General features: G+C 43.6%; 2 protein-coding genes, 3 long non-coding RNA genes and 2 pseudogenes across 7 annotated transcripts; 2 read left to right on the forward strand and 5 right to left on the reverse strand.

The window, feature by feature from the left end:
- Window positions 1-16,230: 16,230 nt before the first annotated feature.
- On the reverse strand, window positions 16,231-23,070 carry LOC122937835 (gastrula zinc finger protein XlCGF26.1-like). Its single transcript, XM_044292935.1, has 2 exons — window positions 23,009-23,070; window positions 16,231-18,483 (listed from the first exon to the last, which is right to left on the reverse strand). The coding sequence occupies exons 1-2, from the start codon at window positions 23,040-23,042 to the stop codon at window positions 16,505-16,507; spliced, it is 2,013 nt and encodes a 670-aa protein (XP_044148870.1). The 5' UTR covers window positions 23,043-23,070; the 3' UTR covers window positions 16,231-16,504.
- A 4,715-nt stretch (window positions 23,071-27,785) lies between these two features.
- Window positions 27,786-58,701, reverse strand: LOC122937841. The gene is made up of 3 exons (XR_006389931.1): window positions 58,643-58,701; window positions 28,151-28,274; window positions 27,786-27,835 (listed from the first exon to the last, which is right to left on the reverse strand). It is a non-coding gene; the product is annotated as an uncharacterized LOC122937841 (long non-coding RNA).
- Window positions 58,702-69,616: 10,915 nt separating this feature from the next.
- Window positions 69,617-193,829, reverse strand: LOC122924933 (annotated as a pseudogene).
- A 278-nt stretch (window positions 193,830-194,107) lies between these two features.
- Window positions 194,108-216,383, reverse strand: LOC122924935. Of its 3 annotated transcripts, none has more exons than XR_006387460.1 (3): window positions 216,330-216,383; window positions 198,078-198,202; window positions 194,108-194,159 (listed from the first exon to the last, which is right to left on the reverse strand). It is a non-coding gene; the product is annotated as an uncharacterized LOC122924935 (long non-coding RNA). The 3 variants fall into 3 exon arrangements; XR_006387458.1 differs by lacking the exon at window positions 216,330-216,383 and adding an exon at window positions 205,279-205,336; XR_006387459.1 differs by lacking the exon at window positions 216,330-216,383 and adding an exon at window positions 205,200-205,229.
- Window positions 216,384-216,728: 345 nt separating this feature from the next.
- LOC122924936 lies at window positions 216,729-219,099 on the forward strand. The gene is made up of 3 exons (XR_006387461.1): window positions 216,729-216,789; window positions 218,625-218,763; window positions 219,071-219,099. It is a non-coding gene; the product is annotated as an uncharacterized LOC122924936 (long non-coding RNA).
- Window positions 219,100-221,170: 2,071 nt separating this feature from the next.
- LOC122924931 lies at window positions 221,171-227,090 on the forward strand (annotated as a pseudogene).
- A 47,222-nt stretch (window positions 227,091-274,312) lies between these two features.
- On the reverse strand, window positions 274,313-284,234 carry LOC122930393 (gastrula zinc finger protein XlCGF17.1-like). Its single transcript, XM_044283759.1, has 3 exons — window positions 284,179-284,234; window positions 281,503-282,480; window positions 274,313-274,377 (listed from the first exon to the last, which is right to left on the reverse strand). Exons 1-3 carry the CDS (start codon window positions 284,210-284,212, stop codon window positions 274,313-274,315), a joined length of 1,077 nt encoding a protein of 358 aa, XP_044139694.1. The 5' UTR covers window positions 284,213-284,234.
- Between the last annotated feature and the right edge of the window lie 4,124 nt (window positions 284,235-288,358).

The following is a 288,358-nucleotide window of genomic DNA, read 5'->3' on the forward strand; positions in this document are numbered from 1 at the left end:
GGCTACTGTAGGAAATTCTGGATCAATCCACCCTGTTTTAACCACACTTACCATGGCACCTTTTGATAGGCGAGTGGGCCTGTGGGCCTCCTGAGCCATAGCTAGGTATAGAGGGCGCGGTAGACAAATTTTGTCATTATTGCTCCAAATTCCATGTTCATTAGGTTTGGCCCCTTGTTTTGCCCAAAGTTATTTTTCCTCAGGAGGAGCTTGTTCGAGCATTCTTTGAAATGTACTCACAGAAATGTCCTCAGGTCTCAAGGCTCTCACCGGGATGGCTTCAGCATTTAGTGGCTGAAGTGTGGCTTGTTTGGCTGCCTTGTCTGCTCGATCATTACCTTTTGCTTCCACCATGGTACATCTTGTATAAGCCTTTACCTTTATAACAGCAACCTCCTCTGGTAATAACAGAGAGTTTATAAGTTCAAGTACAGAGTCTTTATTTTTAATTGGCTGGTTTTCTTAGAAAGTCTCTAGCCAGCCATATTGGTCCATAGTCTATGGTCCATAGTCAAAAGCACACCTTGAGTCCGTGTAGATGTTCACCTTCTTCCCCTTGGCCAATTTACATGCCTCAGTGAGTGCCTTCAGCTGCGCCTCTTGCGCTGACATGTGAGATGGCAGTGGTTAAGCTATCCCTACCTCATGCTGTGTGACCACTGCATATCCAGTGTGGAACCGGGCGTCCTCTCCCATCAACCTGCTTCCGTCTAAAAAATACTCAAAATCCAGGGTTATCAAGGGGGTTTTAATGTACATGATTAAATCCTTACGTTTCTTGTTGCATTAATTGTACACAGTCATGGGGGGTCATATTCCATCATGTCATTTAGGAGGCTGCCTGTACCTTCTATGCCCCTTCCCCATTTCCGAATGTGATTGGTAGCAAAGTAGCAGGATTCAGAGTAGTACACCTTTTGAAAAAAATGTTAGCCGGCATGAGGAGTGCACACAGGAGTCTGAGTTGCCTGGCCATAGAAATATGCTGAGGTTGAACCTGTGTTAATATGCCATGTAGGTCATGGGGTGTTTGTACAGTCACCGGGTAGTCTAACCCAATTTCAGAGGCTTTTTCTGTCATTGCCTGCACTGCCGCTACCGCCCTGGCAACAGGGTCTAATCTGGCTGAAAAGTACGCCGCTGGTGGTCACCATGTTTCTGAGTCAGTACAGCCGTGCTGTGACCCTGTGTTTCTTAGCAGAACAACTGGAATTCCTCATCATATTTTCGAATACCCAGGGCTGGGGCGGAGGTTATTCACAGCCTCATTGTATGGAAATTATTCACTGCCTCTTCTGTCAGGTGAAATGGGTCAGATGAGGCATGTCTAATCCAGGGGCGACAGTATGACACCAGCCCCAAAAACACCCTTAGGCTTTGTGCTCTTTTGGCCACTTGTATCCTTTCAACAGCCTCCTTTCTTTCTGGGGTAAGATGGCAAACTCCATGGGAGAGACAGTGTCCTTGTTTTTACAAAACTGAAGCTTCTGTTTTTGAAGCTTTACACCCGTTCTAATGCAGGAAAATTAAGAGATATACAGTAGTTGCCTCACAGCAAGTCTCATTGTCTTCAGCACACAGTAGCAAATCATCCACGTATTGTAACAGGACTACGGAGCCGGGTGGTGCCCAGTCTGTAAGGACAGATTGCAGAGCCTGTGTATACATGGTCAGGGAGTTCTGAGCTCCCTGAGGCAGTACGGTCCAAGTATACTGGTTACCCTTAAACATAAAGGCAAATGGATACTGACAGTCTTGGTGCAGCGGGACACAAAATAAAGCATTTGCCAGGTCAATCACTGTGAAACACGTAGCAGTTTATGGAACTTGTGACAGTAAGGTATGTGGGTTTGGCACTATTGGAGGTTGTAAAACTGTCACCTTGTTAACTTCTCTAAGATCATGAACCATCCTGTAACTGACAGGCTGTCCCTTAACTGGTTTCTTCTTTATTGGGAACAGCGGGGTATTTGCAGGAGATACTGTTTTTATCAATACAACAGCCTGGAGAAAAGCATCAATTCGACTGGCCACTGCTATCTCTTGTGCATGACTGAGGGGGTACTACTTCACTTGAGGGGGCTGACATCCTGGCTTAAGATGTACTGATGACTGGAGACATGGTGAGTTTCCCTATGTCTGTTTTTGATGTTGCCCATAAATCCTTTGGTACCACCTCAAGAACAGCCTGGTCTACAAGGGTTAATTCTGATGGTTCAGTCTCAGGCACGGCCAGTGTCGCTATTAAAGGACATAATACTTCCTCTGGGGCCCCAAAATCTACACATGTAGTGCCGTCGAGGTAAAAATGTATTTGGGCTCCCAGTGCTTGCAAAACATCAGTCCCTAAAAGAGGTTCTGGCAGGTTTTCTTTAACTAACAATTGGGTAACAACTGTACTATCTTTTATCTTTTAGTTTAACTGGCTCAGATTCACGGACAAAAACAGTTTTTCCTGTAAATCCCACAGCCGGTACATAACAAGGGGTTAACTGATGTGGCCGCAAGAAACTCTAGTCTATTACTGTTTTGGCTGCCCCCATGTCAACTAGGAATGGTACTGCCTTTCTGTTTCTGAGTAAACAACAATCTACCTCGTACAACTTCTCCTCTCCATCCCTCAGCTTCAACCTCACAAGCTACTTTTATCCATATATCAACCACTTCTTCACATCCACGATCCTTTATCCAACCACAATGTGTCCTACTGAATCTTTCCCAGACTTCTAGGTTAAGATTTCCATACTTCATCCCTGCCTTCTCTAACACTCTGTCCACATTATTCAGACCCTCTTTACCTAATTTTTCCTTCACCAATGTTTTGACTGTCTTATAACTTTTGGGTATACTAAAATTATACCCCATTGCTCTTCAACTGTACCAGAACAACTATAGAAAGTAACAAAATTCAGACGTCTGTTTCCCCTCAGTTTCCCCAGAGATTCCTCACAATATCATCTAGTGTACTCTGTTACTGAGCCTCAGTTTCTTCAGAGCTTCCTCACTATATCACCTAGTGTACTCTGTTACTGAGATTGCCCTTTCTATAATGTTCAGCAATTTTCCAAACACAGTAAAGAACAAACAAAACGTATACCATGAGTCCTAAATCCAGACCAAAAACATCCCAATCAAAGTTACTCATAATCAGAAACTAAACCCAACAATCATAGGTATTTTCAACTTTCAAGGTTCTTTATCAATATGGACTCAACTGTGAAAGGACTTTATACGTACGTTCCTTCAACAATCCCTCGAACCAGACAACTGGTCAGAGAGGCACAGATACAATGTAATATAAAGTCTCTTATCTTGCAGTGCTGTCTTTTATATCTGTCCATCCCGGTCCAGACTATCCAAGTTGTCGGGAGATCAATGAAGTGTCCTTTAGTCGAGCCCCACGTTGGGTGCCAAGTTTTGTCGGGGCAAAACCCTTACCTCTATGATTTTCGGGCTCCGAATTTAATTGTCCTTATGAGCGCTCAGAGAGCTGAAACAGACATATTGCTGAATCAGATCCACTCTCCTTTATTTCCACACCCGTATATATCTTTGCAACACTTCAGATAATCATAGACAAATCTGGCACCCCGCCAAGGGGGTGGAAATCGAAACTAGTGATTTGATTTGTTATTCATAAAAGGCAATACTACCGCACCATACTAAGCCTACATACACACGAACATAGTTTAGTTCCGCATCCGAGCAGCATTGTTTTTTGCGGCTCGGGTGCTAACCCATTAACTTTAACGGAGCTGCAAAAGATGCGGACAGCACACCGTGTGCTGACCGCATCCGTTGCTCCATTCCATAGCCCTGCAAAAAAAATAGAACATGCCCTATTCTTGTCCGTTTTGCGGACAAGAATAGGCATTGTTACAATGGATCCACAAAAAAAACAATGGCATACAGATGTCATCTGTTTTTTTGGGGACCACAAAACACATACGGTCGTGTGCATAAAGCCTGACAGAATTCTAATAATTAAAATGTTTCTGCAACATCTTATCTCAAAGTTAACATTTCTCAGCAATGCATCCCGAAACTCAGAAGGAACATAACTCTCTCTTATATGACAAACTCTGATAAGGGAGCAATGAAGCTGTTATCTTGACCTTGTAGCTAGGAACTTTTGACTTATATACACAGAAACTCCCTACATCCTTCCAGCTGGCTCATTAAAGGGGGTCTGCAGTTTTTTTAAACTGATGATTTATCCTCTGGTTAGATCATCGTCATCTGATCGGCGGGGGTCCGACCCCCGGGACCCCTGCCGATCAGCTCTTTGAGAAGGCAGTGGCACTGGCAGTAGTACCGCAGCCTTCCCACTGTTTACCGCAGGCTCGGTGACGTCACGAATAGTATCAGTGGCCTGGGCAGGGCTAAGCTCTGTTCACTCGAATGGAGCTTAGCCCCGTCCAGGCCATTGATACTATTCGTGGGCCTGTGGTAAACAACGGGAAGGCCACGGCGCTATTGCCAGTGCCGCTGCCCTCTTAAACAGCTGATCAGCATGGGTCCTGGGTGTCGAATGCCCGCCGATCAGATGCTGATGATCTACCCAGAGGATAGATCATCAGTTCAAAAAAACTGCAGAACCCCTTTAATTTTTCACATATACACTATGGATTCTCATCGCTCACAAAAGCCCAGGAAATGCTGAGTGTTGTTGTTCTATCTTCACTCTCTCTCCGTATAATGTCCAGTGATATCCTATAATAACAGCCTGGACATGCTGGGAGTTGTAATTCTCTTATAACAGCCTGAATGTGCTGGGTGTTGTAGTTCTCTGATATAATTATGCCTTGGACACTGGGAGTAATCTCCTCTGATATAATAGCAGCCTGGACATGATGAGAGGTGTAGTTCTTTCCTCTGATATTCTATAACTGTGATGGCGAACCTTCGGCTTTGGTAAAATTACAACTCCTAAGATGTACACTTGCTTGGCTGTTCTCAGAATTCCATAGAAATGAATGGAGTATGCTGGGAATCATAGTTTCACCACAGCTGGAGTGCCAGAGGTTAGCCATCACTGGCCTATAATAAGGGCTGTTTCACACGAGCGGATGCTGTGCGTGACATCCGCTCCGTGAAAGAGTGCCAAGACCCGATGCAGACTGCAGAGGCACGGAGCAGTAACATGACTGATAATGCTCTGTGCCTCTCTGTGACCTCTTTACTACGAAATCACAGTGACAACAGAGAGGCACGGAGCATTATCAGTCATGTTAATGCTCCGTGCCTCTGCAGTCTGCATCGGGTCTTGGCACTCTTTCACGGAGCGGATGTCACGCATGGCATCCGCTCGTGTGAAACAGCCCTAAGAGTGTGGAGATGCTGGGAGTTGTGGTTCTCACCCTGATAACTGGACACAAGTAGAGAAGGCTCCTCTGTTATCAGCAGAAGAACCTGAAAAACTTAATGTGACTGAGAAAGTATAGCCTGCTGGTGGAGCACTGCCACTGATCACACCGGGTGCAGCCCCCTGTATTTTAGGTTCCTACCCTCCCTGGAAACCGACACACACAGCCGCCTCCGTTCCCACCCTCCCTGGATGCCGCCCAAACAGCCTCCTCCATTCCGGCCCTCCCTGGACACCGCCACACACAGCCGCCTCCGTTACTGCCCTCCCTGGATGCTAAGCAATGTGGCTAATACTGTGTATGTATATACAATATATCCAGATTCCACCAATATACTTTCTACTGGATCTTCACTTGTAACCAACTCATATCCAGCACCTGACCATTAGTACATGTACATAGAGACTCCTGCATAAACAGCAGATATAATCTACACGTCTGTAAACAGCTGCCGGCCACAGTCTCACATGGAATACAGTTATCTATATTAGTGTTGAGCGCGAATATTCAAATTGCAAATTTTTTTCTTGAATATCGCGATTTCGAGATTTCGCGAATATTTAGTATATAGTGCTATATATTCGCGAAATCGAATATTCATTTTTTTAATTTTTTTTATGCTCCAGTCAGTGTCCGTTGCCGCTTCTGCTGACTTCCGTGCTCATGGAGCGTCTCCATCACCATGGGAACGTCTCCATATACTAGAATGTACTGTCGGATTTGAGAATTATGTTGAAATCGCAATTCGATTATTTCAAGTTATAATAATCGAATTGCGATTTCAACTTAACACTGCTATATTCCATATTCGTTAATTCTAGCCTAATAGGAATATAGCAGTGCTAAGCTGAAATCGCCATGCGATTACTTTGAGTTATATTAATCGCATTGCGATTTCAACTTGGACCTGGTTTACTATGGTTGGCTTTAATGGCTTGGTAGAATTAGCGAATATGACGAATGTATTCATCATATTCCACAAAACGAAGATATTCTCCATCTTCGTTTTAGCTACCTATTCATCAACTTCGCGAATTCTAGCAATCATATAGGAATGTTTACTATAGAGACAGCTAAGTTTAATTCGCTATGCGATTATATTACTTTGCTTTTTTTTAAATAAATAGAATAATTATAATACCTGATAGCTTTTTTTTTTATAAATAGAATAATTATAATTATCAGGTATTATAATTATTCTATTTATTTAAAAAAAAAGCAAAGTAATATAATCGCATAGCGAATTAAACTTATCTGTCTCTATAGTTAACTTTCCTATATGATTGCTAGAATTCGCGAAGTTGATGAATAGGTAGCTAAAACGAAGATGGAGAATATCTTCGTTTTGTGGAATAGACGAATACATTCGTCATATTCGCTAATTTTACCAAGACATTGAAGCCAACCATAGTAAACCAGGTCCAAGTTGAAATCGCAATTCGATTATTAGAACTTGAATTAATCGAATTGCGATTTCAACTTGGACCTGGTTTAGTTGAGACCCAGCAGCAGCATCAAGTTGAAATCGCAATGCGATTAATATAACTCGAAGTAATCACATGGCGATTTCAACTTAGCACTGCTATATTCCATATTAGGCTAGAATTAACGAATATGGAATATAGCAGCAACCATAGTAAACCAGGTCCAAGTTGAAATCGCAATTCGATTAATTCAAGTTATAATAATCGAATTGCGATTTAAACTTTTTACGTATATTCTTAATATTGCTCTAACTTCGTCTTTTAGAATATTCGTAATATTCTAAAAGACGAAGTTATAGCAATATAACGAATATTCTAAAAGACAAAGTTAGAGCAATATAACGAATATTCTAAAAGACGAAGTTAGAGCAATATTACGAAATTTTGTAAAATACACATAGACTGCAATTTAGCTAATATAGTGCTATAGTAATTATTTTAATAGTGTACATATTTAACCAAACTTAAGTTCAGAAGAGGCAAAAAAAAATTGAGAAAAAAAAAATTTATATGTGTATTTTACGAAATTTCATAATATTGCTCTGACTTCGTCTTTTAGAATATTCGTAATATTCTAAAAGACGAAGTTAGAGTAATATAACGAAATTTCATAAAATACACATATTAGCCTAGCCATAGTCAATTAGCATAGGAACGCTGCCTTATACTATTAAAAGAAAAATCGCAATACGCGATTAATTAAATCGCATATTATTCGCGATAATTGGAAATAATTACGAATATGACTCCACCTGCGACTCTGGTACACACCTAGACAGATTGTAGGTCCAGAAAATGTGGCACAATGTGTCATCCAACCTGAAAGATCTCAAACTGGTGAGGCTGGACTTAGCTCACTTCCAACCTTACCGATGGAACCATCAAATACTTTTTCAGTCAAGCTAAATTAGCAGTTTATATTAACAGGCTGAAAGGAGCTTTATACTAAGGAGTGGAGCCTCAACTCCACAATCTTCTCTTGAATAGTGAAGAAGTGGGAAAACAAACTGGATTTTATAGTGACAGAGAGGAAAAACTAAGATCTCTAACTTTGCTCTCTGTATTGCGTTCACTATGCTCTAGTGTTAGATTAGCTGGAAGGAGAAGCTCATGTATATTCCCATAACTCCTATTATTGCTGAGAGTGCTCAGGAAGAGTCTGGAGAAGCAGACAGAAGTCATAGCCTTTGTTCTGCCCAGCAGGGTTAGAAAATCATTATAGATCGCATCTGCCTCAGTCTTGCTATTTCTGAATTGTTTAGCGTGGTTATAGCACCATCTAGCGGTGTTAAGTTGCATTACACTTTGTTTTTCCTGTTACAAAGACTACTGCATTGTGGGTGGTGCATTGCATTGTGGGAATGCAAAGCAATCTGGGAAAGAGAAGTCTTCAGTCTCCAGTACACAGTTCAGAGCTGTGCTTTTGCATATATCTTTCTCAAACTCCACCATCCTTGTAAAATCTTATCTGGTAAGAGATCTACCTTTGTTTCAGGGACACTATGTTATGCAGAACTGTTCAGCTAGTTGTAATTGTTACTCACGGAGTTGTTATTACTGTAACTAGCCATGCAATCTTATGTACAGGCAGTCATTTTATCATGTTCCTTCACTGATGACCGTTAATGTTATAGTACATGCTATCCATGCTTAACCCTTTCAAGACCGGAGGTTTTTTTTGCGTTTTTTTTTTGTGCTTCCTGCTATCCCAGAGCCATAACTCTTTTATTTGTCTGTTTTCATAGCCATATGAGGGCTTGTTTTTTGCGAGACAAGTTGTACTTTTTAACGCCTCCATTTAATATTGCATATGATGTAGTGGGAAGTGGTAAAAAAATTCCAAATGGGGTGAAATTGCAAAAAAAAAACCAATTCCACCACAGTTTTACGTTTTTTTTATTTACAACGTTCGATGTACGATAAAACTGACTGGTTACTTTTATTCTACATGTCAGTACAAATACAGCGATACCTTATATGTATAGTTTTGCTTGCATTTTGATAGGGTTAAAAAATGTGGGAAAAAAATCTGTTTTCTTTTTTTGTCGCCATATTGTGACCCCTATAACTTATTTGTGTACGGAGCCGTATGGGGGCTCATTTTTTGCAGGGTGATCTGAACTTTTCAGTGAAACCATTCTGGGGTGTGTATGACTTTTTTTTACACTTTTTATTAAATTTTATGTTTCTTTTTTTTTACACTTTTTTTTTATAGTTCCTATAGGGAACTATAACAATCAATTATTATAGACGCCAATGCACTTGCATTGGAATCTATTATGATTTTACTACTTTCCTATAGATCCCTATTACAGGCAAGGGTTCCATAGGAAATACTATGCTGCAGCCTCCTGTCATTCATAAAGACAGGGGCTGCTGCATACACGCTCCGGCTCCTCCGCTCGCCACATGGGGAACCGGAGCACAACCGAAAGCGAAAGAATTGACCGAGGCATCTGAAAGGTTAAATGTCTGCAATCGGCATTACTGCTGGTTGCAGACATTAGCCGCGGGTGTCTGCTAAAAGACGCAGGAGCGGGTGTCTGCTAAAAGGGCAGGAGCGGGCACCATCTTTAAGCACACGCCCTATTACGTACATGTACATCATCGGGCGTTAATGGGTTAATACTTAAACATTTTATTTGTATTCTTGTAGTTTTACCAAACAATCCTGTTTTACCAATCAATCAAGCAATCATATATAATCAATCTATCACATATGTACGACCTGTTGACCAATAAACAAGTTAGACTACAAGGAACAGTCCTCTTATTTGGAAGACAGGAACGGTTTATGCTGAATGTCAGACGTGTAAGAAGACAGAACAGCCGTTCCCCTAAGATGTGGTCTTGCATCGCCTGGTTCCCATTTCTGTGATTACTCTCAAAAGAGAGTTACTGGATTCTGCCAGACATTCCAGACCTTCTTTTCCAGAATTTGTGTCTTCTTCTTTATCCATATAGGATGCATCTCATGCTGTGAAAACTGGCAAAGACAACCTAATATACCTAGAATTTTCAGACATTGTTAACACTATGTTAGCTACTAGGGATGAGCGAACACCTGGAAGTTTGGGTTCGCCGGGTTTGGCCAAACTTCGGCTCAAAGTTCGGGTTCGGGACTCGAACTTGACCCCCAACCCAAACCCCTTTGAAGTATGTGAACCCTTTGGAATGATATGGATTTCTGCACAAATTGGTCATAAAATGTGATCTGATCTTCATCTAAGTCACAACAATAGACAATCACAGTCTGCTTAAAGGGGTTGTCCGGGTTCAGAGCTGAACCCAGACTTACCCTTATTTTCACCCCGGCAGCCCCCCTGAGCCTAGCATCGGAGCATCTCATGCTCCGATGCGCTCCCGTGCCCTGCGCTAGATCGCACAGGGCACCGGCTCTTTTGTTTTCAATAACACACTGCCGGGCGGTAACTTCCGCCCGGCAGTGTGTTCGGTGACGTCACCGGCTCTGAGGGGCGGGCTTTAGCTCTGCCCTAGCCGTTTTACTGGCTAGGGCAGAGCCAAATCCCGCCCATCAGTGCCGGTGACGTCACCGGGGTTCCTGTCAGCCCCATAGAGAGCCCCGGTACGTCACCGGAACTCAGAAAAATGCCTTTGCCCTGTGCAATTTAGCGCAGGGCAAAGGAGAGCATCGGAGCATGAACTGCTCCGATGCTCATGTCAGGGGGGCTGCCGGGGTGAAAATGGAGGTATGTCCAGGTTCAGCTCTGAACCTGGACAACCCCTTTAACTAATAACACACAGAGAATTAAATGTTACCATGTTTTTATTGCACACACCATGTAAACATTCACAGTGCAGGTGGAAAAAGTATGTGAACCCCTAGACCAGGGATCAGCAACCTCCGGCACTCCAGCTGTTGTGAAACTACAATTCCCAGCATGCTCCATTCATTTTGATGAGAGTTCTTAGAAGAGCAGAGCAAGTATGCATGATGGGAGTTGTAGATTCCCAACAGCTGGAGTGCCAGAGGTTGCCTACCCCTGCCCTAGACTAATGACATCTCCAACAGCTAATTGGAGTTAGGTGTCAGCCAACTGGAGTCCAATCAATGTGAATGATGCCTCGCACAAAAGAGCTCTCAGAAACATAGAAACATAGAATGTGTCGGCAGATAAGAACCATTTGGCCCACCTAGTCTGCCCAATATACTGAATACTATGGATAGCCCCTGGCCCTATCTTATATGAAGGATAGCCTTATGCCTATCCCATGCATGCTTAAACTCCTCCACTGTATTTGCAGATACCACTTCTGCAGGAAGGCTATTCCATGCATCCACTACTCTCTCAGTAAAGTAATACTTCCCGATATTACTTTTAATCCTTTGCCCCTCTAATTTAAAACGATGTCCTCTTGTAGCAGTTTTTCTTCTTTTAAATATTCTCTCCTCTTTTACGTGATTGTTGGCGACGTTCGATCCCTTGAACAATTTACACTATACCTCAATTCCGTCTGGCCTGAATTAAAGTTCACTCTGCATTTTGACACACGTAGAATTTCATTCCTGGACACGTGGGTAATCAAGGATGACATGGGTGGGATATACATGGATCTATTTACTAAAAGCACCGACAGGAACAGTTTGCTTACTTATACCAGTAGTTACAAAAATATCTCTCCCCTATTCCCAGTTCCAAAGGGTTAAACGTATAGTGGGCACCACAAAGTTATGCAAGGTCAGACTAGATGAGATGACTCAGAAATTTAGGGAGAGAGGTTATCCTGACCATTTATTACAGGAACAGAGTTCAGGAAACACAGCAAGATAAACCCCTGAAACAATCACGGATTCCACTTGTAGTTAAGCATGTGGTATCAAAATCTTACCCTCATGTGGTAGAATTTAGACAACCACCCATGATATGTTTTAAAAGAGCTAGCAACATATGTGATGGGATTGTGCAGGCAGATATTGGCAGCAATAGAACTGGACCTATACAGAGAGTATTGGCTACCCCCAAAATGGGAACTTTTCCCTGTTTAAATTGTGTACATTGTTCCAGTGTAATTAAGGGTGCACATTTCACCCACCCACAATCGGGTGAACGTATACCTATCAAAGGCTTTTTTACATGCGATAGCCGCTTTGTAGTGTACATTTTGAAGTGCCCTTGTGGTCTATTGTACGTGGGGGAAACTTCCACAAGGATGAAAGATAGACTAAGCAATCACAAATCTACAATTAGAAAGCAAAATGTATTATTTCCTGTACCATACCACTTCCACGAACATAGACATACAGTGGCACAGTTACGTTATCAGATTATTGAAAGTGTACCCCTCCCACGGCGAGGTGGAGATAGAAATAAATTACTGCTTAAAAGGGAGGCTTACTGGATACATAGATTACAAACGATTAAGCCCCACGGACTCAATCGTGAATACAACGTACAAAGCTTCCTTTGATAGATAACCTTACAAAAAAATATTAAAAAACATAATTTTCCTCTTTTTTTGATAAAAATATCAAAAGTTTTTTTTTAAATAACGAATTTTTTTGAAAATAAAAAATTATTTTTCTTATTTTTTTATAGCGGACCTAAGGAAAAGGAGAACACAATAAGTAAGGAAATACTAATATAGTTTGACACATTGAATCCAAAGAAATGCTACTACAAAGCTTGTCTTCATTTTTGTTCATATGTTTCGATTCAACACTGATTGGTGGGAGTGGTCTTCTGTGTGATGTCATTTCCATGTGTTTTGGCGGTCTATTTAAACATGAAAATGTTCTTGTATGATGATAAGTCTGATGAAGGTGCGGTAGCTTCACTTATCTCTGTATATGTGACTGACTAATAAATACAAGATTGATCTACAGCGAGTGCCAGTCTTCTCTGCAATATTTCATTAGGGACGCCATCCCACGGACATGTGCACCGCGACTTCAAACATGCAGTGCCGACCTGCGATTATAAGTGTTAAGGAAGTGGTGCATGAAAGAAAATCTCCTCACCTAGCACCGACCGCCCAGAGACTTCTGTCTCCTTTGCCTTCAACTCCTGAACTATTCAGAAAAGCCATTGGAACCTAGGAATTTCTGGATCTTAAGGGAAGCAATTGCCACTTCCACCGCTATTGGAGTGATTTCGGAAAGTAATATTTACACTAGAGAATCTGGAATGGGAGGTATGCTGGTCGTCTGTAAATAGGTAGAGATCTGACGTTATTTTTTGTGGATTAGCGGTTATTGTGCCTTGATTAGTGCAGAGTTTATAAAAGGGCCCAAAAGATGGGGTTCATTGAAGTTTCTTAGCTAATGGGGCGAATGACTTATTGTTCAGAGTATAATACTTCTGGCGGGACCTTCAAAGTTTTCATTCAACAGTACAAGTAGAGCTCTGTCCGTGTGTGAGAGAGGGTTTGGTGGGCGTTTAGTGTGTTTCGTCTTTGTCAGCGTTTTTAATTGGGAGACATTGTTTAAATTACTGAATTTTTGTTCAAGTATCCATTTGTGCCTACGATGAGCTGCCATCTGTATTATTAGTCCTCTAAGTAGTCCACCTTGTGTCTCTTCCCACTGGATTCTTCAGCAGTTTAACCCCTTCTACCATCAGCAGCACATAGGGTTGGATAGTTTGCTAAGCAGCTGCAGTGCTCCCTCTTCTCCAGACAGTGAAGAGACAAATCCTGGGAAAAGGAACTTCCCTACTCACCCTGCAGACACAGAGCTGGAGGAGTTCTGAGGAGCATTCCACAAGAACATGTAGGGGGAAGACCCTGTGTGTATCAGCAGTGTCGTTATACAGATGGGACTTGTAGTCCTACACATACTACATGCTGCTGAGTATCCCAGCAGTCAGACATTTCACTCAGGGCAGCACTGTTACTCAATCCCTTTGCAGAAACTGGGGAGGGGGCAGCCTTTGTTGATGCCCACAAATATTCATAAGTAAAAACCTCAGAGGTTGTTACTGCAGGTAAACAGAGGTCAGAAGGGAACTAGGGAAATTAGGAAATATATACAGTACAGACCAAAAGTTTGGACACACCTTCTCATTTAAAGAGTTTTCTTTATTTCCATGACTATGAAAATTGTAGAATCACACTGAAGGCATCAAAACGATGAATTAACACATGTGGAATTATATACATAACAAAAAAGTGTGAAACAACTGAAAATATGTCATATTCTAGGTTCTTCAAAGTAGCCACCTTTTGCTTTGATTACTGCTTTGCACACTCTTGATGAGCTTCAAGAGGTAGTCACCTGAAATGGTTTTCACTTCACAGGTGTGCCCTGTCAGGTTTAATAAGTGGGATTTCTTGCCTTATAAATGGGGTTGGGACCATCAGTTGCGTTGTGGAGAAGTCCGGTGGATACACAGCTGAATAGACTGTTAGAATTTGTATTATGGCAAGAAAAAAGCAGCTAAGTAAAGAAAAACGAGTGGCCATCATTACTTTAAGAAATGAAGGTCAGTCAGTCCGAAAAATTGGGAAAACTTTAGAAGTGTCCCCAAGTGCAGTCACAAAAACCATCAAGCGCTACAAAGAAACTGGCTCACATGCGGACCGCCCCAGGAAAGGAAGACCAAGAGTCACCTCTGCTGTGGAGGATAAGTTCATCCGAGTCACCAGCCTCAGAAATCGCAGGTTAACAGCAGCTCAGATTAGAGACCAGGTCAATGCCACACAGAGTTCTAGCAGCAGACACATCTCTAGAACAACTGTTAAGAGAAGACTGTGTGAATCAGGCCTTCATGGTAGAATATCTGCTAGGAAACCACTGCTAAGGACAGGCAACAAGCAGAAGAGACTTGTTTGGGCTAATAAAAACACAAGGAATGGACATTAGACCAGTGGAAATCTGTGCTTTGGTCTGATGAGTCCAAATTTGAGATCTTTGGTTCCAACCACCGTGTCAGAAAAGGTGAACGGATGGACTCTACATGCCTGGTTCCCACCATGAAGCATGGAGGAGGAGGTGTGATGGTGCTTTGCTGGCAACACTGTTGGGGGATTTATTCAAAATTGAAGGCATACTGAACCAGCATGGCTACCACAGCATCTTGCAGCGGCATGCTATTCCATCCGGTTTGCGTTTAGTTGGACCATCATTTATTTTTCAACAGGACAATGACCCCAAACCCACCTCCAGGCTGTGTAAGGGCTATTTGACCATGAATGAGAGTGATGGGGTGCTGCGCCAGATGACCTGGCCTCCACAGTCACCGGACCTAAACTCAATCGAGATGGTTTGGGGTGAGCTGGACCGCAGAGTGAAGGCAAAAGGGCCAACAAGTGCTAAGCATCTCTGGGAACTCCTTTAAGACTGTTGGAAGACCTGTATATTTTTTTTTACATAATTCAGACAACCCCTTAGAGACCATGAAGGATTTGGGGGTTCAGACAGAAGAGATGAACAGGAAACAAACAGGGTTATAGTCGCACCACGGTGTAGTGTAATCTAAAATCTTTTTTATTAAGCATAAAACACAGACAAGAAGGAAACAAGACAAAATGGTTCCAACACTAAGATTTACTATAGGTCTTTAAAAGATATAATCTTCGTATACAGGATTTGTTATGTGACATCAACTGACCTTTCTAAATCCAAAGATACAAAGTATAAGTATATCTATAGTTTGGCCTTACTGCATATAGCTGCATTATTGTGTTGCTTTTCTGCAATTATATTTTTATATAAAAAATATTTTTGATATTTTATTTTTCTACACACCCAGGTTTGGGGTTATATTGAGAAAATCTAATAAAATATTCCGAATTTTTATTTTGAAAATGCAACCTAAAAATGCATGACGTTTATGCTATCTAACAAACACAGCCCAAATGTGTGGGTGACCTACTGGACAGTGCTCATCTAAGGCTACTTTCACACACAGGGTGCTGCGGTTTTAGTCCGGCCGCCTCGGCATGTTTGCCGTGCTGCGGCTGCATCTGCGATGCGTCCACATTAAAGTGAATGGGGCTGGAGTGGACTTCCGGTGGCACTAATGGGCTAGCGTTAGCACGGATCCGGCAGGCTGTTCCCCTGCTGGAACAGCCTGCCAGGCCCTGCTAACGCTTAGGTAAAAGTAGCCTTAGATATACAAAATACTAATAATTTAATGACATAAATATCCTATCGGCGGGGGTCCGACACCCGCAGCTAACTGATCAGCTGATTCATGGGAAAGTGCGCACAGGGCGCAAGTGCGTCTCCTGTCTCTTTCTGTCCGGTGCTATGTGTATTGTGAGCAGGAAGAGAGACAGGAGAAGCCACTTGCGCACTGTGTGCGCCTTCCCATCATACAGCTGATCGGCGAGCTGCGGGTGTTGGACCTCCGCCGATGGGATATTGATGTCGCTAAATTATTATTTTGTATATTTAAGGCTACTATTAGATTAACGTTTGCAGGGGAACAGCCTGCCAGATCCATGCTAACGCTAGCCCACGAGTGCCACCGGAAGTCCACTCCAGCCCCATTGATGACCTATCCTAAAGTAGCCAGATCTCAGCTCTAAAAGTAGCTAAATGACAGCAAGTTGAGCAACTATTCTAAGACTTGCTGTAGCCAGTTATTTATCAGTCTGTGAATAACTAGGTTAAAATTCATTGTTATTCCAAAACATAATCTAGTTTCTTCTGATCCAATGAGTTTTATCATTTTAATTCCTTACCAAACATCAAAACTGCTTCTCTCCATTGTGACTTGTCTGATGCTTCTTAAGTTTGGCTTTAGTAGTAAAACATTTCTCACATTCTGAACATGGATATGGCTTCTCTCCTGTGTGAATTCTCTCATGTTTAACAAAACCTGATTTATCTGCAAAACATTTCCCACATTCTGAACATGAATACTGCTTCTCTCCTGTGTGAATTCTCTCATGTGTAACTAGATTTGATTTATGTGCAAAACATTTTCCACATTCGGAACATGAATACGGCTTCTCTCCTGTGTGGAATATCTCATGGGAAACAAGTTCTGATTTTTGTTTAAAACATTTCCCACATTCTAAGCATGCATATGGCGTCTCTCCTGTGTGAATTCTCTCATGTTTAACAAGACTTGATTTATCTGTAAAACATTTCTCACATTCTGAACATGAATATGGCTTCTCTCCTGTGTGAATTCTCTCATGTTTAACAAGACTTGATTTATGACCAAAGCATTTCCCACATTCTAAACATGAATATGGTTTCTCCCCTGTGTGAATTCTCTTATGTGAAACAAGATGTGATTTCTCTGCAAAACATTTACCACATTCTGTACATGAATATGGTTTCTCCCCTGTGTGAATTCGCTCATGGGAAACAAGTTCTGATTTTTGTTTAAAACATTTCCCACACTCTGAACATGAGTATGGCTTCTCTCCTGTGTGACTTCTCTCATGTTTAACAAGACTTGATTTATCTGCAAAACATTTCTCACATTCTAAACAGGAATGTAGTTTTTCTCCTATGTGAATTCTCTCATGTGCAACAAGATTTGATTTAGCTGCAAAGTTTTTCCCACATTCTAAGCATGAATATGGCTTCTCTCCTGTGTGAAATCTCTCATGTGTAACAAGATATGATTTATCTACAAAACATTTCCCACATTCTGAACATGAATATGGCTTCTCTCCTGTGTGACGTCTTTTATGGGAAGCAAGGTCTGATTTTTGTGCAAAACATTTTTCACATTCTGAACATGAATATAGCTTTTCTCCTGTGTGAAGCCTCTGATGTAAAACAAGATATGATTTATCTGTAAAACATTTCCCACATTCTAAACATGAATATGGCTTCTCTCCTGTGTGAATTCTCTCATGTCTACCTAGATGTGATTTCTGTAGAAAAGCTTTCCCACATTCTGAACAAGAATATGGCTTCTCTCCTATATGACGTTTTTCATGGTAAACAAGTTGTGATCTTTGTTTAAAACGTTTCCCACATTCTGAACATGAATATGGCTTTTCTCCAGTGTGAATTCTCTTATGTTGAACAAGACGTGATTTATCTATAAAGCATTTTCCACATTCTGAACATGGATATGGTTTCTCTCCTGTGTGACTTCTCTCATGTCTAACAAGATGTGATTTATTTGTAAAACATTTCCCACATTCTGAACATGAATACGGTTTATCTCCTGTGTGAATTTTCTTATGTCTAACAAGACTTGATTCTGCTGTAAAGCATTTCCCACATTCTAAACACAGATATGGTTTCTCTCCTGTGTGACTTCTCTCATGTTTAACAAGATGTTCTTTAACTGTATAACATTTCCCACATTCTGAACATGAATATGGCTTCTCTCCTCTATGACGTCTCTCATGTTTAACAAGACTTGATTTATCCATAAAAAAATTCTTACATTGTGAACATGAATATCGCTTCTCCACTGTGTGAATTCTTCTATGTGTAGAAACACTTGATCTCTGTGTAAACTGTTTACCACACTTAAACGTTTTACCCCCTTTCTGAACTGTACTTCTAGTAACAATCTGTGATTGGTTAAGAGATGGTTCCTCATGATTAGGGGGATTATGTGATAGATCTGTATTAGGAAGTCCTGAATGTACAATAAAGTTGCCTCCTGAAGAGCGCTGCATGATATCTTCACATTCTACTTTATAATTTGGTTGTAACATGAAGTTTCCTTTCAAATGTTTTCTGGAATTTTCTGTGGAGATAAAAATTGGAATTTGTGTTTTTTCTTTTTCTTAAATCATTGAGTAGACAAACATACCATTCCTATTAAGCCGGAATTAGATCCAGCAAAAAATAAGGGAGTCATTTATGAAAGGTAGGCAATCTGCGACTTCTCCTCGATCATACCAGGTCTGAAAAAGTGGGCATGGCGCGAGCAGGGAAGGGCCGGCAGGCCTGTCTCATTTGCTATTTTCTATGCCTTTTTTAGGCATAAAAAATGGTCTAAATGTAAGACAGCTCGGTGAGGATGGTGTGTTCAGGGTGATGTGCACTGTTAGTTTTCCTCCACACATAGGGTTTTGAATTTAGGCCTTTAGAACTTTGTTCTCATCTGACCAGAGCACCTACTCCCACATCTTTGCAGTGTGCCCTACTGTACATGGCTTGTGGCAAACTGCAAATAGGAATTCTAATGGGCTGTGTTTAAAAATGACTTTCTTATTGCCACTTTCCTATAAAAGGTTAGATTTGTGGAGGACATGACTAATCGTTTTCCAGTGTGCGCCCATATTAGATAAAATGCTGCAGAACTGGACAAAAGATATCCCCAACTAAAATGAGGATGATTGTAAAGCTCTTCTGACTATCTTAGGCCCCTATTGATTACTGTTAGGAATAGACTGGTGCATGTTAAGTTCACACATAGGATCTATTATACCCCTCATAGACTCTATATTATGGGTACGTTGCCCTCAGCTGAGTTCCCCAAATGTCTGGCAGAGGGTACGATATTGCACATGTTTTGGGACTTTACAGTGTTGCAGGCGTATTGGAGAGATGTTTTGGAGTTTATGGAGACATCTTTGGATGAGCCAAACATATTACACCCTAAAATTTGCCCCTGTGGATTAGTTGACGATATTCCCCTTACTGTGGCACTATGCACTTTGTTTAAGTTACTACTGGACTATGCTAAGGTTAGTCTGTATAACTGGAAGCATCCAAAGAGACCAGCTAGAAATGCCTGACAGAGAGGTGAATGTGGTGCTCCCACTTTATAAAGTTACCTAATTGTGCAGAGGTTGCCCGGATAAATGTGATAAAGTTTGTGAACCTTGGTTACAGGTCTCCCACTGGCCTGGGACCTGTGACTCCCTGATAAATTCTCTCATAGACTGCACTTCCCTACCCTCCTCCCAATTATTGTTCTATTTATATATCCCGCTGGACTCTGACTCTGACCCACTCTCTCTGACTCTGACTCACTCTCTCTGCTGACTCTGACTCACTCTCTCTCTCTCTATATATATATATATACACACACATATATATATATATATATATATATATATATATACATACATATACATATATATACATATATATATATATATATATATATATACACACACACACATATTGGATATAAAATGTCTACACGCCCAGGTCAGGTTTCTGTGATGTAAAAAAATGAGACAAAGATAAATCATTTCAGAACTTTTTCCACCTTTAATGTGACCTATAAACTGTACTGTGTACTATAAACTCAATTGAAAAAACAAACTGAAATCTATTAAGTAGAGGGAAGAAAAAATATAAAAATAAAATAATATGGTTGCATAAGTGTACACACCCTTAAACTAATACTTTGTTGAAGCACCTTTTGATTTTATTACAGCACTCAGTCTATTTGGGTATGAGTCTATCAGCATGGCACATTTTGACTTGGCAAGATTTGCCCACTCTTCTTTGCAAAAACACTCCAAATCTGTCAGATTGTGAGGGCATCTCCTGGGCACAGCCCTCTTCAGATCACCCCACAGATTTTGAATCGGATTCAGGTCTGGGCTCTGGCTGGGCCATTCCAAAACTATAATCTTCTGGTGAAGCCATTCCTTTGTTGATTTGGATGTATGCTTTGGGTCGTTGTCATGCTGAAAGATGAAGTTCCTCTTCATGTTCAGATTTCTAGCAGAAGCCTGAAGGCTTTGTGCCAATATTGACTGGTAATTGGAACTGTTCATAATTGCCTCTAGCTTAACGAAGGCCCCAGTTCCAACTGAAGAAAAACAGCCCCAAAGCATGATGCTGCCACCACCATGCTTCACTGTGGGGATGGTGTTCTTTTGGTGATGTGCAGTGTTGTTTTTGGCGCCAAACATATCTTTTGGAATTATGGCCAAAAAGTTCAACCTTGCTTTCATCAAACCATAACCCATTTTTCCACATGCTTTTGGGAGACTTCAGATGTGTTTTTGCAAAATGTAGCCTGACATGGATGTTTTTCTTAGTAAGAAAAGGCTTTCGTCTTGCCACTCTACCCCATAGCCCAGACATATGAAGAATACGGGAGATTGTTGTCACATGTACCACACAGCCAGGACTTGCCAGATATTCCTGCAGCTCCTTTAGAGGGACACTGACAGGCCCGATAAACATATTTAGTTATTCCTATGCAGTCATAGGTCTATTAAAGTGTATTCCAATCACATAAGAGTGCCCCCTGTCCGCATTTTAAACCATGTAAAAACAACTTTATAATCATCTGTCAATCATCTTCCTTTATGCCCAAGGGGTGTTTTTTCACATTTCTTTATGCCCAAGGGACGTTTTTACTCCTACTTTTGTGCCTAGCTGTCGCTTCCTAGCTCCGCCCAGCTCATTATTATTCACTGCGCTGGGCGGCTTTTACAGTCCCCGATCCTGCCGAGCCGGTGCAGGCGCAGCAGGAGACGCTGGCATTGAATAAGGGACGCAGGCGCACTGCGAGTGAGGGTGCCGGGCAAGTTATCCGGCGCACGCGCAGAAGGTACAAGTGAGTTCAATGCCAGCGTCTCCTGCTGCGCCTGCGCCGACTCGGCAGGATCGGGGACTGTAAAAGCCGCCCAGCGCAGTGAATAATAATGAGCTGGGCGGAGCTAGGAAGCGACAGTTGGGGCGCGTCTGGGGACAAAGGTAGGAGTAATAACGCCCCTTGGGCATAAAGAACTGTGAAAAAACGCCCCTTGGGCATAAAGGTAGGTGATTGACAGATGATTATAAAGTTGTTTTTACATGGTTTACAATGCGGACAGGGGGCACTCTTATGTGATTGGAATACACTTTAATAGACCTATGACTGCATAGGAATAACTAAATATGTTTATCAGGCCTGTCAGTGTCCCTTTAATGTTGCTGCAGGCCTCTTGGTCGCCTCCCAGGCCAGTTTTCTTCTCGTCTTTTCCTCAATTTTGGAGGGACGTCCAGTTCTTGGTAATGTTGTGCCATATTTTCTCCACTTGATGATGATTGTCTTCACTGTGTTCCATGGTATATCTAATGCCTTGGACATTCTTTTGTACCCTTCTCCTGACTGATATCTTTTAACAATGAGATCCCTCTGATGCTTTGGGAGCTCTCTGTGGACCATGGCTTCTGCTGTGGGAAGCGACTAAGAAAATTTCAGGAAAGACCAACTACAGCAGCTGAACTTTATTTGGGGTTAATCAGAGGCACTTGAAATGATGGCAGGTGTATGCTGACTCCTATTTAACAGGATTCTGAATGTGATTGCTTAATTCTGAACACAGCTACATCCCCAGTTATAAGAGGGTGCGCACACTTAGGCAACCACATTATTTTTATTTTATTTTAGTTTTCTTCCCTATACCTAAAAGATTTCAGTTTGTTTTTCAATTGAGTGGTACAGTTTATAGGTCACATTAAAAGGTGGAAAAAGTTCCGAAATGATTTATCTTTGTCTCATTTTTTTACAGCACAGAAACCTGATATTTTAACAGGGGTGTGTAGACTTTTTATATCCACTGTGTGTATTATTTATATTTTTTTTGTTAGTTTAGGTTTTACTGTTGTATGACTGTGGATAGCGGTCGGGCGGTCTGTTGATGAAGATTATATGTAAGTAACCTTATATATCAGATAGTGTTTGATGCCCGCATACTTATTGTTTGGGCTAGGAAAAAAAGTTGAAGAAACAGTGGTAATGTTTTTTTATAACACAGCTGTTATGCTGTCTGTAACTGTCTAATTGATACTGCATCTTTTGTACTATATGCCTTCCATACTTCTTTGAATAAATGTTCCGGTGGACAGATTCTCCCACTTCTGCTGTGGATGTCTACAGCTCCTAAAGGGTAAACATGGGCCTCGTGGCTGCTTCTCTAATTAGTACAATAGTACTTTGTGTTTCTCTATTACATAAAATCTAAATAAAATATATTAAGTTTGTTGGTGTAACGTTAAAATGTGGAAAAGTTCAGGGGGTATGAATACTTTTTCAAGGCATTGTATATCTCTGACAAATAAACCTGAATAGTCAGAGGTAAATGCAATGGCTGTAAGATCCTGTAAGACTTTTTCTTTGTAGTTTACTATACTAGCCCGACAGATACCAATAGGACACCACTTACCATATGGCAGGAGAAGAGCCTTATCCATATGTCTGACTTATAAGGAAAATAAAGGGCCCTAATGTGATGTTAAAAGAGCCTAACATGTAACTCCTCCATTACATGTCACTGCACACACGTGTATACACTGCACATGACGGCTCTTACCTTGTGATATAAGAGGCTGGTGCTCCTCCATCATGGCCTCCTTGTACAGATCCTTGTGTCCTTCTATATACTCCCACTCCTCCATGGAGAAATAGACAGTGACATCCTGACACCTTATAGGAACCTGACAACACAATGACAGTCATCACCCAGACCCCTCCAGTGCTGTTACTGGAGAATTTCCCAGCATTCCCAGCAGTGTCACCTCTCCAGTCAACAGCTCCATCATCTTGTGGGCGAGTTCTACGATCTTCTGCTCATGTATCCGGGGGTTAGGCACTGTCATGGGGTGAGGGGTCCTGCTCCGCCCTCCTGACTCCTGGAGATGGATGATGGGAGTCACACAGTTCCCCGATGTCTTCTTCACTATTGTGTACTCCTGTGGATCCAGAGAGACACTTAGGGAATAAACCCTTCAGGAGCCATGTGCTCTCATCCAGCCCATTCATCCTGGGTACAACTTGCCTACTTACCTTCTCATGGCTCCTACATGACCATTGGTCACTGGTCACATGATACATTACTCACCATATATGGTGCTGATCTTCAGGTTCTCCATAACTTGGAAGGTCTAGAGGCCGTTCTCCAGGAACCTGGACTCTTCCTATGATGGATTCTCCTTCTCGATGTCTGACCTTTTACAGAATACAATAAAGAGGAGAGAAATCTAGAAAAGTTTACCTCTCCGCTCAGCAGGGAGATGATCTCCAAGGTGAGGTCTAATATTCTTCTGCTGATCTCCTTCCTGTCCGTCCTTGGTGGCTCATTCAGGAGAAGAGTCGTATCGCAGGTTTTCTTCCTCCCCCCTCCAAAAAAAGAAATAAAGGTTAATCAATGAGTCCCATGTCCCCTATAATGAAGCAAAACTCAGACCCTCATAAAGCACTGATGGGAAAAACCCTGAGCTCTGTGTGTATCCAAGCTCCTGGCAGTGCAGTGTGTGGAGGCAGGAGACTATGGTCCCGTCATGTCCTGAGTTTCTCAGTTGGTGACTTGGGCCGGTCGGCGCATAGTCCACTGCACACACAGATCGCACTTGGAGAAGAATACTTGTGTCTGAATCAGGCCTAAGGAAGCCGTAGACCTTCAACAGAGGTGGGATTAACCCTTCTCATCCGAGAAGCTCTTCCTCCAGGACCTCATACAAATACTCCAGTGTCATGTCTTCTGGATCGGGAGAGGGCAGTAAGCTGCTGCCAGGAATGGGCACGCTGAATTTAATATGCCTGATCATTATTTCCCCTCACATTATCTTTTTTGGGTGTCATCAGGAGCCGCCCATACACATCAGTCCTGCCAACATCAGCTGAGGGTAATTTATTGTGAATGGACACTTTTTATTTTATACAATATTGTTTATTGAATCCTATAAAACATCCAGATAAAACTGGTCTCTGGTAAATTCTGCTATTCATTCAAATTAACTTTTACAAAGCTCCCCTCAGTGTGAGCAGAAACAGGAGGTGGCAGTCCGGGGTCACTCCTGCCCAGACCTCTATTAACTCTCTATCTCCTCCCCCCACATCTAGGTAGTCACAGACGTCCCATACATCTGCAGTGGCAGGGTTTATGGTGGCCCCAATGCCACGCTGGGTTCCTCAGCCACTGTCAAGGTGTCACCATGTGTTTCTGCTCTCCAAAAGGGATGGTAAGGTGTGGTGCACCCCAATGGGAAATAAGTCCAGAGAGTCGGGTTCTGCAGTAACCAAGGTATTTGTTTACTGGAGGAATTCAAGTGTAAAACAACACAGGCGAGGCGTAGGGTTGGCTTCTCCAGTCTCCTCCCTGGCAGGAGAAGGGTTTGATGCTGAGGAAAGGCCTGACCTAGCTGTCCCTCTCTCAGAGGGCTGGTACCCTGGCTAAAGGCTGGAGATCCACGGTCTGTAGCTCAGTAGTCCGGGTGTCTCCTTGGTCAAAGGGCTGTTGACACATGATCTGTGGCTCAGCGTCCCCATACCAGCGTCTTCTTCTGGTAACTCAAGGAGACTAGCATGAGTCTCCCCTCCAAGCACTGGTCCCTTACTGCAGCACACTAGTCGCTCTGACTGCTCTCCTTATATACCATTTCTTTCTAAGGGCTCTTTCACACCTGCGTTCTTGTCTTCCGGCATAGAGTTCCGTCGTCGGGGCTCTATGCCGGAAGAATCCTGATCAGGATTATCCTAATGCATTCTGAATGGAGTGAAATCCGTTCAGGATGCATCAGGATGTCTTCAGTTCCGGAACGGAACGTTTTTTGGCCGGAGAAAATACTGCAGCATGCTGCGCTTTTTGCTCCGGCCTAAAATCCTGAAGACTTGCCGCAAGGCCGGATCCGGAATGAATGCCCATTGAAAGGCATTGATCCGGATCCGGCCTTAAGCTAAACGTCGTTTAGGTGCATTGCCGGATCCGACGTTTAGCTTTTTTAGTGTGGTTACCATGGCTGCCGGGACGCTAAAGTCCTGGCAGCCATGGTAAAGTGTAGCGGGGAGCAGCATACTTACCGTCTGTGCGGCTCCCGGGGCGCTCCAGAGTGACGTCAGGGCGCCCCAAGCGCATGGATCACGTGATCGCATGGCACGTCATCAATGCGCATGGGGCGCTCTGACGTAACTCGGGAGCGCCCCGGGAGCCGCGCGGACTGTAAGTATACCGCTCCCCGCTCCTACTATGGCAACCAGGACTTTAATAGCGTCCTGGGTGCCATAGTAACACTGAAAGCATTTTGAAGACGGATCCGTATTCAAATGCTTTCAGTATACTTGTGTTTTTCCGGATCCGGCGTGTAATTCCGGCAAGTGGAGTACACGCCGGATCCGGACAACGCAAGTGTGAAAGAGGCCTAAACGAAACCCTTTTAGTGGGAGGGGTGGAGTGGAGAAACTCAGCACTAACAGATATATTGCTACAACTCCCGTCTGTCATAGACTTCTGTTAGAGCTTCAATGATACCTAATGGGAATGACACAGCAGTTTTTCCAGACAAAAACAAGTCTTCAGACATAACAACAGAGCAAAACCAGAAAGTCACAAGGTCAGGCTGTCTGGATTTGGTGGTAAACAAATCTGGATTTTCCCCTCCAAAACATGGTCTACTTTAAACCTTACGGTAGTTGTGGAGAATTACCAGCTTCTCATTCAAAGTCTGAAAGGTCTCTCAGTGTTCTTTAACCCTTTCCACAGAGCCTTGCAAATACAGTGCAAATGAACAGGATATATATCACAAAATACATATAATAAAATGTAGTTAAACAGTGCAAGCTAACCCTTTCAAGAGAAATAAAGTAGTTGAATATTAAAGTTGATGTCTTTGCGTAGGGGGAACAGGGCAAATGTCCACAAATGTCCAGACTTTAAAGTACCCCTGCTCCAGGGCACTAGACATCTTCCCCCATCCCCCGATCACATCAAACCCATAGAGACGACAATTTAACCCCTTACATGCCTTATGGCCAGACTCTTCACCCAGCACCTGCCATCCTGGGCATTATAGTAACTTTTACAAAGCCTTTCCCTGGTGAATACAACAAACGGGTATTAACCCCTTTATTACTGTACAAGCCCATCAGACGTCAAACGTCATGATAATCTCTATATCTGTGATCGGTCTCCACAATCTGAAGGGAGCACTAGCCACCCCACCTCTTACCTAGAGGGCATTTGGCCACCTGTACATACAGACTTCTGGAAAGTCTGCACAGGACAGAGCACCCCATGTACAGAACTTCTAGACTTGCAGGTGTCTCCCATCAAACCCAAAAAGAAGGGTTCCCCCTTATAAAGAGGGGCAAATACATCGTATATCACTGCACACAAAAAGTCTTACCTTGTGATATAAGAGCCTGGTGCTCCTCCATTACATGTCACTGCACACACGTGTACACACTGCACATGACGGGTCTTACCTTGTGATATAAGAGGCTGGTGCTCCTCCATTACATGTCACTGCACACACGTGTATACACTGCACATGACAGCTCTTACCTTGTGATATAAGAGGCTGGTGCTCCTCCATTACATGTCACTGCACACACGTGTATACACTGCACATGACGGCTCTTACCTTGTGATATAAGAGGCTGGTGCTCCTCCATTACATGTCACTGCACACACGTGTATACACTGCACATGACAGCTCTTACCTTGTGATATAAGAGGCTGGTGCTCCTCCATTACATGTCACTGCACACACGTGTATACACTGCACATGGCGGCTCTTACCTTGTGATATAAGAGGCTGGTGCTCCTCCATTACATGTCACTGCACACACGTGTATACACTGCACATGACGGCTCCTACCCTGTGATATAAGAGGCTGGTGCTCCTCCATTACATGTCACTGCACACACATGTATACACTGCACATGACGGGTCTTACCTTGTGATATAAGAGGCTGGTGCTCCTCCATTACATGTCACTGCACACACGTGTATACACTGCACATGACGGATCTTACCTTGTGATATAAGAGGCTGGTGCTCCTCCATCATGGCCTCCTTGTACAGGTCCTTGTGTCCTTCTATATACTCCCACTCCTCCATGGAGAAATACACAGTGACATCCTGACACCTTATAGGAACCTGACAACACAATGACACCGTCATCACCCAGACCCCTCCAGTGCTGTTACTGGAGAATTTCCCAGCATTCCCAGCAGTGTCACCTCTCCAGTCAGCAGCTCCATCATCTTGTGGGTGAGTTCTAGGATCTTCTGCTCATGTATCAGGGGGTGAGGGTGAGGCTCTGTGATGGGGGGAGGGGCCCTGCTCCTCCCTCCTGACTCCTGGAGATGGATGATGGGAGTCACAAAGTCCCCAGAGATCTTCTTCACTATTGTGTACTCCTGTGGATGGAGAGAGACACTTAGGGAATAAACCCTTCAGGGGCCATGTGCTCTCCTCTGGCGCTTTCCTGCTGAGTACCACGTGCCTACTTACCTTCTCATGGCTCCTACAACATGACCATTGGTCACTGTTCACATGATACATCACTTACCATATTGGGGGCTGATCTTCAGGTTCTTCATCACTTGGAAGGTCTGGAGGCCGTTCTCCAGGACCCTGGACTCTTCCTATCACTTCCTATAATGGATTCTCCTTCCCAATGTCTGACTTGTTACAGAATGCAATAAAGAGGAGGAAAATCTAGAAAAGTTTACCTCTCCGCTCAGCAGGGAGATGATCTCCAAGGTGAGGTCTAATATTCTTCTGCTGATCTCATTCCTGTCCATCCTTGGTGGCTCATTCAGGAGAAGGGTTGTATTGCTGGTTTTCTTCATCCCCCTTCAAAGGAATAAAAGGATAAAAGGTTAAATCAGCAAGTCCAATGTCCTCTATAATGAGGCTGAGAAAAAGTACAACTCCTACCGCAACTCAGACCCTCATAAAGCTGAACTGATGGGAAAAACTCTGAGCTCCATGTGTATCTAAGCTCCTGGTAGTACAGTGTGTTTAAGCTCTGTGAATATGTAAGCTCCTGGCAGCACAGTGAGCATCTAAGCTCCTGGCCGGGCAGTGTGTGGGGGCAGAAAGCTCTGTATGTATCTAAGCTCCTGGCTGCTGGACATGAAGTTGTACAAATATCACTGGTTTCTTTCGCTTGACAGCGAGTTGCTGAACTCCCACATAAGATGGAGATGCACACAGTCTTAGGGCTCATGCACACGACCTTATGCCCTCTGAGACATACGGTCCATGAGCGGGCCATATGTCCTGGAGTGGCATACATCGTGCGCACGGGAGCGCACAGCATCATAGGTTACTTTGATACTGTGCGCATCGGGGCGCCTGTGGGACTACTGTCCTGCACTGATATGATCATATGAGTGCAGGACAATAGTCCTGCGGGCGGCCCGATGTGCACAGTATCATAGTAACTTATGATGCTGTGCGCACGATGTATGCCGCTCTGGGACATATGGTCCGCTCACGGACCGTATGTCTCGGAGGGCATACTGTCGTGTGCATGAGCCCTTACAAGGCATGTTCTGCCAGCAAGGTTTCTCAAATCCCAATGTCCTCTAGATGCAGCAATCTATGTCTCCTGATACAACTCCTCTAAAAGCAATCCCCTGCTATGCAGTTCCCAGCTGAGGGCCCAACAAATATCTCCTATTATCTGCAGTTCTAGCGGTGAGGTGCAGAACTCCAAACCACAGGCAGCAATGCCAGCTGCAGAAGATGCTGAGCCTTAGGCATAATCCATGCTAGGAGGCCATAATCTGGATGTCCTCTCCTTACAGGTCATCTCCACTGCACTCTACTCTCAGCTGAACACACTGGAAGCAATGGCTGGGCTCAGGCTCCATCATCTCCACCTCCATCCAGAAGCAGAGGTTCAATAGAAACCAGCTCCAGCCACAGCCATCCACATCTAGACATGAAGACAATCTCCAGCTTCTTTCAACAAGTAAACTCAGACCATGGAGCAGCAGACTGCTGGGAATGTGGAAAGATGACACATCAACCAGCACAAATCATTAACCCTTTATCCTAGTGGAGACTACAGACGTCCCGTACATCTTCTACCATTCTCCAACCAGATCCAACCCAAAGAGGTGACAATTTAACCCCTTACAAGTTTTATAGCCGGGCTCTACACCCAGCACCTGCCGTGATTCACACGAGGAGCAAAAATCTCAAATAAAGACCCATGTGGTTAAAGAGTGTCAGGCCTCACCCAGTGTTCTACTGTGGAAATAATAATGCGCTGCATGAGGAAACCTGGCCATGTGGGCATGCCCTCAAGTAGCATGTCTCCATTCATTTCAGCTGGGGATGTAATCTGTAAGGAAATCCACAGCAAAAAACACACACCAGTGTATTTTCTGGTGGATTATTCCCTATGCGTGAAGGCGTCCTTACAAAGTCTGTTCCTGGTGCGTACATGAAATTAATATTAACCCCATGTGGTGGATTAGGTGCATTGCAGGCTTCAGACCCCAACTTGAGCCCTCTTCATGCATTCTGCCGCATAGTTATATCTTTGTGCCAAATATTAAATTAAACTTTACCACATACAACTTGAGGACAAAATAACCCCCCCCCCTCCCCGCATGACAAATTCATTGTTTTAAATGTATTTCCCAAGTGCTGTTAAATAGAGCAAAGAACCTTTACCAAACATCCCAGTTTTATTTTGAATAATTACATACTTTGCCCAAAGAAATTAAACTATTTCACAAAAAAACTAAAACTAAGGGCTCATGTGTGTGCCCCGTAACTTGTGGCCCACAATGCATGTATATAGTCCATGTGCACGCCGTTTGCGGATGAGGACCCATTCATACGGTAAATGTGTCCACAATCCGCAAGAGCCCTCAGGCCTAGTCCATGCTAGGAGGCCATAACCTGGATGTCCTCTCCTTACAGGTCATCTCCACTGCACTCTCCTCTCAGCTGAACACACTGGAAGCAATGGCTGAGCTTAGGCTCCTTTATCTCCATATCCATCCAGAAGCCTCTTAGGAGAGGGTCAATAGAAACCATATCCAGCTGGACTGGGAAAAAAAATTAATTTTTTTTCCTGTGCTCAGGCACACATCGAAATCCCACATTAGTGCTTCACAGTGCTTCCGATCTGTGAATCTGTTTCCTCGACGCACCCAATCTTGCAGACTCATTCAAGTCAGTGCACACAGAGGGTGCCCTGCTCCACACCACGGGCACACATGTTCGTGTGCATGAGTCCTTAGCACCGGAGAGGCTAATAATTATGACCGTGGTAGCTTTTCTTTTTTTTTTTATAATTTCATTTCTGTGGGCAAAGTAAACTGATGTTTGCGGGCTGCAGTATGGGCATTGGGGACACACGGTCATGTGCATGAGGCCTAACAGTCGTCAGCCATTCTTCTTTGGAAAATCTCTCAAACTCCTCCAGATTTGATGGCCTTCTGGCATGAACCTTCTTCTTCAGTTCACTCCACAGATTTTCAATAGCATTCAAGTCAGGGCTTTGTGCTGGCTAGTCAACAACGTTCACTTTGGTCTTCTGGAGGAAGTTCTTTACTGGCAACGATGTATGTTTTGGGTCATTGTCATATTGGAATAGAAAGCGATGACCCAGACCAAGTTTTGCTGCTGACTGCTTAAGGTTTTCTTTCAAAATTTTCACAAATCCTTCTTTCTTTACGATTTCTTCCACCTTGACAAAATTCCCATGTCCAGACGCACTAATCCCACCACCACGCTTCACTGTGGAGATGGTGTTCTTTGGGTTATAAGCCTCTCCCTTTTTCCTTCAAACATAAGCAATGTTTTTTTCTGGCCAAAGAGCTGAAGTTGTTTATCATCTGACTAAAGGACATGCTTCCAGTACGCATGATTTTTCTCCAGGTTGTCCTCAACATACTGGAGTCTGGCTTATAGGTGTTGTGATGATGGTGGTGTATTAATATAGTAAACAATAGCACAGCACCATGATGTTTCACACACACACACACACACACACACACACACACAGCCATCTAAATTCAGCTGCATTTCAGGGACAGGGATGTACACTTGCCCCTTGGGAGTTTTAATCTGTTTCTAATCTGCAAATTTTCTGTTAGAAATAACTGAAATGGCACCAGACTGGCAGCCATTTCAGTAAGAGGTTGGTTACCTAGGCAACCTGTCAGAGTCTGTGTGAGTTGGATGCAGGAAGCCATTTTGGTGTTCAGTTGAGAGCAGCAGCAGAGGAGAGAGCTGTGTGGTAACCGCTCTGACAGGACACCAAATGTGTGCAGGACTCTAGACATAACCTAAGGGCCGAGATAATACTCATTTATGAAAGGTATTTTTTCAATGTTAAACCCCTTTTGTTTACATTTCATGCCCTATGTTTTGTCTACCATTTTTTCTGTAAATCTTTGAAAACGCATCTTGTTATGATCGACTTTGTTCCATTAAAAAGAACCATTTCTTTTTAATTGTCTGTTTCCTTTCGCTCTGAAATATTAACACCTTGAGAATCCAACTTCCTTCAGGAGAGAATTGGTTTATTCCAGTGTTATGGTTAAGATTTAATTGTATGACGATTGTAAATGTATGGGGACTGTCCAATCAGATGTGGGTCATCTGAGAGAAGATTATTGTGTCCAGGAAAGTGACAAATAGGCCTTTTGGTATAGCACCCAAGTGGTACAGGGCAATAGGTCATAGGCGATCGATAAGATATCGATCGGCAGGGAGCAAGTTGATGCCTAATTGACGGTAGATTGGCAATTGAAGTATCAAAATCCCTGATCCTCAGGTTTAGTGCGGGTCTCTTTACAAACCTGGTGGCAGCAAATATAGGGTGTGGGGAGTTAATGCTTTGATTGCATGTATTGTCACGGCCGTGTTACATGGACAGGTTCATTCCGACAGGCGCCTGTGTTACCAGTAGGAGGTGGTTGCACCGGGCTTAGCTTGGCTGTGGGCAAGGTTCGTGACAGGTGTCTTTTCTGCAGAAGTGGAGTTTTTCATGGTCTGCAACCACACAATTCATTCCTGTGCAGGGCTCTAGTGATTGTCTATTTTGAGACAATTCCTGACTTGGCCAAGTCCTTCACTAATGTCCTGGCAGTTGTTACAGGTTCTTTACGAGTTGTGCTGCCTGGTTTTAAGATTCGTCACAGGGTCTCAAAACTGCAGCAGAAGGCTTCAGTTTTGTCCCCATTCATTGTCAACGGGGACAAAACTGAACAAACCAGATTGGAGTTCACCAGAATGCATTCCGTTCCGGTTAGTTGCGTTCCCAAGCCGGACACAAAATTGCTGCAAGTAGCATTTTTGTGTCTGGCATGAAAAACTGAACATGATGGATCTGGTACCAAAAACCATGGAAGGCAATGTTTTTTTCATTTTTATTTTTGGACACTGCGCCCATTGACTTACAATGGTTTTAGTGCTTCATTTTTGATAGACTACAACCGGATCTGTTCTGAACGAATGCAGCCGATTATATTATTCGAACTGAAGCGTTTTGCTGTGGTTTTGAGATTCCCTGCCAGATCTTAAAACCGTACAGCAACAACGCTTATGTGAAAACAGCCTAATGTAGCATTAGTAGATTTTCTAGAGCGAGTATGGCACTATTGTATTTACTTTGTTATTTGTGGTGCATTGTGATTGTTTTTGTGCTTTCAGCCATGGCTACGTGCCCCTGCGGACTGGGATGTGCTGTTTTGTTTAATAAGTCAATATGATTTATATGGTCTTATGATCCATATTTGAAGTGGGATCTCGCCCAGATATACAGGAAGTCCTGCAGACTTCAAAACTTATGATTTGGCACCGACTTCTGTATTTGTGGTCTCTTGAATAAAAACGAAGCGGTGTGTAGACACCAACTGTCTCATTAACCAGTTGCGTTTTTTCCTTTTATATATACTTTAGAATAAAGACGAGAGTATGCTTTGAATCTCTGTGTCTCTTTCTAACATATACTTTGAACCGGTTCAGAACCAATTTGGACCAGCAGAACACTGGGATAGGGAGATTTCCCTAACAATAGCCGCTCCAACATACAGTCCCCTGTAAATAACATCACCCCTCCAGTCACCTTCTCCAGCATACAGCCCCATGTAAACAACATTGCTCCCCTTAATAAGCCCCTGGGAAAGTGAACGCATATCAGCCTATTCTAGCCAAGTGATAACGTACAGTCCATTATAGTGGATCTTCCCTGTACTTCACTCCAGACCCCCTCAGGGGCTGAGAAGCTCCAGGCCGCCCCCCGCATTAAAGGGAACCTGTCACGGGGATTTTGTGTATAGAGCTGAGGACATGGGTTGCTAGATGGCCGCTAGCACATCCGCAATACCCAGTCCCCATAGCTCTGTGTGCTTTTATTGTGTAAAAAAAAACGATTTGCTACATATGCAAATTAACCTGAGATGAGTCCTGTCCGTGAGATGAGTCAGGGACAGGACTCATCTCAGGGTAATTTGCATATGTATCAAATCTTTTTTTTGCACAATAAAAGCACACAGAGCTATGAGGACTGGGTATTGCGGATGTGCTAGCGGCCATCCAGCAACCCATGTCCTCAGCTCTATACACAAACTCCCCATGACAGGTTCCCTTTAAAGGGAATGTGTTGTCAGAAAATGACCTGTTTAAACCACTTTTTTTTTTACATATTTTTATATCGTTTTATATCGATTATGTTATTTTTAATTTTCCATGTCACTCGTTATATTTAAACTAAAAATCTACAGTTTTCGCACTGGACACTATGTCTAATAATTGGCGCCACTTCTTGGTTTGTACAGATCACTTTACCTGCCAGTTAAAACCAGATAGCAGCGTATCCCCTTTTTAAAAATCTGTTTTTATTTTCTGATTGTAGATTTTTATTTTATTTTCTGAACATGATTATGGGGGCGGCCATCTTGCCTGAGATGTTCTTAACAGCATTTAAACAAAGTATTTAAAAAAGTTGCTTTACAGCAGCCACATGGTCCGTAGACACATTGGTCAGGAGGGGACCTCAGTGCCTTCTATAGGAGAGTTTTGTAGACACGCCCTGTGCAGAGGTCAGTGTACAAGGAAGGAATAGGTAAGGTCTGACAATCACCCACTGTGAATGGTGGTTCCTGTCTTATCTGCCACTGTAAGCCTGCCAAAAATAATATCACCTGTGTACAGATAAGACAGGATTCACCATTCCCAATAGGCGATTGTCAAAGCTGCACAGGTCACAGAGCCTAGAAAACTCTCCCATAGAAGTCAGTGAGGTCCCCTCCTGATCACGGTGTCTATGGCCCATGGGGCTGCCATAAAGTAATTTTCTTAATGCTTTCTAAATTCTGTTAAGGACAGCTCAGGCAAGATGGCCGCCCCCATAATAAGATTCAGAAAATAGAAAAAAATATATATCTGCAATCAGAAAATAAAAACAGATTAGAAGAAAAGGATATGTGCTGCCATCTGGTTTTACTGGCAGATAAAAGTATTGGTGACACATTTCCTTTAAAAAGAGTGACCACACAGAGAACCAACACTTTTTTTAAAACCTTTGCCATGTCATAGGGACATCAAAAGTGTTGATCGGCGGGGGTCCCAGTGCTGAGCCCCCAATTGATCTCTAGAACAAGAAGTCAGTAGCACTCAGCCATGCACTGCTTCTCCTCACTGCTGAGCGCAATACTGAAGAAGGTCTCAAATTGAAAGTGTATGGAACCACCTTCAGTAACGCGCTCAGCGATGGGACCCTTGATGATCAACACTTTTGATATGTCCCTATGACATAGCAAAAGTTTTAAAAGCTAAAGCCCTCTGCCCACCAGGAGTCCTCTTCCTGAATCTTTTTCAACACCCTGGGTATTAGCGTGAAAGGAGGAAACGCATATGCCACAGGAAAATCCCATTTCTGAGATAGCTCATCCACCCCCACTTTGCCGTTGTTGGGATTTAGGAAAAAGACTCTTGGGAGTTTTGTATTTCTTGCAGAAGCGAGAGATCTATCGGAGGGACACCCCATTTCTATGATACCTGTACAAAAAACAATTCTATTATCCTGACTGTAGTTAAACCCTGCTAAAAAAATCTATTCACATTTAGATGACCCTTCAAATGAATTGCTGAGAGTCCTCAAATGAGCCTCTTCCCAAAAAAGATTTATTCAGCCACTTTGTTTCAAGCTACAATTCTTGGGTCTCCCTACCGGTTAAGGTATGCCACTACAGTCATGTTGTCCGATCTTAACTGGACGTCTTTTCCCTCTATCTGCAGAGACAGCACTTTGAATGCTTCTCAAACTGCCAGAGGTTCTCTCAGGTTTGAGGAGAACATGGCCTCTACTGTTGACCACTGTCTTTGGAAAGAGGGGTCAGCGCAATGCACCCCTCAGCCCCAATGACTGCATCTGCAGTGACTTTTAATTCCTTTAAGCTGCGGGGAAAACCACTTTAAAGGTGATTTGTTTTCTGCCACCATCCTAGGCGCTGATTTACTGTTTGGGTTATGCTGATTTTGTCCTCTACATGTTTTGATCTCTGTTCCAGTTTTCTAGCAATCACTGTTGAGTGACCAAAAATTAAACTGGGCCCACTTGAATGCTGGGACACAAGCCATCACGGTATCAAACAGCTTCTCGGACAGAACAGAAGGGATGGGCAAGAAAATTTTACACTTGGGTCAGCACTTTGGATAACTGTGGATGGATAACTGGCTTAAGTCTTGGATGGATAACTGGCTTAAGTCTTCCCTGTCACATTCGGGATCTTGACATAATGGCCACTTAATATGGTGGATCTGGTGATCTCTAATGGGGACACCCCTTTGCTTGGTTTTTCTTCCTTTGAGGGATATCTGGCTTTCACTGTGTTGAAGACCCATAACTGGGGCTCCACAGTTATTTAGCATATTACTAATTCATGGGAAGGCAAGGGGTTGGATTTCTTCTAGTTTATCATCCACCCTAATAAAGAAAATGGCAAGTTTGAAACATACTGCTCTCCAGGGATGGAGCTGAACCTCCCACTACTAACAGGTCATCTAGGTAAAGGATCACGATTATGTTGCCTTTCTCCTGCCCAAACAACATTCCGCCATGTAAGGGTAGACCACATCATTTCATCTTGGAACCGACATCCCCCGTTCAAGATTTCAACCACAGTGCCCTCCATAAGGGATATTCTCTTCTAAGAGAGGTGGTGGGTGAATTTTATTTAAACTGTGCAGCTGCTGCTTACCAAGATATTTTAAGGCATGTCTCTACCTCTTTGTCCATTTGATCCTTTAGAGAACCCACTTCTTCAAAAGGAATTGCATTGGAGTTTTAAACCAACTTGGCCAAAGAAAAATCTACCTTAGGGCATTCAGTTAACATGACTTATCCTCCTCATTAAAGGGCTTCTGTCACTCCGCTAACAAAATCATATTCTGAGCGGACACCGAACGGACCCCATTATAGTCTATGGGGTCTTTAGGCTCAGTTACGCTCAGTTATCTGCAGAATCCGTCCTTTCCATTCTCCTGCTCCTCAACGGAGCCGGAGAATGGAAAGGAGAAATGGTGATGTGAAAGGAGCATCAACAAATACTAACCTTGAGATAAGATGCTGCAGAAGTTATTTTATTTTAACCATTAAAAACTGTTAGTATAGTGCGGAAGTATTGCCTTATATGAATAGCTAATCAAATCTCTAGTTTCGATTTCCACTACCTTGGTGGTGTGCCAGATTTGTATATGATTCTCTGCAGTGTTATAAAGATGTATATGTGTGTGTAATAAAGGAGAGAGAATATGATTCAGCGCGCCAAATAAGCACCGCCTACACCACGCATCACTTGTGTAGCACCATGCCGGAAGCAGTCCTGCAAGCAATGAATAGCCAGCTACCTGAGGCCCCTTCCAACGTCAGATAGCGGAGGGGGCACACATGACCGGAAGGACCCCTTAAGTGTCCAGTCTCCACATGGATTCCCCAGCTCGGCGCACACAGAGCAGAGAAAAAAAGCAGGCAGTTGTTCAACGCATGAAGCGATGGGTTGCATCTGCTAACCACAGGTACCATACTAGGGGCTGGGCTGCTGCCTGTGTCCTTCATGTGAATTTAGTCATCTACAGTAAAACTATCTCCCCTGCTTGCCTCCACAGGAGCGGCCCCACAACACTACTGTGAGAACGACCTCTCCCCACCTGAAAGGGACAGGAAGACACCGAGGAGGAGGTTCTAATTTATTCTTCCTGTCCTGACCTGGTTGGAGGAGTCATCTCTCATGGTGATGCAGTCGTGGAGGATTCAAGGGAAAATAACCAATAACAAAGCTCTGTACAGCAAGGAGCTTTCTGATTGGTCGGTTAGGACAGGCTGCCAGAACGATATCATGTCCTCCTGGCTGGAGTCTAGCTGGCCAGCTAAGACCTGTCCTAGGTTGCTAATATAGCTTATATGTGTATATAGCCAGACCTGCCAATAACCTAAATACAGTTCCTATGTTTATGTGTTAAAGACAAAAGCAGGAGTTATTTATGACATCATGTTTTGGATGTCATATAACTGTTATATTTTGTGTTCACAGAAGCAGAAAAGATAATATGTATAACTAGGGTAAAGGACGGCTCACCTTCTGGCTCAAGATGGCAAGGTGCACCACACTGATGTCGTACCCTGATCACCAAGAGAAACAATTGTAATGTGGAAAGGGTGGGCACTCTTATAACTGGACCACAAAGTTGGCAAAACGACACTGATTTATTGATGGTGGTATATAAATATAAGTATAAGCAATAGTCACCATATAAATATATAATATATCCTAAACAGATTTTGATCCTAAAATGATATGTTCTATATAAAAATAGAGTGTTAAAACAGTATATACTAGATAATGGCATTCACTGGTCTAACTAGTAAAAGACTGTGGAGGCTAGATAATAGTATCAAAGGCTGCCCAGGTTGCATACAGACTAGCAGACTGGCTGTACTCAGTTACAGCAGTGGCCAGTGCCAAGTAGATCTCCGCAAATAGAGTACAATTGCATAAATAAATACATATAGTGCAACAGTGTATACGTATATGTGACAAGTAATATTAAAACAGTGAACCAATATTCACAATAAATTAATGACAAAAGGTGAAATAGATTAAGTACATATCAAAAATAGCGGTGCTCGAAGCGTGATAGTATTAAGAACCGTGTAAGATCATACGGTGTCTCCGGAGACTTGGCAATGGTAGGGAACAGTCTTTCTCCCTCAATATTCTGCTTCTAGGACTTAGTCTTTCTATAACATTAAAAGAATGACTCCTTGAGATTGCCTTGATATTTCAGTATTAAATCCAGAGAGTAAAAAGTTAAAAGTTACAGTCCAGCAGATATCTGGTTAAGTAAACTTTAAAATTCAGCGGCAGCAGTGCGATAATTATGTAGCGATAGCATACGCATGTAATGATGTTTATAATTACTCACGTAGAGTCCTGTGGTTCATACCGTGGCGACCCACGTGGTGTGAATTCAGGGTAAACTTTATCTTTGGGCAGCAAGTTGAAATGCAAGTCCTGTACAAGTAGGTCTTGTGGTTTTGCAGATCCGGCTTTGAATGAGAGCGCTTAATCCATCGCGCTGCAGGTCTCCATGATTAGGGTGGGTGTTCCGCCTATCTTGTGGAAGAACAAATGATTCGGTCTCACCCGCAGGCGGCTGCTATATCCAAAAGGGGCCGCAATTCGTTATTCTCAGAAAGCGCTTTCTTAGTCCAATATCAATAAAAGTTTAGCCGGTTTTTAGTCAGGTCCAAGTTCCTCTACGCCAGACGCGTTTCGAAGGTTGTCCACCTTCTTCCTCAGTGGCTCAGTTGGATCTGACTAGTTTGTCGGCTATTTATTCATTTTGGCTACTCAGGAGACTCTCTAGTAAACCCGAAATGGATCTAGAAGACCTGGATTTCATAATGTGATTTTCCATATGTTGCAGTATTCTTGCGGTTCATCTGCAGTTATTTTATGCATACATGCGTTTTTTTATAGTATGGAATCTTGAGTTAGCCAGCAACAATAGTCATATCTCATTTTGGAATCAAATGACATAGTGTCTTATTCAAAAGCATATTTCTGTGTTTGTACTAGACTGTATGTATTTTATGGCACTCTATAAAATAGGTTTACTAAAGTCTGAAGCATGAAAAATAGAAGTAAAAATAGAAATAAAGGTAAAAAAGACCCATAGCATCTTTGAACATTCAATATACACTTCAAATGGGTAGTATTGTATATAAAATGTTTACAATATATTTATTGATATATTAAAACAGTAATTTAAATTATATTAAATCTAGAACTGGCATCTGTATTAGGTGTAAAAATATACATATATAAAATATATAAGTAAATGGACATTACAGGGTATATGCCTATATCTGTATATATAGAATAGATTAGAGAATGGCACAGAGACAATTCCGTATAGGATTCAGATACCAATGGGGGTCATCACTTCGGATGGTTCGGGTAGGTGGAAGGTGTGGGTTGATAGATGGAAAAGGGTGGAGACCTGCAGGCCAGGAGGGGTCATAGTGCTGATATCCAGCCCGACTAGTACCCCTCGTGGGCCGAAGGCGTCCAACCCCTTTATAAGAACCCAAATATTTCCAATTCGGCATTTAGCCCTGCTGGAGCCAAACTGCCGAATTCAAAAATCCTCCTAGACTCCCCTCCAATGGCGCTCTATCTGCTCGAATGCCGCAAAGGTTAAAGTCTTCGGATCTTGATTATGTATCAATTTAAAATGCTTGGATAGTACATGTTTTTCGTAGCCTTTTTTGATATTGTTGATATGTTCCGCTATCCTTATTTTTAGAGGTGTTTTGGTCCTGCCAATATACTGTTTCGCACATGAGCATTCAATAATATAAATAACATTTGAGCTATTACATGTCTGGAGATTTTTTTATCTCAACTGAAAAGGTATTTTGTGTTGAGCTTACCCGTGTAGTCTTTTTTGCAAAAGACGTATTCCTACAGTTAATGCAGCACCCACATCTGTAGAACCCACTCCTTTTTAACCATTTATTGATTAACCAGATATCTGCTGGACTGTAACTTAACTTTTTACTCTCTGGATTTAATACTGAAATATCAAGGCAATCTCAAGGAGTCATTCTTTAATGTTATAGAAAGACTAAGTCCTAGAAGCAGAATATTGAGGGAGAAAGACTGTTCCCTACCATTGCCAAGTCTCCGGAGACACCGTATGATCTTACACGGTTCTTAATACTATCACGCTTCGAGCACCGCTATTTTTGATATGTACTTAATCTATTTCACCTTTTGTCATTAATTTATTGTGAATATTGGTTCACTGTTTTAATATTACTTGTCACATATACGTATACACTGTTGCACTATATGTATTTATTTATGCAATTGTACTCTATTTGCGGAGATCTACTTGGCACTGGCTACTGCTGTAACTAATTGAGTACAGCCAGTCTGCTAGTCTGTATGCAACCTGGGCAGCCTTTGATACTATTATCTAGCCTCCACAGTCTTTTACTAGTTAGACCAGTGAATGCCATTATCTAGTATATACTGTTTTAACACTCTATTTTTATATATAACATATAATTTTAGGATCAAAATCTGTTTAGGATATATTATATATTTATATGGTGACTATTGCTTATACTTATATTTATATACCACCATCAATAAATCAGTGTCGTTTTGCCAACTTTGTGGTCCAGTTATAAGAGTGCCCACCCTTTCCACATTAGAAAAGATAATATGCCTTTAAGATTCATTTATAGTGTAACGTAAGCTCAGAGAAACAACAAAGCATAGTGTTAATCTGTTGTTGCTGGGCAGAAGTCTAGACCAAATCACAGCCAGGTCATCACACAGCAAGCGTTTTCACCAATCACAGCCAGCCTCACACACAGTCTGTCTAGGAATGCCCCTAGCAGGAGCTGCTAGAATCATTATTCACCAGAGACAGGATCTGAACAGACATTCACTCCACTGAGAGCTGTGTTTAAAACTGTGTTATATAATGTTCCTGTTGTTAGTATTGTGATTGGAACTGTATATTGAACCAGTTATGTGTGTGTTTACTTACAGTTCCACCAATTGCAAAGTACAAATACAAATTCCAAGCTACAGTTGCAAACTATGAACTACTACAAATATCATACAAACAAATTGCAATCTAAATTGCATACAACCATACCAGATTATACTCAACCAATCTGAAAATAGTTACTGCTAACTGCATACCGCCATTTTGCGATATCTTTTCAACACGTGTTTTGTACATGGACTTTCTACTGCCGAGGCGGCAGTGTTACATATGAAGAAAAGTTGAAGTTAATAAAGAAGTTATTTTCAAGCAATTAATGTGCTCTTTAACTCCTTAAGCACACAGCCATATTTCACCTTAAGGACCAGGTCATTTTTTGAAAATCTAACCAGTGTCACTTTCTGTGGCGATAACGTTAAAACGCTTTGACTTATCCAGGCCATTCTGAGATAGTTTTTTCGTCACATATTGTACTTCATGACACTGGTAAAATGGAGTCAAAACAATTCCTTTTTATTTATAAAAAATACCAAATTTGCCAAAAATTTGGAAAAATCTGCAAATTTCCAAGTTTAAATTTCTCTACTTCTATAACACATAGTAATACCTACAAAAATAGTTATTACCTTACATTCCCCATCTGTCTACTTCATGTTTGGATCATTTGGGAATGACATTTTATTTTTTGGGGATGTTAATAGGCTTAGAAGCAAATCTTGAAATTTTTCAGAAATTTTCAAAAACCCACTTTTCAAGGACCCGTTCAGATTTGAAGTCACTTTGTGAGGCTTACTAGAAACATAATAGATCATAATATATAAGGCATAATAGAAACCACCAAAAAAATTACTCCATTCTAGAAACTACACCCCTCAAGGTATTCAAAACTGATTTTTACAAACTTTGTTTACCATTTAGGTGTTCCACAAGAATTAATGGAAAATAGAGATACAAATTCAACATTTCACTTTTCAATTTTAATAATTTTTTTCCAGTTACATAGCAAGGGTTAACAGCCAAACAAAACTCAATATTTATGGCTCTGGCAGGGCGCAGAAGGAAAGGAATGCCTTACGTTTTTTGGAAGTCAGATTTTGCTGGACTGTTTTTTTGACACCATGACCCATTTGAAGCCCCCCTGATGCACCCCTAGAGTAGAAACTCCAAAAAAGTTACCCCATTTTAGAAACTACAGGATAGGGTGGCAGTTTTGTTGGTACTATTTTAGGGTACATATGATTTTTGGTTGCTCTATATTACACTTTTTGTGAGGCAAGGTAACAAGAAATAGCGGTTTTGGAACAGTTTTTATTTTTTGTTATTTACAACATTCATCTGACAGGTTAGATCATGTGGTATTTTTGTAGACCAGGTTGTCACGGACGCGGCGATACATAAATAAATAAAAAAAAATACATTTTGGGTAAGTTTTACACAATAATATTTTTTAAACAAAAAAATAATAATCATGTTTTAGTGTCTCCATAGTCTGAGAGCCATAGTTTTTTCAGCTTTTGGGCGATTATCTTGGGTAGGGTATGATTTTTGCGGGATGAGATGATGGTTTGATTGACACTATTTTGGGGTGCATGTGACTTTTTGATAGCTTGCTATTACACTTTTGTGATGTAAGGTGACAAAAAATGGCTTTTTTTACACCATTTTTATTTTTATTTTTTTACGGTGTTCACCTGAGGGGCTAGGTCATGTGATATTTGTATAGAGCAGGTTATTACGGACGCGGCAATACCCAATATACCTTTTATTTATTTATTTATGTAAGTTTTGCACAAAAATATTTTTTAAACAAAAAAATTATAATCATGTTTTTGTGTCTCCATATTCTGAGAGCCATAGTTTTTTCAGTTTTTGGGCGATTATCTTAGGTAGGGTCTAATTTTTTGCGGGATGAGAAGACTGTTTGATTGGCACTATTTTGGGGTTCATTTGACTTTTTGATCGCTTGCTATTACACTTTTTGTGATGAAAGGTAACCAAAAAATGATTTAGCACAGTTTTTTTTTTTTTTTTTTTTACAGCGTTCACCTGAGGAGTTAGGTCATGTGATATTTTTATAGAGCCGATCGATACCCAATATGTATACTTTTTTTATTTATGTAAGTTTTACTCAATAACAGCTTTTTTAAAACAAAAAAAATGATGTTTTAGTGTCTCCATATTCTGAGCTATAGTTTTTTTATTTTTTGGGCGATTGTCTCAGGTAGGAGCTCATTTTTTGCGGGATGAGGTGACGGTTATATTCATACTATTTTGGTGGGCATACGCCTTTTTGATCGCTTTTTGTGATGTAAGGTGACAAAAAATTGTTTATTTAGCACAGTTTTTATTTTAAATTTTTTACAGTGTTCATCTGAGGGTTCAGGTCATGTAATATGTTTATAGAGCCGGTCGATACAAACGCGGCGATACCTAATATGTTAATATTTTTTCCCCTATTTTTTACTTTTTTGGGGGAAAATTACGTTTTTGTTTATTTTTACTTGAAACTAAATTTTTTGGGGGGAGGGGGAACTTTATTTTTTCACTTTATTTTTTGTCCCACTTTGGGACGTCAACTTTTGGGGGTCTAATCCTTTACAATGCATTCCAATACTTCTGTATTGGAATGCATTGGCTGTATGAGTAATACAGCGAGTATTACTCATACAGCTTCCGGCCTATGAGATCCAGGGGGCTGGATCTCACAGGCTCATCACAGGAAGGCAGCGCCGGTGCCTCAGGAAGGCATTGCACTGCCTTCCATGCCATCGGGTCCCCCCTACAGCCGCATGGGGACCCGATGGCACTGCCGCACCCGGTAAAAGCCGCAAACCGCAGGTCTGAATTGACCTGCGGTTTGCGGCGATCGCCGACACGGGGGGGGTCACAGGACCCCCCTGCACATTTACCCAAGGTGCCTGCTCCTTAAGTATCGGGACATCAGGGTGTACTGGTACGCCCTGTGTCCGGAAGAGGTTAAACCTACTATTTACATAGAACTGCGCCAGAGTAATAGACAGTCTGGTTAGACTAAAAGTCAGAGATATCAAAATTCTTCTAATGCCACAGGGCAAAAGGCACTTCATAGACATCTCAGCGGAGCTACCATAAAGGCCATAGAACGTGTGCATTATTCAAACCGCAGCCGACTCTTAAAGTGGCAGAACGGCAAAGGCAAGTTAGTCAGAGAAAGAGCGCCAACCCTCCTGCGATCCCTAGAGAGAGAAAGAAACAGGCATGGTGGGAGGCTAAAGACCAGAGCTAGAGTGCCTGCGTCGCTATCCACGGAGAGACCACGTACTGCAGCCAGCTAGTTTCCCACGCCTAGGCCCAAAGCCTGCAGTGTATCCAAGCCAGCGCATTGCAAGTCAGCATAAAGCATCGCAAGTCTGCACAGAGCATAGCGTCATATCAAGAAAAAGACACGTCCCCCTTAAGATTGACATTTGTTCCTGCTCTTCAGAATAAGGTCAGAGCTTTCTTTTTATTATTTATAATTGCATATAGGCTTTGGCATAAAGAGAGATTTTCGTGTTCAGGAATAAAAGACAAAAGGACAGTTTGTAATACACGTACTCTATTGCATTTAAAGTGAAAGTCATTTATTGCCTGCATTTATCGCTGTTACATTAAAGGTGAAAGTCATTTGTTTCTGCATTTGTCAATATTGCATTTAAAGTGAAAGGAATATTACTATGCGTATTGATTGTAATAGCATTAAAAGTAAGATGTCTGAGCCTAGTATTACCATGCCACTGTTAGAGGATACAAAGATAGATAAAGTAGAGGGGGAAGAGCAAGGGAACCTGTCTGAGGTAGAAAAGTCTGATGCAGCATTAGTCTTGCCCTTAAAAAAATATAGCCCAAACAGATGAACTAAGCCAGAAAACCGACCTCAGAGATGCTGGAAAATTTGGAGCAAGAAGCAGCATTAAAGGAGAAAAAGTTTGCCCGGATGTATGATAGGTGGAAATCATACATTAAAGACATTCTTAGAAAGCTAAAGCAAGAAAAGTATAAAAAGGAACTTGAGTGATATGGTAGAGACGGTAGAAGAATCTGAATTGGAGCTTATGGCAGCATATGTCAACCTACGGTCGTTTATGACAACTTCCCAGGGCATTTCAAGGAATATGGACACATGTACTGCGGTCACTAAAGATTTGGTAAAGCTTATGAGAGAACTATCATCTGCGGAAAACTATGATGAAGTTAAAGCAAGAAGAAGTCTGAATGAGCTTTTTATGAGAGACTATGCTAGGTCCTTAGGTGGAACCACAATCTCAAGTGTGACTTCCTTCGCTAGCAGAAGTGCCACCCATATATCAGAATCATCAACTACTTCAGCCAAAAGAAAGTAATTATCTGAACAACTTGCTGTCAAGAGAGCAGAAATTGAGATAGAAGCTGCTATCGAGGCGCAGCGCAAACTGATAGCTGAAAAGGATGCACAACGCTATCAAATGGATGCACAACGCCATCAGATGGAAGCACAGTGCCAACAGATGAAAAGTCTGGAAAAGCATTAAGAATTTAAAATCATAGAAGCCAGACTCAGAGTACACAAGGAGGATATGAGTCAGAGTAGTCATAGGATCAAATCTGTACTAAGTGAAGAAAAAGACTCCTATTTTCCTTTGTCCACTCAAGAGAATGAAAGGAATTCTCCAGCACTTAGTGAAGAAATAAGTTATTATCCTTCCATCCCTGTTCAGAAAAACAATGAGAGGCCTAGTCCAGTTTGTGAATATACCCTCTACCTCTACCAGAAAAAAAAAATGAAGAAAAGGACTCATCTAAATCAGAAGCAAGTGAGAAAATAGAACCGGATAATTATATTCCTAGATGCCACGGCAATGCTCAGGAGAATGTTACAACCATTGTCCCAGCAAGACCACAGAGAACAATCCTAGCTAGACTTCCTGTTCCGGAACCCACTGTATTTTCAGGAGACATACTGAAGTTCATAGAGTGGAAGGCAAGTTTTGAAATGATCATTGAGCATCATTGCTTCAGTCCAGTTGACAAGGTATTCTACCATCAGAGATATGTTGGTGGAGAAGCCAAGGAAGTTCTTGAAGGTAACTTCTATAGAAAAGACGAAGAAGCCTACAAACAAGCTTGGGAAAAATTGAATACAAGATACGGTCATCCTTTCTTAGTACAAAGAGCCTTTAGAGAAAAACTGAATAACTGGCCTAAAATAGGTCCTAAAGAACACTTCAGACTCCAAAAGTATGGTGACTTCCTGCAAGCATGCAGCAATGTCATCCCACATGTTCAAAGACTGGAAGTACTGAACGACTATCTAGAAAACCACAGGATGTTAAGCTACCTAAAGAAGTGGCTTCTAGATGGAATCGCTATGTGACTAAACAGTTAGATCTAGGTAAGAACTTCCCAAGTTTCAAAGAGTTCTCAGAGTTTGTCAATGAGGAAGCACGGATAGCATGTAATCCAGTAACATCATCTTATGTCTTAAAATCCTTAGAAGAAAAGCCTGCAAGAGAGATAAGACGTGCAAGAGCAACTAGATTTGCAACCAACACAGCAGCTAAAGGTCCAGATACCTACGAGAGCAAGTTCAAAGTCACTACTGGGATTAGTAGAGACAAATCTTTAGACTACCTTCAAGTGTATGTTCTGTGGAGAGAACCACTCCATACATAAGTGCCAACAATTGAAGGCGAAGTCCCCAGAAAAAAAAGAAAAAATTTGTGCTGGGTAACCAACTGTGTTTCGGATGCCTAAGAAAAGGTCATGTTACTAAGGAGTGTAAGAAAAAGGCCACATGCAGCGTTTGCAAAGGACGCCATCCTACACCACTACATCAAGAATGTCCAAAAAAAGATAAATCCTCAATACCTAAGGATACTGAGGAAGGAAAGAAAGTATCGGTATTCTCTTGCAGAGTGAGGGAAGGAGAAAGCAATGGCACATCAATGGTTGCACCAGTGTGCATATTAAATCCTAAAAGGAGGAACAAGAAGGTATACGCCTATGCGCTACTGGATGCCCAGAGTGATGTCACCTTCATTGATCAAGAAATCTGCAAGAAATTACAAGTGGCTACAGAACCAGTGATGCTCAAACTCACTACAATGACACATTAGTGAACAGTCAAAGGGTCAAAAGGACTGAGAGTTAGAGGACTTCATTCAAACTGCACATTAGATCTACCTCCAGCTTATACAAAAGACAATATACCTCTAGATCAAGATCCCATACCTACCTGTGAATGCGTTACCCCATTTTATGATGGAGTACTCGCGTTGTTATTACTGCTCCTCTGCTTTCTTTTCACGTAGTTAGATGGCACAGTCCTGGCAGAGTACAGGGATCACCACTGGATGTTCTATCCTGCAAGAGTACGCAGCGTTGGGAGCACCAGCCACTACTGCAGTTTTGGGTCATCGCTGGATGTCCTCCACCATACAGAATCCTTCTGGGTGGTCAATCAAAAGCATCTTCGCTGGACGTCCTCTCAGATATGGCTGTGACAGGACTAGTGAGTGCCACACACCTGCCGGTGGGTGGACTTTTCTGCGGCTTGCTCTGGTAACGGACATGGTCACGTACCTCTTCCATGGTCCGGGTGTTCTTGGTACTCCCTTATGTTTTCTGATTAGTTGTGCTACGTGACAGAAGGGCTGTTCCCTTGGGCCTGGCCATTGTTTGCCCCTCCTTCCCCCTTCCCTGGGGGTTTCATTGTGCTCTGCTGGTAGCTGGATTCTACATGTCAGTGTAGTCTCTCCCGGCTTCCCTTGCTGACTTCTGCATCCTTTCTGACATATGGATGTTTGGTGATTCTTTTACCAAATCCAGGCTGCTGTACTAGCCCCTTCTGGGACACTGTTATACAGTTGGCAGGTCACTACACTTGGGATGGTTGGTCACCCATGGCTGATGTTGTTTCCTTGGTTTTCTGGCTATTGTCCTTAGGTGGTCCGGTTCTTTGGACCCTTCTTGAGCCCCTGTCTGGCTAATCCTGCTTGGAGTCCCTGACCCCAATCTTTCTTAGACCATCTAGCTGGCCGCTCCCTTCTGAGGAAGCTACCCATAGCATTTTGACCGCACAGGCTTTGTATGACAGTTGCTTCTTTGGGCCCGGTTTGGTCCTTTTTCCCTCCTAGGTTGTTGCCTTCTTGAGTTTCTAACCTCTCTTCCCATCCCCCTAGGTCAAGTACCTGGTACCTAGTTGTTTAGTGATATGGTTTGCAGTTTACATCGTATTGGTCACTTTTGGGACGGAGCTTTCCCTCATTTGGAGAACTGTTCCTTCTTAGGCTGTTTTGAGTCCTCTCCTACTCCAATACCTCTCAGACCAGTGGGTCTCTACTTGTATTACCAGGGCCTGCGACTGGTTCCCCGTTTTCCCTGTGACTTTATGTAGCCAGAGATATCTCTGGTCTTACATTTCACAGCGATATTATGTCTTTCAGAGGCTTGTTCCTAAGCCTCCTCTGTATGGTAAGCAGGTCTTTACGTTCCCTTCTCCTGACCATTACCTAAGACCCCCCTCCTCCGGGGGTTGGCTGTTTTTTCTGGCAGGAAGAGGTTTCCACCTTTTGATAGGGTGTTTCTCCTTCCCCCCTTCTTTGCGGTGAAAGGAGGCTCGCTCCCTTCACTTATGAGTCTTTGTTATGATTTCTTTAAGTGTTTAGCCTCCAGTGCTTTTTTGTTTCCTCTCTACCTTGGCCTTTACATGTGGTTGGCCACAGACAGGCCTTGTTTTGGTCTGAGACAACTTTAGGACTGCTTCTGTCCTTTTTCCAGGCATTTTATCTCCTGCCAGGCACCCTCATAGTCTATTTTGTTTTGTTGGGTCTGTCCTCTTGGGGCTTCTACTCCTGGAGTTTCCTTATATATGCAGAGTGCCATGTTGTTACCAACAGACGTTGCTGTGCTACTCTGTTTCCTCAGGGGGAGCCCTGGTTCTTCTAGATCCTTCCTCGGGCTCTAGTGCACTCTTGGCCAACTCTTGATTCTCGTGCAGGACATCTGGTCCTGTCCCTTATCCTCCAGCGCTTTATTTTTTTTCCCCACCTTGGGTGGAGCTGGGTGTTTCCCTTTGTTCCTTCTTGCAGGCCTTGTTTCCCAGGCACCTGACGGACTCCCATTTTTTTCTTTGGAACCATTTCATGCTAGGATCTCTCCTGGCCCTTTTTTTTTGCATGAGATTTCAATCCCACCCTCGAGGACTGCTTTAGGACGCCCCATGGTACTGTGTCCCCCAATGCCATTAACGAGAAAATTGGATTTTTGTACTTACCATAAAATCCATTTCTCGTTCAATGCATTGGGGGACACAGATCCCACCCTCTGTTTTTACTTACTCTCCCTGTCACTGGGCTGCTGTTCTCTTTTTATTTTCCCAGTCCAGGACATGTTGGCTCTTTGCTTTTGTTTCTCTCCCCTACTGCTATTGGTACAAACTGAATAGCCTAGTGCTGTGGAGAGGGTATAGCCCACCTGGGCGGAGGCGGCCTCTTTTTTTATATCTAGTGCCTCCTAGTGGTATCTGGGCATATACCCATGATACTAAGTCCCCAATACATTGAACGAGAAACAGATTTTACGGGTAAGTAAAAAAAATCCAATTATTTTGTGCTCACAGAAGCAGAAAAGATAATATGCATTTAAGATTCATTTATAGTGTAAGGTAAGCTCAGTGGTCTCAGTGGTGGTCTCAGTTTAGGCAAGTCCTACACTAAACCTACCTATGCTGTTATGTATTTATGTTCAGATGCGCAGACCCCGCACATCTAGTGTGTTGCTCCTAGTTACCTCTGTGTGCATCAGCAGCCAATGATTGCATCAGCAACCAATGAGTGCATCAGCAGCCAATGAGAGGAGGAGCACACACCCCTATATGTACCACCTTAATCAAGGTCGCTACTTAGATAGGTGGGGCAAAAGCAGGGCTGTGGAGCCGGTAGATAAATGCTCTGACTCAGACTCTGACTCCTCAGTTTTTGGTACTTCCGACTCCGACTCCTCTGTATTTAATATGCAAATGTATTTTTTACATTCCTTGAAGGAAAGAAAGGCAACATACATGTCATTACCACAGAACTACTGGCTAGGAAGCCGCTGCCTTCTCCTTTGTGCGCTGATCTTCTGCTGAAGATAGGGCAGTGGGAGGATCCAGGAAGGGGCATTTATTGTAAAACATGATTTCCCTAGTAGAATCCCATAGTCATGTTTAAAGTTTAAGCTAACAATCTGAGTTTACAAGTTTTTATAGCCTTAGCTGAATGACAGAAGTTTTTCAAATGGTTTACAGCTTCAGTCTTGAACTATTGACTATCCATTCCCTTCACTTATACAAGTGCCTAGTCCTGCAAAAAACATATTTACTTAATCAGTTATCAATGAGAGGCTAGGTTAACCATGAGCATTGCGTTCCCTGTAACAGCGGAACACAACACAATGGAAAGTATAAGTATTGCCGCTTCCTAACCACTTAAGGACCACAGGTTTATACCCCCCCTAGTGACCAGGCCCTTTTTTACAAATCGGCACTCCACAACTTTAACGGTTTATTGCTCGGTCATGCAACTTACCACCCAAATGAATTTTACCTCCTTTTCTTCTCACTAATAGAGCTTTCATTTGGTGGTATTTCATTGCTGCTGACATTTTTACTTTTTTGTTATTAATCGAAATTTAACAAAATTTTTGCAAAAAAATGACATTTTTCACTTTTTCTCTAAATTTATTGTTCCACATGTCTTTGATAAAAAAAAAATGTTTGGGTAACAAAAATATGGTTTGGGTAAAAGCTATAGCGTTTACAAACTATGGTACAAAAATTAGAATTTCCGCTTTTTGAAGCAGTTCTGACTTTGAGCACCTGTCATGTTTCCTGAGGTTCTACAATGCCCAGACAGTAGAAAAAAAAACACAAATGACCCCATTTCGGAAAGTAGACACCCTAAGGTATTCGCTGATGGGCATAGTGAGTTCATAGAACTTTTTATTTTTTGTCACAAGTTAGCGGAAAATGATGATTATTTTTTTTTCCTTACAAAGTCTCATATTCCACTAACTTGTGACAAAAAATTAAAACTTCTATGAATTCACTATGCCCGTCACGAAATATCTTGGGGTCACTTGTGGGGTAGTTATACTGCCCTGGCAATTTAGGGGCCCTAATGTGTGGGAAGTAGTTTGAAATCAAAATTTGTAAAAAATGACCTGTGAAATCCTAAAGGTGCTCTTTGGAATGTGGGCCCCTTTGCCCACCTAGGCTGCAAAAAAGTGTCACACATCTGGTATCGCCGTACTCAGGAGAAGTTGGGCAATGTGTTTTGGGGTGTCATTTACATATACCCATGCTGGGTGAGATAAATATTTCGGTCAAATGCCAACTTTGTATAAAAAAAAAAATGGGAAAAGTTGTCTTTTGCCGAGATATTTCTCTCACCCAGCATGGGTATATGTAAAATGACACCCCAAAACACATTCCCCAACTTCTCCTGAGTACGGCGATGCCACATGTGTGACACTTTTTTGCAGCCTAGGTGGGCAAATGGGCACACATTCCAAAGAGCACCGTTAGGATTTCACAGGCCATTTTTTACACATTTTGATTTCAAACTACTTCGAACACATTAGGGCCCCTAAATATTTCGTGAGGGGCATGGCGAGTTCATGGAAGTTTTTATTTTTTGTCACAAGTTAGTGGAATATGAGACTGTAAGAAAAAAACAAAAACATAATTTTCCGCTAACTTGTGACAAAAAAAAAAAAAATTCTAGGAACTCGCCATGCCCCTCAGGGAATACCTTGGGGTGTCTTCTTTCCAAAATGGGGTCACTTGTGGCGTAGTTATTCTGCCCTGGCAATTTAGGAGCCCTAATGTGTGAGAAGTAGTTTGAAATCAAAATGTGTAAAAAATGACCTGTGAAATCCTAAAGGTGCTCTTTGGAATGTCTGCCCCTTTGCACACCTTGGCTGCAAAAAAGTGTCACACATCTGGTATCGCCGTACTCAGGAGAAGTTGGGAAATGTGTTTTGGGGTGTCATTTTACATATACCCATGCTGGGTGAGAGAAATATCTTGGTCAAATACCAACTTTGTATAAAAAAATGGGAAAAGTTGTCTTTTGCCAAGATATTTCTCTCACCCAGCATGGGTATATGTAAAATGACACCCCAAAACACATTGCCCAACTTCTCCTGAGTACGGCGATACCACATGTGTGACACTTTTTTGCAGCCTAGATGCGCAAAGGGGCCTAAATTCCTTTTAGGTGGGCATTTTTAGACATTTGGATCCCAGACTTCTTCTCACGCTTTAGGGCCCCTAAAATGCCAGGGCAGTATAAATACCCCACATGTGACCCCATTTTGGAAAGAAGACACCCCAAGATATTCAATGAGGGGCATGGCGAGTTCATAGAATTTTATTTTTTTGGCACAAGTTAGCGGAAATTGATTTTTTTTGTTTTTTCTCACAAAGTCTCCCTTTCTGCTAACTTGGGACAAAAATTTCAATCTTTCATGGACTCAATATGCCCCTCAGCGAATACCTTGGAGTGTCTTCTTTCCGAAATGGGGTCACATGTGGGGTATTTATACTGCCCTGGCATTTTAGGGGCCATAAAGCGTGAGAAGAAGTCTGGAATATAAATGTCTAAAAAATTCTACGCATTTGGATTCCGTGAGGGGTATGGCGGGTTCATGGGAGATTTTATTTTTTGACACAAGTTAGTGGAATATGAGACTTTGTAAGAAAAAAACATTGATCACCCCCCTGAAAGGCTCCATTCAGACGTCCATATGTTTTTTACGGATCCAGGGATACATGGATCGAATCTGCAAAACACATACGGACGTCTGAATGGAGCCTTACAGGGGGGTGATCAATGACAGGGGGGTGATCAGGGAGTCTATATGGGGTCATCAGGGGTTAATAAGGGGTTAATAAGTGACAGGGGGGGTGTAGTGTAGTGTAGTGGTGTTTGGTGCTACTTATTACTGACCTACCTGAGTCCTCTGGTGGTCGATCCAAGCAAAAGGGACCTCCAGAGGACCAGGTAGGAGGTATATCAGACGCTGTTATCAAAACAGCATCTAATATACCTGTTAGGGGTTTAAAATAAATCGCATCTCCAGCCTGCCAGTGAACAATCGCCGCTGGCAGGCTGCAGATCCACTCGCTTGCGCGCGTTCACAGGAAATCTCGGCTCACGCGAGATGACGCCAATCGGCGTTACTGTAGCCTGAAAGCGCCGCAGCAATGACGCCTTTCGGCGTTAGGTGTGCGGCAGGCGGTTAAAGAGGACCTTTCATCTGGCAAAATATTGTGTCATGATCTGTACAGCGGCGCCCAGGGATCTCACTGCACTTACTATTATCCCTGGGCGCCGCTCTGTTCTCCTGCTATGCCCTCCGGTATCTTCGGTCACTTGGTTATAGTAGGAGGAGACTGCCCTTGTTCTCCTGGGCGTCTCCTTCATAAGTTTTTTTCTCCCAGGCTGTGAGCTCTGCGCTGCGATTGGCCAGCGCTACAGTCTGGGAGAAGGAGACGCCCAGGAGAACAAGGGCATAGAACATACCGGAGGGCATAGCAGGAGAACGGAGCGGCGCCCAGGGATAACGGGGCGCCGCTCTACAGATCATGACACTTAGTTCACAATGTTTTGCCAGATGAAAGGTCCTCTTTAACTGTGCGTTGCGTGCCATATAGTGAAGCATATGAAAAGCATGCTTCTTCACGGTCACTTAACGTGTTCGTTTTGCGGTAACGTGACGCACTGCATGCATTGGCCTTTATTCTTACAGTAGAGAAGTAATTAATTATAACTTTTTGTGAATTGGGACATTTAAACTTTCTTTTTGTTTTTTTATTCCAATTTAAATTTAGTAGCAGTCAGTTCATTTTTTGCCGACTCCGACTCCGACTCCAGGTACCCAAAATTGCCTCCGACTCTGACTCCACAGCCCTGGGCAGAAGTGCACATGAATACTACTCCCCGAGTAGGAGCGCATTCACACCTGAAGGTGGCACTCCTTCAGGACAAATTAAACAAATCACACAACTATACAACACACTATATGTGCAGGGTCTGCGCACCTGAACACAAATGCCTAACGGCATAGGTAGGTTTAGCGCAGGACCTGCTTAAACTGAGACCACCTTGGCGCTGGGTAGGTGGGCACAGATGTGTTTTGATCAAAATATATTGGCTAAGAGTCATTGGAGTGAGGGCTTAGTCCATAGGTTATGTTTGCATCTATTACTATAGTGCATTATTTTCTGTGACTTTATAAATGTAGCCATGCACATCCGCATATTTACTATCATATCGTGCAGGATGTTCTGTATCTTTTTTCTGTGATTTGACCAATATATTGTGCTGCTCTGTGGTATATGGTTCTGATGGGACGGTATTTTGCGCTATGGTACTGCTGACCCCACCTATTTGCGTTGCCTCATCTTTTGTCACTTTGGACCCTCCTACAACATGGGGCCACGTTTAGGATTTTTTTTCTAGGGCCACTATAAGCTTCCAGTCCATACCATAGTATATACTACAACACCCCACAGCATGCAGTATATAGTATATAACACCCCACAGTATGCAATATATAACAACACACAGTATGAGGTATTTAGTATATAACACCCCACAGTATAAATACAGTATATGTAACGCCCCAAAGTGGCATTACCACCTTTGCACCCCGCAACTATCTCTAATGGTCCAATATCACGTCATCTTGTGTATTTATTTCAGGTCCAAACACTGTGCATTTCCTATTTTGAAACTGTTTATGTTGACGTGTAATGTACCTGGTTCAACAGTAGGTGGCAGCAAGCATAACAGAGCTACAGTGAAGCCCCATGCACACGGCCGTGTTTCACAGCCTTGTGCGGGCCGTGAAACCGCGGCCTGGATCCCTCCTGAGAGCAGGAGCGCACGGCGTCACTGGTTGCTATGACGCCGTGCGCTCCCTGCTGCCGGCACAGTACAGTAATACACTGGTATAGATCATACCAGTGTATTACTGTATTGCGGCGGCAGCAGGGAGCGCACGGCGTCATAGCAACCAGTGACGCCGTGCGCTCCTGCTCTCAGGAGGGATCCAGGCCGCGGTTCCACGGCCCGCACACGGCTGTGAACAACGGCCGTGTGCATGGGGCCTTAGAGAATGGAACCCTTCTTTTCATTCTAACTCTGCCTCTAAGGAGGGGAGGGGACTAGTTAGTTAGAAGTCAGTCTAGCTTACCCCATGGGCTGGGCATGTCACCGTTGGACACGCTCCAGCTAAGCAAAGCAAGCCAGTTAGAGCACTTTTAGCTCTGCTGGACATGGAGGCCACAGCTTAAAGCCTCAGAAGCCAGGAGATGTTTTTCCTGGACAAATCTAGAGACAGACCAGACTACAAAGTGAAGTACAGCATAAAGAAGAAGCTGTGATCTATAGCCAGCCTGTCAGTACAGCAGAGCCAGAGAGCAACAGATGTAGCAGAGAGTTTGCCTGCCACCGTTGCAATGCTAAAGCCTGCTGGGACCAAGACAAAGTCTGCCAACCGTTTGGAGAAACGTTTATGCAAAGTAAAGCTGTTATTGAACTTCATCACAAGGTCTGGACTCAATTTATTCTTCATCCCCAAGTTAAAGAGGACCTTTCATTGGTCCAAAAATTATAAACTAAATATCAGGATAAGTAGGGGATAGTGCAGGGATCTAACTGAACTTACTATTTTTCCTGGGCGCCGCTCCATTTGCCTGCTGCGACCCCCATTGTATTCGCATACTTTGATTCTCCTTCTTGCTCCCCGATGTCACAAAGCCAGAGCACCGTAATCTTGCGATGCTCGAGCTAGCGCATGCACGGTGTCAGCATAGTGTTCCTTCCCTGTGCTGGCATCAGCCTCAGGGAACGAACTGCGCATGCTCTAGCTCGGAGGATGATGCCGGGCGGTGCTGGGCTCCTTCACAGTGGGTGTGGATGGGCTCAGAGTCAGAGACCGCTTGACTCATCTCTCAAGCATGGAGGAGACCGGACTCATCTAAGGTTAATTTACATATCTATAAAATAGTTTTTTTGACACAATAAAAGCACACAGAGCTATGGGGACCGGGTATTGTGGATGTGCTAGCGGTGATCTAGCAGCCCATGTCCTCAGCTCTATACCCCAAATCCAGGTGACAAGTTCCCTTTAAGTCCTCTCTTCCTTTTGTACTTTGTTTTATTTCCCTTCCCTGCTGGTATCAGTCCTGAGGGGCTCTCCTATTCTTTCACCAGGGAAGGAATAAACCATCCGTGTCCTTTCCCTATCTGCAGGGCCCAGTTAGGGTGAGATTGGGCTTAGGTTCCGGCGTATGAGTATCCCTAATATTGAGGTTCATTCATACTGTTAGCAGTCATTCCCCGTTCTCTAGTTTCCAGGCCTAGTAACTCCCCCCCCCCTTCCTCCTGTGTTCGGTGTGGAGTGTTTTCCGCACACTGCACCGTGACAATGACACCCCGGAGTGTGCCGTATATAGTATATACCACCCCACAGTGTGCCGTATATAGTATATACCACCCCACAGTGTGCCGTATATAGTATATACCACCCCACAGTGTGCCGTATATAGTATATACCACCCCACAGTGTGCCGTATATAGTATATACCACCCCACAGTGTGCCGTATATAGTATATACCACCCCACAGTGTGCCGTATATAGTATATACCACCCCACAGTGTGCCGTATATAGTATATACCACCCCACAGTGTGCCGTATAGTATATACCACCCCACAGTGTGCCGTATATACCACCCCACAGTGTGCCGTATATACCACCCCACAGTGTGCAGTATATACCACCCCACAGTGTGCAGTATATACCACCCCACAGTGTGCAGTATATACCACCCCACAGTGTGCAGTATATACCACCCCACAGTGTGCAGTATATACCACCCCACAGTGTGCAGTATATACCACCCCACAGTGTGCAGTATATACCACCCCACAGTGTGCAGTATATACCACCCCACAGTGTGCAGTATATACCACCCCACAGTGTGCAGTATATACCACCCCACAGTGTGCAGTATATACCACCCCACAGTGTGCAGTATATACCACCCCACAGTGTGCAGTATATACCACCCCACAGTGTGCAGTATATACCACCCCACAGTGTGCAGTATATACCACCCCACAGTGTGCAGTATATACCACCCCACAGTGTGCAGTATATACCACCCCACAGTGTGCAGTATATACCACCCCACAGTGTGCAGTATATACCACCCCACAGTGTGCAGTATATAGTATATACCACCCCACAGTGTGCAGTATATAGTATATACCACCCCACAGTGTGCAGTATATAGTATATACCACCCCACAGTGTGCAGTATATAGTATATACCACCCCACAGTGTGCAGTATATAGTATATAACACCTCACAGTGTGCAGTATATAGTATATAACACCTCGCAGTGTGCAGTATATGGTATATAACACCTCGCAGTGTGCAGTATATGGTATATAACACCCCACAGCGTGCAGTATATGGTATATAACACCCCACAGCGTGCAGTATATAGTATATAACACCCCACAGCGTGCAGTATATAGTATATAACACCCCACAGCGTGCAGTATATAGTATATAACACCCCACAGTGTGCAGTATATAGTATATAACACCCCACAGTGTGCAGTATATAGTATATAACACCTCACAGTGTCCTGCAAAAAAAAACTCAGCCCCACACAGCTTGGTACAGTTATGGAGCTTAGAATACGGAAATCCGGGTTTTTCTTTTCCAAACTTTTTACTTTTGTAATCGTAGTGACCCGGAGAATAAAAATAACAGGTCAGAAAACGCTGTATAAATTATTATTATTTTTTTTAATAAAAAGCTGGTGGAAGGTTCCCACCACATTGTCTGTAACCATAAATGTGGCATCAGAAAGTGCATCTTGTCCTGAAGAAATAAACAGTTATGGCTCTGGGATCATTCACATAAAACAGATTCTCTCATCAGAACGATGACAACCCCCACTATCCCCACTACTCCCCCCCATCATACTAAGCTGAGGAGCGGAGAAGGATTCCTTGTGTGTAATGGAGGAGAATCTCCAGAGGTGACATGTCTGAGCTCTCCACCACACTGTCTCCTCACAGCTCATCTTACCTGCAGGCTGGAGGAATGGCTGATACCAGAGAGAACAAGAGCCCTGACTACCGACCAGGACCTGCCCAGTATCTGCTCCACTGCCAGAGCTGAAGGACCTGCCCAGTATCTGCTGCACTGCCAGAGCTGAAGGACCTGGGTGGCGTCACTGACATGTGATCAGGGCAGGGGGCGGGGCTCAGCAGTGGAGAGGATAAGAGGTTGTGAAGGACCTGGGGTGACGTCACTGTCATGTGATCAGTGCAGGGGGCGGGGTTCAGCAGTGGAGAGGAGAAGAGGAGGGGAAAGACCTGTGATGACATCATCATCATGTGATCTTTGCTAGAGAGGGCGGAGCTGAGCAGTGGCGGGATAAGCCGTGGTGTGAGGGCTGATACTAGTCATGTGACATAAGGGGCGGAGCTGAGTAGTGGCGCGGATAAGCCGTGGTGTGAGGGCTGATACTAGTCATGTGACATAAGGGGCGGAGCTTCATATGGAGCTGACGTGGTGTAGAAGTTCTGCGAGGAGCTTGAGTTGGTTTCTGATTCTTTAGCTTCTTGTCCTTTTCAGTTCCAGTTCGCGTCCTGAAGGGAAATCATTAGAAAGCGGCTAAAATACAAACAACGGGCGTTAAACGGGTAAAAAAAGTGTGATTTGAAGAATTAAATGAATTTGGGCCAATGATCTCGCCCGCTAACATACCCCGCATCAGATACAGCGGAGATCAGCCCGGGCTGGACAGGTGCTGGGCAGCGGCTAACCGGTGTTCGGGCCGGGTCTCCTCAAAATCCATAAAAATAGACAAAAAATACAAATAATGTGAATAAGAAACCAACTTCAGCCTCGTACTGACGAGTTCAGTGTTTTCTCTCCTCTGAAGCCCAGGAAATTCTCCCTATAATAAAAGCCTGGAAATGCTGGGAGTTGTAGTTCTCCTATACACTATAATAACACCAGGAAATGCTTGAAGTTATGGTTCTTTCCACTGATATTCTATAATAACTACAACTCCCAGTGTCCAAGGTGTTATCTCGTGATATAATAACAGCCTGGATACATTGGGAGTGGTCGTTTTCTCATCTGATATCCTATAATAACAATCTGGACATGATGAGAGTTGTCATTTTCTCCCCTCATATCTGGACATGCTGCTGGATTCAGTAGTCCATAGGCCGACATCTTGGAGACTTGTGCCTCTAGTAGAGAAGGCTCCTCTGTTATCAGTGGAAGAACCTGGAAAACTTCATGTGACTGAGAAAGTACAGCCGCTGGTGGAGCTCTGCCACCGATCACACCGGGTGCAGCCCCCTGTATATTAGGTTCTGCAGGAGGAGGTTGAAGGTTCTGCAGGAGGAGGTTGAAGGTTCTGCAGCCCCCACATATTTGGTGCCATACAGACATCCACTCTGGCATGGTGGTGGTCATACAGATGCTGGATATCCTTCTGTGGTGGCAGTCATACAGATGCTGGATATCCTCCTGTGGTGGTGGTCATACAGATGCTGGATATCCTCCTGTAGTCATACAGATGCTGGATATCCTCCTGTGGTGGTGGTTATACAGATGCTGGATATCCTGTGGTGGCAGTCATACAGATGCCGGATATCCTCCTGTGGTAGCAGTCATACAGATGCCGGATATCCTCCTGTGGTAGCGGTCAGTCATACAGATGCCGGATATCCTCCAGTGGTAGAGGAAGGTCATACAGATGCCGGATATCCTCCTGTGGTAGCGGTCGGTCATACAGATGCTGGATATCCTCCAGTGGTGGTGGTTATACAGATGCTGAATATCCTCCTTTAGTTATACAGATGCTGGGTATCCTCCTGTGATGGCAGTCATACAGAGGCTGGGTATCCTCCTGTGGTGGCAGTCATACAGATGCTGGATATCCTCCTGTGGTCATACAGATGCTGGATATCCTCCTGTGGTCATACAGATGCCAGATATCATCCTGTGGTAGCGGTCATACAGATGCTGGATATCCTCCTGTGGTCATACAGATGCTGGATATCATCCTGTGGTGGTGGTTATACAGATGCTGAATATCCTCCTCTAGTTATACAGATGCTGAATATCCTCCTTTAGTTATACAGAGGCTGGGTATCCTCCTGTGGTGGCAGTCATACAGAGGCTGGGTATCCTCCTGTGGTAGCAGTCATACAGATGCTGGGTATCCTCCTGTGGTGGCAGTCATACAGATGCTGGATATCCTCCTGTGGTCATACAGATGCCAGATATCATCCTGTGGTAGCGGTCATACAGATGCTGGATATCCTCCTGTGGTCATACAGATGCTGGATATCATCCTGTGGTGGTGGTTATACAGATGCTGAATATCCTCCTCTAGTTATACAGATGCTGAATATCCTCCTTTAGTTATACAGAGGCTGGGTATCCTCCTGTGGTGGCAGTCATACAGAGGCTGGGTATCCTCCTGTGGTAGCAGTCATACAGATGCTGGGTATCCTCCTGTGGTGGCAGTCATACAGAGGCTGGGTATCCTCCTGTGGTGGCAGTCATACAGAGGCTGGGTATCCTCCTCTGGTCATACATATGCTTAGCTTCTGTGAAATGTTTAGACACTGGTAGATACAATTTCTTCTCCCTAATTGTGTACTACATGGGATGTTAAAACAAGGTTGAATCAGCATAGGTACACAATCAGGAGAATGAGGGCAGCGGAGCGGGGGCACAGCTATAGCGCAGTGTAGCCTGACTTGGTTAATTTGGTCTCTAACTAGCTATGGCTCCTGGGATAAGGGGTGGTGCGTGTGATTCGCAGGTTGTATATAATCTGGGGGAGGGACCTCCCACTAGTGTCCAGTAGTATCTAGCGAAGTTTGTGAGCGGTCAGGTTAGTGTGATTATGGCCTCCTTAGATGAGCTTTTATCGGGTGTAGGGCAGCAGCAGAACAGCATGGTTCTGACTGGCTGCAGAGGAGTTTGCAGGCGGCTTTGGAGGGTCCAGCTGGGCCGCCAGCCACGACTGCAGTGAGAGCCAGGGCGAGGAGATCTTTGCCACCCAAACGGTTGAGTCCGGAGGCGACCCCCCGGGTGCGGCAGCGCTTAAGGCGCCCCAACAGGGACCCTCCGCTGACGTCGGCTGGGGCTGAGTGGGTTACTGCCAGCCAGCGCAGCGGGAGGAATCCTGCACAGCGCCGGGCACCAGAAGGAGAGGGACGGATCAGCTACCATCTTTCGTCTTCAGTGCGGCGAGGGGGGGATTCGATCTGGAGTTGCGTTCCCCCCGCCGGAATCTCTGGGAGAGAGGCGAGCCGGAGGAAGGGCCTTACCTGCGGCGGGCAGCAGTCGAACCGGGAAAGCGGTGGAGCGGACGGCCCCATCGGAGGGCGGAGGTGGCCTTCAAGGGTGCGCAGAAGCAGCATTGCAGCCCGTAACATCATCTGGTCAGCGGCAGGCTTCTTCTGGACGATGTGGGAGTAGACCACGGTGGTGAGGTCCGGTACTGCAGCACAGAGACTCTATGGAGAGTCCGAGTCGCAACCAGGCCAGCTGGACGGCGGGAGGGGTTCCCTGCATTATCAGGCCTTGGAAGAAGGCAAAGTTAGCCAAGAAGAGGAGGCGGACGTCGGGCTTGAAAACACGGCAGGAGCCGGTCCGTCCGCATCTTCAGCGCCGAGCAGATCGATGATGGGAGGAGCTACGGGATGGTCCGCGGCTGCTGGGGGGATACCCCAGGGACAGCCAGGTGAGCGAACTTCGTGTCAGCGGCAATTGTATGGTGGGGCGGGGTGTGACTTGGTGGGTCGTTTGGGGTCTGAAGGGTTAGCCCAGGAGTTTTTGTCACTTTTGTCACAGTTAGGTTCGGGTATGGAGGTGGAGGTGGTCTTAAAGGGTGCGCAGAAGCAGCGGTGGAGCGGGTTGCATTTCGGCTCATATCATCTGGTCGGCGGCAGGTTTCTTCTAGACGACGTGGGAGTAGACCGCCCAGGACAGCGACACCGATGGTGAGGTCCGGTACAGCAGCGCAGAGATCTTCTGATGGTGCGCTGGCTGTGGGAGCAGGCTTGGCTCCGCCCACAGTGCAGCAGGGGGAGGGTGCTACAGTGTCCGGGAGGGATGCGGCTCTCGACTGCCCTGCCGGGAAGCCAGAGGCGGCATGGATTACGGAAGAGTGCAGGGGAGAACGGTACCAGCGCCCACCTTGTGGTGGGCCTAGTTTCTATGGAGAGTCCGAGTCGCAACCAGGCCAGCTGGCCGGGGTTCCCTGCATTACCAGGCCTTTGAAGATGGTGAAGTTAGCCAAGAAGAAGAACAGGCAGACGGGAGGAGCCACGATTGGGGTCGGCGGCTGCTGGGGGGATACCCCAGGGACAGCCAGGTGAGCGAACTTCGTGTCAGCGGCAGTTGTGTGGTGGGGCGGGGTGTGACTTGGTATGTCGTTTGGGGTCTGAAGGCTTAGCCCAGGAGTTGTTGTCAGGTATGTTGTAATTTTTGTCGCACTTAGGTTCCGGTATGGGGGCGTCCCCAGCAGCGGTGTGGGCTTCTGCACCGGGCGTGGGGGACCGGGCTAGGGTGGTCAACGTTAAGAGCACGTCGGCTGCCACATCAGGTGCTTCAGTTGGGGAGACGGCGGTGTGTGGGGGTGCTAAAGGCACGATTGGGGAAGAAGTCAAGCTGGCGGACGCTGCTAAAGGGGAGGTTTATGTCTGCTTTGAGGGGCCTCTGGGGGCGCATTTGAAGCCTAAGGTCAGGGAAAAAATTTGGAGGGACGAGTATGTTGAGACATTCTCGGTGCTCCCGCTAGAGAAGTTCCATCTAGATAAGGGAAAGCCAGACGAGAGCAAGAGGGAGGAGGAGGAGAAGCAACGGTATCTGTTGATTCCTCTGACATTTTTTAACTGGCTTCAGGCATTCGCTATTTTAGCGAGTTTGGTGGGCAAAAAGGTGTCGGAGAATTGCTCTGCTCTGTCTTGCTATATGGATGTGGGGAGGCGTATCAGACATACGGGGGGGTTGCATGGCTCAGGTATGATGAGCAGTTTTGAAAGAAGAAAGCGGTGCGGTCGGGTATTCTGTGGGATCACAAGGATATCTGCCTCTGGATGCCCTTTATCAGCCCTTTCGGGTCGGGGCCGGGGGGTCCTCGGCGCCAGAGTTCAATAGCGGGAATAAAAAGGAACATCATGTGTGACAAGTGACCGTGAACAGTGTCATGGTGACTGCCCTTCTAGACTCTGGCAGTTTGGTCACTTTGATGACGTCCATGGTGCCTCACGTATTAAACCCTGAAAAGCATGTGGGAGTGTTGTGTATCCATGGAGATACCAGGGATTATCCGGTTGCTCAGGTATCCATAAACACTGCGTGTGGTACTATACAGCATGAGGTGGGAGTCGTTAAGGACTTACTGAACCCGATGATACTGGGAAGAGACTTTCCGCTGTTCTGGGACCTTTGGGCTAAAGCTGAGACTGACAAGTACTGAGTGTTCTAGTAGTGATGTGTTGGGAAAGGTAATGGTGGGTCCTGGGGCGATATCGGAGTCTCCGTTAGCTGTGATGTTAGGAGATGAGGACGAGGAATTAACCCCTGCGACCAATGTTCTTGATCTTGAGGTGTCTCAGGATAATTTTGGAGCGGCACAGCTCAGGGATCTTACCTTAAAAGGTGCCTGGGAAAATGTATCAGTACTGAATGGGGTGGCCCAAAGTTCCGGGGCTGATAATCAGTTTCCCCACTTCGCCATAAATAATGATCTGTTATATAAAGTGACCAAAAGTAGGGATTAACTAGTGGAACAACTGCTGGTACCTGGTCCATATTAGTATTAGGTATGGCCCACTCATGTTTTAAGGGGATATTTGGGGGCAAGTAAAACCCAAGAACGCATCATGCAGAGATTCTATTGGCCGGGGTGTTACAAGTAAAAAGTAGACTATTGCCAGTCGTGTCCCACCAGCCAGTTGACAGCCCCACATTTCAAAAGCCCCTTGGTCCCTCTGCCAATCATTGTAGTCCCGTTTGAATGGATTGCAATGGATTTCGTAGGTCCCCTAGTAAAGTCAGCTAGAGGTCAGCAGTATATTCTGGTGGTAAAAGACTATGCCACCAGATACACGGAAGCAGTCCCTTTAAGGAATACCTCGTCGAAAAACATAGTGAGAGAGTTGTTCCAGATGTTTGCCATAACGGGTATACATAAAAAGATATTAACTGATCAGGGAACACCGTTCATCTCTATGGTCATGAAAGAGTTGTGTCGGATGTTGAAAATTAAACAACTGCAACCATCAGTATATAATCCGCAGACAGACGGTCTAGTAGAATGATTCACAATAAAATGCTTAAGAGTATGTTAAAAAAAAGTGGTAGAGAAGAATTGTCGTGATTGGGACTGTCTGCTAACCGTACCTACTTTTTTCTATTAGAGAGGTGTGCTTTGCACACTCTTGGCACTCTCTTGATGAGCTTCAAGAGGTAGTCACCTGAAATGGTTTTCACTTCGCAGGTGTGCCCTGTCAGGTTTAATAAGTGGGATTTCTTGCCTTATAAATGGGGTTGGGACCATCAGTTGCGTTGTGGAGAAGTCAGGTGGATACACAGCTGATAGTCCTACTGAATATAAAGAAGAAGAGACCGGCACTCGCGATGATTATATGATGCTGTGGTTTATTCAGTCACATATTATGGAGCATAGTGACGCGTTTCAGCACAACACGTGCTTTCCTCAGACTATACAATAAACTCCTAACCACATCTCTTTTATACACAGATAAAGGGAGGAGTACAGAAAAAAAGGGGGAAGGGAAATGACATCATATTGTGTAACTCCACCCACTGGAGAGCTGACACAGGTGAGTCAATGAAGGATGCTATACACCATAGACATCAATGTGAAATAATTGGTATAACAAATGAATGAAGAGAATTCAGGAATCAGGTCCGCTGAAAATAAGACATAGGTATATTGTAAATATTATATAATAAAAATTATACAATTCAAAACTATGTGAAACTAGAGATATTATATTCGCGGTTGAGCCCCTTTGGATCCATCGTTTGTAACCGGTGGATCCAATAGGCCTCACGCTTTAAAAGCAAACTATTCCTATCGCCGCCTCTGCAATGATACACTTTCAATAACTTGAAACCGCAACTGCGATATCGCATGTCGTTTCTCATGGAAGTGATGCGGTAGGGGTAACAATAAGTTCTCAGTGCAGATAGTGGACTTATGCTTACTTAATCTATCTTTAATCCGCATTGAGGTTTCCCCTACATAGACTAGCTCTCCAGTGGGTGGAGTTACACAATATGATGTCATTTCCCTTCCCCCTTTTTTTCTGTACTCCTCCCTTTATCTGTGTATATAAGAGATGTGGTTAGGAGTTTATTGTATAGTCTGAGGAAAGCACGTGTTGTGCTGAAACGCGTCACTATGCTCCATAATATGTGACTGAATAAACCACAGCATCATATAATCATCGCGAGTGCCGGTCTCTTCTTCTTTATTGTAAGTTTTGGGACGCCTTCCCATCGACTCGTGCACCGCACATACTCCAGCAGTGCCGACCCTTTTCTGAAAAAAAAAAAGTCCTACTGAATAGACTGTTAGAATTTGTATTATGGCAAGAAAAAAGCAGCTAAGTAAAGAAAAACGAGTGGCCATCATTACTTTAAGAAATGAAGGTCAGTCAGTCCGAAAAATTGGGAAAACTTTGAAAGTGTCCCCAAGTGCAGTCACAAAAACCATCAAGCGCTACAAAGAAACTGGCTCACATGTGGACCGCCCCAGGAAAGGAAGACCAAGAGTCACCTCTGCTGCGGAGGATAAGTTCATCCGAGTCACCAGCCTCAGAAATCGCAGGTTAACAGCAGCTCAGATTAGAGACCAGGTCAATGCCACCCAGAGTTCTAGCAGCAGACACATCTCTAGAACAACTGTTAAGAGGAGACTGTGTGAATCAGGCCTTCATGGTAGAACATCTGCTAGGAAACCACTGCTAAGGACAGGTAACAAGCAGAAGAGACTTGTTTGGGCTAAAGAACACAAGAAATTGACATTAGACCAGTGGAAATCTGTGCTTTGGTCTGATGAGTCCAAATTTGAGATCTTTGGTTCCAACCACCGTGTCTTTGTGCGACGCAGAAAAGGTGAACGGATGGACTCTACATGCCTGGTTCCCACCGTGAAGCATGGAGGAGGAGGTGTGATGGTGTGGGGGTGCTTTGCTGGTGACATTGTTGGGGATTTATTCAAAATTGAAGGCATACTGAACCAGCATGGCTACCACAGCATCTTGCAGCGGCATGCTATTCCATCCGGTTTGCGTTTAGTTGGACCATCATTTATTTTTCAACAGGACAATGACCCCCAAACACACCTCCAGGCTGTGTAAGGGCTATTTGACCATGAAGTAGAGTGATGGGGTGCTGCGCCAGATGACCTGGCCTCGACAGTCACCGGACCTGAACCCAATCAAGATGGTTTGTGGTGAGCTGGACCACAGAGTGAAGGCAAAAGGGCCAACAAGTGCTAAGCATCTCTGGGAACTCCTTCAAGACTGTTGGAAGACCACTTCAGGTGACTACCTCTTGAAGCTCATCAAGAGAATGCCAAGAGTGTGCAAAGCAGTAATCAACACAAAAGGTGGCTACTTTGAAGAACCTAGAATATGACATATTTTCAGTTGTTTCACACCTTTTTGTTATGTATATAATTCCACATGTGTTAATTCATAGTTTTGATGTCTTCAGTGTGAATCTACAATGTTCATAGTCATGAAAATAAAGAAAACTGTTTGAATGAGAAGGTGTGTTCAAACCTTTGGTCTGTACTGTATGCTGCCGTTTTAATTTTCTCACACTATGTCAGGGGTGGCCAACGCTTTGCTTCTTCAAGTACGGCTCTAGCTGTGGAGCCGGGAAGCAGTCAGGCGGCTCACTCTCCTCCCCAGGCTCAGATCTCTTTTCCAGATCAGGCACTGTTGCTACTTTGCAGCTCCAGCTCACTCTCCACTATGTCCTGATGAACACAGTGTGAGAACATAGTACATGGAGACACGCACTATGACCTAACGTTGTGCTCATCAGGTCACAGTGGAGAGCGTGTCAGACCTGCAGAGTAATAAGTGCCCGAGAAGGAGCCTGATCAGGAGAGGAAGGAGATTTTTTAAAATTATAGGACTGAGCATGGGGGTCTGATCTAAGCATGGGAGGTTCTGATCTAAACATGGGGGGGTCAGATCTGAGCATGTGGGAATCAGATTTGAGCATCAGGGGAGATCTGAGCTTGGGGAGATTATCTGAGCATTGGGGGGGAGATCTGAGCACTAAGGGTCTGACACTGGGAGTCTGATTTGTGTTGTCTGATTTGAGCAATGGGGGTCTTATTTTGGGGGTCTGATTTTGACAGGGCCGTAGATATTTTTTTTTCCTGGGGGGGAGGGGGGGGGGGGGGGCTGGTTCAGCTTTCTCAAATTATAAGACTTTATCTAGCAGACACACCAGGGTTTGAAAAAAATATACCAGCCATATCATTCCTAAACCAATCCTTTACCTTGAGCAATACCGATTTAGTTGTTTGACACCATATGGAAAAAAACATGTTTTAAAAAGACTCGTAATTGGTACCTACCTACTCCAGTCTGGAGTGACAGTCTATGGCACGCATGACACATCACATGCTAGCTTACACTTGTAATTTCCATTAGAAATTGGGTTTCTTTATTGTTGAGGGGACTAGAGTGTGAGAGACTAGAAAAAATACATCAAACCATGCAGCCTGCACAATAAGTGATGTGGACCAGCATGGTGGTGGCCAGTTCCCTCAATTCATAAGAGTCTGGGGGCTGGACTAAATATATAAATTGACACTGTCTGTAGCCTGTTGTGGGGGGTGGGGGTGGGTTTAGAATCTTCTTGATTTTCTTTTTTAACTATTTCTTTTACTTACACTAGTGCTCCAGAGTCTCTGTCTGTCTCTCTCTCTCTCTCAAACTACTTATTTTTCTTTCTTTCTTCTCTCTCTCTTCTAATCTTCTGAGCCGTCAGCCACCGCCCAGGAGTAGCAGGCACGTGCAGGCAGGTAGCTGGCCGAGGTCCAGACGTAGGACAGGCGGAGGCGGAGCCTGAATGCAGCGTGCATGCCATGTGATCATCAACGTCATCCCTGCCTGGCTGCCTGTGTGTGTCTGTGAGTTACTTGTGCCGCCGTACTTGCCCCTCTGCGCTGCCTGGCCCCGCCCTGCAGCCTCCATCACCTCTCTGTGTGCCGCACTGCCCGCGCCGCTATTGCAGGCAGCGGCACGCCCGGGCCGTTCTCTGGCAGGTTAGGAGGACAGACACTCTGGGGGGGGTTGAACCCCCTATCCCCCTTATCTACGCCCCTGGATTTGGAGGTCTGATTAGGTTTGGGGATCTTATTTTAGGTCAGATGAGGATTGGGGATCTAATTTAGGAGTCTGATCTGAGGTCTGATGAAAAATATATTTTTTCTTTTTTTCTCTGCTAATGAAAAATAAAATAAAAATATTTTTATCAGACCTCAGATCCGATGAAAAATATATATTTTTCTCTTATTTTTTTGTTAAAATCTAGGTGCATCTTGTAGGGCGGAAAATACAGTGACTCGTGTGTAAATGTATAGCTTGTGGCTCTTGGGAGTCATATGTTTTAGTTTTTTTTTTGGTTCTTTGTGCCTGTACGGTTGGCCACCCCTGCACTAGGTGGTAGGGACCCCATCTTATTTTGCTATGGTGCCTTATAAATTACAGTTATGCCCCTGATTCAGAGATATATTGTAATCATATGGCTTTATAACCAAGTTTCTTTTGTGTAATTGTATATTTTATATCATTTTTGTTAATTATTTGATTCCCCGCGCCCGGGGTTTGGTGTTATATTGAGAAAACCTAATAAAATGTTCAGAAAAAAAAAAATAAAAAAAATAAGGAAAATGCGTGGTTAAAAAAAAAGTATATGAAAAGTATTCTATATTCAAAAAGTACGGCACAAAATCAAGACACACAAAATACTAATAAATCATCATGTCTTGATCTCAATATAAGATATTCTTTTTATATACTGTTCAAATGACAATCAAATATGTCCACATGTTATACAAAATATTACATGGAGAGTCGTTACTTCCGCCCATGTCACTCTAGACTCTCCCGCAGTGTGGGTGGAGGTGTAAATACAGTGATAAGAAGCAAGGTTCACGGGGACAATTTCCCAGTCATAGTTGACCTCAAAGAAATATAATTTTGTTGTCTGGGAGATCCATGACAATCTTACCCCCAAAAATGAATCTTCTTATTGGTTGTTTAAGGTCCATGGATAACCTGATTATATGTTAAAACATGTGAATTGTTTCTCTCTAGCGTGAATTCTCTCAAGTGTAACAAGATTAGATTTATCTGAAAAGCGCTTCCCACAATGTGAACATGAATATGGCTTATCTCCTGTATAAACTCGCTCATGTTTAACAAGACTTGATTTATCTATAAAACATTTCCCACATTCTGGACATAAATATGGTTTCTATCCTGTGTGAGTTCTGTTATGTATAACAAGATGTGATTTATATCTAAAGCACGTCCCACATTTTGAACATGAATATGGCTTTTCCCCTGTGTGTATTCTCTCATGTGTAACAAGAACAGATTTTTTTGTAAAACATTTCCCACATTCTGAACATGAATATGGCCTCTCTCCTGTGTGACTTCTCTCATGTCTAATAAGATCATATTTTTGTTTAAAACATTTCTCACATTCTGAACATGAATATGGCTTCTCTCCTGTGTGACTTCTCTCATGTCTAACAAGAACTGATTTACATTTAAAACACTTCCCACATTCTGAACATGAATATGGCTTCTCTCCTGTATGACATCTCTTATGGTAAACAAGTTGTGATGTTTGTGTAAAACAGTTCCCACATTCTGAACATGAATATGGCTTCTCTCCTGTGTGATTTCTCTCATGTCTAACAAGAACTGATTTACATTTAAAACACTTCCCACATTCTGAACATGAATATGGCTTCTCTCCTGTGTGACTTCTCTCATGTTTAACAAGATCTGATTTATATGTAAAACACTTCCCACATTCTGAACATGAATATGGTTTTTCTCCTGTATGAATTCTCTCATGTTTAACCAGATCTGATTTAGATTTAAAACACTTCCCACATTCTGAACATGAATATGGTTTTTCTCCTGTATGAATTCTCTCATGTATAACAAGATCTGATTTATATGCAAAACACTTCCCACATTCTGAACATGAATATGGTTTTTCTCCTGTATGAATTCTCTCATGTATAACAAAATCTGATTTATATGTAAAACACTTCCCACATTCTGAACATGAATATGGTTTTTCTCTTGTGTGAATTCTCTCATGTATAACAAGAGTTGATTTCTCTGTGAAGCATTTCTCACAGTGTGAACAGGGGTAAGGCTTCTCTCCTGTGTGAATTCTTCTGTGTGTAGAAAGAACTGAGCTTTTTGTGAATTCTTTACCACAATGAAGCCTTTTACCCCCTTTCTGACCTGTATTTGTGGTAACAATCTGTGATTGGTCAGGAGAATATACCTCATCATTAGGCGATTTATATGATCGATTTGTATAATGAAGTCCTGGATGTACATTAGGAGTAATGAAGTTTTCTCCTGAAGAGTGCTGCATGATATCTTCATCTTCTACCTTATATTTTAGTGACAGCATGAAGTTTCCCTTAGAACCGTTACTGGAATTCTCTGTTAAGATAAAAATTTGAATTTTATTTATTAAACCATAAGGTAGACAAACTTATAGCATTATTAGGCTAAGAGTGAATCCAGAAGGAAGGAGTGTTATAATCCATTCATTTTGAATTTATTCCTGGCTTTGGATAGAAAGAACATCACCAAAAACTGCATGTGTAATTACAGCCTTATAAAGCTTTCTATAACACTTTTGACTTCCCAACAAAGTCCAGGATTCTGGTTTACACCCAGTCACAAATATTGCTACATACAGAAAATCATGACTTGATGAAACTAAAAAAAAATTTTTTTAATTGTTCCATACCTGTGGTGACATCTCCTGGAATGACCTCCTCCACCCCACTCTTACACGGGGGATTGCCCATCATCCTCTCTTCTTCATTCTCCACTTTAATATCAGTCAGATCTTCCCCCTGATTTGTCATCTGTAACAATTCAGTAGAATACAGCAGACAGGTGGGAAAAATAACAGATCCACATAAGATACCCCCACATTCTATGACCCCTTCTATGACTGCAGGACCCCCTATATAGATGTGTATAGGGCTCAGCTCCATCTACCTGAGGATTCTCTGGGACCTTCTCCTCTGGACAGTCCTTGGAATACAGAGGACGGGGACATCTCTCTGGTGGATTTCTCCTCCTGGATCCATCTAGACACAAGCACACAGTGACTGAATACATGGCCTCCTGTAGATCTGTCTATAGATCAGACACTTCTCTCAGCTCCTTCACTTCTAGGTTTAGTTATCAGGGGCAAATAATATTCTGCTCCTCACCACATGTGCTGAGGTCCCAGCACCTAGCAGACCACAAGCCCGAAACAGCATCTGACTTATGAGAGCAATTTTGCAGGGAGTGGACTGCACAATATTACTTACTGTAGCCATGTTCGGAGGATACGGTTATAAAGTGTGGGAAGTTCTTTTAAAAGTTTCCTACATCACCCTACTTACCAAAAAGTTGCCAGGCATCGTCCTGCCACAATGACACTTCTGTTTATGAGGTAAATTTCCAGAGAGAGAACCCACAGTGAAGACCTTCATCAGTCAGACAAAGTACATACAGAAAATAACTACAACTACTCCCAGTCTCCTCTCCACCAGGCTCCGAGGTGTTGGAGAAAGCTCTTCATCTATATCCCCCTCCAAGTCTCCTTTCTCCTAAGAAGGTGCTAATTTATTTCAATTTACTTCAATTGAATACCACACACAGGTGAAGTGAATATCAGTGATTGTCTGGTGACAATGGTGTCTGCCTGTGTGTGTGTGTGTGTGTGTGTGTGTGTGTGGGGGGGGGGGGGGGGGGGGGGGGGGGGGGAGATGTTAGCCAGCAAGGAAACAGTCAGATATTGAGGTTGAAGTGATGGGAGCAGGATTATGGATACAAGTAAGGATCTTAGCAACATTAGGACCAATCTGTGATTTGTAGACAACTGGGTCAGAGCATCTCTAGAGCAGCCGATCTAGTGGAGCGTTCCTGTTATGTAGTGGATATAGTAAGAGGGTAGATAGGGTTGTTCAAGCCCTTTATAATTAAAGGTCATAGAAATCAAGGAAGTAGCAGTTGTCAATATGATTTGCAAATTATCAAGCACCTAGCTGAAATCTGTGGCATGGGCATAAAAGCAAGACGGTGTTAGCCCAGCGGTCCGTGCCAGCGCTGCTGCCCTACCCACGGACACGGGTGCTGGGCTCCCTCTTTCCCTCCTGCTGCCATGCGCCGTGCTGACAAGTGTGGGCAGCAGGTAGCCTAACTGTTGCATCTGTGCTCCATGCCAGAGTTTACTTCCTGCTAGAGTGCTGTACTGTTGTTAGGGCTTGCATGGGTGTGTCTCTCCCCACGTGTGAGGCAGCACATACATGCCCTGTGTCTCCCCAGCCTATGGCTGGCTTGCAGGAAGTATTTAAAGGTGCTTCCTGCCCCAGGAAGATGCCTGAGCAACTCATGGTCACTAGCTTGTCTAGTTCCAAGTGAGAAGGTGTTTTTCAAGTTCTGCTTCGCTATGTACCGGACCCTGCTTTTGAAATGATCGGATTTTGCCTGTTTGCCACCTGCCTCTGACTTCACTTACGGACCTTGCTCGATCGTTGCCTACCCTGACCCCAGACTTCCTGAACACGTACTTTCCATCTGTGATTGCACCGGTGTCTCTGACCCCCTGGTCGGCTGCCACTGACTCGAGGACTGCTCTAGAGTGGTGCCTGGCAACTACCCTAATGGCCCAAGCCTATCCTCACCATCAGAAGCTCTAGTGAAGACCATGTAGTTGCTTAGTCACACCACTCCAGAGTATAGCCAGTCAGTGGCGCAGTGGGTCCACACCCACCGCTTGCATAACAGATGGAAAGAAACTACAAAAATGCCAGTTATCGCCACTTGTTGCAGACTGAAAGGGACAGAATCCTTGAGCTGACGGGCCTTGGTTTATCACTCCAGCAGGTCTCTACGCACCTAGGCCAATATGTCAGCTCTGCTCAACGTTGTGTGTCCCGATGGTTGGGAGAACTTCGAACTGGAATGCACGGACGGATCATCTGATTAGGAGAATGGAGCGTAGCGATCCATCCTGTACTGTAAATGAGACTGGAAGTCATATCTGAAGTCTACGTTGGCAAACACTTCCATCAGAAGGCGTCTGTCGTGATCAGTGTGGGAGGGAAACTCCACACTGAACACAGGAGGGAAGGGGAACAATAACTGGGCCTGGAAACTAGGGAAGAAACAGGTCACCACTTAGACAAGCCTAATAGGGGCCCTAACTATCAATATGAATAGACCCTGATGGTAGGAATATTCATATACAGGATATCTAGACCTTTATATCCCTATTATGCCCTGGAAAAGGTAGGGACCAGAGACAACCCATTCCTCCCCAGATGGACGAATGGAAGTCTCTGTCTCAGGCCCAGATACAAGCAACAGGGAATATAACAAAAGCAAACAAACGCGACACTTAACTTCTGTAGAGACGGACGAGCAGGAACACCAGAGAAACTCACACCAGCTCAGCTAAACCCAAATTAAGCTATCTACCGCATAGTCAGAAGGGAGCAACAGCTGAGAAAAGGAAAGTGGTCATTAACCCTATCAACACTGAATCAAGAGAAATCAAGGAGGCCGTTAGATTCTTCCACGCTCAGCCAATCTCCTTGATTTCCTGACATCAGTCACCTGAGGGACCGTGACAGCATCTGCATAAGCCAGACATTCAGCTACAGGTGTTCTATTGAGGTCACATCACAGGTCTCAAAGCCTATCATGGTGCACAGCAATATAACGATGGAGGCTGGAATGGAGGTCTGTCCTCTTCAGCGATGAGTCTGTTCCTCAGACAACCATTAATAACCTCACTGATAGCACGCCAAGGTGTGTAAGTGCACGTAGTTCTGCGTGTGGCGCTCATACTAGACTGAATAAGCTGAGGTGTTTTATCATCTACATATCATTATCATGTCTACCCATCCTCTGATTTCCATAATTCCACGACTTTTCCTTTTTGGAGCTGGAATTTCAATGTTGAGGAGTGGATCTGGTATCACCGCATCCATATCGACCTGCACTCGTTGGAAGTACCCCGTAAAAAAAAAAAAAAAAATGTAAACAATGCCAGTACTGCCAATTTTTGATCAACTCGTCTCGCAAAAAACAAAAAATAAACCAACTAAACTCTTTCGTGACTGAGCAATTTTCCATTCATATTTTACTTCCTGCATTCCCGAAATCATAACTTTGTAATTTTTCTGTCCACAGCCATGAGAAGGCATTTCCCGCATGACTAGTTGCACTTTCTAATGGCGCCATTTAATATTGCGTATAATGTAGTGAGAAGGAATTGGAAAAAAAATGCAATTCTGACACAGTTTTATGGGTTTCGTTTTTATGTCATTTTATTTGTGGTAAAACTGACCTGTTATTTTCATTATTGGTCACTACAATTACAGCAATACCACATGTTTTCAGTTTTTCTTGTGTATTAAGATTTTTTATTTTTTTATTTGCATTCTGACCGCCAAATTTTTTTTTTTATAATTATGTCTACAGAGCTGTGCGAGGGCTCCTTTGTTGTTGGAGGATCTGTAGTTGTTATTAATACTATTCTGAAGCATGTATGACTTTTAGATACGGTAACTTTTTATTCCAATTTTTGTCGGGGGAGGTGAAGCGACAACTTAGTGTGAATCGTCCATTTAGATAGTTTCTTCCTGTTATGGAGTTCCCTCTATGGGATAATTGCAATTTTCCCTTTAATTTTTGTACATTTGAATTTTTAATTTTGTACATTTTATTTTTTATTTCTCCCCTTCCAATAGCCATAAATTTTATTCACCTCACTTTTATTTTTTTCTCTTGAGGAACTGAAGCGACAAGCAGGACTGCACAGAGACATAGGAAGGTTATAGCTCAGCACAAGTGCTTCATTCACAAAAATACATGTAAGTACTTCTCTGTAATGTTCCATTATCCTGGGACTGCGTTCTGCGTGTTTGTGAGGCAGTTAGGGAGGAGATTCTCCTCTACTTTCAGGATGCAGCGATGCTGATAACGGGGGAAGGAAAGTGCTGGCATGAAAAACAGGTATATGGCACAATAATATGCAGTGCTTGGGGTACTATAGACAAAAGAAAATAACTGCATAATTATGTCATTATGAAACAGGAGAAACCCTTTAAGGAGATGAGATTGGATGTGTGAGGCTCACAGGTGCACACAAAGCATAGTTACTGACAGATCTGCTTTTCTCAACAGGACTGATAGGTGGGAACCATGCCTCGCGGCAAAGAACTTTCAGCAGATCTCAGAAGATGTGTTATAATAGACATATGACGATGGAAAAGGATTTAAAGCCATAGATGAACATCAATCTTCAGTTAGACAACTTGCCTACAAACAGGGAACATTCAGGACTGCCGCTGCTGTCCCTAGGAGTGGACATCCTGATAAGATCACTGCACGATAACAACGAAAATCCTAAATAAATAAATAAACCCAAGGGTAATATCAAAAGACCCACAGAAGACTCTACAAACTGTAAAAACCTCTGTCCATTTCTCCACTGTTAGAAAACACTGGACAAGAAAGGTGTCCCAAAATACATTGCAGCCCGTCTCAAGTTTACCTCAGACAATCTGGATGCGAGGCATCATGGTTTGGGCCAAGTGAAGTTGTGCACCACAACCTGGGTCTGGTGGAGTGGGGCACCACGACCTGAGCCTAGTGGAGTGGGACACCCACCGTTTGGGCCTGGTTGTGGGGACACCCACCGTTTGGGCCTGGTGGTGGGGACACCCACCGTTTGGGCCTGGTGGTGGGGACACCCACCGTTGGGCCTGGTGGTGGGGACACCCACCGTTTGGGCCTGGTGGTGGGGACACCCACCGTTTGGGCCTGGTGGTGGGGACACCCACCGTTTGGGCCTGGTGGTGGGGACACCCACCGTTTGGGCCTGGTGGTGGGGACACCCACCGTTTGGGCCTGGTAAAGGAGGTATCACAGTTTGGAGCGGCTTTTCTGCCTCAGGGTTTGGAACCTTGCGATCACCGAGAGAACAACTGGGCAGATTTACTAATCTTGTATGAAATGTAGACAGGCAGTGTAAAGATGCTCCACAATTCTCACAGCGACTCCGGCTTAATGATAGATCTGCTGCACGGCAACACACTTCTGTCCACCTCTATATCAGCTAGGGCTTTTGTGTCTTAAGGCTGAATTTACGTCACATTTTTACCCTATCTTTAGCATGTACATCAGGAAACCTTCAGACACCCACGCTAAATGTGTTTATAGGGCTCCATTATTCAGATGGAGGCCAAAAGAATTTCCATGTGACCTCCTTCTGGATGGTATACATCAGTATACTGCAAAAAACAACGTAGCGTAGAAGACAGCACTAGTCCATACTTCAGTGCGCCGTAAACAAAAGTGATTTTTCTGGTTTTTACATTTTCATTTTTTACTCCCAGCCTTCCTAGATGGAGCCATAGTTTTTTTTAATTTGGCCCCATTTAATATTGTATGCCATATAGTTGGGAGCTGGAAAAAATCCAAATGGAGCGGAACTGGAAATAAAATGCAAAGCTGAAGGTTTTACCATGGCCCTCACAGTCCCCTGATCTGCTGAAGGTTTTACCATGGCCCTCACAGTCCCCTGATCTTCTGAAGGTTTTACCATGGCCCTCACAGTCCCCTGATCTTCTGAAGGTTTTACCATGGCCCTCACAGTCCCCTGATCTGCTGAAGGTTTTACCATGGCCCTCACAGTCCCTTGATTTGCTGAAGGTTTTACCATGGCCCTCACAGTCCCTTGATTTGCTGAAGGTTTTACCATGGCCCTCACAGTCCCTTGATTTGCTGAAGGTTTTAACATGGTCCTCACAGTCCCTTGATCTGATGAAGGTTTTACCATGGTCCTTACAGTCCCTTGATCTGCTAAAGGTTTTACGATGGTTCTCACAATCTCCTGATATGAACATAATTATCTGAACATAAAAATCTGAGGACAGACCTCAAAAGAACAAAGCATGCAAGACAGCCCAGAGATCTCACAGAACTGGAAGACGTCTGCAAGGAAGAATGGATGGAAATCCCTAAACAAGACCTGAAAGACTCTTGGCTTCTACAGAAAGGGTTTACAAGCTGTAATACTTGCCAAGAGGGTGCTACTAGGTAATAACTATGCAGAGTGCCCAAAGTTTTATGTTGGGCCCTTTTTCCTTTTTTATTATAAAAAATTTAAAACATGAAAATAAGAAATTGTTTTTCATAAAAAACAAAAGAAAGGTGTCACCTTTAAGTTTTATGCCGTTTGGAGATCATTTCATCTTCAACTTGCTTAACTGTTCATAGTAACAGGAATTGTGACCAGGGGTGGCCAAACTTTTGCATGCCACTGTAGTTATGTCTAAGGAGCTGTGTGAGAGCTCGTTTTTTGCAGAGTGATCTGTATTTTTTATGCATACCATTTTGGGTTTGTATGATGTTTTTGATCACTTCTTAATAATTTTTTGGGGAGGAGGTGAAGCAATGAAAAAAGGGGAGTCAGCCACGTTGTTGTTTTTTGCATTATGGAGTTCACCATATTGGATGAATATATTTATATTTTATTAGGTCGGGCATTTTAGGATCCGGCGATGCACATGATTTTATTATTATTATTTTTTACATGCTATCATTATATTGCTTTTCCTATAAACCAATGTGATTCAATACATTAGTGTATGGTACATTCAGTAAATCTAATGCAATACCTGAATTGCAATATACCTATGATGGGCCTGGTAGCCTCGTACAGGCACCGGCCTATCAGCACCAAGGAACGCCTCCCCCAATCTGTGTGGGGAAACCGTTTGTGCCCCAGGACTGCAGTTCTCCCAGGAAAGCCACCTAACATGCCGTGATAACAACTGATCACGGCATCTGAGAGGTTAAATGTCAGCGATCAGCATTAATGCCTCTGTATGGCATCCCCGAGTAGCCTCCATTAAACTGATGCCTCAGAGAGCTCCTGTGACAGCTTAAAGGGGTTGTCCAGCCCCTAGTATTAATGATATGTCAACAATATGTGATTGGCAGGGGTCTGACACCCTCACCAATCAGCTGCACTAGGAAGTGCAGTATAATACAGGCTCCATTCCAGTGATTAAAGGGGGTGCCTGCAATTACACTACACCACCGCTCCATTGGCAACGACATGTAGTGTGATGACAAGTAAGCGATGCTCGCATGGAGCGCCGCCTCTACATCTCACAGCTGATCAGCAAGGGTGCCGGGTGTCAGACCCCCGCCAATCAGATATTGATTACCTATACTGAGGACAGGTCATAAATATTATAGGCTGGAAAACCCCTTTAACCCCTTCCATCGTAAGCAGCACAGATGGTGGCTCTGCTGCTTATGGTGGAAGGGGTTAAATTCTGCAAAAGGATTCTGTGGGAGAGGAAAGTAGTGACTGCACTGCAGTACTATGAAGGAGGGCCATGTGGGGGACGTATCCCACTCTGAGCCAACCTTTACAGGTCAACTTAATGTGTCCTTCTCTAAACTTTTGAATACACATGTCCAACTTGCTGTTCTCTAACAAGGAGCTTAACGGCAAAATTCACAAAAGGTGTTTGATCCATGAATCTCCCAATAAATTTCCTGGTTCAATTAGAACTGTTATTTAAGCAGTCCTCCTCATCATGCTGTTCACATTCTGACATCATGAGACCAAGACGACGCCTAACAATTGATCAACAGTACCTTGCCATTGTGAGGCTTCAAGCAGGACACCACTGGTGTTGGCTTTTGTTTTAATTAATTGTTTGAGATGAGGAAATCCCCATCGCTGCTTCTACTTAAATACCCGACTTTCATGATATAATAGTCAATATAAATCACAGCAGAATTCTGTTTCTTTGAGTCTGTCTTATTACTCACTCAATTTGCTCGGTACCAGGGTGGATAAAAAGAAATGATAAAAAAAATTATTATAATAATAAGATTTTTTTTTTATTTAAATCGGATTTTTTTATATATAAAATGCTTTTTGAGGCAAATATATTACCATCCAAAGGTTATTCCATCATGAAATAAAGATTCTGATTCTTTTTTTAATTATGTAGAATAAGAATAGAGTTTTTTGTAAGATTATTGGGCAGTTTCTCTGCCTACAAGATATTATCACAGATGCTTGGTTTACTTTTGCAGTTCTCAAAACAAAATTTGACTCAGCAGAGATCACAGGCCTCTTCTTCACAGCAAAAATGTCATAACATGAACAGAGTTGAGAAAACTACCTGTCCGTACTAATAACATAAATCCTAAACTGGCCTTATTAAACCTGCTTGTCGCTCTATTAGCCCAAAAGCCGGAATTAGACTTACCGGTAATTCAATTTCCACGAGATCACCACGACGGCTACAAGGAGATTGACCCCTGACCTCTGTAGGGGCAGGAACAGAGAGAGGGTTTAAATCCCCCCCTCCCACCACCAGCACCAGTGTGTCCAAAATTACAGAGACAGAAAAAGTGGTGAGAACAAAACATAATAAACCAAGAGGGTATTCCTTCATAACCTCCCAGGTAACGCAAAAGAAGGGTAGGGAATATATGTGCCGTCGTGGTGATCTCGTGGAAATTGAATTACCGGTAAGTCTAATTCCGGCTTTCCACTTCATCACCACGACGGCTACAAGGAGATATAAAAAATTATAGCTTAGGGGGGGACGACCGCCTGAAGGACTTTCCGTCCAAAAGACAAGTCTGAGCTAGATAGGTCTAACCTATAGTGTTTTGTAAAGGTGTGGATGTTAGACCACGTAGCGGCTTTACAAATGTCTTCAAGGGAAGCTCTGGCCCGTTCTGCCTGGGAGGAGGACATGGCCCGTGTAGAGTGAGCTCTTAAATTTGAGGGGCAAGACAGGTCTTGGGACTCGTAAGAAATGGAAATGGAGTCTTTTATCCACCGTGCTAGAGAGGATCTGGAGGCTTTTAGACCCTTATTCTTCCCCGAGAAGAGGACAAACAGGTTATTTGATCTACGGAAACCTTTTGACACTTCAAGATACCGTAAGACAGAGCGTCTTACGTCTAGAGAGTGGAAGTTAGATTCCCTATCGTTAGAGGGATTATTGCAAAAGGAGGGTAAGACTATCTCCTGGTTACGGTGGAAATCCGATACTACCTTAGGCAAGAAACCCGGATCCAATTTAAGAATAATCCTATCATCGGTGATACGGAGATAGGGTTCCTGTATCGATAATGCTTGGATCTCGCCTATCCTTCTTGCGGACGTGATGGCCACCAAGAAAGCAGTTTTAAACGACAGATGTTTGATGGAACAATCAAATAGGGGTTCAAATGGAGCGAGAGTTAAGCCAGTGAGTACCACGTTAAGGTCCCAGCTGGGGATCCTAGATTTTAGAGAGGGGCGTAGACGGGAGGCAGCTTTCATGAATCTCCTGATCCAGTGATGACTGGCTATATCTCGATCAAAGAAGCAGGCTAGTGCCGAGACCTGTACCTTTAGGGTAGAGGGTCTGAGACCTAGTTCAAGTCCCTGCTGGAGGAAGTCCAAGATTTTCAAGAAATTGGGCGGCTCTAAGTTTGGGGCCGGATTCCCCATCCATGTACAGAATCTCTTCCAAATTTTTAGATAAATTGAGAAGGTAACTTTCTTCCTACTCGCTTTAAGGGTAGTTATCACTTGGTCCGAAAGCCCCTGTGACCTCAACTTCTGGACCTCAGGATCCAAGCTGACAACTTGAGGAAGCTTGGGTTTGGGTGTAGTATTGGGCCTTGGTGAAGCAGGTCCCTCCTGGCAGGAAGAGGCCATGGGTCCTCTACTGATAGATTCCTTAGAGCAGGGAACCAGCTCCTCTTCGGCCAATAGGGAGCTATCAGGATTAGTGTCGTATCTTCTAGGTAGAGTTTCTGGATTATCCTGGGAAGTAGAGGCAATGGTGGGAACGCATAACTGAGATCCCAGTCCCAACGAATTGTGAGCGCATCCAACGCCCAGGGATAGTCCCGTGGGTTTAACGAACAGAACGTCGGTACCTTTGCGTTTCTTTTGGATGCGAACAGATCCACCTGTGGAGTGCCCCATCTTTCTGCCAGTAGCTGGAACACTTCTGGATTCAAGGACCATTCTGTCTGGTCTATCGACTGGCGACTGAGATAGTCCGCTTCCACGTTCAGTATCCCTTTTAAGTGGATTGCGGAGATGGAATTCACGTGGGATTCTGCCCAGTTGAAAATCTTCTTTGTGATAGACATCAGTTTCTCCGATCTCGTGCCTCCCTGGTGAGATAGGTACGCCACCGTCGTCGTGTTGTCTGAAAGAATCTTTACGTGTTGACCCCTCAGAAGTATCTCTGCGGTTTTCAGGGCTTTCCAGACTGCTTCTAGTTCCCTGAAATTGGAGGACTGAGAGCGGATAGTTGGGGTCCAGGAACCTTGACACCAACGGTCTCCCACTTTCGCTCCCCATCCTTTCTCGCTTGCGTCTGTAAGCACCTGAATGTAGGGGATTTTCTCCCAAACGACCCCCAAGGACAGATTGCTTGTGTTTTTCCACCAATCTAGGGAGGTTTTTACTGCCAGAGGGATCAGGACCTTCTGATCCAAGGAGGCCTGCTGTCTGTTCCAAGCTCTGAGGATCCACGACTGGAGGGATCTGAAGTGGGACTGGCTCCATGGAACGGACGTGATGCAGGACGAGAGAAGACCTAGGAGGCTCATAGCTTCTCTTATAGGACAGGACCTCCTGTGCTGGAATCGTCGGACCTTTAATTGAAGGTTTCTGACCTTGTCTGGCGGAAGGAAGGTATGTTGTGTTCGGGAATCCAGGATAACACCCAGGAACTGGATAGTGCTGGAGGGCACCAGGTTTGATTTCTTCAAGTTCACCAACCAACCCAGATCCTGAACGAGAGACAGAAAGGTTTGTAGGTCTGTTCTGAGTTCTTTCTCTGAATTGCCAATTAGGAGGAAATCGTCCAGGTACGGTATGATCACCAGTCCTTTGTGTCTCAAGAAGGCCATCATCTCGACTACCAGCTTTGTAAACACTCTGGGTGCAGATGATATCCCAAAGGGAAGGGCCGTAAACTGGTAGTGACGGGTTACCCTCTTGTGGTCCTGGATGGCGAACCTCAAGAACCTTTGTGACTCTGGATGAATTGGGACGTGATAGTATGCGTCCTGAAGGTCTACTGAGCACATCAGGGCATTCCTCTTTATCAACGGAATCAGGGATTTCAGGGATTCCATCCTGAACTTTCGATAGATGACAAATTTGTTCAGGGCTTTCAGATTTATGATTGTACGGAAAGAGCCTTCTTTTTTCTCTACCAAAAACAGGTTTGAATAGAAACCTTGTTTTTGCTGTGTTGGCGGGACTTGTACTATTACGTCCGTTGCCAGAAGGCTTTGAATTCCTTCCAGAATCTTTCCGCGTACTTTGGGGGAATGTGGGTTGGTAACAATGAAGCGGTTTGGGGGAGATGAAGAGAGTTCGATCCGGTACCCGGATCTTATGATGTCCCGGACCCAAGGGTTCGGGGTAATGGACTCCCAAGGAGTCAGAAAATTCTTCAATCTCCCCCCCACTCTGACGTCATTGTTTATCCGAGGGTTTACTCTGGGAGGAGGGGTTATTCCTACCCCTGCCCCCTTTGGGGTAACTCCAGCGTCCTGACTTCCCTTTACCCTTAAAGGGATTGTTCTGGCTAGTGGGGGCCCGAAAGGGATATTTCCTTTTGTAGGGTCTCTCTTCTGGGAATCCCTTTTTCTTGTCAGCCGCTTTTTCCAGGATACGGTCTAGGACAGGGCCAAAGACGTATTCCCCTGAGAACGGGATGGAGCAAAGCTTCATCTTTGATGTGTTGTCGCCCGACCAGCTTTTCATCCTTAGGGCGCGACGGGCCGCATTGGAGAGTCCCGCGTCCTTTGCAGCGAATCTGACCGATTCCGCTGAGGCGTCAGCCATAAATGCTGTGGCGGATTTTAACAGGGGGAGGGATCTCAAGATCTCATCCCTATGAGTATTATCTCTGATACGAGATTCCAGTTCCTCTAGCCACAGTTTCATGGATCTTGCAACTGAGGTAGCTGCGATGTTTGTTTTTAAGATAAGCATCGCTGCTTCCCATGATTTTTTTAAGAGGCTATCTGCCTTCCTGTCCATGGGATCACGCAGTTGAGAGGTGTCTTCAAAGGGCAAGGCAGTCTTTTTATTGACCTTTGCGACCTGAATATCGATTTTCGGTGTTTCACTGAAGATTTTAACTTCGTCCGTGTCAAACAACAGCCGGTTTTTAAAGGACCTGGACACCCCCAACCTCTTTTCTGGGTTGGACCACTCGTCCAGCACCATATCCCGTATGTTCTCATTGATTGGGAACACCCGGGTTTTTTTAACCCTGAGTCTCCCAAACATCTCATCCTGGACTGAGTGTGCTTTAGGGGTTTCTTCGACCCCCATAGTGGCCCGGACTGCCCTTAGCAGGTCTGGCATCTCGTCCAAGGAGAAGCAGAATCTTTGATCTGATTCTGAAGTCTCAAGATCAGAGGAGACCGCCTCGTCCTCCCGTGTTCTGGAGGACGAGGCCTCCTCCTCTATAATCTCTGGATCAGATAGGGAAGGGGAAGGGCCCCTATGTCTTTTTGAAGGGGGTGCATCCCTAGATAGAGGCATCTGGGATAAGGAGGTTTTAACTTCCTCATGGATCATGGACCTTAGATCTTTAAGGAAAGAAGGCTGTTCCTCGGCGATCACATTAGATATGCAGTCCTTACAAAGCTTTTTACGGTAGTCGTCCGGTAGCCGTTTGAGGCAGGACACACATTTGGACTGTTTTTTGATCTTTTTCTGAGCCTCCTTAGTGACCTGGGGAGAACAACCCTTATTAGCTATGGTAAGTACACATGCTAACAGCAGGAGCCCCAAGCCAGAGATGTGGAGGAGGAGGAACAAGCAACCTGGTACAGTGTATAGACAAGTAACAGGGTAAAGGAAGAAGCGCTTCCCCACAGGGGACTTACTACAGGCGGCACAGAAGGGTCTCCAGGGGAGCGGGGTTCAGCCGACATGACTGCACGCTGGCTCCGATGTACGCCGGTACACTGAGACATTCGGCGCTGCTGCGCGCGAAAATTTGACTCGGAGACGCTTCTGAATGACGTCACTTCCCCCGGCACCCGGAAGTGACGACGGCCGTTATCCTGAAGCGCTTAGGCGCGCACCCGGCGATAGCCAAACAGGCCCGGCGGGAGATCGCGACCGGGAGCAGGCTCACATATAATAATGGAGCGAGGCCTCCCTCCTTCGCCCCTGCCCAGCGTTAGTACGAAGACCGCAGGAGGGCAGGGGGAACACCCGGTAGGTGTCAGGAAGTTCCGCTTTCATCTTCATCTCCCCGCAGGGAGACTCTCTCTGCCCCTGTCCTCTGTAGGGACAGGAAACACTGGTGCTGGTGGTGGGAGGGGGGGATTTAAACCCTCTCTCTGTTCCTGCCCCTACAGAGGTCAGGGGTCAATCTCCTTGTAGCCGTCGTGGTGATGAAGTGGAAAAAATTGTTTTTATAACCTGTCAATCGCCTACCTAAGGTGCCCAAGGGGACGTGCGTTAATACAAGGTGTCCGGCCGTCTGGTGCCCAGTGCCTCCTTCCCAGTCTTAATCGCCGCCCTCCCTGTCTACAGTGCCGCCTTCCTCACCTCAGAGCCGCCTCCACCAGATCCGGCGCCTGCGCACTAGGCTCAGCCTGATGCGCCGTGGACTCCTGGCAGCGGCTTCGTTGAGTGAAGTGCGCATGCGCACCAGGCCAGGCGCATGCGCACTTCGCTCAACGAAGCCGCTGCCAGGATCCCGCGGTGCATCAGGCTGAGCATAGTGCGCAGGATCTGGCGGAGGGCCGGCCGGATCTGGCGGAGGCGGCGCTGAGGTGAGGAAGGCGGCACTGTAGACAGGGAGGGCGGCGATTAAGACTGGGAAGGAGGCGCTGGGCACCAGACGGCCGGGCACCCTGTATTAACGGACGTCCCCTTGGGCACCTTAGGTAGGCGATTGACAGGTTTTAAAAACCTGTTTTTTGGGCTAATAGAGCCACAAGCAGGTTTAATAAGGCCAGTTTAGGATTTATGTTATTAGTACGGACATGGCCATAGGTTTAGCTTATAGGGCTGAAATCTCATGACAGAAACCCTTTAATCCTAACATCTACAAATCTATGAATGCAGAATCCACCTAATCAAACTAATATGAAAAGTTGTTATTCTAAAAAAAATTCTCTACTTGCATATTATAAGTTACACCAGTAAGAATTAGTCTTTATGTAGAAAACTATGATTTAATTCAAGCCTTACTGACTCGTGATTTAAATCAAATCCACCCTGGTTACTAAAGTCCATATGTCAGAGGGAGATTGTGGATTGGGTAACATTATACATAACATGAATTAAGATAATATATTATATAAACAGTCTTCATGTTATGTATAATGTTACCCAATCCACAATCTCCCTCTGACATATGGACTTTAGTAACCAGGGTGGATTTGATTTAAATCACGAGTCAGTAAGGCTTGAATTAAATCATAGTTTTCTACATAAAGACTAATTCTTACTGGTGTAACTTATAATATGCAAGTAGATGAAGATTTTTAGAATAACCACTTTTCATATTAGTTTGATTAGGTGGATTCTGCATTCATAGGTTTGTAGAAGTTAGGAGTAAGGTCTTTTTCTCAACTCTGTTCATGTTATAACATTTTTGCTGTGAAGAAGAGGCATGTGATCTCTGCTGAGTCAAATTTAGTTTTGAGAACTGCAAAAGTAAACCGAGCGTCTGTGATAATATCTTGTAGGCTGAGAAACTGCCCAATAATTGTACAAAAACCTCTGGAAGAGCAGGACATGGTGAATGCATTAATGGAATTTATTTACCCAAAAAATTAAACATATACAGCCTTATTCTACATAATTAAAAAACTAATCTTTATTTCATGATGAAATAACCTTTGGATGGTAATATATTTTCCTCAAAAAGCATTTCATATAAAAAAAAATATCAGATTTAAATAAAAAAAAGAAATGTATAAGGCTGGCACTCAACTATATGGAATCAATAGAAAATGGCTATTTATTTAATACAACACAATTCAATAAACAATCAATAAATAAAATGTACAATAAATAGTGCACAATGTAAAATAGGCAATATTAAAAACCGCAGATGATCAATGCACACGCTGTAGGCTATAATCTTGGGGGTATTGTCAAATATTCCCCAAGAGGCTCAAGATGTATCTGAGAGATCAAATAATGTCCTCCTTGAAATGGTCTTCTAATTAAGGTGCAGGCTGGTTCCAGAGACGGCACTATGGCCGAATAACTGACCGCTGTCGGGAAAGATATCCTGAATGGTGTGGATCTACCACGCAGTCTGTATCGGGCTGCAGGTGGGGAGTAGAGCGGGGACCGGTTTCTCTTACCCTGTTAGTCGGGTCCGGTGGCTGGAAAGTCTGTTCCTCCTACCGCTACTCACCACGATGCGCCGGCTTCTGCTCTCGTTGTTCGGCGTCCTCGCTCGAGATTGATGTGTCACGTGGGGATAATCTCGCGGGACTTGCCTGTTTAGTAGTTCGGTTTACTTTTCCCTCCGGCTGGTTTCAAAACGGATTCCTATGGAGCGCTCCAATATCCGAAAGGTTTTAAAAGTTTGCTCAGTAGTTCCGGATCATTCCTTATAGGGGTGAACTCGCCAGACGCGTTTCAGGGACGTCTCTCCCCTTCCTCAGTGGCTCTACCCCCATTGAAATGTAGCTTCCTTTTATGGTCCACTCAGTATCATCAAAAGCCTGGATCTAAAGTCCAGTTCTGTCTGTTTATAGCATTCATGCGGTTTCTATGCGGTATTCGTGCGGTTTATCATTTTTCACTTATAATTTTTCCTACTTATTATAATGGTAATATTTATCTAATAAAGGGAATATTTCCCAACAGTATTGTCCACAAAAAATATTATTGTACAAATAAAAAACATATAAAAAATCAGTAATATAAAATCAATAATATACATATATATAAAATACATATATAGAAAATAAAATAAAACGCCATCTTCTCTTCATAATAAAACATAGTATTACTGCGGTATACATATGTAAATAACAAAATAATATGTTAAAAAATCATTAATAAAAAACATTAGAAAGGGTGATGGAATCAGTCTAATGTGGTATGGAAGGGGGGATATAAACCCTGGACTGGTCAGCAAGAAAGATGTCTAGTATCTTGAACCTTAATAGTAATCTAATAAGGCATCCATCCCTTCATAGTAGTGAGGTAATGGGAATGTGGGCCTGTCTCCAAGGGGAGGCCACAGTGCCACGAAACGGACAAACATGTGACCCTCCCTTGGACGAGAGGCACACAAACCAACGTCTACAAAAAGCCGAAAATTTCGAGTTCCGCATTGAGGCCTGCTGGAATCAGGCTGCCAAAATCATATATATGACGTGATTCTGCCCGGGACATTCGTTCTACGTGTTTACCCCCTCTCCAGTGAATGTTAATTTTTTCAAGGGCCATGAATGTCAAACCCCTAGGGTCCTGATTATGGGCTTCTTTAAAATGCTTTGAAAGTGAGTGTTTCTGGTATCCTTTTTTGATATTCGAGACATGTTCAGAAATCCTCACTTTCAAAGTTCTCTTCGTCCTCCCGATATACTGCCTGGAACAAGGACATTGGATAAGATATATAACACTCATTGTATTACAGGTCAAGTGATCTTTAATTTCCCATGTAAATTGTTCTGTGTTGAGCCAATCTTTTTGATATTTTTTGGGCCTTTGGTTACTTTACAACCGGCACATTGGCCGCATCGGTAAAACCCCTTTAGGCTCATCCAGTTTCCAGTATTTGGGTTTTGTTTCAACTTGTTTTTCACTGACGGGGCTATTTTTATACCTAAATTAGGTGCCCTTGTGAAAGTAATTTGTGGTTGCACTGGAATGAGTGTACCCAAGATTTTGTCTTGCAGTAGGTGGGGCCAATGTTTTCTAATAATTTCTTTAATTTTCTTGTATTGTACAGTATAGGGGAGTATTATACGGAATTGTGATTCCTGTTGGGTTTCTTGAGGGGATTTATTTGTCAAAAGGCTACTTCTCTGTATCTTCCTCACATTGTCCAATGCATCATCTAATATCGTGTTTGGATAATTTTTAGAGACAAATTTCTTCTTCATCTCTGATGCTTCTATTTCAAATTGGGAATTCTCCGTACAATTCCGTTTTAATCGCCGGAACTGTCCGAATGGTACGTTTAATAACCAGTTTGGAAGATGACAGCTCGAATGTAGAATAAAAGCGTTTCTGGCTGAAGGTTTCTGATAGGTTTGACAGATATATTTATTTTCTCTTTTAATAATTAGTAAATCTAAAAATTCTGTCCCCTCCAGTCCAATTTTAGCAGCAAACACCAAATTAAAAACGTTATCGTTCAATGTATCTATAAATGAATGTAGCATTTCCTCACCCCCCTTCCAAATTAAAATCACATCATCTATATAACGCTGCCAGAGCACCAGGTCGCCCCCGCGATATGGATCAATGGCAGCCTGTTCCCATTGAGCTAGGAACAGATTTGCGTAGCTGGGGGCGAACCTGGTGCCCATGGCAGTGCCTCTAATCTGTAAATAAAATTCTTTCTCAAAATAAAAATAATTGTGTTGTAAGATATGCCTGATACCTTCTAATATATATTCAATTTGGGCCAACTTTATTGAACTATTTGTTTGCAATTGTCTACTGATAGCATCGATCCCTTGCTCGTGATTTATGACCGTGTACAATGACTGGATATCGAGTGTGGCCATAATCCAGTCTGGTTCTACATTGAGACCTTCTAAAATGTCAATAATTTGTGTTGTGTCTTTCAAGTAAGATGGTGTTATTTTAACTAGGGGTTGTAGCCAAGTATCGATATATCTTGAAAGATTGGCTGTCAGGGAGCCTATACCAGATACTATGGGGCGACCCGGAGGGCTCTCCATGTCCTTGTGTACCTTGGGAAGGCAATAAAAGACTGGGAGCCGTCCGGGCGTCCCCATAATAAAACTGCTTTCTTGATTGGAAAGGATCCCTATTTGTAACCCCTTTTCACAATATTTGCGTAGATTTTCGCAGAATTTCAAAGTAGGGTCCATTTTCATTTTTTTATATGTTGAAGTATCAGAAAGTTGTCTAAGGCATTCTTCTGTGTATTTTATTGTCTCTAAAATCACGATTGCTCCGCCTTTATCTGCGGGGCGAATCGTTATTTTCTCATTTTTCTGTAATGTTTTCATAGCCATTATCTCTTTATTTGTTAAATTTTTCTTATAGAATGTTTTTTCTTTTATCCTTCTAAGGTCGATTTCAACATTCTTCTGGAAGCTGCTAATTTCTGGACCTATCTCGTTCCGTGGAAATTTTTTGGACTTATTTTTTAACGTAGTATGTTTAAATTTATCCGGTTCTTGGGTGTTCATTGTTATTGGATTTTTAATAAAATATTTTCTAAGACATATATTTTTAATGAATTTTTGAACTCCTATATAAGTGCTAAATTTATCCAAACGTGCACTAGGGGCAAATTTCAAACCTTTGTTAAGTAAAGAAGTTTGGGACGGTGTCAAAATTGTGTTACTCAAATTAATAATGTTGTTTTCGTGGTCAGTGTCTGATGTTATTATCGGTGATGCCTTCTTCTTTCTTCCCCTTCGTGTCTTTTTGCTCCTGTTTGGTAATTGTGATATGTCATATTCTGATTTTCTCTTGTTTTGTGTATTACTGGGGTTGTGGGATAATTCACCTGTCTTGGGGGGCGTGTCCGTGTGGGGGAGTGCTGTTGATGTATCTCTTGGTTGATTTGTAAATTGTTGTGTCTCAAATTGTATGGATGTCGCTGTGGGGTTCGTGCTCTCCTGTTTGGTTTGGGGGACCGTGATTGTCGGTGTTTGGTTCGTGGTGAGTGATGTGGGGGGGTCCTGTCTAAAAAAGGCTGTTGTGCAAGAGTTTCAAATCTGTTTCTGATAGGTATGTTAGATCCCAATATATGGGATCTAACATACCTATCAGAAACAGATTTGAAACTCTTGCACAACAGCCTTTTTTAGACAGGACCCCCCCACATCACTCACCACGAACCAAACACCGACAATCACGGTCCCCCAAACCAAACAGGAGAGCACGAACCCCACAGCGACATCCATACAATTTGAGACACAACAATTTACAAATCAACCAAGAGATACATCAACAGCACTCCCCCACACGGACACGCCCCCCAAGACAGGTGAATTATCCCACAACCCCAGTAATACACAAAACAAGAGAAAATCAGAATATGACATATCACAATTACCAAACAGGAGCAAAAAGACACGAAGGGGAAGAAAGAAGAAGGCATCACCGATAATAACATCAGACACTGACCACGAAAACAACATTATTAATTTGAGTAACACAATTTTGACACCGTCCCAAACTTCTTTACTTAACAAAGGTTTGAAATTTGCCCCTAGTGCACGTTTGGATAAATTTAGCACTTATATAGGAGTTCAAAAATTCATTAAAAATATATGTCTTAGAAAATATTTTATTAAAAATCCAATAACAATGAACACCCAAGAACCGGATAAATTTAAACATACTACGTTAAAAAATAAGTCCAAAAAATTTCCACGGAACGAGATAGGTCCAGAAATTAGCAGCTTCCAGAAGAATGTTGAAATCGACCTTAGAAGGATAAAAGAAAAAACATTCTATAAGAAAAATTTAACAAATAAAGAGATAATGGCTATGAAAACATTACAGAAAAATGAGAAAATAACGATTCGCCCCGCAGATAAAGGCGGAGCAATCGTGATTTTAGAGACAATAAAATACACAGAAGAATGCCTTAGACAACTTTCTGATACTTCAACATATAAAAAAATGAAAATGGACCCTACTTTGAAATTCTGCGAAAATCTACGCAAATATTGTGAAAAGGGGTTACAAATAGGGATCCTTTCCAATCAAGAAAGCAGTTTTATTATGGGGACGCCCGGACGGCTCCCAGTCTTTTATTGCCTTCCCAAGGTACACAAGGACATGGAGAGCCCTCCGGGTCGCCCCATAGTATCTGGTATAGGCTCCCTGACAGCCAATCTTTCAAGATATATCGATACTTGGCTACAACCCCTAGTTAAAATAACACCATCTTACTTGAAAGACACAACACAAATTATTGACATTTTAGAAGGTCTCAATGTAGAACCAGACTGGATTATGGCCACACTCGATATCCAGTCATTGTACACGGTCATAAATCACGAGCAAGGGATCGATGCTATCAGTAGACAATTGCAAACAAATAGTTCAATAAAGTTGGCCCAAATTGAATATATATTAGAAGGTATCAGGCATATCTTACAACACAATTATTTTTATTTTGAGAAAGAATTTTATTTACAGATTAGAGGCACTGCCATGGGCACCAGGTTCGCCCCCAGCTACGCAAATCTGTTCCTAGCTCAATGGGAACAGGCTGCCATTGATCCATATCGCGGGGGCGACCTGGTGCTCTGGCAGCGTTATATAGATGATGTGATTTTAATTTGGAAGGGGGGTGAGGAAATGCTACGTTCATTTATAGATACATTGAACGATAACGTTTTTAATTTGGTGTTTGCTGCTAAAATTGGACTGGAGGGGACAGAATTTTTAGATTTACTAATTATTAAAAGAGAAAATAAATATATCTGTCAAACCTATCAGAAACCTTCAGCCAGAAACGCTTTTATTCTACATTCGAGCTGTCATCTTCCAAACTGGTTATTAAACGTACCATTCGGACAGTTCCGGCGATTAAAACGGAATTGTACGGAGAATTCCCAATTTGAAATAGAAGCATCAGAGATGAAGAAGAAATTTGTCTCTAAAAATTATCCAAACACGATATTAGATGATGCATTGGACAATGTGAGGAAGATACAGAGAAGTAGCCTTTTGACAAATAAATCCCCTCAAGAAACCCAACAGGAATCACAATTCCGTATAATACTCCCCTATACTGTACAATACAAGAAAATTAAAGAAATTATTAGAAAACATTGGCCCCACCTACTGCAAGACAAAATCTTGGGTACACTCATTCCAGTGCAACCACAAATTACTTTCACAAGGGCACCTAATTTAGGTATAAAAATAGCCCCGTCAGTGAAAAACAAGTTGAAACAAAACCCAAATACTGGAAACTGGATGAGCCTAAAGGGGTTTTACCGATGCGGCCAATGTGCCGGTTGTAAAGTAACCAAAGGCCCAAAAAATATCAAAAAGATTGGCTCAACACAGAACAATTTTACATGGGAAATTAAAGATCACTTGACCTGTAATACAATGAGTGTTATATATCTTATCCAATGTCCTTGTTCCAGGCAGTATATCGGGAGGACGAAGAGAACTTTGAAAGTGAGGATTTCTGAACATGTCTCGAATATCAAAAAAGGATACCAGAAACACTCACTTTCAAAGCATTTTAAAGAAGCCCATAATCAGGACCCTAGGGGTTTGACATTCATGGCCCTTGAAAAAATTAACATTCACTGGAGAGGGGGTAAACACGTAGAACGAATGTCCCGGGCAGAATCACGTCATATATATGATTTTGGCAGCCTGATTCCAGCAGGCCTCAATGCGGAACTCGAAATTTTCGGCTTTTTGTAGACGTTGGTTTGTGTGCCTCTCGTCCAAGGGAGGGTCACATGTTTGTCCGTTTCGTGGCACTGTGGCCTCCCCTTGGAGACAGGCCCACATTCCCATTACCTCACTACTATGAAGGGATGGATGCCTTATTAGATTACTATTAAGGTTCAAGATACTAGACATCTTTCTTGCTGACCAGTCCAGGGTTTATATCCCCCCTTCCATACCACATTAGACTGATTCCATCACCCTTTCTAATGTTTTTTATTAATGATTTTTTAACATATTATTTTGTTATTTACATATGTATACCGCAGTAATACTATGTTTTATTATGAAGAGAAGATGGCGTTTTATTTTATTTTCTATATATATGTATTTTATATATATGTATATTATTGATTTTATATTACTGATTTTTTTATATGTTTTTTATTTGTACAATAATATTTTTTGTGGACAATACTGTTGGGAAATATTCCCTTTATTAGATAAATATTACCATTATAATAAGTAGGAAAAATTATAAGTGAAAAATGATAAACCGCACGAATACCGCATAGAAACCGCATGAATGCTATAAACAGACAGAACTGGACTTTAGATCCAGGCTTTTGATGATACTGAGTGGACCATAAAAGGAAGCTACATTTCAATGGGGGTAGAGCCACTGAGGAAGGGGAGAGACGTCCCTGAAACGCGTCTGGCGAGTTCACCCCTATAAGGAATGATCCGGAACTACTGAGCAAACTTTTAAAACCTTTCGGATATTGGAGCGCTCCATAGGAATCCGTTTTGAAACCAGCCGGAGGGAAAAGTAAACCGAACTACTAAACAGGCAAGTCCCGCGAGATTATCCCCACGTGACACATCAATCTCGAGCGAGGACGCCGAACAACGAGAGCAGAAGCCGGCGCATCGTGGTGAGTAGCGGTAGGAGGAACAGACTTTCCAGCCACCGGACCCGACTAACAGGGTAAGAGAAACCGGTCCCTGCTCTACTCCCCACCTGCAGCCCGATACAGACTGCGTGGTAGATCCACACCATTCAGGATATCTTTCCCGACAGCGGTCAGTTATTCGGCCATAGTGCCGTCTCTGGAACCAGCCTGCACCTTAATTAGAAGACCATTTCAAGGAGGACATTATTTGATCTCTCAGATACATCTTGAGCCTCTTGGGGAATATTTGACAATACCCCCAAGATTATAGCCTACAGCGTGTGCATTGATCATCTGCGGTTTTTAATATTGCCTATTTTACATTGTGCACTATTTATTGTACATTTTATTTATTGATTGTTTATTGAATTGTGTTGTATTAAATAAATAGCCATTTTCTATTGATTCCATATAGTTGAGTGCCAGCCTTATACATTTCTTTTTACCATTACCCTTTGACTGCTTGGGTGAGCAGTTTTTTAGGCTAGAGCACCAGGTCCATTGGGAAAAAGTAGTGAGCTATCCACCATTGTCTTACTTAAATAAAAAAAACTTCTTTTTTTTTTTTTAAATCATTGATTTTTATCCACCCTGTTAGTAACAAAATACAGATATGCATCTGACCCCTCCGACACTCTCTAATTCATGACCTATGTCCTCTGTGGGTATATATCACACTATACTACCTATTGTACCATGTAAACTACTATATGTGAACTGTGAGATGAATACACCTCCACCATAGGTTTTGAGGTAATACAGAGGAATTTAGTAAACAATACAACAAGTAAATTCTATATCTGTGGACAACCATAATGTTCTTGTAGGTACATGCCCTAATAAGAGTGTGCAGATCCGTATCCAAGGAGATAGAGTGTTTCCTCTTACCTTGTTATATAGGAGGCTGGTGCTCCTCCATTACATGTCACTGCACACACACGTGTATACACTGCACATGACGGCTCTTACCTTGTGATATAAGAGGCTGGTGCTCCTCCATTACATGTCACTGCACACACGTGTACACACTGCACATGACGGCTCTTACCTTGTGATATAAGAGGCTGGTGCTCCTCCATTACATGTCACTGCACACACGTGTATACACTGCACATGACGGCTCTTACCTTGTGATATAAGAGGCTGGTGCTCCTCCATTACATGTCACTGCACACACGTGTATACACTGCACATGACGGCTCTTACCTTGTGATATAAGAGGCTGGTGCTCCTCCATTACATGTCACTGCACACACGTGTATACACTGCACATGACGGCTCTTACCTTGTGATATAAGAGGCTGGTGCTCCTCCATTACATGTCACTGCACACACGTGTATACACTGCACATGACGGCTCTTACCTTGTGATATAAGAGGCTGGTGCTCCTCCATTACATGTCACTGCACACACATGTATACACTGCACATGACGGCTCTTACCTTGTGATATAAGAGGCTGGTGCTCCTCCATTACATGTCACTGCACACACGTGTATACACTGCACATGACGGCTCTTACCTTGTGATACAAGAGGCTGGTGCTCCTCCATTACATGTCACTGCACACACGTGTATACACTGCACATGACGGCTCTTACCTTGTGATATAAGAGGCTGGTGCTCCTCCATTACATGTCACTGCACACACGTGTATACACTGCACATGACGGCTCTTACCCTGTGATACAAGTAGCTGGTGCTCCTCCATTACATGCCACTGCACACACGTGTATACACTGCACATGACGGCTCTTACCTTGTGATACAAGAGGCTGGTGCTCCTCCATTACATGTCACTGCACATGACGGCTCTTACCCTGTGATACAAGTAGCTGGTGCTCTTCCATTACATGTCACTGCACACACGTGTACACACTGCACATGACGGGTCTCACCCTGTGATACAAGTAGCTGGTGCTCCTCCATTACATGTCACTGCACACACGTGTATACACTGCACATGACGGGTCTTACCTTGTGATACAAGAGGCTGGTGCTCCTCCATTACATGTCACTGCACACACGTGTACACACTGCACATGACGGCTCTTACCTTGTGATATAAGAGGCTGGTGCTCCTCCATTACATGTCACTGCACACAGGTGTATACACTGCACATGACGGGTCTTACCTTGTGATATAAGAGGCTGGTGCTCCTCCATTACATGTCACTGCACACACGTGTATACACTGCACATGACGGCTCTTACCTTGTGATATAAGAGGCTGGTGCTCCTCCATTACATGTCACTGCACACACGTGTATACACTGCACATGACGGATCTTACCTTGTGATATAAGAGGCTGGTGCTCCTCCATCATGGCCTCCTTGTACAGATCCTTGTGTCCTTCTATATACTCCCACTCCTCCATGGAGAAATAGACAGTGACGTCCTGACACCTTATAGGAACCTGACAACACAATGACACCGTCATCACCCAGACCCCTCCAGTGCTGTTACTGGAGAATTTCCCAGCATTCTCAGCAGTGTCACCTCTCCAGTCAGCAGCTCCATCATCTTGTGGGTGAGTTCTAGGATCTTCTGCTCATGTATCAGGGGGGGAGGGGGAGGCTCTGTGATGGGGGGAGGGGTCCTGCTCCGCTCTCCTGACTTCTGGAGATGGATAATGGGAGTCACACAGTCCCCCGATGTCTTCTTCACTATTGTGTACTCCTGTGGATGGAGAGAGACACTTAGGGAATAAACCCTTTAGGGGCCATGTGCTCTCCCCTGGCCCTTTCCTCCTGGGTACAACGTGCCTACTTACCTTCTCATGGTTCCTACATGACTATTGGTCACTGGTCACATGACACATCACTCACCATACTGGGGGCTGATCTTCAGGTTCTCCGTCACTTGGAAGGTCTGGAGGCCGTTCTCCAGGACCCTGGACTCTTCCTATCACTTCCTATGATGGATTCTCTTTCCCGATGTCTGACTTGTTACAGAATACAATAAAGAGGAGAGAAATCTAGAAAAGTTTACCTCTCCGCTCAGCAGGGAGATGATCTCCAAGGTGAGGTCTAATATTCTTCTGCTGATCTCCTTCCTGTCCATCCTTGGTGGTCATTCAGGAGAAGAGGAGAGAACTGGAGGAGCTGGAGGCTTCTAGTACTGCAGGCGCCTTTATGAGGAGAGGAGAGGAAATCATCCAGGGGACAAGACCAGATGTCACCTCCAGAACCGCACTTCCTGAGCCTGGAGGGGCCCCGCTTCTCAGAGCCCCCACCACATGGATTCCAGGGGCCCCAACATGGAGATCTCTGGTGGCTCCACAGGAGATAAATGTCTGATAGATGCAGGTCCCACCTCTGGGCTGTGCTCAGCTGTGTCCACAACTCCTAGAGAAGAGACTGGAGAGAGCTGAGATCAGGCCGGGCCCCGCTGCATTCATTCTCCTCCTGGATGCAGGGGCCCCTCAGCAGGACAGTCAGGGGCCAGCGAATGATGACAACCCCCACTATCACCACTACTCCTCCCCCATCATACTAAGCTGAGGAGCGCAGGATTCCTTGTGTGTAATGGAGGAGAATCTCCAGAGGTGACATGTCTGAGCTCTCCACCACACTGTCTCCTCACAGCTCATCTTACCTGCAGGCTGGAGGAATGGCTGATACCAGAGAGAACAAGAGCCCTGACTACCGACCAGGACCTGCCCAGTATCTGCTGCACTGCCAGAGCTGAAGGACCTGGGGTGACGTCACCGTCATGTAATCAGTGAAGGGGGCGGGGCTCAGTTGTGGAGAGAGGGGGTGGTGAAGGACCTGAGAGGTGATGTCACTGTCATGTGATCAGTGCAGGGGCGGAGATCTTTCTTTACAGCACTGATCACATGATCACAAAGGTCCTTCACCAACTCATAGTCTCTGCAGCTGAGTTGCGTCCCCTCTAGTCACTTGATCACGTGATGTCATCATAGGTCCTTCACCACCTAGTATTCTCCGTGTTGCCCATACATATCAGACTATTGATTACTGAGAAGCCTACAATGTGCCGGTGTTCCGTTAGATTTCCCTACCTCGTGAGATTTCCCTACCTCGTGAGATTTCCCTACCCTCGTCACTTCCGGCTGCACTAGACATCATGTGAGGAGATGTGTCGCGCCGCGCAGGAGCATAACGACGCGGTAGGGAAATTTCACAGCAGAGTTAGCTGGACACCGGTGTTCTGCCAGATTTCTATACCTTGCGAAAACGCTATACCGGAAGTGACGCGGCGGCACAGGAATCAGCTGGAGGAGGGTGTGTGCGGCGCTGCTCAAGCGCACATCCACTGGATTAGCAAAAAATCATTGCAGCGCCGTGGGAGAAGGACTTCATGCGCATGCGCGAAACCGTACACTGCTCGTGCGCACTTAGGGGTAGGTAGATTTTCCAGCGCAAAATGTTCCATCAGATCTCCCTTCCCCTGAGTGAGCACGCACGCAGTTCATCCTTACCGCAGAGCTGAGTGCTGGATATTGGGGTCACCACATAAGCGGTGTCCCCCAATATCCAGCACTCAGCTCTGCTATGTGGAGACCTCGATATTCTGCACTCAGCTCTGCGGTAAGGATGAACTGCGTGCTCACTCAGGGGTAGGGAGATCTGATGAAACATTTTCTCCCGCGGCGCTGCAATGATTGTTTGCTAAACCAGTGGATGTGCGCTTGCGCAGCGCTGCACACACCCTCCTCCAGCTAATTTCTGTGCGGCCGCGTCACTTCTGATATAGCGTTTTCACAAGGTATAGAAATCTGTCAGAACACCGGCCGCCACTGCGCATGCGCCGGGAGCCTCACCAGCGGTTAGGGTAGGGAAAAAATACAGGCCAGTGCGCAGGCGCGATGATCGGATGGATGTTCTCAGCTGGACACCGGCCGACACTGCGCATGCACTGGGAGCCTCACCAGCGGTTAGTGTAGGGAAAAAGCACTGGCCCGTAATTTTTCCCTTCCCTAACCGCTGGTGAGGCTCCCAGTGCATGCGCAGTGTTGGCCGGTGTCCAGCTAACTCTGCTGTGAAATTTGTGGCTGGAGGTAGATTACACAGTCATTAAATATCAATTTTACAGCAGGCCAGCGGACTACAGGCCCCAAAAATTAGGCATTCAACGGACATAAAAGAACAAGTATGTGTCTGGAGGTAGATTATACGGTCATTGGATATCAATTTTACAGCAGGCCAGTGGACTACAGGCCCCAAAAACTATGCATTCAGCGGACAGAAAAGATCAAGTGATTATGTGGCCGGAGGTATATTGCACGGTCAATGGATATCAATTTTACTGCAGGCCAGTACAGATACAGGTCAAATACATATGTTTAAAATAACTAAAAATATAAAATTGGAATAAAAACATGGCTAACGAAATCCTCCCTCTTGAAAAAAAAAAACTAATGATAATAGTTTAAACATGTGGTCGTCACAGGTGTTGAATTCTTCTGAGGCCCAAAACATTAGGCATTCACCAGACAGAAAAGGCCTTTTATGCCGCTGTATTTACCTAAGACAGGGACCATGATTTGTTCTGGGTGGTGGCGGATATTTGTGGGATGTCATAAGGAAATTCAATTAAACCTGGTCGACTCGTCACATGTGTTGAATTCCTCCGAGATCCATGCCTCATTCATTTTTAGAAATGTGCGGTAGTTCACACTGAGCTAGGCGAGTGCGCTTATCGGTCACGATCCTCCCTGCTGCTCTGAACGTCCTTTCGCACAGGACACTGGACGAGGGGCAAGCCAAGAGTTCCATGGCAAATTGTCCCAGCTCTGGCCACAGGTCAAGCCTGCACATCCATTAGTCCAGGGGTTTCTCGCTTCTCAGAGCGTCCACATTAGCCATTAACCTGATGAAGTCGGACACCTGTCGGTCTAGGCGTTCCCTGAGACTGGATCCGGAGTGGCAATGTCTCACCTGGCACGTCGAATAGGTTCTGGGGATCTTGGGGGGTGCAGCGGAAGAGGCGGTAGCAGTGGAAAAGGAGGAGTTAGCCGAGGAGGAGACAGAGGATGGAGTAGGAGGAGAAGAAGAAGAGGCAGGCCGTGGCAGTAACACCAAATCCACACGGGTGCCACGGGTTGCATGCTTGATGGCCATCAGAAGGTTCACCCAGTTAGCAGTAAAAGTTATGTACCTTCCCTGCCTGTGTTTGCTAGACCATGTGTCTGTGGTCAGATGCATCTTGGCACCGACACTGTGTGCCAGAGATACATTCACTTGCCACTGAACGTGGCCATATAGCTCCGGGATGCCCTTCTGGGAGAAATATTTCCTTCCGGGGACCTTCCATTGCGGTGTGCCAATGGCCACTAATTTTCTAAATGCCTCTAAGGCCACCAGTTTATATGGCAGTAGTTGGCGGGCTAGCAGTTCCGACAAGCCAGCGTTCTGCCGTTGGGCAAGAGGGTTATCCGGCGTCATCATTTTTTTTCGCTCAAACATTTGGGCCACGGAAGTCTGCCTTGTGCCAGATGAATGCAACGACAGCACTGTGGAAAGTGGAGTAGAGGATAAATTGGAGGTGAGAGCAGAAGAGGCAGGACGTGGAGCGCTGAGAGTGTGGCTTTGTGGGTTATGACTGTGTTGCTCCCACTGGGCTCGATGATGGGAGGTCAGGTGCCTTCTTAAGGCGGTCATCCCTAGGTGAGTGTTGGGGTTACCGCGACTTTTGCGTTGACAGTACAGGCTGCAGATGGCAACACTTGTCAGCAGCGGACACGTTAAAAAAAAGTCCACACTGCGGAGCCATGTGCCGGCGTCCTGGGAGTGCCAGATGTGGCCGTGCATGGTGGATGGCTCGTTCCAGATACATTTGCAGTCTGCTTTTTGCCTCCTGTGCACTGCGAGTTCTGCCTGCTTCTCCTCCCTATCTGCTGCTCCGTCTCTCCCTCTGAACTCCCCTCCTCTTCTTCTCTTGTGGGCATCCACGTGATGTCCATCGACACGTCATCAACGTCACCTTCACCACCACTGACATTAGGGATCTCTGAGTAGGCAGTAACAGCAGGGACCACTCTCCTTGAGCTGATATGGGTACTGTCGTCAGACTGCTGGGTGGCGACCGTTGATACCTCCTCTTTCTGATCCGATGCCAAGAATAATTCCTCTGACTCGAGCGGAGGGGATATGGTGGTGGTGTCTTTGTGGGTGCACACAGCAGAGAGTGAAGAGGTTGCAGATAGAGAGGATGAGGAGGGTGCAGAAGTGGAAGGCTGAGTGAGCCACTCAACCAAGTCTGGTGCATCCTTTTACGTAATCGCACGCACGTTCTGCAACTTCCCACTTAGGCTCCGGCCTGGTGCACCTGCCCGACCCCTACCACCCCTGCGGAAAGGCCTGCCTCTGCCTGTCATTTTGAAAATTACCCTGTGACAAAAGTCCCTATAGAAGAGCAGTATTTGTGGAAGAAGGTATATAACACCCCTGCCTCAATCACTTTTTTGGGGGGTGACTGGTATATCACACCAGTAGAAATTATTTGTTCCAATAGCGTTTGTCACTCTGTGTAGCTGCGGCAACGCAGCAAAACCACAAACAAATGCTGCACTACCCGAATGCACTATATAGGAAGCATATTATTGGTATATAACACCACTGCCTCAATCAGTTTTTTTGGGGGGTAACTGGTATATCACACCATTATTTGTTCCAATAGCGTTTGTCCCTCTGTATAGCTGCAGTATCGCAGCAGAACCGCACACAACTGCTGCACAATACAAATGCACTATATACTTTCTATGTTAGAAAGTATATTATAAGTATATCACACCCCTCAGTAAGTCACACTTACTAAGCACACCTATACCAGTCCTTAAAAGGACTTTTGTGGCCCTATTAGCTAGCGTTTGGTGTCCCTAACAGTCTGTCCCTGCTCCACACAGCAACCTCTCCCTACACTGGCAAAAGACTGAATGTAAAATGGCGGCGAGATCGGGTTTATTTATAAGGTAGGTGGTATGTCCATGTGCTGAAACGTCTCAATTGGCTGTTCTGTCCCACCTGATGGATGTGTCATGGGTAGAGTTGAGGGGACACCTGGATGTTCGGGTTCGGCAGTTTCGGCCGAACTTGAAAAAAAAGTTCTTGACCAGAACTTGACCCCGAACCCCATTGAAGTCAATGGGGACCCAAACTTTTGGGCACTAAAATGGTTCTAAAATAGTCATGGAAAGGGCTAGAGGGCTGCAAAAGGCATCAAAATGTACTTAAGAGCATGGCAACTGTTCTGCAAACAAATGTGGATAGGGAAATAATCTGGATCTAGGAGTAGGAGGTTGAGAAGGTGGTGGATGGGTGTAAGTGGCGGTGTAGGTTGACGTGGCGGTGTAGGTGGAAGCGGCGGTGAAGGAGGAATAGGTAGCCAACACTGATTTTTGTTATTTTTTTATTTTTAAATTGGGGTATCCCCCAAAATATTGGGACATATAACAAAATAAAACAAAGAATAAGTGCACTTGAGTACAAGAATGGATGGTTGAGGCTGGTATAAATGTCTATTCTGCACAAGGTACGGACAAGTCCTGTGGGATCCATGCCTGGTTCATTTTAATAAACGTAAGCTTGTCCACATTGGCTGCGGCCTGTGATAATGCTCTCTGCCGTGCTAAACACACGTTCACACTATACACTGGCTGCAGGGCAGGTCAGCACCTCCAAGGCTGACAAAGCTTTTCCACATTTGGGCCATGCTAACCCTGCCTTCTCAGGTGCGGGCAGTGCCCCAGCTGCGTTGGCGACCTCTTCCTCCTCCTCTGCCTTCGCCTTGTGCTTCCACTGTGGGAATGCCATCAGCAGCGTGCGCTTGTAGTCGCGCATCTTCCGATCCGAAACAGATGTTTTCACTAAATTTAGTTCCCTGTCAGCAATGCAGAGCAGGGGTTCATTCACGGCAAAAGGGGGTTCATGTCACCCAGTAATAGAACTGAGGATTTTGAGAGATTTAGGCCCCTGTCACCAGGCATAGCAGGGGTTTGTATACGCCAAAAATGGTAAAATGTCACCCGACAATTGAAAATAAGAATTTTTATTAATTTAGGGCACTAAAATTGCCACTTTTTAAAATTAAAATGGCTCTAAAATAGTCCTCGAAAAGGCTAGAGGGATGTAAAAGGCAGTAAAATGTGCTATAGAGCATGGCAACTGCTCTGCAAACAAATGTGGATGGGGAAATAACTTAAAATGAAATAAAATAACAAAAAATTACAAATTATTAACCTGCAACTCAGCGAAGGAGGTGGATATGGAGTCGGAGGTTGAGGAGGCGGTGAATGTGGTGTTGTAGGTGGAGGCAGCAATGGAGGAGGAACAGGCAGCCAACAATGTTTTTATTTTTTATTGGGGTAGGTAGCCCCCAAAATATTGGGACAAATAAAAAAAAGAAAACAAAGAATCATTGCACTTGACTTGAGTACAAGAATGTATGTTTGATGGTGGTATAAATGTCTATTCTGCACAAGGTACAGACAAGTCCTGTGGAATCCAAGCCTGGTTCATTTTAGTGACCGTGAGCTTGTCCACGTTGGCTGTGGACAGACGGCTGCGTCCGGCTGTAATGACGCCTCCTGTCGTGCTAAATACACACTCAGAGAGTACACTGGCTGCAGGGCAGGCCAGCACCTCCAAGGCATACAGGGCAAGCTCTGGCCATGTGGACAATTTGGAGACCCAGAAGTTGAATGGGGCAGAACCATCAGTCAGTACGTGTAGTTGTGTGCACAGGTACTGTTCCACCATGTTGTTCAAATGCTGCCTCCTGCTAACACGCTCCATATCAGCAGTTGGGGCCGGTTGTTGCGGCGAGGTGACAAAGCTTTTCCACATGTCGGCCATGCTAACCCTGCCTTCTGAGGTGCTGGCGCTGACACAGCTGCATTGGCGACCTCTTCCTCCTCCCCCGCCTTTGCTTGTGCTTCCACTTGTCCCCCGGCATCAGTCGGGAATGCTCTCAGGAGCGCGTCTACCAGCGTGCACCTGTAGTCGCGCATCTTCCGATCACGCTCCAGTGAGGGAATTAAGGGCGGCACATTGTCTTTGTAACGGGGATCCAGCAGGGTGGCCACCCAGTAGTCAGCACACGTTAAAATGTGGGCAACTCTGCAGTCGTTGCGCAGGCACTGCAGCATGTAGTCGCTCATGTGTGCCAGGCTGCCCAGAGGTAAGGACAAGCTGTCCTCTGTGGGAGGCGTATCGTCTGCGTCCTCCATATCCCCCCTGTGTTGGATGCCACCCCGCTGTGAACATGCTTCATCCCCATCCTCCTCGTCCTCCAGTAGTGGGCCCTGGCTGGCCAAATTTGTACCTGGCCTCTGCTGTTGCAAAAATCCTCTTTCTGAGCCACTTCTAAAAGACTGGCCTGAAAGTGTTAGAGATGACCCCTCTTCCTCCTCCTCGTCCTAAGTGTTTTCTCAAGGAGACATAGAATTGGTATTGTAACGCTGATAACGGCGTCATCGCCACTGGCCATGTTGGTGGAGTACTCGAAACAGTGCAACAAGGCACACAGGTCTCGCATGGAGGCCCAGTCATTGGTGGTGAAGTGGTGCTGTTCCGCAGAGCGACTGACCCGTGCGTGCTGCAGCTGAAACTCCACTGTCGCCTGCTGCTGCTCGCACAGTCTGTCCAGCATGTGCAAGGTGGAGTTCCACCTGGTGGGCACGTTGCGTATGAGGCGGTGGGCGGGAAGGCTGAAGTTACGCTGTAGCGCAGACAGGCGAGCAGCAACAGGGTGAAAACGCCGAAAGCTCGCAAGGAGGGCCCGCACTTTATGCAGCAGCTCTGACATGTCGGGGTAGTTGTGAATGAACTTCTGCACCACCAAATTCAGCACATGCGCCAGGCAAGGGATGTGCGTCAAACCGGCTAGTCCCAGAGCTGCAACGAGATTTCGCCCATTATCGCACACCACCAGGCTTGAGGCTCACCGGCAGCAACCACTCGTCGGTCTGTTGTTCTATACCCCGCCACAACTCCTGTGCGGTGTGGGGCCTGTCCCCCAAACACATCAGTTTCAGAATGGCCTGCTGACATTTACCCCGGGCTGTGCTGAAGTTGGTGGTGAAGGTGTGTGGCTGACTGGATGAGGAGGTGGTAGAAGAGGAGGAGGAAGCCGAGTAGGAAGAGGAGGCAACAGGAGGCAAAGAATTTACCCAGTGTGCAGTTAGGGAGATATAGCGTCCCTGGCCATGCTTACTGGTCCACGTATCTGTGGTTAGGTGGACCTTGCCACAGATGGCGTTGCGCAGTGCACACTTGATTTTATCGGATACTTGGTTGTGCAGGGAAGGCACGGCTCTCTTGGAGAAGTAGTGGCGGCTGGGAACAACATACTGTGGGACAGCAAGCGACATGAGCTGTTTGAAGCTGTCTGTGTCCACCAGCCTGAATGACAGCATTTCATAGGCTAGTGGTTTAGAAATGCTGGCATTCAGGGCCAGGGATCGCGGGTGGCTAGGTGGGAATTTACGCTTTCTCTCAAAGGTTTGTGAGATGGAAAGCTGAATGCTTCCGTGTTACATGGTGGAGATACTTGGTGACGGAGGTTGTGTTGTTGGTGGCACATCCTCTGTTTGCTGGGCAGCAGGTGCCTACGTTCCTCCAGAGGCGGAGGGAGAGGCCTAAGCAGCAGCAGAAGAGGGAGCAGGAGGGGCCTGAGCCCTTTCTTGGTTTTGAAGGTGCTTTCTCCACTGCAGCCCGTGTCTCGCATGTAGATGCCTGGTCATGCAGGTTGTGCTAAGGTTCAGAACGTTAATGCCTCGCTTCAGGCTCTGATGGCACAGCGTGCAAACCACTCGGGTCTTATCGTCAGCACATTGTGTGAAGAAGTGCCATGCCAGGGAACTCCTTGAAGCTGCCTTTGGTGTGCTCGGTCCCTGGTGACAGTGGCCAGTAGCAGGCGAACTGTTTTGGCGATGGCTGTTCTGCTTTTGCATCCTGCTCCCGCTTTTGCTACGCTGTTGGCTCGGTCTCACCACTGCCCGACCTTCATTCCATGTGCGGTCTAGGACCTCATCGTCCCCTGCATCGTCTTCCACCCAGTCTTGATCCCTGACTTCCTTTTCGGTCTGCACACTGCAGAAAGATGCAGCAGTTGGCACCTGTGTTTCGTCATCATCAGAGACATGCTGAGGTGGTATTCCCATGTCCTTATCAGGAAACATAAGTGGTTGTGCGTCAGTGCATTCTATGTCTTCCACCGCTGGGGAAGGGCTAGGTGGATGCCCTTGGGAAACCCTGCCAGCAGAGTCTTCAAACAGCATAAGAGACTGCTGCATAACTTGAGGCTCAGACAGTTTCCCCCGATATGCACGGGGGTGATGTGACAGACTGATGGAAATGGGTTTCAGGCGCCATCTGTGCACTTTCTGCAGAAGACTGGGTGGGAGATAATGTGAACGTGCTGGATCCACTGTCGGCCACCCAATTGACTAATGCCTGTACCTGCTCAGGCCTTACCATCCTTAGAACGGCATTAGGCCCCACCAAATATCGCTGTAGATTCTGGCGGCTACTGGGACCTGAGGTAGTAGGTTCAGTAGGACGTGTAGCTGTGGCAGAACAGCCACGTCCTCTCCCTGCACCAGAGGCTCCACCAACACCACCACCACGACCATGACCGCGTCCCTTATTAGATGTTTGCCTCATAGTTAGCGTTTACAAAGCAAAGTAAAAAGTGGTTAAGTCTGTTAAAAAAAAATAACCGCCAATAAAAACCCTGATGTAGGGTATTGCACTCAATTATATATTTTTTAACTCTATATGACAGCGGTATTTGTGGCCTAAATGTGACCTATGCACGTGTAATCACAGATGTGCAGTATATCAGAGGGTTTTTTCACCCCAGTAGGAAAAAAAGCTGTATTTCTGGCCTTAATGTGACAATCGCTTATGCATGTCTAATCCCAGATGTGCAGTATATTTAAGGGTTTTTTCACCCTAACCAAAAAGCCGTATTTCTGTCCTAAATGTGACAATCACTTATGCACGTGTAATCACAGATGTGCAGTATATAACAGGCTTTTTTCACCCTAACCAAAAAGCTGTATTTCTATCCTAAGGCTACTTTCACACTTGCGTTTCACGGCATTTGAAAGGCATTTCAAACGGATCCGTCAATAAACTGACTAAACGGAGCCAAACGGAAGCCATTCAGACGGATCCGTTTGAACGGATCCGTCTGTATTACGGATCCGTTTGTCACGTTGGTTTCTGTTTTGTCATCCGTTTTGGAATGAAAAGCATTTCTAGGTTCCATCTTCATGTATTCAGATCCATAGGGTTGTAATGCTCCTATTTTTCTCCAGGGCTATCTTGTTGAAATTTAAAGCTGGTCCGACTTTGATAATGGACCACACCTTTCGGACTCTTGTACATGACTACATGCACTTAAAGATGTATAGTGTTCGTTAGAGGGCCATATGTCCCTGATCGTCATTGATCGTGCATACGGGAGTACAGAGCATCATGATGCTGACCATGTTGTGCCGCACACTGGGCTATTGTCCCGCACTCATATGATCTATTAGTGCAAGACTATATCCCCGCGGGCAGCTCAACTTGCACAAAATCATTGTACACCATGATGCGGTGTACTCTCGTGCGCACGATCAATGCCACTGCGGGACATATGGCCCGCTCACGGACCGTATGTCTCTGGGGGATACAGTCGTGTGCAAGAGGCCTTAAAGGGGTTTTCTCATCTCATACAATGGGGGCATACCACTTTAAGATATGCCTACATTGACTTATAGGTGCGGGTCCCACGGCTGGTACCCTCACATATATTGAGAACGAAGCCAAGAAAGTAGATGAGGTCGCACTGCGCTGCCGCCCTCCATTCATTTCTATGGGAGAGGCGGGGATTAGCGCTTGGTGGTGGACATACCATGGGAAATTTCTTGTCCTCCAGCAACAGTGCTCCCCGCTCCGTTCTCGATATAGGTGCGGGTCCTACCAATGTTTACCCACACCTATTACACAATGGGGGCATATTCAAGTGAAATCCCTCCATTGTTTATGTGAATACCCCTTTAAAAACTGTATGTCCCTTGCGTGTCCCTTGTGGTAATCACACTAGTTATATTAGAGCGTCATCGGGAAATCATTAAACGTTAAAATCACAATTTATTAATGAATTCCTGATGATGCTGATGGACCGTGACCCCCACAAGGGCTCATATGAAAGGGCACAAGATTGAACACTGAACAAGCATTTGCTGTTCATGTGCCAATCATAAGGTCTACGATCAATAAAGAGCCAAAAGATAGCTCATTATTGATGGTCATGTTAATGGATCTTACGACATTGGTACTAATGCTGTTTTGATATAAAAACTACCAAGGGTGTTGTAATAAATGCACAATAGTGAGATTAGGGTAGTTTTAATTTCAACACAGCTAGAGTGCCAATGTTCCCTGTACAGGACAATAAAAACACAGACACAGTGAAGTAAAGTATACATTATTTTTTTTTTAATACATAAAAAATAAAAATAAAATATAAACAATTTTTTTAAAACTGTTTATAACTTTGAGGGGAGGTGGACTGTTGTGGACTCGTTGGTCTGGGGCTGGCAACGGTAGCCCCCCTGTCCTGGCGATCCACTGAGGTGAAACTACGGGCCACAGGAAAGGATGCAGGTCGTAATTGTGGGGTGTGGAGAAAGGAAGGGTCTGAGGAGGAGGGGACCCAAGCATGTGTAGAGGTGGAGGGAGTTTGAAAAGAAGTAGGAGGAAAATACGGGGCAGGAGAAGAAAAAGAAGCAGAAGGAAACATATGCTCGGGGGGGTGGGAAGGGAAAGGTTGGCGGTACTGGCCACTGGTGTGGGATGGGGGATAGGTGTGGGATGGGGTGAGGGGGGGGGTTGGGGGCGGTGCATGTTTTCCCATGACCCGGTCTCTAGCATGATCTTAAACTCATGCAACTGCTCGGGCGTCTTTGAGTCCATCAAACTGATTAGGCTTAGCCCATAATGGTAGTTTGGGCTGCGTTGAAACGCAGACTCTGCCCCCTCCCAGCGGCGAATCAAGTCAGCACCAAACTCCATCTGATGTTGGGCAAAACCTTCTAGAGCGTCGGAAACGACCTCTACAAGGTTCGCATAATCAGCTCGATTTGGCCTACCGGATCTCTGCCCGCTCACCAGGGCTCTCAAATTTTGGCAAAAACCTAAGAGCCTCTATTGAGCGGAGGGACCCGGTAGGGGACCCGGATTATTCTGAGCCGATACATGAGGGACCAGAGGGCTGGAGCTGGCGATCTGTTCTGGTTCCGCCTCAGGAGGTTGGTCAGGCTCCCGAGTGCTGCTGGCACTTCTGTAGGAAAAAAATAAGGAAAGTTAGGAATTGTTCTTTAAATAAAACATCCATGTTCTATGCTATGTCTACCGTATACCATAGGGGGATGGCCAAAACAGGGGAGCCAAACGCTCCGCTGTCTCAGACAGACCCTTACACTCAGACGGACTGTAGGGGGCTGGCCAAAACAGGGGAGTCAAACGCTCCGCTGTCTCAGACAGCCCCTTACACTCAGATGGAGAGAACAGTTGTCCATCTGACTGTAGGGGGATGGCCAAAACAGGGGAGCCAAACGCTACCCTGTCTCAGACAGCCCCTTACACTCAGATGGAGAGAACAGTTGTCCATCTGACTGTAGGGGGCTGGCCAAAACAGCGGAGCCAAACGCTACCCTGTCTCAGACAGCCCCTTACACTCAGACGGAGAGAACAGTTGTCCATCTGACTGTAGGGGGCTGGCCAAAACAGCGGAGCCAAACGCTCCACTGTCTCAGACAGCCCCTTTACAATTTATTTTTTTAACAGTTGTTAAAATATTTACCTTCTTGGTGCCATTGCCTTTCGTAGGAACCCCAGGGCCGCCGTATGGATGTAGGTGGTCCCTGAGGTTCCTCCGGAGCCACTCGGGGCCTGAACCTCCTTGTTATAATCCCTCATGAAGCGGTCCCAGATAGATCGCCAAGTTTGACTATAGAAAAAAAACTATAAAAACTAAAATCAGCATGATGAAAGGAAAATAACAATATTTTAATGTATTAAAATACATATTGTTTTACTTACCATATTTCTCCTGAGCCGCCGCATTTAGATCCCCCCAGGTCTCGAAAATTTCAGCACAGATGTCCCTCCAGAGCCACTGGGTATGACGATGATCAGCGTGGTGGCGGTCAGAGTGGTCCCATAATGCTGGACGCGCCTCCACCAGTTGGATGAGGAGCAGGTTATCGATGGTCGGAACCTCGAACTCCTCATCTTCCCTGGTGGAGCCTACGGAACCCTGAAAAAAAGGAAATACAAAATTTTATGTAAATCCTAATACAAAATGCAAAATAAAACTACTTAATTCAAGACTTACACGTCTACGACCGCCACGCTCATTCCCGCGGACTCTGGAGGCGACTGGGGGATCCTCGCTGGAGGCTCTAGATGCAAAAAAAATTAAATTAAGATATCTATATATATATATATCCATAACAAAAGGTCAGGCAGCACTCCTTAGTATGCAGCTGAAGCTGTAGCGGTGCCCGCAGTGATCCCTCGATCCAGGACCAGCAATATAACACAGAAAAAACTGCGGCACTCCTTAAAGTAGAAAAATGTGCAATTTATTCACACATGTCAGCAGAGACAACGTTTCGGTTCTCTCCCAGAACCTTTTTCAAGTCGAGTGAACATAAAAAGTGCATATGTGCATATATAAATACATCATCACTTGGTGCCTAATTGATTCAACAGCCAATGCAATAGCAGTGCACTCCCCTTGGGGGTAAGCTACAATTCATGTGGTCAATTCCTAAAGTTAACATGGATACCAATCTATCCTAAATACATGTAGGTGAAGTTTAAAAAAATATCTATTTCATTGAAATCCTCATAATTACGTACAAGTGCATATAATAAAGTGAACAGTGCAATTAAAATCATGACTGTAATACCTTCTCAGAGCAAGTTATGGAGAGAAATATCGGGAAAGGCGTCTTCACTTGTATGGAGGCTCGCGCCACTGTTCCGCGTCTGCTACTCCCCACTGCGCATGTGTCGATCCTTCTTCCCTCGTGACGCCGTACATAACCACCCTGCGTCACATCTAGGCGGAGTCCCACATGATGACGCTCGATCGGCCGCCCCAGCACCATCCCCGCACGCGCTGCGTGCGACAATAGGCTGCGTCAGTCGCACCGAGCCACATCACTGGTCTATAACCGCCATCTTAAATCAGGGCATTCATCTGGGCAAAATATTACAACTCTGTTTTCCCATAGTTCTTCTCCAAACTTATAATCCGCTATAGGCAACAGTCAACATAACATTTTAAACAATGCCTACAGACAATTAAGCCACATGCTTAACATAAACATGACCATAGCTTCTATTAATTCACTATATACAGTATGCGATACACATCAAATCACAGGACTATGAACTTGAGATTAACTGACCATTTCTCCCGTTACCCTAAATTCAACGTTTAGCCCTTTTGGTTTCAAGGTATCTAGTCGAAAAATCCACCTGAGCTCAGTTTTCTTTAATATATTTAATCGATCCCCTCCTCTCACCAAAGGTTTAACGTGGTCAATGACCATAAATCTCAAGTCACTTTCCTTGTGGTTTTTTTCTACAAAATGTTTTGATACAGGCAAATCAGTTCTTTTACTCCTGATGGACTGTCTATGGTTATTCAACCTGGTCTTTAAATCACATGTCGTTTCACCGACATATAGCCTTTTGCAAGGACACCACAGTACATATATCACCCATGATGAATCACAGGTGAGATAATGCCTTATGTTAAAGATCTCTCCCGTGTCTGGATGTGTAAACCCTGATCCTTTCACCATCAGTTTGCAGTTCACACATCCAAGACACGGGAAGGAGCCCGTGCGCCTTGTCTTCAGAAACGTCTGTCTTAATTGTCCCTTTTCAGGTACTCTGGAGTGTACAACCTTGTCCCTAATGTTCCCTGCTCTTTTATATGCCATCATAGGCGGATTCTTAAAAACTGCAATATTCGGGTGTCCACTCCTCAGTAGCCCCCAGTGGCGCCTCACTATATTTTCAATATTAGGGCTCAACTCATTATATGATGATATAAACGGCAATCTATCATTCGCCTGTCTTTTTTTGGGGGCCAACAGCTCCTCTCTTGAAGTTTCTCTAGCTCTGTCCGCATGTTTTTTCACTAACCTTCTAGGGTAACCCCTCTCAACAAAGGCTTGTTCCATCTTATTCATTGCCAAATTCATGTTCTCCTCCTTATCAACTATTCTCCGTACCCGGAGTAACTGACTGAACGGTAGAGAGTCCACCATCCTCCGTGGGTGACCACTTGTAAAATGCAATAATGTATTCTTATCCGTGGATTTAATATTCAAATCCATATGCAGCTGATCATCCTCAATATATACCTGTGTATCTAGGTACTGCACCCGGTCAGCCGATGCCGTTAAGGTAAATTGGATCTCCCTGTCTAGAGAGTTCAAAAATACGTGAAAGTCCATCAGCTGATCCATGGTGCCACCCCAAATGAGGAAAATGTCATCTATGTACCTCCACCATGTCAAAACTTGGTTGAAGTGGGGAGATACATAGACGAGACGTTCCTCAAATGACCGCACAAAAATATTTGCATAGGTGGGCGCGGCGTTGGACCCCATCGCCGCGCCCATCGTTTGCAAATAAAACTGTCCCTGGAACTCAAAGTAATTGTTCCTCAAAGACAGCTCCATCAATGTCAATACAAACTGTCGTGCTGGGGCGGAATAATCCGAATGTTGTAACATCTCCGCCACAGCCGACAGTCCCTTTTCATGATTAATAGACGTGTATAATGACACTATGTCAAAAGATGCCAAAATCGCCCCTTTCGGAACCCTCGTTCCTTTAATCTTGGTGATGAAATCTCCGGTGTCCCTAATGTATGATTTAGCACCCATAGCGTACTCCCTAAGTATTTTATCCAAAAAAACATTTATGTTCGACAGAATCGAATTCCTGCCCGAAATTATTGGCCGTCCTGGAGGGTCGACCAACCTTTTATGTATCTTTGGTAATACATACATAGTGGGTGTAACCGGAGATTTCACCACCAAAAACTCTTTAAGTTGTTTATCAATGGTCCCATCCTGTACTGCGGCTGTTAAATGTGCATCAATTTTCCTGGCAATATCGAATCTGGGGTCCCTGACCAATGGTTCATAGACACCAGGTTCACACAATTGCCTGTGTATTTCCTGTATATACCGAGAGGTGTCCATAACCACAATCCCACCACCCTTGTCCGCAGACTTGATGGTGAGATCGGGGTTACTGGACAAACTCTCAAGCGCAGACATTTCCTGTACCGTGATATTTGGTTTAGTGAAAATCTCACCTTGGGTTCTTTTTTTTAATATGGCCATATCTCTTTTGACCGCCTCTATAAAGCACTCTAGGGCATGCGAATTAACAAGAGGAAAAAAATCACTTTTTTTTTTTTTGAACAATAATTTTTATTGAAGTTTTTAACAAAGTAGGTTACAAAATGTTTGAAAACACTCACATGTTCAATTGAACACACAAGTGTAAGGCACATACGAATCTTCAAAGAATAGTAGATATTACACAACAGGTAATAAAGAATAATAAGCCAATAGAAAACTAGCAGGTACATGTATACAAGAGATAAAAGAGATAAAGAGAGACCGGTACTTGTATAAAAAGCATAAACCAGTTGAGATAAGGGCCTATAGCCTGATGGAGGCATCAGGAGGAAGTTTACAACTACTGTGGTTTAACCACACATCCCATCTCCTTAAGAATGTAGACTTTGTGTTCCTAGACGACGCCCACAAACCTTCATATAAGCAGCTGTTATCTAACGTTCTGAAAATTCTGTTAATGTTAGGGAGATTTCCAGATTTCCAACAAGCAGCAATTTTTAGACGAGTTATAAATATTGAGTGGCCAGCTATAGATCTAAAGTGACAAGGAAGATCTACTAAACCAACAGATAAAAGAGCCATCTTAGATGAAGGTCCGATAGGATAACCAGCCAGTGAAGAGATGAAATTGAATATTGAAACCCACAGAGCCTTAACTTTAGGACAATCCCACCACAAATGTAAGAAGGAACCCGGAGCCTGGTCACATCTCCAACATATTGGCGAAATCTCAGGAAAAATTCTATTTAAATATACAGGAGTTCTGTACCATCTATATAATATTTTCCTTGCTCCTTCTAAGTGGTCAGAACATTTTGATAATTTGGATACGGTGGTAAAGGCTTCTATCCATTCTGAGTCAGTGAGAGCAGACCCCAACTCAGAATTCCAAAGGTTCAGAGTATGTTGTAGGGGGTTTATGTTTGTTTCTTTTAATATTTGATAACCCTTAGTAATACCTTTGTCCAAATTGTGGGTCATGTATATCCAATTTAGAAATTCTTGATTATTAGTGTTACAAGTAAAGACAGCTGGTGAATTTAGAAGATGTCTAATCCTCAAATATTTGTAAAAATCTGAGTTGGGAATGTTAAAGTCCTTATGTAATTGGATAAATTCGACAAATATACCATCCTTCCATAATTGGTTGACATTAGTAATGCCTGCTTTTATCCAATTATCAAACCGTAGATCTGGGGTGGCCAATTCACAGGTTTTCAGAGGCATTGAGGACAATGAGGTAGGAATTAGCTTATCAATTCTGGTAACGGAGTGCCAGGATTTAAGTATTGCATTTAAGGTTGCTAAAGGAGGGATATTTTTGAGACCAAAGGCCGCTATAGCGGAAAGACGTAACTTTATGTCATACGAACCTAAAATACTTTTTTCTAGTGAGACCCATTTTTTTGAGGTATCATCTTTGATCAGATATCTCAGTTGGTCCAAGATAGATGCGGTGTGATAATGCTTAATAGAAGGGACATTAAGACCTCCTGTTTTGAGTGGTTTGTTAAGAATAAGAGCTTTCACTCTGGGTTTAAACTTCCCCCATATATGGCGATTGATTAAGGTTTGTAGTTTGGATATATATCCCTTGGGAATGAAAATTGGAATATTGCGGAACATATAAATGATTTTAGGAAGAATGACCATTTTTAAAGCAGCTATTCTACCTAGCCATGAAAGCGAGTCTAACCTTAGGTTACTTAGGGAATCGTTAATTTTATTATATAAAGGCCAGAAATTAACCTTGAATAATTTGTTGGTAGGGTAGGCAAGTTGGATGCCCAAGTATGTCAGGGAATCATCTGCCCAAGGGAATTTGTATGAACTGGAGATAAAGCGTTTGGAAGCTGGGGATAATCCTAAGTCTAGTATTTGTGATTTATTAACGTTTATTTTATAGAAAGATGCTTTACCAAACATGGAAATAATATCATTAATAGCAGTTAATGCAGTGGTTGGATTGGAAGTAATGATCAAGACATCATCTGCAAAGAGACCTATGCGGTGGTCTACATCTCCTACACATATCCCTTTAATCAGCGGGGAAGACCTAATATGTTCAGCAAATGGTTCCATTGCAAGAGCAAAAATCAGGGGAGACATAGGGCAACCTTGTCTGGTTCCATTCCTGATATCGAATGGAGCAGAAAGAAAACTGGATGAATATATAGAGGCACTGGGATTGGAATATAAGGACATAACTGCCGATAAGAAAAATTCACCAAAACCGAACTTTTTTAAAGTTGCATAAATATAATCCCAGTGAATTCTATCGAACGCCTTCTCCGCATCCAAGGAAAGAAGCAGAGAAGGCGTTCGGGTGGTATGTACCACATCTAATAAATCTATAAACCTTCTAGTGCCGTCTGATGATTGCCTATTGGGAACAAATCCAATTTGATCATTGGAAATTAAACAAGGCAAAATGCTAGATAGTCTTTTTGCCAATATTTTTGCAAAAATTTTTATATCGGAGTTTAAAAGTGATATGGGTCTGAAGTTAGCAGGTCTATCTGCCGTTTTACCCGGCTTAGGGAGAGTAATGATTAGTGCATTTAACATGTCTTTTGGAATAGATTTTTGTGTTGCAATTAAGTTAAAGGATCTATTCATGAAGGGGTTTAAAATGTGTGAGAAATTCTTATAATACTCATTTGTTAGACCGTCTGGACCAGGGGATTTGTTATTTTTAAGGGAATAAATTGCCTCAGAAATTTCTGAATGAGTAATATTAGAATTGAGGGATTGATTTTGGCTTGGCGTTAGGGAGGGGAGGGAAATATTACTAAGAAAGTCATTGATATATTCGTTAGTGGGTTGTATAGTGTCAGCTGAGTTTCCTAAATTGTATAGATTTGCATAATAGTTGGCAAATTCTTCTGCTATATGTTTAGGATTAAAAAGTTTTTGGCCTTGAGCATCATATAAAAAGGGGATTCTTGTTTTGACTTCTCTCTTTTTAACTCTATTTGCTAGAATTTTTGAAGCTTTGTTGCCTTGTGAATAATGTTCAGATTTAATTTTACGCAGATGAAACTCATGTTTTTCATGCAGGTGCAGGTAGAGGTGATGTCTGGCCGTTTTTAATTTACTGAAGATTTTTGGGTCTAGAGAAGATTTAGATGATTCCTCCAGGGATTTAATGTCAGCTAATAAGGTATCTAAGGCTTTCCTTCTATTTCTTTTTTGGATGGCCGCATGTTTCAGAAGTACCCCTCTAATAAACGCCTTGTGCGCGCTCCATAATGTGGTGTCTGAGACCAGATTATTATCATTAGACCTAAAATATTCTCTCAGGGAGTTTTCCACATCCAAACGAATAGAAGAGTTTTGGAGCAATGAGTTGTTAAGTCTCCATGGAGAGTATACTCTGTTGTTATACAAATCATCTAGAATGAGAGTTACAAATGCATGATCAGACCATGTGATATTTGAGATGGATACCTCTAATACTTTTTGCAATAACCACTTATCCGAAATAAAGAGATCAATTCTAGAGTATGTACTATGCGGGTGTGAAAAAAAGGTGAAGTCCTTTTCATTTGCGTGATGGACCCTCCAAATATCAAGAAGCCCTTCCTGAAAAAAATAATCTTGAAGATGCGAGTTTTTATGGGAAGGGGGAGGGGCTGGGAGCCTATCCATTGAAGAGTCAGGGCACATGTTAAAATCACCGCAGATTAGTAAGGATCCCTGTTTGGAGTCCTGAGCCAGCTTAACGGTACGCTTAATGAAGTTTATCTGATCAGAGTTGGGAGCATAAATATTCACTAGTGTATATCTAGAATTATTAACGTCACAAATAATGATAATATATCTACCCTCCTCATCGGAAATTATCTTATGGCACTTAAAGGCTATAGTGTTTTTAAAACCTATAATCACGCCCCTCTTTTTTTTATTAGCTGGAGAGTAAAAAATGTGCGGGAAGGAGGGGTGACAAAATCTGCGGGAATCTTCCTCATTAAGATGAGACTCTTGAATGCAAATAACGTCAGCTCTCTGTCTTCTCACCTCATTCCAGCATGTGGATCGTTTAAATGGGCTATTGAGGCCTTTAACGTTTGCTGAGAGAATTTTTATACCATTACTAACCATTTGAAGCTATAAAGAACACTGTTAGAGATTCAACCCAGAATAAGTTTAAAACAACAAGTACCAAATAGTAAAGTACCCAAATGATTCCATGAGTTAATTGAGGGGACCGTGGAGTTGAGCTATTGTACTCAGGCAGATGATGAAGTAAAGATAGATCCCTTGTATGTAACCATGTGAAATAATAAATTAAAGCATAACAAATAAAACAAATAGAAATTAACAATAACATAATAAGGGTCTAACAATGACCACAAAACTGTGATGTCTATCACTTGGTATGAGAGGCGTGAAAGACCAGTGGATTAGGGAATATGAACACTTAGATCAAATATGTGTTCTGAGAGGTAGAGCAACAGGGTGTGGAACCCCGTAAGTCTTGTATAACATAGCAAAAACCTTCAGAGGTTGTAGTTACTGTCCAGGATGGAAATCACGGAGGGTTTCTTCCTACTTTGGTCCATTCAGGCGTTAGGTTGAGGTGTTTTCTATCAGGAGATGACCTATTGAAAGAGGAGTTCTTTTCTTTGTCTTTGGCGCCCTCTGGTGGCACAATAATGTTCCATTTAGTAAAAGCTTCTGACGCTTCCTGAGGAGAAACTAGCACAAATGATGAGTTTTGATATCTCACAATCAATTTGACAGGAAAACCCCATTTGTAGGGGATATTGTTATCTCTTAGCGCTTTGGTGTAGATTTGAAACTCACGCCTCCTGCTTAGTGTCGCTGGTGAAAGGTCAGTAAATAGGAGGACATTACAGAATCTTTCAGGGATATCTTTTCTCTTTTTTTGAGCTTCTCTCATCAGGGAATCTTTTAGGTGGTAAAAATGAATCCTAGCAAGAACGTCCCTGGGAACAGAGGCTGGAAGGGCTTTGGGTTTAGGGACCCGGTGTACCCGGTCAATGATTAGTTCTGATCCAGGAGTATCAGGTAGATATGCCACGATAAGATCTGAAACGAATTCCTGTAGCTGAGAGTCCAGAACACTTTCAGGAATGCTTCTAAATCTGATATTATTTCTTCTGGAGCGATCCTCCAGATCAGCAATTTTAAGTTTAATGGCTGCTATATCGTCATCAACCACATTGTAATTATCCACCAGTGAGTTATGTGCTGCAACAAATTCCTCCATTTTTTCTTCTAAATGAGCGGTTCTCTCTCCTATGGCAACTATATCTGCATGTATAACAGAAATTGTTTCTTTAAAGTCACCATGGATAGATCTTTTCAGATCTGCCAGCATGTCCTGCATTGTGGCTACTGTTAAACCAGGATCCTTGCCTGGCGATGCAGGGTAAGTATCAAGGGGAGGATTATACAAATGCTGTTCACTCACCCTCTTTTGTTTTTTAGGATCCTGGAATGCTGGAGGGCTGGAGCCTGTTGAAGAAGGTGACCCAGAAGAACGCTGATCGCATGTCGCTGCAGAGGAGGGACGGAGCTCTCCTTCTGTGTGGCGGGAATCGGCGCCATTTTGAGAAGACCCTGCGGCTGGATGAAAGAACGCCGTCATTTTCTGAGGCTGCGCTCCCTTCTTCTTCCCTCTCGTCATCATCAGCGATGCAGGTAAGGCCAAGGCTATCCCGGAGCAGGTAAGTATAAAATTTTTCGCTAGGAATTCGCTTGCTTTGTGCCGCTGAGCGGGGTTCCACAGACGGAGCTCAGGCACTACGCGTCCTCTCCTCCCGGCATCCGGCCACGCCCCCAAATCACTTTTTAAATGCAAACCAAACTGTTGTAACGTCAATTGATCATCAGAATAATCAGTCTCATTAGTGTTCATGGCACCAGGGGAACTGGAGTCGAACCACACCCTCAGTTTTAAATTCCTGAAGAGGCGGTTCAAGTCCAGTTCCAACTGGAACCAATCAGGTTTAGCCTGTGGACAGAATGATAGTCCTTTGTTCAGAACTTTCAATTCATAATCAGTCAATGAATAAGATGAAATGTTTATCACCACATTCGACTCTACTTCTTCTTTGTTATATTCATCTGTCTGGAGTTGTTGGTCCTCATTAATCTCTGTGCCCTGGTTTTTCCCAGATCTCCTGTGTCGGACACCTCCCCTTCTTGTGGGGCGTCTCCCATAGCGACACGTGGGCCTAAAAAATCTTTAACATAAGGCATTATCTCACCTGTGATTCATCATGGGTGATATATGTACTGTGGTGTCCTTGCAAAAGGCTATATGTCGGTGAAACGACATGTGATTTAAAGACCAGGTTGAATAACCATAGACAGTCCATCAGGAGTAAAAGAACTGATTTGCCTGTATCAAAACATTTTGTAGAAAAAAACCACAAGGAAAGTGACTTGAGATTTATGGTCATTGACCACGTTAAACCTTTGGTGAGAGGAGGGGATCGATTAAATATATTAAAGAAAACTGAGCTCAGGTGGATTTTTCGACTAGATACCTTGAAACCAAAAGGGCTAAACGTTGAATTTAGGGTAACGGGAGAAATGGTCAGTTAATCTCAAGTTCATAGTCCTGTGATTTGATGTGTATCGCATACTGTATATAGTGAATTAATAGAAGCTATGGTCATGTTTATGTTAAGCATGTGGCTTAATTGTCTGTAGGCATTGTTTAAAATGTTATGTTGACTGTTGCCTATAGCGGATTATAAGTTTGGAGAAGAACTATGGGAAAACAGAGTTGTAATATTTTGCCCAGATGAATGCCCTGATTTAAGATGGCGGTTATAGACCAGTGATGTGGCTCGGTGCGACTGACGCAGCCTATTGTCGCACGCAGCGCGTGCGGGGATGGTGCTGGGGCGGCCGATCGAGCGTCATCATGTGGGACTCCGCCTAGATGTGACGCAGGGTGGTTATGTACGGCGTCACGAGGGAAGAAGGATCGACACATGCGCAGTGGGGAGTAGCAGACGCGGAACAGTGGCGCGAGCCTCCATACAAGTGAAGACGCCTTTCCCGATATTTCTCTCCATAACTTGCTCTGAGAAGGTATTACAGTCATGATTTTAATTGCACTGTTCACTTTATTATATGCACTTGTACGTAATTATGAGGATTTCAATGAAATAGATATTTTTTTAAACTTCACCTACATGTATTTAGGATAGATTGGTATCCATGTTAACTTTAGGAATTGACCACATGAATTGTAGCTTACCCCCAAGGGGAGTGCACTGCTATTGCATTGGCTGTTGAATCAATTAGGCACCAAGTGATGATGTATTTATATATGCACATATGCACTTTTTATGTTCACTCGACTTGAAAAAGGTTCTGGGAGAGAACCGAAACGTTGTCTCTGCTGACATGTGTGAATAAATTGCACATTTTTCTACTTTAAGGAGTGCCGCAGTTTTTTCTGTGTTATATATATATATATATATATATATATATATATATATACTTACTTCTTGACAGCGCCGGCAGCACCGCCCACTTCCGGAGAGCTCTCCGCAGATGATGAAGAAATCTATAATAAGAGCACATACTGATTAATGCAACAAATCAAACAGTAAAAACTCCAAGTGTTGATTTTATACTTACCGGCCACTGGATACGACGTCGCCTTCTGGGTGGGTTTTTCCAGTCTATTGTTGTCTTCTTTGAGGACATCTGTACGCAACAGAATACCAGACAAAATGCAGATAACGTTAAAGGAACTTGTAGAGCACTATTTCCTCATATATCAACAATTATTATTTTTTTTATACTTACTTTTTAAAATTTAGATCTGTGCTTGCCCACCGCAGAAGTTTCTTTAAATTTGATTTTTTTTTTTTTTTGAACGACCCTAATAATAAAATGATTTAAAAAAATTGGCCACCAGGAGCCATAATCCCCCCCAAGTGCCATAAACACCCCCAGAGACAGCAGCCCCACATAGTGCCAGCAGCCCCCCACAATGACATCAGGTCCCCAGTTCCAAACAACCTTCCCACAGTGCCCTCAGCCCCCCCCCCCATGCCAGCAGCCCCCACAGTTCCAGCCACAAACACATCTGCAGTGCCAGCAGCAACCACAGTTTCAGCCACGAACAACCCCTGCAGTGCCAGCAGACCCCACAGTTCCAGCCACAAAAACCCCTGCAGTGCCAGAAGCACCGCACAGTTCCAGCCAGAAACACCCCCGGAGTGCCAGCAGCAACCACAGTTTCAGCCACAAACACCCCCGCAGTGCCAGCAGACCCCACAGTTCCAGCCACAAAAACCCCTGCAGTGCCAGAAGCACCGCAGAGTTCCAGCCACAAACACCCCCGCAGTGCCAGCAGCAACCACAGTTTCAGCCACAAACACCCCCGCAGTGCCAGCAGCAACCTCACAATTCCAGCCACAAACATCATCGCAGTGCCAGCAGCCCCCCCCCAGTTCCAGCAGCCCCACCACCAGTGCCAGCAGCCCCCACTGTTCCAGACACACACACCCCTTCCCAAGTGCCAGCAGCCCCCCCACCCTAGAAATAGATAGAGAGATAGATAGATAGTAAAAAAAAGAAAGATAGACAAACAGACAAAACTTCATATACTTACCAGTCTCACCAAGTCGATAATCCAAAATGGCCGACGATGAGGGGAAGGGACAGGAAGTTACTGGGCATGCGCAGAGACGCGAACGGTTTCTAACAGATCCGTGTCAAAGCGGAGCCAGGACAGACGGATCCGTTCCTTTTGATTAGACTTACCGGTAATTCTGTTTCCTTGAATCTACCATGACGGCTCGTATATTCCCTCCCTAAATTATTCTAAAATGGAGTATGAGGTAAAAAAATATATAAATTCTCACATCCACTTGGGTAATTTGTAAACACTGACGGGTGAGTGTGGGGGGTGGCTTTTAAACTCTCTGTGTGTTCCTGCCCCTATAGAGGTCAAGGGGTCAATCTCATGTGGTGGATTCAAGGAAACAGCATTACCGGTAAGTCTAACTCCGGTTTATCATAATATAGGACAAGAAGTCCATCCATTCCAGTTATAACGTTATTTGCCTTCCTCTGAACCCTGTCCAGCTCTGCTGTCTGTCTTCTAAACAGGAGGCCAGAACTGTACGCAGTCCTCCATGTGTGGTCTGACTAGTGATTTGTAAAGTGGTAGAACTATGTTCTCATCACCAGCATCTATGCCCCTTTTGATGCACCCCGGTATCTTAATGACCTTGGCAGCAGCTGCCTGACACTGATTTATACAGTTAAGTTTACTGTCAACTTCCTAAGTCCTTTTCCATGTCAGTCTTGGGGCTCATACACAAGAACGTATATTTTTTTCTGCATTTATCAGTGTTATTATTTATTAGAAAGAGTCACTAATTCCATGGTGCTGCACATCAAGAGAGGGTTACACATACAGTACAGACCAAAAGTTTGGACACACCTTCTCATTCAAAGAGTTTTCTTTATTTTCATGGCTATGAAAATTGTAGATTCACACTGAAGGCATCAAAACTATGAATTAACACATGTGGAATTATATACATAACAAAAAAGTGTGAAACAACTGAAAATATGTCATATTCTAGGTTCTTCAAAGTAGCCACCTTTTGCTTTGATTACTGCTTTGCACACTCTTGACATTCTCTTGATGAGCTTCAAGAGGTAGTCACCTGAAATGGTCCTCCAACAGTCTTGAAGGAGATCCCAGAGATGCTTAGCACTTGTTGGCCCTTTTGCCTTCACTCTGCGGTCCAGCTCACCCCAAACCATCTCGATTGGGTTCAGGTCCGGTGACTGTGGAGGCCAGGTCATCTGGCGCAGCACCCCATCACTCTCCTTCATGGTCAAATAGCCCTTACACAGCCTGGAGGTGTGTTTGGGGTCATTGTCCTGTTGAAAAATAAATGATGGTCCAACTAAACGCAAACCGGATGGAATAGCATGCCGCTGCAAGATGCTGTGGTAGCCATGCTGGTTCAGTATACCTTCAATTTTGAATAAATCCCCAACAGTGTCACCAGCAAAGCACCCCCACACCATCACACCTCCTCCTCCATGCTTCACGGTGGGAACCAGGCATGTAGAGTCCATCCGTTCACCTTTTCTGCGTCGCACAAAGACACGGTGGTTGGAACCAAAGATCTCAAATTTGGACTCATCAGACCAAAGCACAGATTTCCACTGGTCTAATGTCCATTCCTTGTGCTCTTTAGCCCAAACAAGTCTATTCTGCTTGTTGCCTGTCCTTAGCAGTGGTTTCCTAGCAGATATTCTACCATGAAGGCCTGATTCACACAGTCTCCTCTTAACAGTTGTTCTAGAGATGTGTCTGCTGCTAGAACTCTGTGTGGCATTGACCTGGTCTCTAATCTGAGCTGCTGTTAACCTGCGATTTCTGAGGCTGGTGACTCGGATGAACTTATCCTCCGCAGCAGAGGTGACTCTTGGTCTTCCTTTCCTGGGGCGGTCTGCATGTGAGCTAGTTTCTTTGTAGCGCTTGATGGTTTTTGTGACTGCACTTGGGGACACTTTCAAAGTTCGATACATTGAGAAGAAGGAACAAAGTTTGCGGCACTCACCGAAGAAGTAGTTATAATGTTGCGACTTTATTTCGGGACTTCATAAGAAGGTGATGCACAAACCGGATCCAGGGGCGGACACACTGTGGCAAATAGTAGCCGCTGTGCAAATCAGTGAAGGCAGTGCCGCCGCATTCATTTCTCTTACTGGCAACACACTTTCAAAGTTTTCCCAATTTTTCGGACTGACTGACCTTCATTTCTTAAAGTAATGATGGCCACTCGTTTTTCTTTACTTAGCTGCTTTTTTCTTGCTATAATACAAATTCTAACAGTCTATTCAGTAGGACTATCAGCTGTGTATCCACCTGACTTCTCCACAACGCAACTGATGGTCCCAACCCCATTTATAAGGCAAGAAATCCCACTTATTAAACCTGACAGGGCACACCTGTGAAGTGAAAACCATTTCAGGTGACTACCTCTTGAAGCTCATCAAGAGAATGCCAAGAGTGTGCAAAGCAGTAATCAAAGCAAAAGGTGGCTACTTTGAAGAACCTAGAATATGACATATTTTCAGTTGTTTCACACTTTTTTGTTAGGTATATAATTCCACGTGTTAATTCATAGTTTTGATGCCTTCAGTGTGAATCTACAATTTTCATAGTCATGAAAATAAAGAAAACTCTTTGAATGAGAAGATGTGTCCAAACTTTTGGTCTGTACTGTACATAATATAAAAAATACAAATACCATAAAGATGAAGCTATTAAGAAGCCGATACAGAGGGGAGAGGACCCTGACCACAAGAGCTTACAATCTACAAGGGAAGGAGAAGGACACAGTAGGTGAGGGTAAAGCTGCTTATCTGGCTGTGTGGTGGCAGCATGCTCATTGTAGGTGGTACAAGCCTTTAAAAGGTTTGGATGTTTGGGGAGGGTCTGATGTACTGGGATAGTGAGTTCCAGAGTATGGAGGATGCAGGTGAGAAATCTTGTAGACGATTGAGTGAAGAACAGACAAGAGGATAAGAAAGAAGGAGGTCTTGTGAGGATCAGGGATTATGTTTGAAGGTTGCATAATAAAATCCAGCACTGCCGTTCTTCTAACCAGACGCTTTATATTGCGATGCACAGGCAGATAAAATAGCAAGTGTATTGTGAAATGAAGTATCCAGTTTGAAGAGTGTCAGTGGTGTTTTTTTTATATTATATTGAAGGAGTCCCAACTCACCGTGACACGCCGCCCTAAAGAAACATTGATTTCACCCTGGACTGTTGAAGCTGGTAAGGGGGGAGTCCCCCTTTTCTTTTTGTCTTCACGTTTGATTTATTGGAAAAGCAGGCGAGAGATGTAAGGAGGGGACAGATTGTGGACGGCCTTATATGTAGTGGTTAGTATTATAAACTGCATTCACTGGACAATGTGGTAAACCTCATTTTCCACTTCTCTGCCCAAGCCTCTAATCTATCCAGATCCATCTGAGGCAGTATAAGTGAGCTGGATACAGTACCTACAGAATTCAGTATCTGCCTCCATTCATGTTCTGCAGGTAATAAAGATGGAGGGAGGATACATATGAAACACACATATGAGCATCACTTGGTCACTGAATTTTTGATGGCATTATTCAGGGGTTAATTAACAGATGTGACATCACAAGCGATTCCCACCACTGATATATCACTCAGCTCCAGTATCTAGATAGGTTAACCATTAAACCACAGGAATGTACATATGGGGTTAATTATCACAGATCACCCGGTCAGATAAATCAGTGATGTAGTCATCATGCCACCAATATCACTGTCTCCGCACAGGAGGGTTAGTCTGGAGGAGCAATGAAGGTCACAGCGCTAGGAGAAAGTATAACATGAGCCAAAAAGACAATGTCTGTCAGTGACAATGGTGACGCTGTCGTGGAGCAAATAGAAGAGATTATTATTGGCTTTTATGCTGGATATGCACAGTGACATCAGATGATATGGTGCATTGTGACACTACATATAATGACCGTCAATGGGTTCACAACACGGCATGCTATATTTCACGAAAGTAAAATAAAATCCAACACTTGGATTCTTGGTCGCAGGTCATATGTGACTTTTCCATGACAGAACACAATGCAAGTGTCACGGTACCTCCTGTGTCAGAGGTTAGAAGATCTGAGAGACTTGCTGCACGTGAGGCTAACTGAGTCTCTCGATTCTCAGTGTTGTTGTTTGGTAATGACCACACCTCTTGTCAGGTGTAGCTAGTGGTCATTACTGCATTCCCTATTTAGTTTGGTCTCACACTTCTTACCATGCGGTTGATATTTTCTGCTTGGATTTCGAAGAATTGGTGTGTGGACCTTTCCTGTGTTCCTCTTCATCTATTTTCTATAAGATAAGTTGTACTGCCCTTTATATTTGGTTGTTCCCTTGTGCTTTTTGTTACTAGGCCTCAGGGAGACGCTGGTTCATTCACCTGGGAAGGAACCAGTTGTCTCATTCCCTGTCAGTATATTTAGGGCTCCTAGGGTTTAGGTTGTGGCGTATGTATTTTCCCACCTTCAGGGTCTAGGCCCGGTTTAGGGGTTTCCTAGGAGGTGACCGTTCCCCTCTCCCTTTCTTTGTGTTTCCCTTTCTGTTGTTATTCTGGTGTCCCTCCCCTCCCCATTATTCGTGAAAGCAAATCATGGTCAACTACGACTTCTGCAGTTTGGCAGATATTTTTTGCAGCCAAATCTCAGCTGTAAAATAGCAACAAGACATAAGTTACATACAGGTTGTGAGACTGTTCTGAGACTTGCAGTAATGTGACACATGTTGCCCAAAATTTAACATCTGTGAATAAGATGGGTTTAAAATTCTTTTTTGCTCTTATCACATTTCCCATATCTATAAAACAATATAGTTTCTCCAGTTCTGTCAAGTTTTAGAATTTTAGTTCCTTCTTACAAAGCATTTTCAACCTATAAAACATCAAAATTGCTTCTCTCCTGTGTGCATTATTTGATGTCTAACAAGAGATGATTTTTGTGTAAAACATTTCCCACATTGTGAACATGAATATGGTTTCTCTCCAGTGTGCAATTTCTGATGTTTAACAAGATTAGATTTCTGTGTGAAATATTTCCCACATTCTGAACATGAATATGGCTTCTCTTTTGTGTGAATTCTCTTATGTATACCAAGACTTGATTTGTGTGTAAAACATTTCCCACATCCTGAACATGAATATGGCTTTGCTCCTGTGTGACTTCCCTCATGTTTAGCAAGATCTGATTTCTGTCTAAAGCATTTCCCACATTCTGTACATGAATACGACTTCTCTCCTGTGTGACATCTCTCATGTTTAGCAACATTTGATTTCTGTGTAAAACATTTCCCACATTGTGAACATGAATATGGTTTATCTCCAGTGTGCAATTTCTGATGTTTAACAAGATTTGATTTCTGTGTGAAATATTTCCCACATTCTGAACATGAATATGGCTTCTCTTCTGTGTGAATTCTCTTATGTATACCAAGACTTGATTTTTGTGTAAAACATTTCCCACATCCTGAACATGAATATGGCTTCGCTCCTGTGTGACTTATCTCATGTTTAGCAAGATCCGATTTCTGTCTAAAGCATTTCCCACATTCTGTACATGAATATGGCTTTTCTCCTGTGTGACATCTCTCATGTTTAGCAAGATCCGATTTCTGTCTAAAACATTTCCCACATTCTGAACATGAATATGGCTTCTCTCCTGTGTGACTTCTCTCATGTTTAGCAAGATCCGATTTCTGTCTAAAGCATTTCCCACATTCTGTACATGAAAATGGCTTCTCTCCTGTGTGACATCTCTCATGTTTAGCAACATTTGATTTCCGTCTAAAACATTTCCCACATTCTGAACATGAATATGGCTTCTCTCCTGTGTGACATCTCTGATGTGTAACAAGATTTGATTTCTGTCCAAAACATTTCCCACATTCTGAACATGAATACGGCTTCTCTCCTGTGTGACTTCTCTCATGTGTTACAAGATTGGATTTATCTGCAAAACATTTCCCACACTCTGAACATGAATATGGCTTCTCTCCTGTATGAATCCTTTCATGTCTAACAAGACAGAATTTTTCAGTAAAACATTTCCCACACTGTGAACAGGAATATGGCTTCTCTCCTGTGGGAATTGTCTTAGCAAGATCTGTTTTACTTGTCAAGCATTTCCCACATTCCTGCTCTGCTGTCTGAATTCTTCTGTGTGTAGAAAGTCTTGATTGTTCTGTACACTCTTTACCACCCTGAAACCTTTTATCCCCTTTCTGACCTGGATTTGTGGTAACAATCTGTAATTGGTCAGGAGAAGTTTCCTCATGATGATGGGGATTATATAATAAATCTGTACTGTGAAGTCCTGGGTGTACATTAAGTGTAATGAGGTTTTCTCCTGAGGAGCGCTGCAGGACATCTTCAGCTTCTTCTTTATAATGTAGTGATAATATAGCTTTGTTCCTAATATTTTTACTGGAATTCTCTGTGAAAAAAAAAATTGGGAATTTGTGATTATTTTTCAAACTACAGAGAGGACAAACCTATAATATTCCTATTAGGCCTCATGCACACGGCTGTTGTTTTGGTCCGCATCCGAGCCACAGTTTTTGCGGCTTGGATGCGGACCCATTCACTTCAATGGGGCCACAAAATATGCGGACAGCACTCTGTGTCCTGCGCGTGTCATCCGCATACTGAAAGACAGCCAAGCAGCGCTGTGGACTGCAGAGACACGGAGCAGTAACATGATTGATGATGCTCCGTGCCTCTCTGTGATCTTATTACTACATAATCACAATGAGATAAAGTTGTCACCTTGATTTTGTAGTAAAAAGATCACAGAGAGGCACGGAGCATCATCAATCATGTTACTGCTTCGTGTCTCTGCAGTCCACAGCGCGGCTAGGTAGTCTTTCACGCTGCGGATGACACGCGTGGGATACGCTCGTGTCAAACAACCCTTAAGGAACAGATGTACACTGGGAAGGCACTGAGTGAGAAACGAAAACGGAAAATCACTTTGACCTCAAAGGGTTAAGACTCTGAAGTCTGTATAGCCTAATGGCCGCACAGTCACCAGATCTCAGGGTTATAGACATCTTCAGGATGCAGTGGAATAGACAGAGTGAGGTCATCAATCAGAACCTGTAATAAAGGTCTCCAGCACCTTGTTGGGTCCATTACAATAAGAATTCAGGATGTTCTAAGGCTACTTTCACACTCGCATTTTGGTTTTCCGTTTCTGAAATCCGTCATGGGCTCTCACCAGCGGTCCAAAACGGATCAGTTTTGCCCTAATGCATTCTGAATAGAAAAGGATCCGCTCAGAATGCGTCAGTTTGCCCTCCAATCAGTCTCCATTCCGCTCTGGAGGCGGACACCACAATGTTGCCTGCAGCGTTTTTCTCTCCGCTTGACGAAACTGAGCCAATCTGTAACAAAGCCAAGACGGATCCGTCATGAACTCTATTGAAAGTCAATGTGAGACGGATCTGTTTTCTATTGTGCCAGAGAAAACGGATCCATCCCCATTGACTTACATTGTGTGCCAGGACGGATCAGTTTTCTCTGACACAATCTGGCACAATAGAAAACGGATCCGTCTAATATTGACTTTTAATGGAGTTCATGACGGACCCATCTTAGCTATGTTAGAGATAATACAAACGGATCCGTTCATGACGGATCCATGCGGTTGTATTATGGTAACGTATCCATTTTTGCAGATCCATGACAGATCCGCCCAAAAAAGGAGTGTGAAAGTAGCCTAAGGCTGTGATGGCGAACCTCCGGCACACCGGCTGTGGTAAAACTACAAGTCCCAAGATGCACACTTGATTGACTGTTCTCAGAGCTCCATAGAAATGAATGGAGCATGCTGGGAGTTGTAGTTTCACCACAGCTGGAGTACTGAGGTTAGCCACAACTGTTCTAATGGGAACGAGGGTCCTATCAAGAATTAAGACTGTGGAGCTAATGACGTGTCCTGTGAGTGCAGGTGACCATCACTGAGACGTCTGTGTCTGTACAATAATCACATGTGACATCGGAGCTTCCTGATAATCACGGAGCTGAGGACAGGAGTGCACCGGAAGGAAGGAACAAACACAACAACCAAACAGCTTTAACCACTTAATGACTAGGCTGGTTGTCATTAAATGACAATTTTTTTCTTTCTTTCAATGGAACCATTTACATGTCATTTATTGTTTAGCTTTTATAAGCCCCAGCTATTGTTTTGTTTTTTGCTGTTCTCTTTGGCGTTCTGTCATAAAGGGAGTTTAAAGAAATAAGTGTCACATTCTGTCTAAGGGACGGGGCAACAAAGAGGGGAAGTCATATGGTCGGCAGATGTCAGCTGGATAAGGGGAAGACTTCATCAGAATCTGAAGTCACTTTCTCCATTCATGATTCCATACCTGTGGTGACATCTCCTGGAATGTCCTCCTCCACCTCACTCTTACACGGGGGATCGCCCATCATCCTCTCTTCTTCATCCTCTACTTTAATATCAGTCAGATCTTCCCCCTGATTTGTCATCTGTAACAATTCAGTACAATACAGCAGACAGGTGGGAAATCTAACAGATCCACAGAAGAGACCCCCACAATCTATGACCCCTCTATGACTGCAGGACCCCCCTATATAGATGTGTATAGGGCTCAGCTCCATCTACCTGAGGGTTCTCTGGGACCTTCTCCTCTGGACAGTCCTGGGAATACAGAGGACGGGGACATCTCTCTGGTGGATTTCTCCTCCTGGATCCATCTGTGGAGACACAAGCACACAGTGACTGAATACATGGCCTCCTGTAGATCTGTCTATAGATCAGACTCTTCTCTCAGCTCCTTCACTTCTAGGTTTAGTTATCAGGGGAAATACCAATGTTCTGCTCCTCACCACCTGTGCTGAGATGCCCACAATGGGCCCCTGAATCTAGGGCTGCTCAGGACCTGGAGATGATTTCTGGTCTAATGTGCGCCAGTTTTCTGTGCACATGCTGTTAAATGATTTGGGCTGCAGAGATGTTGGTGCAGGGGAAACACAGGAGGCGCCACTGAGCGACTGCAGGTCTGAGACAAGCCGGAGAGTGAGCACCATAAGAGAATTACAAAACTGCAGCTGAGTTACAACTCACCACCTCAGACATGTTGCAGTATTTTCTGGATGGGTCATCAGTATCTGATCAGTGAGGATCTGACACCCGGGACCCTTGTAGAGTAACATAAGCCACTGGTCATGTTCATCGGTCACATGGCCTAGGAGCTCCGTCCTATTGAAGTGAATGAGGCTGAGCTGTGATACCAAGCACAACCACTATACAATGTGCAGCGCTGCGCTGGGTGAGCTCTGCGGAGGCTGCGGTGGTGATAGGAGCGTCGCTGCCTCCTCAAATAGCTGATCGGTGAGGTCCCCGGTGTCTGACCCCCGCTGATCCGACACTGATGACCTATAGTGAGGATAGGTCATCAGTATAAAAATGTCAGAAAACCCCTTCAAATGTACAGAAGACTTGCAGCTCCATAATTCAGATCCCGGAGGTTCCTCTTTCCTGGCCAGTATGGAGACTATGGTGTGGTCATGGACATCAAGGTGAGACATGGTGATCACTCTCATCAGTGATCAGATATAACCAGGCCTATGAGTATAAACATAACATCATATAAACTGCCACCAATAGTCGGATCTCCTCAGACGTTCTGCGAGCTGTTGTGTTGTGGTCACTATAGGAAACATAAACCGTCCTCTCAGCTAATGTGCTCCATAGTATGGAGACGCTGAATCCTGACATCTCACCACCTGACAATGGCCCCCAGGTCTCCGATCTTAGCGCCAGGTCACTGGACTGACCCCAGCATGGAGTTACAGCGCAGTGATAATACGTTCTGAGACCGAGCAGAACCCGAGCTTCTCCACACTCATGTAGAGAGGACCTGGCCGCTCCTTATAGAAGCCACTGGACTGCCCCCTGCAGGTCACTGCCGAATAGCTGGGGGCTGTTACCATAGTAACACATGGCATTGTGCACCACGTGTTACTATAGGACTGTAGCACTGACACCTCTGTCTTCTCCAAGTACTGCAGATGCCGTGTATTATAGAGCAGCCATCTATTGTGGGGGTGGGGGAGGGCAGAGATCATCAGTGTAAGGCCTTGTTCACACCACGTCTGTACATATCACTGCACACACGTGTATACACTGCACATGACGGCTCTTACCTTGTGATATAAGAGGCTGGTGCTCCTCCATTACATGTCACTGCACACACGTGTATACACTGCACATGACGGCTCTTACCTTGTGATATAAGAGGCTGGTGCTCCTCCATTACATGTCACTGCACACACGTGTATACACTGCACATGACGGCTCTTACCCTGTGATATAAAAGGCTGGTGCTCCTCCATTACATGTCACTGCACACACGTGTATACACTGCACATGACGGCTCTTACCTTGTGATATAAGAGGCTGGTGCTCCATTACATGTCACTGCACACACGTGTATACACTGCACATGACGGGTCTTACCTTGTGATATAAGAGGCTGGTGCTCCTCCATTACATGTCACTGCACACACGTGTATACACTGCACATGACGGCTCTTACCTTGTGATATAAGAGGCAGGTGCTCCTCCATTACATGTCACTGCACACACGTGTATACACTGCACATGACGGGTCTTACCCTGTGATATAAGAGGCTGGTGCTCCTCCATTACATGTTACTGCACAGACGTGTATACACTGCACATGACGGGTCTTACCTTGTGATATAAGAGGCTGGTGCTCCTCCATTACATGTCACTGCACACACGTGTATACACTGCACATGACGGCTCTTACCTTGTGATATAAGAGGCTGGTGCTCCTCCATCATGGCCTCCTTGTACAGGTCCTTGTGTCCTTCTATATACTCCCACTCCTCCATGGAGAAATAGACAGTGACGTCCTGACACCTTATAGGAACCTGACAACACAATGACACCGTCATCACCCAGACCCCCCCAGTGCTGTTACTTGAGAATTTCCCAGCATTCCCAGCACTGTCACCTCTCCAGTCAGCAGCTCCATCATCTTGTGGGTGAGTTCTAGGATCTTCTGCTCATGTATCAGGGGGTGAGGGGGAGGTTCTGTGATGGGGTGAGGGGTCCTGCTCCGCCCTCCTGACTCCTGGAGATGGATGATGGGAGTCACACAGTCCCCCGATGTCTTCTTCACTTTTGTGTACTCCTGTGGATGGAGAGAGACACTTAGGGAATAAACCCTTCAGGGGCCATGTGCTCTCCTCCGGCCCTCTCCTCCTGGTACAACGTGCCTACTTACCTTCTCATGGCTCCTACAACATGACTATTGGTCACTGGTCGTCACATGATACATCACTCACCATATTGGGGGCTGATCTTCAGGTTCTCCATCACTTGGAAGGTCTGGAGGCCGTTCTCCAGGACCCTGGACTCTTCCTATCACTTCCTATGATGGATTCTCCTTCCCGATGTCTGACTTGTTACAGAATATAATACAGAGGAGAGAAATCTAGAAAAGTTTACCTCTCCGCTCAGCAGGGAGATGATCTCCAAGGTGAGGTCTAATATTCTTCTGCTGATCTCCTTCCTGTCCATCCTTGGTGGTCATTCAGGAGAAGAGGAGAGAACTGGAGGAGCTGGAGGCTTCTAGTACTGCAGGCGCCTTTATGAGAAGAGGAGAGGAAATCATCCAGGGGACAAGACCAGATGTCACCTCCAGAACCGCACTTCCTGAGCCTGGAGGGGCCCCACTTCTCAGAGCCCCCACCACATGGATTCCAGGGGCCCCAACATGGAGATTTCTGGTGGCTCAACAGGAGATAAATGTCTGATAGATGCAGGTCCCACCTCTGGGCTGTGCTCAGCTGTGTCCAGAACTCCTAGAGAAGAGACTGGAGAGAGCTGAGCTCAGGCCGGGCCCCGCTCCATTTATTCTCCTCCTCCTGGATGCAGGGGCCCCTCACCAGGACAGTCAGGGGCCAGCGAATGATGATAACCCCCAGTACCCCTGATTCCTTGTGTGTAATGCAGGAGAATCTCCAGAGGTGACATGTCTGAGCTCTCCACCACACTGTCTCCTCACAGCTCATCTTACCTGCAGGCTGGAGGAATGGCTGATACCAGAGAGAACAAGAGCCCTGACTACCGACCAGGACCTGCCCAGGATCTGCTGCACTGCCAGAGCTGAAGGACCTGAGGTGACGTCACCGTCATGTGATCAGTGCAGGGGGCGGGGCTCATCAGTGGTGAGGATAAGAGGTGGTGAAGGACCTGGGGTGATGTCACCATCATGTGATCAGTGCAGGGTGCGGGGCTCTGCAGTTGTGCGTATAAGAGGTGGTGAAGGACCTGCCCAGTATCTGCTGCGGTAGATGCTAGAATGGAGTTGTTAGAAGGAGGTCTGTGACGTCACTGGTCACATGCTCCTTCATTGTCACATGACAATCCCGGACTGCAGCAGCTTGTGGAGGAGGAGGGGCTGTGTGTAAGGAGCCCAGTGAGGGGGATGTGCTGCAGTCCTGGAGGACACAGAGCTTCATGAGGGGCGGCATATGGAGCTCATATATGAGGGGAAGGTGAAGCACTCAGGGGCCGTGGGGTTGAACGGAACCTGTCACCGGGATTTTGTGTATAGAGCTGAGGACATGGGTTGCTAGATGGCCGCTAGCACATCAGCAATACCCAGTCCCCATAGCTCTGTGTGCTTTCATCTCAGGTTAATTTGCATATGTAACAAATCGGTTTTTTTAATACAATAAAAGCACACCGAGCTATGGGGACTGGGTATTGCGGATGTGCTAGCCGCCATCTAGCAACCTATGTCCTCAGCTCTATACCCAAAATCCCGGTGACAGGTTCCCTTTAAGTGGAGTGGAATCTGCTGCAATCACGGGGTTTATAGTACAGGTCCGGGTGTATTCTGGGGATATGAAGGTGCAGATCTTTGGTGGGGGTTCATGGGAAGTAAGGTGTGATCTCAGGGGTCACGTGACTTTGCTGCTACTCATCTTGGGGAGAGCTATGGGCAGCGGACACAGATGGCGACCTGTGTGCTGAGGGGGGGGGGCAGTGATGGTGACTTGTGTGCTGGGGGGGCAGTGATGGCGACCTGTGTGCTGGGGGGGGGGCAGTGATGGCGACCTGTGTGCTGGGGGGGGCAGTGATGACGACCTGTGTGCTGGGGGGGCAGTGATGGTGACCTGTGTGCTGGGGGGGGGGCAGTGATGGCGACCTGTGTGCTGGGGGGGCAGTGATGGCGACCTGTGTGCTGGGGGGGGCAGTGATGGCGATCTGTGTGCTGGGGGGGGCAGTGATGGCGACCTGTGTGCTGGGGGGGGGCAGTGATGGCGACCTGTGTGCTGGAGGGGGGGCAGTGATGGCGACCTGTGTGCTGGGGGGGCAGTGATGGCGACCTGTGTGCTGGGGGGGCAGTGATGGCGACCTGTGTGCTGGGGGGGCAGTGATGGCGACCTGTGTGCTGGGGGGGGCAGTGATGGCGACCTGTGTGCTGGGGGGGGCAGTAATGGCGACCTGTGTGCTGGGGGGGCAGTGATGGCGACCTGTGTGCTGGGGGGGGCAGTGATGGCGACCTGTGTGCTGGGGGGGGCAGTGATGGCGACCTGTGTGCTGGGGGGGCAGTGATGGCGACCTGTGTGCTGGGGGGGGCAGTGATGGCGACCTGTGTGCTGGAGGGGGGGGGCAGTGATGGCGACCTGTGTGCTGGGGGCGCAGTGATGGCGACCTGTGTGCTGGGGGGCAGTGATGGCGACCTGTGTGCTGGGGGCCCAGTGATGATGACCTGTGTGCTGGGGGGCAGTGATGACGACCTGTGTGCTGGGGGGCAGTGATGACGACCTGTGTGCTGGGGGGCAGTGATGACGACCTGTGTGCTGGGGGGGCAGTGATGACGACCTGTGTGCTGGGAGGGGGGGCAGTGATGGTGACCTGTTTGGGGGGGGGGGGACTGTCTGTACCTTGGGAACAGTTCTCCGCAGAGGCCTGAGCAGCGGTCGGTGGGTGTGGGGTGCAGACAATGATGTATATCTTATGTCAGGTCTGTGTGAGTGAAGGGGCACATGGTCAGGATTGTGCGTTTTGTAGGACACCTGATCAGACAGTAGGACTTGGGGGAGCAGTGTCGCTAGATGGGGTGACCTGGGGTGCAGTACCTGGTCTCGGGGAATATGGGGTCACGGGGAGTATTGGGGAGTCCAGGCTCTGTGGGGGCAGTGTGTTTGTGTGGGAAGAAAAAGGTCAGTGGGGACTGTGAGGGATGTGACTCCATCTTGGTGTCTGCAGCGGCCATTTTACATTGTACGACCTTTTTTGAAGTTAATAGATCAGTGACTTTTTGCATGTTAATCTCTGCAGATGCTGAAAGGAGTAACTTAGTCCCCACTTTTGCTATTCTCGAGAAATGGAAACTGCTTGGTGTGACATATATCTACTTCCTGTATTCTGAAAGGTATGTCTCTGTGGTTAACTGACGTTTACATCTAATGTTTCATAAGCATTTCTATATCTGTCTAGATGTTTCCTGATAAGTGTGGGGGTGTATAGCCGGAACTGGCCCTAATGGGAAGTATTTGCCTTTCATAAAAAATAAATAAACAGAGACTTGTTTGAATACAGCCTTGATGATTGTATTATTCAATTCCTCCGAGTACTCTACCTATTTGCCATAATAATTTGGAACTCGGCAGAAAATCAGAGTAGGCGTCTTTAACCGGGCAATTCTTTGGCACCTAACGTGGAGCTTGACCAGTGGACTCTTGACCCTGCAATTCCGGCCATGACGGGAGGAGAACTGGACTCACAGATAAAATATACAGCGCTGTAAGGTAAGAAGTTTATTCTTACACAATATATCAGTTTTTTTTCCGTATCCTGTCTATTGAAGTCTTACTGACGGTCAAGCCTATTATGGTAAGAACCTATTTAGGCTGAGATATGGAATTTGATTGGTCTTGATCTTGGGAAACATTTGGGATGGTCATTGGTGGTGTTATATGTGTATTGGTTGTTGTTTGGATTTTGTATCGTATCACAGAAGAGGAAATAGTTAACCATGGAGTCCTCTGAGAAAGTGTTAAGACAATATAGAGTTTTCCTATCTGTAATATAGTTGATACACTAACAGGAGATTAGTGAGGATGTCGCTATAAGGAAGCAGATAGATGGTTGTTGAAATTTCAACTAAATATTTCAGATGTCTGGTAGAGAAATTCCTAACACATAGACATGGGCAATACACAGAGTATACTGGAGGGGTACAAATTAGCCAAACACATAGTCGAAGATGTAGAAGGAAAACAAGACAAGAAAAAGACAGAGAAGATGTTACAGAGGACGGGTATGAAACATGGTCATTTAGATTCTGAAGTTTGGGAAAGGTTCAAAAGAACACATAGTGGTTGATGAAGGGTCAGGAATGTGAGGAGGTTGTGGATAGTGTTGATCACGAATATTCAAATTGCTAATTTTTATCGCGAATATAGGTACTTCGAAAATTTGCGAATATTTAGAATGTAGTGATAAATATTTATTGCGAATTTTTGTAATGCGAATTTTTATTGCAAATTTTTCAATTGCCAAGTAAAATCATGATTCCTCCCTGCTTCTTGTTTGTAGGCCAATGACTCATTGGCCTACAAGGAAGAAGCAGGGGGAAATCATGACTTTAAATGGGATAAATGTTGAATATGCTAAAAAAAACTAATATAGCACTATATCGAATATATTCGTTTTATTGAATATTCGTAATATTCTAAAACAAGAATATATAGCAATATAGCGAATATTCGAAAAAAAAAGAAAATAGAGCAAAATAGCTAATATAGTGCTATAATCTTCTTTGTCTAATAGTTGTAACTTTTTTCTCATCTAAAGTTCAGATTGGAAAAAAATTACAACTATTAAAAAAAAAGATTATAGCACTATATTAGCTAAATTGCACTACATTAGTTTTTTTCGAATATTCGCTGTATTGCTATATATTATTGTTTTTGAATATTACGAATATTTAAAAAAACTAATATATTCGATATAGTGCTATGACTCATCAGCCCACAAGCAAGAAGCAGGGAGGAATCATGTTTTTGCTCGGCAATTGAAACATTTGCGATAAAAATTTGCATTACGAAAATTTGCATATTATGCGATCATTACCTTGTCGATTTTTCGAGTAAAAAGAATCATAGAATATAACGAATATTCAAATTCACGAATATTCGGCAAATATTCTACAAAATATTTGCGAAATATCGCGAATTAGAATATGACCCCTGCCGCTCATCACTGGTTGTGGAATGTTGGTGTCGGGCAGCAGAGAAAGTGAAGAATGATAAATGGCCAAGCTTAGCATTTGGAGGAAATATGTATTATGATACCAATGTGAAAAAGGATGAGGAGGACGGACTGAAAGACAAAAAGTGTCCAGTACCCTGTGCTCCACCGCCCTCTTATCCGATGGTCACGGGTGGCCCGGGATACTGGACATGCAGTGTTTGTGGAAATTAGGACCCTGACTTGACTGAGACATGTAGAGTTTGTGGGGCACCGAAGCCCAGACCATGGACAGGGAGGGGGAGGGGAGGGGAGGGGGGAGGTTGGGAGGGGATGCCGAGATTGAGAAGTTACAACTATCCTTGAAACAAGAATGCAATAAGGAGTCACTGGCAGCTTTCGATATCACACTCAATAAGAGTTTTGAGAAGTGAGAAAAAGAAATCCATGAAGTGAAATCAAGGAAATTCTCCAGAGTGAGGATTTTCAACAAAAACGGGTGTATAAATGGAGACGTAAAGATACCCATTACCAGAGGAGAGGCAATTCAACCTTTTGGAATCGAACATCCTCAACACTATCCCTATCATCAATCTCTGACAACCAGGAGCCAGATGGTAGAATGACCAGATCAGGTGGGATACAGAAAAGAAAAACACCACCTGGGTCCAGCTCAAATGGAAAAAGGAGGACCTTTGTGGAGAGAAGGGATACCAGCAGTCATAATGGGCTGAGGGTAATCAATTTATCGGAACATATCCTTTCACCAATAGACATATCACTGTTGGAGAAAGGTCTAACTTTTTCACTTTGTGCCGTTTTTGACTCCTTTACAGCAGTAAAAGATTTGCATATCTTTGCTCGCTCACTACTTTTTAAAAGATGGCATCACAATGAAGATAACATGGGGACACTTTCCACTGTGGAAGAAATGCAGGCGGTGCGGATACGGGAAGAATTAGCAGTAGAAAATGAACAACACACATTGGAGGACATCCCTACATCCATTAAATGCAAGTCCAAAAAGTTTCCCCCCCCTATCATTATGCCCGGCAATTGACTTGTTTGCCAAACTTGTATCTAAAGAATTTGAAAACGTGGCAATGTTTATTCCAAGAGATAATCTGTCAAGAGCTCAACGGCAGAGCCTAAAGAACCTTGGCAGATTAAAGGATGTGGTGTTCAAACCCTCTGATAAAAGGGGAAACATCGTGGTATGGCCTCATAGCCTCTATGAACGAGAGGCTTATAGACAACTGAGGGAGAGAGAATGCTAAAAAAAATTAACATTCAATCCATTGCAATCATTTGAGGGCAGCCTATATGAGATTTTAGGTAGAGCCGCTGAAAATCAAATAATATCTAAGGCCCTATATGACGCCCTAATTGTAAAAGAACCCGTGGTACCCACTCTATATTTGTTACCAAAGATTCATAAGAATGCTAAAACACAGCCGGGAAGGCCCATCATCTCGGGCAGGGGAAGTCTGACTGAAAAGGTAGGACGGTATTTGGATTCCCAACTGAAAAATATAGTAGCCAGCCCTCCTTCATACATTATGGACACAACAGAATTCCTGTAGAAGATCGAGGGTATCCACCTTGGAGATGATACAATTATGGTGACCTGTGACGTAGAGTCACTATATACAAGCATTAAACATCAAGATGGAATCTTTTTCTGACACGGGAAAATTTTGATATGGATAGGAGGGGTTTCCTCTTGGAACTCTTATCTTTTGTCTTGACGCACAATTTTTTCTCCTTCGGTGGGTCCTTCTACCTGAAGCTCCAGGGCACTGCGATGGGGGCGCCTTGTGTGCCCTCTTATGCAAATTTGCTCCTGGGGCTGTGGGAGAGGTTCCTGTCAGATCGATGCATGTCGATGGACAGCGCCATTTTTTGGGAGCGGTACATCGACAATGTATTTTTGATCTGACAGGCAAGTGCACTGGAGTTACAGGAATTCTTTGAGATGTTGAACAACTCTAAGAATATTAAATTAACATATAAACATGATAAGGACTCCATTGAGTTTCTAGATGTTCAGTTGGAGAGGGGCATCGATGGTTCCATCGTAACAAATATATTTAGGAAACCAACAGCAGTGAATTTCTATTTACATGCATCTTCATCCCATCCCCCACAGATGATTAATTCGATCCTGACTGGACAATTTTTGCGGGCCCGGAGGATATGCTCAACTGATCAAATATTCGAACAACAAGCGAATGAATTAAAACAGAGATTTACCAGTCGTAGATACAGTCAACGCTCAATCAAGAAGGCATACAGGAGACCAAGGACATGCTCCCGTCAGGATCTTCTGTTCTCAGGGGAACAGAGGATTAGTGACAACAAGACAAGGTTTATTACGGGTTACCATGGTAGATGGCCTGAGATGAAGGACATTTTGAGAAGATTTTGGCCTGTCCTGTTGACCGATCCTATTCTGGTGAAATACATATCCCCGTGTCCAATGGTAACGGCCAAACGATCTAAAAATCTAAAAGATCATCTTGTACGTAGTTTGTTTGTAAAACAAAGTCAGCCTCTGTTCCCAGGGATAGGAAAACCGAGATGGGGTTTTGTCCCATGTGGAAAATGCATAGCATGTCCAAACATGGAAAGAGCGACCTCTTTCGATGACTCGACTAATGGGAAAACTTTCAAAATAACAGTGCCTCACATGCACAAGTACAGCAGTCGTGTATTACGCAAAATGTTCATGCCCAAATTAAAGGTGAGAGTGCGTGAGCACGTCAGAGATATCATGTCAGCAACTAATGAAAGAGAACTGAGTAATCTAAAACTGGTGGCTAGACATTTCAAGTTATATCATGACTGCAACCCTGTGCATTTGAAAGTACGGGCGATTGCTTGTGTCCTGAAAAATATCAGAGGTGGAAATATATCAAAAAGATTGGCACAACTCGAATGTAAGTGGATCTGGAAGCTAAACACACTGTGTCCAAATGGCTTAAATGAGTCCACTGGTTTCTCCTCATATTTATAAGTCCTATGGGGTTCATGCGGGTCTCCACACCCAAAGGGGTTTCTTGTTTTTGATTTTAGTGTTCGTATTCGCGATTTTAACATTGATTAACCCCCTCTTTCTAGGGTCATCGTGGGTTTTGGTTTTTTTACAGGTCAGATATACACAGTCATAGGGACACAAACATATCAACATGGTGAGCAAAGGAGTTGGAGCTGCTTAGAGGTGATTACTAAGGTGTACATCACATGCACTGAAAATGATGTTTGATATGTGACCACATGAGTGGGTTATGCACAAGTGAGATCCATGCTTTGGTGCTGGTGGCTTCGCATCTAAAAATCATGCTATGATTAGTATAAATATCACTGACAATGCAGGCCCCAGACCAAAGGCGTAGAATATCAACACTGATGTCCATCAACAACCCCCTTCCCCCTCCCCTTCTTCTCTCCCCCCCCTATAAGGGTCACACACCCCTTTAACATGTTTGTCTAGTATTAATTGCAATAGTAGGGTTAAAATATCCACAAATAACACGGTCACATACGGAGAGATGTTTATTGAGATGTATAATCTCCTTGGTTGAATTTCACAGATTCATCTAAACCATATATTTTTTCCATATACACTCACCTAAAGAATTATTAGGAAGACCTGTTCTATTTCTCATTAATGCGATTATCTAGTCAACCAATCACATGGCAGTTGCTTCAATGCATGGAGGGTTGTGGTCCTGTTCAAGACAATCTCCTGAACTCCAAACTGAATGTCAGAATGGGAAAGAAAGGTGATTTAAGCAATTTTGAGCGTGGCATGGTTGTTGGTGCCAGACGGGCCGGTCTGAGTATTTCACAATCTGCTCAGTTACTGGGATTTTCACGCACAACCATTTCTAGGGTTTACAAAGAATGGTGTGAAAAGGAAAAACATCCAGTATACGGCAGTCCTGTGGGCGAAAATGCCTTGTTGATGCTAGAGGTCAGAGGAGAATGGGCCGACTGATTCAAGCTGATAGAAGAGCAACGTTGACTGAAATAACCACTCGTTACAACCGAGATATGCAGCAAAGCATTTGTGAAGCCACAACACGCACAACCTTGAGGCGGATGGGCTTCAACAGCAGAAGACCCCACCGGGTACCACTCATCTCCACTACAAATAGGAAAAAGAGGCTACAATTTGCACGAGCTCACCAAAATTGGACTGTTGAAGACTGGAAAAATGTTGCCTGGTCTGATGAGTCTCGATTTCTGTTGAGACATTCAAATGGAGTCCGAATTTGGCGTAAACAGAATGAGAACATGTATCCATCATGCCTTGTTACCACGGTGCAGGCTGGTGGTGGTGTAATGGTGTGGGGGATGTTTTCTGGGCACACTTTAGGCCCCTTAGTGCCAATTGGCCATCGTTTAAATGCCACGGGTTACCTGAGCATTGTTTCTGACCATGTCCATCCCTTCATGACCACTATTTACCCATCCCCTGATGGCTACTTTCAGCAGGATAATGCACCATATCACAAAGCTCGAATCATTTCAAATTGGTTTCTTGAACATGACAATGAGTTCACTGTACTAAAATGGCCCCCACAGTCACCAGATCTCAACCTAATAGAGCATCTTTGGGATGTGGTGGAACGGGAGCTTCGTGCCCTGGATGTGCATCCCTCAAATCTCCATCAACTGCAAGATGCTATCCTATCAATATGGGCCAACATTTCTAAAGAATGCTATCAGCACCTTGTTGAATCAATGCCACGTAGAATTAAGGCAGTTCTGAAGGCAAAAGGGGGTCCAACACAGTATTAGTATGGTGTTCCTAATAATTCTTTAGGTGAGTGTATATATATTTTTTCTTTTTTGATATTGCACTATGGTGTGTTATTCACAACATCAGAATTTACACTGTGATGCACCTACCTAGTGTAGGTGGAAATATGTATACGTACCTGCCACAGATGGGATGGAGTCAGTATAGACTCAATACAATGAGGATGATATGTACACTGTATAGTGATATGAATGTGCAATGATGGATTGTAGGTGCACATAATTTAAGACTAATACTGTCTGGTCGAGCTTCTTTTGTATGCACACACTCAGAGCGATGCCTTTTGAATCATGTAACAAGAAATGAGAAGATAGTATGCACTACTACTCATAATCAGTAGTAATAATCATGTAATTCATGAGCTTAGTATTTGTGCAATTATGTATTCTCAGTATATTGCAATCATGTAATCGGATGAACTTAGTAGGTGAATAAATATGGGCTCATCGATTATTTATACTTAGATTTCTTGTAGAGATCGGTCCGGCATTGCCTGTGTGTATGTGGCATACAACAGCAGCATCATTAGTTTTTATGTCACAATAGCTCACTTAAATAATTACTTAAGGGGAGTCTTTCACGCCGATTGACCCTATTAACCTATTAACACACTTATGTCCACGGCATCCCCCCTATTAAAACTGTTCTTACCATTAGGGGCGGCCCTACAACGGCCAGTGCCCAGGCCCCTGGGTCATTTTCATACCAATTCACTCCCCCTCCTCCGCGTCTGCCCGCCCATCCGCCGCTTCTGCCCGCCCTTGGTCTCTTCTCTATATTTCCTCCTACTGTCCGTAATCCCGCGCATGCGCTGATTACTGCGATATCGGCGCGTGCGCATTGAATGACCACAGTCTGGCCGGGGCATCACAGTTTACTGTGCCCATGCGCCGGCCCGGGCCTAACTTACGTTCTTGCCGTGATGCTGTGATCACAGCAAGAACGTAAGTTAGGCCGGTGCCGGCGCATGCGCACAGTAAACTGTGATGCCCCGGCCACACTGTGGTCATTCAATGCGCAAGCGCCGATATCACCGTCATCGGCGCATGCGCGGGATTACGGACAGTAGGAGGAAAGATAGAGAAGAGACCAAGGGCGGGCAGACGCGGAGGAGGGGGAGTGAATGGGTATGAAAATGACCCAGGGGCCTGGGCACCGGCCGCTGTAAGGCCGCCCCTGGGCACCTTCACAGCCTCATTTGCATACGGAATAAAAGTGTTTTTTGGACGAATGATGCTAGCAGGGAACTAACGGTAAGAACAGTTTTAATAGGGGGGATGCCGTGGACATAAGTGTGTTAATAGGTTAATAGGGTCAATCGGCGTGAAAGACTCCCTTTAAGCTTAGATATAATTGAGTAATCATGTACTAATGTAGTATAATTTTGACTATGTCCACCAATACTGTGCACACTCCTATCTATTTGCCTTTCTAAACCTAATGAGGGTGGCCGCCTCTTCATTTCTCCTGTCCTCTCACCTGTTTCCTGTGTTTTCTACATGTATACTATGCAGACAAATGACTGTTCTATGACATTGTTTTGACATGCGCATTGTCTTGCGAGGGTGGGGACACCAACCCGCGACATCTATGTACGCGGTTTGCATGTCAACATCCTCATCACATGATCGCAGTAGAAGCACGTGACTCAACCCAGATCACATGTCTTCCTAGGGGCCGGGCTATAACATCCTAGGTCACTTCCGGTGTCGCGGAGATGACGGAGAAGTAAAATCAGTAAGATGCATGTAATGATTGGCTAACTGCTGTATATAACCCTTGTCCCCCAGTGATGACGCTACCCCCAGACAAAGGTACGCCGAAACACGCATTGGGGTTGGCGCCATCCTGGAGGAGACACAGTATGGGTAATTGTCCGATGTCCTTTGATATTGATGAAATGTTTGCACTAGCACTTTATTGGTTCATGTAATACATTGATGGACTGTCATATAGACTTGCATCCACTATGTGTCTCCCCCAGTGATGTAGTTTTTTATTTCCTGCACCACATTCTTTTTAATCATGTTTGTTAAACATTTGTGATTTTTGTAATAAAGTATTGATTCATTATAAGCGGTCTGGCATTTTGTGTGTAGGTTTATATATTTCTCATGTACATGATGAACCTTTGTCTAATCCAGAACTTGAGTTTTTTGTATATGGCAGCAGATACATGGGTGAGGATGGCCGATTTCATACTGGATATGCAGTGGTCACGCAACATGAGGTAGTATTGGCTGAACCACTTCCTCCTCACATGTCAGCACAGGAGGCTGAGCCGAAGGCACTAGCTGAAGCGTGTAAAATGGCAGATGGTAAAAGAGAAAATATCTTTACAGATTCCAGGTATGGCTTCGGTATTGCACATGACTATGGCCCCACCTCGAGGGCCAGAGACTTGCTCACTTCAGCAGAGTAACCAATTAAAAACAAAGATGCTGTGTTTGAACTAATGAACTCAGTGTTGCTTCCAGAGGAAGTAGCCATTGTAAAGGTAAAAGCACATACCAGGCAGGAAACTGGAGAGGCTAGGGGCAATGACAGGGCAGTTCAAGCTGCCAAACAGGTGGCATTGAAGCCTTGGAACTCCGAGATCATCCCTGTCAGCGTCCTGAAGCCGCACCACATGTCTGAAGATGTGCTGGTTAAACTGTCTGCACAGGCAGATGAAAGAGAGACTCTTGGGTACAGAAAGGAGCAGCCCTGAATGAGCAAGGTCTCTGGGAGGTCTCAGGTAAAACCTACCTTCCCAGGGCTCTCTACCCTATAATGGCACAAGAGGCCCACGGGCCCACATACCTGGCCAAAGGGCCAATGGTGGACACTGTGCTGAAGAAATGGATTTCACCAGGTTTCTCCACAACTGCCAGCAGGTTTGTACAGGGTTGCATGATCTGTGCTCTGAATAACCCAGGACAGGTAGTAGAAAACACCCAAGAAACACACCCAGGCCATTTTACCTGTTACAGATATTGCAGATAAATTATATATACAACTACCAAAAATGGGAGTATACGAATATGTGCTTGTGTGCGTTGATCTCTTTTCAGGATGTCCGGAAGCCTACCCAGTATCTGCTGCAAATGCTAAGAATACAGCAAAGAAATTGATCAGTGAACTTGTCTGCTGATATGGGGTTCCAGAGGTCATAGAATCAGACAGAGGAAGCCATTTCACTGGGGAGGTGATGAGGGAGATAATGGGAGCTTTGGGAGTCACTCAGGCTTTTCACATTGCCTATCACCCCCAAAGCAGCGGCCGTGTCGAAAGATTGAATGGCACGATAAAACTAAAAATCCTGGAAAAAGGTCCGGTTTATCCCCTTTTGAGATATTATTTGGATCTGTGCCCAGACTAGGACTGTATTTTCCTCAACAGTTGCAGCTCCAGACTTATAGCATGGTCAGTTACATGAAGGCGCTCACCCGCAGGTTGGAGCACAATCATAAACTCCATTAGTTGGCCACCCTTTTAGACCCTTGCTGCAAGGGGAAACTGGAGCAGTTCATCCCAGCCAGCCGGAGACAGGCCCGAATGGATCAACTGCGGGCCTGTCTGATCAAACGCTGGAGCAGGCAAACCCTCGGCCTCACGCTCCAGTTCTCCCTGCCCATCTCACCCAGCAGGTGGCTGTTCTACCATTCTGCGCGACCCAGTTCAAGCAGCAGCATCAGTCAACACCAGCGGCTGGCCCGCATGGTGGCAGACTACATGGGGTCCGTTGGTGCTTCTGACAGCATGAGCCCATGGGGTATTGGGTTGCCAGGCTGGACACCTGCCGTGAGCTCGCTCAGTATGCTCTGGAGTTACTGTCTTGCCCCCCTCCAGCGTACTGTCTGAGCAGACATTCAGCACAGCAGGTGGGATGGTCACCGACAAGCTGACTCGTCTGTCCACTGACTCCATGGACAGACTGACATTCATCAAAATGAATGAGTCCTGGATCGACAGTGACTTCTTGGCCCCCGCTGTCGGTTCAGGGCGCGGAAGGGTCCCTTGTCCATCCCTCTCCTTGGCTCTCCCTCCAAAAATCCGTAGTTTTTTTAAATTGTTTTTAATTATTTATATATTTATTTAATTATGAATTTGTGAGTGTTTTTTAGTGATGTATGTAATTATTTTATTATTTAATAATGAATTTTTATATTTATGTGTGTATGTGTGTATATATGTGTGTATGTATATATATATATATATATATATATATATATAATATATTTGTGCTGCCCATAATTATTCATACCCCTGGCAAATTTTGACTTAAAGTTACTTTTATTCAACCAGCAAGTATTTTTTTGATGAGAAATGACATAGGTGTCTCCCAAAAGATAATAAGACGATGTACAAGAGGCATTATTGTGGGAAAAAAAAACATTTCTCAGCTTTTATTTACATTTGTGCAAAAAATACAAGATGTTCCGCACTGTGGAAAATCTCAGAGGACGTGGTCGGAAGCCAAAAGTGACACCTGTGCTGGCCAGGAGGATAGTAAGAGAGGTGAAAAAGAATCCAAGGATCACCACCAAGGCCATCCTGGTGAATCTGGGCTCTGCTGGTGGCAATGTCTCAAGGCAGACAATCCAACGGACACTGCACACTGCTGGGTTCCACTTCTCCAGATAAGGCACACAAAAGGTCGCTTGGCTTTTGCAAAAGCTCATCTGGACAAAGAAGAAGACTTCTGGTCTTCTGTGTTATGGTCAGATGAAACAAAAATTTAATTGTTTGGTCACAATGATGTTTCCTTCATTTGGCGTAAAAAAGGAGAAGCCTTCAACCCAAAGAACACCATCCCCACTGTCCAACATGGTGGTGGGAACCTAATGCTTTGGGGGTGTTTTTCAACCAATGGACCAGGGAACCTAATCACAGTAAAATGGCACCATGAAAAAAGAGCAATACATGAGGATTCTCAACGACAACATCAGGCAGTCTGCAGAGAAACTTGGCCTTGGGCACCAGTGGACATTTCAGCATGACAATGACCCAAAACACACAGCAAAAGTGGTGAAGAAATGGTTAGCAGACAACAACATTAACGTTTTGGAGTGGCCCAGCCAGAGTCCAGACTTGAATCCAATTGAGAATCTGTGGAGGGAGCTAAAGATCAGGGTGATGGCAAGAAGACCCTCCAACCTGAAAGATTTGGAGCTCATTGCTAAAGATGAATGGGCAAAAATACCTGTGGAGACATGCAAAAAGCTGGTCTGCAATTATAGGAAGCGTTTGATTGCTGTAATAGCCAATAATGGCTTTTCTATTGATTATTGAGAAGGGTATGAATAATTTTGGACTGGACACTTTTTGCTCAAATGTAAATTAAAGCTGAGAAATGTTTTTTTCCCCACAATAATGCCTCTTGTACATCGTCTTATTATCTTTTGGGAGACACCTATGTCATTTCCCGTCAAAAAATTACTTGCTGGTTGAATAAAAGTAAAGTCAAAATTTGCCAGGGGTATGAGTAATTATGGGCAGCACTGTATGTGTGTGTGTATATATATATATATATATATATATATATTTTGTAAAGTTGTATATTTTTATATTTTATTTCAATCATGTATTTTCATTATTAATTGATTTTTGAAGTGTAAAAATGAGTAATATGTATTTTTATTTAATCATGTATATTTAGATTAAATTATGTTTTGCAAGTTGATTATTTTTTGTATGTATCTACTACTTTCTCTAAAGATTATTTGTTATATATCATGTATTTAGACTTTCATTTGCTAATTTATTAATGTATTAAAAAAAAGTTTTTAAATGCCATTCTTTTCAAAATAACAGTCGACATATAATAATTGCATAAAATTTATAATGAACAGTCAATATTACATGAGAAGTGAACTAGAGCACATTGTCTTTTAAATTGACATGACTCTATTCAAGTGATTAATTATTTTAGCCGTATTACATTCTACCTTTTAGTGTGATGTACACTCCGTACACTGTGCTCGATGCATAAACCATACTGGTAAATAGATCTCTGACATAACAATTGTCACACACACACCACACGCACCAGTGTGCTATTGGTTTCCTTATCAGGCTGTCACCGCCAGCTCTCTAAGAAGGTCTGGCAGACATTCTTCTGTACCTCTTGCATGATGTTCTTTGTTTTGGTTTCACTTTGTCATCTCCTTTCCTTCTCCCAGCTGTCACCTATTCACACTAATTGCCTCCCTTTATATTCCCTCCCATACTGCCTCACTTTGCAGTTTATACTACTTCCTGGATTGAAGTGATCACTGCTGGAGAATTCTGTTACTGCTTGTTCAGATAAGTCCTTTCTTGTATTGTGTTTATTTGCTGGCTTGATTCTAGGTGACCCTGACTCCCTCCGTATTAAGTACAGGGAGCCGGTGGTCGTGTCTCCTCACTATTATAGGGTTTTCAGGTGTCACACAGTCTAGGTACGAGGGCATGCAATCGTCTACCTCTGAGACCCTTGTATGTGCTTAGCAGTCAGGGTGAGCTCTTAGGGTCACCTTTATGCTCCTTAGTTCGGGATCAAGCCAGTCGGATGTTTATCCATAACTTTCAGCTATCTGCAATATCATCCGTGACACAGGCACATCTAGTCTGTAGCAGAACACAGTGTTAACGCAGCCTGCCTCAACGTGTGCCGATTCCTCCGAGCCAGAGGTCAGTAGGAGTGGCGGGATTTAGCAGCTGGTACACTCTGGTCCGTAACCCTTCCAGTGAACGAGGTACTGAAGGGATCTAAGGAGAACTCGGGAGACCCCTATCCTGGCAATCTGAAATTCCAAATTGCCGTCCACTATGACAGGAGCGGGAGGCAAAGAGGATGGTTTAACAGGTTCCACATATCTCTTCAACGACGACTTATAGAACACATTATAATTCTTCAAAGCCTGAGGAAGTTCAAGACCAAAGGCTACTGGGTTAATAATCGCAGTGATCTTATAATGATCAATAAATCTTGGGCCCAACTTCCAAGAAGGTAATTTCAACTTAAATGTTTCTTGTGGAGAGCCACACAGAATCACCCACTCTCTGGTCCGGACCATTCTTACGTCTCTTGTCAGCCATACGTTTATACTTGTTGCCCATCTTTTTCAGATTCTCATCTATTTGGCAGAAAATTCAAAACAAAGAGGAAAATCGTTCCTTTTCAGTTATACCAGAAGTCTCAGTACCAGAAAATGTGCCAAATTGCAGGTGGAACCCATATGCCCCCAAAAATGACGACTTATCAGTGTAATCCTGTATACTGTTATTTATGGCAAACTCGGCTAAAGACAAAAATGAAGACCACTCGTCCTGATTCTCTAAGACAAAACATCTCAAGTAAGTCTCCAGATTCTAATTAGTGCGTTCAGTCTGTTCGTTCAACTGAGGGTGAAAGGCCGAAGATAAGGACAATTGTACCCCCAGACGAGTACAGAACGCCTTCCAGAATTTGGAAACAAACTGAGTCCCCCTATCAGACACCACATCAGAAAGAATACCATGTAATTTCATGATGTTATCGACAAACACTTGTGCAAGAATTTTAGCATTACGTAGACCTGGCAATGCTATAAAGTGCGCCATTTTACTAAAGCGATCGACAACCACCAGAATCACAGTTTTTCCTGAAGAATTTAGTAAATCTATGATAAAATCCATGGATAAATGAGTCCAAGGTCAGGACGGGATGGGCAACAGAAGTAAAGATCCAGAAGGCAGAGTATGTGTCACCTTAGCACGTGCAGAAGTACCACATGCTGACACATAGTCCTCAACACACTGACGCAACCCCGGCCACCAGAATCTACGAGAGATGAGATAGACAGTGGATCTGCTCCCAGGGTGTCCCTCGAACACCTTGTGACGTAATTCAGAAGGAACAAACAGCTTCCCTGGAGGGCAAAAATCCGGTGCATCTTTCTGGGCCTCCAACACCTCTGCCTCAAGGTTGGAATATAGGGCGGATATAACTACCCCTTCAGACAATATTGGACCAGGATCTTCCAAATCCTTCCCCTCTAGAAAAGCTACATGACAAAGCATCAGCCTCGACATTCTTAACCCCAGGGCGATAAATGACTATGAAATTAAATCTGTTAAAGAACAATGACCATCTGGCTTGCCTTGGGTTCAGTCGTTTAGCCAACTCCAGGTAAGCCAGATTTTTGTGATCAGTAATACCAGTAATAGGATGAATTGCTCCTTCCAACAATGACGCTATTCCTCAAAAGCCAACTTGATGGCCAGCAACTCTCTATTACCCACGTCATAATTCCTTTCTACAGCCGAGAGTTTCTTAGAGAAGAAAGCACATGGGCACCATTTACCAGGTGAAGGACCCTGCGACAAGACTGCTCCTACCCCTACCTCGGCTGCGTCAACTTCCACAATGAATGGCTGTGACACATCCGATTGCATCAGTATAGGAGCAGAAGTAAAACATTCCTTCAACGCTGAAAAGGCTTGTAATGCCTTACCAGACCAGACATCCAAACCTTTCCTAGTCATGTCCGTTAAAGGTTTAACCACAATCGAGTAGTTCAAAATGAATTTACGGTAATTGGTGAACCCCAAAATCCACATAAGCACTTTCAGATTTTCAGGTCGATCCCAGCCCAAAACAGAACGGATCTTCTCTGGATCCATACGAAAACCTGAAGAGGAGAGTAGGTAACCCAGGAATTGCACTTCCTGAACTGCAAATACACACTTCTCCAACTTAGCATACAATTTATTCTCTCTTAGGATCTGTAACACCTGTCTCACGTGATCCTGATGAGTTTCCATGTCTGGAGAATAAATTAGTATGTCATTCAGATACTGTCACCGCCGGCCCTGGGAGAGATCTTAGAAGTTCAGATAGACAGAAGACTGAGGAGTCTATCTGACAGATCTCTCTTGTTTTCATTGTTGCTGACAGGTTTCCACCCCTTCGCAGATGCTGCTTATTATCAGTCAGGTGGCTCTTTATATGTTCTGAATCTCACTTGTCTTCCTGCGGCTGATAGCTCTTCTGTGGAGTGCTCTACTTGTGTGGTGGTTCTCCTGTTCCAGTTACATCTCAAGCTAAGTCCTTTTCCCTTTTAATGGTGTGTCTGTTCTGACTAGGCCTCAGGGAGACACTAGCTCCTTCAGTTTGGAAGGAGCCGGTTGCCTCTTTCCCTGTTCCCTAAGCTCAGGGTTTGGTGCAGTGTTTCAGCAGTCTCAGGTTCCTGTGCATGTGCATTTCTATTTTGAGATTTGCACATGTTGTAAGAATCTTAGGGAGAGTTTCAGGGATTGCTAGGAGGTGTCCTCTTTATTCCCCAGGTTTGGGGACCAGCAGCCTGTGATCCCCGGATCTGCGTGTGGAGGTGGGCTTCCTCCAAAGATAGACCCTGCAATTATCGAGCCAGTGCAGCGATAGGATCCATAGCTTCACTGACACAAACAAAAATGAAGTTTTTTGGCGATTGATAATGTCACAGTGCTGTGTGGGTAGTAAACTACACACCAAACACAGGAGGGAAGGGGAAAGGTACTAGGCCTGAAAACTAGGGAAAGGGGGATGGTCACCACCTGGTGACTCCCTAATCCGAGCCCTGACTACTATCTGTATGAACAGACCTTGATGGTAGGAATGTTCATACGCAGGAACCTAAAACCCTATCTCACCCTATAGGGCCCTGGAAATAGTGTCAGGACAACGGATTACCTGTTCCTTCCCAGATGAAGGAACAGGAGACCCCCTCAGGCCTAATACAAAAGATAGGGGAAAACAACAAACTAGAAATAGGAAAAGACACTTAAGAGAAAGCCAAAGTAATCACACACGGCAAAATGCCAGTAGCACGTGTCTGTCAAAACTTTTTTAATACAAATGCTGAGTATATATTTTTAAAGGGGCTGAGAAAATGAAAATACCTAAATATTATGGTACTTTCACACTAGCGTTAAAGTTTACCGGTATTGAGTTCCATCATAGGCGGCTCAATACTGGAAAAAAAACGCTTCAGTTTTGTCCCTATTCATTGTCAATGGGGACAAAACTGAACTGAGGTGAACGGAATGCTCCAAAATGCATGCTGTGGTTTTCTTTCCGTCCTGGGATGCGGAGCAAAACGGATCCATCATTACCCCCAAAGCAAGTCAATGGGGACAGATCTGTTTTCTCTGCCACAAGGAGAAAACAGATCTGTCCCCATTGACTTTTAATGCAGTTCAAAACGGATCCATTTTGGCAATATTAAAAATATGTTAAAGATAATACAACCGGATCCGTTCAAATGGATGCAGACGGGTGGCAGATCTGAGCATGGGGGGGTCTTGTTTGAGCATGGGTTGGTCAGGTATGAGCATGGGGGTCAGATCTGAGCATGGGGGGGAGATCTGAGCACTGAGGGTCTGACACTGGGAGTCCTGATTTGTGTTATCTGATCCGAGCATTGGGGGTCTGATTTGGAGGTCTGATGAGGTTTGGGGATCTTATTTTAGGTCAGATGAGGATTGTGGATCTAATTTAGGAGTCTGATCTAACGTCTGTTGAGAATTTTTTATTTTTTTTTACTCTGCTGAAAAAAAAATATCAGACCTCAGATCAGAAAAAAAAAAAAATCTCTTATTTTTCTTTGTTAAAATCTAGGTGCATCTTGTAGGGCGAAAAATACAGTGACTCGTGTGTAAATGTATAGCTTGTGGCTCCTGGTAGTCATACAAATTTTTTTTTTGGGCTCCTTGTGTCTGTAAGGTTGGCCACCCCTGCACTAGGTGGTAGGGACCCCATCTTATTTTCTCTGGTGTCCTATAAATTATAGTTATGCCCCTGATTCAGAGATATATTTTTAGGCTATATTGTGATCATATGGCTGTATAACTGAGTTGCTTTTGTGTAATTGTATATTTTATATCATTTTTGTTATATATTTGATTCCCCACTCCCGGGGTTTGGTGTTATATTGATAAAACCTAATAAAATGTTCAGGAAAAGAAAATTAGAAAAATACGTGGTTAAAATAAAGAGAAAGCATATGAAAAGTATTCTATATTCAACAAGCACGGCCCAAATCACTTGTCTAAGACACACAAAATACTAATAAATCATCATGTCTTGATGCCAATATAAGATTTTCTTTTTACATACTGTTTAAATGCCAATCAAATATATCCACATATGTTATAAAACTATTACATGGAGCATTGTTACTTCTCCCCATATCACTCTGGACTCTCCCACAGTGTGGGTGGAGGTGTGAATACAGAAATAAGAGGCAAGGTTCATGGGGACAATTCATCTTCACTATTACAAAATTGGATCCTAGTCCTAGTTAACCTCAGAAAAATATAATTTTGTTGTCTGGGAGATCCAAGACCATCTCACCCCCAAAATTAATCTTTTTATTGGCTGTTTAAGGTCCATGGATAACCTGATGATATGTTAAAACAGGTGATAGTTGTTTCTCTCCAATGTGAATTCTCTCATGTGTAACAAGATTTGATTTATCTGAAAAGTGCTTTCCACAATGTGAACATGAATATGGCTTTTCTCCTGTATGAACTCGCTCATGTTTAACAAGACTTGATTTATCTATAAAACATTTCCCACATTCTGGACATGAATATGGTTTCTCTCCTGTGTGAGTTCTGTTATGTATAACAAGATGTGATTTATATCTAAAGCACTTCCCACATTTTAAACATGAATACGGCTTTTCCCCTGTGTGAATTCTCTCATGTGTAACAAGAACTGATTTATCTGTAAAACATTTCCCACATTCTGAACATGAATATGGCTTCTCTCCTGTATGACATCTCTCATGGGAAACAAGATGTGATTTCTGTGTAAAACATTTCCCACATTCTGAACATGAATATGGCTTCTCTCCTTTGTGATGTCTCTCATGTTTAACAAGATCTGATTTACGTGTAAAACACTTCCCACATTCTGAACAGGAAAACGGTTTCTCTCCTGTGTGAAATCTCTGATGTGTAATCAGATACGATTTCTGAGTAAAACATTTCCCACATTCTGAACATGAATATGGTTTCTCTCCTGTGTGAATTCTCCCATGGTTAACAAGATCTGATTTTTGTACAAAACTTTTTCCACATTCTGAACATGAAAAAGGCTTCTCTCCTCTGTGACGCCTCTCATGTTTAACAAGATCTGACTTCTGTCTGAAACTTTTCCCACATTCTGAACATGAATATGGTTTTTCTCCTGTGTGAATTCTCTCATGTATAACAAGACTTGATTTCTCTGTGAAGCATTTCCCACAGTGTGAACAGGGGTAAGGTTTCTCTCCTGTGTGAATTCTTCTGTGTGTAGAAAGAACTGAGTTTTTTGTGAATTCTTTACCACAATGAAGCCTTTTACCCTTTTTCTGACCTGTATTTGTGGTAACAATCTGTGATTGTTCAGGAGAATATACCTCATCATTAGGAGATGTATATGATTGATCTGTATAATTAAGTCCTGGATGTACATTAAGAGTAATGGAGTTTTCTCCTGAAGAGTGCTGCATGATATCTTCATCTTCTACTTTATAATTTAGTGAAAACATGAAGTTTCCCTTAGAACCGTTACTGGAATTCTCTGTTAAAATAAAAAAATAAAAAATTAAAAAAAAATTTAAACCATAAAGGTAGACAAACTTATAACATTATTAGGCTAAGAGTGAATCCAGAAAGAATGAGCGTTTTAATCCATTCATTTTTAATTTATTCCTGGTTTTGGCTAGAACAAACATCACCAAAAACTGCATGTGTAATTACAGCCTTATAAAGCTTTCTACAGTCAGGTCCATACATATTGGGACACCGACACAATTCTAACATTTTTGGCTCTATACACCACCACAATGGATTTGAAATGAAACTAACAAGATGTGCTTTAACTGCAGACTGTCAGCTTTAATTTGAGGGTATTTACATCCAAATCAGGTGAACGGTGCAGGAATTACAACAGTTTGCATATCTGCCTCCCACTTGTTAAGGGGCCAAAAGTAATGGGACAATTGGCTTCTCAGCTGTTCTATGGCCAGGTGTGTGTTATTCCCTAATTATCCCAATTACAATGATCAGATAAAAGGTCCAGAGTTTATTTCAAGTGTGCCATTTGCATTTGGAATTTGTTGCTTTTAACTCTCAAAATGAGATCCAAAGAGCTGTTACTATCAGTGAAGCAAGCCATCATTATGCTAAAAAAACAAAACAATCAGAGAGATAGCAAAAACATTAGGCGTGGCCAAAACAACTGTTTGGAACATTATTAAAAAGAAGGAACGCACCGGTGAGCTCAGCAACACCAAAAGACCCGGAAGACCATGGAAAACAACTGTGGTGGATAACCGAAGAATTCTTTCCCTGGTGAAGAAAACACCCTTCACTTCACAACAGTTGGCCAGATAAAGAACTCTCTCCAGGAGGTAGGTGTATGTGTGTCAAAGTCAACAATCAAGAGAAGACTTCACCAGAGTGAATACAGAGGGTTCACCACAAGATGTAAACCATTGGTGAGCCTCAAAAACAGGAAGGCCAGATTAGAGTTTGCCAAACAACATCTAAAAAGCCTTCACAGTTCTGGAACAACATCCTATGGACAGATGAAACCAAGATCAACTTGTACCAGAGTGTTGGGAAGAGAAGAGTATGGAGAAGGAAAGGAACTGCTCATGATCCTAAGCATACCACCTCATCAGTGAAGCATGGTGCTGGTAGTGTCATGGCGTGGGCATGTATGGCTGCCAATGGAACTGGTTCTCTTGTATTTATGGATGATGTGACTGCTGACAAAAGCAGCAGGATGAATTCTGAAGTGTTTCGGGCAATATTATCTGCTCATATTCAGCCAAATGCTTCAGAACTCATTAGACGGCGCTTCATAGTGCAGATGGACAATAACCCAAAGCATCCTGCAAAAGCAACCAAAGAGTTTTTTAAAGGGAAAGAAGTGGAATGTCAATCACCTGACCTGAATCCGATTGAGCATGGATTTCACTTGCTGAAGACAAAACTGAAGGGAAAATGCCCCAAGTACAAGCAGAAACTGAAGACAGTTGCAGAAGAGGCCTGGCAGAGTATCACCAGGGATGAAACCCAGCGTCTGGTGATGTCTATGCGTTCCAGACTTCAGGCTGTAATTGACTGCAAAGGATTTGTAACCAAGTATTAAAAAGTGAAAGTTTGATTTATGATTTTATTCTGTCCCATTACTTTTGGTCCCTAGTGGGAGGCACATATGCAAACTGTTATATTTACTACACTGTTCACCTGATTTGGATGTAAATATCCTCAAATTAAAGCTGGCGGTCTGCAGTTAAAGCACATCTTGTTTGTTTCATGTCAAATCCATTGTGGTGGTGTATAGAGCCAAAAATGTGTTGATGTCCCAATATTCACGGACCGGACTGTATAACACTTTGACTTCCTAACAAAGTCCAGGATTCTGGTTTACACCCAGTCACAACTATTACTACATACAGAAAATCATGACTTGATAAAACAAAAAAAAATAACATTTTAATTGTTCCATACCTGTGGTGACATCTCCACCTGGAATGTCCTCCTCCACCTCACTCTTACATGGGGGATCGCCCATCATCCACTGTTCTTCATCCTCCACTTTAATAATAATCAGATCTTCCCCCTGATTTGTCATCTGTAACAATTCAGTACAATATAGCAGACAGGTGGGAAATCGAACAGATGCACATAAGAGACCCCCACAATCTATGACCCCTCTGACTGCAGGACCCCCCTATATAGATGTGTATAGGGCTTAGCTCCATCTACCTGAAGATTCTCCAGGACCTTCTCCTCTGGACAGTCCTGGGAATACAGAGGACGAGGACATCTCTCTGGTGGATTTCTCCTCCTGGATCCATCTGTGGAGACACAAGCACACAGTGACTGAATACATGGCCTCCTGTAGATCTGTCTATAGATCAGACACTTCTCTCAGCTCCTTGACTTCTAGGTTTAGTTATCAGGGGCAAATAATATTCTGCTCCTCACCACATGTGCTGAGGTTGCAGCAAGCCCGAAACAGCATCTGACCTTTGAGAGCAATTTTGCGGGGAGTGGACCGCACAATATTACTTAACTGTAGCCATGTTCAGAGGATACAGTTATAAGTGTAGGGAGTTCTTTTAAAAAAAGTGTCCTACATCACCCTACTTACTAAAAAGTTGTCAGGCACCTTTTGCCACAATGACACTTGTGTTTATGAGGTAAATTTCCAGACAGCGAACCCACAGTGAAGACCTTCATCAGTCAAAGTACATACAGAAAATAACTACAACTACTCCCAGTCTCCTCTCCACCAGGCTCTGAGGTGTTGGAAAAAGCTCTTCATCTATATCCCCCTCCAAGTCTCCTATCTCCTAAGAAGGTGTTCATTTAATTCAATTTACTTCAATTCAATACCACTGACAGGTGAAGTGAATAGCAGTGATTGTCTGGTGAAAATGGTGTCTGCCTGTGGGGGTGAGGGGAATGTTAGCCAGCAAGGAAACAGTCAGATATTGAGGTTGATGTGATGGGAGCAGTAATATGGATACGAGTAAGGATCTTAGCAACTTTATGACCAATCTGTGATTTGTAGACACCTGGGTCAGAGCATCTCTAGAGCAGCCGATCTAGTGGAGCGTTCCTGTTATGTAGTGGATTGCAAGAGGGTAGATAGGGTTGTTTAGGCCCTTTATCAGTAAAGGTCATAGAAATCGAGGAAGTAGCAGTTGTCACTATGATCTGCAAATTATGGCATGGGCATAAAAGCAAGACTGTGTTAGCCCAGCGGTCCGCGCCGGCACTGCTGCCCTACCCACGGACACGGGCGCCGGGCTTCCTCTTTCTCTCCTGCTGTCATGTGCCGTGCTGACAAGCGTGGGCAGCAGGTAGCTTAACTGTTGCATCTGTGCTCCATGCCAGAGTTTACTTCCTGCTAGAGTGCTGTACTGTTGTTAGGGCTTGCATGGGTGTGTCTATCCCCACGTGTGAGGCAGCACGTACACGCCCCGAGTCTCCCCAGCCTATGGCTGGCTAGTATTTAAAGGTGCTTCCTGCCCCAGGAAGATGCCTGAGCAACTCATGGTCACTAGTTTGTCTAGTTCCAAGTGTGAATGTAACGGGGCGCCAAAGGCGCACTCGGTCTCCCATCAGCCGCAGACCTGCTGCTTAGCTTCGGGAGCGAAGATTTGTGTTCGGCCTCGTTCCCAGGGCGGCTTTTGCTAGCTGGGAGGCTCCCTGCTCCTAGGTCTGCCTTGAGTGCCGAGCTGATCACTCGGTGTTCGACTTGTCTGTCTGTCGGTCATGTGACGCTGGCCACGTCACATGACCCTCACTCCCCACTATAAATACAGGCAACCTGCTGGATACATGTTGCCTGTGATTTTGGTCCCTTAGGCTGTGTATTATTATTGTTATTAAGCTTACCTTTGGATTTGACCCTTGACCTGCTTCCTGATACCTCTTCTGCCTGCTCCCTGAACCTTGACGCTACCTCTCGGATTTAGACCTCGGCTTGCTTTTGGATTTTGTCTTTGCCTCTTCTCTTGTACTGACGTGACCTCCCGGATTTTGACCTCGGCCCGCTCTCGGATCTGTCTCTGTCTCCTCCCTCGTACTGACGTGACCTCCTGGACTGACCCTGGCTAGTTGACCCGCCTCGCCCTTCCGTTTTTGGTGGTACCTTGTTTCACCTCTCTGTCCGCTCGAGTGCTACCTCTCATTGGCTGCCCGCTTCCCTACTGTCTCTCTCTGCTTGCACTTACTCAAGTCAGGGACTGCCGCCCAGTTGCGCCCCGTCACCTAGGGAGGGTGGTGCAAGTAGGCATGGACAGGGGACTAGGTGGCAGCTCAGGGGGTGCACCTCCGCTCTATCTTTATACCCGTGACGCTACCCCATGACAGTGAAGGTGTTTTTTAAGTTCTGTTTTGCTGTGTACCAGACTCCGCTTTTGAAATCATTGGATTTTGCCTGTTTGCCACCTGCCTCTGACTTCAATTATGGACCTTGCTTGATTGCTGCCTGCCCTGACCCCAGACTTCCTGAACACGTACTTTCCATTGGTGATTTCACTGGTATCTCTGACCCCCTGGTCAGCTGCCACTGACTCGAGGACTGCTCTGGAGTGGTACCTGGCAACTACCCTAATGGCCCAAGCCTATCCTCACCATCAGATGCTCTAGTGAAGACCAGGTAGTTGCTTAGTTACGCCCCTCCAGAGTATTGCCAGTCAGTGGCGCAGTGGGTCCACACCCACTGCTTGCATAACAAAGGGAAAGAAACTATTTTTAACCACATGAAACCACAAAAATGCCAGTTATCGCCACTTGTTGCAAACTAAGAGGGACAGAATCCTTGAGCTGACAGGCCTTGGTTTATCACTCTAACAGGTCTCTACGCACCTAGGCCGAGATCTCAGCTCTGCTCAACATTGTGTGTCCCGATAGTTGGGAGAACGTCAAACTGGAATGCATGGACGGATCATCTGATTAGGAGAATGGAGCGTAGCGATCCATCCTATACTGCAAATGAGACTGGAAGTCATATCTGAAGCCTAGGGTGGCAAACACTTCCATCAGAAGGCGTCTGCATGAGCCAGACGTTCAGCTACATGTGTTCTATTGAGGTCATGTCACAGGTCTCAAAGCCTATCATTGTGCACAGCAAGACAATGATGGAGGCTGGAATGGAGGTCTGTCCTCTTCAGCGATAAGTCTATTCCTCAGACAACCATTAATAACCTCACTGATAGCACGCCAAGGTGTGTAAGTGCACGTAGTTCTGCGTGTGGAGCTCATACTAGACTAATAAGCTGAGGTGTTTTATCATCTACATATCATTATCATGTCTACCCATCCTGTGATTTCCATAATTCCACGACTTTGCCTTCTTGGAGCTGCAATTTCAATGTTGTGGAGTGGATCTGGTATCACCGCATCCATATCGACCTGCACTCGTTGGAAGTGCCCCGTAAAAAATAAATAAAATAAAAATCTAAATGATGCCAGTACTGTCATTTTTTGATCAACTCGTCTCCCAAAAAACATAAAATAAACCAACTAAACCCTTTTGTGACTGATCAATTTTCCATATTTTCATTTTTTTACTTCCTCCGTTCCCAAAATCATAAACTTTGTAATTTTTCTGTCCACAGCCATGAGAAGGCATTTCCCGCATAACCAGTTGCACTTTCTAATGGTGCCATTTAATATTGCGTACAATGTAGTGGGAAGGAATTGGAAAAAAAAAAAATCTGTTTTGACATGGTTTTATGGGTTTCGTTTTTTTGGGCATTTTATTTGCAGTAAAACTGACCTGTTATCTTCATTATGGGTCACTACAATTACAGCAATACCACATTTTTTCAGTTTTTCTTGTGTATCAAGATTTTTTTATTTTTTTTTCGCATCACCATATTCTGACCGCCATAATTTTTTTTATAATTATGTCTACGGAGCTGTGCGAGGGCTTATTTGTAGTGGGAGGATCTGTAGTTGTTATTGATACTATTCTGGAGTATGTATGACTTTTTCAAATTTTTGTCGGGGGAGGTGGAGCTACAACTTTGTGTGAATCGGCCATTTAGATAATTTTTTTTCCTGTTATGAAGTTCACTCTATGGGATAATTGCAATTTTATCAAAAAACCCTCGCCAGGGCCGAAAGGAAGTTTAGGCTAAGATATAACTTTTATTATGATCGTTAAAATGTGGGAGTACCAGCTATCAAAGGACAAACATACATACAAAAAGAACTAAAATACTCAGGGGGGATAAATTCGTACCAAAGGTTCCAATCAAGAACAGATGAGACTATAAACAATTCTAGAAAAAAGGAACTGTCTTACCAATTGATGCGCTTGGGGACCCTTCGGTAACTGTACAGCCCGAGGGATGACTGGCAATTTATAGTAAGTCACTCTGTGCAAGGCAGCTGTGGCGAGTATCTATCCCTAAAATGAACCCTGACCAAGGACCAGGAGAGGGAAACTGCAAAGGCCCTGCCTTACTGCACAAAGAATTGCCCCAATCAGGGAGACCCTATCTGGATGTCTAACCCTATTGGGTTCTTTGATATATTTAGTTAGACTGTTGGAAGTAAATTTTTCTATCTTGAAAGTTTCGTTTGGTGTTATTGTTATAATTGCAATTTTCCCTTTAAATTTTTGTACATTTGAATTTTTTATGTTGTACACTTGATTTTTTTTTCCTTTCTCGCCTTCCAATACTAATAAATTTTACATTCACATCACTTTTATTTTTTTCTCTTCAGGAACTGAAGCGACAAGCAGGACTGCACAGCTACATGGGAAAGTTATAGCTCAGCACAAGTGCTTCCTTCAGAAAAATACATGTACAGTAAGTACCGTATTTTCTGGCGTATAAGACGACCCCTAACTTTTCCATTTAAAATATAGGGTTTGGGCTATACTCGCCGTATAAGACTACCCCTGCCTGCCCAGCCCTCCCTGTCTTCAAGACTATCTTCTCCAGTCCAGGGAACTGACAGGGATCTGTGGATGGCATTGTTATGGGGAGGGGGGATCAGTGGATGACACTGCTATGGGGAGGGGGATCAGTGGATGACACTGCTATGGGGAGGGGGATCAGTGGATGACACTGCTATGGGGAGGGGGATCAGTGGATGACACTGCTATGGGGAGGGGGATCAGTGGATGACACTATATAGCATCTTATGCTATATGTGTCATCCACAGATCCACCCCTTGACAGTGTCATCCACAGATCCTCCTCCCTATAACAGTGCCATCCACAGATCCCCCTCCCCATAACAGTGCCATCGACAGATCCCCCTCCCCGACGCTCACAGGAGTACATTTATAAACTGTAATCTGTAACTTTAACTTTAATCAGCGCTCATCTCTTTTTTTTACTACCTTACTCTCAGCTTCGGTAACAGGCACGTGACGTCAGTGAGTGAGCGCTGCCCGCACTGCCTGTTACTGGAGCTGAGAGTAAGGTACCCTAGTAAAGAGATGAGTGCTGATTAAAGTTAAAGTTACGGATTACAGTTTATAAATGTACTCCTGTGAGCAGCCCTGTATATTCTAACCCCCAGGCAAGTGTCCCCGTCACCATGGAAACACCAGGGGGTTAGAATATACCATCGGATCTGAGTATACCCGGCGTATAAGATGACCCCCGACTTTTGAAAATAATTTCTAGTGTTAGAAAGTCGTTACACGCCGGAAAATACGGTACTTGTCTGTAATGTTCCATTATCGTGGGACTTCATCTGCGTGTTTGTGAGGCAGTTAGGGATGCTTTTAGGATGCAGTGATGCTGAGAACAGGGGAAGGAAAGTGCTGGCATGAAAAACAGGTATATGGCGCAATAATATGCAGTGCTTGAGGTACTCTGGACAAAAAATAGCTGCAAAATGATGTAATTATGAAACAGGAGAAATCCTTTAAAGGACATGAGATTGGATGTATGAGGCTAGCAGGTGCACACAAAGCCTAGTTACTGACATATCTACTTTTCTCAACAGGACTGATAGGTAGGAACCATGCCTCACGGCAAAGAACTGTCAGCAGATCTCAGATTATTTGTTGTAGAGACATATGACGATGAAAAAGGATTCAAAGCCATGGGTGAACATCAATCTTCATTTAGACAAATTGCCTACAAACAGGGAACATTCAGGACTGCCGCTGCTGTCCCTAGGAGTGGACATCCTGATAAGATCACTGCACAATAACAACGAAAATCCTAAATAAATAAATAAACCCAAGGGTAATATCAAAAGACCCACAGAAGACTCTACAAACTGTAAAAACCTCTGTCCATGTGTCCATTGTTAGAAAAACACTGTACAAGAATGGTGTCCCAAAATACATTGCAGCCCGTCTCAAGTTTACCTCAGACTATCTGGATGCGAGGCATCATGGTTTGGGCCAAGTGAAGTTAGGCACCACAACCTGTGTCTGGTAGAGTGGAGCACCATGGCCTGGTGTTGAGGACACCCATTGCTTGGGCCTGGTGGTAAGGAAACCCACGGTCTGGGCCTGGTGGTGGGGAAGCCCACGGTCTGGGCCTCGTGGTGGGGAAGCCCACGGTTTGGGCCTCGTGGTGGGGAAACCCACGGTTTGGGCCTCGTGGTGGGGAAACCCACGGTTTGGGCCTCGTGGTGGGGAAACCCACGGTTTGGGCAGATTTACTAATCTTGTATGAATGTATGAAATGTAGACAGGCAGTGTAAAAATGCTCCACATCTCTCACAACGGCTCCGGCTGAATGATAGATCTGCAGCACGGTAACACACTTCTGTCCACCTCTATATCAGCTAGGGCTTTTGTGTTACAATGGTGCGTCTTAAGGCTGGATTTACATCACATTTTACCCTATGTTGAGAATGTAAATCAGGAAACCTTTAGACGTTCACACTAAATGTGTGTATAGGGCTCCATTATTCAGATGGAGGCCAAAAGAATATCCTTGTGACCTCCCTCTGGATGGTATACATCAGTATACTGAAAAAAAACAACATAGCGTAGAAGACAGCACTATTCCATACTTCAGTGCGCTTTAAACAAAAGGATGTTTAACTCTTTGAGGACACAGTGATTTTTCTGTTTTTACATTTTCATTTTTTACTCCCAGCCTTCCTAGATGGAGCCATATTTTTTTAATTTGGCCCCATTTAATATTGTATGCCATGTAGTGGGGAGCTGGAAAAAATCCAAATGGAGTGGAATTGAAATAAATGCAAAGCTGAAGGTTTTACCATGGCCCTCACAGTCCCTTGATCTGCTGAAGGTTTTACCATGGCCCTCACAGTCCCTTGATCTGCTGAAGGTTTTACCATGGCCCTCACAGTCCCTTGATCTGCTGAAGGTTTTACCATGGACCTCAGTCCCTTGATCTGCTGAAGGTTTTACCATGGTCCTCACAGTCCCCTGATCTGCTGAAGGTTTTACCATGGTCCTCACAGTCCCCTGATCTGCTGAAGGTTTTACCATGGCCCTCACAGTCCCTTGATCTGCTGAAGGTTTTTACCATGGACCTCGGTCCTTTGATCTGCTGAAGGTTTTATCATGGTCTTTACAGTCCCTTGATCTGCTGAAAGTTTTATCATGGCCCTCGCAGTCCCTTGATCTGCTGAAGGTTTTATCATGGCCCTCGCAGTCCCTTGATCTGCTGAAGGTTTTATCATGGCCCTCGCAGTCCCTTGATCTGCTGAAGGTTTTATCATGGCCCTCGCAGTCCCTTGATCTGCTGAAGGTTTTATCATGGCCCTCGCAGTCCCCTGATCTGCTGAAGATTTTACCATGGACCTCGCAGTCCCTTGATCTGCTGAAGATTTTATCATGGCCCTCGCAGTCCCTTGATCTGCTGAAGATTTTACCATGGACCTCGCAGTCCCTTGATCTGCTGAAGATTTTACCATGGACCTCGCAGTCCCTTGATCTGCTGAAGATTTTACCATGGACCTCAAGGTCCCCTGATCTGCTGAAGGTTTTACGATGGTTCTCACAGTCTCCTGATCTGAACATAATTAAAAATCTGAGGACAGACTTCAAAAGAACAGAGCATGCAAGACGGCCCAGGAATCTCACAGAACTGGAAGAGGTCTGCAAGGAAGAATGGATGAAAATCCCTCAACGTGACCTGAAAGACTCTTTCTGGCTTCTACAGAAAGGGTTTACAAGCTGTAATACTTGCCAAGAGGGTGCTACTAGGTACTAACCATGCAGAGTGCCCAAAGTTTTGTGTAGGGCCCTTTTCCTTTTTTGTTATTTTAAAAAATGTAAAAGATGAAAATAAGAAAAAAAAATCATAAAAAACTAAAGAAAGGTGTCACCTTTAAGTTTTATGCCGTTTGGAGATAATTTAATCTTCAACTTTCTTAACGGTAGGAATTGTGACCAGGGGTGGCCAAACTTTTGCATACCACTGTAGTTATGTCTAAGGAGCTGTGTGAGAGCTCGTATTTTGCAGGGTGATCTGTATTTTTTATGCATACCATTTTGGGTTTGTATGATGTTTTTGATCACTTTTTATTTGATTTTTTGGGAGGAGGTGAAGCAATGAAAAAAGAGGAGTCAGCCACGTTGTTGTTTTTTTTTTTTTGCATTATGGAGTTCACCATATTGGATAAATAAATTTATATTTTAATAGGTTGGGCATTTTAGGATCCGGCGATGCACATGATTTTATTATTATTATTTTTTACATGCTATCATTATATTGCTTTTCCTATAAACAATGTGATTCAATACATTAGTGTATGGTACATTCAGTAAATGTGATTAAAACTGATCACGGCATCTGAGAGGTTAAATGTCAGCGATCAGCATTAATGCCTCTGTATGGCATCCCTGAGTAGCCTCCATTAAACTGATGCCTCAGAGAGCTCCTGTGCCAGCTTAAAGGGGTTGTCCAGCCCCTAGTATTGATGATATGTGATTGGCAGGGGTCTGACACCCTCACCAATCAGCTGCACTAGGAAGTGCAGTATAATACAGGCTCCATTCCAGTGAATAAAGGGGGTGCCTGCAATTACACGACACCACCGCTCCATTGGCAACGACATGTAGTGTGATGACAAGTAAGCGATGCTCGCATGGAGCGCCGCCTCTACATCTCACAGCTGATCGGCAAGGGTGCCGGGTGTCAGACTCCCGCCAATCAGATATTGATTACCTATACTGAGGATAGGTCATAAATATTATAGGCTGGACAACCCCTTCCACCGTAAGCAACACAGATGGTGGCTCTGCTGCGTATAGGGGGAAGGGGTTAAATTCTGCAAAAGGATTCAGTGGGAGAGGAAAGTAGTGACTGCACTGCAGTACTATGAAGGAGGACCATGTGCGGGACGTATCCCACTCTGAGCCAACCTTTACAGGTCAACTTAATGTGACTTCTCTAAACTTTTGAATACACATGTCCAACTGTTCAATGTTTCTGTGCTTTTTGCACAACTTGCTGTTCTCTAACAAGAAGCTTAACAGCAAAATTCACAACAGGTGTTTGATCCATGAATCTCCCAATACATTTCCTGGTTCAATTAGAACTGTTATTTAAGCAGTCCTCCTCATCATGCTGTTCACATTCTGACATCATGAGACCAAGACGACGCCTAACAATTGATCAACAGTACCTTGCCATTGTGAGGCTTCAAGCAGGACACCACTGGTGTTGGCTTTTGTTTTAATTAATTGTTTGAGATGAGGAAATCCCGTCGCTGCTTCTACTCAAATGCCCGACTTTCATGATACAATATCACTGGAGCCAGAACTTTTTCCATTTTCCATAAATTTCACGCGAAAGTCAAATATCCCTGACTTTTTGTGAGTAGTTGTAAAAAGCACACGTAGCCTCTAATGCAATGTGAGAAGAAACTGTGGAGCTCCTCCATCACAGGTCACTGCACACACGTGTATACACTGCACATGGCGGCTCTTACCCTGTGATACAAGAGGCTGGTGCTCCTCCATTACATGTCACTGCACACACGTGTATACACTGCACATGACGGGTCTTACCCTGTGATATAAGAGGCTGGTGCTCCTCCATTACATGTCACTGCACACACGTGTATACACTGCACATGACGGCTCTTACCCTGTGATATAAGAGGCTGGTGCTCCTCCATTACATGTCACTGCACACACGTGTATACACTGCACATGACGGCTCTTACCCTGTGATATAAGAGACTGGTGCTCCTCCACTACATGCCACTGCACACACGTGTATACACTGCACATGACGGCTCTTACCTTGTGATATAAGAGGCCGGTGCTCCTCCATTACATGTCACTGCACACACGTGTATACACTGCACATGACGGCTCTTACCCTGTGATATAAGAGGCTGGTGCTCCTCCATTACATGTCACTGCACACACGTGTATACACTGCACATGGCGGCTCTTACCTTGTGATATAAGAGGCTGGTGCTCCTCCATTACATGTCACTGCACACACGTGTACACACTGCACATGACGGCTCTTACCTTGTGATATAAGAGGCTGGTGCTCCTCCATTACATGTCACTGCACACACGTGTATACACTGCACATGACGGCTCTTACCCTGTGATATAAGAGGCTGGTGCTCCTCCATTACATGTCACTGCACACACGTGTATACACTGCACATGACGGCTCTTACCCTGTGATATAAGAGGCTGGTGCTCCTCCATCATGGCCTCCTTGTACAGGTCCTTGTGTCCTTCTATATACTCCCACTCCTCCATGGAGAAATAGACAGTGACATCCTGACACCTTATAGGAACCTGACAACACAATGACATCGTCATCACCCAGACCCCTCCAGTGCTGTTACTGGAGAATTTCCCAGCATTCCCAGCAGTGTCACCTCTCCAGTCAGCAGCTCCATCATCTTGTGGGTGAGCTCTAGGATCTTCTGCTCATGTATCAGGGGGTGAGGGGGAGGCTCTGTGATGGGGGGAGGGGTCCTGCTCCGCCCTCCTGACTCCTGGAGATGGATGATGGGAGTCACACAGTCCCCCGATGTCTTCTTCACTATTGTGTACTCCTGTGGATGGAGAGAGACACTTAGGGAATAAACCCTTCAGGGGCCATGTGCTCTCCTCCGGCCCTCTCCTCCTGGTACAACGTGCCTACTTACCTTCTCATGGCTCCTACAACATGACTATTGATCACTGGTCACATGACACATCACTCACCATATTTGGGGCTGACCTTCAGGTTCTCCGTCACTTGGAAGGTATGGAGGCCGTTCTCCAGGACCCCGGACTCTTCCTATCACTTCCTATGATGGATTCTCCTTCCCGATGTCTGACTTGTTACAGAATACAATAAAGAGGAGAGAAATCTAGAAATGTTTACCTCTCCGCTCAGCAGGGAGATGATCTCCAAGGTGAGGTCTAATATTCTTCTGCTGATCTCCTTCCTGTCCATCCTTGGTGGTCGTTCAGGAGAAGAGGAGAGAACTGGAGGAGCTGGAGGCTTCTAGTACTGCAGGCGCCTTTATGAGAAGAGGAGAGGAAATCATCCAGGGGAGAAGACCAGATGTCACCTCCAGAACCGCACTTCCTGAGCCTGGAGGGGCCCCGCTTCTCAGAGCCCCCACCACATGGATTCCAGGGGCCCCAACATGGAGATTTCTGGTGGCTCCACAGGAGATAAATGTCTGATAGATGCAGGTCCCACCTCTGGGCTGTGCTCAGCTGTGTCCACAACTCTTAGAGAAGAGACTGGAGAGAGCTGAGCTCAGGCCGGGCCCCGCTGCATTCATTCTGCTCCTGGATACAGGGGCCCCTCACCAGGACAGTCAGGGGCCAGTGAATGATGACAACCCCCACTATCCCCACTACTCCTCCCCCATGATACTAAGCTGAGGAGCGGAGAAGGATTCCTTGTGTGTAATGGAGGAGAATCTCCAGAGGTGACATGTCTGAGCTCTCCACCACACTGTCTCCTCACAGCTCATCTTACCTGCAGGCTGGAGGAATGGCTGATACCAGAGAGAACAAGAGCCCTGACTACCGACCAGGACCTGCCCAGTGTCTGCTGCACTGTCAGAGCTGAAGGACCTGGGGTGACGTCACTGTCATGTGATCTGTGCAGGGGGCGGGGCTCAGTTGTGGAGAGAGGGGGTGGTGAAGGACCTGGGGTGACATCACTGTCATGTGATCCTTGCAGGAGGCGGAGATCTTTCTTTACAGCACTGATCACATGATGTGACCTCATCAAAGGTCCTTCACAAACTCATAGTCTCTGCCGCTGAGTTCTGTGAAAATCTGCTGCCCTCGTCACTTCCGGTCTTGACGTCACGCTTCTGAGGTAGGTGTGTCACAAAGCTGGCAACCTTATAGGCTGTAAAGAAGGCTTGGCTCAGGGCAGCTCACTGTATGTGAACGCGCAGGGGCAGCCGATCTTCACAGAGGTGTATGGGGACGCGCAGGGGCAGCAGATTGTCACAGGCCAGCTCATATTAACATAGGCAAGCAGCTCTTTATTGTAATGGGGGCTGTATGGGGATCTCTCCTGGCATCCGATCTTCACAGAGGCTGTATGGGGACGCGCAGGGCAGCAGATTGTCACCACTGTAAACTGACACCACAGTATGGGACAGCAATAGGGGGGCAGGTTATCTTCACAGGGTCACTATGCCCAGTATGGCCCGAGTGGCACTTTCCCAGACAAATGGCACCACAGGGAGGAGATGAGCAGGTTATCTTCTCGGGGACACTGCGCCCACCATCACCCGATTGACACAATCGCTATTACTTGGAGGGAGGGGGTCACAGTCCCAGGCTACTGCCTATGTCTGCTTGGATGACCGCAACCAGGAAGATTACTTTAAAAAAAAAAAACAACAGTCAACTTATTCCACAACTGTATTTTATTAATAGATATTGTAATGATTAATATTTAAATCATAAGTATAAATAACATTATTTTCAACAGGAGACGTACAATACATCACAATGTCATAAGTGCTAGCCAAAAATACACCCTTTCACTATTTGTCGGTGAGATAAGAGATGTCATCCGTGATGAAATTAGAGACTTTTAAAATATCTGGATACTGAAATGTGTATGTACTACTAACCAGACGGGGGGGGGGGGGTCCTGTTATTCTTCGGCTTTAAAAGTGTGTTTGGAATCAGGTGATTTGTATGTCAAGATCTGAACAGTTCTGTGGTCTTCAGATGGCACCAAATAATGACAGCTTGGCTGCTGCAATTGGATATGTCCCTATTTGTGGAAGGAGAAGAGATGTAAATTAGATATAAAAAAATAATAATAGTACAAAAAAAATGGTACCGTTTGTAACTATTGTATCGAATAACCTATGTAGAAAAAAAATTCAACCAGAAAAGGTTACTCGGCAACCATTCAACACACTGGAAGAGTCCTGTTTTCCAACTGTTCCGAAAAGCAGCTTTTCAAAGTTAATGGACTGTGATCACAATTGTACAACAGGTGTCATAAACCCTTCCTGATTGCATCCGACAACAGTCTGTGTGGCATCACCCTACAAGCGGATGTGTAAATTACCCCATACTTGGCGCTTCATTCACCCCGGTCATGGACCATGTTCGGACATTCAAAGATACTTTGTCCCCAATGCAACGCACACTAAAATGTGTGTCTTTTGGACTTACCTTGAAATCCTTTTTCTTTATGATGCATTGACCACGTCCTGGACCATGTTCTGACAGGTTAGGATACTAGGTCCCCGAATGCATTGCGTGAGGTATCCTTTGGGTGAGATTGTATTTGCACAATACATCATAAACAAAAAGGATTTAAACTTAAGTCCCACAAACACACTCTTTATTATGTGTTTCTTTAGAGTCTGTTTGTTGGACTTACCTCTAAATCCTTTTTATCGTGTATTGTGCGAATAAAATCTCACCGAAAGGATCCCTCGCGCTTCTGCTCGCGTCCTTTATGGGCTTGGACTTCTTGGTTCCTCTTTTGTTGTCTGTGTTTCTACTTCTCCTGCTTCATTTATTAACGGAGTTAATAAAAGGGCTGCAGCCGAGGTAATTTGCCAAATAGGAGGAGGTAATCCGATTTTTTTTATAGGTTCTCCTATTTGGTAATACGCGGATCCGCAAGTTGCTTTGTCTCTCAATGCAGCCTACAGGAAAACGCATTTAGTTTTAATGGTGATCACCGTTGCCCACTACCAACCATACTTACCTGTATGAATTATCCTAATTGTCGTTAGTGTACAAAGAAGTAGACTCATAAAAAAAATAAATGTAAAACAAACACAATCGAAATGCAGTCAACAATTCAAATTAACCAATAAAGGTAGATTAGTATATTGTGATATCTAAAAAGATCAGTACTATACCATAGTTATGCCCATTTAAGATGTACCCCTTCTTCAAGGTAGTCACCCAGAGGACACAGTGGTTGTCTCTGTTGACCCAAAATTTAAAAGATTGAACAGGTTAGTTTCCGAACATACAGCCCTAGGAGACATTGACAATCACTATAGTATCACAACATTCCAAAAACCGATTTAACATTTTGTGTGCTAAATGGGATTCCAAGTGAAAGTATCTCACATGGAGCTCTTCCTTCATCTTCCTCCTCCGTCACAGGACACAGCGGTGGTCTCAGTCGATCCAACAAAGAAAAAGGTAAGATTGTTAGTCTGAATACATACAATTTACGTCGCAAGTTACGATCGCACGGTGTTTCACCAATCCCACAAAGCTCCCCCCTGTTGAAGACAACAAGTGCACGTAATGCCGTCTAAACTCCACCGATTTGTTCTTAGACAAGTATCTTATGCGGAGCTCTTCCTTCGTCTTCCTCCTCCGTCGCAGGACACCGCGGTTGTAATATTAGCATGCTAAAAGATAATGTTATAGAGAGAAAATTTAGCCAAATGAGAAAATGACAAACCTCAATTTACTATAATTCTTAGCTTGATCAGATATTTCAAGGGAAGGCGTTTATTGCTATATATATTTATAAAAACAAGAAAAGGGTCAAACCAGATGTTATTATGTCTGTATGTCTTGTGGATTCTTATTTTAACAAATTCTGACGCAGGAAACGTTCAATCCCATGAAAGTATCAATGGAGTGAATACAACTAACAGTAAGATATACAATCTTGGTGCATTTCTACTCTTGATAGTGTGTGCCAAATAAATGAACATACAGATGACCCTGAACCAGCACCTACCAAATTCACAAAACACAATTAGGTTATGTTGAATTATTTAACATCGCCATGAAAAGTGTTTCAGCACATTTCCTTTTATTCACAACCACAATTTCATAAAATAATACATTTATAGTTGGATGTTATTATATGTGCACATTCGGTATGAATGTAATTATCTAGAGAAACCATTGGGAGTTAGATATACCGGACCTTTGTACTGTAGTAGGGCACAAGCTATTTCCATTTGTGCATCCCTTATATGTTCCTCCGTTGTCTTGACTTCCGAGATGGTCCTTGTTTGTAGGAACTCCTTGGCGAACTGGAAAAAACTAAAACATTATTTCAAATTTTGGATGACAGTGACATGATTGTTTCAGCACCAGCAGAACTAAAACACCACAGCTACTCGAATCTTGCAGGATCCCGGTGTTCCACTGTGCCGCTTGTTCTTCTGGCTTGTACTTGCTCAAGAATAGACTGTCAATCAAGCATAACAAAATATTTGGATAATGGCTTTAAATGTATAGTACAACATACATGTTTTGTCTAGTCTCTTGGGCAGCGTTATAAGTCTTAGGCCCCTTTTACACGGGCGAGTATTCCGCGCGGGTGCAATGTGTGAGGTGAACGCATTGCACCCGCACTGAATCTGGACCCATTCATTTCTATGGGGCTGTGCACACGAGCGGTGATTTTCATGCATCACTTGTGGGTTGCGTGAAAATCACAGCATGTTCTATATTGTGTGTTTTCCACGCAACGCAGGCCCCATAGAAGTTAATGGGGCTGCGTGAAGTGCGGATGCGGTGCGATTTTAACGCACGGTTGCTAGGAGGCGATCTGGATGGAGACCCGATCATTTTATTATTTTCCCTTATAACATGGTAATAAGGGAAAATATTAGCATTCTGAATACAGAATGCATAGTACAATAGCGCTGGAGGGGTTAAAAAATAATTTAACTCACCTTAATCCACTTGCTCGCGCAGCCGGCATCTCTTCTGTCTCTTTCTTTGCTGATTGCAGTCAAAGGACCTGTGGTGACGTCACTCCGGTCATCACATGGTCCGTCACATGATCCATCACCATGGTAAAAGATCATGTGATGGACCATGTGATGACCGAAGTGACGTCACCACAGGTCCTTTGACTGCAATCGGCAAAGAAAGAGACAGAAGAGATGCCGGCTGCGCGAGCAAGTGGATTAAGGTGAGTTAAAATTCTTTTTCTTTTCTTTTTTAACCCCTCCAGCGCTATCTTACTATGCATTCTGTATTCAGAATGCTATTATTTTCCCTTATAACCATGTTATAAGGGAAAATAATACAATCTACAGAACACCGATCCCAAGCCCGAACTTCTGTGAAGAAGTTCGGGTTTGGGTACCAAATATGACGATTTTTCTCACGCGCGTGCAAAACGCATTACAATGTTTTGCACTTGCCCCTTTTCCCGCAACGCCCGTGGGAAAGAGGCCTTAATGGAAACAACCGTACTTCCAGTTATTCTGAAGTTTGTGACAATAGCTGGTTTCATTACCCTGGGGATCCATCAACACAAGAACTTTCTTGGACATGATCACCACCTTATAAATAAATTCTAACAGCTAAGTAGAGTGAAGATATTACAAACATATCAATTAAAAAAATAAAACAATTTAGAATCACTTAATTCCATACCAACCCAAATAGACATTAATAGGGCATGCATGGAAAACATTTAAGGAACTTCGTTAAATAAAATTGTATAGACGAAGAACAATGTGGATAATGCCTTTCTTTAAGACAATGAAAGTTATACCTACTTGTAGCTAACCGTGTATACATCAAATTTTCTACATGGTAGCATTAAGATTGTACTTATACATATTGAAATATACAGTGGTGGAAATAATTATTTGACCCCTCACTGATTTTGTAAGTTTGTCCAATGACAAAGAAATGAAAAGTCTCAGAACAGTATCATTTCAATGGTAGGTTTATTGTAACAGTGGCAGATAGCACATCAAAAGGAAAATCGAAAAAATAACTTTAAATAAAAGATAGCAACTGATTTGCATTTCATTGAGTGAAATAAGTATTTGAACCCTCTAACAAAAAAAGACTTAATACTTGGTGGAAAAACCCTTGTTTGCAAGCACAGAGGTCAAACGTTTCTTGTAATTGATGACCAAGTTTGCGCACATTTTAGGAGGAATGTTGGTCCACTCTTTGCAGATCATCTCTAAATCCCTAAGGTTTCGAGGCTGTCTCTGTGCAACTCTGAGCTTGAGCTCCCTCCATAGGTTTTCGATTGGATTAAGGTCCGGAGACTGACTAGGCCACTCCATGACCTTAATGTGCTTCTTCTTGAGCCACTCCTTTGTTGCCTTTGCTGTATGTTTTGGGTCATTGTCGTGCTGGAACACCCATCCACGACCCATTTTCAGTTTCCTGGCAGAGGGAAGGAGGTTGTCGCTCAGGATTTCACGATACATGGCTCCGTCCATTTTCCCGTTTATGCGAATAAGTTGTCCTGTGCCCTTAGCAGAAAAACACCCCCAAAGCAAAATGTTTCCACCCCCATGCTTGACGGTGGGGACGGTGTTTTGGGGGTCATAGGCAGCATTTTTCTTCCTCCAAACACAGCGAGTTGAGTTAATGCCAAAGAGCTCTATTTTGGTCTCATCAGACCACAGCACCTTCTCCCAGTCACTCTCTGAATCATTCAGGTGTTCATTGGCAAACTTCAGACGGGCCTGCACATGTGCCTTCCTGAGCAGGGGGACCTTGCGAGCCCTGCAGGATTTTAATCCATTGCGGTGTAATGTGTTTCCAATGGTTTTCTTGGTGACTGTGGTCCCTGCTAATTTGAGGTCATTAACTAACTCCTCCCGTGTAGTTCTAGGATGCTTTTTCACCTTTCTCAGAACCATTGACACCCCACGAGGTGAGATCTTGCGTGGAGCCCCAGAGCGAGGTCGATTGATGGTCATTTTGTGCTCCTTCCATTTTCGAACAATCGCACCAACAGTTGTCACCTTCTCTCCCAGCTTCTTGCTAATGGTTTTGTAGCCCATTCCAGCCTTGTGCAGGTCTACAATTTTGTCTCTGACATCCTTGGACAGCTCTTTGGTCTTTCCCATGTTGGAGAGTTTGGAGTCTGCTTGATTGATTGATTCTGTGGACAGGTGTCTTTTATACAGGTGACTAGTTAAGACAGGTGTCCTTAATGAGGGTGACTAATTGAGTAGAAGTGTCTAACCACTCTGTGGGAGCCAGAACTCTTAATGGTTGGTAGGGGTTCAAATACTTATTTCACTCAATGAAATGCAAATCAGTTGCTATCTTTTATTTAAAGTTATTTTTTCGATTTTCCTTTTGATGTGCTATCTGCCACTGTTACAATAAACCTACCATTGAAATGATACTGTTCTGAGACTTTTCATTTCTTTGTCATTGGACAAACTTACAAAATCAGTGAGGGGTCAAATAATTATTTCCGCCACTGTACACCGTAATTACATTAAACTTTATAATACATTATTAAATAAGGAGAACCTAAAAAACAATGATTTGACCAATATATACCATAAAAATCCAGTGGGCTCCAACAGTAATAGAGCATAGCCATAGACCTTCATCCGGAAACTTGACCTGAAAGAAGGTTAGGAAACAACATTGCCAAATCAGATGTATGTATAAATCATAAACTTAATAAAAAAAATGTACTTTTATTATAGAAGTATATATTATAAATACTAATTTTAACAGTCACAAACCTTTCCAAGCTTTTCTAACACTGAGGACAGGACAGCATCAAACTGGCGCACAGGTTCCTATTGCAATGTAATAAAAGTTAGCAAGTAATGTAACTAAGCAAAGGACATAAAACATGAAGTAATGTAGGTAACACTTGCCTCATGCTTCGCTATCAGATGATGGATATAGGCGTCAATAACCTGCATCATACAATATCAAATTGCTTATACATATACACATCAGGTAATCACACTTGTCAATATGAAGTAAGTAGTTTTCTTTACCTCGTCCACCAGCCAGTTATTGCAGTACATGCAGTGTACGAAAGGATGAACTATACAGCTTGTATGGGCCAACAACTGCTTGCACAGAGCCGCCATCCTCAGCTTTCGAACTAAAATAGAAAAAATAAAAAAATTTAAACTCCAGGTCGGTAATATCAATCTGGGACCAATACCTAATACTGGTTGAGTATGCCCAATCCTAAAATTGACTTAAAGTAAGAAATGTAAAATTTTGAGTTCAATCCTCCAAATATTAACCATTTACCATGAATATAAGTTAATGACCGTAAATAATAAAAACTTTTGTAGTGCTGCTGTTATGCAAAGGGTGAAAAACTCAACCATTATTGGGTCAAACAGAAAAACCGGACCATGTATTCTTAACGTTTATATTGATTTTATTTAACACAATGCCAAATGGTGGTAAATAATACTGAAACCCTAAATATTAAGGGCAGAAATGGCTACAGAGTTAAAGGCCACACCAACAGGGCACGGCCAAACATTAGACCAACGGGGTCCAACAAACTTTTATACAACCAGTATGTGCTACCTCGTTCCATATTCATTGATACTGAGGGCTTTAAAATAAATGTCAAAATCAATATTCATTGCTTACTGTTAACATATATTTGAAAGGAAGATATACAGCAACTCATTTGGAAGTAATGAATTGCAACATATCGAGACTATAACAAAGCTGGATAAATCTGTTGCATGAATTAACCCTTGCTATATTACAGTGCTGTCTTTCTGGAGGAACTACTTCTTAATAACAGTACTGCTGGATCAAAACTACAATTCTGTTGGACACAACAATGTCCAATACAGTATAGTTAATCACAGTTGACTCACCGCCGTAAAACGGTCGACTATTATTCCCTCCATTTGACTATTGTGATGATTGAATTTGAGAACTTCTCGATTATATGGTGCCTTTTTGAGGATTCTATTATTGTTGGATCGAATGTTATTGTCCATTGTGGTGTAGTGTGCCCAACTGCAGACTCGCTGGGCACAGTTCACCATAGAAACATACCCCCATTGTGGTCTTACTAATTTCCTACTGCATCTCCACTTTGTAGCTGTTCTCACATTTTTTTATTTATTATTTTTTTATTGCATATTTTAATGAGTGTTATTCACTTTGCATACAAAATCTAGGGGATATACAATATAACCCTTTGTTTATAGGTCACAGTTTTTGATTTTTTATCCTTATTTTTTTTAAATGATAGTGTGAATCACATATACTCACCTATAATATCTTTTATCTATTATTTTTTTTTGCCTCTTGATATATTGTATCCTATAACGGTTTACAATATATTTATAGATTGCATTAAAAATCACGTTTGGGATTGAACCTTTATCATAGGTACTAAATATGAAGATATTTTGTTGACACATTGCTCAGCTATGAAGTGTATTTATATAACCCTTTTTTAACCTATGTACAATAAATATCGAGTACCTATCTAAATAAGTCCTGACTCCGGATATATATGCTATACTCCATATGAGGTGTGCACAACCAATCCATAACTTTATACCAAAATGGAACACGGTTGGTTGTTCAGCTTAAAAAAATATAATATTTTTTTTTTTTACAGTGCCATTATCATAGCAAACAATATGTTAACTAACTGATTTAACATACAAGAGCACAGGACAAATACACATACTTGGTTTACAAAGTCTCTACCCTGGTCCGAAAGGATTCTCTTGGGACAACCATGTCGATACACCATGGAGCAAATATGGCGTCCCACCTCTGCAGCAGATTTGGTTCGCAATGGGAATACCTCCACCCACTTGGAGAAATAATCCGTAGCCGTCAAAATGTATTGAAATCCATCAACTGTCTTAGGAAGAGGACCGGTTAGGTCGATCCCGACAAGCTCCCAGACAGCAGATACCTATCGGGAATACAATATGATATTTAGATTCATAATTTTTGGGCTTACATTTTGTAACACCAAGGGTATATTTCATTGTAGACAAGATATTTACCTTAATACACTAACGGCTGTGGAGCAGCGATTGGTTTTCCAGACTTCTGGCATTGAGGGCATTCCTGGATCTAATGGAAATGGCATGTAAACCGGTGTACACCTTTCCTCCTAATACAAAATACGGATTAGAATTGTTATTTACCCATTTAGCAATATCAACATGCATTCCATGCCAGAAGAATCGCGAGCCGATGGCCGATCGTGTTCTGTTGATCCCGGAATGTCCTCCAATGGGCGATAAATAAAATTCCACGAAGATTCTACAGGCTTCTTCCTCGTTTTTCACTAATCTTCGGGTTCCAAAGAACAACTCTCCATCTTACAAGAAAAATAGAGCTTTATTTAGTGAAAAATGATATGTGCACAGTTAATCATAAGGAGTGTCTTTGTAATACTAACCCTTTAAGGTGAATTTTGATGCGGTACGACGGAGTGTCTGCCTCTGTATCTTCTTAGACTCGGACGGGTACTCTCCAAAGCTTAGGAAATTGAAGATTTCCTTGTAGATTTTCTGAATACCTTTAAAAAGAAAGCACAATGCTCATTGTCCTTTGGTCAAAAAACATAATAACCCTGCCTGCAATCCATCACCTTTTTACATCTGTAGCTACTAAGTAACTATCCATTTCAGTGTACCAAATCTGTCTTATAACACCAGGCAAATTGACAAAACTATGGTTTAACCTAGAGTGAATGTTGTAAGATAGGCTTACACTCACTGCTCGGTAGTGTGATGAAACCCAAAACTTGTAGACAAGTGAATCAGCGACGAATCCTGTATAGGAAAAATCAAAGAAAATATTTTAAAATCTAACAATGTAAAAAAATAATGTTTTGTAATAACTCGCGGTTTAGACGTAGGAAATCCCCAGACAAGGATCACGGATGAGTGAGCAAATTACATTTGGAGCCTATAACGATTCAATATTATTAGTTGATTGTAAAATGTACTTAACTATATTGGGACTACTCACCAACAGAGAATCCAAACAAACAGGACACTGCTATGGCAAATGACTGAATAAGATACCAAGCCTGTGAGTGAAGAATAAGGAGACAAGGCTCATGTCAGACAGATGGTTTTCTGTACTGTACAGAATATTATTATTCGCCAGCGAGGAGTCTCTATATACACCACACCGGTATGCAACCAAGAACCCTTCAACACTCAGTGTACAATACAATCCTTTGTTTCTGAGGATGAACAAACTTTAATACAGGCAGCAACAATGACTGTACAGTCTGGCGCACATTTGCTGTAAGAGTTGGCACATGTGCTCTACAGGCAGCACCACTTGCTAGAAAAGCTTTCAAACATTGCAAGACAGCATGGCACATTTGATGCAAAAGCTGGCACATATGCTGCACACGCAGTAACACTAGCTAAAAACTTAGTACACATTTGCTCTACAGGCAGCCAAAAACACTATACAGACAAAGTACATTTGTTAAAGAAAAATATGTTTAAAAAAATGAACTTACTTTGTGTCCTGCTCAAACTTCACTCTTGCAAGTAAGAAATCACAGAATGTACTTGAATAATTTAAAAAAGCTTTCAAATTAGATTAGCACTCTTGAGACTCTCTCAAACGCAGTATAAACCAGTGGTCATACCAAAACAACACCCACAAAAGGATGACTGATAGTCACCCTCTTATATACTTCCCAGCACAGCCAATCAGCAGTGTTCACATGACCCTTTGCCAGCCAATGAAGTTCCATCAGGCGTGGTACACTGGCCCATCAGCAGTTATGAGGTGCTCCTCGCTTTGCCAATACCATAGTGAGAAGTACACAGGCGCTTTGGTGCCAAAATTACAACTAAAGCCCTACTCCTTTCACAATCTCATACTGTGACAGTTAAGTTTGTATTTATGGGCCAATCGGGTAATGCTGGCTAAATATAAGATGCCGCTTCCCTGTCACGTTCACAGCCTCTGTTAATATGAGCTGCCCAGCGCCTGTGACAATCTGCTGCCCCTGCGCATCCCCATACAGCCTCTATGAAGATTGGATGCCATGAGCGATCCCCATACAGCCCCCATCACAATAAAGTGCTGCTTTCCTGTGTTAATATGAGCTGGCCTGTGACAATCTGCTGCCCCTGCGCGTCCCCATACAGCCTCTGTGAAGATCGGCTGCCCCTGCGCGTCCCCATACAGCCTCTGTGAAGATCGGATGCCCCTGCGCGTGCACACGATCCCCATTCAGCCGCTGTTAAAACAACTTCCTATGCGATTTTCCTGCAATTTTTGTATATTTTTATTCGTTTTTCCATAATTGTTGTAACATAGTGTAAATGATAAAATGACACCTTAATACGTATAGTGATTGTAGATAGGACTTCAGTAATTATTGTAATTGTGTATGTACATTTGATACAAAAAAACTTCTGTCTGTTTTCAATTTTTCTTAAGTTAGAATAAAACTTGAATAAAATACAGTAAAATCGCAATTTAAAACTTCAATACTGGAATTTGATATCTCCGACTTCATTGATTGATATAGTAACACTTACATTTCTAATATATAGAAAAAACGCATATGCGTTTTTTTCTAAATTGCATGTGTTTTTTCTTATTTCAGGTGTAGTTTACATAACCCTTATTGTTCCGTAGATGATTCGGCAAAATTTGTTTCATAATGTCTTAAATCAGTAATTTTAATGTGGATGTTTTGACTTCTTTAATATATAAATATTTTTGATGTATAGATGTTTTTGATGTGTAGATATTAGGCGGGTGCCCTCCACCAAGGGGAGATCGGAGTGCTGGTAAACAGCCTGACTCCGATCACCCATCGGCAAGGGGCCCCAGCCCAATCTTATAGGAAGACAAACAATTCAAAATCCGAATTCAAACCGTCCGGTAGTAGTGTTCAAATCATAGATTCTTCTGGCCTCCTGTCTAGACATTTTTGCAATGTGGTCTCCTCCCCTCCAATGTACCTCTACCTTTTCAAAAGCAGCATATTTCATATTACTTGGATCTTTATTATGATGATATTTAAAATGTTTAGATAAAGAATGTTTTTCATAACCATTTTGGATTTTGTTCATATGTTCCGAAATTCGTGTTTTTAGTAATCTTTCAGTTCTGCCTATATACTGCTTTTTGCATGGACATTCTATTACGTAGAGGACATTGGAGGTCTTGCAGTAGAGAAAGGTGTCTATTTCATGTGTGAATAAATTACTGGTTGAGCAGATATTTATTTATTTTTTTTTAAAGTTTGTATTTTTACAATTATTGCATGTGTTACATCTATAGAAGCCCTTTAGGGTAAATATACTCTGAGTGGGAACTTTTTTTTGTTTGTTTTTCACTGTCGGGGCTATTTTGAGGGATAGATTTTGTGCCTTGGTACATTTTGTGGTAATTCAGTTAGTAATGGACCTATCAATCTATCCCTCAAAATATGGTGCCAATGTTTTTTTTATTATTTTCTCGATTCTTTTGTATTCCACATTATAGGGTAAAATTATCTTAATTTTATCTTCTGCCTTCTTTTGATTTTTAATTTTTGTGTTTTCTGGCTCAAAAAAGGTTTCCCTCTTCATTTTTCGGACATCTGCTAGGGACGACTCTACAAGTTGAGTGGGATATTCCTTCATTAAGAATTGCTCTTTCATAATCGTGGCTTCTTCCTCAAAATCCTTGTCTGTTGTACAATTCCTCCCTAATCTCCTAAATTGTCCTCTTGTACTTTAATGATTAAATCTAAAAATGTTATTGGTACTTATATTTGAGGTAAATTTTAAGTTGTTCTGGTTTGGATTTATTTCTTCCAGGAACACCCTTAGTTTATTATCATTTTTTTGCCATATAAAGTGGATGTTTGCCCAGGATCGCAAAAAGATAACCGATATATGCCTGGGATAGACAGACCATTCATAATGCTTTATAAAATATAGGTGCCAACATGTCTGGGAGGTATCATTGATAATGGGCAAGGGCTGAGACCTCCTGCTGGGGGTTTTCCTGCAGGATTAGCTTGCCTCCAAACTGGCTGGTTGAGGTGTGACTTTATCCATCTTGGGCCTCCTTGAAGCCTGGACCCCTGGGGCTTTCTCCCTTGCTAGCTGACAATCAGATGGCTGGGGGGTGGGAACATATTTTACACTGACTGTGTACATGCCAAAAGGTGAATCAGGGCTGCCAATAAATGATAATCCATATTCCTCACATAGGGGTATTTAGGGGACTGGGTGGGATTAGGTGTTTAGTTATGTTTTGGGTGGAGGTAGAGGCGCGGCCTAGTGCAGAAAAAGATTTGCGCCGCACATAGTGTTCCTTTTCCTTCTTTTCAAAAGTTTGGAGGTACGCACAACCTATTTTGACCACTGCAAATACAGGTGCTGCCTCTTCTTTTTCATTTTGGCCATATTCTACGAGTCACAACTTTTTTGTGTTGTATGAGGGCTCGTTTTTTGCAGGATGAGTTGACATTTTCATTGGCACCAATTTCAGATGCAGACATAGAAACATAGAATGTGTCTTTTGATTGGTTTTTATTCTGGGGTCTGGGGAGCCTGATCAACAACTAGAGACAGTAATTTAGGAAAGCCTTTATTCACAAAACATTACTATTGAGCAGTTTGGGTACAGTTTAGAGATAGTGTAGGGCAGGCATCCTCAACCTGCGGCCCTCCAGCTATTGCAAAACTACAACTCCCAGCATGCCCGAACAGCCTACAGCTATCAGCCTACAGCAGGGCATTGTGGGAGTTGTAGATTTACAACAGCTGGAGGGCCACAGGTTGAGCATGTCTGGTGTAGGGATATAATAGGGAGGCTTTATCCACACACTAGGGAGAGAGAAGTGGCCAATAGAACAGTGTAAAGCTTGGCTAATAGGAGCTATTCTATTAGACCTTGCTGCACTACAGATTTTAGGTTGTTTGGATTCTTTTATACATAAGCAATTCCATTAATCCACGATTCGGTTATTGGGGTGAAATTGTGGTCTGATACTACAGATTTGGGGCATTCACGTTCTTTTATATATAAGTAAATCCATAAGTAAATGTATACATAAGTAAATCTGTGCACCACCAATCCTCCTGTGCTGATCCAGACTGATCCCTTATCGTACCCTCTCCAGGCTTGGCATCTCATCTAGGATTTGGGGAAGTATAATCATATCCTCCCCTTTCTGCCATAGCGATTGTTATGTTTATTGGCCTATCCTTTCGACTTTATTGAAAGCCATACTTTATCAATATTTAAATGGTGTGTGGTAGAATTTTAAAAGGGTCTCAGTAGTAGCAGAACTGTGGACATTTGGTATGTGATGCAGATGCATTATATTTGGTCCCAAATATGTGGGAATTGTCTTTCTTTATGGCCATGAGATTTTTCTATTATCATTTGGCATTACTACAAGAATGTAATCTGATTCGCACACATATTATTGCATCCAGTTCTGTATGGTTTGTTTATTTGGAGTCTTTTTGCTATATGTGGTCCCCTGATGAACTGACCCCAGAGAACGTTTCAGAGAAACGCGTTGGGTCAAAGTTTTCATTCCTGGGACATATGATATGTGTTCCTTTTTTCCCACTGGTGATCAAAACCTGGTCGCCACTGGTTTACTTGGGAGCATATATGTATTATGTGTAATTATTTTTGTTGTAACTTCATTAATTTTCTAATACATGCATTGACTTATGACATCACTACTGGACTGTAGTTATACTAGGTCTCTTCTCAGGTGGCAGTATCTATTCCTTGTCAGGGACATATAGGGCCTATCAGGAGGTTCCTGACACAGGATCGCCCCTATGGGGCACTCATTAAGTTCTGCTAGGCAAGGCCTATAGTTTGATAGGGCAAGTGTGAGGGCAAATCAATTTTCTCTTCCTTGTCCTGCCCAGTCTCATTGTTAATTGCTTTTTAATGGTACAAATTGGGTGATTTTTAATGATCATCAGTAAAAGGTTACGTTTTATACTGGTGAAGGTACTCTGTGCTTACATTATAATTACGTTACACTAGTAACTACCTGATATCTGATGTCTATATCAGAACTGTGAAAAAGCTCCAGCAGTCATGTCAGTGGAGCATGAGCGCAGAGGCCCCTCTAGTCAGACCTTTGTGAGGATGGGCGATGGCGCATATAGGCAGCGACCAACTGACTACATAGGATATCTCGATAGTAGTGGAGTTTATCCTTCTCAGCAGGTGGGGAAAAAAAGCCAGTAGTCCCCCCTCTGCCAAATGGTGAGAATACGACGGTCAATCAGCATGCATCTGGCCAAATGGTGAGAATACGACGGTCACTCAGCATGCATCTGGCCATTTGCACAAAGGACTCGGAGGGACCTCCTGCCTCCATCTCCACTGCATATCGTCACGATGTGTCATCTTCCTGGTCTTCTCATCGCCCTCCTGCTCTTCTCCTGTCACTTGTGCAGATAAATCACCCATGTCTGTATACATTGCTTGTGCATGAATGTCGTCCTCCTCCTCCGCCAGTTCAGCCCCCACAGGGCTCAGGTATTTGTGAGATATAGGCGCCGCGTCTCCTGTCCCCTGGCCAGACAGATTTAACAGCATCATTTACCAGAACATGAAGAAGTGTAATGACATTATTCATCCTGTAGTCCTAGCAACTGACAAATAAAATGGCCTTTTCAAAAACCCTGAGCAAACGGCAGGTGTTGCACATGAGCTGCCACTGGCTAACGCCAAAGTTACACTGGGGAGTGCTCCTGTCTGCCTGCATCAGTAAAAAATCGTTTATACCCTTCCACTGCTCATATAGTCGGCCCACATTGTGAAGGGTGGCGTTCCAACGGGTGGAAACGTCACATATGAGGCCATTCTGCCTTTGAAGGTCAAGGAGGGAGTGTTTTGCAGGCTAAGAGTGGCTGGAGTGCATGCACAATTTTCTCGCCATTTTCAAGATGTCTTGCAGTTGGGTGGAATTCTTTAGGAACTGCTTTACAACCAGGTTAAAGACCTGCGCTACGCATTGCAGACACAATGTTCTTCCTGTTATTGGTGACCATGGTTCCGATCCATGGCGAGGAGGTAGCCGGGAATTGATTTCCTCTTGAAGGACGTGAAGCAGTTATTCCCCAAGCAAACCTGGTGCAGAACAGCGTGACACCACCATACTCTGCATAGGTGGTATGCTGGAGAAGCACTCCCAATTGTGCCTGCAGTGGAGGCTGAGGACAAGATTGAGGATGAAGAGGCAGAGAAGGACATTGGCGCAGGACTCACAGCTTGACACGGAGGTGGCATTGCTGTCACCTAGCAAAGTTGCTGGTGTGCTTGGGAAGGAATAACATTTACCTAGTGGGCGGTAAAGGACATATATTGTCCTTTACCATAGTCACAGCTCCACACATCAGTGCTGCCATTAACTTTACCAGACACCGACAGGCTCAAGGACTGGCCCACCTTCTGCTCAAATTGCAGAGTCGGTACAGTCTGTTTGGAGAAGTAATTACACCTTGGGACACTCCATCTTGGCTCGGCACAAGCCATCAGTTCTCTGAAAAGTGCAGAGTCAACCACAAGGAAAGGGAGGGACTGTAGTACCAGCAACGTGGCCAGGAGCTTCTGTGCTGTTGTATGTGTGCGCATACTGTTGTATTTTTGCAATGGCATCAGTGATCGAATGCTGGTGAAATGCTTCAGAGGAGTAGGAGGAGGGGCATCATCAGTTCCAGTAGATGATCGGAAGGAAACAGAGCTCCCTTCTGCAGAGGTGGTGGGGCCTTGACAGCTGGAAAAGGGTTGCAGGCCGCTAGAAGATGTCTCAATATTGGCACTCTGGCCACACTTCATCTTCTGCCACAGATTCTAAACACAGGCTGATGTCCTCCTGCGACTTGATGAAAAATTCCCACACTGCTGAAAATGCCATTTTACCCCCACCACTGTGCTGACTGCCTACCTTTTACAGAGTTCAGTAAAAGTTTTTTTACAGTAGAAATTAATTTCTGAAGTTATTACCCAAAGTCTCGCGAGACTTCGCGAAGTAATAACTTTGGCTCATAGGAGCTAATGCATTCTAATACTGTATGGAGTGTTCACTCCATACAGTATTCTAACGAAGTTTTAATGCAAATCGACTTTGGATGTTTCATCCAAAGTCGATTCGCTTATCCCTAGTGAACGCCCTAAAATTAGTAGTATCAGGCCACAATTTCACCCCAGAAACAAGGCTTAATGGAATTATGTAAAAAAAAATATGTGAACACCCGAAAATTTGTAGTATCAGACCGCAAATTTACCCCAATTACAGAATCAAGGGTTAATGGAATGTGATCAACCTAAAATCTGTAATATTAGAACACTTTTTAACCTCAATTAAGTGCAGCAAGGTGTAATAGAATGGCTTCTCTATTAGCCAAGCGTTACACTGTTCTATTGCCCCCTGCACTCTCCCTATAGTGTGGAAAAGTCTCACTATTATGTCCCTACACTATCTCAGGGCTGTCCCTAAACAGTTCTTATCAATTTTTTTTTTTACGAATAAAGTCTTTCCTAATCACTGTCCCTAGTCACATCTCTCCCTGCACTAAGTTCACTATAAAATGGCAGAGACCAGGCAGAATGAGACTTTTTATAGGGCTGTAACATCACAGGGGTTGGCTATCTGCTGATTGGCTGGCTGCATGGAATTATGGGTGATCCCTCATTCCCAGGCTTCTTACTTTCATTGTGTAACATGGTAACATGTGCAGCAGCTATTTTAGAAAAAATCTGATTGCTAGAACAAAGCACAAGGAAATTTGGATTTGTGATCAATCAAAGTTTTCCTGAAATTCAGATCGAATTCCACTTTGTTAACTTTGATTCGCTCAACACTATTAGAGGAGCCCAAGCTGAATTCTTAAACCAGGGTCCATGAGCCTCAAGTTATGCCCCGGCAACTGAGGGTTGCTCTCTGTCACACTTACCACTGGATCGGTATCTCAAGGACTCATCCCTTTACCAGGAAATTAAAATGATACTCATTCTTGAGAAACCACCAAGCCCGAAACTTATAGCACAACAACAGAAATTGTTGACAAATTGTTACTTGACAAATAAAACCCCTTTATTGTTAAACAATGGTCGAGGACAAAAATATTCCAGTCTATGACAATTTACCGGTACGCTAAATGGTTAGTTACAGAGAACCTTGAGGAACTCGGAGTGTTCTTAATTTAAATTCTTCCTTCAACACATCTTCAGATGGGAGCACAAGGAACAAGTCAGAGCAGTAGATAGTGACACAGGATTTCACTTCAGGGCAATGCTACATAATCGTATCTTCAATATAATTTAAAAAAAAAACATTGTTTTATTTTAATTTCAGACAACCAAGATGTGGGTCCCAAGTTTGGGAACTGTATCTATAAACAGCCAAAAGTAGCTGCATTATTGTTTCAGCCAAAATAAATGAATAGGAGTTGATGAAACAGAATAACAGTGAGCTTGGCTGTCTCTGTAAACCACACCACCTCTCTCAGCCTATGCCATAAAGTTGTAAGATGAGAATACAGCTTTAACTGTAAGATTTAAAATATCATTAAAAATACATATCTCCCTATACAAGATTTACCAGATGTTTCCTAGAAACCATCGTGTGGCATTGATGGACCTTTAATATCCAAATATACAACCTGAAAGGAAACCTGTGAATCGTCCATAGTTATATTGTTTGGCTTTACTGTATATAGCTGTATAACTGTATGAATTTTCTCATGTCTAACAAGACTTGATTGATCTATAAAACATTTGCCACATTGTGAACATGAATAGGGTTTCTCTCCTGTGTGATATCTCTCATGTCTAACAAGATGTGATTTATTTGTAAAGCACTTACCACATTCCGAACATGAATGTGGCTTCTCTCCTGTGTGAATTCTCTCATGTGTAACTAGACTTGATTTCTCTGTAAAACATTTCCCACATTCTAGACATGGATATGGTTTCTCTCCTGTGTGACTTTTCTTATGTCTAATAAGATGTGATGTATCTATAAAACATTTCCCACATTCTGAACATGAATATGGCTTCTCTCCGGTGTGAATCCTCACATGTGTAATAAGACTTGGTTTATCTGTAAAACATTTTCCACATTCTGAACATGTATATGGTTTCTCTCCGGTGTGAATTCTCACATGTGTAATCAGTCTTGATTTAAAAATAAAACATTTCCCACATTCTGGACATGAATATGGTTTCTCTCCTGTGTGAATTTTCATATGTGTAACAAGACTTGATTTATCTGTAAAATATTTCCCACAGTCTGAACATAAATATGGCTTCTCCCCAGTGTGACTTTTCTCATGTTTAACAAGATGTGATTTACTTGTATAACATTTCCCACATTCTGAACATGAATACGGTTTCTCTCCTGTGTGAGTTCTCCGATGTGTAACAAGAAGTGCTTTCTCAGTAAAACATTTCCCACATTCTGAACATGAATATGGCTTCTCCCCTGTGTGACTTCTCTTATGTGTAACAAGATGTGCTTTACTTGTATAACATTTCCCACATTCTGAACATGAATATGGCTTCTCTCCTGTGTGAGTTTTCTCATGTGTAATAAGATGTGATTTATTTGCATAAGATCTCCCACATTCTGAACATGAAAATGGCTTCTCTCCTGTGTGAATTCTGTCATGTCTAATAAGACTTGTGTCATCTGCAAAACATTTCCCACATTTTGAACATGAATATGGTTTCTCTCCTGTATGGCGTCTCTGGTGTTTATCAAGATGTCCTTTCTGTTTAAAGCATTTCCCACAATCTGAACATGAATATGGCTTCTCTCCTGTGTGAATTCTCTTATGTCTACCAATACTTGATTTACGTGTAAAACATTTCCCACATTCTGAACAGGGGTATATCTTCTCCCCTGTGTGAATTCTTCTGTATGTAGAAAGACCTAATCTGTTTGTGAACGCTTTACCACCACTTGTACCCCCTTTTTGACTGGTACTTCTGGACACAATCTGAGATTGGTCAGGAGAAGGTTCCTCATGATTAGGAGAATTATATGACATATCTGTACTGTGAAGTCCTGGGTGTACATTATGGTTTACTTTTGAGGAGCACTGCATGATATCTTCATCTTCTGCTTTATAATTTCTTGATAACATGAGTTTTCCCTCAAATTCCTTAATGGCATTCTCTGTGAAGAAAAGTTTTGAAATATTGGAATTTGTATTTTTTTTCTAGAGTTGACAAATTTATAAACTTTCCAATTAGGCTGAAATAAGATCCAGCAGAACTTAACAAGTATATGTTATTCATTTTGAACCCTCTCTTGGGTTTGATACAAAAAACCAAAAACAACGTCTGTGAATCCAACCCTAGCTTATAATACATTGATAAAGTTCAGAATTCTGGTCTGCACCCAGTCACGTTTAATATACAAGCATAGCATAAAAATGTCTGGCAATCAAGCCCTCCTTCTGCCAACATTTTTGGTCCTTTAAGATCAAGTGCACATCACATTAATGCAACAAGTTAATTTAAACAGGATCTGTCGCCACATTCCTCAACACAAACTGCATTCCTTAACTGGATCTCTTAGACCTGATGAAACTGATGGAATCACTAAAAAATCTATGCTTTAATATCCACTTAGACCTTAAATGACAAGCATTTTACCTCACCCCCCTGCTGCTGCTAAAATCTTGCATTTACAATACAAGTTGCAGTTTTCTTGGCTTTTATTGTACTGAAAATTCCCTTTCATAAAGCAGCAGTTTCAGCTTCTTATTGCTGCTTTATTTACTGCAGTCTGTACTGAGTGTGTGTGTGTGAGATAGCAGCAGAGTAGGAGGTACACTGAAGGACACAGGACTCTTGAGGACACTAAGGCTGAGTTCACACGGGCGTGACGGATTGGCTCAGGATGCGTTCAGTGAAACTCGCACTATTTTGCAAGCAAGTTCAGTCAGTTTTGTCTGCAATTGCGTTTAGTTGTTTAGTTTTTTTCGCGCGGGTGCAATGCGTTTTGATGCGTTTTTCACGCGCGTGATAAAAAACTGAAGTTTTACAAACAACATCTCTTAGCAACCATCAGTGAAAAACGCATCGCACCCGCACTTGCTTGCGGATGCAATGCGTTTTTCACGCAGCCCCATTCACTTCTATGGGGCCTGTCCTGCGTTACAAACGCAGAATATAGAGCATGCTGCGATTTTAAAGCATTGCAGAAGTGATGCGTGAAAAAAACGCTCATGTACACAGCCCCATTGAAATGAATGGTGCCGGATTCAGTGCGGGTGCAATACGTTCACCTACTGCATTGCACCCGCGCGGAAATCTCGCCCGTGTGAACGCAGCCTAACATTGTAGCTGGAGTCATAATATGCTCTTTTTTTATATCGGACAAGAACATGTTCAAAAAGGATTGTACAGCCATTCTGACATGGAGCTTTAAAGTAAGTACACCGGCCTCATCAGGTCTAAGAGGTCTAACTAATACTACATGCAAGTTGTATTGAGAAATCTAGCACTCTTTATACTGTTATGGACAATCTGGTCATGGCCAAAACCTACATTTAACAAGATAGTGAGCCATGAGGTAAGGCTCACGTCTCAGGATGAATTCATGGACATCACAATGACATCTGTATAGTCTAACTGCTGCACACGGATTGGAAGACTACACCAAAAGGAAGCCAAAACGGACAACAAACATCTTTAACTACTTAGCGACCAGGCATGGGTGCCATTTATTGATATATATTATACTTATATATACATATAACATTCCATTACTAAAACGTTTATATTTTATTGGATGGTACACATGAGGCGCTCTAATACTTTTAAATCCTACAATAAACACATGTGTGCCCAGACAATTTGAAGTCCAAACTTAGTCATATAAAAAGGGGCAAGTTGAATCAACAGGGGGCAGGCCTGAATCCTTGGAGCACTACTTTTGTAAAACCCCCGTGCTCTGCACACTACCCACCCCCCTTGATTGACAGGGCTAGACATCAGAATTCTGAGGGAAGAGCTGTGTCCTAAAGCATGCAAACTTCATATACACTACCTACTATAGCCTTACCATGCTGAGAATAGAGGTTTTCTAAGCTTAGAAAGCTAATACATATTACTGGTTTATTCACAAACAGAATATTACAAAAAATAACTGAAAATAAAAAAATCTAGAAGTCTTTCCTAGGATTTGAACCCAAGACAGCTACATGCAGTGCTGGCCACTTACCCCTAGACTACAGCCTCATCATATTGAGAAGCTTGGTTATCTATACTTAGAATGCTAACACATATTACTGGTTTCTTTATAATCATATATTTTACCTGTGAATAAACCAGTAATATGGATTAGCTTTATGAGCATAGAAAACCTCTATTCTTAATAAGGTAAGGCTATAGTAAGTAGTTTATATGATATATACATGCTAAGACACAGCTCTGCACCTAGCATTGTGATGTGTAGTCCTGTCAATCAAGGGATGGTGGAGTGTGAACAGCAAAGAGGTGTTACAAAAGCAGTGCTCCAAGGATTGAGCCCCGTCCACTAGTGCTCCAACGTGCTCATTTGCATATGAATAAAACAGATATCTCTGCAGCTGTTTAACATACAGTCAAAAGAAATGTATTATTATAGTCGGCATGATCAAACCTACCAGGCAGTATATCTGGTTTAATAGTGGTGGGATAATTCAATAGATGCAAGGTTAGGCAGAGACACACAGCATTATCAATCAATACCATGCAGTCCTGTGAAAGGAGCAGTGTGCATAAGGGAAAACTGGACATGTCGGACCGCAGAGGTGTTGCAGGGGAAGTGCCACTGAGTGAGTGCAGGTCTGAGACAGGCTGGAGAGTAAGCGTCATAAGGGTGTTACAAAACTGTGGTTGAGTAGCAACTCACTACCTAAGAGACTAACCCACTGAGGGTGAACGAACCACTGCTCCAGGTTGGGAGGCCAAGCAGATTAAAGTAAGTCACCCGGTCATTCAGTAAAGGTAGAGACAGACGAAGGATCCTCCTATCCCCATTCCCTAGTAACTGAGCCAAGGAAGTGATGAAGACTTTAGCAATTATCTGCTGCATCAAAAAGGGGCATCTGCCTCCAGACATCCCAGCAGCTCCTGGAGGAGAATTATTCTAGCAGAAAATGTCCTTAGATCCTTCAGGTCAATGGAGCCCATCAATATGTCTGACTTATAAGGCAAATGCAGAGGCCTAACCTGATGTATAAAGAGTCTAACTTGTGGAGCTCCTCCATTACATGTCACTGCACATGACAGCTCTTACCTTGTGATATGAGGCTGGTGGTCCTCCATTACATGTCCCTGCACATGACGGCTCTTACCTTGTGATATAAGAGGCTGGTGCTCCTCCATTACATGTCACTGCACACACGTGTACACACTGCACATGACGGCTCTTACCTTGTGATATAAGAGGCTGGTGCTCCTCCATTACATGTCACTGCACACATGTGTATACACTGGACATGACGGTTCTTACCTTGTGATATAAGAGGCTGGTGCTCCTCCATCATGGCGTCTTTGTACACATCCTTGTGTCCTTCTATATACTCCGACTCCTCCATGGAGAAATAGACAGTGACATCCTGACACCTTATAGGAACCTGTCAACACAATGACACTGTCATCACCCAGACCCCTCCAGTGCTGTTACTGGAGAATTTCCCAGCATTCCCAGCAGTGTCACCTCTCCAGTCAGCAGCTCCATCATCTTGTGGGTGAGTTCTAGGATCTTCTGCTCATGCATCAGGGGGTGAGGGGGAGGCTCTGTGATGGGGAGAGGGGTCCTGCTCCGCCCTCCTGACTCCTGAAGATGGATGATGGGAGTCACACAGTCCCCCGATGTCTTCTTCACTATTGTGTACTCCTGTGGATGGAGAGTTAAGTGAAAAAGATGGATTACACCAATGGAGAGGACCGCCCCTGCTGAACAGGAGACCTACAACATAACAGGGTACAAGCCCCTCCACAACTCAGTTTTGCAGGAGGAAAGAAAGTCAAGCACTAACATGGCTTCCCTGAAAATAAAGACATGGGAGAGAAGGAGATCCATAGCTTTGCATCTCGCCAGTTTCTGCTTTGACAGGTGCAAAAACAAGGTCTAAGAGGAAGAATCCAACAGTGCTTGAGGGAGTTAGGATTCACTTATTGTAATTTATGTTCCATCCTAGAGAGGAAATATTGTACTCACCACCAGAATTTGAGACTAGAGTCCTCACCTTGTACTCCATGGCCTGTTGTTTTACATGATTCTTTAAAATGCAGGTGGGTAGAAAGCTGTCTTCTGGTAGGCGGCAAAATTCCAGGCAGAGTCCCTCTGTAAAGGTAGACTAGATCCAGGGACTTGCTGAAATTTCAAACTCTTGAGAAAAGGAAAACAGAAGACCGCCCACCAGACATCTGGCATCATAACTGAGACTCGTTATTGCAGGATCCACTTTGAGGGGGTGAACAAAGAACCTTTGGATTTACTGGGTAACCAACAGGAATGAAGAACCGCCCTGACACAGACCGGCAAAACCCTTTTTACTAGCAGCAACCTTTTCTAATACAGAACCAAACAAAATATCTCCTGAGCTGAACCTGAAAAGGCAGCAGCCCGAGCTGAAACCTGACAAAGACAACCAAAACATCAGCCTTGGCCCAAACTGGAAGGGAGGAGAGGATCTGGTCTCTAGGGGTCTTTTCTCTAAAATGAATGGTTGGCTGAGCAAACCAGAATTTGAGGGAAAGGAAAACACAAATGGCATGCTTAAAATAACCTGTAGAAGACTCCCATACATTTCTAAGATATAGCTCAGGCTTGGTCCAGAGTCCTTGAAAGGAAGGGAACTATTTTAACCGTTTTAACAACAGGAGTGTCTACTATAGGGGCTCTATCCTATGTCTAAGTGTCTGCCAAGGGGTGTTTTCTCTTAAAAATCCTAGGATTAAAAGATTTTCTGTCTGTGTTCTTCATTCCTTAGATAACACTAACTTGATACTTTTATGGATAGGAACAGAGTGCAGCTTCCTAGGACCTGGTCCCTCAAACCTGACATCCTGCACACTCATGTCATCAGGGCCCATTGTGGTTCTAACAGTTCTAACTGGTCCACATCTTCTGCTCCAACCAAGGCTCTGCCAAAAATATCTTCTAGTTCTTAAGGGGAATCCCCCAGAGAAAAATATTCTCCTGACCCATGTCATCATCACTGGAAAAATATGAGAGGCCCTTGTGATCCAAACATCATACATAGCTTTAAGGCAATGCTTAACTTCAGTCTTAGGCCCCTTTCACACGAGCAAGTCTTCCGCGCGGGTGCAATGCGTGAGTTGAACGCATTGCACCCGCACTGAATCAGGACCCATTCATTTCTATAGGGCTGTTCACATGAGCGGTGATTTTCACGCATCACTTGTGCTCTATTTTGTGCATTTTTCACGCAACGCAGGCCCCATAGAAGTGAATGGGGCTTCGTGAAAATCGCAAGCATCCGCAAGCAAGTGCGGATGCGGAGCGATTTTCACGCACAGTTGCTAGGTGACGATCGGGATGGGGACCCGATCTTTATTATTTTCCCTTATAACATGGTTATAAGGGAAAATAATAGCGTTCTGAATACAGAATGCATAGTACAATAGCGCTGGAGGGGTTAAAAAATAATAATAATTTAACTCACCTTAATCCACTTGCTCGCGCAGCCCGGCTTCTCTTCTTTGCTGTGTACAGGAAAAGGACCTGTGGTGACGTCACTCCGGTCATCACATGGTCCATCACATGATCTTTTACCATGGTGATGGATCATGTGATGGACCATGTGATGACCGGGGTGACGTCACCACAGGTCCTTTTCCTGTACACAGCAAAGAAGAGAAGCCGGGCTGCGCGAGCAAGTGGATTAAGTTGAGTTAAAAAATATTTTTTTTTTTAACCCCTCCAGCGCTATTGTACTATGCATTCTGTATTTAGAATGCTATTATTTTCCCTTATAACCATGTTATAAGGGAAAATAATACAATCTACAGAACACTGAACCCAAGCCCGAACGTCTGTAAAGAAGTTCGGGTTTGGGTACCAAACATGCCGATTTTTCTCATGCACGTGCAAAACGCATTACAATGTTTTGCACTCGCGCTGAAAAATCATGCATGTTCCCACAACGCACCCGCACCTTTTCCCGCAACACCCGTGTGAAAGAGGCCTTAATCATCTGTTTGATACTAGAGGCTAGCGATGAAGACCCCTCCACTATCATTGCAGGAGGAACATAAATTCTTGGGTTGCCTTGCTGCATTTACTGTGGGATTTGGCAGAGACTTTACTGGGACCCCCCCCTTAGGACTCTGCAACACAAACACCTCCCATTAGAGACCAGTGAAGCCATCCCCTACATGAAGTAGATTCACCAATGTGCCCCCCAAGGGCTGAAAGACCTTGCGTTGCTCCACTCAATTCATCCACCTACCTCTCCTGCTGTCGACGCAGTCTTTGTGGCAAGAAGAAGAATTGTTCAAGATTCCAGCCTAAAATAGGCTGTGGACTGGTGGAGGTGATGTCCCAGGGTCGGAAGTTAGTCACTACCACTGCACCCAGCTCTACCAGTTCCTCAGCAAAAAGCAAGGGAGGAATATATCTTCCTCCCTTCCCCTTCCAGTGGATTAAACACAGCCAACCACACTGACGAGGGACAAGGAAGTCCAAAATTAGAAATAGAATCTTTGGTCCCTGGGAGAAGCAAGTCCGAGCAATCAAAAAGGTAACCTATCTGTTGGAAAGGAAACCAACACTGGTGGAGAGACATACCATATTTTTCGCCCTATAAGACGCACCTAGGTTTTAGAGGAGGATAATAAGAAAAAAATATTTTCCATGACACCTTAGGTCAGAGCCCCAATGTTAATCAGACCTCAGCTCACAGACCCAATCAGACCCCAAATGTTAATCAGACCTCAGATCAGACCCCCAATGCCTCAGATCAGACCCCCCCATGTCAGCCATCAGCGCAAATAAAATAAATAAAAAAATAACTTACCTCTCCTGCTCCTGGACGCCGCCGCTCCTCACCACCAGCGCTCTCTCTCTTCTTCCAGGTTCTCGGCTGTCAGCTGTGAAGGCTGCGCACAGTGAGGTCACATGGTGCGTATACCTTTACAACAGACAGCCGAGCGGGGGACCAGGAAGCGGTGAGTACAGATCCTTCACCACTTCCCATTCCTCCGGTACTAATGAAGCGCTTCCAAAATGGAAGCGCTTCATTAGAATTCGCCCCATAAAACGCAGGGGTATTCCCCCCCCCCCACTCTGGGGGGAAAAAAACTGCGTCTTATGGGGTGAAAAATACGGTATTTTGTTTTTATGTTGCAAGATTCCTGTACAGTTAAGGGAAAGTCACCTCCATGGGTGCTGTTATGAGCAAGAGGGAAAGATTCTTGAAGAACATCTGTCAGCAGGGTCAACCTAAATAATTCAGGAATACAACCTAGCAGGGTTGGTCCTGCAGATTAAAATGATGTATGGGTCAGCAATGGAAACTGGAGGAGCATAGGGAATAATTTTTTTCCCCCTCAGGAATAGTGCAATCAATTTTCACAAGGCATACACCATTTTAATCAGCAGGATCAACTCTACCAGACAGTATGGCTCCCTTAATGAAGTTGATCTTGCTATCAGATGCTCCTTAAAGGGCAGGCCGTTCTCCAGGACCCTGGACTCTTCCTATCACTTCCCATGATGGATTCTCCTTCCCGATGTCTGACTTGTTACAGAATACAATAAAGAGGAGAGAAATCTAGAAAAGTTTACCTCTCCGCTCAGCAGGGAGATGATCTCCAAGGTGAGGTCTAATATTCTTCTGCTGATCTCCTTCCTGTCCATCCTTGGTGGCTCATTCAGGAGAAGGGTCGTATTGCTGGTTTTCTTCATGATGCCTCCAAAAAAAAGGAATAAAGGTTAATCAGCGAGTCCCATGTCCCCTGTAATGAGGGCGAGAAAAAGTACAACTTATCCCGTAAAACTCAGACCATCATAAAGCTGCACTGATGGGAAAAACCCTGAGCTCTGGGTGTATCTAAGCTCCTGGCAGTGCAGGGTGTATCTAAGCTCCTGGCAGTGCAGTGTGTGGCGACAGGAGACTCTGAGATCCGGGTGTATCTAAGCTCCTGGCAGTGCAGTGTGTGAAGGCAGGAGACTTTGAGCTCTATGTATATCTAAGCTCCTGGCAGTGCGGTGTGTGGAGGCAGGAGACTTTGAGCTCCATGTGTATCTAAGCTCCTGGCAGTGCAGTGTGTGGAGGCAGGAGACTCTGAGCTCCATGTGTATCTAAGCTCCTGGCAGTGCAGTGTGTGGAGGGAGGAGACTCTGAGCTCCATGTGTATCTAAGCTCCTGGCAGTGCAGTGTGTGGAGGGAGGAGACTCTGAGCTCCGTGTGTATCTAAGCTCCTGGCAGTGCAGTGTGTGGAGGCAGGAGACTCTGAGCTCCGTGTGTATCTAAGCTCCTGGCAGTGCAGTTAGTGGAGGCAGGAGACTAAGCGCTCAGTGGATCTAAGGTTAAACAGATGGTTCTAAATATGAAGGAAGGTTGGTATACCACCCCTTCTGGAGAGAACAGCAAAGGGAAGTATGACGCAGCTGCAGCCAATCGCTAGTTGCAGTTACCTGCTCCCCTTGCGGCACTCAATCATTTGACATGACCCAAGGGGTGCAGGTCACTGATCTGGCCAGAAATTGGTTGCAGTGGCATCAAATATAAACTACCTATTTAAAGAGCACAAGCCATTTAATGTCACTAACTTTTCACACAACTTCAAATCAATTAATAGTACAAGTGACCATAAAAAACTTTTAATATATTTTATTACAGAGAAATGTCTACTTCCCCTGTTATTAGCTCTTCTTAAGTATCAGGTTACATACATGCCAATATAAGTCTAATAAAAGGGGAGGGGGAGGAGTGATCGGGAACAGAGTGACACGGGGCACCACGAGACACCAAAGATTCTTTATACAGTTATGTATTTGTAGAGGATTGCGTTTGGCTACAATGGATGTTTCAACTGGACTGTTGATTGGATTTGCAATGTTATGTTTAATTCCCTATGGTTCATTACTTGTAAGACAAAAAGTAATCAGTAACCTGCAGAGCATTCGTCTGGTTGTGCGGTAGAAACACAATGGCAACAATGTCTCAACTGGACTGTTGATTGAATTACTTCTCAGGCTGAGGGGAGGAGATGTGCGGGCTGTAACCAGTCTGTGATTGAAGAATGGATCATTTTCTGTAGGTGTCTCCCTTGTATGGGAGAGGGGCATAAAAGTAGGGTATGTGGCATTAAACAGGGTCCTGCTCCTGATACTGTGTGTCGTCCAGTTATTGGGAAGAGTTATGGGATATTCGTGGATGGTTTTATTTACTACTGATGCTGTGCTTCCTGTGCTAATAACCTGATCCTGAAGTAACCCTTGGAATACCGGCGGAGAAAGCCTATGTCGCACTAGCGGTCCGCTACAGTATTATTCCTTATTTATACTGTTTCTATTGTTTATACTACGGCACTGGCATTTTTACAGTTTTTGGAAACATTTACTGCCAATGTCCAGGATACGGTATAATCATGGTAATAAACATTTGTTATTTTTATTGCTGTGGACCTATATCCATGTATTTTAATTATATGAGATTTTGATCATTTTGTGAATATATACATTTTTATTTAATTACTGTTTTTTAGCTTTAAAAGAGACACCAGATTATATAACAGATCGAGATTTTAGTGGAGAAGAATCAGAAAAAAAATATATTTTTCATTAGACCTTAGAACTTGATTCTGTTTTTTTATTTTTTAGGTGTTCAGCTCACCTTGCGTCATGTGACTAGTTGCTTTGGTGCGAGGGGCAAGTTACTGCTGCGACCAGCGATTGGCTGCAGCAGTGTCAAAACATAAATTTAAATCTAGGGAGCCAAGAGCAGCAGTCGATTCTGAGGAGCGAAATAGTTGGGAGCCAGTGCTGGGAAGCTGGTAAATATGCTTCCCTTCGCGGGTCTGCCCAGGAGGGGAGGGGCCACCCCCAAATGCACACAACTCTTTTAAGAAGGCAGTTTCGGCTTTAAAAACATAGACGAGGTGGAGAAAGAATGGTCCTCCAAGCATAAATAATATAAAAATATCCGTGGGCAGCATGGTGGCTCAGTGGTTAAACCTGGTGCCTTGTCCTAGGTTCGAATCTGCATGGAGTTTGTATGTTCTCCCTGTGTTTGAAAGGGTTTCCTCCGGGTTCTCCGGTTTCCTCCCACACTCCAAAGATATACTGATAGGGAACTCAGGTTGTGAGCTTGTGTGATGATAATGTCTGTACAGCACTGCGGAATGTGTCAGCGCTATATCAGTGAGTAAAATACAAATTTTAAAAATCTGAAGTCTTAAAGTCTGAATATTTCCACAAAGCAATAAGAAGTAAAACACATCCCATGTACAAATTAAAGGGGCCTTGGTGTAAAGGGGCCTTTGGTGTAATTTGCTGCAATCTTGTGGCCATTGCTATATTTGGTTTTATGAAGTTATCCATGGCTGTAATTTCCATATGCCTGGAGAGAGGATTTTCCTTTAACTTCTATCACATCATTTCTCAAGGTACATTCAATAAATTACTTAAGGGCATATACACTGCATCTCTTTCACTGGAATTTTACATGCAACTGGTGTCACTAGGGGTATGATTATAGTGAGTTCATTATCTTCTATAGCTTGTGGAAAAGATTGCCACTCACACTCATCAGAGACTTTTTTTTGCATGCTATATATATATAATTCAAGGAATCCAGAAGTATTTCTCTTACACATCTTTAGTACCCCAGCTTTCCATGGTATAGAAAGGGGGCGGGGCCAACAGAGTAGAATGACAACTTACTGCAATTATCCTAATCAGTGTGGATACACAGTGTCTCCCCCAGTTTCCCATAGTTCCTGACAATTTATGATAACTATCAGTGACAACCTCAGTGACTTGCACCCCAGGATTTGGGGGGCACTCTCTCTCCTTGTTAGAGGAGTCTTATAGACCATCCCTTTTTGCACCCCAGGAGAAACACCACAGTCAGGTGCAATACTAGTATGTGACTACCAGGGGGCAGCCTGATACCGGAAAACCATCACATACACTCAGGAGTTACTGCCCGATAACAGCCACAATCTAACACTGGGAGAAAGAAAAAAATTAAATATTATTAAATAGTAATTATCATTTTCACCCACATCAGGTATAAGTATTAGCATCGCTTGTCTCTTATTTTATACTCAGTTTATATTTTTATTTGTAATATATTCCTGGCCCCTTTCTAGCCACATGACTTGCTCATAGTTAATATCCATGTTCCTCATTTTATTTTTACAGGACTGTCTCCGCAATTCCATTGAGGCCATACGGATGGATGGACTGGAGATCATGGTTGGCCTCATTTCTACAGGAGCCTTCTTTTCTATGGTAGGTAACCAATCGGGATGATATTTAATTCACTCTGATGTTTGTGAGTTCAGTGCCAGGTATTTCTTATTTATGTCATCTCTCCAGCAGTTCCTGGGTGGTCCTACCGACATATCACATCCCAGTGAATCCAGTTTATTAGACAGATAATCTGATTTATGTCGGCCGTCATTTAATCTGACATTTATTAGTGGTGGTGTGGGAGTGAAATTTCTTGGTACCATGCTTAATAATGCGCTGGATGACCACTAAGAGACTCCGCACCAGCAGCTTGCTGGAGTTCGAGTGGGAGCTAAATGCTTCATAGTTATATGCCGTTTTAGCCAACACAGTGTTAGGAGGCACCTACCATAAAAACCTCCTATAGGCAACCACTGGGTGGTCAGGAATTATTTCCAGATGGGGATCTCTCAGAAGCAGCGGCCAATGTTTCTATACAATATAATCTGCTGATATGGAGTCAGTGGTAACACAGTTGTTCCTCGTCTCCTTTGCTTTTCTTCTTATCCTTTTTGATTGGAAGCATTCTACCTGGCTTAGACCTTTCCTTCTCTCTCAATTTTTTGGGGTGACCCTTTTCTCAGAATCTCACTTTCAGTATTTCAGCCTGCTGGTTGAAGGCGGCGTCCTCAGTGCAATTCTTCCTGATTCTATGGACAGGTATGTAGAGAAGCCATTTTATATAGTGGTCGCTGGTTAAATGTAAATAACTATTGCTATCCACCTGCTGGAAATATGTCGAGGTAATAAAATGGGAGATGACGATATTCAAAAAGTCCATTTGTAATTTCTTGACATTACGTGAGAAGTTAATATCCCGGGTGCTGTTATTGAGCTCAATGCAGATTCTGCTGGCGGAGTCAGCATCGCCCACCACACAAAGAAAAGATCATCTATGTATCTTCTATATAAGATAACATTGTCCTTGTAGAGACCATTATTATAGATATGTTTTTACTCAAAGACCCCCATAAAGAGGCTATGATAGGACGGGGCCAACTTACTGCCCATTGCACTGCCGAGACATTGATGAAGAATTTCTCTATACGTGAAATAATTATAAGAATAGGATCGAAGCATTTCATAAAGAAACATTTGGGGGGCAGAACATGGAACTAACAAAAACTTTCTCTCTCCTTTATTCAGAGGATGCGTCATTGATAAGATCCTCAAATCTTTTCTATACATTGGGAAAGGGAACCCTTGGATTTTGATGGAATATTTCTGATTCAATGATGGAATATTTCTGATCCAATAAGATACTAAAAGCTTCCATCTCATCGTCCGCAAGGTTCTGAAAAATAAAAATAACCCCCCCCCCTCCATCAGCCACAGGAAGAACTAGCTCTTCATTATCTCGCAGTGTCTTTGGGGCCTTCTCTTCGGGTGTAAGGTTGTTCCTTATAAAAGTAATGTGCCACTGATGAGCTGAAGTCAATTACAACCATATCACACAATGTTTGTCGCAGGTGACCCTGACGTTCAAACGGGTGGACTCTAGATGAAGGCCTCACTCCTGGGTGAACATATTGGTCAGTGGAGGTCCCCTGAGCAGTGGACTGCCTTCTATACTCTACTTGATTATCTTCCATAATAAAGGATGTCTACATAGAGGTGATTTACATATGAACTTCTGTAAATCACGGAACAACGTAAAATGATTTACTTGTTTCTGGGGATAAAAGGGTAGACTATAAAGTTGGGACTATACGGGACTGCTTCTATTATGGGCCTAAGGCTACCTCTGCCTACAAGCAGTGCACCCTCCCCAAAAGGGGTGCCCCAACTTCTCGGTGGCCAAAGCCTCTACCATCACCTGTGCGAACTGATAACTCTTCAATAACCTTGTATAGAGTACCAACGCGTTTCCCCTGTCAAGATAAACTGTTCTTCAGGGGATCAAAGTTTGAAGAGAATCGTGAAGCGATAAGGACAGTATTCTGATAACATGGACTGCTCCCCCCAAAAAAACATTTATCTTGATTGCCAAATCCCAATGTCCTCTAGATGCAGCAATCTGTGTCTCCAGAAACAACTCCTCACATAGCAATTCCCTGCTCTGCAGTTCTCAGCTGAGAGAAGCACAAATATCTCCTATTACCTGCAGCTCTAGAGGTGAGGAGCAGAACTCCAAATCACAGGCAGCTATGGCAGTGTCACAACCAGACAGCTGAGAAGCTCTGACAGAGGCCTTTCAGAACCTCCTCCTTGACTTCTGTGTTGTGGTATTCAGCTCCTCCTCTCATTAGCGTCTCTCAGCTGTTATGTGTTGGACTAATTGTTTCCCTTTAAATTCTTCCCCAGAATGCTTTTCTGGGTGGCTTATATTTCTTCCTGGAGTGTGTGTGCATGCCCATCTGGTTCTCCTCTCCTCCACAAAGTTAAGTGTTACACTGTTATCTGTTATTTTCTGTTTGCTGGATCCCAGGTGACCCTGACTCCCTCCGTGTCTGGTGTAGGGAGCCGGTGGTCGTGTCCCCTCACTATTGTAGGGTGCTCAGGGCTTTATAGTCAAGGTTCGTGGATATGCATACCTCCACCATTCGGATCTATGCATAGGCTGAGCAGCCAGGGAAAGTGCCAGGTCTTCTACAGGGGTCTCCCTTTCGTTCCTTAGCTTTTGGATCCAGCGAGACATTTATGCATGTTGTTTTGCCTTGTTACCTGTACACATTCCGTGACAGGCAGCTGCAGAAGATCCTGAGGCGGGAAAGAAGCCTCAGGCCTGGTCCATGCTATGAGGCCATAACCTTAGTGTCCTCTCCTCACAGGTCATCACAAGTCATCTCCACTGCACTTTCCTCTCAGCTGAACACACTGGAAGCAATGGCTGAGCTCAGGCTCCTTTATCTCCACCTCCTTCCAGAAGACTCTCAGCAGAGGTTCAATAGAAACCTGTTCCAGCCGCAGCCATCCACGTTCAGGCATGAAGACAATCTCAGCAAGTAATTTCAGACCACAGAGCAGAAGACACATAAACCAGCCAAATCATTAACACTTTATACACCAAGTGTCCTAGCAGAGACTACAGACGTCCTGTCTTCTCCTGTCCCCCGACCAGATCAACCCCAAAAAGATAACAATTTAACCCCTTACATGCCTTATAGTCACATTCCACACCCTGCACCCGCCATCCTGGCCATTAAAGTTACCTTTACAAAGATTTTTCCTGGTAAAAACAACAAATGGATATTAACCCCTTCATTACTGTAAGAGCCTGTCCCATCAGACACCATGATAATTATTGTATCAGTGACCGGTCTCCACAATCCGAGGGGGCACCATCCTTTCAACCTCTTATCTAGGGGGCGTATATCCACCTGTACACACAGGACAGAGAGTCTCCTGTACACAACTTCTAGACTCACAGGTGCCTTCCACCGAACCCATAAAGTAGGGCTCTCCCTTATAAAGAGGTGCACATACACTGCACATGACGGGTCTTACCTTGTGATATAAGAGGCTGGTGCTCCTCCATTACATGTCACTGCACACACGTGTATACACTGCACATGACGGCTCTTACCCTGTGATATAAGAGGCTGGTGCTCCTCCATCATGGCCTCCTTGTACAGATCCTTGTGTCCTTCTATATACTCCCACTCCTCCATGGAGAAATAGACCGTGACATCCCGACACCTTATAGGAACCTGACAACACAATGACACCGTCATCAACCAGACCCCTCCTGTGTTGTTACTGGAGAATTTCCAAGCATTCCCAGCAGTGTCACCTCTCCAGTCAGCAGCTCCATCATCTTGTGGGTGAGTTCTAGGATCTTCTGCTCATGTATCAGGAGGTGAGGGGGAGGCTCTGTGATGGGGTGAAGGGTCCTGCTCCACCCTCCTGACTCCTGGAGATGGATGATGGGAGTCACACAGTCCCCCGATGTCTTCTTCACTATTGTGTACTCCTGTGGATGAAGAGAGACACTTAGGGAATAAACCCTTCAGGGGCCATGTGCTCTCCTCCGGCCCTTTCCTCCTGGTACAACGTGCCTACTTACCTTCTCATGGCTCCTACAACATGACTATTGGTCACTGGTCAAATGATACATAACTCACCATATTGGGGCCTGACCTTCAGGTTCTCCATCACTTGGAAGGTCTGGAGGCCGTTCTACAGGACCCTGGACTCTTCCTATCACTCCCTATGATGGACTCTCCTTCCCGATGTCTGACTTGTTACAGAATACAATAAAGAGAAAATACAAGAAAATTTTACCTCTCCGCTCAGCAGGGAGATGATCTCCAAGGTGAGGTCTAATATTCTTCTGCTGATCTCCTTCCTGTCCATTCTTGGTGGTCATTCAGGAGAAGAGGAGAGAACTGGAGGAGCTGGAGGCTTCTAGTACTGCAGGCGCCTTTATGAGAAGAGGAGAGGAAATCATCCAGGGGACAAGACCAGATGTCACCTCCAGAACCGCACTTCCTGAGCCTGGAGGGGCCCCGCTTCTCAGAGCCCCCACCACATGGATTCCAGGGGCCCGAACATAGAGATTTCTGGTGGATCCACAGGAGATAAATGTTTGATAGATGCAGGTCTGTTAAATAATATGTGATATAATATTAATTGGTATTTAATATAAAGTATGTATTACATTACACACCATTTATAGTAATGTTCATGGACGATGGGAGGTCTGTGTGAGGACGTCATCTCCATGTAGAAGCACATACATTGGTTAAGACACGCCTGTATCTATGGTATAAATGACTGACAGAGACAGACAAGTGGGCATATTCTCACTCTCACACTCTGTTGAGGGTATTTGTTGCTGAGCATGATTGAAGACACATGGAGCGTGAAGAGGATTCCTGATCTTCAACCATGATACTTTAAGGACATTCATATTCTTACATGGACAATAGAATAAGACTTTTCCTAAACTATTTCTGTAAGTAATCAACTCTTATGAAGACACATTATACATTTTTTATATAACTCTTATTGAATCCTGGTGATGAGTCCTTCGGGTGTTCTTTACTCCAAATAACCCATACACTATATTTTGGAGAGGATTACCAAATCAGGGAGTAGCGTATTGGGTTGCTCAACCGAGAGTTTGAATGATCAAATTTAATAAGTCAGAGAATCTAAGAAGAGCCTTGAATCTACTGACGTTGTGAGTATAGAAATAATACATTCTCTGGCTGATCTTAGTCGATTACAATTTACGTTTAATCCTAGTGAACAGTTAGATCTGCAGAAGATATGGTTTGATTTACCGTATTTTTTGCCCTATAAGACGCACTTTCCTTCCCCCCCAAAAGTGGGGAGGAAATGGCAGCGCGTCTTATGGGGTGAATGCTGCCATTTACCACTGATACATTGCCGGCTGCGATGTATCAGCAAGAAGGGAGGAGGGGCTGTTGGCCGGCAACTGATATTGGAATGGCAGCGGGGCCCGGTGCAGTCACTGTATTCTATTACACCGCTCACCCCACTCACTGTAGTATTCATATCTAACGTGTAGGCATGGGCGCTTTGTTAAACTATAGCAATTCTTTGCAGCAGTAGAGAAATCCACTGTAGTACTCACTTGAAATTCCCATAGCAGGCAGGCTGGGCGGCAGCGTAACATCACTCACTACTTCACGCCCCTGCTCCTCCCACTTTATGAATGAAGCAGGTGGAGCAGGTGCGTGACGTAGTGAGTGATGTTACGCTGCTGCCCGGCCTGCCTGCTATGGGAGTTTCAAGTGAGTACTACGTGGATTTCTCTACTGCTGCAAATAATTGCTATAGTTTAACAAAGTTCCCATACCTACACGTTAGATATTAATACTACAGTGAGCGGGGCACGGTGTAATAAAATACAGTGACTGCACCGGGCCCCGCTGCCATTACAGTATCAATTGCCGGCCCTTATCCCCTGTATTGGGGGTCATTCACTATTTACACAGGGACACTGTTATGGGGGGGGGGGGGGTCTGTGGATGACACATATATAGCATAAGATGCTATATATGTGTCATCTACAGATCCCCCTCCATAACAGTGCCATCCACAGATCCTCAATAACAGTACCATCCACAGATCCCCCATAACAGTGCCATCCACAGATCCCCCCATAACAGGGCCATTCACAGATTCCCCAATAACAGGGCCATCCACAGATCCCCCATAACAGGGCCATCCACAGATCCCCTATAACAGTGCAATCCACAGATCCCCATAACAGTGCCATCCACAGATCCCCCATAACAGTGCCATCCACAGATCCCCCATAATAGTGCATCATCTACAGATCCCCCATTATAGTGTTTTCTACAGACCACCATTAGTTCAAAACCCATGAAAAGCACACCTTTTGGTTCAAAATATTTATTTTCTTATTTTCCCCCTCAAAAACCTAGGTGCGTCTTATGGGCAGGTGCGTCTTATAGGGCAAAAAATATGACTGGTATATGCAGAATGTAAAAAGGAAAACAAGAAGATAGACTACTGTAAGCGTATTTTAGTCAGAAAAGAGACAGAGAAAATAAGGAATATTTTTCATATTGTGAAGGTCTTTCACAGATTAGTGTCATATAGATCCATGTATAATTGTACCAGTGAAGTTCCAACCACAGATGCTGTGATCTGTAAAGATGCATCAACTGAGGGTGGAAATGGCAATAAAGTAGAGGAAAGTAGGAATAATGGTGATTTGAGAACTCAGCAGAATGAGATGAAACATATATGTATGATCTCTTCTGAAGGTGACCTTAATTGTCTAGATGAGGAAGGGTCAGTACAACAAGAGAAGACATTGCAGATCTCTGCTGAAGGTGACCTTGTGTCAGTAGACAATGACAAGTCTATACACCAGCAAACATTGCATATTAAAGAGGCCAGCTTACAATTAAAATTGCAGAAGCAATTAATGAAAATATGCAAAGAAATCCCTACATATGATGCAAACCTCCATGTGTGCAGGAATTCTGAGATCTTTGAGAGCCATGCAGACAGATTTAAATTATCAAATGAACAAATGAATTGATTATTTAGATTGTGGCTTCCTGTGAATTGTTCTAGGAGTCTAGCAATGAAACAGGTGGATGATAATGATTCAAAAGAATGGAATTTTCATAATGATGTTCAAAGAATAAAAAAGCTGATTTGGTGCACTAGAAGTGACAGCATGTCCACATATGAAATTCTAAAGGAATTAAAAATAGGCAGAAAGGAATCCACATTTGGATTTATGTCCATGTTTGAATGGCCTTCAAAGCGGTTATTGAGAATGCCAAACCTTCACATGTTTGTAAGAAAGTTCACATTTTTAGAGCCTTCTGTATTAGTGTAGGCATCAGGGAAACAAACATTATTTCAGGCTGCAAAGTTTCTGGGCATTATGAGGAAGCAAATGAAACAGAAAATGTCTCCATCACACATATCTGTAGAGAGAACACAGGCAGATGTAAAAATAGACAGAATCTGGCCTAAGAAGACCCAAATAGCATATACATGTAAAAGAAGCAAAGATAATCTTTATGAGGAACGCAGAAAATTACATGTAATGTTTAGACCCTATCATACGATAAAATCAGTCACACACACAAATCCACAGATCCATCAATTGTCACTGAACAGATTTCTGAGGTAGATATAAATAGAAGGACTTCTGAGAAGGGTCTACAGAGGGAACAAGTCAGATACCAATCTAGAAGAAAAGGTATAGACATTCAAAACCAGATGGATTTTAAATGTAATTATCCTGTTATTATTGATTAAATTTTTTTTAAGAAAAAGCAGTCAACAAATTTCTTAAATAAACTAAAAGAGTTTGACATTTCTAAACCAGTCACACTGAGCGGGATATTCCAGGATCTCATCAATAGAGAGGTTATGGTTATGAGAAGAGATTTAAGTATTGGCTAAAAATAAGTTTATTGAGGACAGACATATTGGTAATGGTTTTGGCCTTGATAAGGATAAGATTTAGTTTTTCCCATTAAAGTTAGCTAAATAAAAGTTCTGATTAATTATAAGACAATCTATGACATAATTATTATATGGCATAAGTATATACAGAGGAATGTGATACTTATTGTAAGATCAGCACATTGTAGGATAAACCATGTATTTAGATTATGGTTCCATCCTCTCTTTTCTATTTTTGTACAAGGACATGTAGAGGTTGAGCACGCCTGGTATAGGAGACGGAAGCTACAGTTGTAAAAGTAACAGGATCCTATTGTCGTATGTCTTGAGTCTAGAGACATTTCTCTCTAAACAATAGGAGGTCAGAGAATAGAAGAATATGATGTTCGGATATTCTTTATACAGATATTATTGCTAGGAAATATTTTTCTGTTGTATTTAATATTTTCTATTTTTTATTTTCTCCAGTAGAAATTTTCTTAAGAAGCAGCATTTGACTGAAATGAGCAAAATCGTCCTTTCATAGCAATTTTCTCCACATTACTAAATAAGTTTCATAATTGCATGGAAAGTCTAGTAATCAAACTGTTAATCTATGTAACATTGTTTGACTAACAGAATAATACTAAAGGTAAGATATTAAAGATGTAACTTACTTTTTGAAAAGCATGAAGCATGGTTCTTGTGTTCAGCCATGGTGATTAAAGCATGTGGTCAGTTGATTGACAGAGGCACATGATGACATTTGAGATCTTTTATCTAACAATAGGTTAATGGTATGGAAAGACTAAAATTCGAGAAATTCAAAGATCTTAAGTTTATGCAAAATACCAAATTATTGTTCATTTGTGGTCCACAAATGAAGTATTTCAGGCATTACAAAATATACATACACATGGGTTCTATTACATCATTTTATTAATTACCGTATTTTTCGCCCCATAAGACGCACTTTTTCTTCCCCCAAAACGGGGGAGAAATGCCCCTGCGTCTTATGGGGCGAATGCTTGCCGTTTTTACATCGCAAGCTACGATGTAGATGCGAGCGGGGACTCGGGGAGGGACTGGGAGGAGGAGCTGGGGCCGGCAATAGCGGCGGGGCGGTGCAGTCTGTGTGGTATCCCCGCCCCGCCGCTCCGGTATAGTAATTTAAGATGTCATAATCATTTATTGGTTATTAAACATGCCCCCTCAGTCGTATTACTACCTTATATCCTAATCGCATCTGTAGAATTCATGCAGGCCGGGCGGGCAGCAGCAAGTCTTGTCATGTGCCTGCGCCGCCTACTTTATGAATGAAGCAGGCGGCGCAGGCAAGTGACGTCACTGAGGGACGCGCCGGCTGCCCGCATGGCCTGCCTGAATTCTACAGATGCGATTAGGATATAAGGTAATAATAGGACTGGTTGGGCATGTTTAATAACCAATAAATCAATATAACATCTTATATTTGTATACTGGCGGCGGCGGCGCCAGGGGGGGGGGGGGGGTTCTGCGATCTGTGGATGGCACAGTTATGGGCTGGGGGGGGGTCTGTGGATGTCACTGTTATGGGCTGGGGGGGTCTGTGGATGTCACTGTTATGGGCTGGGGGGGTCTGTGGATGGCACATATATAACAGTGCCACCCACAGATCCCCCCAGCCCATAACAGTGACATCCACAGACCCCCCCAGCCCATAACAGTGCCAGCCACAGATCCCCCCCCTGTAACAGTGCCAGCCACAGATCCCCCCCCCCTGTAACAGTGTCCGTCATCCACAGATCCCCCTGTAACAGTGTCCGTCATCCACAGATCCCCCTGTAACAGTGTCCGTCATCCACAGATCCCCCTGTAACAGTGTCCGTCATCCACAGATCCCCCCGTAACAGTGTCCGTCATCCACAGATCCCCCTGTAACAGTGTCCGTCATCCACAGATCCCCCTGTAACAGTGTCCGTCATCCACAGATCCCCCTGTAACAGTGTCCGTCATCCACAGATCCCCCTGTAACAGTGTCCGTCATCCACAGATCCCCCCGTAACAGTGTCCGTCATCCACAGATCCCCCCCGTAACAGTGTCAGTCATCCACAGATCCCCCCCATAACAGTGTCCGTCATCCACAGATCCCCAGTAATAGTGCCATCCACAGACCACCATTAGTTCCAAACCCACCAAACACACAGCACACCTTTTTGGTTAAAAAAATTTTTTTCTTATTTTCCTCCCCAAAAACCCAGGTGCGTCTTATGGGCCGGTGCGTCTTATAGGGCGAAAAATACGGTAAAGTTAATTGGCTATATGAGCACATGATGATATAAGAGTGATGTGAGCAGCTGCTGTGCCATGTGTGATGTGCCACTTGAGTAGATGCATACAAGTACAGTGTGTATAAAGGCTATTCTAAGACCAGCATAAAATATTTGAGTTAGAAATGAGTAAACAATACGTAATTAAAGAGGTCATATAACTTAGAATGACTTATCAGATATATTGTAGGATTATACAACATACTTCATTATTTGTATTACCAATTCTATATCTAACATTTATACTGGAAATGAGATAAAAGTAATTTGTCTAAATTGTGTTAAGAATATAGAGAATATTGAGGCCTTATAATAGTAATGTGACACATACAGTCAGGTCCATAAATATTGGGACATCAACACAATTCTAACATTTTGGCTCTATACACCACCACAATGGATTTGAAATGAAACCAACAATATGTGCTTTACCTGCAGACTGTCAGCTTTACCTGCAGACAGTCAGCTGTAATTTGAGGTATTTACATTCAAATCAGGTGAACGGTGCAGGAATTACAACAGTTTGCATATGTGCCTCCTACTTGTTAAGGGACCAAAAGTAATGGGACAATTGTCTTCTCGGCTGTTCCATGGCCAGGTGTGTGTTATTCCCTCATTATCCCAATTACAATGAGCAGATACAAGGTCCAGAGTTCATTTCCAGTCTGCTATTTGCATTTGGAATCTGTTGTGGTCAACTCTCAACATGAGATCCAAAGATCTGTCACTATCAGTGAAGCCACCATTAGGCTGAAAAAACAAAACAATCAGAGAGATAGCAAAAACATTAGGCTATTCGGAACATTCTTAAAAAGAAGGAACGCACCGGTGAGCTCAGCAACACCAAAAGACCCGGAAGACCACGGAAAACAACTGTGGTGGATGACCGAAGAATTCTTTCCTTGGTGAAGAAAACACCCTTCACAACAGTTGCCCAGATCAAGAACACTCTCCAGGAGGTAGGTGTATGTGTGTCAAAGTCAACAATCAAGAGAAGACTTCACCAGAGTGAATACAGAGGGTTCACCACAAGATGTAAACCATTAGTGAGCCTCAAAAACAGGAAGGTCAGATTAGAGTTTGCCAACTTGTACCAGAGTGATGGGAAGAGAAGAGTATGGAGAAGGAAAGGAACTCCTCACGATCCTAAGCATACCACCTCATCAGTGAAGCATGGTGGTGGTAGTGTCATGTCGTGGGCATGTATGGCTGCCAATGGAACTGCTTCTCTTGTATTTATTGATGATGTGACTGCTGACAAAAGCAGCAGGATGAATTCCGAAGTGTTTCGGGCAATATTATCTGCTCATATTCAGCCAAATGCTTCAGAGCTCATTGGACGGCGCTTCATAGTGCAGATGGACAATGACCCAAAGCATACTGCAAATGTAGTTATCTATTAAGCAATTGTATAAATCATCTAATCAGGATATGTGAGTATGACATACATGAACTACAAGGTGATCATGGAGTTACTGTAATTGTTATTTGGGATATTGTATTCTAGAGAGGCTCCAAATATAAAAGGAGTTAATTCTGGATCACTGATAGGAATTGAAACATTATTGGTCATTTAAATATAAGGGTCAACTATATTGGAAAGCATTTCAGCTACAGGGATTATGTTAATACATATTTGTTGCTTTTCTAAACAAAGGTTTATATTTATAGTTATATTTTAAAGAAGAAGAATACAATGATATTTAATAGAGTAATATCTCACATCTCAGGCAGAATATTACTTTATTAAAAAAGGTAAAGATTTGGTTTTACTATAGAAAGAAATATTTTGTGTGATCAATTAAATTAATCAATATAATTTCTTATTTAAAAAAAAATCCACAAACATACACAAAGATATATGACTGAATGAATAAAGATAACGAGGCTGCACTTACATAAAGGATTTTGTATTAGGATAATATTTTCAATAATATATAAACATCTATATTATGTTGAAATATAATATGGTAATACATGAATGGTATGGTACACTGTGACACTATAGGTTAGCTATAATCACCAACTTTGGTGTAGTAATAGGAAAGAAGAAGAGATCTTCAATCAAGACTAGACTAAAGTCAACAGGAAATGTCATGTTTTCTAGAGACTGTGATATTCATGAAGTCTATAAACATAAAGACTGAGGAGCACAGAGTCCCAGGAAAAGACTTGGAGGTAAACAAAGGTGTGAAGATAAGGGCCGCTGGAGAGTGACCCAAGACAAGGGTGAAGAGTACCTGGAGCACACCTGTCCATAGACGACTCCAGAGGTAAAGTTCATAGAAAGAAAGTTCTGTCCACACAGAAAGGAGGTCTGTGACAGAAGGATCGGCATCCAAAATGGAGAATTGAGCTCAAGAAGAACGAGTGCTGAAGAGCTTCAGTAAGTTATTTAGAGTTAGAAAAGTTAGGGTTCAAGAAGTGAGATATTTAGCGCCTATGTACGGCCTAGGGTGTTTGCTATTCCATTGGATTGCCATAAACACCTCTGTGAAGTTCAGGAATCTGCTACTTGTGGTACTTAGGATACTTTCACACTTGAGGCAGAGGATTCCGGCAATCTGGACGCAAATGGTTGGAATTTGTCATCCGAAAAAACTGATCCAGTATTTATTTATTTTTCACAGATTTAAAGGTTTGCGCATGTGCGGACCGGAAGAACGGATCTATCAATGCAGCAATTTTATTGCCGGATCCGGCAGTAATATATTTCAATAGAAATTAATGCCGGCATTCCGGCAAGTGATCAGTATTTTTGGCCGGAGAGAAAACTTCAGCATGCTGCGGTATTTTCTCCGTCCAAAAAAAGTAAGTGGGACTGAACTGATGCATCCGGAACGGATTGTTCTCCATTCAGAATGCATTAGGATAAAAGTGATCAGTTTTTTTCCAGTATTGAGCCCCTAGGACAGAACTCAATACCGGAAAACAAAAACGCTAGTGTGAAAGTACCCTAAAGCTAAAAGCTTTGTTAAAGGGCTACATTCATTTCACTTGATCGCCAACAATCCTGCTGAGAGCGTGAAATTCTTCATATGAGGCTGAATGGACAGTTACTCTAAATTCCTTATAAAGTTCTACCAAATTATAACTGGTGAGAAAGAAGTCACAGCTGTTCACAGACGCTTCTGAAGAAGACCAAGGAATTCCTGATATGTAAGTTACAATCTGTGCTCAGGAAAGCTGTGTCACCACAAATAGTAAAAGGTGATAAACCTCGTAGATGAACATCATTGGACAATATGATACAATTAAATTGAAGGACTGCACATCATCTACATACAGTTCTATTAAACAATCTATCATAGACTTTATGTGAGTCAAATTGAAGACGAATAAGTGAAATTACAGTATCAAGACCGTGACGAGACCAGAGGAAGATGATGGAGAGAAGATGCCCAATCAGATAGTAGATTAGTTCCTAAATGTATTTCATTAGTATTCAATCACAGTTCACCATATGTTCAGCAATTATTATTATTATGTTGTTAAATAAATAATTGAAGGACAATTAATTTATAAAGAAGAAAAGAAGAGTTTAAGATAATTGTAAAATTTGATGTTGTGAGTTCGAAAAAGATTCTCTCACCCTCAAGAGGGGGAAATGTTAAATAATATGTGATATAATATTAATTGGTATTTAGTATAAAGTATGTGTTACATTACACACCATTTATAGTAATGTTCCTGGACGAGGGGAGGTCTGTGTGAGGACGTCAAGACCTATATTTAAAGTCTCCATGTAGAAGCACAAACATTGGTTAGGACTCGCCTGTATCTATGGTATAAATGACAGAGACAGACAAGGGGGTCGTCCTCTTACACTCACTCTGTTGGGGTCTTTGCTGGCTAGAGATGAAGACACATGGAGCCTGAAGATTCCTAACCTTCAACAATGATACTTCAAGGACATTAAGACTTTTCCTAAACTATTTCTGTAATTAACTCTTATGAAGACTGAAAATAAATCACATTATTCATTTTTTATAACTCTTGTTAAATCCTGGTGATGAGTCCTCCGGGGGTTCTTTCCTCCAAATAAGCAGACACTAGATTTGGAGAGGATTACCAAACCAGGTCGATATATTTTTCATACATAAATATAATACACTTGGAGACATATTACAAGGTCCCACCTCTGGGCTGTGCTCAGCTGTGTCCAGAACTCCTAGAGAAGAGACTGGAGAGAGCTGAGCTCAGGCCGGGCCCCGCTCCATTCATTCTCCTCCTGGATGCAGGGGCCCCTCAGCAGGACAGTCAAGGGCCAGTGAATGATGACAACCCCCACTACTACTACTCCCCCCATCATACTAAGCTGAGGGCCGGAGAGGGATTCCTTGTGTGTAATGGAGGAGAATCTCCAGAGGTGACATGTCTGAGCTCTCCACCACACTGTCTCCTCACAGCTCATCTTACCTGCAGGCTGGAGGAATGGCTGATACCAGAGAGAACAAAGGCCCTGACTACCGACCAGGACCTGCCCAGTATCTGCTGCACTGCCAGAGCTGAAGGACCTGGGGTGACGTCACCATCATGTGATTGGTGCAGGGGGCGGGGCTCAGAAGTAGAAGGTACTTGTGGTAAAGGTCATGTGACAGGAAGAGGCGGCTCACCATCATAGGTCCTTCCCCACCACTTCACCTCACCTCTTTACTCCTAACCCCGCCCCCTTCACTAGTCACATGATAGTGACCACCCCAGGTCCTTTATCACCTCTTATACTCGCCACTGCTGAGCCCCGCCCCTGTACTGATCACATGACAGTGACATCACCGCAGGTCCTTCAGCTCTGGCAGTGCAGCAGATACTTGGCAGGTCCTGGTCGGTAGTCAGGGCTCTTGTTCTCTCTGGTATCAGCCATTCCTCCAGCCTGCAGGTAAGATGAGCTGTGAGGAGACAGTGTGGTGGAGAGCTCAGACATGTCACCTCTGGAGATTCTCCTCCATTACACACAAGGAATCCCTCTCCGGCCCTCAGCTTAGTATGATGGGGGGAGTAGTAGTAGTGGGGGTTGTCATCATTCACTGGCCCTTGACTGTCCTGCTGAGGGGCCCCTGCATCCAGGAGGAGAATGAATGGAGCGGGGCCCGGCCTGAGCTCAGCTCTCTCCAGTCTCTTCTCTAGGAGTTGTGGACACAGCTGAGCACAGCCCAGAGGTGGGACCCAGTGGCGTAACTAGAGTGTTATGGGCCCCAGTGCAAACTTTGGATTGGGCCCCTCATCCCCCCTCATGTGCCTCCCTCACAGTAGTTATGCCAGATATGTGCCCCCTCAGTAGTAATGCCCAGATATGTGCCTTTTCACAGTAGATATGCCAGATATGTGCCCCTCACAGTAGATATGCCAGATATGTGCCCCCTCACAGTAGGCCACTCCTCTTCCACTAAGCCCCACCCACTTTACCCTCAAAGTGGTGAGAGTAGCAAAATAACCTTTTTGCACAAAATCTGGCTTATACAAATCCTGTACATCAGAAAACTGGCTTTTATAAGTTAATTCCAATGATTGCCATATAATAAATAGCAGAAGCGGCAATGCCTCCACCTGTGTCAGCCGAGTCCTCTGTTCCTCCTCGGGGCGGCGCTACATTCTCTTAAAAGCCTGTGTCAGAAAACAGCTTCCCCTCCGCTGGAACCCGAAATCCAGTGTCCTCTGCCCAAACCTGCCTAATAATTAGAAAGAGCCAATATATGAGGACAGAACGCTAAACTCCTCAATCATCAGGCAACACCAATGTTGAAGAGTAAATCAAGAACTGACTTTATTGAAGACCAACAAGTATATATATACAGTTCAAGAAGTCGAGGAACATAACGCAATCAACCATGAACAGCATGCAAACAGACATCCCCCCATCCCCACCGTCCTAATGAATGAATAGGGAGAGAGGAGACACATGTGATGGGATTATCTCCTGAGTGTATCATAGGGTGATCTACTCATCTACACCGGAGTCGGCTACTCCTAGAGTCAGCTATCTTAATCCCATCACTAACACAATCAGTGGGAGTCTCAGTGCAGAGTTAACCCTTTTTGTGTTGCGGGATTCACACCCTGCACCTTTAATGGGCAATAGGAAAGATGTGGCATATAACTCCACACATAAGACATGGTTTGTAGTTCCTTGTAACCCCAACAGGTCTCAGGGGGATCTCCATAGTTCTGAGTCCGTAGGAAGGAGGCTAGCCCTCAGGCTTCTCCGGCAGCCCCAGTGACGGTTCAGTCCGTCACAAAGCCCATACAGCTGTAGGCATAAACCTGCGAGTGTTTATAGCAGGAAGCTACAGGACCTTTGGTGACCAAGGTTCTTCAGCGAAGCGTGCGCCCCCCATCTGCCTCTGGACCCTCCCCCCTTGCCCGAGGTGCGTATATTACAAAGAGCGCTCTGACGGGGCCCGGCATTGTCACTGTACTTCATGCCTGGCCCTGTTAGAGCTCTTCCATTACATGTGAGGGGAGCGGACTTCCTCCCCCACCGGGCCTGGTCGCAGTTGCACCCTCTATGACCGTGATCGTTACACCCCTGGTGGGACCTGCATCTATCAGACATTTATCTCCTGTGGAGCCACCAGAAATCTCCATGTTGGGGCTCCTGGAATCCATGTGGTGGGGGCTCTGAGAAGCGGTGCCCCTCCAGGCTCAGGAAGTGCGGTTCTGGAGGTGACATCTGGTCTTGTCCCCTGGATGATTTCCTCTCCTCTTCTCATAAAGGCGCCTGCAGTACTAGAAGGCTCCAGCTCCTCAAGTTCTCTCCTCTTTTCCTGAATGACCACCAAGGATGGACAGGAAGGAGATCAGCAGAAGAATATTAGACCTCACCTTGGAGATCATCTCCCTGCTGAGCGGAGAGGTAAACTTTTCTAGATTTCTCTCCTCTTTATTGTATTCTGTAACAAGTCAGACATCGGGAAGGAGAATCCATCATAGGAAGTGATAGGAAGAGTCCAGGGTCTTGGAGAACAGCCTCCAGACCTTCCAAGTGATGGAGAACCTGAAGATCAGCCCCCAGTATGGTGAGTGATGTGTCATGTGACCAATAGTCATGTTGTAGGAGCCATGAGAAGGTAAGTAGGCATGTTGTACCAGGAGGAGAGGGCCGGAGGAGAGCACATGACCCCTGAAGGGTTTATTCCCTAAGTGTCTCTCTCCATCCACAGGAGTACACAATAGTGAAGAAGACATCGGGGGACTGTTTGACTCCCATCATCCATCTTCAGGAGGGCGGAGCAGGTCCCCTCCCCCATCACAGAGCCTCCCCCTCACCCCCTGATACATGAGCAGAAGATCCTAGAACTCACCCACAAGATGATGGAGCTGCTGACTGGAGAGGTGACACTGCTGGGAAATTCTCCAGTAACAGCACTGGAGGGGTCTGGGTGATGACGGTGTCATTGTGTTGTCAGGTTCCTATAAGGTGTCAGGACGTCACTGTCTATTTCTCCATGGAGGAGTGGGAGTATGTAGAAGGACACAAGGATCTGTACAAGGAGGCCATGATGGAGGAGCACGAGCCTCTTATATCACAAGGTAAGAGCCGTCATGTGCAGTGTGTACACGTGTGTGCAGTGACATGTAATGGAGGAGCACCAGCCTCTTATATTACAAGGTAAGAGCCGTCATGTGCAGTGTGTACACGTGTGTGCAGTGACATGTAATGGAGGAGCACCAGCCTCTTATATCACAGGGTAAGAGCCGTCATGTGCAGTGTGTACACGTGTGTGCAGTGACATGTAATGGAGGAGCACCAGCCTCTTATATCACAAGGTAAGAGCCGTCATGTGCAGTGTATACACGTGTGTGCAGTGACATGTATTGGAGGAGCACCAGCCTCTTATATCACAAGGTAAGAGCCGTCATGTGCAGTGACATGTAATGAAGGAGCACCGGCCTCATATCACAGGGTAAGAGCCGTCATGTGCAGTGTATACACGTGTGTGCAGTGACATGTAATGGAGGAGCACTAGCCTCTTATATCACAGGGTAAGAGCCGTCATGTGCAGTGTATACACGTGTGTGCAGTGACATGTAATGGAGAAGCACCAGCATCTTATATCACAAGGTAAGAGCCATCATGTGCAGTGTATACACGTGTGTGCAGTGACATGTAATGGAGGAGCACCAGCCTCTTATATCACAGGGTAAGAGCCGTCATGTGCAGTGTATACACGTGTGTGCAGTGACATGTAATGGAGGAGCACCAGCCTCTTATATCACAGGGTAAGAGCCATCATGTGCAGTGTATACACGTGTGTGCAGTGACATGTAATAGAGAAGCACCAGCCTCTTATATCGCAGGGTAAGACCCGTCATGTGCAGTGTATACACGTGTGTGCAGTGACATGTAATGGAGGAGCACTAGCCTCTTATATCACAGGGTAAGAGCCGTCATGTGCAGTGTATACACGTGTGTGCAGTGACATGTAATGGAGAAGCACCAGCATCTTATATCACAAGGTAAGAGCCATCATGTGCAGTGTATACACGTGTGTGCAGTGACATGTAATGGAGGAGCACCAGCCTCTTATATCACAGGGTAAGAGCCGTCATGTGCAGTGTATACACGTGTGTGCAGTGACATGTAATGGAGGAGCACCAGCCTCTTATATCACAGGGTAAGAGCCATCATGTGCAGTGTATACACGTGTGTGCAGTGACATGTAATAGAGAAGCACCAGCCTCTTATATCACAGGGTAAGACCCGTCATGTGCAGTGTATACACGTGTGTGCAGTGACATGTAATGGAGGAGCACCAGCCTCTTATATCACAGGGTAAGAGCCGTCATGTGCAGTGTATACACGTGTGTGCAGTGACATGTAATGGAGAAGCACCAGCATCTTATATCACAAGGTAAGAGCCATCATGTGCAGTGTATACACGTGTGTGCAGTGACATGTAATGGAGGAGCACCAGCCTCTTATATCACAGGGTAAGAGCCGTCATGTGCAGTGTATACACGTGTGTGCAGTGACATGTAATGGAGAAGCACCAGCATCTTATATCACAAGGTAAGAGCCATCATGTGCAGTGTATACACGTGTGTGCAGTGACATGTAATGGAGGACCACCAGCCTCTTATATCACAAGGTAAGAGCCGTCATGTGCAGTGTATACACGTGTGTGCAGTGACATGTAATGGAGGAGCACCAGCCTCTTATATCACAAGGTAAGAGCCATCATGTGCAGTGTATACACGTGTGTGCAGTGACATGTAATGGAGGAGCACCAGCCTCTTATATCACAGGGTAAGACCCGTCATGTGCAGTGTATACACGTGTGTGCAGTGACATGTAATGGAGGAGCACCAGCCTCTTATATCACAAGGTAAGAGCCGTCATGTGCAGTGTATACACGTGTGTGCAGTGACATGTAATGGAGAAGCACCAGCCTCCTATATCACCAGACATAAAGCAAATATTCTAAGATATACGACTATCCTCAGGGGTAATGGAAACAAGTCCAACAAAGTGCCTAATGTATACTGCCTGAGAATAGTGGTCCGTATCCTAATAGGTCAGAGGTGGAAATACAACTGCCATAAAGTATGATCAGATATTATGTAGCAGTCTCTCTCACGGAGCTGTCATGGGCTCACAAAAAATATCCAGGAAATGTCATGAGATGTTTTTTCTTTTCTTTTTTTCCACATTCACCATAACAGCTCCTTATGAGAAAGGAATTGTCTTCACAGGGAAAGGAGACTTGGAGGGGGATATAGATTTAGAGCTTTCTGCAGCACTTCAGAGCCTGGTGGAGAGGAGACTGGGAGTAGTTGTTATTCTTCCTCCATGTACTGAGTCTGACTGATGAAGGTCTTCACTGTGTGATCTCTCTCTGGAAATTAACCTCATAAGCAGAGGTGTCATTGTGCCAGGATGATGCCCTGACCCTTTTTTGGTTGGTAGGGTGATGGAGGGCGCTGTATAAAGAATCCCCTTCCCCAGGTCCTGCCATGTATAACTGTATCCTCATCCTCAGAATGTACTATTTTAGAGAAGCAGCTGTCGTCCACTGCCCATCATTCATTCTCGTAGACCAGAGACTACTTTGGTCTGTGGCCTGCTAGGTGCTGGGACCTCAGCCTAGGTGGTGAGAGGCAGAGTATATTTCCTCCTATCACTAAACCTAGAAGTGAAGGAGCTGAGAGAAGTGTCTGGTCTATAGACAGATGTACAGGAGGCCATGTATTTTGTCACCGTGTGCTTGTGTCACCACAGATGGATCCAGGAGGAGAAATCCACCAGAGAGATGTCCCCGTCCTCTGTATTCCCAGGACTGTCCAGAGGAGAAGGTCCCAGAGAACCCTCAGGTAGATGGAGCTGAGACCTATACACATCTATATAGGGGGGTCCTGCAGTCATAGAGGGGTCATAGATTGTGGGGGTCTCTTCTGTGGATCTGTTAGATTTCCCACCTGTCTGCTGTATTCTACTGAATTGTTACAGATGACAAATCAGGGGGAAGATCTGACTGATATTAAAGTGGAGGATGAAGAAGAAAGGATGATGGTCGATCCCCTGTGTAAGAGTGAGGTGGAGGAGGACATTTCAGGAGATGTCACCACAGGTATGGAATCATGAATGGAAAAAGTGACTTCAGATTCTGTCCTTGGTGCCTTTAGGGCAGGAGGAGATTCTGATGATTGGAGATGTCCCCATCACATCATGAAGTGTTCCCCTTGTGTAGCTGATGGGGATCTCTGATCAGATTCTTCTCTGATCCCGGCTGTTCCTGCAGGACATGAGGGTCAGTCACATCCACACACCCACTGGGGATTACACAGCTTTTGGTCTGTGCTTTCATGATGAACTACATGTACCTCATTGTGCAGGAAAGGGTTAAGCATCATTTTGAGATAGTAAAGAGAGATTAATACATTTCCCCCTCATTTTAATTTCCTATGTGATAGTTAGAGGGGTTTTACAATAAAAAAGGAAATAACTTTCAAACTGTTCTCAGAAGACAAGTGACTTACTAAATACTCTCCCCTTTCACTTTGGGCTGTGACTCTTCTTTCTGAGCTGGGGTCACGTGATGTGAAGGTTCTGGCTTTCAACGCTGCGGCAAGACGTCTTGTCTGCCGACCATGTGACTTCCCCTCTGTTGCCCCCACCCCTTAGACCAGGCATGTCCAAACTGCGGCCCTCCAGCTGTTCCAAAACTACAACTCCCAGCATGCCTGGATAGCTTACAGCTATTAGAGCATGCTGGGAGTTGTAGTTTTGCAACAGCTGGAGGGCCGCAGTTTGGACATGCCTGCCTTAGACAGAATGTGCCAATTATATCTTTACACTCCCTTTATGAGAGCACCCCAAAGATCATGCCCTCATATCAGTATGTTAATAGAAAAATAAAAACTTGCTGTGGGGCCCAGTCAGTTCTAGTTACCCCACTGTTTGCACCGTACTCTAGCGCTTGAGAGAGAACAGACTCTACTGTTCTCTACCTTTCCTGGGCTAAACTATATCAGACTGTGGCATAGAGATTGATCCCCAAAGTTGGCTTCTGTTTTGGATTGGCCACATCCTACTGGTGTGCATGCCATCCAGTGATTCCTGGGTTTCACCAACCATAACCGACAATTTATTACCTGCAAGGAGATAAAGGAAAAATAATGGACTCCTGATGCCAAATCTCCCTTTAAATCCTTTTAAGCAGTTTTTCTCTGCATCAGTTCTTCATCATTCAGATGATGTCAAGCTGTTCTTTTTGGAGGTAGACACATCCCCAATGGGGGCTGGAGCCGTTCTTACTCAAAAAGGGGATGCTGAGAAGATGTGGCTTCTTCTCTAAGGTCTTCTCTGCAGAACAAAATTATTCCATCTGTGACAGAGTTGTTGGCTACCAAGTTGGCACTTGAGGATTGACATCATCTTTTGAAGGGTACCAGTCACCCAGCCATAATCTACACTGATCACTAAAACCTGACTTTTCTCCAGCCGGCCCAGCAACTGAACCATCATCAATCTGTTAAGGCAGCGGTGTACTGTGAGGTCACTGTTAGGGACCGGGGAATGGTGGATGTCACAGTTAAGGGGACTGTAACCTATGGTCACTTTTAAAAGGGCGGGTGCTGTGGGGCAGGCCCCTGTGAAGGTCACTGTCAAGGGTGGGGTGCTGTGGAACTCACTGTTAAAGGGGGCAGGCTGCTGTGAAGGTCAAAGTAAAGGGGGTGGGCTGCTGTGGAGGTCCCATTTTGAGGAGGCAGGGCACCGTGGTGGTGGGGGGGGGGGGTCAGTGTTAAGGGGCGGGGTACTGTAGATGTCACAGTTATGAGGAATACTGTCGATATCTTTTAATGACACACACAAACATTAAATTAAATAAAGTAAATATACCCGCGCAAAGCGCAAAGCCGGCTCCTTCTGCTAGTAATAAATATATCCTTAGACCTGATAAGACAAGTGTAATTGCTCTATAATCCTTTTTGAATATTTTCTTGTCTGATACTAAAATGAGCATATTATGTCTCCAGCTAGAGGGTGAGAGTGCTCACGAGTCCCGTATTGACAAGCTAAACTCATTCTCTGTTCAAGCATAGCTTAATTGCCAAGCTCCTGTCAGTGTACCTCCTCACCTGCTGTGTCTCACACACGCTTAGTAAAGGCTGTGGTAAAGCAGCAGATAGAATTAGAAGCTATAATTCCACACTGAAACTGCTGGAAGAAGAGGAACTCTCACTACAGAGCCTGGGCAAGCTTGTACTGAGCATGTGTAAGATAGCAGCAGCAGGGGAGGAGGTACACTGAAAAGTGCTTGTCAGTTAAGCCCTAGATGGGCATTATGGCATGGACTGATCTAGTGAATCCACCAGCTTCATCAGGTCTATAAGATTCATTTGATAATGAATGCATTTTGTGTTGAGTAATGAGGTGATGGATCCTTTTTAAGTTAACCTGGTATATTAATGTGATCACTTGGCACTGAAGAACCAAATATGTTGGCAGAAGGCAGACTCTAATTCCAGACATAGTCTGGTTTTTCACATTTTTGAGCTATGTTTGTGTAATAAACGTGGTGAGCGGGTATAGACCAGAATCCTGAACATGGTCAGCATATGATACAAAGCTTTATAAGGCTGGAATCACACATGCAGTTTTTGGATCTTTTTTTTAAACTAAAGCAAGGAGTGGGTTCAGAATGAATAAGTTTTACTTCCTATTCCTGCTGTATCTACTTACACCCTAATAGTAATGTTATAAGTTTGTCTAATCCGTGATTTTGAAAAAAAATAATCACTAATTACAACTTTTATCTTCACAGAATATCCCAGTAAAAATGTTAAGGGAAACTTCAAGGTATCACTAAATTACAAAGAAGAAGCTGAAGATATCGTGCATCATTCTTCAACAGAAACCCTAGTTACCCTTAATGTACGTCCAGGACTTCACAATACAGATCTATCATTTAATCCCCCTAAACTTGAGGACCCTTCTGCCAGCCAATCACAGATTGTTACCGCAAGTACAAATCAGAAAAGGGGTGAAAGGTTTCAGTGTAATAAAGAGTTCACAAAAAGCGCAGTTCTTTCTGCAGATGGAAGAATTCACACAGGAGAGAAGTCATATACATGTGCAGAATGTGGTAAATGCTTTAAATATAAATCACATCTTGTTATACATGAGAGAAAGCACACAGGAGAGAAGTCATATTCCTGTTCAGAATGTGGGAAATGCTTTACAGATAAATCAAATCTTGTTACGCATGAGAGAATTCACACAGGAGAGAAACCATATTCATGTTCAGAATGTGAAAGGTGCTTTTCCGATAAATCACATCTTGTTAGACATAAGAGAATTCACACAGGAGAAAAGCCATATTCATGCTCGCAATGTGGGAAATGTTTTACACAAAAATCAAGTCTTGTTATACATGAGAGAAGTCACACAGGAGAAAAACCATACTCATGTTCTGAATGTGGGAAATGTTTTACGCAAAAATCAAATCTTGTTACACATGAGAGACGACACACAGGAGAGAAGCCATTTACATGTTCAGAATGTGGGAAATGTTTTACATATAAATCACTTCTTGTCGCACATCAGATAAATCACACAGGAGAGAAGCCATATTCATGTTCAGAATGTGGGAAACGTTTTACAGTTAAATCAAATCTTGTTATACATGAGAGAAGTCACAGAGGTGAGAAGCCGTATTCATGTTCAGAGTGTGGGAAATCTTTTACAGATAAATCGCATCTAGTTTTACATGAGAGATGTCACAAAAGAGAAAAGCCATATTCATGTTCAGCATGTGGGAGATGTTTTACGGTTAAATCAAGTCTTGTTAAACATGAGCGAATTCACAAAGGAGAGAAGCCGTATTCATGTTCAGAATGTGGGAAATGCTTTACAGATAAATAAAATCTTGTTACGCATGAGAGAATTCACACAGGAGAGAAACCATATTCATGTTCAGAATGTGAAAGGTGCTTTTCCGATAAATCACATCTTGTTAGACATAAGAGAATGCACACAGAAAAGAAGCCATAATCATGTTTAGAATGTGAGAAACATTTTACTACTAATTCCAAACTTAAAGGGGTTGTCCCGGGACTCTTATAAAAATGTCCAGAATCAGTCTTAACACTCATAAGAACTGTAAAAGAGGATTGCTTCACAGACCTCATCCAGCTCTCCTCTACATCACTCTGTAACCTCCCTTCTGTCACAGAGGAGCTTACAATCAGCTCAGTATGAGCCCCCATTACACAGTGACTACAGTGTTCTTATCTCCTCCAGTTCTCTTTGCTTCTACCCCTTTTTCCTCATATCTGCTTTATCTCCAGCTCAGCACCGTCCTGTTTCCCCTTTCCACATGTGAGCTCAATGCATGTGTTCTCTGCCACAAATAATTTACCTCCCTCTCAGACCTCACTTGCAGTCACTAGCTCCTCTTTTCCCTACCCAGTGCCTACAATGCTGGGGAATAAGAGTGTTGGGATGGGCAGGAAGAGAGGTATTCACAGTACTCGGAGGAGAGGGGAGGGAGTGTGCACAGCAGCAGCACCGTCCTGCCTTGCTGAGGTCACGTCTACATTGCTGTGCTACACACGAGGGAGAGAGAGAGAGAGCACAGGACCATAAACGTGATGTCAGCAAGGAATGACTGATCTGTAAAGAAGCTAATGGGAGCAGAAAATATAAAACCGTATTAGCGTCTTTTTTTAGCACCTAGAGGCTCCGTCTACTCACCCTGTATTCCGCCCCGCTCGTCCGTCAAGCCCGCCCATCTCCTCTAGATTGCCAGCCTCTATCTCATCCATCGGCCGAATTCTCGCACCTGCGCCGTGTGCGTCTGTATTCGGCGCAGTGACTGTCTGAACGCTCCATGCGCCGGCATCTCCACTGCGCCTGCGCCGTCTGTTCCTCGGAGCACTCTGATGTAATCGGCGCAGGCGCAGTGGAGATGCCGGCGCAGGGAGCATTCAGACAGTCACTGCGCCTGCGCCGAATACAGACACGCATGGCGCAGGCGCGAGAATTCCGCTGATGGATGAGATGGAGGCTGGCAATCTAGAGGAGATGGGCGGGCTTGACGGACGAGCGGGGCAGAATACAGGGTGAGTAGACAGAGCCTCTAGGTGCTGAAAAGACGCCCCCATAGCACCTAGAGGCTCATTTGCATAGCAATAAAAGTTGTTTTTTTAGTGTAACGGCTGCAAACAAAAGTCTTAGAATAGCATGGTTAGGTAGTTAGGTAGAGCAGACACTAGCTGATCGCTAGTGTCTGACAGCTAACTAGGTCCGAATGAGGTGGTAGAAACCCTTTAACAAGCAAAGCAGGCGAGAGCTGCCTTTTCTCAAAGCTTTTTGATTAATCATAATTAATAGATCATATCGTACCACTCAGATGATATTTAATTCAGTTTTACCGTGATGGTGCCTTCTATGTAAGAAATCCCCGGCTAAAACGCTCATGTCTCACTCCCTGGTGGAAGCGTCCGGTTCCTTGTATCACAATCTGTGAGTGGCCTGTGTTTTGCGTGTCACGTGTTGTCCGGCGTATCACATGGCATCCCACGTGTTAGGTTTGTAAGCCGAAACTCCAATTCATCGCGCTATCTCAGTATATTTCTCGAACCTTGTTGAGAGCATTTACAGGTCCTTCTAAAAAAATTAGCATATTGTGATAAAGTTTATTATTTTCTGTAAAATACTGATAAACATTAGACTTTCATATATTTTAGATTCATTACACACAACTGAAGTAGTTCAAGCCTTTTATTGTTTTAATATTGATGATTTTGGCATACAGCTCATGAAAACTCAAATTTCCTATCTCAAAAAATTAGCATATTGCATCCGACCAATAAAAAAAAAGTGTTTTTAATACAAAAAAAGTCAACCTTCAAATAATTATGTTCAGTTCTGCACTCAATACTTGGTCGGGAATCCTTTTGCAGAAATGACTGCTTCAATGCGGCGTGGCATGGAGGCAATCAGCCTGTGGCACTGCTGAGGTGTTATGGAGGCCCAGGATGCTTCGATAGCGGCCTTAAGCTCATCCAGAGTGTTGGGTCTTGCGTCTCTCAACTTTCTCTTCCCAATATCCCACAGATTCTCTATGGGGTTCAGGTCAGGAGAGTTGGCAGGCCAATTGAGCACAGTAATACCATGGTCAGTAAACCATTTACCAGTGGTTTTGGCACTGTGAGCAGGCGCCAGGTCGTGCTGAAAAATGACATCTTCATCTCCATAAAGCTTTTCAGCAGATGGAAGCATGAAGTGCTCCAAAATCTCCTGATAGCTAGCTGCATTGACCCTGCCCTTGATAAAACACAGTGGACCAACACCAGCAGCTGACATGGCACCCCAGACCATCACTGACTGTGGGTACTTGACACTGGACTTTAGGCATTTTGGCATTTCCCTCTCCCCAGTCTTCCTCCAGACTCTGGCACCTTGATTTCCGAATGACATGCAACAGTCCAGTGCTGCTTCTCTGTAGCCCAGGTCAGGCGCTTCTGCCGCTGTTTCTGGTTCAAAAGTGGCTTGACCTGGGGAATGCGGCACCTGTAGCCCATTTCCTGCACACGCCTGTACACGGTGGCTCTGGATGTTTCTACTCCAGACTCAGTCCACTGCTTCCGCAGGTCCCCCAAGGTCTGGAATCGGTCCTTCTCCACAATCTTCCTCAGGGTCCGGTCACCTCTTCTCGTTGTGCAGCGTTTTCTGCCACACTTTTTCCTTCCCACAGACTTCCCACTGAGGTGCCTTGATACAGCACTCTGGGAACAGCCTATTCATTCAGAAATTTCTTTCTGTGTCTTACCCTCTTGCTTGAGGGTGTCAATGATGGCCTTCTAGACAGCAGTCAGGTCGGCAGTCTTACCCATGATTGCGGTTTTGAGGATTGAACCAGGCTGGGAGTTTTTAAAAGCCTCAGGAATCTTTTGCAGGTGTTTAGAGTTAATTAGTTGATTCAGATGATTAGGTTAATAGCTCGTTTGGAGAACCTTTTCATGATATGCTAATTTTTTTAGATAGGAATTTTGGGTTTTCATGAGCTGTATGCCAAAATCATCAATATTAAAACAATAAAAGGCTTGAACTACTTCAGTTGGTGTGTAATGAATCTAAAATATATGAAAGTCTAATGTTTATCAGTACATTACAGAAAATAATGAACTTTATCACAATATGCTAATTTTTTGAGAAGGACCTGTACATCACAGGTTATTGTTGCTCCGTGTTATCAGGATATCCTTAGGAATATTGTAGTTATGCTCCTACATCAGTGGCTAGTTCTCATACTCTATACATTTGCGCCTTTTATACTCCATATAGGGGTGGAGCAAGATTTCTTGTTCAAGTTGGATAGAAGTGAAATTACAAGGCAACCCCTACATCTGTTCCGCACATATGTAATCATAAGATAATTACTATGCAAATTTCAATATAATGAGTGAAAATTACCTGAGCTCAAGAACAATGCCTTGTTTGTAATCATCTAATATTCGTATATCAGGTCACGATACGAGTTCATCCCTTTGGAGATCTGCTGTTCAAAGCAAAAATCCAATTGGATTCTCTATTTGAGATTTTTTTGCAGAGATCTTCTCCCCTATGGGGTTTAAACACTTTCGATGCCCTGTATCTCCAGGCTCATCAAGTCACCTTTATGTATCTCCCAAAGTGCTTTGAGAGCATTGAAGTATGAACAACCTGCTGATTAGTAGCATCTGAAAAGTACTTCCTCATCTGTGTTTTCAATGAATTAGTGGCACACCCCACATACTGTAATCTACTTGTTCCACAGGTTGGCAAGTAGATCACATTGCAAGTATAAGAATTGACATGTTTTATTATAATAGTCTTCACATACTGTAACGGAGATGTGGGTGTGAATCCCGCTGTGCCAACTAACCAGTTTGACTTTGGGGTAAACCTAAGGGCATTTTCCTGGTGGCTCCCTGGTTTTCACCCTTTAACCCCTCTACAGGGATCTGGACTTTTCCGCAGGGAACCAACCAGGCTGCTACCTCTGCAAGTAGTCCTGATGCAGTTGGCTGCTGACCCACGCGGTCCAAAGTCAGGGCAGGCCAAGTACTTGCGTATTCCAAATAGCAATTCCAAGGTTGGGGCAGGCAGAGTATGAGCTTAATTCAGGTCACAATTCCAAGATTCGGGCAGGCGGCAAAGAGCAGAATGCAGTAAATGTATGGTACACAGGTATTCAGACAACAGATCACTTTTTTTCTAGTTTCTAAAGACTAAAAAACCTCAAAGCTCAAGAAAGGAGGTGGATCCACAGCCCAGCTAAATAGGGAAGCCGATCAGCACCTTAATCAGCAGCTTGACAGGGAGCAAAAGGGAAGGATTATGAGTGCTATAAGGAAATTCACTGAGCCCTAGTTGTAACAGTGACCACTGTATGATCCCCTTATCGCTTATCCCGTTATCGTTGTGGTTCCGGGCGCCGTGCTCATTTGTGATCTATGCTTCCAGCCACTGCTGCAGCTCTGGGCTTTGCCTGTGTGGTTGGTATTACCTATGAGGATTCCGCTCCACAACTTCCATTAAACCTGGACACTGCTTGAACTCGGCTGTTGATGTGGCAGTACGCATCATTCCCTGGGCGGGGCTGAGTCATGTCAGGTGATCTCGTTAACCTACCATGGCTCTCCTGCAGGTACTTAAGTAGCTCAGTCCTCTACCTAGATGCCTCAGAGTCAAGGTCCTAGTCTTGTGCTAAAGAGCTTGCTTACCATTCATGTTCCTGACTTACTTCGTTCCTGGACTTCGCTTATTGTCTGATCCCTGACTGCTTGCATCACCTCTCCTGTCGCCGACTCGGATAATCTGACCATGTTCCTGTGCCGCCTGCCCATTGCTTGTTCTGACTACGTCTCTGCCTCATCCTCCAATTCCTGTCTTGTTGCTCCTGGTAATGACCCTGCCTGTCTAACCACGCCTGTACTGTCCTTACCTTCGCAGGTACCTCCTGGTCCGCCTGGACCAGCTGCTACCGACTCTGGGACTGCCCTGGAGTGGTACCTGGCAACTACCCTAACTGTCCAAGTCTATCCTCACCAGCAGAGGCTCTAGCGAAGACCATGTAGTTGCTTAGTCACACCCCTCCAGGGTACAGCCAGTCAGTAGCATAGCGGGTCCACATCCGCTGATGCGTGACACTAGTCCCAATACACACAGGGAGAGAGGAGCGATGCCTGCACCTGCCCTTCCTGGACAGTGGTGGACATTTACATTTATTATGTCCACGTTTGTCCTGTGGTTTTTAGCAGGGTATGTGTGTCCGGTACCACGTCTAAATACACACTGGGTGAAAGGATTGTACCTAACATGGGTGTTTTTCTGCAGGCAAACCCAATATCAAGCTTTAGTATGTCTCTTAACTTGTCATCTTCGTACAAAATGGACAAATACTTGTTCACCATATTTTTTTTATATCGCTATACTGACAACTTCATGATTGACATTTGTGACAAGGTAGATTGTCTTTGTTGTTTTTTAAAATTTACATTATAAATTAAACGTTCACATTCCAACTGATTAGTCCTGTCTGACATTTTGTAATAAACTATAGAAATAACCCCTTGCTTTTAGCCTATCCTATAAAATAGCAGACTTACTGTAAAAACGGGATCGTCTGAACAGCTGTGTCGCGACCTGATCCAGCAACAAGAGGAAAAGGTCATTTTATTAATGCACTGAACAAACCATATAAAGCCCCTATCTATTCAATTCCATACCATAATTATCCATGTACCTTCCATAACAAATAATGTACAGAGGGTACACATTTGATTCAATAAAAAAAATTAAAAAAAAATCTCGATAAGCCATGTAAATATTTGCAAATGAGAGGGAAACTTTTATACCCATGGATATCATCTTCTGCAAATAAAACATGCTATTGAAGGAAAAATCTGTATACTTAAAGGCCTTTGGAAGCATATTTTTTATTATTGAATTGTACTCATTATGAGGTAATAATAATTTTTTAAATTGGTCTTTATTAAAAAAAAATGATGATATATATAGGATGGAACAACTAGCGGGCTGGGAGAATAGATCCACCCATGTGTTCCAAAAAGTATGGAGCCCGTGGGTAACGTATAGAGGCTTCCAACCCACATAAGGGAATATCTTCATCTTCCCCTCCTTTGGCCTGGGAGGTTACAAGAACTACTCTTAAGGAAATGCTGAAACGTATGCTGCAAGCAGCCACTCCCCCCCCCCCACTCCTATTCCTTCCCTCCCCTTTCCCTTTTATGTTTTATTGATGTGTTATACTATCGCTTCTTTACTTTTGATTACAAGTGCAATAATATGTCCTATAATGCATGAGATGTCAATCATGCTTTCACTGACAATTGCAAAATGATATGTCATGTCTTTGCACTTTTGTGACAAGTATGAACAATAAAAATAGTTTGAACATAAAAATATGGAGCCATTTTCTCTGTACAGAGCTGAGATGCTCTATTAACAGGATCTTAATTTTCTCTCTGCTCCGTCTGGCAGGGAGCTGACGGCTCCTTATATCTGCTCTCTGACATTATAAACACTAATTATAGCTCAGTACTTACCGATAAGAAGGTGGCTTACCTAAGTGTTTATTTTAATTTACAGATAAGGTTTATTAGATGACCAGCACAAAGTGAAAGTGAAGTGCCATTAACACAGCTAGAAAAACGGTTCTAAACAGCTCAATATTTGTAATAAAGACCTATTGAAAAAATGATCTTTAGCCGAAAATGAGTAAAATGCAATCATTAAAAAAAATTGTCCCCAAAGATGTAAGGAGAAACTTCACTGCCATTTATAAAGAAACTTTTTTTAGGGAGGAACTATACAAGCTGTACCTATGCAGATGTCGTATTAAACTTTGCAAGCCCAAATTGTGAGAAATTGAAGAATACGGGGCCACAGCATCCACTCTTGCTAATCTAACCTATTTAGCAAACTCAGTATGTGCTTTGTATCTCTAATATAGTCCGGAATCTTTTATACTAAGACGTGTTGCAAAAAAAATTAGCCACCCATGATCCTAAATGCTCCCCAAGACTTCCAGCAGCTTGCTGTTTTCTGATCCAGTGCTCCCAGTGTAATACCTCTTTCCCGCAAGCCATATTGATTGTATTAGGATCTCTTTAGGAAACAAAAACTGAATCACGCAGGCCCTGTTCACTTCTGTGAAGCCAGAGCTGAGTGAAAAATGCACAATATAGAACGTGCTGCAATTTTTCCTGAACGCAAAGGTGATGCATAAAAAACAAATGCTCATGTGCACAGACCCATTGAAATAAGTGATTCAGGATTCAGTCGGGGTGCTCTGCGTTCACTACGCACATCTGGACGGCAAACCTGCTAGAGTGAAAGGTAAGTTACTCCTTTCTAAAGTGATTTACCCAGCTTTTTTTCTGAAAATCCAATGTGGGGTCTCTGTGTAGTTTACGGTAAATATAGATTTTGTATAATCCTTTATTTTAAAGCACTACACCGCCACTCTTATCTGCATTTCTCACATTTAGATCAGTATTACTCTTTAACTCCTAAAGTGCCATTCTTTCTTGAAAAGAAAGTTATCCTGAAAATTACCTCTGTTCATATTGTGAGCTACATTTGACAGCCCTTTTCCCAACAACTCTTGGAGCTTATCATGAACAGGCACCCTGGAGTTGACCGGGAAAAAAATCCTGATTGGGGATCTTAAACATTTTTTAAAGCTATGATCTGCGTTACTTGACTCACATACCAAGCTTTGTAATTGCAACACCGCAAGTTGTTCTGTTGGGCCTAAAGGTTTTACGTTGCTAGGGAAAGCCTCTGTTCTGGGAGAGACTCCACAGGGTCTCCATGTCTGTCAGCGTGGTTCACATTGATTCCTTTACGATGCACTGGAGAGAAAGAAAAACGTACAATGTTTCCAGGTGTCTCTGGGGAACAATGTCCTGGAGAGTATTTTATTATCAGCAGACATTATTACGCGGGATTATATTCATCACATCCGTGTAAAAGAGAACCTCACATTTACCTATAATTGTCACTGTACCGATAGGTGCCAGCCACTGATAACTGCTCCTCACTGTACCGATAGCTGTCAGTCACTGGTAACTCCTTGTCACTGAACCGATAGCTGTCGGTCACTGGTAACTCCTCCTCCCTGTCTCAATAGCTGTCAGTCACTGGTAACTCCTCCTCCCTGTCCCGATAGCTGTCAGTCACTGGTAACTCCTCCTCCCTGTCCCGATAGCTGTCAGTCACTGGTAACTCCTCCTCGCTGTACCGATAGCTGTCAGTCACTGGTAACTCCTTCTCACTGTACAGATAGCAATGTAGAGATGTACATATAAAAATTACAATAAAAGTTTTATTAAATCTTTTCCCAGAAAATAAATATATCAATCTGTTCAGCTCCTCCTGCTCTATAACATGGTGCTTTCAGATTGCATTGCATTTTTTGGTGACAGGTCCTCTTTAAAGGGCCTTAGCCATTCCCTCTTTCACCCTGGCTAATTATATGCAAAACACCGAAAGTTGTATGGCATAATTCGAATTTGAGCCAAAACTTCTTGTAGGTATCTATGAGAAAGATAATGACTGGTAAATTCTTCACGATATACATATTTACTGACCCTGGCATACTAAACACAAATATGAAATATTAATCCTTTAAACCGATATGTAGTTTGGTAGGTTTCCTAAGGATAAAAATCCTTTCACTAGAGGCCAAAAATGCACCTACAGTCCCCGATCATGTTATTTATTACCAAACCTGAATTATGACAATGCTGCCTGAATCTTTTTTTCTATGGATCTCAACCATTGGCTGGAGATCTGTCAGAAGCAGAATTCCCTTTGTTAAACATCCTTCCTCGGGACACCCGATCCTAGCCCCAAGGGACATAGCTGAAGAATTTAAAAATTAATATTCCCAACTCTATAATCTTAGAACAGATTTCCAACTGACTCACCTTCTCAGACAACTATACATGATTTCCTTGCTAAAGTCAATCTTCCCACAATCTCCCCAGATCAACTGTTACTTCTGAATGCACCTATCCCAATTCCGTAAAATTCGGGAAGCCCCATTGCACCAAGCAAATATCCTAGATGGATTGCTCAATTACTATTATATACAGTTCTCCCAGATCCTGGTTCCCCATCTCCACTGAGTCTTCTATCAAGCGGCTATGATACGCAGCTTCGCCAAGAAACAATATCTGCCCTTATATAAGATAGGGCCAAGGGCTATTCATAATATTCAGTATATTGGGCAGACTAGATGGGCCAAATGGTTCTTATCTGCCGACACATTCTATGTTTCTATTCCCATGCCTAAAGTATGCAAGACTGCAGCCAAAGACAAAAAGGATAAGCTGAGGACTGATAGTAAGCAGCTGTTGGTGGGCGATTCTATCATGAGGTGTGAAGTTTGCGGAAAATGGTTTTGTGAGATGTCTCCCTGGTGCTACCGCTAGCAGGGATAGACGACGTATCCTTAAAGGGACACTGACAGGCCCAATAAGCATAATTATCTATATATATGCATGCACAGGTCTTCTAATGTGTATTAAAAACATATAAGTATAACCCCTGTCCACCTAATAAATACAGCAAACTCATGTTTTATAACCTGTTGTAATTGCTCTTCTTTCTGCCCAAGGGGCGGCGTTTCAGCTTCACTTGTGCCCAACCAGCCACGCCCCAACCGCCGTTTTGAAGCGCGGCCCAGTTCATCAATATTCACTTCGCTGGGCGGCTTCTGCTGTCCCCGACATTCCGAGATCCCGCTCATGCCCAGTAGAAAGCTATGGGATCTCGGAATGTCGGGGACAGCAGAAGCCGCCCAGCGAAGTGAATATTGATGAGCTGGGCGGCGCATCAAAACAGCGGTTGGGGCGCGGCTGGCTGGGCGCAAGTGAAGCTGAAACGCTGCCCCTTGGGCAGAAAGAAGAGCGATTACAACAGGTTATAAAACATGGAGTTCCCTTCGTTCTATGCCCTGCCGTGTGGCTATATAGCCATTTACGACCACATATGGGGTGTTTCTGCAAACTACAGAATCAGGGCAATAAATATTTAGTTTTGTTTGGCTGTTAACCCTTGCTTTATTACCAGAAAAAAAGGATTCAAATGGAAATTTTGACCAAAAATGGGTGTTTTGGCACAGTTTTTATTTTATATTTTTAACGCTGTTCATCCGAGGGGTTTGGTCAAATGTTATTTTTATAGGGCAGATTCTTACGGACGCGGCGATACCTAATATATTTACATTTCCACATTTATTTGGATTTGACACTATATTATCATTTTAGGAACCCCAAAAAATATTTTAGTATCTCCATAGCCTGGGAGCTACAGTTTTTTTTTTTTGTTGGGCGACTATCTAATGTAGCGGCTCATTTTTTGCAGGATGAGATGGCGGTTTTATAGGCACTAATTGGGGGTGCATATGACATTTTGATCGCTCGCTATTACACTTTTTTTTATGGTTTATTTTTTAACGCTGTTCATCCGGGGGGGTTGGGTTAAATGTTATTTTTTATAGAGACGATTTTTACGCACGCGACGATGCCCAATATGTATGGCTCTCAGACTTTGCAGACACTAAGCAGGCATCCTAAAACTGCGGCCCTCCATATGTTGTAAAACTACAATTCCCACCATGCCCTGCTGATGGCTGTAGGTTGTCTGGGCATGCTGGGAGTTATAGTTTTACAACATCTGGAGGGCCGCAGTTTGAGGATGCCTGCACTAAAACTAATATATTTTGGGGGGAAAAAAATTGTTTCCTTGTCTCCAAAGTCTGAGAGCCATAGTTTTTTATGTTCTCTAGGGGACTGTTGGGGATTATAAAAATTTAGTACTCCATGGAAGTGTGATACTCCCTGAAGCAATCGATAACGCAGAGGCCCGGATGATCGGGTCAAGTGTCACACTGAGTGGTGGTGTCCTTCCATATCCCCCTCTTGTGACACACTCTGCATCTTTTTTGGGTTCGTCCCTTCTTTCCAGTATGGGGGACTACACCTGGAAAATGTTGGCCAGGGACGATCCGGGCGCCTCCAATTCCCGAGGTACTCCGGCCTGCTCTTTCCCGGTCCGAAAAGATCAGGTCTTTGAGGACTGCCTCATAGATTTGGAGGAATGTCCCTGTGCTGCCAGCGCTTCGGGATAGTACAAAAGAGTTGTACGGGTCTGGGGTCTGAAAGCTGAAACAAAGAAAGTTTAGAATAAAAGTGCTTTATTTTTATTTTTTTTCCTAACTAACTTTTCCCTTCTTTCCCTGCCTAACGGTGCCTCTCCCTCACTGACCCTAACCTACCTGGAGGGCGATGGGTGCAGGAGGGTGATGGATTACGATTAGGGGGACTCAGGAGCTGGTGCTGGAATGTGCTGCAGGGTGCTCATGCAGAACAGGAAGAGGAGGGGAGAGAGGAGCGCAGGAAGTTTGAATCTTGCGCCTCTCTCCCCTGCACCAATCAGCACCCTGGACAGCGGCATTCAGCACCAGAGCCAGCACCGCCTCTTCAAATCTTCGGACTGTGATTGGTGGTGTATAATCACGCCACCGATCGCAGTCTTTTTCCGGTTCATCGGGTCACCGGAGACCCGAATGGACCGGAAACGCAGCAAAACACAGGTCTGAATTGTGTTTTGCGTTGTTACAGGATGCCGGCTGAATGATTTCAGCCGGCATCCTGTTCCGATTAACCCCCGCGGCGCCGGAATTGCGATTTAAAGCCATGAGGACTCGGGAAACATGCCGTACCGGTACGTCATGCGTCCCTAAGGGGTTAATATTGTTAGGCAAGCAAAGCAGGAAAGAGAGGTGGATGTTATTGTCCTGCTTGGGACAAATGATCTGGCTTGCAATGAGGTTTCAAAGGTGAAGGAAGCTTTTCACACACTTGGAAATGATATACGGGAGGTTGCATCAACTGTTTTATTCTCTACAGTTTTGCCTGTGCATAACCTTCAGTATAACAGAAAGATGCGCATTAAGGAATTCAATGTATGGCTTGGTGAATGGTGTCTGAACCAAGGGTTTGGCTTTGTGTCTCATGTTAGCTCTCGGAATGGAAAAGAACTGTACAAGAAAAATGGTTTGCATCTTTCGTTCAAGGGAACGAATGTCCTCAGTGAACAGTTCAAAGTATTTGCTAAGGAGCATTTAAACTAGGAAAGGGGGCAAAAGGGTGATCCAACAGTCCGACTGCCCCCCGGAAAAATGCCAGAAGATGCCAGTAGCACATAGGTTAAGAAATGATAAGCTCAGAGTCTTGTCTACAAATGCTTGCAGTTTAGGGACTAAGATAAATGAACTTGAGTCTATAATGGCATCTGAGAATATAAATTTTGTGGCTGTTACCGAGACATGGTTCAATGGGAGTAATGACTGGGATATAACAATACCAGGGTTTTCTCTATATAGGAAAGACAGAGAAGGCAAGAAAGGGAGAGGGGTAGCCCTGTATGTGAAAGATAGCATAAAATCTAATTTAATACAAGTTAGCGAGACCAATTTAGAGTCAGTTTGGGTTACCTTGCAGCTTAATAATCATAAGGTAACTCGTGTAGGTGTGATATATAGACCACCTAGCCAAGTCAAAGAATTAGATGATCTACTAATTGAGGAAATAGCTAAAATGACATTGAAAGGGGAAGTTATCATTATGGGAGACTTTAATCTTCCTGATGTAAACTGGAAAACCAAAATAGCCAGTTCTGCCAGGAGTACAGATATTCTAAATTAGGGAATTATGTCTCTACAGCAAGTAGTTGAGGAGCCAACCCGGAAGGAAGCCATTTTAGATTTAGTATTCACAAATAGGAATTTGGTATCTGATATTACTGTAGGGGAAAGCTTGGGATCTAGTGATCACCAGTCAGTGTGGTTTACTATAAGTACAGTGACTGAGTTACACCACACAAAAACAAAAGTTTTAGATTTTAGAAAAACTGACTTTTCTAAAATTAGATTAGTGGTATACGAGTCCCTATCAGATTGGAACAGTTTCAATGGAGTCCAGGAGAAATGGGACTACTTAAAAGTGGCACTATTGAAGGCAACAGATAATTGCATTAGGCTTGTCAGTAAAAGCAAAAAAAGGAAGAGACCACTGTCGTACTCAACAGAAGTGGCCAAAATCATTAAAAACAAAAAGATAGCATTTAGTGATTATAAAAAACAAAAAAACTAGGATGACAGGCAAATTTATAAGATTAGGCAGAGAGAGGCCAAACAAGTTATAAGAGCTTCTAAAGCACAGGCAGAAGAGAAATTTGCTGAGTCAGTGAAAAAAGGCGATAAGACATTCTTCAGATACATAAATGAAAAAAGGAAACTAAAACAAGGAATTAACAAATTAAAAACAAAACAAGCGTAACGGGGCACCGAAGGCACACTCTGTCTCCCATCAGCCTCAGACCTGCTGCTTAGCTTTGGGAGCGAGGATCTATGTTTGGCCTCGTTCCCAGGGCGGCTTTGCTAGCTGGGAGGCTCCCTGCTCCTAGGTTTGCCTTGAGCGCCGAGCTGATCATTCGGTGCTCGACTTGTTTGTCTGTCGGTCATGTGACGCTGGCCACGTCACATGACCCTCACTCCCCACTATAAATACAGGCGGCCTGCTGGCTACAGGTTGCCTGTGATTTTTCGTCCTATAGGCTGTGTACTTTTTTGTTATTAAGCTACCTCTGGAATTGAACCTCTATCCGCCTCTTGACACCTCTTCTGCCTGCTCCCTGTACCTTGACGCTACCTCTCGGATTTTGACTTCGGCTTGTTTACGGATTTGTCTTTGCCTCTTCCCTTGTTCTGACGTGACCTCCTGGACTGACCTCGGCTAGTTGACCCGCCTCGCCTTCCGTTTTTGTTCTATCTCTTGTCTGCTTATTGTAATTTTTCAGTGGCTGTCCTCTTCCCTGCTGTCTCTTTCTCTCTGCTTGCACTTCAAGGAAAGCTGTAAACTTTATTTTCGACTACGACCCCACTCCCCTGGCCCTGATCCACAGAGGGTTGGTATTATCACTTCCTTGCTTCAAGGGGACCCCCAGGAACGGGCCTTTTTTTTTTACCCCAGATTCCCCTTGTCTTAGCTCTGTGGACCTCTTTTTCCAGGCGTTAGGGGTTCTTTATGATGAACCTGATCGATCCAATCTTAAGGCCCTCACTCAGGGAAATTGTAACCGTAGTTCAAGCTGGGGTCTCATCAGATATTCCTAATTTTATTGCTGATTATTCAGATGTTTTTTCCACCACTGAGACAGATACCCTCCCCATAGGTCATATGACTGTGTTATTGACTTGATACCTGAGTTCAAATTTCCAAAAGGACGGATTTATAATCTGTCCGGTCCTGAGCGCAAGTCCATGAAAGACTACATCCAGGAGAGTCTCAAGAAGGGACATATTAGGCCCTCCACCTCTCCCCTGGGAGCAGGATTCTTTTTCGTTAAAAATAAAGACGGTGGTCTCAGGCCCTGCATTGACTACAGAAATATGAATAAAATTACTATTAGGAATCGGTATTCCACCCCGTTGATTCCTGATTTGCTTAACCAGATTTTGGGCGCTTCTTGGTTTTCTAAATTTGATTTGAGAGGAGCTTATAAACCAGTTCGTATTAAGGAGGGAGATGAGTGGAAAACTGCTTTTAATACTCCAGAGGGACACTTTGTGAATCTGGTTATGCCATTCGGTCTTTGCAATGCCCCAGCTGTGTTTCAGAATTTCATGAATGAAACTTGCCAAGAAACATCTTTGTGGCAGCAGTTTCTGCGGATCTTTCCTCTGAGATTCAACAGGCTCAGCAACTTGCTCCTCCACAAACACCAGCAGATAAGTTGTTTGTTTCTGAATGCTTTCGTGTTCAATTATTTGGTGAATGTCATGACTCCGTGCTCTGTGGTCATCCAGGTATTGCTGCCACTAAGGAATTGCTGAGGTCTTTCTGGTGGCCCACTTTGTCTAAAGATGTACGTTCTTATGTTTTAGCTTGCGATGTTTGTGCCCGGTCTAAAACCCCAAGAACACATCCCGCTGGTGAACTACAACCACTACCGATTCCCTGTAAGCCATGGTCTCACATCTCCATGGATTTTATTTCTGATATGCCCCTCTCTAAGGGGAAGTCAGTGGTGTGGGTAGTGGTTGACTGTTTTAGCAAGATGGTGCACTTTGTTCCGTTAAGTAAGCTCCCTGATGCAAAGACCTTAGCATCCTTGTTCATTGAACATGTGGTACATCTGCATGGTGTCCCTGAGAATATCGTCTCTGATAGAGACGTTCAGATTGTTTCTAGCTTTTGGAGGGCTTTTTGTAGAAGATGCGACATCTCTTTTTCCTTTTCGTCTGCTTTCCATTCACAAACCAATGGGCAGACCAATGGGCAGATGGAACGGTTAAATTGGGCAGTGGAGCTTTTTCTAAGGTGCTATGTATCACATAATCAACTTCTACGGGAGTGTCTCCTTTTTTTTGTAACAGTGGTTTACATCCTCGCTTTAGTTCTAATCCCTCTGTATCCTCACTCAACCCGCAGGCATATTCTTTTACCTCTAGACTGTGAACCTGGAAAAGGCCCAGGAAACCCAGTGTAAACACGCCAATAAGAGGCGTTCCAAGGGGGTAAATTTTGTACTCTGCAATAAGGTGTGGTTGTCGACTAAAAATCTTGCTTTGAAACAATGTTCTAAGAAATTCTCGCCGCGTTTTATTGGACCATACAATATTATTGAGCTTATTAACCCAGTATCTTTTAGACTTAAGCTACCTGACTCCCTCCGTATACATGATGTGTTCCATAAGTTGTTACTTATGAAATATGTGTCACCAGTGGTTCCGGTTAAAAAAAACTCCTCCACCTGTGGAGGTTGAGGGTCAGGAGGAATTCATTATTTCTAAAATAATAGATGTCAGAAAGATTAGAAATTCCTTTCAATACCTGGTCCACTGGAAAGGTTTTGGACCTGAGGAGAGGTCCTGGATACCTATGTCTAGGATGCATGCTTCCAGATTAATTACTAAATTTTACCGGGAACACCCTGAGAAACCTCGTCCACAATACTTGGGTCCGGTGGCCCCTCGTAAAAGGGGGTGTACTCTAACGGGGCGCCGAAGGCACACTTGGTCTCCCATCAGCCACTGACCTGCTGCTTAGCTTCAGGAGCGAGGATCTGTGTTTGGCCTCGTTCCCAGGGCGGATTTGCTAGCTGGGAGGCTCCCTGCTCCTAGGTCTGCCTTGAGCGCTGAGCTGATCATTCGGTGCTCGAATTGTTTGTCTGTTGGTCATGTGACGCTGGCCACGTCACATGACCCTCACTCTCCACTATAAATACAGACGGCCTGCTGGCTACAGGTTGCCTGTGATTTTCGTCCTATAGGCTGTGTACTTTTTTGTTATTAAGCTACCTCTGGAATTGAACCTCGATCCGCCTCTTGACACCTATTCTGCTTGCTCCCTGTACCTTGACGCTACCTCTTGGATTTTGACCTCTGCTTGTTTACGGATTTGTCTTTGCCTCTTCCCTTGTTCTGACGTGACCTCCTGGACTGACCTCGGCTAGTTGACCCGCCTCGCCTTCCGTTTTTGTTCTACCTCTTGTCCGCTTATTGTAACTTCTCAGTGGCTGTCCTCTTCCCTGCTCTCTCTTTCTCTCTGCTTGCACTTAGTAGGTTAGGGACTGTCGCCCAGTTGCGCTCCGTCACCTAGGGCGGGTGGTGCAAGTAGGCAGGGACAGGGGACCAGGTGGCAGCTCAGGGGGTGCACCTCCGCTCTATCTTGATTCCCGTGACTCTACCCATGACAACAAGGAATGTATATGGAAGTGTCATGGCCACGGTTATGGCCGTGACTCCTTGGGAGCCGCATACAGTTGCCCGCGGTTTGGGTTGTTGTGTCAACCGCAGCTGGGGCATAATGTAGTTGGCCTCAGTGCGGTTGCCGCGGACAACAGCTATGTGTGCGGTTCCCTTGGAGTTGTGTGCGTGTGTGTATGCACTTTTGGTATGTCTGTGTGCACGGTGTTTTGTGGTGTGCACTGACATCATTCTCCGCACTGTGGTTGCCCGTGGCAACGTTTGGTTGTAGTGTGTACATGTGGTGGCAGTTGTCCCGGCCTTTGGGCTGACTCCCAGGACACGGTTGCCACCCATGTCGTTGCCTGCGGCAACAGCCACAGTGTGTTCATGTTTTGGACACTTCCCTTTTAAGTTGGTGTTTCCCTTCCCAGGTGCTGGAAGGGTTAACTCCCATCCCAGTGTGTGTGAGGTCACTGGGTGTGTCCAACCGTTGGGTGTGGCCACTTTGGCCTATATAGCATCTCTCTTTGGCATGGCTCAGTAGGTTGCTTCAGCCTTGCTAGCTGGAGCAGCCTCCTGTGTTTTCTATCTGCCAGTGAGAGCCACCACTGTGGTCATAAGTTTTAGTCAAGTCTGTGTGATGTTCTGTTTATGTTTTCCTGTATAATTCTGTGCTGCCATGTATCTGGGTTCCGGTGTGTGGATGAGTTTGTGCTGAGTTCTGTTTGTTTATTTGTGGACTTCAGCTTGCCTGCACACGGATCCAGTCAGCAAGGCTGTGGCAGGTGGCTGGAACTAGTGCAGCACCTGCCATATACATAGGCTTGCATTTGTTCCCCATTCCTTGCTGCTTGGCCGATGAGACTCCTGCTCCTCCGTGCCTAGGAGGAGTAGGTCGTCTTACCCAGCTCCTAGCTCAGGGATCTGCGGAGGGTAAGACAGGGCTCCGAGGTTCCTGCGCATGGGTCCTCCTACCTTTAAGGTCGGCCCATGCAGGTTAGGAGTTAGGGTCAGGGTAGGGACGCTGTAGGAGGTGACCTGCTCCCTATCCTGTTCTCCTGGCCGAGCAGCCACAACATCATCGGGCATCGCACGGCTGAGGGTTATCCTCATCCTCAGCCGTGACAGGAAGAAGATAAAGAACTAGCTGACTGCCTCAATGAATACTTCTGTTCAGGTTTTACAAAAGAAAATGAAGGAAAAGGACCTCAGTTAGGAAAGAAGACTAATGAATCTTTTGATGCAAGTGTCTTTACATAGGAAGAGGTTCTACAGTTGCAAGAAAAAGTATGTGAGCCCTTTGGAATGATATGGATTTCTGCACAAATTGGTCATAAAATGTGATCTGATCTTCATCTAAGTCACAACAATAGATAATCACAGTCTGCTTAAACTAACAACACACAAAGAATTAAATGTTACCATGTAAACATTCACAGTGCAGGTGGAAAAAGTATGTGAACCCTTGGATTTAATAACAGGTTGAACCTCCTTTGGCAGCAATAACTTCAACCAAACGTTTCCTGTAGCTGCAGATCAGACGTGCACAACAGTCAGGAGTAATTCTTGACTGTTACTCTTTACAGAACTGTTTCATTTCAGCAATATTCTTGGGATGTCTGGTGTGAATCGCTTTCTTGAGGTCATGCCACAGCATATCAATCGGGCTGAGGTCAGGACTCTGACTGGGCCACTCCAGAAGGCGTATTTTCTTCTGTTTAAGCCATTCTGTTGTTGATTTACTTCTATGCTTTGGGTCGTTGTCCTGTTGCAACACCCATCTTCTGTTGAGCTTCAGCTGGTGGACAGATAGCCTTAAGTTCTCCTGCAAAATGTCTGGATAAACTTGGGAATTCATTTTTCCTTCGATGATAACAATCCTTCAAGGCCCTGATGCAGCAAAGCAGCCCCAAACCATGATGCCCCTACCACCATACTTCACAGTTGGGATGAGGTTTTGATGTTGGTGTGCTGTGCCTCTTTTTATCCAATTGTGAGGAGAATTGAAAAAAAAGTTGCGGCACTCACCGAAGTATATCAAAGCTTTTCTTTTATTGTGGCTTCCTTAGCAGGTAGCAAAAAGGATCCGGGGCGGACACATAGTTGCGAGCAGCGACGGCCGTTTCGCGCGCTAAAACGCGCTTCCTCAGGCCACTGATTACGTCATTGCGCCTACGTGCGCTTTATACAGGTGGACAGGGGGACGGCCGACGCCGTCAGCAAATACCTCACTCCCACGGATGTGACGTGTAAAATTCAAGCAAAACAACAGGTAAGATTGCATTCTAAAAGTTAAATAAGTCAGCGACAAAGGCAAGGCACATAAAACATACAAAGGAAGGGCGATTATGCGAGTATACATAAGAAACAAATGGCAAAATTGCATCTCTTAAGATTGCGGTCCAAAAGGGATGAAATGACTAATATAAGTGGCGGCGGTAAATTGCGATTCCCGACCAAGGACCATGTACCCATTATGCATATTTAATGGCCTCATCAAATTGGTACAGTATACATTGGGAAGAGCATAAGGGAAGGGGGATCCGCTTCTACATGGGAAAGACAAGTCGCGAAAAGGTCCCTCCTGATGTGAGCGCATGAATTTTCACAGAAACACGGACATGTCATTTCTATCATTCATTCCTACCGCCTGCATGGCCTGCGTGCGCATAATCCACCTTGCCTCCCTCTGCAGGAGCAGGCGATGCCGGTCACCACCCCGAGGGATGGGGCGGACATGCTCTATGCCCGCAAAGGAGAGGCAACGCGGATACGCGTCGTGGGCCGTGCGGACATGCTTTTTATCCACACATAGTGTTGTGTGTTTCTTCCAAACAACTCAACTTTGGTTTCATCTGTCCACAGAATATTTTGCCAGTACTACTGTGGAACATCCAGGTGCTCTTGTGCAAACTGTAAACATGCAGCAATGTTTTTTTTTTGACAACAGTGGCTTCCTCTGTGGTGTCCTCCCATGAAATCCATTCCTGTTTAGTGTTTTACGTATCGTAGATTCACTAACAGGGATGTTAGCATATGCCAGAGACTTTTGTAAGTCTTTAGCTGACACTCTAGGGTTCTTCTTCACCTCATTGAGCAGTCTGTGCTGTGCTCTTGCAGTTCTCTTTACAGGACGGCCACTCCTAGGAAGAGTAGCAGCAGTGCTGAACTTTCTCCATTTATAGACAATTTGTCTTACCGTGGACTGATGAACAGCAAGGCTTTTGGAGATACTTTTATAACCCTTTCCAGCTTTATGCAAGTCAACAATTCTTAATCATAGGTCTTCTGAGAGCTCTTTTGTGTGAGGTATCATTCACCTCAGGCAATGTTTCTTGTGAAAAGCAAACCCAGAACTGGTGTGTTTTTTTCATAGGGCAGTTGTAACCAACACCTCCAATCTCATCTCATTGATTGGACTCCAGTTGGCTGACACCTCACTCCAATTAGCTCTTGGAGATGCCATTAGTCTAGGGGTTCACATACTTTTTCCACCTTCACTGTGAATGTTTACATGGTGTGTTCAATAAAAACATGGTAACTGTCATGGGTGATGTTGCAGATAGCTGGAACTTATGAATAAACGTCTGACTGGCTTGATCCCAAACTAAGGAGCATATAGGTGAGCCCTATAAAACCCTAAGAGCTCTCCCTGACTGCTATGTCCATGCAAGGGTCTCAATGGTAGACGATTGCATGCCCACGTACCTAAGACTGTGTGACACCTGAAAACCCTATAATAGTGAGGGGACACGACCACCAGCTAGCTGCACTTAATATGGACGGAGTCAAGGAATCAAGCCAGAAAGGAAACACAATACATGAAAAGACTTATCTGAGCAAACAGCAGTAGCAGCCTCCAGCAGTGAACACTTCATCCAGGAAGTAGTATAAATTGCAAAGTGAGGCAGTATGGGGGGGGGGGAATATAAAGGGAGAAGATTAGTCTAAATAGGTGACACCTGGGAGAAGGAAAGAAGATGACAATGTGAAACCAAAACAAAGAACGTCATGCAAGAGGTAGAGAAGGACATCTGCCAGACCTGCTCACAGAACTGGCGGTGACAGTAACATTTAATTATTTGTGTGTTATTAGTTTAAGCAGACTGTGATTGTCTATTGTTGTGACTTAGATGAAGATCACATTTTATGACCAATTTGTGCAGAAATCCATAGCATTCCAAAGGGTTCACATACTTTTTCTTGCAACTGTAAGTCAGCTGTCTAAAATTAATACAAAAAAGTCACAGGGGCCTGATGGGATACACCCAAAGCTATTAAAAGAGCTTAGCGATGAACTAGCAAAACCATTAACAGATTTATTTAACCAATCACTGGTAACAGGAGTCGTCCCAGAAGATTGGAAATTAGCAAATGTTGTGCCCATTCACAAGAAAGGTAGTAGGGAGGAATTGGGCAACTATAGGTCAGTAAACCTGACATCAATAGTGGGGAAATTAATGGAAACCATACATAACCTGTTATGGACACAGGGCATACAGGTACGCCCTGATGTCCTGGTACTTAAGGACACAGGGCGTACCTGTATGCCCTGTGTATTTCCGTTCACCACCGCGCGGTGTGGGGGGGGAGTCAATTCAGACCTGCAGTTTGCGGCTTTTACCTTATGTGGTGGCAGTAGGCGGCGGTGCCATCGGGTCTCCATGTGGCTGTAGGGGGGACCCGATGGCATGGAAGGCAGCACGATGCCTTACTTAGGCATCAGCGCTGCCTTCCGATGACTAGCCTATGAGATCCAGCCCCCTGGATCTCACAGGCCGGAAGCTGTATGAGTAATACACACAGTATTACTCATACAGCCAATGCATTCCAATACAGAAGTATTGGAATGCATTGTAAAAGGTATCAGCCCCCCAAAAGTTGAAGTCCCAAAGTGGGGCAAAAAATAAAGTTAAATAAAAGTTGAAAAAATAAAGTTTTCCCCCAAAAATATTAAAAGTTTCAAGTAAAAATAAACAAAAACGTCATTTTCCCCAAATAAAGTAAAAAAAATAATTGGTAAAAAATAGGGGGGAAAAAAAAGTAGAATCACAAAAATATTGTGGCAAATATGGAGGAACTGTTCAAACCCCGAACACTGTAGCGTGTTTTACATTGGGGGAGCAGTCCCACCGCATGTGGACTGCAGCGAACGACTATCCCCAGCAAAAAATGCATACAATGGAGGATGTCGGCGCGGTCCACATGCACCACTAAGGCATCCCATACACAACAAGGCATTGTACAGATGAAAATACAATCATATATCACAAAAAAATGCACCAAACGGATATACCACTGACTATACTGGCTAGTCATACAAATAGATATTAAAAGCTAAGACTTTTGCCAATATATTCCTGTCAGGAAGATATCGGAGCCCATCATGCACCACGTCACGGTCACTCAGCTCACGCTACAGTGTTCGGGGTTTGAACAGTTCCTCCATATTTGCCACAATATTTTTGTGATTTTGTTTGATATGCAGTGTATGTGCCTTCACTTGGCGCTTAAGCACTTTGTGCACCTGGAAACCTCCATCACATGGTCTGATATGGGTGTGGCTCACAGTCTTGCTTTGTTCACATTGCATTAGTTGTCCTGCTAGGCGGTTGTGTGGAAGCCTGGCTGTGAGCTGGATTACATCACCTTCAGACCTTGTTCACACCAAAAAGAGGTAGCGTAGTGGTAGGACCCCTTGCCATGCTGAGTGACCGTGACGTGGTGCATGATGGGCTCCGATATCTTCCTGACAGGAATATATTGGCAAAAGTCTCAGCTTTTAATATCTATTTGTATGACTAGCCAGTATAGTCAGTGGTATATCCGTTTGGTGCATTTTTTTGTGATATGGGAAAAAAAGGTAGACATATTATTTATCGCCGCGTCCGTATCGACCAGCTCTATAAACATATCACATGACCTAACCCCTCAGATGAACACCGTAAAAAAATAAAAACGGTGCTAAATAAACCATTTTTTTGTGACCTTACATCACAAAAGGTACAACGGTAAGCAATCAAAAAGGCGTATGCCCACCAAAATAGTACCAATCTAACCATCACATCATCCCGCAAAAAATGAGCCCCTACCTAAGACAATCTCCCAAAAAAAAAAAAAACTATGGCTCAGAATATGTAGACACTAAAACATAATATTTTTATTTTTAAAAAAGCGGTTATTGTGTAAAACATATTAGGTATCGCCGCGTCCGTATCGACTGGCTCTATAAAAATATCACATGACCTAACCCCTCAGATGAACACCGTAAAACAATAAAAATAAAAACATCTTACATCACAAAAAGTGTAATAGCAAGCGATCAAAAAGTCATATGCACCCCAAAATAGTGCCAATCAAACGTCATCTCATCCCGCAAAAATGAGACCCTACTTAACATAATCGCCCAAAAACTGAAAATACTATGGCTCTCAAACTATGGAGACACTAAAACATGATTTTTTTTTGTTTAAAAAATTAAATCATTGTGTAAAACTTACATAAATAAAAAAAATTGTATACATATTAGGTATCGCCGCGTCCGTGACAACCTGCTCTATAAAAATACCACATGATCTACCCTGTCAGAAGAATGTTGTAAATAACAAAAAAAAAGTGCCAAAACGGCTATTTCTTGTTACCTTGCCTCACAAAAAGTGTAATATAGAGCAACCAAAAATCATATGTACCCTAAACTAGTGCCAACAAAACTTCCACCCTATCCCGTCGTTTCTAGAAATGGGGTCACTTTTATGGAGTTTCTACTCTAGGGGTGCATCAGGGGGGCTTCAATGGGACATGGAGTAAAAAAAACTGTCCAGCAAAATCTGCCTTCCAAAAACCGTATGGCGTTCCTTTCCTTCTGCGCCTTGCCGTGTGCCCGTACAGCAGTTTTACGACCACATATGGGGTGTTTCTGTAAAATACAGAATCAGGGCCATAAATATTGAGTTTTGTTTGGCTGTTAACCCTTGCGTTGTAACTGGAAAAAAATATTAAAATGGAAAATCTGCCAAAAAAGTGAAATTTTGAAATTGTATCTCTATTTTCAATTAATTCTTGTGGAACACCTAAAGGGTTAACGACGTTTGTAAAATCAGTTTTAAATACCTTGAGGGGTGTAGTTTCTTTCTTAGATTGGGTCATTTTTGGGTGGTTTCTATTATGTAAGCCTCACAAAGTGACTTCAGACCTGAACTGGTCCTTAACCACCTCCGGACCGCCTAACGCAGATGTGCGGTCCGGAGGTGGCGGCCCTGCGCAGAGTCACGCATATACGCGTCATCTCGCGAGGGCCGGGATTTCCTGTGAACGCGCGCACACAGGCGCGCGCGCTCACAGGAACGGAAGGTAAGCGAGTGGATCTCCAGCCTGCCAGCGGCGATCGCTCGCTGGCAGGCTGGAGATCCGAATTTTTTAACCCCTAACAGGTATATTAGACGCTGTTTTCATAACAGCGTCTAATATACCTCCTACCTGGTCCTCTGGTGGTCCCTTTTGTTAGGATCGACCACCAGAGGACTCAGGTAGCTCAGTACAGTCGCACCAAACACTACACTACACTACACCCCCCCCGTCACTTATTAACCCCTTATAAACCCCTGATCACCCATGATCACCCCATATAAACTCCCTGATCACCCCCCTGTCATTGATCACCGCCCTGTCATTGATCACCCCCCTGTCAGGCTCCGTTCAGACGTCCGTATGATTTTTACGGATCCACGGATACATGGATCGGATCCGCAAAAAGCATACGGACGTCTGAATGGAGCCTTACAGGGGGGTGATCAATGACAGGCGGGTGATCACCCATATACACTCCCTGATCACCCCCTGTCATTGATCACCCCCCTGTCATTGATCACCCCCCTGTAAGGCTCCATTCAGACGTCCGCATGATTTTTACGGATCCATGGATACATGGATCGGATCCGCAAAACACATGCGGACGTCTGAATGGAGCCTTACAGGGGGTGATCAATGACAGGCGGGTGATCACCCATATACACTCCCTGATCACCCCCCTGTCATTGATCACCCCCCTGTAAGGCTCCATTCAGACGTCCGCATGTGTTTTGTGGATCCGATCCATGTATCCATGGATCCGTAAAAAAATCATGCGGATGTCTGAATGGAGCCTTACAGGGGGGGTGATCAGTGACAGGGGGGTGATCACCCTGATCACCCTGATCACCCCCTGTCATTGATAACCCCCCTGTAAGGCTCCATTCAGACGTCCGCATGTGTTTTGTGGATCCGATCCATGTATCCATGGATCCGTAAAAATCATGCGGATGTCTGAATGGAGCCTTACAGGGGGGGTGATCAGTGACAGGGGGGTGATCAGGGAGTCTATATGGGTGATCACCCCCCTGTCATTGATCACCCCCCTGTCATTGATCACCCCCCTGTCATTGATCACCCCCCCCTGGTAAGGCTCCATTCAGACATTTTTTTTGGCACAAGTTAGCGGAAATTTTTTGTTTGTTTTTGTTTTTTCTTACTAAGTCTCATATTCCACTAACTTGTGTCAAAAAATAAAATCTCACATGAACTCGCCATACCCCTCACGGAATCCAAATGCGTAAACATTTTTAGACATTTATATTCCAGACTTCTTCTCACGCTTTAGGGCCCCTAAAAAGCCAGGGCAGTATAAATACCCCACATGTGACCCCATTTCGGAAAGAAGACACCCCAAGGTATTCCGTGAGGGGCATATTGAGTCCATGAAAGATTGAAATTTTTGTCCTAAGTTAGCGGAAAGTGAGACTTTGTGAGAAAAAAAACAAAAACAAAAAATCAATATCCGCTAACTTATGCAAAAAAATAAAAAATTCTAGGAACTCGCCATGCCCCTCATTGAATACCTTGGGGTGTCTTCTTTCCAAAGTGGGGTCACATGTGGGGTATTTATACTGCCCTGGCTTTTTAGGGGCCCGAAAGTGTGAGAAGAAGTCTGGGATCCAAATGTCTAAAAATGCCCTCCTAAAAGGAATTTGGGCCCCTTTGCGCATCTAGGCTGCAAAAAAGTGTCACACATCTGGTATCGCCGTACTCAGGAGAAGTTGGGGAATGTGTTTTGGGGTGTCATTTTGCATATACCCATGCTGGGTGAGAAAAATATCTTGGTCAAATGCCAACTTTGTATAAAAAAATGGGAAAAGTTGTCTTTTGCCAAGATATTTCTCTCACCCAGCATGGGTATATGTAAAATGACCCCCCAAAACACATTGCCCAACTTCTCCTGAGTACGGCGATACCACATGTGTGACACTTTTTTGCAGCCAAGGTGGGCAAAGGGGCACATATTCCAAAGTGCACCTTTCGGATTTCGCAGGCCATTTTTTACACATTTTGATTGCAAGGTACTTCTTACACATTTGGGCCCCTAAATTGCCAGGGCAGTATAACTACGCCACAAGTGACCCCATTTTGGAAAGAAGACACCCCAAGGTATTCCGTGAGGGGCACGGCGAGTTCCTAGAATTTTTTATTTTTTGTCACAAGTTAGCGGAAAATGATGATTTTTCTTTTTTTTTCTTTTTTCCTTACAAAGTCTCATATTCCACTAACTTGCGACAAAAAATAAAAAATTCTAGGAACTCGCCATGCCCCTCACGGAATACCTTGGGGTGTCTTCTTTCCAAAATGGGGTCACTTGTGGCGTAGTTATACTGCCCTGGCAATTTAGGGGCCCAAATGTGTGAGAAGAAATATCTTGGCAAAAGACAACTTTTCCCATTTTTTTATACAAAGTTGGCATTTGACCAAGATATTTTTCTCACCCAGCATGGGTATATGTAAAATGACACCCCAAAACACATTCCCCAACTTCTCCTGAGTACGGCGATACCAGATGTGTCACACTTTTTTGCTGCCAAGGTGGGCAAAGGGGCACATATTCCAAAGTGCACCTTTTGGATTTCACCGGTCATTTTTTACACATTTTGATTGCAAAGTTCTTCTCACACATATGGGCCCCTAAATTGCCAGGGCAGTATAACTACCCCACAAGTGACCCCATTTTGGAAAGAAGACACCCCAAGGTATTCTGTGAGGGGCATGGCGAGTTCCTAGAATTTTTTATTTTTTGTCGCAAGTTAGTGGAATATGAGACTTTGTAAGAAAAAATAAAATAAAAAAAATCATCATCATTTTCCGCTAACTTGTGACAAAAAATAAAAAGTTCTATGAACTCACTATGCCCATCAGCGAATACCTTAGGGTGTCTACTTTCCGAAATGGGGTCATTTGTGGGGGTTTTCTGCTGTTTGGGCATTGTAGAACCTCAGGAAACATGACAGGTGCTCAGAAAGTCAGAGCTGTTTCAAAAAGCGGAAATTCACATTTTTGTACCATAGTTTGTAAATGCTATAACTTTTACCCAAACCATTTTTTTTTGCCCAAACATTTTTTTTTAATCAAAGACATGTAGAACAATAAATTTGGCGAAAAATTTATATATGGATGTCGTTTTTTTTGCAAAATTTTACAGCTGAAAGTGAAAAATGTCATTTTTTTGCAAAAAAATCGTTACATTTTGATTAATAACAAAAAAAGTAAAAATGTCAGCAGCAATAAAATACCACCAAATGAAAGCTCTATTAGTGAGAAGAAAAGGAGGTAAAATTCATTTGGGTGGTAAGTTGCATGACCGAGCGATAAACGGTGAAAGGAGTGTAGTGCCGAAGTGTAAAAAGTGCTCTGGTCATGAAGGGGGTTTCACCTAGCGGGGCTGAAGTGGTTAAAAAGTTGGTTTTTGAAAATTTCAGAGAAATTTCAAGATTTACTTCTAAACTTCTAAGCCTTGTAACATCTCCCAAAAATAAAATGTAATTCCCAAAATGATCCTAACATGAAGTAGACATATGGGAAATGTAAAGTAATAACTATTTTGTAGGTATTAATATGTATTATAGAAGTAGAGAAATTGAAACTTGGAAATTTGCTAATTTTTTAAATTTTTTGGTATATTTTTATAAATAAAAATTATTTTTTTTACTCCATTTTACTAGTGTCATGAAGTACAATATGTGATGAAAAAACAATCTCAGAATGGCCTGGATAAGTCAAAGCGTTTTAAAGTTATCACCACTTAAAGTGACACTGGTCAGATTTGCAAAAAATGGCCTGGTCCTTAAGGAGTTAAGGAGAGGATTGTGGAACATCTAAAATCCCATGGATTGAAAGATGAAAAACAGCATGGGTTTACTTCAGGGAGATCATGTCAAACTAATCTTATACAGACGTGGACAAAATTGTTGGTACCCTTTGGTCAATGAAAGAAAAAGTCACAATGGTCACAGAAATAACTTTAATCTGACAAAAGTAATAATAAATTAAAATTCTATAAATGTTAACCAATGAAAGTCAGACATTGTTTTTCAACCATGCTTCAACAGAATTATGTAAAAAAATAAACTCATGAAACAGGCATGGACAAAAATGATGGTACCCCTAACTTAATATTTTGTTGCGCAACCTTTTGAGGCAATCACTGCAATCAAACGCTTCCTGTAACTGTCAATGAGACATCTGCACCTCTCAGCAGGTATTTTGGCCCACTCCTCATGAGCAAACTGCTCCAGTTGTGTCCGGTTTGAAGGGTGCCTTTTCCAGACTGCATGTTTCAGCTCCTTCCAAAGATGCTCAATAGGATTGAGGTCAGGGCTCATAGAAGGCCACTTTAGAATAGTCCAATTTTTTCCTCTTAGCCATTCTTGGGTGTTTTTAGCGGTGTGTTTTGGGTCATTGTCCTGTTGCAAGACCCATGACCTGCGACTGAGACCAAGCTTTCTGACACTGGCTAGTACATTTCTCTCTAGAATTCCTTGATAGTCTTGAGATTTCATTGTACCCTGCACAGATTCAAGACACCCTGTGCCAGACGCAGCAAAGCAGCCCCAGAACATAACAGAGCCTCCTCCATGTTTCACAGTAGGGACAGTGTTCTTTTCTTGATATGCTTCATTTTTTCGTCTGTGAACATACAGCTGATGTGCCTTGGCAAAAACTTCGATTTTTGTCTCATCTGTCCACAGGACATTCTCCCAGAAGCTTTGTGGCTTGTCAACATGTAGTTTGGCATATTCCAGTCTTGCTTTTTTATGATTCGTTTTCAACAATGGTGTCCTCCTTGGTCGTCTCCCATGTAGTCCACTTTGGCTCAAACAACGACGGATGGTGCGATCTGACACTGATGTTCCTTGAGCATGAAGTTCACCTTGAATCTCTTTAGAAGTCTTTCTAGGCTCTTTTGTTACCATTCGGATTATCCGTCTCTTAGATTTGTCATCAATTTTCCTCCTGCGGCCACGTCCAGGGAGGTTGGCTACAGTCCCATGGATCTTAAACTTATGAATAATATGTGCAACTGTACTCACAGGAACATCTAGTTGCTTGGAGATGGTCTTATAGCCTTTACCTTTAACATGCTTGTCTATAATTTTCTTTCTGATCTCTTGAGACAGCTCTTTCCTTTGCTTCCTCTGGTCCATGTCGAGTGTGGTACACACCATATCACCAAACAACACAGTGATTACCTGGAGCCATATATATAGGCCCAATGGCTGATTACAAGGTTGTAGACACCTGTGATGCTAATTAGTGGACACACCTTGAATTAACATGTCCCTTTGGTCACATTATGTTCTGTGTTTTCTAGGGGTACCATCATTTTTGTCCATGCCTGTTTCATGAGTTTATTTTTTTACATAATTCTGTTGAAGCATGGTTGAAAAACAATGTCTGACTTTCATTGGTTAACATTTATAGAATTTTAATTTATTATTACTTTTGTCAGATTAAAGTTATTTCTGTGACCATTGTGACTTTTTCTTTCATTGACCAAAGGGTACCAACAATTTTGTCCACGTCTGTAGATTTTTTTGATTGGGTGGCTAAAATAATAGATGGCGGAGGTGCAGTATACATCGCTTATCTAGACTTTTAAGGCTTTTGATACTGTCCCACATAGAAGGCTTATTGTTGAATGGATTAGGCAGTGGCTGAGGGACAGACAACAGAGGGTTGTAGTCAATGGAGTATATTCAGACCAAGGTCTTGTTACCAGTGGGGTACCTCAGGGATATGTTCTGGGACCCATATTGTTTAATATCTTTATCAGCGAAATTGCAGAAGGCCTCAATGGTAAGGTGTGTCTTTTTGCTGATGACACAAAGATTTGTAACGGGGTTGATGTTCCTGGGGGGATACACCAAATGGAAAAGGATTTAGGAAAACTAGAGGAATGGTCAAAAATCTGGCAACTAAATCTATGTTTCTATCCTAACATTACCGAATACGGGAAAAATCCTTACTATACTTCTCAATTTTGCTATTAAATTGCAATGTAAAATATATGCTAAAATTCTGGAAGAATGGTGAAAAACAATACTCCCTTCTCTCATACACGGAGAACAAGTAGGGTTCACTCCAGGTAGACAAGAACCTGATAACACGAGAAGGGCGATTTCCCTTATGCAGCATTGCAAGGTAAAAGAAAAGTCCCTTCAATATTCCTTACTGTTGATGTGGAAAAAGCATTTGGCAATTGGCAGTATGCTTTTTCCGTCTTGTCTAAATTTGGTATCCAGGGGCTTATAATCCTCATCAGCAGCTAAGGTGTTGGTCAACGGTGTGCTATCTTCCCACTTCACACTAATGGCAAGACTTATCTCATAGAAAGCCTGAAATGACTTTTATAAATTCCTGCAGATTAGGGATCTCTTCTGCAGATGAGGTACCTCTTCCCAATATTTTTTTAATTTAGCTATGGAGTCATTGGCGGAGGTGATAAGAATACCTGAGGGTATTAGTGGTATTAAAGTTGTTGGCAGGGAATATAAAATAGCCCTCTTTGCAGATGATGTTCTGCTCTCCTTTACCGATACTCAGAGATCTCTGCAAACTACTTTTACAGTTTTGGGACTTATCATAAAGTGAATCCCTCTAAATCACAGGTCCTTCACTTCCACGTACCGAGTGAGGATATTCAAAGATTGAAAGTGACATACTACCTGGACTGGCAAGACAGCAAGATGATGCACCTGGAAATACAACTGACATCTCAGACGTTTCACCAATTTCTTGAACATTTCCTCTCCTGAGCACTGTTCAGGAGGATAGGATATTCACTCTTATTCTAAACATATTATTCCATGGTTTGAGAGGCAGCAGCTTTCGAAATGATGCTCCTTCACAAGTTTTTATATCCGTTTTGTTATATTCTAATTGCTGTACTGAGGGATTTTGTTTGGGCTAAAACTAAACCCTGCCTTGCACTATCAATGCTCACCAGACATAGAAAAGCAAGGGGCATAGGGCTTCAACACATGAAGGACTAATATTATGCTAGCATTTTAGATTAGGGATTGCATTGGTGGGCACCAACTTTGGATAAGTTTGGGGTAGACATAGAATGGACTCTGGGGGTGATGGACTTTTAAATATACATTGAGAATCCACCCTCATTTCACCTCTTGGTACTTTAAACTACGCACAGAGCCTGGACCTATCTCATAGAACACACTCCTGCACCACTAAATGCAAAATAAGTAATTTTCCTCTTTCTGGGTGGAGGGTAAAGGAGAAAACCTTAATACATCAGTTACTCAATCCCGCTAAATCCCTTCAGTTCTCTTATCTCATGGAAAAATATGGAATGTCCTGAAATGCCCTTTATAAATTGCTGCAGATTTGTCATAAAGGAATCAATATGGTAAAGGCCTATACAAATTACCTTAGAGATTGGTATATGTGCATCAGGAAAGCCATTTTGTCTGATTACTAGAAGGGCAATGTGAGTTCAAGCTTCCTAGACTAAGAATTACAAGGAAAGAGTCAGGAATCTTTACATAAACATTCTCAGGTCATAAACTGCGGGGAAATTCAGACAAGTGCCATAAAACATATTGTCGGGGGCGTGGCCTGACCTGCATGGCGTGAGGTAGCACAAGTGGCGAGCTCCTCCAGTATCCTGTGATAAATAACTGATTTATACCCGCTGATCTGCAGACCAAGTCCCAAATACAGAGTTCTTGTACCTCCAGCACACGTGTCTTACATACAGTGGTGAGAGGTGTGCGGCGCTGCTGGGAATTGACTGGAACCTCCATGGCCTGCTGAGCGGGTGAAGTACGGAGTGGCTTCTTGAGAGACCCTCCCGCTGTTGTGAGTAAGCACGCATCTTCCTACCGAGACACTAGCGGCAAGGTCGCGTCCGGCGGCGAACCCTCCAGAGTCTGCCGGGAGTCTGTGCTGGGCAAGCAGTGGAGCTGGAGATTTGAGGAGAGACCGGAGACATGTGGCGGGCGCCATCTTGGAGGTGAGAGAGCGGGGCAGACACGGAGACCTAGCGCTGCATCGGGAAGTACGGACAGGGCTGCAGGTTCTCAAGTCTCCTGACCTGGTTGGAGCTCGAACCCTCTATCTTTCCCAGTTACAGCAGCAAAGACTACACTTACCTGGCCCTAGGGAAGCTGCTGCATGTCGGTGTATGGGACCAGTGTCCTCTATCACTTCTCTCTATACCGCTGAAAGCCTGCTGACCTAGTACAGCTGTGTAACAGTAAGGCTGAAACAGAGGTGGCTGAATTAAGCTTAGCTGTACACTATTGCATCAGCACGTGAGAGCTTGCTTTATATAGGCCGCAAAACCAACACTCCTGCTGCTACCCCGGCTGCTAAATCCTACATGGATACTGAAAGCCAAACAGAACAAGGGGATATGGATCCTAAAGAGGTGGCTGGTTCTGAAGGCACATCCCAGATAATGAAGGCAATAGCGACATGTCAGGCGACTCTTATTGCCAAGATAGATCATGTTCAATCTGATCTGAGTTGCCTACGGCATGATTTTGATAAAATACGTGAAAGAACCGCCGAAGCGGAGCGCAGATTGGGGGATGTGGAAGATTTGACTCGAGCTGGAGAGGCTGATACCAGACAACTACAGCAGCAAGTTAAGATGCTGCAGGCCAGGGCCGAAGACGCAGAAAACAGAAGTAGAAGGAATAATGTGCGTATATTAGGCTTGCCTGAAAGGGCTGAGGGAGACACTCCTGAAATTTTTGCTGATAAGAGACGTTCTACAACCTGCGACTCTCTCCACCTGTTTCGTCATTGAAAGGGCTCATAGGGTCCCGACAAAACCGCTCCCTGCGGGTGCCCCTGCAAGACCATTCATCATGAGAGTCCTAAACTACAGGGACAGAGACGCTATCCTGTTAGCAGCTCGGCAGAAAGGCACAGTTACGTATGAGAATGTCCGATTATCCTTTTATCCAGATTTTACCTCAGAAGTTCAAAAAAGGAGGCGGCAATTTAATGAAGTTCGGGCGCGTCTGCGAGATCTACACATTAAGTATGCCATGATGTATCCTTCTAGACTTTGAGTTCAAGATGGAGAGACTGTACGTTTCTTTGAATCCCCTGAAGCAGCAGCAGATTGGATTGACAAGCTGCCGGATGTCAGATCGCGCCGTTGAACTGAGAGAGATCTAGACGTAGATATCTGATGGCTTTGTTAGCTCTAAGTATTTTATGTGTGCTCAATGGACGGTTCACATAACTGAGGTATAAGTTATACAAAGGTTGGCGGGTAGCCAAAAATAATTTTTGAGTGAGGCGGCACGCTAGTTGAGGAGTTAAGTGCTTTCTGTTTGTATCCCACTTCTTCTTGTGGCTCTATATGAGTGCACTGATACCTATGTAGGGAGCGGTAGAGTAGGTTACAGGTTATTCTAAACCCGAGAGTTCTTGTTCTACTTGAGGGACTAGGCTCATCCATGTTGGGAAGGATAGGGCAGGGTGGGTGTTTAGGGGAGTTGGGAGCAGTTTATCTGTATTTGTATGTTGTTGTATGTATGTGTGTGAATGTTTATTCCTTCACGGGTTCGCAGGTTACTGATAAATTTTTTGGGTGGTGTAATGGCATTAGTTAAGCTGGTATCATGGAACGTTAGGGGTCTCAATGACAAGATCAAACGTTCATTAGTCTTCAATTATTTGAAGGGATATAACCCTGACATAGTAATTTTGCAAGAAACACATTTAAGTGGCCAGAAAGTTCTTGCTCTTAGACTGCCATGGGTAGGGTCAGTTTATCATGCAGTGCAGTCTAACTATGCACGGGGGGTTTCTGTCCTAATTGCTAAAAGTCTTCCCTTTCAGCTGTTATCTGTTCAAATTGACAACCTTGGTAGATATGTACTCCTGCATGCACACATTAGAGGGTTGCAATATCTAATTGTTGGTGTGTATGTACCACCCCCTTTTCATAGGAATGTATTAGATCTTATTATGAGTAAGGTAGCTATGTTTCCAGGAATTCCTCTCCTTATTATGGGAGATTTTAATGCCACGTTAGATCCTGTTAAGGATAGGTTGCGGCCGCATGCGTCCCACAATAGGGCACTTGCAAATTGTCTTGTGGAAGCAAATTGTCTTGTGGAAGCGTGGCGGCAACTTCATCCCGCACTTCTACAGTACTCGTGTTGCTCTGCCTCCACCGGATCTATGTCTCGTCTAGACTTGGTTTTTATAACCACAGGTCTATTACCATATCTTAAGAATAGTGATTACTTACCCAGGGGGCTTTTCGATCATGCTCCCCTTTTGTTGGTTTTATCACTGCCTATGGCTCCTCCTACTAGGTGGTGGCGATTGAACCCGATGTGGCTTGATGTTCCTCCGGTGACAGCTAGTAACTATGACAATATGGTATAATATTGGACAAATAATGAGGAGACCGCAGATCCCTTGATAGAGTGGGATGCTTTCAAATCTGTTATGAGAAGGTCACTAATAATTGCTATAGCGATGCATAGAAAGGAACTACGCATCACGAAGACTAAACTTGAGACTGAAGTCTTTAACAACAGTACTTAAGAGATCCAAATAATGACAATAAAGAGACCTGGTTAGAGGCGCAGCGTAAGTTTTCCCTGCATCTTACGGAATACACCCAAAAGAAGCTGTTAGCCCAGAAACATTCGATCTTCTCAGAGGGAGACAAAAATGGTAGGGCTCTAGCGTATCTAGCCCGCACAGAATCCCCTCAGACGGTAGTTGCAGGAAGCATGTCGGACCAGGGGGTATTGGTGAATGAGCCGGAGGAGGTGTGTCGTCAATTTGCTTTTTATTATTCTTCCCTGTATGCTTCTAGGGCTGTCGATGCTACAACAGACATGGATGACTTTCTAGTTAGGATTCGTATTCCCACCCTGACAAGGGGAGATGGGGAGGCGCTAGCGGCAAACATTACTGATGCCGTAATTGAATTAGCTATTAGTTCCCTTTCGGTAAGGAAGGCTCCTGGCCCGGATGGCTTCCCAGCTGAGTGGTATAAGCTCAATCCTAAAGAACACAGTACCAGGCTTGGGAAGTTATTTGCCTATGCTTTGGATCGGGGTGTTTTACCCTCCTCCTTTGCTGAAGCCACTATTGTGGTGATTCATAAGCCTGGGAGGCCTCCGGAGCAGTGTAGCTCGTATAGACCCATATCATTGCTAAATCTAGATGCTAAGATATTGGCAAAAGTACTGGCGCTACGGTTGTAGGAGGCCACCCTTTCTGTTGTAGGGGTGGACCAGTCGGGCTTCATGCCTGGGAGAACCACGGATATTAACTTGAGACGACTATACACCAACTTGCAGGTCCAACATGATAACAGGGGTGGGAGAGCCCTAGCGTTCTTAGATAATGAAAAAGCATTTGATTTGGTGGAAAGGGGTTTCATGTGGGCCACGCTTCAATGAATGGGGTTTCCACCGAATTTTTTGCGATGGCTGAGGATACTCTATAATTCTCCTACTGCCAGGGTAAAGGTCAATGGGTATGTTTCTGACCCCTTCCCCTTAGGGAGAGGCACTAGACAGGGTTGTCCGCTTTCCCCCTTACTCTTTGCATTGACAATGGAACCTCTGTCATTACTAATTTCATCTAGTTCACTAGTTCAGCTATAGAGGGATGGGAAGTGGCGGGAATAACAGAGAAACTTTCTTTATATGCAGACGACATGTTCGTATATCTAGCAGACTCTGATAGCTCCTTGTCTGCCCTCCTGGATACACTAGACGAATTTGGGCGTTTTTCTGGGTTGCGAGTGAACTGGAGTAAGTCCAGTCTCTGCCTGATAGATGACGATAATCCCGCCCGGGTATGTAGAAAATCTAAATTGCAAATAGTAGAACAATTTAAATACTTAGGGGTAGTCAACCATAGAGACTCTACAAAGTTTTACCAACTGAACATAGTACCTACGATGGCTTATTATGCTAGGAAATTGGAAGCCTGGGAAAATTTGCCTCTAACTTTAGTGGGATGGGTGAACATTATTAAAATGATCCTCTTGCCAAAATTATTATACTTATATAGGGCGACGCCACTGTCTCTACCCAAGAAGCATTTCTCACTGCTGGACAAGATGTTCACCCCCTTTTTGTGGTGTAATCAATCCCCCAGAATAGCAAAAAGACCCTCCAGGCATCTTATGAGCGGGGTGGCTTAGCGTTGCCGAATTTTTCGCTTTATTATGAAGCGGTACAGTTGAGTTATGTGGGATGGTGGGTCAAAGCAGATGCAAGCAATTCAGCAGTTGTTTTAGAGGCGGCTCTGGTGGGGTCTTATGAAGCCCTCGCAAATTTGGCCTACAGACAGGGGGCCTATGCAGCGCATATCTTCGCGCATGCAATGGCTGCGGCGCTGGCAGTGTGGAGTAAGAGAGTGAAGGCACATATAGTGCAAGAGACGGGGGAAGCTGGTCACCGTATTTACCCTTATGGAAGAACAAGGTCCTTCCGGAATTGTTGTCTCTCCCGGATTTTGAGTTCTGGCCTCAGAGGGGCTTGCGATACCTCACTCAGTTATGAAAAGGGTTTATTCATGTCATTTATTAGCCTTAAACAAGAATTTCAACTATCCCAACACTCTTTGTATAGATACTTCCAGCTTCGGCATGCCTGCAGTGCCCAATTTGGTAGGGGGCCACTGGCGTTGGAGTGCCCGCTGGTGGAGGCAACAATAAGGCTGACTCATCTAGACAAACCAGTGTCTACCTTGTATACTGTACTAATGGCGACATTAGATTCCTCGATGGATAGGTCCTTTGATAAATGGAGGCGGGATGTGGTAGAGTTAGAGGCCCATCCCGTGAAGGAACTAAGCCAGACATGGAGATCAACTGTTATTAGCGCCAGGGATCAACTCATAAAATTGAAATGGTTGCACAGAGTATATTTCACACCTGGTAGATTATTCAAGATGCACAGATTAGCCACTCCTCAATGTACGTGCTGTGGATCGGGTGATGGCTACTTCCTTCACGTGGTGTGGCAATGCCCGGTTATTCAAAATTTTTGGGCACAGATACATACCTATTTACATTCAAAGGTGGGATTTCCGGAGATTTGTATTCCGCAGTCAAGTCTGCTGGGAATTGTTAATGATATAATCCCCACCAAATATGGTAGAAGACTATAAAGGTTGCTTCTTTACTATTCTAGGAAAACCATACTTTTAAACTGGAAAGCCCCAAAGGTTCCCACTATAAAACATTGGATTAAACTAGTTAACTCAGACCTGGAGCTCTATAAGCTGGTCTTTGAGCATAGGAATGCTCCTGATCGCTTCCTTAAAATATGGGATCCTTGGATTAATGCGCACATAGTGACACTTTGATAAGATTTTGTTTTCTGTGCTGACCCGTGGAGGAATGGCGTGTTTGGTTGTTGGTGTGAGTGTGATCCGGCACACTGTGCTTACAATTATGGTTCGCTAGCGAGTTGACTTAAGACAGGAATCTCCTGTAGCACATTCTGTTCTGGGACATGACCTGTGCTTGGTGGCGACCATTAAGATATTTTTGCAGTATGTAACTGTGTATTGTATCATTTGTAAGTCTGTTTCTTCGAAAACCAATAAACCGATACTATTAAAAAAACTTCAGCAAGTTTATTGTTAATTTATGCATAACTTTCATACATAGTTAATATGTTTTCTGTATCATTCTCTGTTGATTGTGTAACAGCTCCATCTAGTGGCCATTTTACATAGAATTGCAGCTATTCATACTTCAAGTTTGATCTACTTCAGCTCCCATATCTTAGGGACATCATCATCCCTGCACATAGCAGCCATTTTCTTCATTCACAGTCATCACTGCATGAGCAGCTGCTAGCTGCTTACCAGCTAGATACGAGGAACTGCAACTCCCTGGCCGCAGAAAAACAACGGCTTCTTACAAGCTAGATACTAGAAACTGTGATTCCTCAAACCCTGCGAGTCAACAACCTCTAACAGGCTGGACCGCATGGTACTGAACCCTGCAAAATGCAGCATCGTCATCCACAACATTTGCAAGTGTGCAAACCTGTTCGCAGTGTCATTATGTCATCAAGAGAATCCGAACTGTACGAGACAAGGTCTCGCATCTCAGCTAGCTCCAGAAGTTCAAAGAGATCGGTGGGCAGCTCCACGGTTGCCATTGCCCGCACAAAAGCTGAAGCCACCAAAACCCGTGCGACATTTGCCAAGCACGAAAGACGGTTAAAGGATGAGAAGGCTCGTATGGAAATGGAGAAAGCACGCATGGAAGCACACATATAAGCAGCTCTAGAAAAGCTAACTGTGGAAAAGGAAGCTGCAGCTGCTGTAGCAGAGGCGTTAGAAGAAGCAGCAAACTCTGCAAGTGATAGACCCAGCAGCATAGTTGGACCTGAACCTGATCATGATGATAACTTGCAACACACTTCAGATTACGTCATGCAGCATGCGAAGTCGGATGACAGCCTAAATTCAAGTTCAAAAGCAGCGTCAACCCCTGCTGAAGAACCCCAACAGGCGCCTGTCACACAACAAGTGACCAAAGTTAACCAAAAAACCCACTTTGAATGAGACAACAGTTTCATAGGACATCAACCTCCAACGCAACCTACATTTAGGCCTACAAGTGATCGCAGTATAGTCAAATCCTTTAAGAAAGAACAAGTATATGGTGACTACTACAGCAACAATCTACCAAAGATTCAGGTATGTCAGAGTTTCTAAAATTCTTTTCCCAACGTGAGTTAATAACCAAGGGGCTCTCCAAGTTTGATGACAGACCTGAAAGCTATAGGTCATGGCAATCATCATTCAGAAATACAATCAGAGACCTAGATCGGTCTGCATGTGAGGGAATTGATCTTCTTGTCAAGTGGCTAAGAAATGAATCGGCAAAGCATGCAAAACGGATTAGAGCCATTAATATTAACTACCCAAGCACTGGGTTAAACATGATATGGGAGAGACTTGAGGACTGTTACGGCTCACCGGAAGTAATAGAGAACGGACTCTTCAAAAGAATTGAGGATTTCCCCAAAATCCAGAACAAAGGGTTCCAGAAACTGAGACAACTGAGTGGCTTGCTGACAGAGCTCCAAGTTGACAAAGCTGAAGGAGATTTACAAGGTCTGGCATTCTTAGATACTGCACGTGGTGTAAACCCCATAGTACAAAAACTACCTTATGACCTGCAAGAGAAGTGGATTGCTCAAGGTTCCAGGTACAAGCAACAGCACAACGTCCCCTTTTCTCCATTCTCATTCTTTGTGGACTTTGTGCACCAGCAAGCAAAGACTAGGAATGATCCCAGCTTTGACTTCTCAATGTTTGACACCACTTACCCAAAACCATGTAGGCCTTTCTTACGCCGTAACATGAAAGGTACACCTATTGCAGTACACAAGACTGAGAAGATCTCAACAAAAGACCCATGCAGGGAATGTCCACTACATAAGAAACCACACTCATTGCTGAAATGCAGAGGATTTAGAGAAAAACTTCTCACGGACCGCAAAACTTTCCTCAAGGAGAACCACATTTGTTACAGATGTTGTGCATCAACCTCTCATATTGCAAAAGACTGTACCGTAAACATTAAATGCTCTGAATGCAACAGTGAAGAGCACAATAAAGCCTTACACCCTGGGCCAGCTCCATGGACTTTCACACCCTCAAAACAGGCTGTAGAGCATGGCGGGGAGGAGAGAGACACAGTACCTCCTGAAGTGACACCCCAGTGCACAGAAGTCTGCGGAACAGGTCTTAGTAACAAATCTTGCTCTAAGATCTGTCTTGTCACAGTTTACCCTATTGGTCATAGAGAGAAAGCGGTAAGGTTGTATGCCATCCTAGATGATCAGAGCAATAGATCTCTTGCTAACTGGACTTTCTTTGATATTTTTAATACTAAAGGACACAGCTCTCCATATTCACTTAAAACTTGCACAGGTGTGAGTGAAGAAAAAGGCAGAAGAGCTACTGGCTTCCAAATCGAATCAATAAATGGTGAAGCATCCCTACCTTTACCTACTTTGATCGAATGCAATCGGATGCCAAACAATAGAGAAGAGATTCCTACACCTGAGGCAGCATTACATCATGGACATCTAAAATCCATAGCACATCTCATACCTGCACTCGACCCAAATAATACTTCTGCTTGGAGGAAACAAATAAACGGTCCTCACGATTCTCCATATGCCCAGAAGCTTGACCTGGGGTGGGTCATTATAGGTGATGTCTGCCTAGGAAATGTTCACAAGCCTACCACAGTGAATTCTCTTTACACGAATACCTTGGCGAATGAACATCCATCCCTCTTTCAGCCTTGTCCTAACAGGTTCCTTGTAAGAGAGAAGCCAACAAGTTCTCTTCAAGGATAAAACAAACTCCTAGGTTGCACCACTACCTTTCAAAATACAGAGACGCCATCTTCCTAACAACAGAGACCAAGCCTTTAAACGCTTCTGTTAACTCCAACGCAATTTTCAGAAAAGAGCAGAAATAATGGAACATTTTTTCTTATTCGTGGACAAGATATTGGAGAACAGTCATGCAGAAGCAGCTCCACCCCTAAAAGAAAAAGAAGAATGCTGGTACTTACCAATCTTTGGAGTTTACCACCCCAAGAGGCCAGGACAAATCCGAGTGGTATTTGACTCTAGTTCATAATATTAGGGAGTCTCTCTCAATGATGTTCTTTTGACAGGACCAGACCTCAACAACACACTTCTCTGTGTCCTCTCAGGTTCCGCAAATAACCCATTGCTGTAGTTGCAGACATACAACAAATGTTCTATTGTTTATTAGCTAAAGAAGAGCACAGGAACTTCTTAAGATTCTTTTGGTTCAAGGACAACGACCCTACCTAAGACATCATAGAATATTGCATGAAAGTGCATGTTTTTGGCAACAGCCCATATCCTGCAGTCGCTATTTATGTACTCAGACTTTGTGCCCAAGAAGGTGAAAAAGTCTATGGAGAGGACGTTAAGAAGTTTGTTGAAAGAGACTTCTATGTAGATGATGGCTTAAAGTCGCTTCCCTCACCAGAGGCTGCAATCGATCTACTCAAAAGGACTCCCTTGACCCCTTTATAGATGCTAATAGACTGTTGAGAGTTGGAGGACGTATTTCAACTGCAAAACTCATGAGTAATGAATGTACTCCTATAATACTCCAAGCAATCATATTGCATCCTTACTTGTGCAACACTACCATGAGAAGACTAAACATCAGGGACGTTTGTTCACTGAAGGCGCTTTACGTACAGCTGGTCTCTGAAATAAATGGAGGAAACAATACCTCTCCACACTACATGTTCGGAATAAATGGCAAACCAGCAAACCCAACATGGTTGGTAATGTTATCCTTGTCAAAGATCCTCAGTCGAAAAGAAATAACTGGCCTTTGGGACTGATAACCAAGGTGTTCCCAAGTGAAGATGGGAAGGTCAGAAAGGTAAAAGTTAAAAGTCTGCAGGCAACATGAGCCTAAACTCTTCCTCAGACTCGTTACTGAACTGATTTTGTTGCTCTCTCCAGAAGTGACAATGTGGTATCCTATAGATACCAGGTGGGGAGTGTCATGCCTTCAGCAAGTTTATTGTTAATTTATGCATAACTTTCATACGTAGTTAATATATTTTCTGTATCATTCTTTGTTGATTGTGTAACAACTCTATCTAGTGGCCGTTTGACATACAATTGCAGCTATTCATACAAGTTTGGTCTACTTCAGCTTCCATATCTTAGTGACATCATCATCCCTGCACATAGCAGCCATTTTCTTCATTCACAATTATCACTGCCTGAGGATAGCACATGGCTTGGAAGTCTCTTGAGACATCCTCTACATCTAAGCTCACGGTAATCGCTGGTATGTCAGATAGCAACTTTAGAGCCTGTTTGCATCTGTTTTCATATGTATTTTGCATATCTTTTTCCTCTCCTTTATAGCAGCTTATAGTTAGCAGCTAGGGACCATGCTTGTTATGCAGATAGGTGCTCTGGTTTAGATATGCATCTGTGTTTGTATGTGCATTGCTATGCACAGAAATGTATTATATGCATTACCATATGTCAGACCCATTAGTAAGCGCATAGTTTTTTCTGTTCCCCAGTTTTACCGCGCATTTACATCCTTGCAATAAAGATAAAGTTGGACGTTACTCCATTGTCAATTCATTGCCGGGATAAGGTTTAGCTGTCTGTCAAGCTTTGTACCTTCACACATAAGGAGGAGAGAACACATATATATTCGAATAAACCATATCCTTCTTGTAGGATCTAGATTGATTTAAGATAATTTCAACTGCAGTACAAATTATGTATTTTAATCTAGGAAGATGAATATATACAAAAGATATACATTTGTATAATCTCCAGAGAACTGATTTTAGTTCTAGTCAATGGTCTGGTTGAATATATATATTAAATGAAAATAGTGAAAGCCTAATTTTACTTTGATTATAATCTTGGATTATAACCACACTCGTGCTTGAGGAGACAATTGCGCCATGCGCTGTTAAACTTTTGAATTGTTTGCTGGGAGAAGTCAGGTGTCAATTTATGAGTTTTTGTTTCCTGATTTTGTCAGTTATTACTAAGATACCCGGTTTATTATTGGTTATATCTATATCCTATAAGTTACCTCGTTTTCCAATTGATTGAATATAATTGATCATTATTCTTTAATTGTCACCACTTGTATATCTCATTATTTTGCACTGAATTGTTTATAAATAAATATATATATTTTGTATACAATTGTTTCCTTTTTGTCTTCAACTCGGCGCAAATTAACGAGCTCTTGTTAAGTTTGATTTGTGGGAATAAGTTGGAATCTTCTCTATTACAGATCCTGACTTCTCAAAAATAGAAACTGTTTTTCAGAGCAGTATAAACATTCTGACATATTAGGGATCTCTTCTGCTGTCAGGATTGGGATAGATGTACAGTACAATTGATCCGCGGGTTCTTTACACACTCAATACACCTATTACTAGGAGACCTAGGGAGTTACCATTTCATTGGAAGTTTGGGAATCTACTTTTAAGTTTGACAACAATCACAGTGCTCTCACCTGTCCTGCAACTGCCTATTTCTATTGCTGCTCCTTCTGTTCGGAAAGTTTTGTATGCTGCCGGCTCAGCTCAGCTTTTCAGCAAGGATGAGCCTAGTGAGGACAGTCAGCAGCTACAGGGCAACACAGACTTGGAGGAGAGGTCTGCTGTCTCCTTCCTTAGGCATGCAAGTAGCGATGATGACAGTCATCCGACTGGTGAGGGTGACATAAGTGAGAACCTGACAGTAGTGGATAATGATGTAGCCGATCGAACGTGGGAGCTGGGTGAAGAGGGGGTATCATCATCAGGGGGTGAGGGTGACAGCAGGCCATGAGACAGCAGGGTGAAAGCATTTAGAAATCTGGAGCCAAACGCTCCAGAAGTAGACCTTCTGCTACTCAGGACCCTGCCTGCCAGGAAACAACTAGCGGTGCACGGGTTCATAAAGGCCGCAGCAGGCAGTCAGCACTTAGTGGTGGAGGTAAAATGCCATACTCAGCAGGAGCTGGAGGACGTTAGTGTGGTGGTATGCAGGATATGTGGGCAGAAGGTGAAGCGCTGATGCTCATACTCCTTGTCATGTGCTTCGTCAGCAATCGATCACTGAGCTGATTGCAAAGAGACAACAGTATGTGTGCACTAATGCAAAAGCGAAGGAGCTTAACGTGCATCTGGCCATGTCGCTGCTACTACAGTCCCTCCCTTTCCATGTCGTTGACTCTGCACCTTTCAGAGAGCTCATGACTTGTGCACAGCCAAGGTGGAGAGTCCCAAGACATCATTACGTCTCAAAAAAAAAGCTGTACCAGCCCTGCACGTGTATGTTAAGCAGAACGTGGGCCAGTCCTTGAGCCTGTTGACATGTTGTAAAGTACATGCCAGCACTGAGCTATATAAAACTATGGACATGAACAATATATGTCCTTTACAGCCCACTGGGTAAATGTGGTTCTGGCACAGACACAAAACAACTTGGCCAGGTGATGGCAATACTGCCTCGGCTTTGTAATTGTGGGATTTCTGCATCAATATCCTCCTCTACCTCCTTATCCTCCACCTTGTCTTCAGCATCCACAGGCACAGTTCAGAGTGGTCCTCCAGCATACCACCTATGCAAAGTATGGCGTTGTAACACAGTTCTGCACTTGGTCAACATGGGCGAAAGGAGTCACACCGGGGAGGAAATGCTCCGCGTCATCAACCAAAAAATCAAATTCTGGCTGTCTGCTGACCATTTAGAGGTAGGAAAAGTGGTCACCAATAGCGGAAAGAACATTCTGTTTGCCCTGCGTCAGGGAGGGCTGACCCATGCACCCTGCCTGCCATACATCTTCAATCTCATTGTCACCTGGTCCTTCAAGTCTTCCACTGAATTGCAAGAGCTGTTAAAAATGTCCCAGAAACTGTACATGCACTTCAGCTACTCTTACCATGCAATGTTCACTCTCCTTGACCTGCAAAGTCAGAATGGTGTTCTCCTACATCACCTCATATGCAGCATTTCCACACGTTGGAACTCCACCCTCCACCTGCTGGACTGACTGTATGAGCAGAGGAAACCCACAACCAATTGCTTGATGATACAGACAGGATACTCCCTGGTGTAACTTCCACATTGGACAGTGGCAGCTCATGCGTAACACCTGCCATTTTGATCAAGCCCTTTGAAGAAGCCACTTTATTTCTCAGTCAATAGAACTACAGGATAAATGATGGGGGCAAGAGCAGCACCAGCTCTATCAGCAGCAACTTAAGTCTTGAGTCTCTAATGAGCAGTTTTCTTCAGCCTCCTACTGAAGAAACCACCCAGCAACAGCATTATATGGAGCAGAACCTGACCAGCAGGTGATGGCATACTTGGACTGCACCCTGTCACTCTCTGTTCTGGGGCCACTATTGTGACTCTTCATGCTATTGCCACCCTCACCAGTCTATTTCGAGGCCACTAGTGTCCCTGTTTAGCCGTGTTGACATCACCATTTATTTTTCTGTTCTGATCCATCAGAAGAACAGAAGAAGAAGAAAGAATAACGGGTCAGGAAACCTGAGAAGCTGGCTAGCCCTGCTATGAGCCAAGACCCATCCTGTGTAGTAGGTAGAGCCAGGCAGATGTTTATTTCATGTTTTGTGTTATATGCTACCATTTTAACCAAGTGACAGATAACTTGGATGCTGTTTTGTGCGGAGTTAAAAATAAAGCACTGTTCGGACTTTAGAACCTGGCGCCTCTGCTGAAATCTGCCATTGCTGGCCCCACCGTGAGTACAAATTCCAACATAGTTTTGTGTAAAAACCTTCTTTCCTCTAGACACAGAGGATGCCTCATCGTTACAGTCCTGGGGATAAATATATGATGGGAGAGATCTCTGTACTGACCCCTGATATATTTATACATAGTTATTAGATCTCCCTTTAGCGATATATTTTCTAAATTAAATAACCTTAATTTTGATAATATTTCTGGGTCCTGTAGTCCACCTATTCCAGTTATTACTTTATTTGCCCTTCTCTGAACCCTCTTCAGCTCTGCTATGTCTGCCTTGTGCACAGGAGCCCAGAATTGTACACATTACTCCATGTAAAGGGAAGGTCTAAAATAACCCTTTTATACACAACTGGTCATCAAATAACCCATAAACACTTATTTAAGCCACATTCTTATCAGTAAGATAAGAATTAAGTTATGTGTGTTTATAATGTCAGAGATCAGGAGCCATCAGCTGAGCTGCCTGACAGATCAGGGTAAAAATATAGCTCAAGCTACTAGCGAATCTCATTGCTGTACAGAAAAAGGGGTTCAAGATTTTAAAAATAGACCAATTGAAAAAAAGATTTTTTGCTCAAAATGAATACCATGCAATCATAAAAAAAAGTGCCCCCAAAGGAGTACATAGCCTTCTGTCATCAGGAACATGGTTATTAAACAGGCTGACTTTAGACATGTACTGATGTCGGCTAATGCTAATAGTCTTTGTTCTTTCTTCCTATGTGTCACCATGAAAAAGGAACTTTTAGTTTATGCAAATGAGCATCTACAGAGGTATTGCCCCTACTCCTAGAGGCATTGTTCTCCCTCCTCTGGCCACACCCTCATCATGTTGATTGACAGGGCAAGACAGGATGTGTTGATTACTTTACATAGTTTAGTACAGTCTATAAAATTAATACTTTACTGCCCAAGCCTTCTACAACATCATGAATATAATGAAGAGAATAGGATCCAATACTGACCCCCGCTAGTGACGATGACCCCTCCTGTAATAACCCCTGAGGTAGCCTGCTGGTGACGGTGATCCAGTCTGAGTATGTACCGGTAATAACCACCGTTTTCTTCACTGAGCCAGCTACCCATAGACCTTTTCTCCCAGTCCAAGCATTCTCATTTTATATACTAACCATTTATGCGGTACAGTGTCAGATGCTTTGGAGAAGTCAAGATATGTGACATCCATTGACTCGCCGCGGTCAAGTCTAGAACTTAGCTCGCCATAGAATCTAAGTAAATTAGTTTGACGTGACCGATCCCTCATGAAGCCATGCTGATATGGCGTTATTTGCTTTAAGGTACTCCAATATAGCATCTCTTAGAAAACCTTAAAACAGTTTACCTACGACAGATGTTAAACTTACCGGCCTATTGTTTCCGGGCTCTGTTTTTGGCCCCTTTTTGACTCCCTGTCATTATAGAGTCCTTAAAGGGGTTATCCAACCCCTACAATGCCCTCCAAAATGCCCGGGAGCCACTCACACAGGTTACACTTACATCGCTCCCCAGCACCGGCGTCACTTCTGATAACCGCATGGCTGCCACTGCATCTCCCCATCACGCGGATCAAAATATCTGGTGATGGGGGGGGGGGGGGGGGGGGAAGACAGCCAATAGCAGGCCGTAAAGGGAACGAGCCTCCCTAGCATCACCTGTGATGCTAGGGAGGCTTGTTACCATCGCAGCCTGCTATTGGCTGCCCATTCCCATTCCCCCCGTCACCGGATGTTTTGGGGGGCATTATAGGAATTGGATAACCTCTTTAACTAATAGCTTCTACACTAAATTCCTGTTGTTGTGGAAACATTTTCCTATAATTGCATTTCACTCATTTTGGGCTAAAAATAATTTTTTTTATTGGTCTTTATTAAAAAATATTTAAAAAATGATTTTCCACTTAAAACTTGCTTAACTTAGCTTATGTACATATTGCTGACCATCAGATTTATTTATTTTTCAGAACGTAGAAAGAGCCACTGGCGCTATATACTGATCAGTGTCACCTCACTCCCGTAAGGTGCTCAAAATCTATGTGAACATACCAACCCTCTTTACTACTAACCACAACTACGAAACACTGCAATATTTCCTGAACCATTCAAGCCTACCTTGATCTAGGCACTGAGATCGCTGCACTGGAAGTCCTGGTGGTCGGGCGTGTGATACACGCGGTTGTAGGCGCTGATGTATAGAGTGCTTTCTGCGCAGGGGATCTATGTCTATGGTGAGCTATTCGTCCTGGAGTCTGCCCTGGCTGGTGGCAGAACTTCCGCCTATTATTGTCCCATATAATGCTCAGGAAAATAGTGAGGAAATATTGGGACATCTTAAAAGAATACAAAATAATAGTGGGTATGATACCTTTGTATATAAAAAAGCAGCTAATATAGGAACAAAATAGAGAAGATGATAGAAGAGATAATAGAATAAGAACAGAAAGGGAAATGAGGAATAGATGGGAAAATCATGATGATACTATTGTTACCAATATCAATAGCACAGTAGGAGAGACAGAAAGGACAGTGAGACCTAAAGAAAAAAAGACATACTCAGAGTAATAAGACCACAGTTAAAAAAAAACGTAAAGCAGGATTTTTTCTTGGCCCACAAAAAAAGTTCACCAAATGGGGATGCAGAGGGGAGAAACTCACCAAAAAGAAGAAAAAACTACAAGAAATAAATAGTAAAACATAACGGGTGGGGGGGAGACATTAGATCTTAATAACTCCAAACTAGGACAAAAAATCTACAATCTAAGTAGCCATGTGTTAACCAAAGGAGAACAGGATATTTTGAAAAAGGGGCTTACATTTGCCCCTACTAGGTTCTTCAACAAGTTTGAGGCATTCATTGGGGTCCGGACATTTTTAAGATGCCTAGCCCTCAAGAAGTATCATATTAAAAAGAAGGGAGAAAGGATTGATAGTGGACAAACAGTCGAGGTGCATGATCAGGTCATACATACTAATCTCAAACCTAAATCTAGATTTGACCCACTTAATGAATACTCTACGGCGTTAAACACCTTAGCTAATTTAGTAACCAAAGATATCAGAAAAATAAGAACATCTAACAGAATTAGAAGTAAGAGCAATATTAGTCAATCAGAACGCGAAGCTCTAATACATATGCAAGAAAATAATAACATTGTTGTACGCCCGGCAGATAAAGGCGGGGGGATTGTCATACTAGACAGGGATACGTATGACAAAGAGGCTCTAAACATACTAAGTGATGGTAGAACCTATAAAATAAAAAAAAAGACCCCACAGACATCCTTAAAAAAGAATTACAAGAGTTAATTCAGAAAGGGAAAGACGAGGGTATTTTACATAAACAGGAGGCGATGTATATTGATGTTAAACACCCTAAAATAGCAATATTTTACCAGAACCCGAAAATCCACAAAGATGCAAAAAAAATAAAAAAAACGGAAGGCCCATTGTATCAGGGGTAGAGGGTCTAACAAGTGCACTGTCAAAATATGTGGATCAGTATCTACAGCCATGTGCACAAACATTACCGACATGTTTGAAGGACACTAAGCATATATTGCAGGTTTTAAATGGCATCAAAAAATGGAAAGAGGGCTACATTATAGGTACATTGGACGTCAAGTCCTTATATACCGTAATTGAAAATGAAAAAGGCTGCAGCAGCTAAATATTTCCTTTATCAAAAAGGCGGCTTGGCTGGTACCCAAGTAGAATACTCTTCCCTGTGTATTTTATTCATTTTACAAAAAAAACATTTTAAATCTAAACAAAATTTTTATTTACAGACGTGGGGTACCGCGATGGGGACGAGGTTCGCTAATCTATACGTTGGGAACATGATTTTATACACTCCCATGGCGAGCTCCGGGCGGACCTCGTCCTCTGGCGACGTGATTTTTTATTTGGGAAGGGGGTGAAACAGCACTGTTGGAATTTCTAACGGAGATGACTAAAAACGGGTTTTATTTGGAATTCACTTTAACATATAGTAGGAATGAGATACATTTTTTGGAACTTACAATCTATGTAATTGGGGATAATATTTATACAAAAACATATGAGAAACCGACAGACTCAAACAGCTATATTACAAGGGGTAGCTGTCACCTACCACAGTGGCGGGACAATATACCCAGGAGCCAGTTCCTCCGCATCAGACGAAATTGTACAGAGGTGGCGGAATATGAAAAAGAGGCAGAGGTATTACATAAGAAATTTGAAGCTAAGGGTTATAATGCAGATAAGCTCCGAGAACAAAAGAATGAGATTAAACAGATTGATAGGAAAGTACTTTTAGAAGAAGCATCAGAGAAAGAGGGAATAGGTAAAAAAGTAATAAGAATACAATGGAAAATGATGAAAAAACTCTGCCTATTATTGTCCCATATAATGCTCAGACGTATATGCTCAGGAAAATAGTGAGGAAATATTGGGACATCTTAAAAGAAGACAAAATAATAGGGGGTATGATACCAACAACCCCGGCCTTTGTATATAAAAAAGCTGCTAATATAGGAAACATAGTAACACCAACCAAAAAATTTGCGGCCCTAAGCAAATGTGTAACAATTAATAAAAACCCATTAAAGGGCTTTTTTCCTTGTAAAAAATGCATGGGCTGTAGAAAAACAATGGGGGGTACTATTAAACAAAACTCCATAAAGAATATAGAAGGCACATATGAATATAATATTAGAGATCACATAACCTGTAACACCAGGGAGTAATTTATGCCATAAAATGCCCCTGTGAGAAAATCTACATTGGGAGAGCAAAAAGATGTCTAAAAAAAAGGCATAAGTGAGCATGTATATAATATAAAGAAGAAATCAGAGGGACACCCATTATCCAGACATTTCAAGGAAAAACAGCGGGGCAGACTCCAGGACGAATAGCTCACCATAGACATAGATCCCCTGCGCAGAAAGCACTCTATACATCAGCGCCTACAACCGCGTGTATCACACGCCCGACCACCAGGACTTCCAGTGCAGCGATCTCAGTGCCTAGATCAAGGTAGGGTTGAATGGTGCAGGGAATATCGCGGTGTTTCGTAGTTGTGGTTAGTAGTAAAGGGGGTTGGTGTGAGGTGAGTTGAGCGCGGTGTCTTTGGTATTATTTTATTTATTTTTTACAGAACAACTGACAACCCCTTTAAATAACGTTTATGACCTTTTAGTAATTTAGAGTTAAGGATGACCGTCACAAAGTGAAAGTAAAAAGTACAACTCACACAGCTAGAAAAACAGTTAACCCTTTGTGACAGAACGCATCAATTTTTCTTATTGGAATTCCCCCCCTCCCCAAAATGAGTAGAATGCAATGATAAAAAATATATGCCACTGAAGGTGCAGATAGCCTTTAAATGCTTTTTATTTGTCATTTATTGCTTTCTTTACAGTTCTATTTATCCACATTGTGTTTTTTCTTGTTCCTTACCCTTTTATTCACATAAGGTATGTACCTCTCACAATTAGAGTTTAGGATGCTTTTAAAAATATCCCATTTTGTGGCTGTATTTTTATTTTTGAGGACTTTGTCCCAGTAAGTTATACCTATGGCCTCTTTTGTCTAAATTTGGCTTTTTTGAAGTCTGGTATTTTTGTTCCTCCCTGAAGAAACGCTCTTTTGAATGACAATTGGAAGGTTATTACTTTATGGTCACTATTTCCCAGGTGTCCCCCGACCTGCACATCTGTTTTGTCAGGTCTATTGGTTAATACTAAGTCTAGTATGGCCGTCCCTCTAGTCGGGTCCTGAACCAGTTGGGAAAGGTAGTTGTCTTACCTAGACAACCTAGAACCTGTTTCCTTCAGGAGATGTACAGGTTTCAGTTTCCCAGTCTATATCTGTTGTGTTCCCCCATAATAACGGCCTCATTATAATTTTTCGTCTCATCTAGTCCCTTAGTAGTAGATTTTCTACATAGGACTAATGAAAAAAAAAAAAAACAATGCTAAAATGTCAGATTCTGAAAAATATGCCTACTGTACAATTAGTAATTATTATTAAAGAAACTGCAATATTTTTTTGGGGGAAAAAAAACACAACCGGACACAGTCTGCAGCAAAAACATATGCCGACAGTGACACTGGAAGTTAATGTACACTCAGTTATTAAGAAACGTTGCAATAGTTCTTTGAAAAATTGGACCCAGTCTATGGCAAAATACAATGACAGTGACACAGGAAAATACTAAGACTTATTAATTGAAGAAACTTTATAGCAGTTTTTTCTTTTTTTCTTTTTTAGCAAATGCGCAATTAGACAGTCTGTGACAAAAAGATACGATTTCCATATACCGTATTTTTCGCTTTATAAGACGCACCCCAGATTTTAGAGGAGAAAATAAGAAAAAATATTTTTCATCAGACCTCATATCAGCCCACTCAGAGCCTTATAAGACCTGAGATTAGCCCATCAGTACCCCCAATCAGACCTCAGATTAGCCCATCAGTACCCCCAGACCTGAGATTAGCCCATCAGTACCCCCAGAACTGAGATTAGCCCATCACTACCCCCAGACCTCAGATTAGCCCATCAGTACCCCCAGACCTGAGATTAGCCCATCAGTACCCCCAGAACTGAGATTAGCCCATCACTACCCCCAGACCTCAGATTAGCCCATCAGTACCCCCAGACCTGAGATTAGCCCATCAGTACCCCCAGAACTGAGATGAGCCCATCGCTACCCCCAGACCTCAGATTAGCCCATCGCTACCCCCAGACCTCAGATTAGCCCATCGCTACCCCCAGACCTCAGATTAGCCCATCGCTACCCCCAGACCTCAGATTAGCCCATTAGTACCCCCAGACCTCAGAATAGCCCATCAGTACCCCCAGACCTCAGAATAGCCCATCAGTACCCCCCAGACCTCAGAATAGCCCATCAGACCTCAGATCAGCCCATCAGACCTCAGATCAGACTCAAATAAAAAATCATCTTACCTGTCCTGCTCTGCGGCTCCTCTTCAGCTGTCGTGCTCCCATCTTCCCGGCCTGCGCTGCACTGTCACATGACTGTGTGCAGCGTCAGGTCATAGTGCGCGCACTACGTCCTGATGCTGTACGGGGTCAGGACAGTGCAGCGCAGGCCAGAAAGATGGGCGCGCGACAGCTGAAGAGGAGCCATGGCTCAGACCAGGGAGAGTAAAAATTACCTGCGCTCGCGACGCTTCGCTCCCCGCTCCTAATACATAGGAGCACTTCCATACTTTAGAAATTACACTTATTGTACACTTATTAATTCAAAAAGCTTTGCAACAGTTTTTTTTAAAGCAAGTACACAATGTGATACAGTCTGTAGCAAAGATATATGACAATATTTGCTAGAAAATACCTCTGATCGCATTTGGTTTACTTTTTACTTGAAAAAAGTGCAATAGGTTTGTTGCAAAAAAAATAAAAATTAAAATGACACATTGTCAATTGCAACTATGATGCTTAAAACATTATCAGCCAGTAGCCCCAATTATTTACCTATCTGTGAATACCATGAGTTTAAAACTCTTGTTTTTTTATTTTGTGGAATATGGGAAATAGTAATAGGGACGGTGTTCTTGGGATGCAACTCATCCTTCTTTTTCCTCCAAACACGATGAGTGAATTTTAGACCAAAAAGTTCTAATTTGGTCTCATCTGACCACATGACTTTCTCCCATGCCTCTGGATCATCCAGATGGTCATTCGCAAACTTTAGACGGGCCTGGACATGTGATGACTTGAGCAGGGGAACCTTCCGTGCAATGCATGATTTAAAACCATGACGGCGTAGTGTTCTACCGACAGTGACCTTTTAAACTGTGGTCCCAGCTTTCTTCATGTCATTGACCAGCTCCTCCCTTGTAGTTCTGGGCTGATTCCTCACCTTTCTTATCATCAGTAATACCCCACGAGGTGAGATCTTGCATGGAGCCCCAGTCCGAGGGAGACTGACAGTCGTCTTTAGCCTCTTCCATTTTCTAACAGTTGCTCTATTTTCATCAAGCTGCTTGGCAATTGCCCCGTAGCCCTTTCCAGCCTTGTGGAGGTCCACAATTTTGTCTCTGGTGTCTTTTTACAGCTCTTTGGTCTTGCCCATGGTAGTAGTTAGCGTCTGACTGACTTTGGGGTGGACAGGGGTCTTTAACGAGCGCAGACAGGTGCTACTAAGTTAGATTAATGAGTGGAGTAGAGGTGGACTTTTAAAAGGCACAGTAACAGGTCTTTGAGAGTCAGAATTCTTGCTGTTTCTCAGGTGTTCAAATACTTATGTGCAGCAGTGCAAGACAAATACATGTATAAAAAAGGTGGTTTAGGGGGAGCCAGGTCACCACTGAGGAAGAAGTCAGCACCCCTTGGGACTTCGAAACGCGTCTGGGAGGAACCTGGACCCCACATTACCACCATTTTTTGGCGTACGCAAGGAGATCTACAGCTACACCTCCCTTACCAATAACCTCCTAAGTGATCAACTCGTCCTACATCAAGTTCGTAAACTCCTCAGAGTGATACACTCTGATTTACAAGCAAGGAGAAATCGAATATTTGGGACGCTGAGGAAACGGTGACTGAACAAACCGTATTGAGAAGTGGAGGTAAGGGATTTAAATAGCTTGAAAAAAGGTGGGACGCCACCTAGAGCTAATAACTGCTGAACTTTAATTTGATAAGTTCCATGAACTGTGATATATACATATTTGGAATAACTTCTACTATTAAATCCGAAAATCCTGCGACTGCACTACAATAATGATAATCGGCGAATATTTTATACCGAATCAATGGTGACATTCGATCAATTTCTCATTGAAAACTATTGAGCAATAACACATTCAGTGCTCTAGTGTTGAGAATTTAACTTTCTGGATCCATTCAATCAGATTGCAGACAAGTACCCATTTGCTGTCTGATGTGTGTTTATATATACACTATAAGTGATTATATTGTCAATTGTGACTTTTTATTATTATGTTATTTAATTTCTGTACAAATTACGTACTTTGTATGACATTTTAACCATTTTATTGCATTAATAAAGCGACCTGTTTTGAGCAAATTTCCCAGATATTGAGTGCCATATCTCCACTATTAATTAAAATTCTTTACTTCTGGTGTTTGGAGTTCACACCTAGATACTGAGCACCTCCCCATCCTATGGAGTAGTAGAGCCACTCCATTTTTGTTAAATTTTTAGCAAGACAAATACATTCTTTAAAATTCATACAATGTGATTTCCTTAATTAAAAAAAAATAATTCTGTCTCTCAGAGTGGGAATGCACTTACAATGTGAATTTCAGACCCCTCCATGAAGTGGGAGAACTTACAAAATCACAGGGTTTTCAAATACTTCTGTTCCTCACTGTAGTTTCTTCTGATACGATGGGTTTTAGAATTTGATTTCCTCAAAAATCATTTTCCGTATATATCAAAACAACTTGTCTCCTGTGTGAATTCTTTGATGCCTCTTAAGTGTCAAGTGAGTAATAAAACATTTTCCACATTCTGAGCATGAATATGGCTTCTCTCCTGTGTGACTTCTCTGATGTATAACAAGATGTGTTTTCTCAGTAAAACATTTCCCACATTCTGAACATGAATATGGCTTCTCTCCTGTGTGACTTCTCTGATGTATAACAAGATGTGCTTTCTCAGTAAAACATTTCCCACATTCTGAACATGAATATGGCTTCTCTCCTATGTGATATCTCCAATGTCTAACAAGACTTGATTTGTCTGAAAAACGTTTGTCACATTCTGAACATATATATGGTTTCTCTCCTGTGTGAATTCTTTGATGTTCTCTAAGACTGCCACTCGTAACAAAACATTTCCAACATTCTGAACATGAAAATGGCTTTACTCCTGTGTGAAGTCTTTGATGTATAATCAGACTTGATTTACTTGCAAAACATTTCTCACATTCTGAACAGGAATACAGATTCTCTCCTGTGTGAATTCTCTCATGTACAACAAGATATGATTTTGTTGTAAAACATTTCCCACATTCTAAACAAGAATATGGCTTCACCCGTGTGTGAAACGTCTTCTTTGCTTTGTGACTTCTCTCATGTCTAACAAGACTTGATTTTCTTGTAAAGCAATCCCCACATTCTGAACAAGAATATGGCTTCACCCGTGTGTGAATTCTCTCATGTATAACAAGATATGATTTTGTTGTAAAACATTTCCCACATTCTGGACATGAATACGGCTTCTCTCCTGTGTGAATTCTCTCATGTACAACAAGATATGATTTTGTTGTAAAACATTTCCCACATTCTGAACATGAATATGGCTTCTCTCCCCTGTGCATTCTCTCATGTTGAAAACATTTCCGTTTCTCTGTAAAGCACTTTGCACATTCTGAACATGAATATGGCTTCTTTCCAGTGTTTTTTTTTTTGTGTGTAGAAAGTCTTGATCTTTTTGTGAACTCTATACCACCTTGAAACCTTTTACCCCCTTTCTGACCTGTATATGTGGTAACAATCTGTGATTGGTCAGGAGAAGCTTCCTCAAGATTAGGGGGGTTAAATGATAGATCTGTACTGTGAACTCCTGGATGAACATTAAGAGTGATTACGTTTTCTCCTGAAGAGCGCTGCCTGATGTCTTCATCTTGTGGTTTATAATTTAAGGATTTTGTGGAATTTGCTGTTAAGATAAAAATTGGAATTTGTGATTTATTTTCATACCATGGAGTAGTCAAACTTATAACATTTCTATTAGACTGGAAGTTGATACAAAAGCATGGGTAGAGCTTTTACAGGCTTTATTGAAGCAGTTTGAGCTGGGAAACCATTTCTACTTATAATTTACCTTTAGTGTAAAGCTCAGCTTCTATTACCACTTTTTCTATGGAACGTTATCAGCAGACCATGGTCTGACCTTTTCTAGTCCTAATCCCTTTACTACTTTTTTCCATTTTCTTTTCTTCATGATCTTATTTTTATATTGTTACTGTTTTTGTTTCTGGTTGCTGTGTCTCCTAAAAATCCATTTTTTTGCTCTAAGGTGCACAATTGCTTTTATTTATCTTTCTTTTCTATTTTAGTATGACTACAATGAAGATAACCTCATACTGTACAATGTCCAGGGCCTTAAAGGGAACCTGTCACCGGGATTTTGTGTATAGAGCTGAGGACATGGATTGCTAGATGGCCGCTAGCACATCTGCAATACCCAGTCCCCATAGCTCTGTGTGCTTTTATTGTGTAAAAAAACCCGATTTGATATATATACAAATTAACCTGAGATAAGTCCTGTCCCGGAGATGAGTCCAGAGTGAAGAAGCCCAGCACCGCCCCGCATCCTCAGAATCTCCTTCTTGCTCCCCGACGTCAGAAAGCTAGAGCGCCGTAATCTCGCGATGCATGAACGTCATAGTGTTCCTTCCCTGTGCTGGCATCAGCCTCAGGGAAGGAACTGCGCATGCGCTAGCTCACGCATCGCGAGATTACGGTGCTCTAGCTTTCTGACGTTGGGGAGCAAGGAGGAGATTTTCCATGTTATAATGGCAAATAATAAAATCTACAGAACACCGAACCCAAACTTCAGTCCGGGTACCACATTCATTTTTTTATCACGCGCGTGCAAAATGCATTGCACTCACATGGAAAAAACTGAACAACGCAACGCAATTGCAGTCAAAACTGACTGAAATTGCGCGTGTACATGAGCGTTTTTCCCGCAATCCACCCGCGATGCATCCGGATCAAATCTGGGACACCCGTGTGAAAGGGGCCTAAAAAGTTCACACTCTCCAACAGAATAATTATTTATCAATGAGAAGAAGCCACAAGGATGACTATGGATCCCATCAGACTGCTGAGATAATACTGCTCCTACTCCTATAGAGGATGGATCAACTTCCAGGAAAAATGGCTTCTTGATGTCGTAACAGATCGCCGGAGAAACAGGACTGGAGGAGACTACAACTTGCACTGCAAAGTCTGACCAATTATGACAATTTGCTCCTTCACGAGTAGGGGAGCGACCACTTTGAAATAATTTTTGATTGACTTTCTGTAATAATTGCCAAAACCAAGGTATCTCTGAAGTGCTTGAAGGCCCACTGCATGTGGCCAATTTTGGATGGTTGAGACATTTTCAGGTGCCATATGTTCACCAGCTAAGAGGCTCCATTACATGTCACTGCACACACGTGTATATCACTGCACATGACGGATCTTACCCTGTGATATAAGAGGCTGGAGCTCCTCTATTACATGTCACTGCACACACGTGTATACACTGCACATGACGGGTCTTACCTTGTGATATAAGAGGCCGGTGCTCCTCCATTACATGTCACTGCACACACGTGTACACACTGCACATGACGGCTCTTACCTTGTGATATAAGAGGCTGGTTCTCCTCCATCATGGCCTCCTTGTACAGATCCTTGTGTCCTTCTATATACTCCCACTCCTCCATGGAGAAATAGACAGTGACATCCTGACACCTTACAGGAACCTGACAACACAATGACACCGTCATCACCCAGACCCCTCCAGTGCTGTTACTGGAGAATTTCCCAGCATTCCCAGCAGTGTCACCTCTCCAGTCAGCAGCTCCATCATCTTGTGGGTGAGTTCTAGGATCTTCTGCTCATGTATCAGGGGGTGAGGGGGAGGCTCTGTGATGGGGTTAGGGGTCCTGCTCCGCCCTCCTGACTCCTGGAGATGGATGATGGGAGTCACACAGTCCCCCGATGTCTTCTTCGCTATTGTGTACTCCTGTGGATGAGGAGAGAGACACTTGAAAAAAAAAAAAATCTTTAAACACCACCTCTCCACAGGATGAACCCTATTACCATATTGCTGCCTGATATGGTTGATTCTGCTGATTAAAATAATGCCGCTCGGTGTCTCTTGATGCGGTAAGAGCTTTTGGTTCCACTGAATGGTCATTTCTTTTTCACCTTCTTCATAAATCTGGGTTTGGAGAAGTATTCATTGACTGGATATCTATAACGGGTAAGTCTCCTAAGGCCGCTGGATCAGTTAATAGTCTGCTCTACCATAATTATGACTTATTTAGAGGAACCAGTCAGGGATGTCCCCTTCATCTTTTTTCTGTTTGCTGTGGCTATTGAGCCTTTAGCTGTTATCCTTAAAGGGATCCAAACCTAGATTTATGGAGAACGTGTTATGCATCTCATTAAACACACGTGGGATTTTTTTGAGGCTCTATATATATTGGTCCAAATCCTCACTAAATCCTATCTTGTCTTCGCTAGAAAATGGCCACAAGCAATGTGGGTTATAGACAGTTAATACATGTAAATAGCTCAGGATATACACTACTCAGCAAAAGTTATATTTGGCTTGTGGGTGAAATTTTAGGTTGAAACTACAATGCACGCTAACCTTTACAGGAGAACTTAATGTGACCTGCTCTAAACGTTTGAATGCACATGTCCAACTGTTCAATGTTTCAGTACTTTTTGCACAACTTGCTGTTATCTAACAAGGAGCTTAACGGAAAAATTCACAACAGGTGTTTGATCCATGAATCGCCCAATAAATTTCCTGGTTCAATTAGAACTGTTATTTAAACAGTCCTCCTCATCATGCTGTTCACATTTTGACATCATGAGACCAAGACGACACCTAACAATTTATCAACAGTACCTCACCATTGCAAGTCTTCAAGCAGGATGTTCTCAGACGGAAGTGGCCACTGAGCTTAGAGTGTCACAGAGTGTCTTCAGCAGGTTGCAACAAAGAGACTTGAAGAGTCACAGAAAGTAGATGTCCTTTGGCCACATCCCACACTCATGACCGCTTCATTGTGAACAATGCCCTGCAGGACTGGATGATGGATGCCACACAACTCCATGCGCATTTAAGGGAGGAGAGAGGCACCCCAGTGTCACATCAGACCCTGTAAGGGTACTTTCAGACTAGCGTTATTCTTTTCCGGCATTGAGTTCCGTCCTAGGGGCTCGATACCGGAAAAGAACTGATAAGTTTTATCCTAATGCATTCTGAATAGAGAGCAATCCGGTCAGGATGCATCAGGATGTCTTCAGTTCAGTCTTTTTGACTTTTCAGGTTTTATCTCCGTCCAAAATTCCGGAACACTTGCCATTGACATGCATTAATGCCAGATCCGGCGCCAAGTGTTTGGGCAAAACGGATCCGGCATTGCGGTCTGCGCATGCTCAGACCGCAAAAAATGTGAAAAAAAATAAATGTCGGATCCGTTTTTCCCGATGACACCGGAGAGATGGATCCAGCATATCAATGCATTTGTCAAACCGATCAGGATACGATCAGTTTGCATAAGTTTTGACCTAAAAAAAGCTAAATTTTGCCAAGAGAGGCCATAGGCCTAACTAACTGGGACAACGTCCTCAAAAATAAAAATACAGCCACAAAATGGGATACTTTTAAAAGCATCTTAAAATCGAATTGTGAGAGGTACATATCTTATAGGAATAAAAGGTTAAGGAACAATAAGAAACCAATGTGGATAAATAGAACTGTAAAGAAGGCAATAAAATGACAAAAAGAAAGCATTTAAATAACTAAAACAGGAGGGTAGCGAGGAAGCACTGAAAAACTATAAAGGAAAAAAAATTAATATGTAAAAAACTAATAAAAGCAGCCAAACTAGAGACTAAGAGATTAATTGCCAAAGGGAGTAAAACTAACCCTAAAGTGTCGGCCTTCTACAGAGTAATGAGGGGGGAGTTGCAGAGAGCGACGAGGAGAAAGCAAAGCTGTTAAATATTTTTTTTCTCCACTGCATTCACTGAAGAAAATAAACTGACAGATCAAATGCAGAATGTGAAAGTACATTTCCCATTAAAAGTGCCCTGTCTGACTCAGGAAGAAGTACAGCAGCGTCTTAAAAATATTAAAATAGACAAATTGCCAGGACCAGATGGCACCCCCTTCCCGTATCCTAAGAGAATTAAGTAATGTCATAGCCAGAACCTTATTTCTGATATTTAAGGACTCTATACTGACAGGGAGTGTTCCACAGGATTGGCGCATATCAAATGTGGTGCCAATATTCAAAAAGGTTCCAAAAACAGAGCCTGGAAACTATAGGCCGGTAAGTTTAACATCTGTTGTGGGTAAACTGTTTGAAGGTTTTCTAAGAGATGCTATCTTGGAGTATGTGAATGAAAATAAGCAAAAAACGCCATATCAACATGGCTTCATGAGGGATTGGTCATGCCAAACTAATTTAATCAGTTTATATGAGGAGGTAAGTTCTAGACTTGACAGTGGTAAATCAATGGATGTCGTATATCTGGACTTCTTCAAAGCATTTGACACTGTACCACATAATAAGTTAGTATATAAAATGAGAATGCTCAGACTGGGAGAAAATGTCTGTATGTGGGTAAGTAACTGGCTCAGCGATAGAAAACAGAGGGTGGTTATTTACGGTACACACTTAGATTGGGTCACTGTCACTAGCAGAGTACCTCAGGGGTCAGTATTGGGCCCTATTCTCTTCAATATATTTATTGTAGAAGGCTTGCACAGTAAAATATCAATTTTTGCAGATGACACTAAACTGTGAGGACAGTATACTGTATATATACTACAGAGGACAGTATACTGTATATATACACTACAGAGGACAGTATACTGCTACAGATGAATCTGGATAGATTGGAGTCTTGGGCAGAGAAGTGTCAGATGATGTGTAACACTGACAAATGTAAGGTTATACACATGGGAAGGAATAATGCAAGTCACCTGTACATACTAAATGGTAAAACACTGGGTAACATTGACATGGAAAAGGATCTAGGAATTTTAGTGAACAGCAAACTAAGCTGTAGAAACCAGTGTCAGGCAGCTGATGCCAAGGCCAATAAGATAATGGGTTGCATCAAAAGGGGCATAGATGCGCGTGATGAGAACATAGTCCTACCACTTTACAAATCACTAGTCAGACCACACATGGAGGACTGTGTACAGTTCTGGGCTCCTGTAAACAAGGCAGACATTTCAGAGCTGGAGAGGGTTCAGAGCAGGGCAACTACTGGAATGGGGGAAACTACAGTACCCTGAAAGATTATCAAAATTAGGGTTCTTCACTTTAGAAAAAAGACGACTGAGGGGAGATCTACCATATTTTTCGCTTTATAAGACGCACCTGATAAGACGCACCTAGGTTTTTGAGGAGGAAAATAAGAGAAAAATATTTTGAACCAAAAGGTGTGCTTTTGGTAGGTTTTGAACTAATGGTGGTCTGTGGATGACGCACTGTTATGGGGATCTGTGGATGACGCACTGTTATGGGGATCTGTGGATGACGCACTGTTATGGGGGGATCTGTGGATGACGCACTGTAATGGGGGGATCTGTGAATGACACTGAGGGGGGATCTGTGGATGACACTGAGGGGGGCTCTGTGGATGACACTGAGGGGGGCTCTGTGGATGACACTGAGGGGGGCTCTGTGGATGACACTGAGGGGGGCTCTGTGGATGACACTGAGGGGGGCTCTGTGGATGACACTGAGGGGGGCTCTGTGGATGACACTGAGGGGGGCTCTGTG

This window comes from Bufo gargarizans, chromosome 1 (assembly GCF_014858855.1).
Source record: "Bufo gargarizans isolate SCDJY-AF-19 chromosome 1, ASM1485885v1, whole genome shotgun sequence".
In the NCBI taxonomy this organism is placed as follows: domain Eukaryota; kingdom Metazoa; phylum Chordata; class Amphibia; order Anura; family Bufonidae; genus Bufo; species Bufo gargarizans.

What these genes read in the sequence shown, in the direction of transcription:
- LOC122930393 (XM_044283759.1), bottom strand. Translation starts at nt 284,212, where the DNA reads ATGATGGAGGAGAACCAGCCTCTTATATCACAAG. An exon ending in CCAGCCTCTTATATCACAAG is followed by an intron (nt 282,481 to 284,178) that starts GTAAGAGCCGTC and finishes TTATCTTAACAG; the next exon opens with CAAATTCCACAAAATCCTTA. An exon ending in AGGAGAGAAGCCATATTCAT is followed by an intron (nt 274,378 to 281,502) that starts GTTCAGAATGTG and finishes TTTTTTCTTTAG; the next exon opens with GTCTCACTGTCCTTTCTGTC.
- LOC122937835 (XM_044292935.1), bottom strand. Translation starts at nt 23,042, where the DNA reads ATGATGGAGGAGCACCAGCCTCTTATATCACAAG. An exon ending in CCAGCCTCTTATATCACAAG is followed by an intron (nt 18,484 to 23,008) that starts GTAAGAGCCGTC and finishes TTATCTCCACAG; the next exon opens with AAAATTCCAGAAAACATTTG.